This window comes from Myotis daubentonii, chromosome 10 (assembly GCF_963259705.1).
Source record: "Myotis daubentonii chromosome 10, mMyoDau2.1, whole genome shotgun sequence".
Lineage (NCBI taxonomy): Eukaryota > Metazoa > Chordata > Mammalia > Chiroptera > Vespertilionidae > Myotis > Myotis daubentonii.
The window spans coordinates 38,228,578-38,481,787 of NC_081849.1; the positions used below are offsets into that span (position 1 = coordinate 38,228,578).

At 41.3% G+C, this 253,210-nt stretch overlaps 2 protein-coding genes, 1 long non-coding RNA gene and 1 pseudogene across 18 annotated transcripts; 2 read left to right on the forward strand and 2 right to left on the reverse strand.

The window, feature by feature from the left end:
• Positions 1–70,352: 70,352 nt before the first annotated feature.
• Positions 70,353–167,278, forward strand: CUL1 (cullin 1). 5 transcript variants are annotated; one of them, XM_059712085.1, is made up of 22 exons: positions 70,353–70,710; positions 106,557–106,856; positions 126,581–126,755; positions 128,758–128,925; positions 131,616–131,666; positions 131,876–131,966; positions 132,672–132,835; positions 138,581–138,743; positions 139,859–139,989; positions 153,037–153,144; positions 153,221–153,327; positions 155,429–155,477; positions 156,066–156,197; positions 157,600–157,717; positions 158,857–158,933; positions 159,299–159,430; positions 161,565–161,657; positions 164,358–164,405; positions 164,485–164,567; positions 165,297–165,402; positions 165,811–165,924; positions 166,751–167,278. In XM_059712085.1, the coding sequence occupies exons 2-22, from the start codon at positions 106,717–106,719 to the stop codon at positions 166,829–166,831; spliced, it is 2,331 nt and encodes a 776-aa protein (XP_059568068.1). In that variant the 5' UTR covers positions 70,353–70,710; positions 106,557–106,716; the 3' UTR covers positions 166,832–167,278. The 5 variants fall into 5 exon arrangements, with proteins under 5 accessions (XP_059568068.1, XP_059568069.1, XP_059568071.1 ...); XM_059712086.1 differs by lacking the exon at positions 70,353–70,710 and adding an exon at positions 70,818–70,930; XM_059712084.1 differs by lacking the exon at positions 70,353–70,710 and adding an exon at positions 71,030–71,201.
• On the reverse strand, positions 92,818–92,928 carry LOC132211630 (U6atac minor spliceosomal RNA; annotated as a pseudogene).
• Positions 167,279–174,280: 7,002 nt separating the features above from the next.
• Positions 174,281–236,075, reverse strand: EZH2 (enhancer of zeste 2 polycomb repressive complex 2 subunit). 12 transcript variants are annotated; one of them, XM_059712090.1, is made up of 21 exons: positions 215,254–215,377; positions 214,561–214,689; positions 204,507–204,685; positions 201,414–201,530; positions 193,030–193,150; positions 192,081–192,221; positions 191,054–191,156; positions 190,399–190,562; positions 184,239–184,330; positions 182,385–182,625; positions 181,646–181,815; positions 181,116–181,210; positions 180,123–180,163; positions 179,620–179,745; positions 178,991–179,169; positions 177,203–177,298; positions 176,354–176,435; positions 175,564–175,644; positions 175,354–175,438; positions 174,700–174,792; positions 174,281–174,603 (listed from the first exon to the last, which is right to left on the reverse strand). In XM_059712090.1, exons 2-20 carry the CDS (start codon positions 214,628–214,630, stop codon positions 174,723–174,725), a joined length of 2,253 nt encoding a protein of 750 aa, XP_059568073.1. In that variant the 5' UTR covers positions 214,631–214,689; positions 215,254–215,377; the 3' UTR covers positions 174,281–174,603; positions 174,700–174,722. The 12 variants fall into 12 exon arrangements, with proteins under 12 accessions (XP_059568073.1, XP_059568079.1, XP_059568074.1 ...); XM_059712096.1 differs by lacking the exon at positions 204,507–204,685 and adding an exon at positions 235,910–236,075 and having other exon boundaries at positions 174,281–174,792; positions 214,588–214,689; XM_059712091.1 differs by lacking the exon at positions 204,507–204,685 and adding an exon at positions 235,910–236,075 and having other exon boundaries at positions 174,281–174,792.
• LOC132242875 (uncharacterized) lies at positions 174,789–188,272 on the forward strand. Its single transcript, XR_009454730.1, has 3 exons — positions 174,789–175,130; positions 180,952–181,250; positions 186,934–188,272. It is a non-coding gene; the product is annotated as an uncharacterized LOC132242875 (long non-coding RNA).
• Positions 236,076–253,210: the final 17,135 nt, after the last annotated feature.

Genomic DNA, 253,210 nt, shown 5'->3' on the forward strand with positions numbered 1-253,210 from the left:
CAGAAGTTCTCTCACTGCTGACACAGCTGATTCTCATAGCCACTTGGCCTGGAGGTCAAACCCTCCCTGGAATTAGCTACAACAATCAAGATTTATCTATAAGACTTCGAACAAAGACCACTAGGGGGTGCACCAAGGAAGCATAACAAAATGCGGAGACAAAGAAACAGGACAAAATTGTCAATGGAAGAAATAGAGTTCAGAACCACACTTTTAAGGTCTCTCAAGAACTGTTTAGAAGCTGCCGATAAACTTAATGAGATCTACACGAAAACTAATAAGACCCTCGATCTTATATTGAGGAACCAACTAGAAATTAAGCATACACGGACTGAAATAACGAATATTATACAGATGCCCGACAGCAGACCAGAGGAGCGCAAGAAACAAGTCAATGATTTGAAATGCAAGGAAGCAAAAAACATCCAACCGGAAAAGCAAAATGAAAAAAGAATCCAAAAATGCGAGGATAGTGTAAGGAGCCTCTGGGACAGCTTCAAGCGTACCAACATCAGAATTATAGGGGTGCCAGAAGATGAGAGAGAGCAAGATATTGAAAACCTATTTGAAGAAATAATGACAGAAAACTTCCCCCACCTGGTGAAAGAAATGGACTTACAGGTCCAAGAAGCGCGGAGAACCCCAAACAAAAGGAATCCAAAGAGGACCACACCAAGACACATCATAATTAAAATGCCAAGAGCAAAAGATAAAGAAAGAATCTTAAAAACAGCAAGAGAAAGAAACTCAGTTACCTACAAGGGGATACCCATACGACTGTCAGCTGATTTCTCAACAGAAACTTTGCAGGCCAGAAGGGAGTGGCAAGAAATATTCAAAGTGATGAATACCAAGAACCTACAACCAAGATTACTTTATCCAGCAAAGCTATCATTCAGAATTGAAGGTCAGATAAAGAGCTTCACAGATAAGGAAAAGCTAAAGGAGTTCATCACCACCAAACCAGGATTATATGAAATGCTGAAAGGTATCCTTTAAGAAGAGGAAGAGGAAGAAAAAGGTAAAGATACAAATTATGAACAACAAATATGCATCTATCAACAAGTGAATCTAAGAATCAAGTGAATAAATAATCTGATGAACAGAATGAACTGTTGATTATAATAGAATCAGGGACATAGAAAGGGAATGGACTGACTATTCTTGGGGGGGAAAGGGGTGTGGGAGATGTGGGAAGAGACTGGACAAAAATCGTGCACCTATGGATGAGGACAGTGGGTGGGGAGTGAGGGCGGAGGGTGGGGCGGGAACTGGGAGGAGGGGAGTTATGGGGGGAAAAAAAAAGGAACAAATGTAATAATCTGAACAATAAAGATTTAATTAAAAAAAAAAAAAAGAAGAGAATTTAGCAAGGTAGTTGAATGCAAAATCAACATAACCAAATTTACAAGCAGCAATCAGAAAATTGAATTTTAGAAACATCACTTACAATAATATCAAAAACTATGAAATTTCTGGGTATAAAGATGTGCAAGACTTCTACAGAGAAAATTAAAGTTTTGATTGAAAGATATTAAAGAAGACTTTGTGTTGTATTCAGAAATTCTAAGAGTCAATATTTCAAAGTTATCAGTACCCACTAAATTAATTGATTATAGAGTTAATTCTAAACAAGACCACAGCCTTTTTTTTTTTTGCTTTTTCAAATATTAACAAGTTGATTCTTAAATGTATGTTTAAATGCAAATGGATGATGTGGCTCAGTTTGTTGGAGAATCCTCCCACACACTGAAGGGTCACAGGTTCAGTTCAGTTCCTGGTCAGGGACGCGTGCAAGAAGCAGCTTATCAATGTTTCTCTCTCTCTCTCTCTCTCTCTCTCTCTCTCTCTCTCTCTCTCTCTCTCTCATCAATAAAAACATACCCTCAGTGAGAATTTTTTTAATTACTTTAAAAAATAATAATAAAATAAATGCAAATGGCCAAGCAAAGCCAATACCCTTTTGAAGATGAAGAAAAACATGGGAAGATTTGCTTTTGTCAAATATTAAAACTTTGATAATTATATGAATAGACTAATAAAACTGATTGAAAGCAAGAAACAGACCCCACATTTCAAGGACTTGATAAAGGACAGAAGAGTGGAGAAAGAAGGACTTTCCAACAATGGCCCTGGGGCACTGGACCCCTATACAAAATGCAATCACATATACAAAAATCAATTCCAAAAGAACTAAAGACCTAAATATGAAATTAAAAATTATGAATTTTTAAAAGTATAATAGAGAAGAATGTCTTCATGACTGCTAGGTGGGATTAAGCTTAAGGACAAAGCAAACCAAAACCAAAGCAACTGGGAAGATGTCTTTGTCACATCCGTGTGTCTACACCAGGAAGACAAGTCACAGTTGGGAGGACAGTGACCAGTTTAACTGGCATCCCGGGCATTGCTGAAGACCGTAAAGACACTTCTGAAGGCGAACTCATAGAATACTCATATTGCTGCTTTTTCATCTTCGCAAATCCTCCTGAATGAATTTGGAAACTTCCCTTGAATTCTTTTCATTTTCCTTTCACGCGGACTCTTGCTTTTTGCCTCTCTCGGTGGAAATGTTACTTTTTCATCCTTAGCTTCTAGTTGTGCTTCCATCCTAGCCCACTCTAATTATTTTCTTTTCACTTCTTTCTAAGGAGTCTCAAAAATAGACTTCCTTAACGTTAGACCTATGTTTATTCAACGTTTAGAGCATAATATATGCTCCTAGAAACATTTTTGAACTAAAAGAGAAAATTTGTTTTGGAAATATTTCAAATATGGCTTAATATATGATCACATTATGATTATATAATTATAACTTATGATTACACATTTGTTTACCTGGTTTACTTTTTCAATGTTTCTGAATGAATACATAAAAAAACTTTTTAACTTAATATTTTAGAGCAGTTTCAGGTTTACAGCAAAATTAAGAGGAAGATACAGATGTTTCCCATATGGCCCCTGCTCCCCACACAGGCACAGCCTGCCCCATTATCAACATCACTCACCATAGTGGTACATTTTGTATCAAGGATAAACCCACATTGACACATCATAATTTACCCAAACCATAGTTTACCTTAAAGTTCACTCTTGGAGTTGTACATTCTATGGGTTTGGACAAATGTCTAATGGGTTAGGACATGTATCCATCATTATAGTAACATTCAGAGTAGCTTCACTGCCTTAAAAGTCAGTCCTCTGTACTCTGCCTATTCATCCCTCCTTCCCCATCCCTGGCAACCCTGATCTTTTTGTCCATTGTTTTGCCTTTTCCAGAATCTCATATAGTTGTAATCATACAGTCTGTAGCCTTTCAGATTGGCTTTTTTCACTTAGCAATATGCATTTAAGTTTCCTCCATGTCTTTGCTTCATTAGTTTTTAAGTGATTGAGGTGTCTCCTACTTTGGGAGGAAAGGGAACTGTATAGGGATCTAGGAAACAAATGCCTATAGATATAAGAGAGATGTTTTCTAATGTTAAGAATTTACATGGGCACCATTTCTCAGTTGACACTGGGGCACTCATATATCTATTCTTTTTTCTGGAAAACCGGGTAAATTTATTTTATCCACTCAATTAAAATGCATAATAAAATTAATTCCCACAATATCAAACTGTCTTTTGGGGAGAAATACAACTTAATGGTTGTAACCAACCTTCTTCAAGTGATTGAATATATTCAGTATTCTGCTTTAATCTATTGTTTTAGATCATTAAATTATTTCATCTATTCTGCATGTTCTAGGTTTATTTTGCTCTTATTTTTCTAGGATCTTGAAGAGGGAGATTAGATCATTTGATTTGAGACATTTCCTCTTTTATAATGTATACATTTAGCCGTAAACTTCCCTCTCAGCACTGATGTAGCTGTGTTCCATAAATTTAGATGTTTTACATTTTCATATTTATCCAGTTTAATACATATGTGTGCGTGTGTTTAAATTTCCCTCAAGACTTCCTCTTTGATCCATGGGTTATTAGAAGTGTGTTGTTTACTTTCCAATTATTTGGAAATTCTCTTGTCCTCTTTATGTTTTGATTTCTAGTTTGAATCCATTCTGGTTGGAGAACATAGTCTGAATTATTTCAGTTCTTTTCAATTTGTTGAGGTTTGTGGATGGTTCAGCATGTGATCTATATGTTCCATGGGCATTTGAAAAGAATGTGGATTCTGTTGTTGGGTGGGGTGTCCTACAAATGTTGGTTAGACCCTACTGATTGGTGCTGTTGCCTACTTTATACCATTGCTGATTTTCTTTCCAGTTGTTCTTGTCAATTGTTGAGAGAGGGGAGTTGACGTCTCCAGCTATGATTGTGGATTTGGTTTTGTTCCTTTGAGTTCTATTGATTTTTCTTCACGTAAATTCAGCTTTTTATTTTTTTATTTTTAAGTTATAGTTGACATATAATGTTATATTAGTTTCAAGTGTACAACATTATAATGAGACATTTATGTATCTCATAAAGTAATCTTCCCCATAAGTCTAGTACTCATCTGATACTGTACACCGTTTTTATAATATTATTGACTATATTCCCTATGATATACTTTATATCCCCTTGACTAATTTTGTAACTGGCACTTTCTTACTTACTTCCTGTCCGTTCACCTATTTAACCCATCTCCGCACGCCCCCCTCCCATATTTCTATGCTGTACTTTGCACCCCCTTGACTCTTTTTATAACTAACAATTTGTACTTCTTAATCCCTTCAACTTTTTCACCCATCCCTCCAACCCACCCCCATCTGGCACCCATCAATTTGTTCTCTGTATCTATGAGTTTGTTTTTGCTTTGTTTGTTCATTTTTTTTTACATTCCACATATAAGTGAAACTATATGTTATTTGTCTTTCTGTGTCTGACTTATTTTGCTTAGCATAGTATACTCTAGATATATCCATATTGTTGCAAATGGCAGGATTTTATTGTTTTATATGGCTAAGTAATATTCCATTGTATATGTACCACATCTTCTTTATCCACTTGCCTGTTGATGGACACTTGGGTTGCTTCCATTGCTTGGCTACTATAAACAATGCTACAATAAACATAGGAGTGCATATATCTTTTTGAATTAGTGTTTTGAACTTATTCAGATAAATACCCAGGAATAGAATTGCTGGGTCATATGGCTGTTGTATTTTTAATTTTTGAGGAACCTCCATACTGTTTTTTCAGTGGCTGCACCAATTTACAATCCCACCAACAGTAGACGAGGGTTCCCTTTTCTTCACATCTTCCCCAACCCATATTCAGAGAGAAAAAAAATTAACATATACAACATGCATGGTTTTATGGGGGGAGGGGTGTGGACAAAAATCTGTTCCCATGCTTTGCTTCAAAACTGGTGTACTTGGGAACAAACTTGAATGTTTGAATTTTTTTAAAAAATTTTAAATTACTGAATAATATAATCATAAAGTAATCTAAACAGAGTTACATTTGCACCTTCAATGTTTCTACCCTGTAATTATTTCTCCTTTGCCACCCCAGAGAAAGGAACCTGTAAGAATGTTCATATCCCTCCCCCAACTTTGTTATAGAATCAAAGATTAAATAGAAAGTAGTTCTGACTAAAATAATGAGAGGGTTGGCATCATAATCAGACGGCAAAACTAATTTACCAACGATGAGCATTTAAGACCTAAGTTCTTGTCAACGTGTGTCATTTAAAACACTATTTTATTCTGTTTTATACAGATTGAAAAATGCAGACAGCATTTCCAATACCTGTTAGTGTAGAAAAATAGATACCACTTCCATTCATTTCCTGAATTCTGTCTTTATTTTCTTCACTGAGAATGATAACTGCACCTAGAAAAACAGACACACCTGAAAATGTATTCAGATAGATGACATTAATCTTACCTTTTAGCTCCAAGGTGAAATTCCAGATTTTAAAATTGTAGTTACCTCAGATGATTACCAAAATGAAGGTGTAATGATATCCTACATGTGTGATTATTGATGCACCTTTTTATGCATTCATTTTTTTTTTTGTTGAACTGATTATTTTATATGCATTGATGAGCATAATTGTAATTAGTTGTCTAGTTTGGTAAATGAGTATCTGGGATAATTTATGAGTGCTTCTAATTTTCAGTTCAAAGTTGACATTTTGATATTGACTTGAGCATTTTACATTTCTTGCTAAATACATTTGATAACTCACATTTACAATGAAGAATTTAGCTACAGATATTGATAAACATGAAGGTAAGCCTGGAGTTCATTTATTCAATATTTATTTTCTTCAAATTGTAGTGAGCTTCTACTGCGCAAGAAAGACTCTCCAGCATAGAAAGGAATTCCTAAAAATATTCTGATTCCCTCACGTTAAATTTATTAAAGCTATAATTTCTTTGAAAGCTTTAAGATCAATTGATAAATCTTGTTACTTTATAACTCTCACAATGTCTGTATAAAAAATAGCAATCACTTCCATTGGTTCCTTTATTAGTATTTCTATGAACTCTTCTTACCTGACCAGATCACCTTTAAACATTTAACATTACTTAGAAAATCCATTAAATTCCCTTAGACCAGTGGTCAGCAAACTGCGGCCCCTTGAGTGTGGCTCTCCCACAAAATACCACGAGTGGGCGTGCACGTACAATGCGATTGAAACTTCGTGGCCACACTCAAGGGGCCAAAGAGCCCCATGTGGCTCGCGAGCCGAAGTTTGCCGATCACTGCCTTAGACCAGTGGTTCTCAACCTTGGCTGCACATTAGAATCACCTGGGAATCTTTTTAAAATCCTGATTTCTGGGCCTCATCCTCCGGAAATTCTGTTTCTTCGTTATGGGGTGGGGCCACAACATTAGTAACAAAGAAACAGAATTTCCGGAGGATGAGGCCCAGAAATCAGGATTTTAAAAAGATTCCCAGGTGATTCTAATGTGCAGCCAAGGTTGAGAACCACTGCCTTAGACATTTAAACTCTAATTACAAATTTAATGCATGTGGTTCTATCACATACTTCAAACACCTAAGGAAATGTCTTGGGTCTGGTTCACCAGTAGCATTCCCTGAGACAAGAATTCAGGTAAAAGTGACTTATTAGAAGAAGAAAAAGGCTAGTGTGGGGGGTGAAAAAATAGGGATAGAAAGAGAAGGAGGCCACGGGAGGGTGCAGTACCAACTCTGACTCTGACCCACACAGCAGCTCTGGTCACCACATAGCTCACCCTTTAGAACGGTCATAATCAGCTGCAAAAAAGCTGGAATATTTATGTCCTGGTACCCATCAGTGTTTGGTCAAAGTTTAAGCCTAGTGGAATGGAAATTCAGATGCTTCCAGCCCTGGCGACCCGAGGGCAGCCCTCCCACAAAGATGCGGATCCTGACCATTGACATGAAAGTGTCCCAGGAGCCTGAGCGCACAAACACCAAAGCGATGGGCGGGGACGTGTTGGAGCCCTGTCCACCCCCTACACCACTCACATCCCGTGAGCTCCCACAGTTCACCCCACTAATCCTCCAGGTGGTGGTCGGTCACAGTTTCTAGAAGAAAGGAGTTTCAAGAGAGGGTTTGTGGAGCCAGCTCCCCCCGGTTGGTCTTCAGGCTGGCTTGATTTTCCTCTCCCTCTGCTCTCCGTACCAGATTCTCCTCACCCTAGGCCAGGGTTTGTCTCCTGGGCACCCCAGACTGTCATCTCACTGGGCCCAGATCTCATCCCAAAGTATTTTACATGACCTCAGCCCTCCTAGGCTGTTTGAATCCATGGGGTGCTCCTACAACAACTTTTATGGATTCAGAATCTGTCTCCAGCCTGAAACTCCAGCCAATACTGTTTGACCCTCCCCAGAAAAATATAAAACACTTAGCTGTGTCATCCAAATGTTGTCTGGCTTCACTGCCTGGATATAGACAGTGGAAATGAGATAACATTAGCTTTTAATGCCCAAATTATTCTAATACCTGGGGCCTTTTACCCGGCTTCCTTTCCCAGGTATTTCTGAGAATCGACAAAGAATAATGAATGACATGTCCCACAAATCTGTCTAGCTCGAAGCTCGCTGCCTTGATCCAAGACCTGGCTTTGGACAGCCAGCCATTGTCCACTTCCTTCTCTGTCAAATCTGTGTCCACTTCCTTAGCTTCTTCTGCATTCCCACAATGCACTTTACTCCAAGCATGCGCATAGACCCTTCCTGCATTTCCCATAGTGATAGAAGAGACACAGCCTGTACATTTCATGAAATATCTTTAGGAGCAAATGGCAGAAATCCCAACTAAAACTGACAAACCACATGGGAAGTTTATTGGTTCACATAACTGAACAAGTGCAGGCATATTCTTATTTTGGGCATGGCTGGAGCAGAGACTCGAAGAATGTTCTGGGGACTCACACTCCCTTTCTCGGTTCTGTTTCGCCTGTGTGCTTTCATCTCCAAGTGGAGGCTCCAGCAGCTCCAGGCTGGTTCATTCCAGTAGCCTAGGAAGTCCCGGGGCTGTCTCTAGCGGGCCCAGCTTGAATCCACGGACCAAGTCATGCACTCAGCCCTGAACCGATCATTGTGGCGAGGGGTGCACAGCACGCTCATTCACAGGTGTGTGTCGCATGAAGACCTGGGATGGGGGCGGCCTTGTCTGAAACCCGGGGAACAGGTGGGGAATCCAACTGCCTGAAGGAAATTAAAGGTGCTGTTACCAGAAAAGGGTAAAATGCATATTGGGAAGGTGAAAACAACTTGTCCACGACCCTTGGGCGCAATGGAAAGGGACCGCAATACAGAAATCCTTGAAAACCACATTCTAGAAAATGCTGCTTTCAGAATGCGTAGGCACAGGTCACTCCATGAGGGTCCCTACTCAGCCAGGAGGCCCAGAGAAGGCATTTCTCCACAGGCTCTTCCAAGGCCAAGACCCACTGTCCCAGGACTCACCTCCTTCCCAGGTCATTGGTGGTGGGAACATCCACTCCCTTTAAGAAAACCTGAATTCCTGCCATCAGTGTGGTCTGGCCATAGGATTCCAACATGACATTCACATCAAAACACGGCGGCTCAAAATATATTCGATTCCAGCATCTGTCATCTGTGTGGAATAACATCATGAGCGGGACACCAACACTTTAAGGCACATCAGGCTTAGCCCAGCCCAGTCCCGTTTCTTTTCCAGATGAAGATTAGGCCTGTGTCTTTCCTTTTCTCCAGATCTATGTCAACAGCTACTTGTCTAGGAAACCTATCACCCCAAGAATGAGCAATAAGTTACTGGTTTGGAATTGTTTGAAAAAGTATTGGGGGCGGGGAGTGCAATTCACTTGCAGCACTTAGCCCTTAAGAGCTCAAGACACATTAAGTATCAATTGTTACTGCTCTGATAGAGACTGCTGAATGCCATGTTCCTGGTGGGAAAGGCCTCCATGAGGAGAATGGAAGAGGGGCGGGAGGAGGAAGAAGGCCTCAAGGACGGCAAGAGAAAGATGGACACACAGCAGCTGCCCCACTCCTCCTGGGAGGACCCCTCCCAGAGCCCAGGGCAGCTGTTGTCAGCCCCAGGAGGTCCCCACCGCCAATGCCCAGAATAGAAACAGGGCTGTACCGCCCTCTAATCCCACTGAGGGCTTCACCCCTGGGCAGCAGGGCCATGCAGCTTCCCACAATGCCGCTGCCTTTCATACAATTAAGGTCCCCAAGGGAAGGGGCCAAAATACCTCTGGCAGCACTGGGCTTGCATTTGGGAGTTTCTAAGTCAGGTGTCAGTGTCTCAGGGACTGCTGAAAACTTGCTTCTGAAATTATTTCCTGGACTCTTGAGATTAAGTGCATCAGTGTAAAGTAGTGATAATAATTCTTTGAGAATAACTTCTAGAAATTTCTGATTGACTCCCATCTCAGTCCACTGGTCTTGACCAAAATTTACGTGTTCCTAGCTTAACGTGTTAACCTTTTTAGAGGCAGGTTAGGAAATAGTACCCTAAGGCAGTGGTTCTCAACCTTCCTAATGCCGCAACCCTTTAATACAGTTCCTCATGTGGTGGTGACCCCCAATTTCATTGTTACAAATTGAACATAATTAAAGCATAGTGATTAATCACAAAAACAATATGTAATTATATTTGTGTTTTCTGATGGTCTTAGGCGACCCCTGTGAAAGGGTCGGTCGACCCCCAAAGGGGTCGCGACCCACAGGTTGAGAACCGCTGCCCTAAGGTTTGTCCATTGCCCTGATGGCCGAAGGCAGAGAAGCAAAAAGGCAAAACTGGAGTCAGCGTTCATGGCTGCAGGTGCAAGCTTCCATGCCAAGTTCTTGGACTTCAGCTCTCCCAGCCCTGCTCCAGGTCATCCTTCTCCCCGACACCCACAGGAATATTTGCAGAAACAAATTCCCCCCTCACCCTCCCTAAAGGGTAGGGCTGAGCCCATTACACTTTCTCCCGCAGTATACAAATACAAGGGATTCTGGTAGGGGGGAAAAATCTGAAATTCAATTCTTTATGTTTCCTCAGATGGCCTTACGGCACTTATGCTAATTAAGTGCAGGTCTCCCATAATTCTCAAGCTGCTAACTCAGTCTTCTCAATGGGTCCGCATCTTTCCAGGCATCTCTTGTCTAACCTGTATGGCACTGCCCAGAAACTCTAACATTTTTGCCACTTTAACTAATCCTAAGGGATTAAATCACAGGGCATGGTCTTCCTGCCAACAAACAGCATTTCAACCCGTGATTTATAAAAAGGCTTTCAATCGATGGGCTAAGCCCATCCCTGGTGATTTATGAAACTGTCAGTCCACGTGGAGACTCTTCCATTAATTCCTCATAATTATAAGAGCGACAGTAGAGAGGAAAACATTCAATTAAATGGCAATCCCAACTTGTACATCTTATATTTTTGTGTTTGTGATATGATTCTACACAAGAACCAAAAAAAAAAAAGCATAACTGATATTTTTCAGGATGGTATCCCCAATATCTTATTTTTGACTTTTGGTTTAGTAAACTCCCAACCACTTTTTCTTGCCAAAAAAAAAAAAAAGTTTCTCATTGTGACCTGAAGGTTTTAGATCATTTCCTCTAGGTGTTAATCAGGTCTGGCCATATGGTGAGAGTGAGGTAATTCACTCTTACTTTACAGTGACATTCTCCGTAGTCATGTTAGTCCTTCTGTTTATCTGCGTTCCTAAGAGCTGCAAGGCAACGTGATCTGAATTACATGGAGGATGCGCTCAGCTGACTTTCTGTAAATTCGATTTAGGATTCTAATCTGAGAAGACAAGAGCAGGTGGGGATAACGAGCGGAGCCCAGGGAGCTGCCCATTCTACCGGCCCCGCCGGCCCCTCTTTCACCTCCGATTTGCTCCAGGCATTTCATATTTAGCTGTGACCTCATCGGTGGTCATGCCAGTCTGGCGCTCAGGAGCCAGGCGCCCATCCTGTTTCTGAATCCTCCAGTGGCCCCTGGGGAGAGTCTCAGTTTCGTTTATTGGTGGGGAATGGTTTGCCGCCCTCCTTGACAGCATCTCGGAGAGTCATTATTTGTTCAAATTCAAGTGGGAGTTCAGAAGCCTCAGCCCTGAAGAGTGTCCCCAGCCCTCGATGTGAATGTGAAGAGCTGGTTCCCGGGGGAAGGCACAGAGAGAGGGAGAGAGCGAGAGGCAGGTTTGCTGCCCTGAAGAGCCCAGGAATCTCCTTTGGGAGAATAGTCCTCACAAAGCAGCCCTCTGGGTAGTCTTTCGTTTGACCCCTGAGTCATGTGGACTTGAAATTTTCCAGCATAAAAATTGTGTATTTCTAACCCCTCGGGGAGGAGTAGTCCTGTTCTGTGCTCTTCTCTATTCTGGAGCCTGGGCTTGACTCCCAGACGAGGTCCTGCCCTGGAGAGATGTCAGCGGGAGGCCTGGATCTCGGTCACCTGTGGCGCAGAGCCAAGCGCCTTCCTTCCACAGACCCTGCACCTGTTCTTCATCCCCTGGCCGGGGTTCCTCTCTGTAAAGGCCCAGACCTCTGGCATCTCGCACCCCTCAGGCTCTGCCATGCCTGGCTCCCCAGACGTCTCCCTCCTGCTGGGGGTGCATTTTTGGTGGGAATATGAGAGCCCCTTTTTGAATTTGTCTCGGTTACAGGTGTTTAGGTCCACTGGGACTTCAGGCTTCCTCATCTAACTCCCTGCCACTAATTTGCTTTCTTCCCATTTTCCACATACTGGCTCCTTCCAGTTGCCCACCCTCTGCCTGTGGCATAGTACCTGAACCTGGCGCATGCCAGGGGCTCAGGGTATTTTCCAGGCCAGTCAGTAGAGGGCAGAATAGGGCTTAAAGTCCTTCCCCTGGGGACAGCTGCATGAACTGAAGCGTCAGCAGGAGGGTGATGTGTGCCTGCTGGTGCAGGTTCAGCTACAGGTGTGCCATGACTGGTCTGCTCCCAGTGTCAGGGAAGTCCTATTTAGCAACAAATGATGGGGGCGGGAGGAGGGGGGAGCATCTCCGAGGCTAGGGGCATTTTGATGTGAACCAATAAAATTAGTTTTTGAACTATGAATATGAATAATTAAATGACATACATGTTTAAAAGAAGATGAGAAAAGATTGTCACTGCACACAATCCCATCTTTTGAAGGAGTCTACAAGTGGATGGGTGGAGCATAGGGGTAGTTCTGATTTAAATCTAATGAAATCAGTGGAATAGACATCCAAATCTTAACAATAGTTGTCTCTGGATGGCACTCCGGGTCCCCTATGATTTTTTCAAAATTAAAAATATTCTGAATTTTTTAAGTAAAAGAATATATATATACATTGCTTCATAGTAAGATTTTTTTCACTGTGTTTTATTTAAAATGGTAACTTAAAGTCAAGATAATCCTGTATGTTTTTCCTCTGACTCACGTCAAATACTTTTAGAGAAGGCTGAGTGTGAAGCCAGTGTCAGGGGGAAGAGCCTGTTTGGAAGGGAAGATAAAAAAGAGAAAGTCCAAGCTGGGACCAAGTGGAAAGGGACAGAGCCAAGAGAGATGTCAGCTGGAAATGAAGTAAGAGGAAAGACTGGGCCAACTTCCCAGCAAGGGTGAGTTGAGCTGATAGCTGAGTGCAAAGCAATCCAGTTATCACTTGATTTGCTTGGAGAAAGTAGATAAGAGTTGGTAGGGAGACCTGTTTATAATCCACCCCCATGGTTTAGGGAAAGTGTGATGGGCTTTAAGGTATGAGGCATATCCTTAGAGATTAGGATTTGGCATGACCACGTTGGGGCATTTGTCTTATACTCAAAAGCAGGATGACATCTATGCTGTGGTTCAGGAACCTCTCCCATGCATGTGCGAGGACAGGGAGGAGGGAGGGCACTGCAGGGACCCTGGCCCCAGGAGGTCAGTGAAGTCCCAGCCACAGAAGGATGAGTACCAGGGTTTCAGACTTAATAGTTTCTGAACATTCGTCAGGTCACTCTTGTTTATTTAGTTGGTTACTTGTTTATCTACTTGCTTGCTTTTTTTTTTAACCTACAATATTCTTGACTACTTTTCCTTAAATTTGGTATTATGAAAGGTTGCTTTGGCTTAATCGGGTCATGACCATTAAAATGTTATCTTGTCACAAATTACTGAAAATACTGGTAAGAATTAGCAACTGCAAAATGACAATAGGTCATGGGCAACTTACAGCTTCTTCCCCAAATAGATTTTACATTAACTCCAAATACTCCCGAGTTACAGTCTCTATTCTGTGGTTGATGCATTTGAGTTGAATATAAAAGAATTAACTTCTTCACAGGAATGTAGACTTTTAAAATATATTTTTTAAATTGACAAACTATTTTTAGAGTGTTTTAGATTCACAGCAAAACTGAGCAGAAGGTACAGAGATTCCCTGTATACCCTCTGCCCCCTACATGCACAGCCTCCCCCACAATCAACATCCCCAACCAGAGTGATACATTTGTTACAGCCGGTGAATCTACATTGACCCATCATCACCCAAAGTCCATGGTTTACATTAGGGTTCACTCTTGATGCTGTACATTCCATAGGTTTGGACAGAGGTAGGATGACACTACCCATCATTACAATATCATACAGAGTAATTTCACTGCCCTAAAAAAATCCTCTGTATTTTGCCTATCTCGGTAACTACTGGTAACCACTGGCATTTTTGCCTTCTCCAAAGTGTTGCCTTTTCCAGAATGCCATATAGTTGGCATCACACAGTACTTAGCCTTTTCAGGTTGGATTATTTCACTTAGTAATATACATTTAAAGTTCCCTCTTTGTCTTTGCATGGCTCGATACCACATTTCTTTTTAGTGCTATGATGTGTTATATCCCATTGTCTGATGGACCACAGTTTATTTATCCAATCAAAACTGCAAGGACAGGCAAAATCAATCTCACTGCTGATTTGGCCTGTCAATGGATGACATAAATAGCCCTATTTCCTCCCTATTATGAAGCTTCAAGTTCTGCTAAGACTTCTGAGTAGAAGGCCCCTCTGGGGTTTGCTTTGAAAAGTGCTGTTGCCCAGCCAGTGTGGCTCAGTGGTTGAGCATTGACCTATGAACCAGGAGGTCCCGGTTCCATTTTCAGTCAGGACACATGCCCAGGTTGCAGGCTCGATCCTCAGTCCAGCCGTGGGCAAACTACGGCCCGCAGGCTGGATCCGGCCGGTTCGGCTGTTCTATCCGGCCCGCGGAGCCGAAAGAGCGGAGGGTTCTCTTGCTCTCCCCTCCGCTCCTTCACCAGCAGCAGTGTTAACATGGGAACGTCGGGAAACACGGCCGCAGCTCCTTCTTCTGAGTCCAGTTTAAGAACCCACTGTGGCCCTCGAGTCAAAAAGTTTGCCCACCCCTGGTCTAGGGCATGTAGGAAAGAGTTGGTCAATGATTCTCTCTCATCGTTGATGTTTCTATCTCTCTCCCTCTCTCTTCCTCTCTGAAATCAATAAAAATATTTTTTCGAAAAGAAAAACACCGTTGTTGTTCTACCCTGAGTCCAGAGCTTAAGGGCTTAGGGCTCATTCTTACCTTGAAGAAGCCAAGCGTTTCTTGTGTGTATGGAAAAGAAAACATATTTAACATTTTGGAGACGCTACTTAAAAAAAAAAAAAATTCCGGTTCAATGTAATGGGCAAGAGACAGCACATAAACAGGACCCCAGGGTGAGTGCAAAGTGAACTCCCAGTGTCCAGAGGACCAGCTACTATAAAATGATATATGATGCTCAGGCTTGCCAGGGGCTCTCTGGTATAAACCATTCTTGCATTCCTGGGCACAGAGTGAGTCTAAACATTCCGAGGACTATTTAATTATATTTTGGCTCCTATAACAGAAGAATCTAAGAGGAAAACAATGGCAGGGTGTGTGTGCCTGCTTTCAGATACGGAGCAACAGAAAACCCAGCTCAAAGGTCTTTCCAGAAAAGGAAATACCTTTATTCACAGGAGAAGTCCAGCGATAAAGCAGGCTTCAGGTTGCCCTCCATATTAGCAAGGGCCCCATTTTTTGAATCCCTGCTCTGCAATCCACAATGGTGTCTTCATCTGGAAGCTGGATCTTCTCCTCCTGGTCATAAAGTAGCTGCCAGGAACAACTGGAGCGTCTCTCGGAAGAGGAAGGACTGTATTGAATGTCACAGCAACCACTCCTCAAGGCTCTGTACCCAGGCCGTGGTCATGTGTTCACTCCTAAACCAAATCCTGGCAAAAGCAAAGGCGCTGTCCTTACATTACTCTAGTGGGGTCGGGGGGCAAGGTTCCCTTCTGATACTTGGCTGCACAGGGGGCAGGAGAGTCTCGAACCCAATCAGGGCTCTATTGGAGGGAGAGGGAGAGCTCCTGAGTAGGCCATGAGCAGTGTCCTCAACCTGGAGTTTTCCCTGAACAAGAGCATGAAATGGCTACTTTAACAATGGAAAGACATCAAGGACCCTTCTGATGAACAGCTTTCAAGAAGCCTAGATAATTCCTCCTCCTAAATCCATCTGTCCATCAACTATTAGCTAAGGCGCTGTGGAGCATCAAGGCTCCATGCAGGTCTTACAGAGGGGCAAAGGGGAAGAAAAGTGGTCCTACCTCAAGAGTTTATTAAACAGTGAGAACCATGTGGTGTGTTTATAAGTAGCAATAATAGTTAGAACCTCTTTGTGGAAATTGAGTCTCCTAAAGGACTTCCAGCCCTAGCTGGTTTGGCTCAGTGGATAGAACATCAGCCCACAGACTGAAGGGTCCCAGGTTCGATTCCAGTCAAAGGCACCTCAGTTGCAGGCTCAATCCCTGGCCCTGGTCGGGGTGCATGCAGGAGGAAACCAATTGAAATGTCTGTCTCACATCGAGGTTTCGCTCTGTCTCTCCCCCTTCTTTCCACTCTCTCTAAAATCAATGGGAAAATATCCTCAGGTGAGGATTAAGGACAAAAAAAAAAGGATTTCCAAGAAGTCCTTGGAAGAAAGCTAAAAAATATGATGAGGGAATTCTCTGCTGTGTGTGTGTGTGTGTGTGTGTGTGTGTGTGTGTGTGTGTGTGTGTGAATTTCTCCCTCACCCTCACAAATGGGGGAAATGTCTAACTCGCCACCCTAGGACTACACTAGGAATTATCCTCCGGCTCCATCATAAACTCTCCACTCTTCTCCATCTTGTTCTGCAGCCCAGAGGCTGGCCTTTGTGGACTGTGTCAGCCGGGTCCCCTGGCTTCTAGCTTTTAGTTGGCTTCAGCTAAAGACACAGGAAGCAGATACAGAGTTGGAGGTACTATTCCTCCACCTTCCTCCTTGCCTCACTGTGGGTTGGCAATGGCCATATACTTTTACTAAAAGTTATGGCTTCCCTTGAGCAGCCTTTCCCTATAACTAATTTCTGGTAATTGTTCCCTGCCTGTTAAGCAAGCTGTGATGGCAGCTTCCCAGCATGCCTAGCCCTGCATGCTCTGTCATCATTTCTTGGCTTCCCTTAACACTGTCAACACCTTTGTATAAAAGTCCCTTCATTAGCTCTCCCCACCACTCATTCTTAATATCCCATCTGCTTCCTGCCAGGACCGTGACTTCATAGTCAACTGAAGTTAGCCAGTGATTTTTTTTTTAATTGCTTAAAGTATTACAAAGGGTATTACATATGTGTCCATTTCCCCCCCACCCCCCCCCCACCCCCGCCCTAGACAGTCCCCTAGCCTCCCCTATCCCCCAGTGTCCTATGTCCATTGGTTATGCTTATATGCATGCATACAAGTCCTTTGGTTGATCTCTTACCCCCCTACCTCCTGCCCCCCAACCCTCCCCGGCCTTCCAGCTGCAGTTTGACAATCTGTTTGAGGCAGCTCTGCCTCTGTATCTACAATTTTTTTTATTTCTTGGTTCTGGGTGTCTTATTTCCTCATCTTCAAAACATTGCATTAATAATAAACTTCCCACCCAGTGGTGTGGCTCAGTGGTTGATCATCGACCTATGAACCAGGAGGTCACAGTTTAATTCCCAGTCAGGGCACATACCAGGTTGTGGGCTTGATCCCCAGTGTGGAGTCCCAAACAAGAGGAACCCAAAGAGGCCCACACCAAGACACATCATAATTAAAATGCCAAGGGTTAAAGACAAAGAGAGAATCTTAAAAGCAGCAAGAGAAAAGTACTTAGTTACCTACAAGGAAGCACCCATATAACTATCAGCTGATTTCTCAACAGAAACTTTGCAGGCCAGAGGGCGTGGCAAGAAATACTCAAAGTGATGAATAGCAAGGACCTACAACCAAGATTACTCTACCCAACAAAGCTATCATTTAGAATTGCAAGTCAGATAAAGAGTTTCACAGATAAGGAAAAGCTAAAGGAGTTCATCACCACCAAACCAGTATTATATGAAATACTGAAAGGTATTCTTTAAGAAGAGGAAGAAGAAAAAAAGATTTTAAAAAATATGAACAATAAAATGTCAATAAGTATACATCTATCAAGAACTGAATCAAAAAATCAAAATAAAGAAATCTAATGAACAAAATAAACTGATGAATAAAATAGAATCAGAGGCATGGAAACTTGAAACAGACTGACGAATCTCAGAGGGAAGCGGGGAGGGAGGTTGGGAAGAGATTAACCAAAGATCTTATATGCATATGTGCTTTACCTATGGACACAGACAATAGGTGGTGAAGGCCTGGAGCAGGGCGGGAACCGGGTGGAGGGAAGCATTGGGGGGAGGAAAAAGGGGATATCTGTAATACCCTCAACAATAAAGATTTTTTAAAAAACAAAGTTAACTCATTTCAATCATACACCAGACATGTGCTGATTACCAGTAATGGTTCAAAGTCTTGTCTAGGAGATTCGGAGATCACATACATGAGTAACACATCGTCCTGCCCTCAAAGAATTCACAGCTGATAAACTCTGTAGAATTCTTGGGGAAAGGCAGCTTTTGAAACCATAAGCAACATCTGGGTAGCTCTTCAACTACAAAATAGGTCAAACAAGCACAGTGTGTTTAGTGGCTTATAAATTAATATTGCACTCGTTGGGTCCTGGCATTCCACAGCATAATTACATATTCTGGAGCCTCCTGCTACACACCCAGAGGGCAGAATGAAGGCCACGGGAGCTGACATTCAGGTCAGGGCTGTGCAGACATGCAGAGCGAGCGTCAGCAAGCCCAGACTACTAAACGGACAAAAAGAGGGGTGGGAGAACAGACGAACTTAACACCAGCTACATGGATCCCCAAGCAGAGAACATCGTTGCCCCATTTATATAAAACAGGGAAGGAGATATAATTTGTATGCACATAGAAGATGCATGGATAGATGCACAGGAAGCTGTTAACCCCTGGGAACTGGAAATTATTCCTAAGGAGAAAGGCTGGGGGTCAGAGTGGGACAGAAACTTCCTTTTCCTGTCTGCCCTTTTCTTCTATTTGAACTCTTAAGTAAATACTGCTTCTTTAATAAAAAAAAAGAAAAGAAAAGAAAAAGTGAGTAACTATTCAAAAGTAAGTAAATAACCCTGGCCAGTGTGGCTCAGTTAGTTGGGCATCGTCCTATGTACCAAAAGGTTCTTGGTTCGATTCCTGGTCAGGGCACATACCTGGGTTACAGGTTTGATCCCGTCGGGGGCATGCAGGAGACAGCCTATCAGTGTTTCACTCTCATATCAATGTTTCTCTCTCTTCTTCTACTTTCTTCTCTCTCTAAAAGTCAATAAAAATATTTTTTAAGTAATAATAAGTAAATACATAGAATTGCCATAGGACTCAACAATTCCATGGCAAGGTATACACCTAAGAGAATTAAAAGCAAGGTTCCAAATACTTGTCCGCACATGTTCCCAGAGGCACTATCCACAAATGCCAAAAGGTGGAACAACCCAAATGTCTATCAACAATAAGGTCTATCCATACAATGGAATGTTACTTAGCAGTGAAAAGGAATGCAGCACTGACACATGCTACCATGCGAATGAACCTGAAAAACAGGCTAAGGCAGTGGTCAGCAAACTCATTAGTCAACAGAGCCAAATATCAACAGTACAGCGATTGAAATTTCTTTTGAGAGACAAATTTTTTAAACTTAAACTATATAGGTAGGTACATTGTTATTAACTTAATTAGGGTACTCCTGAGCTGGCTTTTGCTAAAAACATCCTCAATCTGATTGAGGTACGTTCGCTGAGGTCGACCCCTTCCAACTCTCCCATCCACACTCGTCTTGTATACTTGTTTCGTCTATCTCCTTTCCGAAAACCGACTTCTGCGCATGGGCCACGAAGTTTTAATCGCACTGCACGTGCGCACCCGCACGTGGTATTTTGTGGAAGAGCCACACTCAAGGGGCCAAAGAGCCGCATGTGGCTCTTGAGCCACGGTTTGCTGACCACTGGGCTAAGTGAAAGAAGTCAGGCCCAGCTGGTGTGTCTCAGTGGTTGAGCACTGACCTATGAACCCAGAGGTCATGGTTTGATTCCTGGTCAGGGCACATGCCTGGGTTGCAGGCTTGATCCCTAGTAGAGGGCAAGGAGGAGGCAACCGATCAATGATTCTCTCTTATCATTGATGTTTATATCTCTCCATCCCTCTCCCTTCCTCTCTGAAATCAATAAAAAGTTTATATTTTTTTAAAAAGAAAGAAGCCAGACACAAAGGGTTCCATATTGTATGATTCCATTTACATGAAATATACAGAGTAGGTCAATCCTAGAGACAGAATTCAGAATAATAGTTGCCAGGAACGGGAGAAAGAAAGAATAAAGAGCGTGTGTTTAATGGATATAGGGTTCCCTTTCAAGGGTGATGAAAATATTTTGTAACTAGATAGAGATGGTGGTCACACAACATTGTGAATGCACTAAATGCCACTGAATTGTTCACTTAAAAATGGCTAATTTTATGTTAGGTGACTATCACCTCAGTAAAAAATAATTAATTATTTTTAAGTAAATAAAAGTGGGATGGATAAAGTATAGCAGGAAGGTCACAGACCACCCTGGCAATGGCAATCTGAATGTCAGTGGGTGCAGGGGAGGAGCCTGAAAACCAGCTTTCCACTCATCACCCCATTGCGCTCTTTAAAAACAGCCCATTGAAAAGAGAGCATAACGAGATTAAATCAAAATTCAGAATAATGCTCAAGAAGCTTGCCCATAATCCCATCTCACTAACACCTATTTTCAGTTTTGTTCCAGCGTGGTCTTGACAAAGCATTTTTAGAAAACATTGAATTAATAAACCCTTTCCCGGCACTCCTACTCTTAGAAGTACATTGGCTTGTCAGAATCAGCTCCTCATTAAGTTCCTTCTTATTGAACTTGGCACCTGTCCAGCTTGAAAAGAGAATCACTCCATTGTGTTTGCAACTGGCAGGGACCTGCCCTTCAGAGGTCCTATCGTCAGCCAGGTCGGGGAGCACCTGTGGGTCAGGATGTCTTGGCATGAGCTGTGCACTGTTCCTTCTTGGGCCTGGCATTGTCATGCTTCCTGCTTGCACACCCCTCCCCCAAACTGTTCACTTCATCACATGGTCTGTGTTCTCCTTTCTGACTCAGCACCTTTGAACTGAACTGACCTGTGGTGACTCTCTGCTGACTTGGGTTTGGCACCCTATCTCATAAATAACTTTATGAGAAGCCTAGGTCCACCCCATACCTCCTGGCCTTTGACCTCCGGTAAATCAGATGTCTCACAGGTTCCTCCAGTGTTGCCTGAAAACCATTTGGAAACATCATACTGAGTGTAAAGGAAGAAAAAATATTTATCAATTTGAAATGGAGAAGTTGACCTCTATTTTATTCTATAATAATATAATTCTATTCATTTGCTTAGGCTGCCATAACGATGGACCACAGACTGGGTAGCTTAAACACAGAAATGTATTTTTTTATGGTTCTGGATTCTGGAAGTCCAAGATCAAGGTGTCAGCAGTGTTAGTTTCTTCTGAAGATGGGACTAGAGCCAAGGCACACTTTTCCAATTTTAGGTGCATGTAAATGCAGATCGTTTAGTGTTCTCTTTTAAATAATTTTTTTTATTTTAATTAAATCTTTATTGTTCAGATTATTACATTAGTTACTCTTTTTTCCCACCATAACTCCCCTCCACCCAGTTCCCACCCCACCCTCCGCCCTCACTCCCCACCCACTGCCCTCATCCATAGGTGCACGATCATTGTCCAATCTCTTCCCTCACCCCACACCCTTTTCCCCCCTCCCCCAAGAATAGTCAGTCCATTCCCTTTCTATGTCCCTGATTCTATTACAATCGCCAGTTCATACTGTTCATCAGATTATTTATTCCTTTGATTTTTAGATTCACTTGTTAATAGATGTGTATTTGTTGTTCATAATTTGTATCTTTACCTTTTCCTTCTTCTTCCTCTTCTTAAAGGATACCTTTCAGCATTTCATATAATACTGATTTGGTGGTGATGAACTCCTTTAGCTTTTTCTTATCTGTGAAGCTCTTTATCTGGCCTTCACTTCTGAATGATAGCTTTGCTGGATAAAGTAATCTTGGTTGTAGGTTCTTGGCATTCATCACTTTGAATATTTCTTGCCACTCCCTTCTGGCCTGCAAAGTTTCTGTTGAGAAATCAGCTGACAGTCATATGGGTACTCCCTTGTAGGTAACTGAGTTTCTTTCTCTTGCTGCTTTTAGGATTCTCTCTTTGTCTTTTGCTCTTGGCATTTTAATTATGATGTGTCTTGGTGTGATCCTCTTTGGATTCCTTTTGTTTGGGGTTCTCTGCGCTTCCTGGACTTGTAAGTCTGTTTCTTTCACCAGGTAGGGGAAGTTTTCTGTCATTATTTCTTCAAAGAGGTTTTCAATATCTTGCTCTCTCTCTTCTTCTGGCACCCCTATAATTCTGATGTTGGTACGCTTGAAGTTGTCCCAGAGGCTCCTTACACTATCTTCGTATTTTTGGGTTCTTTTTTCATTTTGCTTTTCCGGTTGGGTATTTTTTGTTTCTTCGTATTTCAAATCTTTGACTTGATTCTTGCTATCCTCTGGTCTGTTGTTGGGAGTCTGTATAATGTTCTTTATTTCAGTCCGTGTATGCTTAATTTCTAGTTGGTCCTTTATCACAACATCGAGGGTCTCATTAGATTTCTTGAGGATCTCACTACATTTATCGGCGGTCTCACCAGTCTTTTCAAGGGCCTTATTAAGTTTATCAGCGGCTTCTAGACAGTTCTTTAAAGACCTTAAAAGTGTGGTTTTGAACTCTATATCCAGCAGTTTGTTTTCCTCCAATTCTGTCGTTTGTGTCCTGTTTCTTTGTCTCGGCATTTTTTATGCTTCGCTGTGTCGATAGAGTGCCTTTCTGTGCTAAGTGTCCCAATTACCTGAGGTAGACACTCTTGGTGCACCCCCTTGTGGGCTTTGTGCACAGTCTTGTTGTAGTTAAGCCTTGATTGTTGTAGTTATCACTGTGAGGAATTGACTTCCAAGTCAATTGGTTGTGAGAATCAGCTGTGTCTGCAGTGGGAGAACTTCTGTGCTGGAGACACCCCTCTGGGGGTAGACTTGCTTCGATGGGGCTTTGGTGCTCACTCTAGTGTTCTCTATGAGCATCTATTTTCTCTGTAAAGAAGGGGAAGATCATTGTCTGAAAGGTGAGTGGTGAGGCTGGAGACTTCAGAGTGTCATCTACAGAAATGTTGCTGGGAATACCAAGAGCCAGCTAGTCTTCGTTTAACTTCATTCTCTCCTGGAGATGCTCATCTGAGCTCTGAAAACCACCGCCTTTTGATTGAAATAGAACCCTGCCATGAACAGTTTCCCCAACCCTTCTCTTCCTCCCAAGTTACAACCTGGCCAGGATTTTGTAGAAGACACATTCTAAGTATCTGTCAACGGGTCTATAGGAATTAGTTGTACTATTCTTGAAATTCTTCTATGGGTTTAAATTTTTCAAAATAAGTAAATGATTCAAGAATCTGCCCAAATCTTTTTTCAACGTGAATCAGTTTGGTGTATTGTTGCCCCTGAAGGAGACCCCAACACCTCTGAAGGACAGGGAGACATCCTGCCTCTCTCCAGTGTTTTAGACTTGGCATTAACGCATTGTCCAGCCCTGGTTAGCTGATTGAAGGCATCGTGTGTGCTTGTACCATGCACACAGCTTTTGGACAAACTCAGCATTCATAGATTCTGCTCTGGATCACTCTCCTTGACCTTTATCTTGCACCTAGTTCTGCTTACATCTTCTGCAGCTGCTTCACTTGCTGCTATGTCTCCCATTTTTGTATTCACCCCAACGATTAGACTTAATGCTTTCCATTCTTTCCCTAATAATGATCTCCAAGCTTCACTCCTATGATTCTAGTTCCCAACTTGGCTGAACAAACTCTGGATTTAACTCATTCCTGGGACCGTGTTTGGTAGAATATTTATGACGCTCACTCCAACCTCACAAGGGCAAATGGAACAAAGACATTTAACCTAAAACGATTGGGCTAAGTAATAAGAATGTCAGTTATATATGTTTTTAAATTGAAACAAATCTCCACCCTAAAAAGATCAAAGGTTCAAAAGTAGAAATAAAACCAGACTAAAAGAAAGAATAAAAGCAGGAAGGAGGGAGGGAAAGAAATAAAGAGAGAAGCTATAAAAGTAGTAGAAGAAAACTCATCATTTTTTTTTATAACCTTGGAGTAGGGAAAGCCTTTTTAACTATGAGCCTTTTTTAAAATTGAGACATCATAAAATATTTATAAATTCATCTTTATAAAGAAATAAAACATTTTAGCCTAAAAACAATATCAAGCAAACTCAGAACACAAGAAATTGAGAAAAAACATTTCCTACCATATAAACAGCTGCTACAAAATGATGTTCTAAAAATCAACGCAATAAAAGAATTGGCAAAGTATAGGAATGGACAGTTTACAAAACTGAAATGCAAATGTCTTTTTAAAACACAAAAAGATATTCAACCTCACTCATAAAATACAAATGCCAGTTAAAACAACACTGAAACATCACTTTCACCTATCAGTGTGACAAAAAATCAGAGTCTGGTAACACTGATGCTAAGGTCATCTGCACACAGGCCCTCTCCTACACTGTGGTGGAAGTGTAATTGGTAAAACCCCTGTGGAGAACAATTCAGTGATATCTATCAGAATTATAAATGCATGTACTTTTAGTTCCAGTGGTTCCACTTCTAGGAATTTGAGTTCTCACATTAGTGTGAAATAATTAGGAATGAGGACATTTATTTCAATACAAGTGGCCCAGTGCACGAATTTGTGCACATTGAAAGGAAATTAATTAGAAGAAATATTTTACTATCACTATTTGCCCTTTCTCTATAATAGAAGTGTCACCCAAATTCACGATTGACAATGACAGATGGAAACACACACATGTGATTGGCGCCAGCAAGAGCTTTATATGTATCGTGCATGTGCGAGTCAACTTAGCCTTTTACATGTATAGAATAAACTTGCTCAATTAGACCTGCTTTCTGATGTAGCTAAACTTTTTCCAGCCCAGTGAAGCACCCCAACTTCTCTTTCAGATAATTGTCAGCAACACAGCAGTAAATATCAACATGAAGCAGATTATTATTGTACGTCACGCAGGGAGAACAAAGGGTAAAATTTTTAACTGCAGCAGTGTTTGACTATATTCTGCACAGTGAGAAAACCTGAAGTCATTTTCAAGGTCCACCATTTCTTACTTCTTTTCAGTCGGGTCAATTTTCTAACCTTTCTAAATCTCCATTTTCCGGCTAATGAAAAGAAAATAGGATTCCACCGAGTCTCCTATCTACCTACTCCAGGACTTCTGTGAGGATCAAATTTGATGAGGCACGGGAAAATGCCTCACAGATATTTGGTTACAATGTAAAATGTTTCCACCTGGCTATGAAGCAAGTTGTGTTCCTGTGCTGAAGAAACTCCAAGGAGGCTAGTCGCTAGGGAGAGGAAGCCGGGTGTCATTACCCGGATGGATACTTAGCATATTAGCCTTTGATATATATAGATGGTGTAGCAGTGAACATAGAGCCACATGGGAGAGAAATAAAATCAATGAAAAAGAAGACCAAACACTCTGTCCAGAACTCCTCTTCACTCTAGTAAATGTGACTCAGATTTTTTTCATAAAACAAAATATTTACAGCAACCATGCTACCTATGAGGGTTTTAGAAAAATATCAAAACTGCCTATGTCTAGAATGAAAAAACATTTTAAAGGCTTTTTGTAAAAGCTAGTCATCTCAATCGCTATAGCAACGGAGAAAAAAGACAACACATTTTTAACAGAGTTTTTTTTTTTAGTATGCAATTAATTTCAAAGCTTTTTTTTAAACGTAAATTGAGTGGATCGGTGTGGAAAAGTAAATCGATACACATCAGATTGAAGATAGCTAAAAGAAACTGAGTGGCCTGTATATCCAGAGCTTTTTAAGAAGGACCGCTTGTCTTTTCTGCTCAGTGTGGAGAATGAAAGCTGCTGGAAGCTGGCAAATAACCACTGGGATACTGTAAAATGGCCTTTCTGCGACCAGTTCTCTATTGGTGGTTATTTGGGCCAGGCTGGCCCTTGCTGCTGCCATCAGCACGCTGTCTGCCACGGACACACAGCTCATCACACACCCACGGCATCCCATGCACTCCAGGCCCTGAGCATTCTTCACCTGGATCAGATGAGATCACTGATTGGCTGTGACAGTTCCTTTCATTTCTCACCTGAAACTAAACTTATATATATGTGTATATATGTGTGTGTGTGTGTGTGTGTGTGTGTGTGTGTATTCATTCTTGGAAAGAGCCACTGTAAGAAGTTATAAACCAGCCTGACGAGGTTTTCCTGTGCAGTTAGCTGATTTCATTTTTGCGAAATGCATTTTCCGGAGGCTTGCTTTTTAAGAGATGTCTGGGCTAAATATAATGTTAATCAAATACTATGATTATAATCCAATTATAATCAAAGCTAATAATTAACTTTAACAGTTTAAAAATGGCCATTTTCCAATCGTCCAGAGCTGCTGTAATTTCTGAAAACATGTTTATAAGGTATTTGTCACAATATTACAGAATAATATATGGAAAGAACGTATAGAGTTAACAGAATGTTGATCAACAGTACCATTCAGCAGGCTAGGTCTAAATTTTTTCCAAACTGTAAAGTTTTTCCCCACTTTGTGCAGGAAGTTGGAGAGAGAAAAAACTAAAAATACAGCCGAGTTTGACTTTAATTACTGACAGGCGACTGGGTTGTATTTTTTTTCTTACTTCTGGAATATTCCATTCCATATTGGCAAAACACATATTTCATAACAAAAGCAAAAACAGAAGAAAGTTATTGTGAAAACAATGCCTACGCTAAGTTCAAATTCTTCCTCCTAAACCACTCTGTACCTGTCCGTTCCCTCCCATAATGCAAGCTTTATTCAGGTAAACCACCCTCGGCCCCATCTCTCTCCTTGCAGAAGGGCAGGATTTCTTCCAGTTGTCGGCGTCAGGCGGGAGAAACAAGGCCAAAAGCAGGTTGAGCTGAGGTCAGGTCCTTGAATATGCCAACGCCTGGTACAGAGTAGAAAAGCAGAATTGAGGATGGGTGGAGGTCAGAGTTTGAGTCAATAGCCAGAGACACCAAGTTCACACGGGGACAAACCAAAACCCAAGTTTTGGGGGCAAATCTAAGAACAAATCAGACAGGGGTAGATGAATAGACAAGTCAAAGGAGACAGAAAAACATGTGAAGTAGCTATGGCTAGATCTGCACAGACATTCTGTGTAGTGTCTGGACCTCTTCCTCTACAAGCAGGCTCCTAATGGTCTTAAAGGAGCCATACTCTGAAAATATTAGAGAAGGAACCAAAAGCAATGAATATAAGATGGAGACTTGGTTATGCACAAGCATGTGCCACCATCACCACAGCCCCCAAAAGGAAGATATACAAGAAATACACAAGTGAAAGATTGGCATCACTGTTCCTAGAATAATAAATTATATATGACTAAACTGTAGCCCCCTTGAAATACAAAGATCAATATATTACTCATCCCATCATTCATCCATTTAAAATATTTTTGAGCACCTACAGCCAGGCACTGGGCTAAAAACGTGTGTGTGTTGAGGGGAAGGGGGTCAGTTAAACAAAATATAGTCTGTGCTACCAAGGAATTCACAGAAAAAGAGGTAAGACACATTAATTAGCAACTTAATACAGTGTGATGAGTACATTGCAAGGGGAATTAGGGAGCTATAAGACGAGATAGAAGGATGGTGCAAGGTTTCCAAAGGAGATGAAGTCTAAGTTGAGGACTGAAGGAGTGATGAAGAAATCTGCAGGAGAACCTCTCTCCTTGATTGAGAATTTGAAGAAAACTCAACAGAAGACAAACAAATGGAGGCCCAAAACACATGACCTAGCCACGAGGAACGAAGACGGTAGCATGGTTTGGTTTTGAATACTGTCAAAAGTATCATTCTTGCCCTAGCCAATGTGGCTCAGTGGACAGAGTGTCAGCCCGTGGACTAAAAGGTCCCGGGTTCGATTCCAATCAAGAGCACATGCCCAGGCTGTGGGCTCGATCCCCAGTAGGGGTGTGTGGGAGGCAGCCTATCAGTGAATCTCATCATGGATGTTTCTATCTCTCCCTCTCCATTCCTCTCTGAAATAAATAAAAATATATAATTAAAAAAAGTATCATTCTTGAAAGGCTAGCACGGGTGGTGCGAGGGCAGGCTAAATGGCCATCTCCGTAGATAAAGAAAAGTTGGATTTACTTAGGGGAAGGGGATGGGATATCCAAAGAGAAGGGCTGCACAGCTGCAAGCCAGGGGGACACTGGGTCGATGATGGCAGCACCCAGGAGCTGGAGTGTTATCCGTATATGCAGTCACTGGTGGGAAGCTCTTGTCATCAATGGGTCTGGGGGTTGAGTCGGTGGGGATGGAATGTAGCGTAGTGTCTTCAGGACAGTTTCAATTCCTTATATTATCTGATTCCTGGTGTCCAGCAAGGTTTTTTTTTCTGGTCGTTGTTCTCCTGGGTCAGGAAGCTTACAATGGCCATTAAAAGGATCATATTGCCCGATAGTCCTAACAATTCTCAAAATGCTAAAAAACAAAAATATACCTAGAGAGCATACGTCAAAGTTTAATTTAGCTCATTCATGAGGATGACATGATGGTTCCAAGGCAAATACAAAAAATAGATGTCCATATAGTCTATTAATAAAAAGGAGACTAGAATAAAATTAAGTTAGATATAAAACATTTTGAGGGTTATTTTTCTCTGGTGAGAAAAAATCATTTGCATTGTGCTTGGACAGTAATGATTTTTATTTTATTAGTTTCTTACATATTTACTTCTAACTTTTGTTTAAAATGCCTGGGCCCTATTTATTAGTAAATAGTAAGTTAAAGTTACATTTGCGTGAGTCAGGTAATGCTTAGACAGGCTTGGTAAATGATGCCCGAGCATAACAATAAAAGCCACACCACCATGTTTCGAATAACTATTTTTTATAGTAACCTCTGAAATTTATCAACTAGGAGGACATCCTACAAGGAGAGTTGTGACGATTTACAATGGAAATTGATGACTTACAATGGAAATTGAGGCCTAAGTGGTTAGGCTTCAGGAAAAATAACTTGCTGGAGACAACCCAACTGGTAAAAGGGATTTAAGTTGCAACTCAAACTCAGGTCTTACTGACTTAAAAGCTGTAGGCTCAAAATCTGTAGGATGCTGCAGAGGTCTTGTCCACCACATCGGTCAGGGGGGAAATTTCTTTAGAGTTAAGGGCTGGTACCTGGTTTGCTTCTCTTGAGACACTGGTATAGTTGTCTTATTCTTCTAGGACAGTAAGAATTCTATACCAGAATATAACTGCTTTTGTCCTAATCACCAGGAAACTCAGAGTCAGATCTAGCACGTAGCTCCCATCTTCTGGTTTCAAGGTAAACACTCAGTCTCAGCAACAACCTGCAAGTTAGTTAAATTGCAGTCTGGGCTATGGAGTCAGAACCAACATCTTGGGCTACATCTTCATCAGTTGCCTCATCAAAAAAGTCAGGATTCATCCTAACAGATAAACTATCAAACTTGGGTATGCCTGAGACTCACCTAGGGTTACTCATTGAAAATACAGATTCTCAGGGCTCATCCCCACAAAAATACTTGTATACAGTTGTTTATAACTAAAAACATGGAATCAACAGAGGACAGATAAACTACGATATATTTATAGACTGGCTACTACAACAAAAAGAAACAAAACACTGATACACCCAACAACCTGGATGAGTCTCCCAAAAAGTATGCCTCCATTTGGTCTGCTCACCATGACAAACCCTGTCTGACAGGTAAAGGAACCTGTCACCCCACTCACCAAGGCTCACGTCATTCCTGCCACGGCTGGATGTCCAAACTGCCAGCCTGAATGTAACACTGTCCTTTGAAGAGGCCACTTATTTGATCTTCCTCCTCATCTCAAACTTTATAATTGCCTCAGTTTACAGGGTGAGAACGTCTGTTTTCTTGCTCCGCCTTCCGAAGCCTTTCTTCTTAGGAATTAGACATCAAGTTGGCTCCCCCTTCTCCCTGGAGTGTGGAGTCTTTCCTCTCTCGCGCAAGATGGTTTCAGAGGACGATAGTAGGGATAGAGCATAGCTCTCTGCTGGGGCTGGCCTCTGTGCAAAGTGTGTCTGTCATCCAGTTCCCACAGGTGCTCAGAACCGAGGCTCTGAGGGGGACTGAGAGCCCTAAACTGTCTAAATGTCTTTTTCCTTTCCTGTGACTCCAAAGATTCAGTCTACTTGCATAACACTGGAAACTGAAGCGCTCCGACCTCGCATAGATAATTATTTAAAAGCTAGAGCCTATGCCATCTTCGGTGTATAGTATAATTCCCTTATCTTTGAGTTAACTAATTTAATTAGCTGGAATTCAGTGAGTTTAATTGGTATATTAGAAACACAAAAGTAATCACTGCTATAATTGCTCAGAGCTTGAACTGAAAGGCTAACTCTGCTCCTTTTAAACTATAATTAATTTGTCTTTATTGTGAAATATGAGTATGTTTTTGAGTACATCAGAATGCATTAGCAATCTGAAGACCATACTGTGGTTGCAGTTAGGTGTGCCAGGGGGCGCTATGGCCCAAGATTTACATTTTACTCTGAAATTTTCTGGTTTAGGGCAAAGCAATTTTGAATGGGATTCACCCAAAATATTTTTAAAAAATGAAAGAAAGAAAATGAAAAACATAGCCCTAGCTGATGTGGCTCAATTGGTTGGAGCAGCATCCCGTACACTGAAAGGTCACAGGTTCAATTCCCAGTAAGGGCACATACCCAGGTTTTAGGTTCAATCCCTGGTGCGTACAAGAGGCAACAGATCAATGTATCTCTCTGTCTCTCTCTCTCCTTCTCCATTTCTCTCTCTCTAAAATCAATGAAAACATATCCTCGGGTGAGCATTTAAAAATGAAAGAAAGAAATATAGCCATTCAAAAAAAAATCATAAAAGGAAAAAAAACACAAAAGGTTGTCTTTTAAAGGCTATCTCCTTTCTTTGTACAGAAAGCATTTTTCCTCTTTATATTCTATTCATGATTGCCCCTTTCTTCCCCACTTTTTCATTCTAAACTATCTTTTATCTAATATTTATCTCTCCCTTATTTTAGTAGTTTCTCCCTTCATGTAACCTCTCTGTAAATCCAGTACTGGAGGTAGAAACTTCCTTTTTGAAATGACATACATGCTAATTCTATGCTAATTGTTGTAGCATAGCCAATACCCAAAAGAGCACACACTGGTACCCACCTGCATGACTCGGTGGTTGAGCGTCGACCTTTAAACCAGGAGATCACTGTTCAATCAATGATTCTTTCTCATCATTAATGTTTCTATATCTCTCCCTCTCCTTTCCTCTCTGAAATCAATAAAAATAAAAATAAATTTTTTAATGAAAATGGTATCAATCAAAATGCCCAGAAACCACATTTTCTGGGCCAAAAATTGGGATATGTGTCCTGATAAACATGGGAGTACACGTAAGAACAGCCAGATAAAATTTTCAGAATTGAGTCTGTAGGATAAAATTCAGGTCACGGGGTCTGTATAGCATGAAGAGGATCTTAAAGGCGCAGCCCTGTGTGCTCAAAAGGAACTCCCCATTAGGGCTGACGTGGTGTCTCTTCAGGTGTCTCTTCAGGTCTTGGACCTAAATTTCTTAACATTAGTACCCTAACTCTAATTATATAATAAAAATGAGTACAATGAGCATTTCTAGAGCACAGAACTAATATATATGAATAGGGAAGAGAGAAAATAGGGGGCATACAGCAGCAGAGAGAAAGACTAAACCAGGTGGGATGCCTACCCCAAAACCAAGAGTAAGCAAAGAAATTAACCATGGGACAGAACTGACCTGGTCCCAGAAAGCATATCACTATTTTTCTGGCCAATAAGCAGGAAAGGCATTTACTTGTTTTTCTCTATTTCCCTCTCCATCCCTACCCTAACACCCTCATCGTCTGTCCTTTGCTTTTGGCTCTCTGCCAGATTTGTATCTTCAAAAAGAAGGCAGAGATTCACAGAATGTTCGGTCTGGAAAGGGGGCTGCAGTCACCTCTTCCAAGCACCTGAACAAGCAATAGCTGAGCCAGGAGCCCAGAGAGGTATAGTGACTTCCCTGCTCAGAAGGAGCTCGTCTTGAATGGAGAATTAGGGCTTTCTCATCAACACTATGCTCTGGGAGAATTTTTAGGACATTGAGAAAATCGTAATAAAACATTATATCCTATCAGGAGAGACAAGAGGAGAGTGAATGAGTGACTTACTAAAAAAAAAAAAAAAAAAAAAAAAAAAAAAAAAAAAAAGGTAGAGGAAGATAATCAGGATATTAGGAGGAAGAAAATAGAGGAAGCCCTAGCCTAGTGGCTCAGCTAGTTGGAGCATCATTCCATACACCAAAAGGTCCCAGGTTCAATTCCCTGTCAGGGCACATACCTAGGTTGCAGTTCAATCCCCAGTCAGGGCATGTGTGGGAGGCAACTGATTAATGTTTCTCTCTCTCTCTCTCTCTCTCTCTCTCTTTCTTCCTTCCTGACCCCCTTCCTATCTCTCTTAAAAAATCAATAAAAACGTGAGAATTTTTTTTGAAGATTCATGAAGGAGTAGGGGCATTGGGTATTCATCCAGTGCTAAACTAAACCACTGAAAACAATGCTGTGAGTTCGTGATGATAATACTCTATGCCTTGATAGAGTTTGAGTTAACACAAGTGTGTACATTTGTCAAAACTCATGGAAAAATAGATCTATGCATTTCACTGGGTGCAAATTTTATCTCTAGAGAAAAATAAGTGCTACACTCTAGTTAATGATAATGTGTGCTTATGTCTTAGGGGTAAGAAATTCAGCAATTTCTTATAAATGCATGAGAAAAAAATAAGATGGATAAATGGATGGGGAGGCAAAAGATATGTGATTTTTTTAAAAAACAGAAATGTTAATTATAGTCTAGGCAGTGGGTATCTGGGTGTTCAGAGTGAAATTCTTAGAACTTTTCTGCATATTTGAAACTTTTCACTAAAAAGTAATGAATAAAAGTCATTAAAGAATATAGTACATACTTTTTAGAAAAGATTAAAATGCTGTGCATGAGGATTTTTAACTGGGATTTTCCCTTAACTTAGGTAGAGAGAAACACAATCCTTTAGTTTGTTTGTTTATTAATCCTCACCCAAGGATATTTTTCCATTGATTTTTTTAAAATATATTTTTATTGATTTCAGAGAGGAAGGGAGAGGGAGAGAGAGAGATAAAAACATCAATGATGAGACAGAATCATTGATTGGCTTCCTTCTGCACCCCCCACACTGGAGATTGAGCCTGCAACCCGGGCATGTGCCCTGACTGCGAATCAAACCATGACCTCTGGTTCATAGGTTCATAGGTTCATGCTCAACCACTGAGCCACGCCAGCCGGCCTCCATTCATTTTTAGAGAGAGTGGAACAGTGGTTCTCAACCTTCTGGCCCTTTAAATACAGTTCCTCATGTTGTGACCCAACCATAAAATTATTTTCGTTGCTACTTCATAACTGTAATGTTGCTACTGTTAGGAATCGTAATGTAAGCATCTGATATGCAGGATGGTCTTAGGCGACCCCTGTTAAAGGGTCGTTCGACAGCCAAAGGGGTCGCGACTGACAGGTTGAGAACCGCTGGAGTGGAAAGAAGGGGAAGAGACAGAGAGAAACTTTAATGTGAGAGAGAAACATTGATCGATTCCTCCTGCACAGTACCTGGACTGGGGCCCGGGATTAAGCCTGCAACCAAAGTATGTGCCCTTGACTAGAATCAAACCCGAGACCCTTCAGTCCACGGACCAAGCTCTAACCACTGAGCAAAACCTGCTAGGGCAGCAGTCCTTGATAATTATTTCTCAAGGAGGATGTCAACTCAGCCCAACTTTCCAAAGTTCCTCCTCTAATCTTTTTACAACTCCCTCCTCTTGTACACATTTTCTGAAATCCACTGTTGCCTTTCTCATATTTTCTACCACTTGCTGTCAGATTTGTGGTTGATACCACCTTCATATTTGATCCCTTGCCACATCCTGGTCATTCACTTGTTTGTCTGAGCAATCGACATGCCGCATGAAGCTCTCTGCTCCAGGCAGATTCTGTGTCCTGAGAGCTGGTGTAGGAATAGGACTCATTGTGTGGAACTGAACCTGAGCTGGGCATCCGAGTTCTGATGGGCAGAATTATCTCGTCGTTTGGAGCCCTGGAAAGTGGGACTTTCAGTGCAAAACTGGGCTGCGATGGTCACCCTGGCATTGGCCGCTGACATTCACAAGAGTTCATTTTTAAACTATGAGAGTGAATTAATTAAATAGATTTTACACTCAACTTAGTACATAATTATTTTTATTTGTAAATGTCTGATAATATTTAAAACAAATTCCATAGATGAAATGCTCTGAAACCCAGTCTCTTACCAAAAATTGGCTGAGTCCTGGCTGGTTTGGCTCAGTGGTTACAGTGTCAACCCTAGGATGGAAGGGTCATGGGATCGATTCCTGGTCAATGGCATGTACCTCGGTTGCAGGTTTGATACCCAGTCCCAGGAGGCAGGCAGGCAGGACATGTAGGAGGCAGCCAACCAATGTGTCTCTCTCACATTGTTGTTTCTCTCTCTCTCTCTCTCTCTCTCTCTCTCTCTCTCTCTCTCTCTCTCTCTTTCTCTCTCTCTCTCCCCCCCCCCAACCCCCGCCTCCCTCCCTTCCACTTTCTCTAAAAATCAGTGGAAAAAATATTCTCAGGTGAGGACTTAAAAAAAACCTTTTTTTTAATTGGCTGAAAATCTACATATCTTTATCATATAGTTCCTTCATTTATCATACATGTATAAATGAAGCAAAAAGCATGTGGGCTGGCCTCTACCTGAGACCTTCACTGTGGGAAGCCCCAGGCCCTCACCTGGGATGCCTCAGGGTATGAGCCAAGACTCTTCCCTTGGACCACTATACTGCCCTCTGCATGTCCCTGCTAAGAAAGGAACTATACCTTTCCTTTGGTATTTTTCTTTTTCACTGTGAATTAATGTAGCGATATTGATTTCTATGAACCAAATGTAAAAAGCATTCTTTTTTCTTTACAAACCCATATCGTGTCTTATGTGTATTGTAACTATTCAATAAATAGTTACCTGGACGACAAAATTCAATGTCAGTAGATAATGAATCTCACCATTTAATTCCCGTTCGAAACATAACCCTACCACCGAATGATAAAGAATCACTAATTCACAATAATATAAGGTTATTTTTCTATGGATTGTGGAAACAAATAATGCTTATCTTAAAGTATCTGGTCTCCTGACTCTAAATGCCAGAAGTGAAATAAATACTTTCAGATAATGCATAAAGGCTACTGGACTCCCGAAGCCTGGGTGACATAAATAGTTTCTTTCTAGAAATCCAATAACGTGTATAGAGAATGGAAGGCAAGTCCCAGCTACCTGAATGTCTGGTGTGCCCACGGCATTCCCCTGCCATGACTCGTTTTACAACAGAAAGCTGATGTAAATGAGAATCACAGAGCACTTTGCTTGTAGCTCTCCTAAGGAACTTGCCACATTTGATTTTTCATCCATCACACCCTAAACATGCCTCTGAGTTTTGCACAGGCTGTGCCCTTTGCCCAGAAAGCCTGTCTACCCCAATCTGCTTTGCAAACCTCCAGTCGTCATTGTTGCCTCCTCACTGAAATGTTCCCTGGCTCATGCAAGCAAAATTAGAGGCATTCTCCTCTGTTCCTCGGCTCCCAGCCTCCAGACTCTACCTACTTCCCCATTTACATACCTCTGCTAGACCCAATTTCCGGAGACTAAAGTCTAATAATGTCATTCTGCTCTTTTTAAAAAATATATTTTGCTGATTTCAGAGAAGAAAGGAGAGAGAGAGAGAGATAGAAACATCAATGATGAGAGAAAATCATTGATCAGCTGCCTCCTGCAACCCAGGCATGTACCCTGACCAGGAATTGAACCGTCACCTCCTGGTTCATAGGTCAATGTTCAACCAATGAATCAAGCTGGCCGGACTGTAATTCTACTCTTTAAGAAGTTTCCATAGGTACCCCTGGCTTCCAAAATAAGGGGGAAATCCTATATTATTTTGCTAGGGCTGCCATAACTTAAATCTAAGATCAAAGTGCTGGCAGAGTTGGTTTCTTCTGAGGCCTCTCTTCTTGGCGTGTAGACAGCCATCTTCCCCCTGTGTCCTCACGTAGTCCTCCCTCTGTGCATGTCTGTGTCCTAATATCTTCTTATAAGGACACCAGCCCTATTAGACTAGGGCCTACCATAAATGACCTCTTTTTAACTTAATTACCTCTTTAAAGGCCCTATCTATACTAATAAAAGGGTAATATGCTAATTAGACTGGGTCAACCGGCCATCTTCTGGACATCCAACTTCCTTCCGGACAAAGCCATGGTGGTGGGGGCCAAGAAAGAGGCAGTTAGGGGTGATTAGGCCGGCAGGGGAGGGCAGTTGGGGGTGAGATCAGGCCAGCAGGGGAGGGCAGTTAGGGGCGATCAGGCAGGCAGAGGCAGTTAGGGGCAGTCTGGCTGGCAGGGGAGGGCAGTTGGGGGTGACCAGGTCAGCAGGGGAAGGCAGTTGGGGGCAAGATCAGGCCAGCAGGGGAGGGCAGTTGGGGGCAATCAGGCAGGCAGGCAGAGGGGTTAGGGGCAATCAGGCAGGCAGGCAGAGGGGTTAAGGGCAATCAGGCAGGCAAGCAGAGGCAGTTAGGGGTGATCAGGCAGGTAGGCAGGCAGGCAGGTGAGTGGTTAGGAGCCAGTGGTCCCAGATTGCGAGAGGGATGTCCTACTGCCAGTGTGGGATCGGGCCTAAACTGGCAGTCGGACATTCCCCAAGGGGTTCCCAATTGGAGAGGGTGCAGGCTGGGCTGAGGGATTCCCCCTAGCCCCCATGCACGAATTTCATGCATCGGGCCACTAATCTCCAAATATAATCTCATTCTGAGCTATTAGGAGGTACGTCTTCAATATATGAATTGGGGGGGCGGGGGGGGAAGCAATTCAGCCCATAACAATTCCTCATTCAGATCCATTACAAATCAACATTTTCAGCCCTATCAACCTTGTCTCTCATCCCGACTCATATACTAAGTAAGCTCCAGCAAAACTATTCTCAGATAATTTTGAAAGAGTCTCACATTTTCTGTCTCAGGACCATTGCTCATTTCTATGGCCATTTCTTTTTTCTTTTCTTTTTTTTTAATATATATGTTATTGATTTTTTTACAGAGAGGAAGGGAGAGGGATAGAGAGTTAGAAACATCGATGAGAGAGAAACATCGATCAGCTGCCTCCTGCACACGCCCCACTGGGGATGTGCCCACAACCAAGGTACATGCCCCCGACCGGAATCGAACCTGGGGCCTTTCAGTCCGCAGGCTGACGCTCTATCCACTGAGCCAAACCGGTTAGGGCCCTATGGCCATTTCTTATCTAAGAACTGTTCTCATCCTTCCAAGTCCTTCACAAATGCTCTAGGCTTTTCTGCTTTCTTAAAGAGACGTGCTCTCCCACTCCTGGAGCGGGCATCGGACGCTTTATCCACCCCGTCCCTACATTCTTTAGCTCCCTGTTGTCTGAGGACAGTGGCTTCTCTGCCATTCCACTAGGCCTGGCAGAACTTCCAGACAGAGAACTCCTGGCCACGGATGTCATTATGTGACCCAAGCTCAGCCAATCAGATCTGTCTCCAGGGGACTCACTCCTGGGTGGAAACACATCAGACAGAGATGGTTGAAGCTGCATCCTTTGATCCCAGCAAGCTTAATGGTACTTGAGTTCCTCCTCTTGCAACTGCCACCACTGCTCTGGTCCCTGTCATTCTCAAAACATAGGTTAAGCTCCTTTTTTTTTTTCCCTATTCAGTGAGTTAACCAGAATCCTTCTAGTAAACCCATTGTTTTTCTTTCTGAAGTTAGTGTTCCTTTCATGTGCAAGTGAGTATCTCTGCACTATGCTTGTTCCTGTAACACACTCATTTCTGCCTTGTATGAAGTGTCCTTGGTTTCCCCACATTTCCTTGTCCCCTTGCTCATCTCTGCATTCAAGCAGCTAATCAATTCTGTTTTCATGGCCTTAGTGGGATGTGATGGAGCAGAAAGAGAGAGGAAAAGAAGTTCCCTAATGTAACAAAAATGGGTCCCGGCATAAATAAAAGATTTGGAAGTAAACATTATTTATGGTAGTAGAAGTCCCCACCCACCCCCACCTGCCCAGTCTTCCCAGACCAGAGAATTCTCAGGGCCAGCAGAAAGAAGGAAAGATGGAGGGCAAGTGTGGGGAACCACATGTCCATTGGTCCTCAAGGAATGAGGCATTTTATTCTGTGCCCTATCTAGAACCCTGTAGAAGTAGTAAGACCCCATGAAGAAGATTATGTTACAGAGTGTTGCTATAACAACAACAACAAAAAAAAACATAGACTGGATGGCTTCTAAATAACAGAAATATATCGCTCACAGTTCTGGAGGCTGAAAGTCCAAGATCAAAGCATCGGCACATTTGATGCCTGGTGAAGGCCCAACTTCCTGGTTCACAGATAAGGTCTTTACACTATGTCATTACATGGCAGAAGGGGTAAGGGAGCTCTATGGGGTCTTCTTTACGAGGGCACTAATCCTATTCATTAGGCCCCCATCCGCATGACCTGATCACCTCCCAGAGGTCCTACCTCCTAATGTCAGCATCACCTTTGAGGGTAGGTGATGAATTTGGGGGGAACCAAGTATTCAGACCATAGCAGTATTTTTAAGCATGCTTGGGAAGAGGCACACTGATAACCATGCAATCCAGAAAGGTCTAGAAGTAGCAAGACAATTATAAAGTCCTAAGGGACCATGCAGAGCAAATGAGCATATCCCTTGGCTGCCTGCATGAACTGGTAATGCAGAACCACAGGGGCCATGGATGTGTGGGCAAATAGAGCTGACAGATGATACCGAGGACCGTAACGGCACTCCCTCCGGATGCCTTAGAATTATGTAAGCTCTGAGAATTAGTCATGACCCAAAAAATGGTGGGGACCCCCGCCGAGCTTATTCCAACCTGGTAAAAATAAACTAAAAACAGAAATTGAGTTGTTAAAGAGAAATACAGAAAAAAAAATTGTTCTTTCTTTCCTGAGTTGAATACTAAGATTTATACCCACAACTCACTTATTTCTGTACTGGTCTTATCCTTCCTGCTCGCCTACAACAGGGCAAGCATGTAGCCTTCTTCCCTTTGTATCCCCAGCAACTGCCTCAGTGATTTATGCAAAGTCGACACTCAGAAAGTATGTTTTTAAGTTGAACTGAATTGAATCAAGGACGGATTGAGACATGTACAGCCAGCGGGGTTGGATGACCAATGACAATGAAACAATTATTCCTGATTTATGGGAAGGGCCCTGAACATTTTTCATGTCTTCATGAGAAAATGAAAGAGTTGCATCAGCGGTCTGGCAACATGAATGGAATTTGCTTCTCTGGCGTAGTGAAGGTTGTTTGCCCCCAGCGACCAGGAAGAATTGGCAGTGTCTCTCATGGTCAGAGAGTGCTTGCAGTTTTGCATCCTGAACCACAGAATTGTAGAAGTGGAAGAGATGTTAACCAAATGAGGCAACACCCTCACTTATAAGCGGGGAGAAACTGAAGCCTGGATATATGTGGCAATGTACCCAAAGTAACAGTCAATGAGAGAGTCAGAGCAAGAATCTGCCCCCCTCTCTCCCTGTTATCCCCACCCAACTGACATTCCATGACCTGCCCCTTCAACCAATCTCTTGGAGATCCTCAACTCTCTTGTTCCATGGTCTCCATTGTCCACTCTCCCAACAACCTGGAAAAACCTCAACTTGGCTCAAACCAAGATTTCTGAGTTATTTGCACACCTGGGCTGCTGAGCTCTGCTTGAGAATCTCAGATGACTTCACAGATTGGTGCCACCATAAATTCATGGTGGCCAGACAACTGGGCCCTCGATGATGTCAGCCACTTATGAATTCTTCTCTGCCCCACTTTCTCAGTCTCCACTCTAGTTATTTGACAATCTTTCTACTTCCCTCCAACTTCTAACCTCACTACATCTCCCCTGTACACTCAATCTTACTGAAGTGAATTTCTCAAAGTCCTTAATCCCCCACCACTAAACCTACGTGTGCACTTGCATCTCAAGTTAATCCCTATACCTGTGTGCTGAATTTCGCATCCTCTTAACTCATTCTTTGCTTTGTCCCTTCTCAGTTCCCGCTTTCACTTCTCCTGAACTACTTTCTTGTCATCAGCCCATGAGTAGATGCACACAGGTTGTTCCTGTATTTAAAATCAAACACTTCCTCAGCCCCTTACTCTTCCCATGTCCTCTTCCCATAAGCCCCTTACTTCTCCCTTTTCCAGTTCTCTATACTCACTATCTTCAATTCCCACTACAGTCCTGCTGTTGCCTCTGATCAATGACAATTGACCTCACCAGGGACCTCATTGCTGTTAAGTTCAATGGAGTATGTCCGTCTTATCCCTACTAGGCAGCATGGATCCTGTTCAGCCGTCTTCCTCTTCTGGAAGCATCCTCTGGATTTCTGTGATGACACATTCCTCTGATTTTTCTCAGACTTATCTAGCTACATCCTGACAATCTCTTTGTCAAGCTACTGCTCCTGTGTCCACTCCTAGCACCCTTTGGGGTTGCAAGGCTATCTTCTCTGGTCACCCTAAGTACTATCACTGGGCAATTTTATCAGCTTCCTTGACTCCCATTGCAATCTAGGTTGAGGACTCCCAAATCTGTATTTGCCGGTGCAGACCTGGACCTGAGCTCTAGATCCATAATGCAATCGGACATCTCCAACTCAGCATGTTTGAAACTAGACTGCCGCCCAGCCAGTGTGGCTCAGTGGTTGAGTGTCGACCTATGAACCAGGAGGTCATGGTCTGATGCCTGGTCAGGGCACATGCCTGGGATGCAGGCTTGATCCACAGTAGGGGGCATGCGGGAGGCAGCTTATCAATGATTCTCTCTCATCATTAATGTTTCTATCTCTCCCTTCCTCTCCCTTCCTCTCTGAAATCAATAAAAGTATTTTTTTTAAAAAAAAAGAAAAACTAGACTTCTTATCTTTGCCCTCCCCCGCACCCCCCAAAAACCCTCCCTTTTCCTCCCAGTGAAAGGAAATGCCATCCCAGTGTAATGCAATGCCATCCACCAGTCATCATCTTCAATTCCTCCTCCCTCACAACTCCCAAATTCAATTACTGAATGCTTTCAAGTCCAGTCTTTCAACATTCCTGAAATCAGCCTACCTCTTGAGAGAAAAATGTAGGGAAGCAGTTAAACTCCCTGCCAGATGAAGTGGATTCAAATCCCAGGTCTACCATTTGGTGATGCAAGTAACTTAGGCTCTTGGGAGAAGGGACTTCATTTGGTTCACTGCTAGATCCCAAGAACTAGAAGAGTATCTGGTATATAGACTGTGCTCAATAAATATCTGCTGAATAAGTTAGATGACACCTAGGCTATCATTTTCTCAACACAGTTGTCAGGTTTTTAGGAAGCAGACTACATTGCAATTCATTTTGGAAATTGAACACCCAGCAAATCTTCTTAAAATAATATATAATCGGTCCTTGTTCAGAAACCTCACCTTGAGAAATCTTGTAAGATCTTCTCAGATGACTTCTACACACTCCATCATCTCTACCGTAATACATCTCTGTGGAATTGGCTCCAGAGACCCTTAACCTTGAAGAAACCTTAGTTCTTCTTTTTATGGAAAGATTTTTACGTTAGAAAAGCCTATGGGCTACTTAACATGAAATAATGACCTTAATCACATTTGACAGCCCTTTCTACTTAAAATTATTTATGAGATTCAAGCACGTAGTAAATTAATGACAGATTTCACTTTAAATGGTCCTTCCCTTCTAACGCGTTTGCTCCAATGACTTGCAATATGTAGTAGCCTTTGTTGGTTTTAGGAAGTAGAAAGAGAGTTTCTTTCATTTTAGAGTGTTCTTTTTAAATATCTTTCCTTAGGATAAACAAAGGAGATTCAAAAGGGGCATGTGTCACTAATTATTGTGAGTAAGCATTTATTTTTTTTTTAAATATATTTTATTGATTTTTTACAGAGAGAAAGGGAGAGAGATAGAGAGCTAGAAACATCGATGAGAGAGAAACATCGATCAGCTGCCTCCTGCACACCTCCCACTGGGGATGTGCCCGCAACCCAGGTACATGCCCTTGACTGGAATCGAACCTGGGACCTTCCAGTCCGCAGGCCAACGCTCTATCCACTGAGCCAAACCAGTTTCGGCCATTTCTTTTTTTCATATTAATGTTTGGGCATTTTTTGGTCACCCAACCCTGTTCTCTTATTCTCTCCCTCTCTTTACACTCCCTTTTCTTGAGGGAAAAGAAAAGGGACAGATAATAAAAAAGGATATAATATATACATATACACATCCATGGGGGAGAGGGAGCTCACACTATGTGGAGAAAGAAGGGTCTGCATATATGCATACATATTCTATAAGTATATATGCATATGTGTATTTGTACATATATGTGTATATATACATAAATATTTAGGATGTCCCAATATGTTTATTAATTCATTTCCAATGTCATCTTCATAAACGGGTAAAATTTCCATAGGTGCATATGATTATATGACTGTGTATATGTACACAAATACATATTCATAATATGATATATATGTATGTTACCTAACATATACATGCAATAAATACATATATAAATAACACATATATTGATATATATGTCCTGTAGTAAATGCATATATATATAGGGTTGGGCAAAAGTAGGTTTACAGTTTACAGAAAAATAATACAATAATTAATAAAAATACAAGAATAAACTCTGTGTTTTGCATACTCACAAGTGTAAACCTACTTTTGTCCCACCCTGTAAATACACAGATATGCATATAAATATATGTGTGCGTATATAAATATATGTGTATATACATGATGTAGATGTATATTATATATACCTAATGTGAATATATGTTCATATGAATCTATGGAAATTTTACCCATTTATTATATTAATAATCATGTTAGGATATACTAAGTAATAATAATAATAAACATCTTGGGATCTACTAAGTCCCTTACAAACTATACCACCATACATATTACTTTAAATACTTTGTTTGAATTTTTAATGCTTAGTAATCCCCAACTTTTTGGGAAATGTTGGTAACTTGTTTGGTCTAAATTTGACACATTTTCTTTCTTTCAAAAGCTGTCATCTGAAGCCAAAGAAAATAAATGCACTCTAGATTTGGGGAAAACTCCTGAGATTACCTGGGAAACATGCAGACACCTGAGAATGTTACAAAGGCCCAGATGTCCTCATGAAAGCCATCTCGTGCTTTTCATGTTGTAAACTTTTTATGTTGGCCCACTTGTCCAGGATAGGTCGCCTTACAGCCACCATGCTGTCCTTGTCCCAGAGAACAAGCCATACTTCCAGAAGCAGTTCAGGCCCCCGACTTACTCCTGCTGCGAGAAGCCAGACATCTTATCTTCCCACTTCCTGATGCCTGAGGACAGCTTTCCCCCTGTGCCTGCTGCTTTAAAAGGTTCAGCCCTTGGCTGGTTCAGTCCCTGGCCTCTGTGGGGGTCCATGCAGGAGGCCACTCATGGATGTGTCTCTCTTGTGATGTTTCTCTCTTCCCCGCCTCCCTCCGTCCCTGTCTTTTTCTGTCTGAAAATCAAGGGGGAAAATATCCCCTGTGAGGATTAAAACAGAAAAAAGGTACATCCCCCTGACAATCCCACTCAGCAGCAGGGAGGTAGACCACCCAGTGTTTCTGTGAACCAGCCCTGAGTTTCCACCGAGTTTTATTATTAATTAGCTATGCCATTCTGGGCACATCACTCGCCTTCTCTGAGCCTCAGTTCCTCTCTGTCAACTAAGGAGTTTGGACTCAATGATCTCTAAAGTTCTCTTTAGGTCTACCCGTTCTATTCTAACTTCCTAAATTCCATTAGTAAATATGGAAACCCAACTGTCTTTCTTTTAAAAAAAAAAAAAATTTTTTTTTATTGATTTTTTACAGAGAAGAAGAGGGACAGAGAGAGAAACATCGATCAGCTGCCTCCTGCACGCCCCCCACTGGGGATGTGCCCGCAACCAAGGTACATGCCCTTGACCGGAATCGAACCTGGGACCCTTCAGTCCACAGGCCAACACTCACTCTATCCACTGAGCCCAACCGGTTAGGGCCCCAACTGTCTTTCTAGTCTCCAATCTATGTAGAAAAAAATACTTGACCAGTTTAATTAAAGTTAAGTATCTTTTGTGCTGAATACAGAATTAGGACTTTGGGAGATGCTAACAGTAGACTTAACAGTAGTCAGTACTATGAAAAAAGATCTTGAGGCTTATTCTCCCTCTACTAATGAAATCTTAAATGGAAAATATTACAGAAGAGTTTACCTCACTTTAAGAGTTCTGGAAGCAACAGAAAATTACTGTAACCTGGCATTCCTGGCACACTGTCCTATTGTTAGGGCATGCATACAAAAACATCTGGGAAGACTGGGTGGGGTGGATTATGGAAGACTCAGTTCTGCATTTATATATTTATATTTGACTTGCTAAACTGTTGGCGGCCCTGGAAATGGCACCAGGTGTTAGACTGGTGGAGTCAAACAGGGCCTCGGTTCAACCTCAGTACTTGAGTTCTGGCAGAGAAAGAATGTCGAGCCAAGACTCAAACTATAAGAGAAAGTTTATTTTGAAAGTCACAGAGGTAGAAGAAGTGAGCTGTAGAAGGAATGGGCTCAGGAAACAAGTTACAGAGGCCAAAGAAAGGCCTTTGGAGCTTAGGAGAGAGGAAGGTAAAGGTAATGTGCCTGGGGAAGGAAAAAGGGAGGAGAAAGGTGTGGGCTTTTAAGGGAGGATCTCAATAAAATATTCATCAGCTTCCCAGGTATGTCCTTTCAGGGCCATGGTCTCCCCTGATTGGCTGGAGCCAGGGCAGGGGGTCAGCCATGACCATGGTGTCACTTGTCTGGTTTTGCTGCTCCTCTGGGCTTGGAGCTGCAACACAACTGAGGCCTAGATGTATTCCGTGCAGGTCAGAACCTCATTGCCAAAGGGGCTTAATGCTTAAGGGCCCCTTGTTCATTTCCCCTCTAAGGGGGTCTGACCCCCAGGACTAGTTACCTGCCAGGGGAGGAAAGGTTAGGTAGGGGAGGGTCCAAACCACATGTCCAGCAATATGAAAGGTCAGGGGTTCTAAACCACATGACCAGTAATATGAAAGGTCAGGGGCTCTAAACCGCATGACCAGGGATATGCTAGGGGAGGAATGGTTACCCAGGGGGTGAGGTCCTTGTTTTCTTCCTTGTTAGGCACCCGGCGGGGCTCTCTGCCCTGGTGACCTTTCTGTTCCTGACCCATCATCCCAGCTCTGCTCATACCTGTCTGACTGCCTCCCACAAAACCGTGTGCTATCTTTGAATTCAGGGGAAAAAGATAAATAAAACGAATGAAATAATAAGTAAAAATTAATGGTAAATGAAACGAATTACCAGAATGACTTTTGATCAAGTTGCTACAAGGTTTATGTAGCTCGAGTGAGAGCTGCCTCCTGCCATCCTGTGCCCCTTCTCCACTGTCCACCGGAGAAAGAAAAGGCCTCAAAGAGAGATCTAATTAAACGAAGGCGCTCAGGCTTGTCTCACGCTGCCAGGAAGAGGGGAAAGCCATAATTATTTTCCCAGTGTCTCCTCCACATTTATTTTCGTGGACTCTTGCATCTCCAAGCAGTGAGTTGAGGAAACAACCATTCTCTTACCAAGGTGGGGAACAAGACAGGAGTGCTTCCCTAGGAAAAGACCAGTCAGCAAGAGGACAAAGCATAATCAACACCCACTAACTAGTCTTTCAAAGAAAGCCTTAAACACATTTGCCCTCCGCTACATCATTTTGCTGATTTTAATTAATTATTGGCAATTTGGTTTGCCACTAACTATACTGAAAAGGGAGGGGAGGTGCAGAAGAAACTTAACCAAAGTTAACATTGCTAATATGTCTATTACCAGGTCTAGAAGAAAAACTCGTTATCCCCAGTATCTGTTTTACTCACTTCCTGTACCAGGGCTCAGCTTGTGGACCTAATCCAGACTGCCACTGGTTCTTATAAATAAAGTTTTATTGGAACACAGCCACAAACATTCATATATCTATTGTCTGTGGCTGCTTTCACACTGCAACAGCGGAGTGAAGTAGTTGAGACAGAGGCCATGTGGCTCAGAAAGCTTAAAATATAAATCTGGCTCTTTACAGAAAGTTTGCCGCCCTGTTCTATAATAATAGAACGCAGTGTTAAGCTAGGTGCATGGCTGCCTGGAAAACAAACTTCATTTCTCCACCTCCCTGTGGCTGGTAAGACATAAGTGAAAGTTGGGCACCACTTCACCTTGGGCCATGAGATACTAGTAAGCTGAGCACAGAGGCCACGCACGGTAGTGCAATGGAGTGGGGAGGGCCTGGTCCTGACGCCGTGGAGCATGCGCTACACTTGAACACTCAGCCCAGATTTCCCGACAAGAGAGAAATAAATTCTTAGTTTGTGTTTTTTGTCTCTCACCACTAAATTTAATCCTAATATATTAGGCATGTCTGTGTTTTTTTTAAGATATATATACACACACTAGAGGCCCGTTGCATGAAGAGATTCGTGCAATAGGCCTTCTTTCCCCTGGCTGCCAGCACCAGTTTTCCTCTGGCTCCCGGGATCCAGACCTTCACTCTGGCCACCGCCTTCCATCTTCACTCTGGACACAGTCTTGACTGTGGCTGGAGCCTTCAGTCTTTGCTCCTCGCTCCGGCCAGAGTCTTCAGTCTCCGGCCAGAGCTGTTCCCGTAGCTTCTTCCGCCCCCCTACCCGCCCCCTCATAGCTTGATCACTGCTTCACCTGCAGACCTTGCCGACGGGCTCCTGGGTCCCGGGGGCCACCTTGCCTGTGGCCTGGCTTTCCGGCGGCTCCTGGGGTCGCACACGATGGCGGCTCCCGGTGTCCCGCCCTGCCTGCAGTATGCAAATTAGCCGCCATATTTGTTGGTGGTTAATTTGCATAACATGTTGATCAGCCAATGGCGATGGTAGCGAAGGTATGGTTAATTACCATGTTTGTCTATTATTAGATAGGATTTTTTTTTCCAGAGAGGAAGGGAGAGGGAGAGAGAGATAGAAACATCAATGATGAGAGAGAATCATCGATTATCCATCAGCTGCCTCCTGCACGCCCCCTACTGGGGATTGAGCCCACAACCCGGACATGTGCCCCTGACCAAATTCTAACCTGGGACCCGCCAGTCTGCAGACTGACACTCTATCCACTGAGCCAGACCAGCCAGGGCAAGGCATGTCCGTTCTTAACATAAAATGTTGCTAAGCTAAAAAGATTTTTTAAAATGTATCTTCTTTGAGCAAAGACACGTTTTTGCATCAAGTCAAAGAAAAAAGTGACCTCCAGAATGGTCAGCAAGGACAACGGCTGGAGAGTGGATGTGCTCCTTGTTTGTATCTAAAACTTTAATTAAGCTGTAATTTCTTACTTTATCATCCTCATCCTTAATGGGATGAAGACAGGATGTTATTTCTCATAATTATAATAATTATTAAACAAAGTTGTGAAGCCCTAAGTAATTGCGAATGTCAAAAGCAAAATGAGCGCTTTCCTAACATGTCATCACAAATTAATAGGCATTTGGGTGGGGGAGAGGGGATGGTTAGGAACATATTGGCTACAATTGGACATTTCCCTCTTGCTGTTATTTTTAAATTTTTTTTTGCCTTCATCGTTAAGTGGTAAAACCGATGCATCGCAACAGGAAAGAAACCTGTGCCTGGTAACACAGCAGGTGTGGAGCACATGTTTGCACAAAACGCCCTTTTATTAATTTAATTAGCACCTGGGATCCCAGGCTGTGATGCCAGACCTAGAAGCTGAAGCCTGAACGCTACAAAATCTGCCTTCCCCACAGTGAACCTCTCCCTCATCTCATCTCCTCCAGCTTCTTCATTCCTGCTGTCCAGTCTCTCTTTGGTTAAAAAAAAAAAAAAGTGAAAATACAAGCCTTTCTAGAAATGTGGTAATTTATCCAAATATTTTGTTTTTATTGGATGAGAAAATGTTTTGAGAATTAGAGAATGAATACTCAGTAATATAATTGTTTAATGCAGATTGATAGAATCTAGGATAATGAAAGATACTATTAAAATCACTTAGCCTCAGCTCCTCAGTCTGTGGAAAAGGAAACTGAGGCCCAGAAAAGTGAGGTGTTTTATCCAAAATTGTAGAAAAATCTGGACTAGAAAACAAATCCTTGACTTCTAACCCAAGAAATAGGACATGGAGCTGATCCACCCAAGGGCAATCAGAAAGGTCTATTGCTGGAGTCCATTCATTGTCTTCACTAGCTGAGTTTAGGCAGAGACCCCCAAAAGCTAGTAGCCTTTGAAGTCCTAGCAAAGGTCAGAACTGTGCACCACCCAGTTAATCTAGGAACCACCCAGTTAATTTAGGTAATAATAGTTGAAGCATCATCCCCACCTTAGTTCACTTAATTCCTTAGATACTTATGTAGATCAGATACTCTGCCTATTCCCAGAAATCTATTGATGAGCTAATCAGATACTTTGTCTATTCCTGGAAATTGTCTGCCGATCTGTGTGTCATTGAAACCTCCTTACCCTAAGGGCTACTCCAGATCAATAAAAGATTGGAGCAGCCTGAGCATGGGTGGAAGTCCTTCGGGACTTGCCCGCCTGGTCCCCCAATATTGCAAAATATCTCGTGTCTTTTTCTCTCATTTGTTGTGTGGCTCCTCTTTCAGGTACCGAACCCTACTCCACGCAGAACGTGGAGGGAGTCTTACTAGACAGTCTATCAATTTAGCAATTTTGCAAACACAGAAATTTGAATCATGCGCTCTGCCAGGAAAATATCTTAGAGGGGAGACAATCACTCCAAGCACCAGCCCACCATCACATGTTGCTTTGTTATTCTCATCATGCAAATGAGTCCTCAGTAACAACTATAACATGATTTTAAAAACTATTTTTATTGTGAAAAATTGCTCCTTCATTTCAAGTAATAAAAATGCCCTAGCCAGGAGAAACCAAGATGGCAGCATAGGTAAACACCTGAAATTGCTGCCTTACACAACCACTTCAAAAATACAACTAAAAGACAAAACGGACATAAACCAGAACCACATGAAGGCTGGCTGAGTGGAAATTCTACAACTAGAAGGAAAGAGAAAAACACACTGAGACTCAGAGGAGGTGCAGAAGTGCAGAGGTACGGAGGCGTGTGTGGAAAGGGCTGGCAAAGGACGCAGTTGTCTTTTTCAATCGGGAGGGAGACACAAGCTCCCAACTTTTCTGAACTCCAGTACCAGGCAAGTCTCTGGGGACCCAGACTCATACAGGGAGAAACTAGACTGTCTGGCAATGGGCGGAACTCAAGGGCAACTTTCTCTCAGAGGAGCTTGCAGCGATTACCAAGGGACACTGAGATCCGGGGCCTCTGAGAGCAGGACTGAGGATCAGCCATAGCTGTTTGCTCCGCCCTGTTGATTCCCTGAGACCCCGCCCCACCCAAGCTGTGCACAGAGGCTTTTGCATATGAATGACCGGGCCCTTTGCCATCTAAAATTACCTAACAAACTGCATCTGGGTCAGAGAGACTCAGAACATCCAAAAGAAGGCCCAAGGCCCCACAGCAGCTTGCATTGCTTCACAGCTGGGCCTCATCTGGGCACCTCCAAATCCCAAACAAAGAAGAGGAATCTGCAGATCTCTCCATAGCTCCTGCTGGGTAGCCTCAGGCAGAGGCTAAATTAGCGCCTCCTTAGATCCAAGAGCCAGTGTACCCAGTGGTCAGAATGGGACCATCCAGTTTACAACTTCTCAGATCCATAAGGGACACACTCAGGGGGCAGACTGAGTGAGCACCAAAGCCCCACTGAAGCAAGTCTTGCCTCAGACGGGTGTTTCCAGCACAGAAGTTCTTCCACTATAGACACAGCTGATTCTCACAGCCAATTGGCCTGGAGGTCAATTCCTCCCAGTGATACCAATTACAATCAAGGCTTAACTACAAGACTGTGCACACAGCCCACGAAGGGGTGCACCAAGAGTGTCCACCTCAGGTAATTGAGCTACTGGGCCCTATAGGATACCTAGCACAGAAAGTCAGTCTATCAACACAGGGAAGCAGCCAAAATGCGGAGACAAAGAAACAGGTCACAAATGACAGAAATGGAAGAAAACAAACTACTGGATATAGAGTTCAAAACCACACTTTTAATGTTTTTCAAGAATTTTCTAGAAACCGCCGATAAATTTAGTGAAAACCTCAATAAATCTAGTGAGACCCTTGAGGATATGAAAAAGGACCAAATAGAAATTAAGCATACACTGACTGAAATAAAGAATATTATATAGAGATCCAACAGCAGACTAGAGGATCACAAGAATCAAGTCAAAGATTTGAAATACAAAGAAGTAAAAAACAGCCAACCGGAAAAGCAAAAAGAAAAAAGAATCCAAAAATATGAAGATAGTGTAAGGAGCCTCTGGGACAACTTCAAGCATACCAACATCTGAATTATAGGGGTTCCAAAAGAAGAGAGAGAGCAAGATATTGAAAACCTCTTTGAAGAAATAATGACAGAAAACTTCCCCTACCTGGTGAAAGAAATAGACTTATAAGTCCAGGAAGAGCAGAGAACCCCAAACAAAAGGAATCCAAAGAGGGCCACACCAAGACACATCATAATTAAAATGCCAAGAGCAAAAGACAAAGAGAGAATCTTAAAAGCAGCAAGAGAAAAACAGTTAGTTACCATTCAAGGGAGTACCCATACGACTGTCAGCTGATTTCTCAACAGAAACTATGCAGGCCAGAAGGGAGTGGGAGGAAATATTCAAAGTGATGAATGCCAAGAACCTACAACCAAGATTACTTTACCCAGCAAAGCTATCATTCAGAATTGAAGGTCAGATAAGGAGCTTCACAGATAAGAAAAAGCTAAAGGAGTTCATCACCACCAAGCCAGTATTATATGAAATGCTGAAAGGTATCCTTTAAGAAGAGGAAGAAGAAGAAAAAGGTAAAGATACAAATTATGAACAACAAATATATATCTATCAACAAGTGAATCTAAAAATCAAGTGAATAAAAAATCTGATGAACAGAACAAACTGGTGAATATAATAGAATCAGGGGCATAGAAAGGGAGTGGACTGACAATTCTTGGGGGGAAAGTGGTGTGGGGGATGCAGGAAGAGACTGGACAGAAATCATACACCTATGGATGAGGACAGTGGAGGGGGGGAGGTAAGGGCAGAGGGTGGGGTGGGAACTGGGTGAAGGGGAGCTATGGGGGGGGAAAAAGAGGAACAACTGTAATAATCTGAACAATAAAAATTTAATTTAAAAAAAAAGAAAAGAAAAGAAATGCCCTAGCTGGTTTGGCTCAGAGAGTAAAGTTTTGGCCTGTGGACCGAAGGGTCCCAGATCCGATTCTGGTCAAGGGCACATACCTCGGTTGCAGGCTCCTTCCTACCCAGGGTCCTGGTCGGGGCTCCTGCAGGAGCAACCAATCGATGTGTTTCTCTCATGGATATTTCTCTCTGTTTTTCCCTCTCTCTTCCACTCTCTCTAATCATAAATGGAAAAATATTCTCGGGTGAAGATTAAAAAAAGGAGAAGAAAGTTCAAACTGACCCAGGTCAAAAAAAGGGGGGAAATTATCCTATATAATAAAAGCCTAATATGCAAATTGTTCCCCCTTCAACTGGGGGTGGGCCAACTGTCTGTTTCCCCTCTCCCCAGCTGGCTCCACCCAGGCCAGCAGTGGCAGCTGGCAGCCGCTAGGGACCCTACCCGTGCACAAATTTCATGCACTGAGCCCCTAGTAAATTATAATTGAAAAGTAACTGAAAAGTCTCTGATAGCATAGCTTCAGACAAGGCTAGATTTTGATGTTAAATGACATCATTAAAAATCTGTATCGAGACAGAATTCAGAACACAGAACCTACACAGAACATTCTCTAGAGACAGAAGAACTTCGCTGGAGAGAACATGGCAAAAGATCCTGGACTGAACCTGACTACAGAAATTGGCAAGAGAACCTGACTAGAACCTGGTGACTGAACCTGGCTGGAGAACCTAGCGAGGGAACTTGGCTATAGAACCTGGCTGGAGAACCTGGAGAACCTGGCTGGAGAACCTAGCGAGGGAACATGGCTACTGAACCTGGCTGGAGAACCTGGACAGAACCTGGCTGGAGAACCTAGCGAGGGAACATGGCCACAGAACCTGGCTGGATATCCGAAGCAGAACCTCTCTGGAGATCCAGACCAGAACTTGGCTGGAGATCCTGGCTAGGCTGCTGATCAACTGAACGCTGTCTCCGTGTCATTCCTTCTTCGCCGACTCCGTCTACGCCTTTGGGAACCCCTGGACCTGCTGGGGTTGGACCCTGGCATATATATATATATATTCTCTGATTGAAGTTGGAAGTGGGAAAAGAGAGTAAAAATCTCAACTATTTTTTTTTTATCTTTCCCCAGCAGTTCAAAGGCCCTTAAGAATATTTAAAACACACACACACACACACACACAAAAAACCCCAAAACAATAAAAAATCACTAGTTATCATTGAAATAGTATTTGGAAAAAAAAAAAAAAAAAGAATCTGTATCACCCTGGCTGGGTGACTCAATTGGTTGTCCCATACTGAATGGTCGTGAGTTCGATTCCTGGTCAGGGTACATACCTAGGTTGCAGGTTTGATCCCAGGTCAGGAAGCGTGCAGAGGCAACTGGTCAATGTTTCTCTCACACCTATGTTTTTCTCCTCCTTCCTCTCTTTCTAAAAAATCAATAAACATATCCTTAGGTGAGGATTTTTTTTAAGTATAGAAAAATCATAGGAGAAAATTTGCAGGACCTAGGGCTAGGTGAGGATTCTTAGACTTAACACCAAGAACATGACGCATAAGAGGAAAAGAGGATAAATTGTACATCATGGTAATGAAAACCTTCGTCCTGTGGAAGACCAGATTAAGAGGATAAAAAGGCAAGTAGCCTAGAATCTAGTGCAGCAGAAATACAGGCAACAGGAATCATGTCTGTTGTCGAGGCCCAAGCAAAATACTATGAGAATACAAAGAAGAGAGTGATTAATTTCAGCCAAGGGAATCTGGGAAGTCGGAGAGGTGATAACTGAACTGGGATTTGAAAGGCAAGTAGGATTGCAACATTTGGTCCCAAGAGGAAGAACATCCAAGGCAGAGTTAGCAAAAGCTCCAAGACAGAAAAGCGCAAGAATGTTTATACAATGAGTAGCCCATTGCAGATTTCAGTGGATGGGAGGAAAGGGGAGGAAATGAGCCTGGAAAGGTGGACTGAGGACAAACTGTGCAACTGAGTGCAGTGTGGACTGCTCCCAAATAGCTTACAGCTAGAAAATGTTAAGTACGATGATAAGAGGTACCAGAACCCTGGCAGGTGTGAACTCTGGGCACCCAGAAGAATGGGATCATTTGACCAGGGGCCATCATGCCAGATGCCCATCTGCCTGGGAGAGGGGGAGGGGAGGGGCTGCCTCTCTTCTGCGGGCTGTCTTAGGAACAGGCTGCAATACCTGTCTGCCTTTTCCCATGGGAGTGTCTTTCTGACTTCTTCCCACACTTTCTCAGACTGAGGGCAGCACTGAAAAAAGCTCACCTGGAGCACTTCCTGTGGGATTGGTCCTGCTCTGTGCAAGGTAAGAGCCACGCCTACTTCCTGTGTCTAACCAAGTGTAGCATTTCAGCCTCAGGGGGGAAAGTAGGTCAGTTAGCAAGTGGTAAATTCTTTTTTCTTTTTTAAAGTCCTCACCCTAGGATATTTTCCCATTGATTTTTAGAGAGAGTAGAAGAGAGAGGGAGAGACAGAAAGAGAGATACAAGACACATGATTGGTTGCCTCCCACATGTGCCCCAACCAGGGCCCAGATCTAGCCTGCAACCGAAGTACGTGCCCTTGACTGGAATCAAAACTGGGACCCTTCACTCCTAGGGCCAACACTCTATCCACTGAGCCAAACTGGCTAGGGCGCAAATGATAAATGCTTTACTCTATTTTTCAAAATTGTGGATATGCTAGGATTTTTTTTTAAGGGGAGAATGATGATTTTTATTTTTAATATATTTTATTGATTTTTTACAGAGAGGAAGGGAGAGGGATAGAGAGTTAGAAACATCGATGAGAGAGAAACATTGATCAGCTGCCTCCTGCACACTCCCTACTGGGGATGTGCCTGTAACCAAGGTACATGCCTTGACTGGAATCGAACCTGGGACCCTTGAATCCGCAGGCTGATGCTCTATCCACTGAGCCAAACTGGTTGGGCTGCTAGGATTTTTTTTTAAAAAATCACTTTATTTTGCCCTGGCCAGTTTGGCTCAGCGGATGGAGTGTCAGACTGCGGACCGAAGGGTCCTGGGTTCGATTCCCATCTAGGGCAGGGTCAAGGGCATGTACCTCGGTTGCAGGCTTCTCCCCGGCTGGGCCCTGGTCAGGGCACATGCAGGTGGCAAACAATCGATGTGTCTCTCTTGCATCGATGTTTCTGTCTTTCCCTCTCTCTTCCACTTTCCCTAAAAATCAATGGAAAGGTATCCTCAGGTGAGGATTAACAACAACAACAAAAAAATCACTTTATTTTGACCATCAGAGTTTTACCTCCATTCTTGAAATATACTCGCCTACAGGAAAATGTAAGTGGGGTGCAAAGAAAATTTCATTCCAAGTGGCCTTGTTGGTATGTTCAGAATATAAGTTCATTTGCACGATCCATGTAGCATTTTCTAATTTAAAGGCAATTAAGTCAGCAATCTTCCAACAACTAGGGAACTAGATAGCTGGATATTAACCTACTTCTAATCCTGCAGTAGAAGGTTTTGGCAGGAAGGAAGGAGGGAGAAAGAAAAGTATCATGGACAGAAGAGTGGAAAACGTGAACTGGCTTCCAAATGGGAGCAAAGACTGAGTGTTTATTTTGGACATTTAGTTGCTGATTTCCTACCTGTCTTGTATCTCTTGCTCCCCTGCAAGGTTATTCAGGGGGTGTTGTAATTCTTGTTCCCATCATGGTATTTCCCCCTTAACGGCTGAAGCTCACAGAAGCACACTTGAACGCTGATGGCATCCATGGGAAAGTCAAAATCCTACCAATGGCCTTGTCACCGTTGAGATGAAGCAGGGGTTGTTGACATTGACCTAAGTTTCTGGGACATTATCAGCAAAAATAAAATGTAGCTCTCACTGTCCAATGAGAGTTTGGTTTCTGAACTCTTGCCGGGACAGCTAGCCAGGTGCTCCCTACCCAGGTTCCAAGTCTAAATTAAATACATGTTCTTGAAAAACAGTCTGGAACATTATGCAAATTCAAAAGAGGTCCCTTCACTTGCCATTCCACAGAAAAACTTAAGGGGAGAGTAATGTCATTTCCTCCTTAAAACAGCAGTACATCGTTTTGGGGTTATTATCGCTGCATCGAGAGCTCCAGCTTGCAGGCTCCTTTCGCATCTTTTCTTTTTCTTTTTTATCCCCAAAGTGAATATTGAGTCAAAAAGCAACTGACCTTACAGACCCAAAAAACCAGCTCAAAGGTCATTGAAATGTCTTAAATTCTCTGTTCACGTTATCTGAATACTATAGCTGTTCTTTCAAATATATCATATAAACAAAAGGTGTTGATGGGCTATAAAGTCTTTCCTGGCACAAATGTAGTATGACCTGGAAAACACACTTCATTATTCATGACTAGAATGTCCTCTCCAACGTATGCCAATAAAAACGTGGACTAATCCAAGATATACTTTATACATATTACATTACATACAAGAATACAAGAAGAATGGCTCAAAAAGTTAAACCCCATTTTTGGCAATCAAGAAAGGAACTTCAGGGAATTTCTCAGAGAATTTGGCCAAGTTCACGCAAAAACATCAGGACACAGAGAGGGTAGAGAAGAGGCTGAAGCAATTTCATAGAGAAGATGAATGGGATCAGGGAGCTGGTAAATGATTCAGATTTCTTCAGGGAACGAAAAATGAAAGAGGACATTCCCAACCAAGGACATGACCAGGAGCCCCCAATCCAGGGAGATCCACCTAGTTGTCAAATGTGGTTGCAGCATAGAGTCCAAGAATGGAAACTGGGAAGGGAGATGGAGGTCATGCTGTGAAGATTATTAAATGTCTTCTTATGAAATGTGAAACCATTGAAAGTCTTCCATAGGAGAGCTATGCAATGACGGTAATATACTAAATGCTTTCTATGTGTCAAATGTCCAACAAGTTGGGCCACGAGGGATGGATTGCATTGGGTAAGCAGTGGTTGGGGAAGAGCAATTGATATGGAAGGTGTGGCTGGATGAGGAAATGTGGAGCCCTTTAAGGCATTCACAGGAGTCCAGTTGGGATCTAGCTGGGTGTGAACAACAGGTCTTTGAATAACATCATTTCATTCGAGATCATTTTATTATAAAGTTGATGAGAGGAAAAAATGAATTCCCAGTTGGGGCCACTGTGTGTGGAGTTTGTACATCTCCCCGCGTCTGTGGGTTTTCTCTGAGAGATCCAGGTTTCTCCCACATCCCAGGGATGTTCCGATGAGGTGATTGGCGTGTCCACATTTTCCCCATCTGAGGAGTGTGGGGGTGTGGGAGTGACTCTGTGATGCAAGGGCATCCTGTCCAGGGTTGGGTCCTGCCAGTGCCCTGAGCTGCCAAGACAGGCTCCAGCCACCCTTGACCCTGAACTGGAATAAGTGAGGTGAAAAATAATTATCTTGTTTTCATTACTCTTTCTTAAATGTGTGTATAACTCACATTTATTTCAATGTTTAATATTAGAAGTGTTTGGGGTCTTTATGTAGAAGTTGGTGATGTTTTTGTGACCAGAAATATGCCGCAGAAACTTAACTTTTGTTAGCCTACAGTAAAATTGGTTTTGTTATCTGTGGCTTCGCTCAGAGTTGCAATTTCCAAGAACTTATGGGCAACGTTAAGCGAGAATGTACTGTATAAGAAGCCAGAGGGAGACAAGTATGAATGGACCCATGGAAGCCTAAGCGTAGAGGGCTTTTCAGTATTAGCAATGAAGTACTTGTCATTCTTTTGGTAGGAAACAGGGAATTATTAAAGATCTTTGAGCAGGGAAGTAGCATGACGGGGTCTCATGGTATAAACAATCCCAACTAATATGTGAGTTGGGTTCCAACTGTTCCTTCAGTGTACCATGTGCCAGGTGTTGTGAGGAATACCATAGAAATAGTAATAAAAGACACAGCCTCTGTATTGGAGAGCTCACAGCCTGTGAGGGAGTGGGAGACACAGAAGGGAAAATTAGAATGCAGTACTGATAAACTCTTTACTAAGAATTGAGTCCTGTAGGGCGCTGCTATAGGGTTGAGCCTCAGACTGACCTGTTGGCAAAGCCACAAACAAGTCCCAGCTTAGAGAGCACAGTCCTCTTAGCATAATTAGGCTTGACCTTATGATGCTCCCTAGATCTTACCTGGGTAGCTAATGGGCTGAGGGAGATGCAGCAAGTGCTGCCAAAACAAGTGAAACTCACAAGAACAGTGTAACTATGGTGACCACTACCTTGTTTACCTCTGACTATTATAAAATAAAGGCTCAGCTTTCTGTCTGGATCTCTCTCTGTGGCCTCAGCCAGGCACAGGAAGATTCACCTAGACCAGTGATGGCGAACCTTTTGAGCTCGGCGTGTCAGCATTTTGAAAAACCCCAACTTAACTCTGGTGCCGTGTCACATATAGAAATTTTTTTATATTTGCAACCATAGTAAAACAAAGACTTACATTTTTTATATTTATTTTATATATTTAAATGCCATTTAACAAAGAAAAATCAACCAAAAAAATGAGTTCGTGTGTCACCTCTGACACGTGTGTCATAGGTTCGCCATCACTGACCTAGACCCAGCTTATTCTCTCTGTCTGTCATTTCTTCATCCCTTCACCGCCCTCACTCAGGCTTTTGAACCCTTGGCTGAGCTGGCTCCGCACAGAGTACAAGGTGTAAAAGAAGGGCGCCTAATCCACGTGTGGCGTGGGCTGTGACAAGTGGGGGAAGTCATAGAAGCTTCCTGGAAAGAGGGATTTTAGGACAGTGTTCTGGAACTCTGAATAATTTTCTCATACAGGCCAGGTTGAATAATTTGAAAATGAGTTGTAATTTCGTGTGGCCCAGCATAATAGAATGTTACCATGGTGTTCAGGTTCTCCAGGTCAGACCTCAAACCCTTCATTCAGGAAAATCTTACAACAGTATTTTCTGTCATATGGGTCCCCAAATCAGGAGGCCACCTACTTCTCAATATGCAAAATCTGAAATTGGACAGATTCCATTTTTAAATACTTCCATTTCCTTTCCTCATTCCCTTCTTTTGCTGACTGCTCTGCTCCCAAGAACCTCCGACCAAAGGCCTCCAGCCAGCCTCCCCTGAGGCGCTCAGTGTTTCTTCCAAGCTTTCCTTCTTTGAGTGTTACTGGTTTGTATTAGAAAGCAGGCGTTCTGCCCTAACCGGTTTGGCTCAGTGGCTGGAGTGTTGACCTGTGGACTGAAGGGTCCCAGGTTCAACTCTGGTCAAGGGCATGTACCTTGGTTGTGGATACATCCCCAGCAGGGGGTGTGTAGGAGGCAGCTGATGGATGTTTCTAACTCTCTATCCCTCTCCCTTCTTCTCTGTAAAAAATCAATAAAATATATTTAAAAGAAAAAAGAAAGCAGGCATCCTGATGAGCTAAAGCTGATGTGTGAATAACTCTCAAGCCCTGTTTTCCTCCCAGAGCTATTTGGGTTTTTAACAGGAAATACTAGGTTTCACGACTCACGTTTAAGTCTTTTATACATTTTGAGTTTATTCTTGTGTAAGTCGATAGTCCAGTTTCATTTTTTTGCATGTACCTGTGTTGGGGAGCACAAGAGACTTGGTTGGAAAGTTTGTAAGGAGGACATTCTGAGAAAAGGGAAGTGTGTGGAATGCTGCCTGCCCTGTTTATTGGAATTCCAATTTAGGGGAGATTTAGGGGAGTGCCGAAGGTGGTGCCCCTAATTATTCCTTGACCTTTCCAAAGAAGCCTGTGCATATGCAGACCCTTGGTGTTTACTGAAATCCTTATGCTTAATCCCTAGATGCCTTTGCCTAGAGGACAATGTAAACAGGTGTCCTCCTAAGATTACTCACCCTACTGATTGTATCTAAAGATAAAAATTCCAATAAAGGCAGGCAGTAGAGGGTGCTTGGCTGCTGTCAGTCAGGCGGCCCCTTAGCCCTCTCCCCCACAGTAAAACTGTGTCAAACTGTGTCAGACTGTGTGGGAGCAATCTGTTTATCGGTTGTTCAAGGGTTGCTGGTCAGCCCCAGCATACCTGTCCAATTTTCCCAACACCATTTACTGAAAAAACTCCATTGTATGCTCCTGCCTCCTCCTTTGTCAAATATTTGAAATATATGCCTGGGTCCATTTATGGGTTCTCTGTTCTATTCCATTGATTTATATGCCTGTTCTTGTGCCAGAACCAAGCAGTTTTGATTACAGTGACTTTGCAGTACAGCTTAATATCTGGTATTGTGATCCCTCCAACTTTGTTCTTCTTTCTCAAGATTGCTGCAACTATTCAGGGTCTGTTTTGGTTCCATATGAACTTTTGGAGTATTTGTCTTAGATCTGTGAAATATTCTATTGGTATTTTAATAGGGATTGCATTGAATCTATGGATTGCTTTGTGTAATATGGACATTTTAATTATGTTAATTCCATCTGTCATGAACACAGTATATTCCTCCACTTGTTTATATCTTCCTTTATCTCTTTTTTCAACATTCTGTAGTTTTCTGAGTACAGGTCTTGTACCTCCTTAGTTAAGTTTATTCCTAAGTATCTAAATTTTTTTGTTGCAATGGTAAATGGGATTGCTTTTTTTTTTAATTTCTCTTTCTGAGAGTTCATTATTGTGTATAAAAAATGGCATCGATTTCTGGTTGTTAATTTTGTATCCTGCTACATTGCCGAATTCATTTATTAAATCTAGTGGTTTTTTGATGGAGTCTTTAGGGTTTTCTATGTACAATACCATGTTATCTGTGAATAATAACAGTTTTACTTCTTCCTTTCCAATTTGGATGCCTTTTAATTTTTCTTCTTGTCTGATGGCTGTGGCTAGGACTTTCAGTAGTATGTTGAATAAAAGTGGTGAAAGTGGGCATCCCTGTCTTGTTCTTTTTTTTTTTTATTATTGATTTTTCGCAGAGAGGAAGGGAAAGGGATAGAGAGTTAGAAACATCAATGAGAGAGAAACATCGATCAGCTGCCTCCTGCACGCCCCCCACTGGGCATGTGCCCGCAACCAAGGTACATGCCCTTGACTGGACTTGAACCTGGGACCCTTCAGTCCGCAGGCTGACACTCTATCCACTGAGCCAAACTGGTTAGGGCCCTGTCTTGTTCTTGCTCTTAGGGGAAATGGTTTTAGTTTTAGCCACTGAGTATGATGTTGGCTATAGGTGTGTCATATATGGCCTTTGAGGTATGATCCCTCTATTTGCTAAGAGTTTTTATCAAAACTGGGTGTTGTATTTTGTCAAATGCTTTTTCTGTGTCTATTAATATAATCATGGGATTTTTGTCTTTTAAATTGTTCATATGATGTATCATGTTTATTGATTTGCAAATATTGTACCAGCCTTGCATCCCTGGAATAAATTCCACTTGGTCATGGTGTATGATCTTTTTATATATTGCTGGATCCAATTTGCTAATATTTTGTTGAGGATTTTATCATCTATGTTCATCAAGGATATTGCCCTGTAATTCTCTTTCTTTATAGTGTCTTTATCTGGTTTTGGAATTAGGGTAATGCTGGCTTCATAAAAAGAGGTGGAAAGTGTTCCTTCCTCTTGGGTTTTTTGGAATAGTTTGAGGAGGGTAGGTGTTATTTCTTCTTGTTTGGTGAAACTCCCCTGTAAAGCCATCCGGACCAGGGCTTTTGTTTGCTGGGAGGGGTGTGTGTGTGTGTGTGTTTTAATTTTATTACTGCTTCAATTTCACCCACTGTTATTGGCCTCTTCAGGTTTTCTGATTCTTCCTGATTCAGTTTTGGAAGATTGTATTTTCCTAGGAATTTGTCTATTTTGTCCAGGTTGTCCAGCTGGATGGCATATAGTTGTTCATAGTATTTGCTTACAATCCTTGTATTTCTGTGGTGTTAGTTGTTACTTCATCTCTTTCTGATTTTATATATTTGGGTCCTCTCTCTTTGTTTCTTGATGAGTTTGGTCAAAGGTTCATCAATCTTGTTTATCTTTTCAAAGAACTAGCTCTTGGTTACATTGATCTTTTATATTATTTTTTTAGTTTCTATGTCATTTATTTCCACTCCCATCTTTATTATTTCCTTCCTTCTACTTACTCTGGGCTTTGTTTATTGTTCTCTTTCTAATTCTTTAAGTTGTAGGGTTAAATAATTTATTGGAATTTTTTTTGTGTTTTGAGGTAGGCCTGTAGTGCTATGAACTTTCCCCTCAGAACTGCTTTTGCTGTGTCCCATAGATTAGGGGGTGTTGTATGTTCATTTTGATTTATTTCCAGGAAATTTTTTATTTCTTCCTTGATCTCAATGGTAACCCATTCATTGTTTAATGGCATCTATTTAGCCTCCATGTATTTGAGTGATTTTATTTCTAGTTTCATGCCGTTGTGATCCGAGAAGATGCTTAATATGATTTCAATCTCCTTGAATTTGTAGGGCAGCGGTTCTCAACCTGTGGGTTGCAACCCCTTTGGGGGTCGAACGACACTTTCACAGGGGTCGCCTAAATACATCCTGCATATCAGATATTTACATTATGATTCATAACAGTAGCAAAATTACAGTTATGAAGTAGCAATGAAAATAATTTTATGGTTGGGGGTCACCACAACATGAGGAACTGTATTAAAGGGTCGCAGCATTAGGAAGGTTGAGAACCACTGTTAGAGACTTAGTTTGTGTCATAACATGCGGCCTATCTTTGAGAATGACCCATGTGTACTTGAGAAGAATGTAACTTTGGGGTGGAATATTCTATAAATGTCAATTCCATCTGATCTAGTGTGTTGTTTAGTATTACAGTTTCCTGTTGATTTTTTTGTTTAGAGGATCTACACAGTGATGTCAGTGGGATGTTAAAGCAATACAATGATTGTATTGCTGTCTCTCTCTCCTTTAAAGTCCTCTAGAAGTATTTTTATATATTTGGGTGCTTGTATATTGGGTACATATGTTTACCAGGGTTATATCCTCTTGTTGTATTGACCCCTTTAATATTATGTAATGACCTTCATTATCTCTTGTTATGCCCTTCATTTGAAGTCTATTTTGTCAAATATGAGTATTACTACCCCAGCTTTTTTTTAATTTCCATTTGTATAGAAATTTTTTTCCATTCCTTCATTTTCATCCTCAGAAAACATAGGCAGCAAAATAGCAGACATCTCACATAGCAGAATTTTCACTGGTACATCGCCTCGGGCAAGAGAAACAAAAGGAAAAAAATAAACAAATGTGGCAGCATTAACATAAAAGTTTCTGCACAGCAAAAGAAACCAGCATCAAAATGAAAAGGGAACCCACAGTATGAGAGAACATATTTGCCAATGATACATCTGATAAGGGGTTAATTTCCAAAACATATAAAGTAATGATACAAATCAACAAAAGGAAGACACACAATCCAATTAAAAAATGGGCAGAGGCCAGGATGGCATGGCTCAGTGGTTGAGTGTTGACCTATGAACCAGGAAGTCATAGTTCAATTCCTGGTCAGGGCACATGCCCGGTTGTGGGCTCAATCCCCAGTGTGGGGTGTGCAGGAGGAGGCCAATCAATGATTCTCTCTCATCATTGATGTTTCTATCTCTCTCTCCCTCTCCCTTTCTCTCTGAAATCTATCTATCTATCTATCTATCATCTATCTATCTATCTATCTATCTATCTATCTATCTATCTATCTATCATCTATATTTTAATGGGCAGACCTAAATAGACACTTCTGCAGAGAGACATAGAAATGGCCAAGAGAGATATGAAAAGATGCTCAACGTCACTAATCATCAGAGAGATGCAAATTAAAACGACAGTGAGGTACCACCTCACACATGCCAGAATGGCTATCAATAAATCAACAAACAACAAGTCCTGGCAGAATATGGAGAAAAAGGAAACTTATTACACTGCTGGTGGGAGTGCAGACTGGTACCACCACTATGGACAACAGAAAACTAAAAATGGAACTGCCGCCCTCGCCGGTTTGGCTCAGTGGATAGAGCGTTGGTTTGTGGACCAAAGGGTCTTGTGTTCGATTCCAGTCAATGGCATGTACCTCGGTTGCAGGCTCCTCCCCTGCCGGGGCCCTGGTCAGGGCTCCTGCAGGAGGCAACCAATCAATGTGCTTCTCTCACATCAATATTTCTCTCTGTCTTTCTTTTCCATTCTCTAAAAATCAATAGAAAAAATATCCTCCGGTGAAGATTAACAACAACAACAACAAAAAAGAAAGGAACTTCCATTTGACCCAGTGATCCCACTTCTAGGAATATATCCTAAGAAGCCTGAAACACCAATGAGAAAGGATATATGCACCCCTATGTACATAGCAATATCATTTACATTAGCTAAGATCTGGAAACAGCCCAAGTACCCATCAGTAGGTGAGTGGATAAAAAAGGTGTGGGCCCTAGCTGTTTTGGATTAGTGGTCAGAGTGTTGGCCCACAGACTGAAAGGTCCTGGGTTTGATTCTAGTCAAGGGCATGTACCTCTGTTATAGGCGCGATCCCAGCCCCCGTCTGGGTGCATACAGGAGGCAATCAATAGATGTGTCTCTAGCACATCAATTTTTCTCTCTCTCTTTCTCTCTCCCTCCCTTCCACTCTCTCTAAATTCAATGGTGAAAAAAATATTCTAGGGTAAGGATTAATAAAAAACCAATAAAAATTAAAAGGGGGTGTACATTTACACAATGGAATACTATGCAGCTGTAAAAAAGTAGGATCTCTTACCCTTTGATACAACATGGAGGAACCTGGAGACTATTATGCTAAGCAAAATAAGCCAGTCAGAGAAAGACAAATATCACATGATCTCATTTATATGTGCAATCTAGTGAACAAAATAAACTGACAAACAAAATAGATCCAGAGACATAGAAGCATGCAACAGACTGACAATTTTCAAAGGGAAGGGGAGCAAGGAGTCAGGAAGAGATTAACCAAAGAACTTATATGCATGTATGTATAACCCATAGACACAGGCAATAGTGTGGTGAAGGCCTGGGGAGGGGGCAGGAGTGGGGAGGAGTGGGTGAATGTGGGGAAAAAGGGGGACATCTGTAATACTTTCAAAAATAAAGATAAATTAAAAGAAAAAAAGAAAATACTAGGAATCTTTAGTAGAATTCAACCAATAAAAACAAGGCCTTGGTGTATCTGTTTGTATAGGCCAGTGGTCAGCAAACTGCGGCTCGCGAGCCACATGCGGCTCTTTGGCCCCTTGAGCATGGCTCTTCCACAAAATACCGACTTCTGCGCATGGGCCACGAAGTTTCAATTGCACTGTACATGCGTGCCCGCACGTGGTATTTTGTGGAAGAGCCACACTCAAGGGGCCAAAGAGCCGCATGTGGCTCGCGAGCCGCAGTTTGCCGACCACTGGTATAGCCCATTTGTAAGTCAAGAAAGAGTTCAGGAGGTGGGGCTACCCATTCTGTCTTTCCCATTCAGACATATTTAGTTTGTGATTTTGGTAAGTAAATTTTTCTTCTTATTTTATGTCTAGTTACATTTAACATCATTAAAATGTTTGATATTTGATGGACCAAAATGAGCTATGAAATTTTTTTTCTAATGAACTAAAATAGAGAACTAAAAACCTGCTTCTTCAAAAAGATTGATGATTCATTGCCTAAGTGGAAGAAATCATAATATTGTTTCATCTCTTTCCTGTAGCCTTTGAATTCTAAGCTGGTTAAATTATAGCACATGTGTAGTTATTTTTCTAAGAGGAACTGGTTTTTTAAAAACCACACGTAATGTATATTTCATGATTTGGATTAGATAAACAGATTTAATTGAAAATCTTTTTACTCTTCTTTAATATACATTATTTCAAAAACAAATAAGACATTGTAGTCCTATATAATAAAAGCTTAATATGCTAAGTGTGCAGTCGCTCGGCTGTTCAACCAATCAAAGTGTAATATACTAATGATATGCTAAGGCTGCTCAACCACTTGCTATGACTGTTCACTAGGGGGCAGATGCTCCAACTGGTAGGTTAGCTTGCTGCTGGGGTCCAGTCGATTGGGACTGAGAGAGATGGGCCAGACACACCTGGAGCCCTCCTGCGGCCCCTCCCTGGCCCCAATCATGCACCGGGTGGGGTCACTCAGACTGGCCTGCAACCTCTCGAAATCTGGGATCCCTTGGGGGATGTCGGAGAGCCGGTTTCAGCCTGAGGGCAGAATGACTAGTCACTATGATGCACAGTGACCACCAGGGGGTAGATGCTCAACTCAGGAGCTGCCCCCTGGTGGTCAGTGTGCTCCCACAGGGGAAGCGCTGGGGAAGTGCTGGAGCAGCGACAGTGGCAGGAGCCTAGGAGCCTCTCCCACCTCCGAGGCAGTTGGACGTCCCCCAAGGGCTCTTGGACTGAGAAAGGGTGTAGGTTGGGCTGAGGGACCCTCCCTCCCAGTGCACGAATTTCATGCACTGCGCCTCTAGTATGTCATAATGTTAATACCAGAACTTTTAAGGTCATAACATTTGGAACTTTAACAGAGGAAGGAGTAGTTCATTAAATCAGTGGTTGCCAAACTCAGACTGGCCCGGGTAATTATATAATCATTACTATCATCATCATTTTCATAGGTAATGTTTAAGTATTTAAATTACATAATAGTATGAGATACTATTATGACCCCCATTTTATAGATGAAGAAACTGAGGCACAGAGAGATTAAGTAACTCAAAGTTACCCAGATAATAAGTAGTGAAACCAGAATATAAACTCTGGCAGTTGCAAATTCCTTCCCTGCCCTTTCCCACCCAATTTTGACTCAGTTGATCTGGAATGGGCCCTAGAATTAGTCGTCAAGTCCCCAGGTGATTTTAAGCAAAGATAGGTTTGGGAACTATCCCATGAAATTAATTTACTTTGCATTGGATGACTAGTTCCTAACTCATGTCTTAGTAATAATAGCTCATATGGCTAGTCATGTGGCACAGTACCCTTTCATTTGATTAGTAAACAAATATGTTTGAACACTCTTCAGCATTCTTCAGGCACAATGCTGAGGGGCCGGTGAACTTTAGGAAATAGTGTCTAACCCAGGGGTGGGCAAATTTTTTGACTCGAGGGCCACAATGGGTTCTTAAACTGGACCGGAGGGCCGGAACAAAAGCATGGATGGAGTGTTTGTGTGAACTAATATAAATTCAAAGTAAACATCATTACATAAAAGGGTATGGTCTTTTTTTTTTTTTTTTTTTTTTAGTTTTATTCATTTCAAACGGGCCGGATCTGGCCTGCGGGCCGTAGTTTGCCCACGGCTGGTCTAACCCACTGCCCAGATTACCAGGTTTAAAGGCACGTGTGAGAAGTTAGCAGTCAGCGAGAGATCACAAAAGCCTGGGTTGAAGGTGCAAAGTAGGGTTCCTGGGGAGCAGGTTGAGGAGGGGGCAGTGTCATGAGCTGGATTTTAGAAAAATGAGTTTCATTTGCAGATGCAGGAAAGGAGGAGGGAACTATTTCTGTTAAGGGTACCAATGGCAGCAAACGTTCATAAATGGTGATCCCAGGCCAGTATTTGTGGGCCAATCATAGGCCCAACAGGGCTGGATGAAGCTGAGAGCTGTTTTTGGGAAGTGCCTGGAAATAAATTTGGAAAAGTAAGTTAGCTCAAGATTATGGCAAACCTTAGGTGTCAGGTTAGAGTTTAGACTGAACCCTATAAACAATGGGGAGCCACTGAAAAGTTTGAAAGGACAAAGATACAACCGTCTCAGTTTGGAAAGAACCATCTGTATTCAGTCATTGCACAGACTAGAAGGACAGAGATCAGAACCAGGAAAACCCTTAAGAAGGTTAAAGAAACAATACAGGTGTGGGAAAACATTATAGTAAAGTAGTGAATATTGCCGACCGGGGAGTCAGGTTGTACCAGCGACCAAGCTGAGTGATCTGGAGCAAATTGTCTAACATCTCTGAGTCTCAGGTTTTCTCACTGGGCAGTGGACGTGAGGTGATTGTGCCTGCCCACACAGACTGACCAAAATAAACAAAGGATTTCTCTAGGATGGGGACTGTCTCTATCAGGATTTTGAGTTTTCAGGCCCATATGACTTAGAAAATGTTGGTGTTATCAACAGCAGTAGGGAAGGACAGGGACCTCCACTTTATGGAGACAGGAAAGGGAATTAACAGTGAGAAATTATGCTAGAACTATAAAGGAAATGCCCTTCCCTTATGAGGTAGATTTTTTTTATATAGTTTGTTTATTTTTGGAGAGGGAGGAAGGGGGAGGGAGAGAGAGAGAGAAACATCGATGTGGGGTCATGCCTCTTGCACTCCCCCTACCGGGGATCAAGCAGACAACCCAGGTTTGTGCCCTGACCGGGAATTGAACCAGCAACCTTCCAACCAAGCCACACCAACCAGGGCTAAAGTAGATCTTTCTATCCCCGTTTAACATTTGATTGAACTAGAGCAAAAGAATAGTTTGAGTCAGAATATAAACTACGACCTACCTAACTCTAAAGCTAGGCTTGTTGAACTTTACCATATTGTTTTGGACTTTTAGAGTTATATTTTATTCCATTGGGTTTGGCCTCATGTTCTAGTTGGAGACTATTTCATACGTTGCTTCTGTTCTCTAGCAAGTTAATTATCCCTCCCAACTTGTGGTCAACTGAAAGAGGGACATCAATTTTGCTGAGCTGGTGGAGAGAGATGGAGGAAGATCATTTTGGAGCAGATGGCCTTGATCTGGTAAGTAGAAGGCAAGGTTACTTACCCAGCGTGGAAGCAACCTGGTTGTGAAGTGGATGTAAAAGGCAATGGAATAGACTAAGACAGCGGTTCTCCACCGTGGCTGCACATGAGAACCACCTGGGAATCTTTTTTAAATCCTGATTTGTGGGGCTCATCCTCCGGAAATGCTGTTTCTTTGTGATGGGGTGGGGCCACAACATTAGTAACAAAGAAACAGGATTTCCAGAGGATGAGGCCCAGAAATCAGGATTTTAAAAAGATTCCCAGGTGATTCTCATGTGCAGCCAAGGTTGAGAACCACTGGTCTAAGAGGAGATGGTGGCACAGACGGTCTAAATACTTCCATTAAGGAAAAAAAAAAATAGCGGTGGGAGAAACAAACAGTAAAGGGAAAGTTGACCAACTTGTGTCTTGTGTTAACTGTGGGAAGTCACAGACCAGGATGCCAGATTGAAGGATCAGATTGGAGAAGACAGGGATAAAGTTGTCTGAGGAAAGGAGAAGAAATGAGGATATTAAAAAAAAAGCCATCGTCCACAGGGACAGGCTTACACTTTTGTATTGCTAATCCTCACCTGAGAATTTTTTTCCATTAATTTTTTAGAGTGAGTAGAAGGATGGGCGAGGGTGGAGGGACACAGAGAGAAACATTGGAGAGGCACATCCATTAGTTGCCTCCCACACATACCTGACCACGGCCAGAAATCAAACCTATATCCCAGCCCAGCCGGCGTAGCTCAGTGGCATCGACTTGAGTGTCGACCTATGAGATCGACCATAGGGTTTGATTCCTGGTCAGGGCACATGCCCGGGTTGTAGGCTTGATCCCTAGTGTGGGGCATGTAGGTGGCAGCTGATTGATGATTCTTTCTCATTATTGATGTTTCGATCTCCCTCTCCCTTCCTCTCTGAAATCGATTCTGGTCAAGAGCACAAGCCCAGGTTGCGGGCTTGATCCCCAGTAGGAGGAGTGAAGGAGGCAGCTAGTCAATGAATTCTCCCATCATTGATGTTTCTCTCTCTCTCTCCCTCTCCCTTTCTCTGTGAAATCAATAAAAAAATATATATTTTTTAAAAGGGTCAGAAAGGGGCCAAGTGCCAAGGAATGTGGGTGGCCTCTAGAAGCTGGGAAAGGCAAGGAAATGTATTTCACTAGCAATTCAGACTTGTTGATACCATGATTTAAAACAAAAACAAAAAACCAAACCCTGAGACCCTTTGGTACATGGGCTGACATTCTAACCACTGAGCAAAACTGGCCCCAGGGCAGGCCTTCCATTTTTACCTTTAATCTTACCATGTGCCCACAAAAAAAGTTGTAAAATACATCTAAATTTTCTTTTGACTAGGTTATTTAGATGTACAGGGTATAAACCAAGAATGTTAAATGCACAGACTGAGATTACATACTTTGGTGACAAGTATACACAAATGCAATACTTCTAAAAATACTTAACAGATGTTGACAAAAGACCACATGTCAATAAGAGGACCACATATACTGTGGGATGAGCCTTCTAGAGAAACCCACGTGGCGCGGGAAACAGTATGGGCTCTGGGGGCAGCCCTCCCTGCTCAGGGTCTGGGGCCTAGGATTTCTAACCCAAGGTGGTACTAGAATCTCTGTACTGTTTTAGTTTGGAGCAAAACAGGAAGTTAAATTCACCATGTCTTTTGCCCAGATAGGATCATTTGAAATCCTTCCTCGCTTGTTCATAAAATTAGCTGGCTCTCTGGTATGTTGTGAATGAACCATGGTATTAAAGCAGGAGTCCCTCCAAACCCATGCTTTCAGCAGACTCTGTCACCATTAGCAAGCCAGTTGGCTGTTTGTGCTGCCAAAATTTGTATTGAGAGTGTTTCCAGTCCCCCAACTTCACAGTTAATTTCAAAGGGATGCAATTAACTCCTTCAGCCTACACCTGAAAACAATACTGTGCTAGTCACACCTCGTGCCATCCATGGAGGTCCTTAAATTCTATTCTTGATTTCCCTTCACAAAGATAAAGTGATTCCGTGTTAACATTTGCTAGGAGAAAAAAAAAAGTTGGTTGAAGTTGGAAGCGGGAAGCCTGGTATAGTTTTGTTTTCGAACCGATTTTCCGGAGAGAGCGGTTCGGGCAGGGGCAGGCTCGGGCTGCCAGGTGCCGATGGCCAAGGCCTGCAGGTGTGCGGGGCCTCGGCGGGGACGGCTCGCTCCCCGCGGCCGGCGGCCGCTTTCCCGAGCTCCTGCCCAGCTCTGCGCATCCGCCGCCGGCACCCGGCTGGGGAAGGGTCCCGACCCCGGAGGCACGCGGATCGGGTGCAGCCGAGTTCCAGGTCGGTTCCGGCTGCACGGAGGGGTGTGCGCCGGGCGGGGCAGGAGCTGCGAGGCCCTCTCCTCAACTGTTCCGGGGCACTTTCTGCCGCGGTGGGTGCCCCTCGCCGAAGAAGGTGACCCCTCCTCGTTGGGTCCGAAGTGGCGGGAAGCCGGGTCTTTGGAGGCGGCCCGGAGGCGAGGGAGGTTGTAAAACCTGGACGAGGATCCGGAGCGCCCGCCCGGGACGGCGCGGGGCCGAGGGCCCGGTCTTCAGGTAGGAACCGGGCGGGCGGCGGGGGACCCCGGGCGGGGGCCGCGGCGGCGGCGGGCGGTTTCCGGACCCCCCACCCCCGCGCTCGGGCCGGTGGGGCGATGGCGGCGGCGGTTTCCCGGCCCCCCCCGCCCCGGACGCCGCCGGCGGTGCGTCCCGACCCTCCCCCACGCGCCTCTCCCGACGGTGGCCGGAGCCGGGGAGCCGGGGAGCCGGGGAGCCGGTGAGCCGGGAGGGCGGGGAGCGGCGGAGCGAAGGCGAGAGGGCGGAGGTTGCGTGGTGCAGGCGGCGGCGGCGGCGGGAGGAGGGCCGGCGGGCGGGCAGGGGAGGAGGAGGAGGAGGCGGGGGCCGTGTCGCACGCAGCTCCAGGCGGGGCGGCCCCGGCGGCTGAGGGACGCAGCCAGACCTTGGCGGGACGGGGATTTAACCGGGGCCCAGGCCCAGCGACCAGGCGGAGACGTCGCCGGAGCCATTTCGGCAGCAGGGACATGCGGGTGAGCGTGGCGGCGCCGGGGCCGAGGGGAGGCGGCGCAGGCCAGGCCCGGAGCCGCGGTGTCGCAGTGACGGGGCCCGCGGCGGCCCAACCCAGGCGCCGGACTAGGCCTGGGCTCCGAGCCGCGGCTCCGGGCGGAATGGCGGCGGGGCTGGGGGCTCGTGGGCGGGGGCTCCGGGGCGCGAGCGGAGCCGCCCTGAGTCCCCGCGGACTCGGGCTCGGGCTCGGGGCGGCCGGGCCTGGACCACGCACCGGGAAAAAGCCCGATTCATCGCGCCGAGGCGGAGGCCTGGTGGCGACCGGGCTGGGGTGGCGGAGCTGGGGCTGTTCGGCCGTGCTCGCCTCGCCTCCCGCCCCTCGTGCGGCGACCCCCGCGGGGCGCCCGGCCTCCTGCCCTTCCCCCGCGCCCCTCGGGACCGCTCCTCCCGGACTCGTGCTCTCCAGCGAGTGCGGGGCGCCGGCCGCCCTGCTTTCCGGGTTACCCGCCGGCATTGTGGCGACGGTGCAGGTCGCTATTATTGGGTAACAGTCGCTCTTTGGCTCGGTTCCCTCGGGGGAGCCGGCCGGGGAAGCGGGAGGGATGCGAGTGCGGCGGCGGGACCGGCCAGAGCCCCCGGCGCCCGCCAGTCGGGCCGGGCCTGCGCCGCGGCCTCGGCGCGCCCCCGACCCTGCGCCCCGCGGGAGCGCGCGCTGACCCCGCAGGTAACCGCGCGCGCGGCCCCGGGGCTCCTCGGCCACCTGGGACGTGGCGTGCGGCAGACGGGGTGAGGGTCCAGGGGCGGCAAAGCTTGGTGGGCATTCCTGGAGGCCAGTCTCCAAAGTCAGGGGTTTTCCTCGGGAGCGAGCCCTCTGCCAAAAATAGGATTCTCTCCTCCGATTGGAGGGCTGCTGTCGCTTTTAGTTCGTAGTCGGGGTTAGTGTGCAAATACGGAATCGCATCAACTTACTCGGGTTTTATTTGCTCTGTGTAATGGCCCTTCCTGTGTGGGCATTGAAACCGCCCGAGTTGGGAGTGGAGTAAATGGTCACCCAGTTTTTAGAAGACATGTATCAGGGTGACACAAGGGGAACTGAAGGCACTTGTACTTTAAGCTTCGAGCTTCTCGAATCTAAACGTATTACCTTAACACTCCGCAGATGCGTGCCGTTTTAAGTTTGACACTATTTGGTAACCACCCTGTCTAGCCGATGATCTGGAATCCTGGAGAGTTTGTGGGTTGTGTAAAGTTAGGGGTAAGATTATTATTCTCTTTTAAAGAAAACAACAGTTGGATATGAGAATTCTATTTGTGTGTTTAACAAGTTATTGGTTATTAGGAAAATATTTTACTGTTTGTGGCTTCTCGTGGTAATTTTAGGACATAGTTGCTTCGCATTTCAAATTTCGAGGCGTGCAAACAGAAGGCTGGCTCGCTTTAACTCTATTATGCCCATCTTTGGAAGTTGCAGGAGAGTGCTCATTACCTTAGAGGGGTGGCTGAATGATTCTCTTAGAATGTTAAACTATTTCTTCTTCTCATGGGTGTCATCTTTTAAGAACTATTTTGCCAAAGGTGGAGGGACTTTCTATATACTAGGTGTTTGTTTTTTTCACCATTTTATGAAAGCTCAGGTCCTTGCAAGGCATGGCCCCCATTCCAAATATGTCATCAAGAGAGCCAAAGGGCAAATGAATGCCTGAGCTGGTTCTGCAGTTTGCTTAGCTGTTACAGCTCCTTAAGCTCCATTGCCTCTTACTGATTGTTATCTTCCAGAGATAATTAACTTCATCTTGATCTTCAGTACAGCCTCCTTTCCCATGAATTTCAGACTGTGAATCCTTTGAAGGAACGGAATAGTCTTTATTTATTTTTGCACCCCCACCTTGGTCATGGGTACCTTGGTTGTCTTTTTGAATGAACAAATCTCCTGGAATAATCTGACCTAGTGTTTGACCACTTCTAATTTTGGCTGCAGAAACAGTCTGGGTAAGAATGCAAGCTTTATTGTGATTATTATTATAACACCCCCAATCTAATGCAGAGCCCCAAGAGACAGATGCCCAGGTTTTCTTTAGCTATGGCAATCCAGGAAAATGCCAAGGAAACAAGCTGTGAAACTTTAATTTGCCCCCCCCCCCCTTAAAACTAACTCTTAAGGTGTGGATTTTATTTTTTTCGCAACAAAATTTGGGTCTTTCCAGCAGTTAAATATTGTAGCCTTGCCTTTAAAATGAAGTCGGTGGTAGAAGCCCTTTCCTATCCGAGAGGTGATGCAAACCCTGTAGTACCAGAGTCCTATGTGACATTTCTTACAGGCGTGACCATTCTTGGGTCCTTGAGAGCCTTGTATCAGAAATTCACTCCTGGCAAAACCAGCAGGCATAGTGTGCCTTTCTTTCAGGATGGAAAATTTAAATGGATGTGCTTGAAATTGAGGAGTTGTTGTTTGCCATTCTTCAAATGTGAATTAGGGTCCAAAACTCTTAGGAATGTGTTTGTGTTTTTACTCTTTGCTGTTTCAGTCCTCCATAGGTCCCAAATCCTCAGTAACTGAGTCAGTCTGGAATAAAATGTCTTTGGGGGACCAATTTTGAACTTGTCTTTTAGATGTCTAGAGAAAAGAGTGTATCATTTTTAAGGGCCAATTTGAAATTTATTTTGCTTTTCTTGATATCTGGTATTTTCTCAGCAAGATGTAGTTTTTGTTCGCTTTCAAAACATTAAATGAAGAATAAATCATATTTAAGTAAAACTTACGTTACTAAGGACTTTAAGCTCCTTGTTTAATACATACATTTAATGCACACTATAAACAAGATGATTATAATATGTAATGTTGTGTTTTTTTAAAGTTTTCATTCACATATTTTCTGGCTCCTAAAAAAGCTGTGTGTTATTTTTGCTTAGGCATAGAACATTTTGCTTTGAGAAGACGTGGGATCTAGTTTGAGCTTAATTTTGCCGGGTGTTCATTTCAGCATTTGTAAAATGAGATGATTTTTTTTAATTGACACTGTTTAAGATTTCTGTATAGGACCTCAAAGCATGGGTATGTCATAGCTTTTAACATTGATAGCATTTGGAACACTGTCCTATAAAGCATAATCTTATTCATGTTTGGAAAGCGGAGTTGTGAAGCCCAAGTTTGACAGGCATTTAAACTTTTCCCCTTGGATCTAGGAAGCAGTCCCTCCTGTGCTTCCCCAGTTCCCAGAAGCTCCTAGGCCAGTGATGGCGAACCTATGACACGCGTGTCAGAGGTGACACGTGAACTCATTTTTTTGGTTGATTTTTCTTTGTTAAATGGCATTTAAATATATAAAATAAATATCAAAAATATAAGTCTTTGTTTTACTATGGTTGCAAATATCAAAAAATTTCTATATGTGACACGGCACCAGAGTTAAGTTAGGGTTTTTCAAAATGTTGACACGTTGAGCTCAAAAGGTTTGCCATCACTGTGCTGTCCTCTCTGTTTTTACTCTTTTTACTCATGCTCTCCCCTCTGTCTGAAGTGCCATGTCCCCTGCATGTCACCAGACAGACTCTTGCTCCTTTAAAAAGACTCAGCTCAGCCCCTACCCTCATTCCATCCCATCCCAGGCTAGGAGACTTCCCTGGGATCCCGAGTCCCTGCCTGAGTCACCGTCTCAGCCCTTAACCCTTTGACTGGACTTGGTGATTTCTCCCATTAGACTCACCTCCTTTAGATCAGGGACCGTATGGTGCCTTAACACATTGCCCATATCATGTGCATTCATGTAACTCCTACTTCCTTCATGAACATCCTCCCACTTTAAACCTTTACTAAACCCATGAAGTGTAGGTACTATTGTTTGGTCTACGTTACAGCATATAGGTTAACAAACAGGCTTTGAGTGGTTAGGGTCAGGCCTGGTCGGTGGTCAGGCCTGAGTTACAATAAAGCACAGGGCCTCCAGAGCCCCAGCTTTTAACCAGACTCTCCCTAAGAATGGGATTTATATGAAGGTGGAAGAAAAGATCAAAATGAAAATGCTCTAAGGATTGACATCTGATCATTGATAATTATGACAGTTCATTATGCAGAACTTGGTCGACTACCAAGAATGAGCTTATTCTTCTTGGTCTTTTAGTAACGGGTGGACATTGAAGGAGAAGAGTAACTGGGATAGAAATGAACAATTCTGGAACTTTGGGACTGTTATTAAGTTGAGTGTAAAGTCTGTAAAACCATTTACGATTGTTCATTCAGATCTAATAAGCTGCAGTTTTTGAAAAGGCCTGTCTCAGAATATGCTTTGGAAAATAGATTGTATGAAATGTATACAGCCATTTAAAATGTGTGTGTATACATTGGTGAACATATTTAAAGTTATAAGAATGGTTGTAATTTCAGGGTGGTGAGCTTTGTGCTTTTAAAATATATATTTAAAAATTTTTTTAAAGCACAAAGATAATACAGATGATCCCAGAATGGAGAAAGCCTCTCAAAGCACCACACCAAAAGTAGGAACTGTTAAAGAAATTATTCATTTGTTTACTTTAAAATAACTAAAAACTTCTATATGTTAAAATACCATAAATAGAATTCAAAGGCAAAAGGCAAACTCAGAAAAAATTTTGTAACTTACGAGCAAATTTACTTCCCTTGCTATAGATGGCTTATAAAAAGAAGGAGCAGGAAACATGAAAAAAACTTCAGCTTCCCAGAAATCAGTGAGATACTGTGTTTTAAAAATTTGGCATACGTTAAAAAAATTCAGCTTCTAGTGAGGGTGCAGAGAAATGAGTCTACTTATATGTTGCTAGAAAGTATAATTCAGTATGGTTTTTCTGAGAAATATGTAACAAAAGCTTATAAAATATGCATGTACTTTGGAATAGCTAATCTAAGGGTTTAGTCTAAGGAAATATAAAAAAATGACAAGTAGATTAATATTCTGTCATAGGTACACTGTTTAACTAATGCCCTCTTACTGAGCATTTGTTTTCAGTTTTTTTGCTAGTAAGGAAGATTGTTTCAGCATTGTTTAGATAAGTCTTTCCATTTCTCTAATACTGTATTTAATGGACATTCAGCAATTATAAAATGATAAAACATGCTATACAACAACACATATCTATAAAAAATTATTTTGGTGTGAATAAATGCATTAAAAAAAGATAATAAGCCAAAATGTTAATAGTGATTGTCTCTGAGCAGCAGAAGTATGGGTCATTTTTAGTTCATTCTTTTTTTCCTCCAGTTTTGTACAGTGCACGTGTATTTATAATGCAGTGAATTAATTTATTAAAAAAACAAAAAGCAGTAGAAGCTGTGGGCCTACTTGGGAGCAAGATGTTTCCGCTGAGATCATTTGGTGTTCGCTTTACTAGCAGACCCCTTTCCAGGTCTATCCCCCCGCACCCTCCTAGAGGTAAATATTTGACTTCCTGTGGGCTGTATTTCCTGGGTCTGTTTCTCTTTTGCTGGTCTAATCTTCCCATTCTTTCCCTCATATCTTAATCCCTCAACTACTTCCTGTGCCCTCAAGTTTCATGCCCTCCATAAAGCTGTCTTAATCTTCTGAAAGACACTTATGTTTGTATTTTATTAAATTGTACTACTGGATTATGTGCTGATGAATCATCTTCAGTTTCCTTTCCTTAGTGGTGTTGTGAACTTCTATCCCTTTTTGCTACTTCACACCTTTTAGTGATAGTAGATGTACTTTAAAATTGAATGTTTAAACCTATTGTCATTATGCTTAAGAAATACATTTACTTTAAAAATTAAATACTTTTGGTGCAGTTTGTGCTATAGCTTGGAAAATTAATTTACCATTGATTTAAGCAATGTCTTCTAAATGATACATATTAGGGATACTATTGGACTTATGAGAAAATGGGTGCACAGAAATGTGTCACCAAATGCTGGGGGGGGGGGGGGGGGGAGGGAATGGATGGAGGATGCCTTTACTATATAGGAATTGGTTAAGTATATGCTAACAAAAATAGTTAAGTGTGCCTGGGAGCAAAGCCAGAGACCTCAGCTCCCCTCCCTGTAGGATGGTGGCATGCTATGGATGGGGGTGACAAACCAGCCACAGCCCACATATGTGTCGATTCTAAGTGGAACTCCAGGAGTAGAGTTCTAGTTCCGGCTCTTTCCCTCCTTGAGCCCTAAGCTCATGTTGGGGAACTAGGAAATGCTTAGTTTGAGGAAGGGTGGGGAAGAAAAAGTCTGAGTGGTTTCTTCTGACTTCAGGCTTACATATTTAAAATCTGTACACGGTTTACTTACAGGTTCATCCTACATGTGATACCGCCATGTATTCAGTGCTTAGTATGTACCACATGCCAGGCTGATGCAAGACAGTGACTTTGGAGTTGCTCCACTCAGCTTGGTTCCTGCAAATGCCTCACTGTGGACACTGGCACAGAGATGTTTTCCTAGTTATTCATTAGATGGAGACTCCGCAAATCAGAGGGTCTTCTGTTTGATAAAAGGGAAGGCTTAGGGATACAGAAGACACCAAGCATGCTGAGCAGTTTTTCCAGGAGTTAGCTGGGACCTTTGTAAATGTGTAGTAACTGCCCTGGTGGGGTTGGGTTGGGTTGGGTTTGGTTTAGTGGGGGCATAACTGCCTGTGAAGCATTGGACTTTATGAATTGTTTGTTTTGGTTACTGTTATTTTTATAATGTGGGGAAGAAAGAAATTCTACCTCCACCCTAATTACACTGACATGAGACAGATTAAAAAGAGAAAATAACCAAATTTAATTACATACCTATATATGAGAACCCCACATGCATGAGAGAGTTGGAGACCCCAGTGCATGAAGAGGTTCAGAGGCAGAAAGTTAGCGTGAGTTGTGTATGGCATTCTGAGCAAAGGATGAGGGAGGCACCTGGAGCTTCAGAGGGGAGGAGGGTCATTCACAGGATGGTAAGAGCAGATAGATGTTCAGTAATTACATGGAGGTTTGCCCCGCCGTATAGATAGGTCATAAAAAGTTATTTCTGGTGATAACTCTTATTATGGGCAAGGCCCCACACTTCAATTGTTTGAGAGAGAGAAGTTTCTCATGAGCTGGCAGAGTTTCCATTGCCTCCAGCTCAAAGTAGTCCGCATGCCAAAGTGGCACATCCCGGGGAGGCCTCTTCTGAGTCCCTTCACTGCTCAAGGAGCTCAGCTGTAGCACTCCATGTGCCACCTGCATTTTCAGTATTTTTACTTACCTGTGTAGAGTGTTATTTGCCCTATGTTCCTTGACGTGGAAGGCATAGGAGTGGGACAGGAGAGCTGTGAATAAGTAAGTTTAGGAAATGCTAGGTTGAGGAGTCTTTAATATGTCTATATATACACACACACATATTCCTATATTTTACACTATGTATGTATAGGGTGTGTACATGTATGGATATAAGGTAATCCCCAATTTAATAAATAGCTTTTGAGGGAAGAAAACCCTACTCCTGTATTAAAGAATGGGTTTTGTTTTGTTGAGCTCTGATTTTGGAATCAGAATGTTAACAATTATGTGACTTGCCGTAGAGATGTATGTAGTAAATTGCTGTGTTCATTTTCCTGGTCTTTGGTGGGATTCTGATTAGCATTTTGAAACACTAGTGTTCTTTGGGAGTGTGGGATCCTAATGAGTACAGTTATAGGTCTAGTTGTCTAGAAAATAACTGCTTCACTTTATTCCTTGTATAAATCTGAATCGTAAATGCTATTACCGGAAGGATCTAAAACAAATTTAAAGCACATGGATCATCATTAATCCAGGACTCATGAGCAGCAACAACAGAATCAAAGCTAGAGTTATTCTCACTTTCTTGGTGGTGTCATATGTAAGTGTACTGCATTTGAAAAGCCTTTCAGTCTGTTGAAATTCAGACTTTCCTTCTCCTCTTAAAGGTTCTCTAGATTCTGTCCCATACCTTCTTTCTTCTACATTCCAGCTCAGTGGTTTCCAGATGTGGACACTTCACATGACATGTGAGGGCACATTTGTTTGGGAAACGGAACCAGGTCTATTTTCTAAAGCATTTTGGCTTCTTAAGGAAGGGATATAACCTGCAGCATTTTCCAGACTTCTGGGCCCACTTACCCTTATTTTCCTTGAATGATCTCTTACATTAGCTTCTACGGTGAATACTGTGCTCTTCAATTCTGTCTTTTCTTCTGCTAATGGACATTCAGGAGATATCTCTTTGGCTTGATTCTGCTCTAGCTTATTTTGTTGTGGGATTTTTCCATTTTATTTTGGCTCCTTGACTTCCAGCTGAGCCCCCAGCTTCATGCGGCCCTCACATCCTCATTTTACCTGTATTCATGATTTGTCGTGCCTTCTGTGACTATGAAGTCTGCCCCCAGTGGGTGTTTGAGTCACCACAGTTTGGTAGAGGGAGCTCTGCTCCCAGTCCTTGTTGGTCCTTTACCATATAACCTACCTCATCCCCTTAGGCTCAGAAAGTACTCAAGTCCAGCTGTGTGCGCAGCCCTGGCCTGCTGCATGGCTCACTTACAGCTCTGTGTTGGTCCTGGCTGTTTGGCCTGTCCCGGATCTTCAATCTGGCAATATTTGAAGGAAATTTCAGTAAAGCAAATGAATTTGGGGAAATTTTGTTAACTTTGAGATTTTACTTACCTATAATAAGTGATAAATGTAGATTTAAAAAATATATATATTTTTATTGCTATCAGAGAAGAAGGGAGAGGGAGAGGGAAACATCAATGATGAGAAAAAATCATTGGTTACCTGCCTCCTGCAGGCCCCACACTGGGGATGGAGCCCACAACCCACGCATATACCCTGGCTGGGATTTGAACCATGACCTCCTGGTTTCACAGGTTGATGCTCAACCATTGAGCCACACTGGCTGGGCTTACAGAAATTTTTGTTTGATAGGCTGATTGCTGGGGTCCAACCCCAGCAGGTCCAGGGGTCCCCAAAGGCGCGGACGGAGTTGGCGAAGAAGGAATGACACGGAGTCAGCGTTCAGTTGATCAGCAGCTTAGCCAGGATCTCTAGCCAGGATCTCCAGCCAAGTTCTGGTCTGCATCTCCAGCCAAGTTCTGGTTAGGATCTCCAGCCAGGTTCTGGCCAGGTTCTCCAGCCAGGTTCAGTAGCCATGTTCCCTCGCTAGGTTCTCCAGCCAGGTTCTGTCTGAGATCTCCAGCCAGGTTCAGTCACCAGGTTCTAGTCAGGTTCTCTTGCCAATTTCTGTAGTCAGGTTCAGTCCAGGATCTTTTGCCATGTTCTCTCCAGCGAAGTTCTTCTGTCTGTAGGTTCTCTCTTCTAAGTCCTGTCTCCTGAGTTCTGTCTCTTGCTGTCTTGTTGCATCTGTATTTATACCAGTTGATTCCAATCCTATCAATCTCTATTACAAAGGTTAGGGCGTTTCTTATCTCCATTCCAGGGAGTAAAGATTATGTAGCTTAAGCATGATTGTTCGTAGTTAAAGTGATTAATTACCCGCCTTGCACTTAGTTGAGGGGTTTTATTTTTATCCCCTCCCTAACTTCAGGGGAAAATCCCTACCTGGGGAAACAACCTTTCTAGGAGAGGTGACCTTGGTTAAAACACAGCGCCAAGAAGGTGAGCAAACATATTAAGAACAGTATGCCATATATGCCAGGTCCCTTGAAACAGCAAGGATGGACCGGCTCCCGGCAGCTGATTAAATGTCTGATTAAAGAAGTTGCAGATTATAACCAACAAACCATATGTTACACTAATGTTTCTTTAGAAACTGGATGTGGCATTAAGATGAGCATCCACATTGCTTTATATGGTAGTGGATATGTGAAAATGTGTGTATCTGTGTGTAACTAGGACAGTAGGCTCCCTTAGTAGCTGTAGTGAGATGTGATTTTTTAAAAAAAATTTATTTCAGAGAGGAAGCGGGGAGGGGAGAGAGAGATACAGAAACATCAGTTATGAGAGAGAATCATTGATTGGCTGCTTCCTGCACGCTCCACACTGGGGATCGAGCCTGAAATCCTGGCATATGCCCTGATCAGGACTTGAACCATCCTGGTTCATAGATGGATGCTCAACCACTGAGCCACGAGGGCTGGGCTGAAATGTGATTTTTAAAACACTTTCTGATGATTCCTTTTGACAGCAGTGAATCAAGAACTTCAGTGTTTACATTAAAAATAACTTTTTTTCAAAATGCAGAGCATTAGTTTGTTTTGTCCACAGTCTGGTGTAGGCTGAATCTGAGTGCCTACTCAGTGTGTAATCTGAAAATAGTGAGTCCTATAATGTGCTGCTTTGTATAGTTCATTGCATTTATACTTCGCAGAAGTTGCTTTAAATGCAAAGTTTTGATATGTAAGTTTTATTTTTGAAATTTGAATTGTGTTTGGAAGCCCAAGTCCTCTGTAGTGTCCCTTTTTAATATATGCGTTATTGATAAAAACTATAGGGAAAATCTGGATTTTGTGATTCTAATGTTCTCTTAAAAAATATTAACTACATGCCCGCCGGTTTGACTCTGGTTGAGTGTGGACCCATGAACCAAGAAGTCACTGTTTCAGTTCTCGGTCAGGACACATTCCTGGGTTGCGGGCTCGGTCCCCAGTGAGGGATATGCAGGAGGCAGCCTATAGATGATGTTTCTCATTCATGTTTCTTTCTCATCGATGTTTCTATCTCTCTATGCCTCTCCCTTCCTCTCTCTAAAACTCAATAAAAACCTATTTAAAAAAAATATTAGCTACATTTTCAACTGGGAACATAGTTTGATAGTTTTTTTAAAATAAGCGATTTGAAGCATAAGCGTGAAAGCCTTGCCTGAGAAGATACACAGTTAATGTGTCTTAACTAGAAGCTGTTCAATGGAAAAACCTCAAGAAAATGCTAGAAGTTGGAATCTGTGGTAGAATCATCTTCTAAGGTGAAACTGATGCTGCAGGTTTTATCATGTTTTCGCCTTTGTATAGGTATTTTTTTTAAAAGCCCCCCCCCCACACCTGCTTCCAGAAAACCTCTTGAAGGTTATCAAATGGCATACTTTCATGAGTGCAGAAGATTTATTTACATGATTGAGAGACTGAATCTAATGATTCTTATTGATCTGAGCCCAGGTTTAAACACACACTTGTTTATTCTATACCTCCAGTACCTTTTCCCCAATGTGTACAATGTCTGAAAATACTAAGTTTGCAAGTACTTTGTGTTATTATAGTAGTTGCCAAGGATATTTGCAACAAGATGCTTTTTATCAAGTGCAGCACTGAACATGAGCACAGAATGGGTGCAGATCTCTGGCAGGTGGACCCACAAGGGCAGTAGAAGGTAGCAGGCAGCAAGCTCGTTGTGACCTTGAGTAGTCAGGACTGTTGTCCATCCACCTAAAAGAAGGCACCACTTGATTACCCTAGGTACCTTCAATAGGGAGAGTACTGGTAAATTGTATTCAAATCAAATCAAAACATAAGTGCTCCAAATCAGAAAAGGAGCATGGTGGGAGGAGGACAATATCCTTTTTTTTAAAATATATTTTTTATTGATTAAGATATTACATATGTGTCCTTATCCCCACATTACCCCCTACACCCCCCCCCCCCGCTCATGCCCTCACCCCCCCCCCCCCCCATTGTCCGTGTCCATTGGTTAGAGTTAGACCTATATGCTTGCATGTAAGTCCTTTGGTTGATCTTTCCCCCTTACCCCCACCCTCCCCTACCTTCCCTCCAAGGCCCTACAGTCCAATCAATGCCTCTCCGTCTCTGGATCAGTCTTGTTTATCAGTTTATGTTGTTCATTATATTCCACAAATGAGTGAGATCATGTGGTATTTATCCTTCTCTGACTGGCTTATTTCACTTAGCATAATGCTCTCTAGTTCCATCCATGCTGTGGCCAATGGTAAGAGTTCCTTTTTCTTCTTCCTCTTCTTAAAGAATACCTTTCAGCATTTCATATAATGCTGGCTTGGTGGTGATGAACTCCTTTAGCTTTTCCTTATCTGTGAAGCTCTTTATCTGACCTTCAATTCTGAATGATAGCTTTCCTGGATAAAGTAATCTTGGTTGTAGGTTCTTGGCATTCATCACTTTGAATATTTCTTGCCACTCTCCTCTGGCCTGCATGGTTTCTGTTGAGAAATCAGCTGACAGTGGTATGGGTACTCCCTTGTATAGGTAACTGACTGTCTTTCTCTTGCTGCTTTTAAGATTCTCTCTTTGTCTTTTGCTCTTGGCATTTTAATTATGATGTGTCTTGGTGTGGTCCTCTTTGGATTCCTTTTGTTTGGGGTTCTCTTTGCTTCCTGGACTTGTAAGTCTATTTCTTTCACCAGGTAGGGGAAGTTTTCTGTCATTATTTCTTCAAACAGGTTTTCAATATCTTGCCCTCTCTCTTCTTCTGGCACCCCTATAATTCGGATGTTGGTACGCTTGAAGTTGTCCCAGAGGCTCCTTACACTATCTTCGTATTTTTGGGTTCTTTTTGCTTTTTGCTTTTTCGGTTGGGTCTTTTTTGTTTCTTCGTATTTCAAATCTTTGACTTGATTCTTGCGATCCTCTAGTCTGCTGTTGGGATTCTGTATAATATTCTTTATTTCAGTCAGTGTATGCTTAATTTCTAGTTGGTCTTTTTTCATATCCTCCAGGGTCTCACTAAATTTATCGGCAGTTTCCATAAAATTCTTGAAAAACCTTATAAACGTGGTTTTGAACTCTATATCCAGTCGTTTTCTTTCCTCCATTTCTGTCATTTGTGACCTGTTTCTTTGTCTCTGCATTTTTTATGCTTCCCTGTGTTGGTAGAGTGGTTTTGTGTGCTAGGTGTCCTGTAGGGACCAGTGGCTCAGCCTCCCCAATTACCTGAGGTGGATACTCTTGGTGCACCCCCTTGTGGGCTTTGTGCACAGTCTTATTGTAGTTATGCCGTGATTGTTGTAGGTATCACTGGGAGGAATTGACCTCCAGGCCAATTGGCTGTGAGAATCAGCTGTGTCTGCAGTGGGAGAACTTCTGTGCTGAAGACACCCTTCTGGGGCAAGACTTGCTTCAGTGGGGCTTTGGTGCTCACTGAGTCTGCCCCCTGAGTATGTCCCTTATGGATCTGAGGAGTTGTAATCTGGATGGTCCCACTCTGACCACTGGGTACACTGGCTCTTGGCTCTAAGGAGGTGCTAATTCAGCCTCTGCCTGAGGTTACCCAGCAGGAGCTACAAAGAGATCTGCAGATTCCCCTTCCTTTTTTGGGGTTTGGAGGTGCCCAGATGAGGCCCAGCTGTGAAGCAATGCAAGCTGCTGTGGGGCCTTGGGCCTTCTCTTGGAAGTTCTGGGTCTGTCTGGCCCAGCTGCAATTTGTTAGGTAATTTCCAGGTTGCAAAGGGCTGGGGCATTCATAGCAAAAGCCTCTGCCCAGGCCTGGGTGGGGCGGGGTCTCAGGGAATCAAAGGGCGGAGCAAGCAGCTATGGTGGATCTTCAGCCCTGCCCTAAGGGGCCGCGCGTCTCAGTGTCCCTGTAATTGCTGCAAGCACCTCTCAGGGAAAGCCGCCCTCAAGATCCGAGTTCTGCCTGCTGCCAGACAGTCCAGTTTCTCCCCGTATGAGCCCTGGGTCCCCAGAGACTTCCCGGAACCGGAGTTCAGAGCAGTCGGGAGCTTGTGACTCCCTCCCGATTCAAAAAGACAGCCGCGTCCTCAGGTACCAGACCCTTTCCACCGCGCTCGAGCCTCCGTACCTCTGCACTTTACTTCCGCAGCTCCTCTGAGTCAGTGTGCTTTTCTCTTTCCTTCTAGTTGTAGAATTTCCACTCAGCCAGCCTTCCTGTAGTTCTGGATGATGTCCGTTTTGTCTTTTCGTTGTATTTTTGAAGTTGTTGTGGGAGGCGGCAATTTCCGGTCTTTACCTATGTCGCCATCTTGGTTTCTCTTGACAATATCCTTTTTAAACCAATTGGTAGTGAAATGGGAAGTGTCTTTGAAAGGTCAATTAGGTAGGGAAAATTGCTGATTGGAGTTTTTGAACTTAGGGTTAATTTATTTGTGTTAGTGGAGTGAAAAGGCTTGAAAACCTGGATTGGGTGAATAACCTTGTTTCCTAGAGATGTGGTAGCTTTCCAAATCTTAGCAGATATCATTTCGAGGCTCAGCACTCACCATCTACTGGTATGTACAGACTTCACCACGCACGCGGGCAAGTTGGAAATGAATTTTGGGACCTGTGAGTTGAAGCTCATTTCATTTAAGAGTTCCAGCATTTGTAGCAGGATAATGCTGCCTTTGTGAGCAGCCCTCCTGGCTGTACCTCGCCAGCAGAAGCGGGACTTGCCGCCTGCATGAAACGTGTGATTGTGCCTCCCCAGCTGAAGGCCTAGATTTCCACCCTCAGTGGCCTTAGGATGTTCCTGCATCACTAGCATCTCTGGAGGGGAAAAAAACCCACTTGTTTTTTATATTTGTAAATGTGTTTCTTTGGGCCCTTAGGATGACCCCAAACACACACAAACATAACTGAAATCAAAGATGCACTGAAGAACACTTACTTTATGTTCTGTGAGCTCTATTCTTTCTGTTTCACTGTTTGAAATGTCCCATTGCCATTTACTGAGTTACTGTTATGTCCCACATGGATTGCAGTTCTCAATTTGAAAAACATTCATAGTGTAGATAATCAGGATCAAATCTAATATCACTTTTCCTTGTTTTAACATGAATGAAAATTCTTTGTAATAAAATATGTGCAAGCTAGATCATTGAAAAACGTGTTCATAAAATTGTGCTGAAACTAAGACTTGAAATTTGGTCCTTAGCAGTTAAAAGTAGTTTATGTGGATAAACTATCTATAGCACCTGTTAAATACTAAGTGCAATACTAAGTGCCCATGGTCATCTGCAAGTTTTTGAGTTTTTAAAACAATGTATATTAGTGATGCTTGATACCCTACTTGAAAGTCATATGGTAATTAAAACAAAGAACTTATATGCTGACTAAATTAAAAATCACTTATATCCCAGCTGGCATGGCTCAGTGATTGAGCGTGAACCTATGAACCAGGAGGTCACGGTTCTATTCCCAATCAGGGCACATGCCCAGGTTCCTGGCTCAGTCCCCTGTGTAGGGCGTGCAGGAGGCAGCAGATCAATGATTCTCTCTCATCATTGATGTTTCTGTCTCTCGCTCCTTTCCCTTCCTCTTTGAAATAATATATACTAGTATACACACACACACACACACACACACACACACACACGGTATTTATTTTAAAGAATCAGTTACGAATTAAACAATATTTAAGGCTTTGAGAGCTTGTAGGTGGATTTTAGGATTTTAAAATGACCCTTTTCTATTAATTGTTCAAGTACCAAATCTAAGATAATGAAAACAGTTTCCTAATACTAAGATGTTCATAGAACAAAATTCTATGCTTAATGACATCTGAAATTTCTCATAACTATAAATATGCATGTGTTTAGGGGAATGAGTTAGAATAGCATGTTTCTGTATTATATAATTAGAAGGACAAAGATTGATCTCCAGTGGAAGGCAGCTATATTAATTTATTTAGTGTAAGTACTAATTTCAAAGCTCTTCTGGATGCACAAAAGTTTCATATGAGATTGTTACTGTAAATAATTATCGGTGGCATATTATTCTTGAATAAGGTTTATTTTGGAAGTTGAAGCATGATAGTTGTCATGCTTCCATTATAAGCTTATAATAATTATGATTGTAATCTACTAGTTTTATAACTTAAAAGGAAACTTAAATCTCACTCATACTTTCATTGTAAAATGGCGAATGGGGATGGTAAGTCACCATATTATCCTAGCCAGTCTGGAATCCTCCTGTGACACAGATGCCAGTTTCCTGTTGGTTTCCATCAGTGACCAATGGAGCATCTTCTCACACTGTTTGAGTGGGCCGTTTCTACAGGGGTACAACCTGGCATCCACTCTGTTGGAGACACATTCTCCAAGGCCACTATCTCCTGGCACTGACTTTTTCATAATAAACCTTCTCTTTCATTTACGATTTATTGCAGAACTTGGACATTGTCAGGGACTGGAACGTTCATAAAACTACTCTCCTCTGGCTTCTGTTTTCTGGCCTCCTGGTGCTCCTACTGTCTCTAGTCTGTCTGTCTGTCTGTCTCTCTCTTTGATGGGTGGTGGGAACTCATTTTCTTGTGTCCCTTAAATGTAAACTTCAGTCCTCATCTCTATTAAATTCTTTCTTTAGAGAATTTTATTTGCATTGCTGCCAACAATTTTTTACTTTTTTATGCATTACTTGAGGTGTGATTTTTCTTTGGGCTAGAGTTCTAAATTGCCTGCTTGGACATTTTCATTTTGGTGTTTTGTTTTAATCACTTCACATTTACCCTATCTAAAATTAAGCTCTTTATATGTCTATTGGCCATCTGTATGTCCTCTTTGGAGAACTGCTATTCAGGTCATTTGCCCGGTTTTAATTGGATTGTTTGTGTTTTATTTTGGTGTTGAGTTGTATAAATTCTTTATATATTTTGGATATTAAGCCCCAATGGGCCCCGATGAGAGCGGGATGGTGGAGCAGGTGAGCGGGTGGCACCCGATCACCCCGTAGGCCAGCGGGGAGCAGGCCCGCCACCCGGCTCCCAGGCACCAAGGGAGCCAGGCAGGGGCCTGATGACTCAGGTGGAGGGGGGCACACGCAGGGGAACAGGGCCCAGAGGTCAGCTGGGACCTGCCCTTCCACGCCAGACACTTGCACTTAGATCGCTGGCCAGGCCTAGGGAACCACACACCATGCATGAATTTCATGCACCGGGCCTCTAGTAGGGGGATAAAAGGTGATGGGAAAAAAATAAAAAGACTGCAAGAGACTAAGGAGAAATAACTATGTGAGATCCTAGAAAAGCATTGGTGAAATTTGCATAAAGTCTTTAGTTTCATTAATAGCAATTAATTAATTTAAGCTCTTCATCTTCCCTCTAGCTTTAGGCTTCTTCACATAACTTGTTTAAGAGAAATTCTCTTTAAAATATCACCTTTCTCTTTGGGGTTCTCTTTTAATGCCCTTTCCCCGTGGGGTTTTGCTAGCCTGAGAATTTTTAAAGATTGTTCAATTTAGTAATATAAAGGTTTTATATGGACAGATTTAGGAATGTCTGGATGATCATCATTTAACCTAGAACTGCCCATGAAATTTTACTTGTGAATTGGTATTATTTACTATTACAGTATTGCCAGGTGTTACCTAAAGCAGAGGGTACAGTTAATTGTTTGAGATACTATTGGCTAAATATGGCTCACAAATACTTTTTTTAATAGATTTTTATTGATTTCTGAGAGGGAGAGAGAGAGAGGGAAACATCAATGATCAGCTGCCTCCGGTATGCCCCCCACTGGGATCAAGCCTGCAGTCTGGGCATGTGCCCTTGACTGGAATTGAACCCAGAAACCCCTCAGTCCCCAGGCAGATGCTCTGTCCATTGAGCTAAACCAACCAGGGCTCACAAATACTTTTATAGCTTTTACAGTGTAATATTTGTTTTTTTATAACCATAAAAGATGTCAAATAAAGTAGAGCAAACATGTCTACCTCTGAGAATTACAAGTTAACACATTTAACATATTACCTACTTCAGATCTAGAGTGGGTTTTATACTGTCTGTACTTTCGACATATTGCTGAGCATAAATGATACTGGTAATGGCCGTCATGGAGTAGTGCAGATATCTGTGATTTCGTGGTGGCAAAGTCAGGTGCTGCTAAGACTCCTGTGCTCTGTTACCTTCATTCATGATTGGAGGGATTGTTCTTTCAGTGAGAGGTTAGTGAAAAACAAGATGGAATTTTTCCCCATCTACATTCACAATTCCCTGAATTCTGTCCCTGGGCCCCCACTGGAGTCTCACTTGAACCCAGCTTATCTAACCCTGTTTCTTCCTCCCCTTAGGTATGTAACCATTTTTAATTTATAGTTTATCCTCCCATTCTGTTCTTTTTAAAAAGCAAAACATGTAGCTATACCTGTGTGTTAGGGTTTACCCACTTCAACACCAGCAGTGCGCGCGCGCGTGTGCACACACACACACACACACAGAACCTTGCTTTTTTCAGTTAATGTTTCCACTAAGAAATCACTGTATTATTATCAGTAAGAAGAGGTCATCTTTTTTTAACTGCACAATGCTTTATTTTGTGGATACGCATAATTTAGTCCTTCTATCCCTCTTGATGGGTTTTGGGTTGACTTCCAGTCTTTGCAGTGATTCAACTTGAGTTTATTACATGTGGTTTTGGGCCAGTTTATTTTTGGGGGAGAGACTCCTGGAAGTGAGATTGCTCGGTGAAAGGGTAAATGCATCTGTAATGTCCTTAGATACAACCCAGTTACTGCTGTGTCATTGAGCATTCCCACCAGCAATCGTTAAGTTGTTTTGAATTTTTAATGTACTGTCTGAAATTCTGGAACCTAGAGATAAATTTCTGGAGGTTTGAAAGTATAAGTTTGAGAGAGAGCCCTTGTCATCCTTAATCTTTTCCTTACCAATGCCACTCATTTCCCATCCACTCACCATAATTCCTACTGGGTTTGGTTTTAAGCATCTGGCCTTCCTTTCCCATTGTTGGGCATTTAAGTTGAGCCTGTATCTCAACCCTAATAACCTGCCGGTTAATTTCATTGCTCTCAGGTCCCAGTCATCCCAATTCCACAGAGCTCTCAGACAAATGTTCCTAAAGCTTTCTTGATCTTTGTGGCCTGGAATGATTTCTCTCAGACCCTCTGAGCTTGTATTGCAGTTTTTGTCTGTATCTTTAATATGGCAGTAAATCCTATATACCACCTGACAGCTCTAGTAGCTTCAGCTAAATCTTCTAAATTACATTGTCACTTGCTTATATATGTTGCATTAGAGTATGAGCCCCCCTCTATCAGTAACATCTTAAATAGCAGCTCTTAAAGTTTCTGTCCAGCAGAATACTTGATACAACAGCCTTTCGTGCTAAGGCCCCCTCAGTATGCAGAACCTAGTTATTTTGTAGAGATACATGTCTTTCTGTGAATGACCTGAATTTGACCCATAAATGTTTATAGGTAGCATGCTTTAAAGCTGGGGTGTTTTTTTTTTTCTTAACAGCTTTATTGGTTATAATTCACATACAATAAAATTAACTAGTTTTATTAAATGTATAATTTAGTGATTTTTAGTAAAGTTAGAGTTCTGCAGCCATCAAAGTTCAGTTCCAGAACATTTCCATCAACCACAGAAGATCCTTGTGCCTGTTTGTAGTCACTCTCCATTTCCATTCCAGCCAAGCACTAATCTACTTCCTGTCTCTGTAGTTTGCCTGCTCTGTGGACTTCATATGATAAATGGAATCATGTAATATGTGGTCTTTGCATCTGGCTATCACTAGTGTAATGTTTTGGAGGATCATCTATGCTGTAGCATGTGTCATTACTTAATTTTTCTTTCTTTTTTTTAATTCTCACCCGAGGCCATGCTTATTGATTCTTAGAGAGGGGAAGGGGCGGGGGAGAGAGATAGATATCCATGTTAGAGAGAACATTGATTGGTTGCCTTCTACGTGCCCCGTCCAGGGATCGAACCCACAACCTGGGTTTGTGCCCAGACTGAGAATTGAACCTGCAACCAACCGAGCCACACCAGCCAGGGCATTATTTCATTTTTCATTGTCAAATAGTATTCTTTTTTAAAAAAATGTATTTTTATTGATTTCAGAGGGAAAGAGAGAGGGAGAGATAGAAACATCAATGATGAGAATCATTGATCGGCTGCCTCTTGCACACCCCCCACCCTCAAGCCCACAACTTGGGCATGTGCCCCTGACCGGAATCGAACCCGGGACCCTTCAGTCTGCAGGCTGGCGCTCTATCCACTGAATCAAACCAGCCAGGGCCAAATAGTATTCTTTTGTAGGACTGTGACATTTTGCTAATCTATTCACCCACTAGTGGACATTTGGGTTCCACTTTGGTCTATTATAAATATGGTGCTATGCACATATTTGGGTGGACATATGTTTTGTTTGGAAAGGTAGACATGTCATAATGGAATTGATGGGTCATGCGATAAATTTATGTTAACTGAAGGTGGTCTTTTAATACCCCAAATGTTTAATTATTAACTTTGAGAAAAGATATAAACAAAGCAAGTTGAATAATTCTGATACATTCACGTCTTTGGAATCTGGCTTGGTTGTTTGAGAAATAGCAGAACCAATTTCCAATTTGAGCACATGTTTCTGTTGCTCCTCTTACTTTGTAGACATGGATTTAAAGATTTTGAATGATTTTTAAGTAGAGACAAACTCAGCTCTTATTTCTGGAAAGCCATCTGTTAAGATATTAATTGGAATTTTTTATACTTGCCACCTGTAATTGCTTGAACTTAATTATAATGAATCTCTTTTGTATAGGGATGGAATGATATATTTAAATGTTACAAGTAAGTATAAGTTCTGCAAGCCTTGAATTTTCACAATGAAGTCCCATAGGCTTATCAAAGTTAGCCTGGTAGATGTGCAATAGAACGAACCCTCATTATTGAAGCACAACCAAGTGGGCTCCATATACAGGGTTTTTAAGTTTAGATTCCTTCTTGATTAAAAGAATGAAATTTGCCCAACTGGTGTGGCTCAGTGGTTGAATGTTGACCTATGAACCAGGAGGTCACAGTTTGATTCCTAGTCAGGGCACATGCTCAGGTTGTGGGCTCAGTCCCCACTGGGGGGGTGTACAGGAGGCAGCCAATCCTTTCTCATCATTGATGTTTCTGTCTCTCTCCCTCTCCCTTCTTTGAAATCAATAAAAATATTTTAAATGAAATTTAAAAATAAGTATCATTCAAATACTAATTGATGAATATTCAAATGAAGTAGAAAGTTTTACATAGTTTGGGAATGTAAGTATAAATAAACTTCCAGTTCATGAATTTGCTGGCTCTTCGTTGTCCTGTTGATATGCAGTCATTTGGACTTATTAAATAGTCATGTCCTGAATCTTTCGAATGTCTTTGTTGTAATTGCAAATTCAAGAGGAAGTCTTGGTAGCTAGCGCCTTTTACAGTAAGGTAGCACACCATCACCTTCTGTGGAAACAGCTTGCGGTGGGAGTGGTTGATGGAACGAACACAGCTTTAGAACCCAAATACTGGGTCTGGGTCTGAATCCCTACCACGTATTAGTAGAGTGTCTTTGGGCAAATTATTTAATATCTCTGAGCCAGAGTTTCCTCATTTGTAAGAAGTACCATACAGATAATAAGGTTATTGTACCAGTAAGTGTTCAGTGAGACAAAGTATTAAAGCCCCTATTGGCACAGAGTTTAGCATTCTAACCTCTAGTAAATATTACACCCTTTCCTTACAGAGTTGGTAAACTGACATGGAGCAAGCAGTTCTATTTGATGGACACTACTTAGGGGTGGGCATGGGTGTGGGAGAGTATATAAGGTGGTCATGGAGTCTATTCATTTAATAGAATGAATAGCTGTTTGTGTTTTAGAAATTAACCTGGGCAGAATGTGGGGGATGGGTTGGAGGAGGTGAGACTGGTGACAGACCAATGAAGAGACTTGCTAGTGACCCAGGTGAGAGATCCCAGCCATCACATCATTTCACCCGCAAGAGTGTACATATCTAATAAGTATGGTGTTTTGGGTTTTGAATTTTCTGAGCATAAGCACCGGAAAACCATGGTGGCCAGTGCCTTAACCAAATCTGTATTATATGGTCATTTACAGTGTCTTCCCATCTTTATCTAGGGGATTGCTAGCCTTCTTTCCCCTCATAGAAGAACTGTTTTTTTCTTTTAAATATTATGTATAAGAGTGGTATCATACTCTGATTCTTCTGTCACATTTTTCACTAAGAACTCTTTCTACAATTCATGTTGAAATATAGATCTGAGATTGAAGCACTGTGTGTGTGGTCCATTGTGACTCTCCCACAATTTTTATTGGACAATTCTGTCAGTGGAATGTGGGGTTGTTTCCAGGTTTGGGATTTTTGTTGTCGTTCTCATAAAACAGTGCCACAAATTCATGTATCTGCATATTTCTTGGTATACATATGCAAAGTGTGTGGGTCTAAATCAGCCGTGGGAAAACTACGGCCCGCGGGCCAGATCCGGCCCATTTGAAATGAATAAAACAAAAAAAAAAGACCATACCCTTTTATGTAATGATGTTTACTTTGAATTTATATTAGTTCACACAAACACTCCATCCATGCTTTTGTTCTGGCCCTCCGGTCCAGTTTAAGAACCCATTGTGGCCCTGGAGTCACAAAGTTTGCCCACCCCTGATCTAAATCGTTTGTTTTGCTGGTGGTGTTCATACTTCTAACCTAGTCTCAGAAAACAATTAATGGCTTTATTGAGTGATACCCAGGATCATTTCTATTTTAACCAGATTTAAAATGTCACTAAACTAGAAAGACTAAATCTAGTTTTGTTTTATGTGTTTATTTCATAATTTTTAAAAATTGGTTATGGGGGTGGGGAGGGACGGAGGGAGGGCGAGAAACATCTATCGACTGCCTCCCTCATGCTTCCTGACCAGGATCTAACTCGAAACCTAGGTATGTGTCTTGATTGAGAATTGAACCCACCACCTTCTGGTGCACAGGACAACACTCCAACCAACTGAGCCACACTGGCCAGGGTGTTTTATTTTTTTAACAGTGAAATTTAACTGTATTTTCATTAACTTGAATATAGACTTTATTTTTAGACGATATTGTAATATTTTTATCTTTTTTCTTTCAGCTTTTTTACATTTTTTTTAAGCAATCAACCTAACTCAAGCAGCTATAGTGTTTTTTGAGAAACCCTGTTTCTTGCATTCCTGTTAGAATTCTGATTTGAATGGTCTTAACACTCCTCAGCATTGGGTTCTGCAACAGCATTTGCTCGGTGTGTTTGTTCTTAATTATAGAAATGGAAATAAATATCATTAATAGGCAAAAGTGGTATGTGAATTTTTTGAGTATTTAAAGTGAAATTGAGGGGGTACAATTCTCTTATTACTTTAAAATTTATGTGTTCCTCCCCTGCAGTAGAAATGTAGTTATGTTCATTAAAGCCTTAGGAATTTATATTTCTGTCTGTTTTGTGTCGGGGGAATAATACATGAGGAGGATGCACAAAGTTTACTTGGTTAGGCATGTGGTGAGAAATGCTTGGCCCCGTAGTCCTATCCAAGGATCCCCGGCCCAGTCTTGTAAAGCCAAGGCCATCCTCTCCTGGCACTAGAGGCTTAAATCCCCTTGTTTTGTCTCATGGTCATCTCTATTTTCTGAACCAGCACCCTATAGTTGCATGTCATCCTCTGATCAAAACCCCTACCCCACCCCTCCTTTCCCTACTTTAGTTCTTTAGGGAGCTTTCTCAAGTCCTATTCTTTCAACCTACAGCCTCTTCCTCAAAGACTCCTTAAAGCCAAGGTGTGGCTCTTTATATTCTTCCACATCCCACTAGCCTCCATGTTTTTTGGGTTTTTTTTATTAATTAAATCTTTATTGTTCAGATTATTACAGTTGTTCCTCTTCCCTCCCCCCCCATAACTCCCCTGCACCCAGTTCCCACCCCACCCTTCTCCCTCACTCCCAACCCACTGTCCTCATCCATAGGTGCACGATTTTTGTCCAGTCTCTTCCCACATCCCCCTCACCCCTTTCCCCCCAAGAATAGCCAGTCCACTCCCTTTCTATGCCCCTGATTCTATAATAATCACCAGTTCATTCTGTTCATCAGATTATTCACTTGATTTTCAGATTCACTTGTTGATAGATGAGTATTTGTTGTTCATAATTTGTATCTTTACCTTTTTCTTCTTCTTCCTCTTCTTAAAGGATACCTTTCAGCATTTCATTTAATGCTGGTTTGATGGTGATGAACTCCTTTAGCTTTTCCGTATCTGTGAAGCTCTTTATCTGACCTTCAATTCTGAATGATAGCTTTGCAGGATAAAGTAATCTTGGTTGTAGGTTCTTGGCATTCATCACTTTGAATATTTCTTGTCACTCCCTTCTGGCCTGCAAAGTTTCTGTTGAGAAATCAGCTGACAGTCGTGTGGGTACTCCCTTGTAGGTAACTGACTTTCTCTTGCTGCTTTTAAGATTCTCTCTTTGTCTTTTGCTCTTGGCATTTTAATTATGATGTGTCTTGGTGTGGTCCTCTTTGGATTCCTTTTGTTTGGGGTTCTCTTTGCTTCCTGGACTTGTAAGTCTATTTCTTTCACCAGGTAGGGGAAGTTTTCTGTCATTATTTCTTCAAGTAGGTTTTCAACATCTTGCTCTCTCTCTTCTTCTGGCACCCTATAATTCGGATGTTGGTTCGCTTGAAGCTATCCCAGAGGCTCCTTACACTATCTTCGTATTTTTGGATTCTTTTTTCCTTTTGCTTTTCCGGTTGGGTGTTTTTTGCTTCTTCGTATTTCAAATCGTTGACTTGATTCTTGCGATCCTCTAGTCTGCTTTTGGGATTCTGTATAATATTCTTTATTTCAGTCAGTGTATGCTTAATTTCTAGTTGGTCCTTTATCACAACCTCGAGGGTCTCATTAGATTTCTTGTAGGTCTCATTAAGTTTATCGGCAGTTTCTAGAAAATTCTTGAAAAACCTTAAAAGTGTGGTTTTGAACTCTATATCCTGTAGTTTGTTTTCCTCCATTTCTGTCATTTGTGTCCTGTTTCTTTGTCTCTGCATTTTTTATGCTTTGCTGTGTTGATAAAGTGGTTTTCTGTGCTACGTGTCCTCTAGGGCCCAGTGGTTTAGCCTCCCCAATTACCTGAGGAGGACACTCTTGGTGCACCCCCTTGTGGGCTTTGTGCACAGTCTTGTTGTAGTTAAGCCTTGATTGTAGTTGGTATCACTGTGAGGAATTTACCTCCAGGCCAACTGGCTGTGAGAATCAGCTGTGTCTGCAGTGGGAGAACTTCTGTGCTGGAGACACCCCTCTAGGGAAAGACTTGCTTCAGTGGGGCTTTGGTGCTCACTGAGTCTGCCCCGTGAGTGTGTTCTTTATGTTTCCACGGAGCTGCACACTGGATGGTCCCACTCTGACCTCTGGGTACACTGGCTCCTGGATCTCTAGGGAGGTGCTAATCTAGCCTCTGCCTTAGGCTATCCAGCAAAAGCCTCCCTGCAGGGCTTGGGCGGGGCGGGTCCCAGGGGATCTACAGGGCGGGGCTAGCAGTTATGGCTGCTCTCAGAGGCTCTGCTTCTCAGTGTCTCGGCAGTTGCTGCAAGCCCCTTCGAGAGAAAGCTGCCCTCGAGTTCCGACTGATGCCAGACAGTCCCGCTTCTCCCGTATGAGTCTGGGTCCCCAGAGACTCGCCCGGAACTGGAGCTCAGAGCCTGAGACTCCCTCCCGATTGAAAACGACAACTGCACCCTCAGCCGCCAGCCCGCTCCATGTGCGCCTCTGTACCTTAGTATTTTACTTCCGCACTGTGCCTCCTCTGAGTCTCAGTATGCTTTTCTCTTTCCTTCTAGTTGTAGAATTTCCACTCAGCCAGCCTTCCTGTGGTTCTGGATGATGTCCATTCCGTCTTTTAGTTGTATTTTTGAAGTGGTTGTTCGAGGCAGCAAACTCTGGTGTTTACCTATGCCGCCATCTTGGTTCTCCTCTACTAGCCTCCATGTTGAAGGTGGGCCTGTGTGATGTTTGCAGCCATGGACAGGCTCATTGGAGGCTCTGCTCATTCCCTCCCTGTCATCTGCTCGCCACCGTATTTCAGAAATTAAGTGGACACTCTGACACCCAGTTCAGAGCCTTCATCTCCACTTCCAACACCCATTATCTGAGTGGACTTGGCTTCAGCATGGACAGTCCTCCCTTGGCCTTGACCTCTTGCTTCTTGAACTCCATTCTGTCCCTAGACCTGACCCAGCCTGCACCACTTCAGAGTCACCAATCACACTTCTAACCACAGCCACTTCTCCTTTATCCCTCCCTCATTCTGGAGACAGAGATCCCCCTCTAACTTTCTTCACTCTTTCATGGCCAAGGTTCCTAAAGATAGTCTATAAGCATTTTGGTCCCTTCTAGCCAGTTCCAGTTTCATTTCTGCCCTTAAAACCACAGTGAAACTGTCCTTGCTGAGGTCGCCAGTGACTTAGATGAAACGAAAGCCAAAAGCTACATTTCAGAAATCATCATGATAATGAAAATAATACCTAGCATTTATGAAACCCTATGCTGCCTTATGTAATCCTGACTCCCAGAGGAATTAAGCAATTTACCCAAGATCATACAAGAAATAATGGCAGTGACCATTGTTAGGTCCAGCCAACCATGGCCTTTTCTTCCCCAAGTCTCCAGGATAGGTGCGGGGAAGGCTCTCATTGTTTTGGGCTTTAACTTTGCAAATATAAACTTTATGGTTCCCCTTAAGTCAGTTTCTAAGTGTTCCTTGGGACTCGTTTTGGGCCCATCTTTCTCTAATTTCTCTGATTCACTCTGGCTCCAGATTCAAATAGTGCCTGTCAGAGATGAACTCGCACAGCCCAGCTGCCTAGTATGGTTACACACACCACAGAATCACATGTGCACAGGTAGACCACCTGCTACCAATCTGTCCCTCCTCTAGTGTATTCTGTCCTAGGAGATGGTCCCATAGTCCTTTCGATCTTAGCTTTATGTAAGTGTTCCTCATTCCACTCAAGTCAGCAAGAAAGAAATGCTTCTGTGGCTGCTTGTTGCAGTGTGACTTCCAGCTGTTAAAAAGTAAACAGCCAGAAGCTCTTTAGCTCTTTGATGAGCAATAGGATATTACATAGCTCACTAAAACAGTAAGGTGTATTTCATTAAGTGAAGTTAGGAGTATTTCATTATAAAGTGACAAAAGTTGCAGAACAGTGTGTGGTTGATCCCAAGAGTTAGGAATCAGTAGGGATCAGTACAGATGTATCTTTCCTTTTTCTCTTAATATGTTTTTTCTTGGAAACAGGGTTTTCTTAAAACACCAGTCCTGCGATATGTTTAGGAAAAAATACTCTACAGCCAAGTCAATTTAAGAGGGAGATGCTTTATACTGGTTTTTGGACAGAAATTTATAAAATATGTTCACTCATGAAGTCTTGTAGCAAATAAAATAAAATATTTTTCACTAGAGCTAGCATTTTCCAAACTCCCTTTATGTTCTGTTTAGATTATGTCCAATTAGTGTTTAGTACAAGATTAACAATGCTCTTTTAAAACAGTCCTTTCATTGCTAATGAAACTGAATTACTGATATCAGAGAGGATATGTTTTTCAGAATTCTTAGTAGTTCATGCTTCTACTCAATGAAGGAAGTTTATACTGTTAAAATCTTGAGAAACAGGCTGTTTGATTAGCGCATGGTTTGAATTGTTTGAAGGCTGTTTAATATGATTATGTTGGCTTTCATGACCCTTTGAAACAAGACTTTTCTTGGAGACAAGTTCTTAAACATACAACTTCTCTTCTCCATTAGACCTGCTTACTTTGACTTTTGTATGCCGGTCCATTATCTTACTTTCTTAGGGAGAGGTAAAGGTGAAGTGTAATTGTGTGTGCGTGTGCGGGCATGCATGTGAGGTAATTTATTCAGGCTTCATGGCTAGTGGCTGGTGTATGAAGGTACCGCTGGCTCTTCCTCTGGTTCCTGTACTTGGTTAGTTACATTTTGTGCCTCAATTTCCTGTGCATCCAAGTATCAAATAATGCAGATATTGTGTCAGAAAATTTCAGTATTCCTTATTGGGTGCCTGTGACCACAGTACGTGCACCATGGAATGCCAGGGTCTATATACTGCCTAATTTCCTAGGTATATATTTTGTTTAGTTTTTGTTTTTAACATCTATTGGCTTTTTGGCCCTCAAGTCTTTTGGCTATGAAATGTGATTTCTTAGGAAAATATTTTTACCCCTTACCTAAAAAAACATTCGAACGAACTTCTTTGACTGTTCATGAAGTCTGCATAAGATTCTTGACAGTTTTGTGGTGTCCCAGTTATGAGATGAAGGATTTATAGCTTGTAAAGTGGTGTGTTTCTGAAAATTCAGCATTGACTGATAAGCTAGTCTTTTGGGGCATACCTATATTATATTTTATTACTCCAGTCAGTTTATAATCAGATATTTGTAGCATTCTTAGTTTTTTAAAAATATCAGGCTTTTAAAAAATTAGCTTTCTTAAATATTAAACTACTAGAGGCCCGGTGCACAAATTGGGGGGATGAGGGGACATTGGGGGGATAAGAAAACATTTGTAATATCTTATTCAATAAAGGGGAAAAATTAAAAAAAAAACATAAAAAAAGAAGAAAATATTCTAAAATTGATTGTAGTAATGGTTACATAACTCTATGAATATACTAAAAACCACTAATTATATGCATAGGGGGCAACGTAAGTTTACAGTTGTTCATATGAAAATAAGGCAATAATTAATGCCTAATAATACAAGAATAAACTCTGTTTCATGTACTTAAAATTGTAAACCTACTTTTGCCCACCTCTGTATTGTGAATGGATGAATGAATGGTATAGGAATAATATCTCAATAAAGCTGTTAAAAAAGTACAAAAATAAATAAGTAAATAAAATAAAGTACAAAAAATATATATGTATATCAGGCTTTTAAAAAATTAACTTTCTTAAATATTAAACTACTAGAGGCCCAGTGCACAAATTCATGTACCAGTGGGGTACCTTGTCCTGGCCTGCGGGATGGGGCCGAAACCGGCTCTTTGACATCCCCCGAGGGGTCCCAGATTGCAAGAGGGACCCCACCGGTACATAATCGGGGCCTGGGAGAGACCGTGGGAGGGCTCCAGGGCACATCCAGCTTGTCTCACTCAGTCCTGATTGGTCGGACCCCAGCAGCAAGCTAACCTACCAGTCGGAGCATCTGCCCCCTGGTGGTCAGTGCACGTCATACCATCTGGTCGACTGGTAGACTGCCCCCTGGTAGTCAGTGCACATCATAGCAAGCGGTTGGGAGGCCTTAGCACAGTGGTTCTCAACCTTTCTAATGCCGTGACCCTTTAATACAGTTCCTCATGTTGTGGTGACCCCCAACCATAAAATTATTTTCGTTGCTACTTCATAACTGTAATTTTGCTACTGTTATGAATCATACTGTAAATATCTGATATGCAGGATGTATTTTCATTGTTACAAATTGAACATAATTAAAGCATAGTGAATAATCACAAAAACAATATGTAATTATATATGTGTTTTCCGATGGTCTTAGGCGACCCCTGTGAAAGGGTCATTCGATCTCCAAAGGGGTTGCGACCCACAGGTTGAGAACTGCTGCCTTAGCATATCATTAGTATATTACCCTTTGATTGGTTGAACGGATGACTGGACACTTAGCATATTAGGCTTTTATTATATAGGATTCTACATGACCAGAGCCCACCACAGTGCCTGGTACTTACAGTTCCCTACTAAATATTTGCCAAATAAATAATATCAGTCACTAAATTTCTGTAACTCTCATAAGTCTACTTAAACACTGTGTTAAGATATGTATACATTTGTGATGACTAGGATTACATAAAACATTAATAATTGAAACCAAGAAATAAATTTATAGTCTAAAATTTAGTATGTGAAGGAAAAAGTTTAGAAGAAACAAGATAGAATTCTGTAGAGATTCTAAAGGGGGATTTGGGGCAAGTTCAGATACTCGGTGGCACTGGTATTTCATTATTTCCAAATCCTTTAAAAACATATTCTTTCTATTTTCATGATCTTTGTCCTACCATTTGTGTAATCTGTTTTGCTACTCAGGTATTCTTAATTTGAATGTAAGCAAATATGTCAATGTTTTCTTTTATTATTTATTAGGGGCCCAGTGCATGAATTCGTGCACCTTGAAAGGAACTGTGGGCCGCAAGGCTGTGGTGGGCACAGGGACAGGTCTCGGCCCATCCTCTGTGCCCCCACCTGGTTCCTCCTGCCAGTAGCCTTGCTCCCACCACCACCACTCCCATGCACTGACAGTGCAGAGAATTGGGGCCGGTGCCAGCAGCAGTTCGAGTGGTGGCTTCTCCACCTCCCACTGGCCCTGCTGCTCGCACCCACTGATGGTGCCGAGCGCCAGCAGCAGGTGCAAGTGCTGGGCAGGACCTCGGCGCACGGGAGCAAAGAATTTTCAGTAACCACCAGAGGCTTGCCCTATGACAGCGACCGGTGCCCCACCTTGGTCTGGTGCCCCCACTCACCTGCTCCACCATCCCGCCACGGCCTACACCCGCCATGTTCCATGTTCTGCTGCCTGCTGCCGATGCCCGCCATGTTCCGCGCATGCCCTTTGGTGGTCAGTGCACATCATAGCAACTGGTTGTTTGGCTATTCAGTTGTTCTGCCATTCTATTTGCATATTAGGGTTATATATTTATATGTATAAATAGTTTTCTGTCTTATTAAAGAATCTTTTCCAGTCTTGGCACTAAAACTATCCTCTATTTTACTCTAAGTCTTTTAATACTTTTATTGGATGTCTATTGCTGTATAACAAAATTACCACAAACTTAATGGCTTAAAACAACACACATTGATTATCTCAGTTCCTGTGGGTATGAATCCATGGGTCCTGTGCACAGTCTTTCACAAGGCTGCCATCAGGTTGCTGGCTAGCACTAGGATCTCATCTGACACTCACCTAGAGAAGCATCTGCTTCCTAGCTCTGTGGTTATTGGCAAGATTCAGTTCCTTGTGGGTTCTTGGACTAAAAGCTTTTGTTCTTTTGGCTGGAGAACACCCTCAGTCATGACCACATGGACTTCTCCATATGGCACTTTACTTCATGAAAGCCAGGATGGGAGGAAATCAGTAGAGAAACTACTAACAATGTAGCTCAATTGGAAGTGACACTTAGTCTTGGTTAGAAGCAAGTCACAGGTCCTTACTTGAGATCACGAATACCAGGTGTAACAGTGGGGGTCATTTTAGAGTCTATTTGCCATAGATTTTGGTCTTTTAATATTTCAGGATTTAATCTGCTTTATATTGTGTTGATTCTAACTTTTTTTTTTTTTCCTGTATGAGTAAACCTGTTATCCTAGCCCAGTGATGGCGAACCTATGACACGCGTGTCACGCGAACTCATTTTTTTGGTTGGTTTTTCTTTGTTAAATGGCATTTAAATATATAAAATAAATATCAAAAATATACATCTTTGTTTTACTACGGTTGCAAATATCAAAAAATTTCTATGTGACACGGCACCAGAGATAAGTTAGGGTTTTTCAAAATGCTGACACGCCGAGCTCAAAAGGTTCACCATCACTAGACTGAAAAGATTTAAACTCCTTTCTTCCCCACTACAACATGTCAGGCCTTCTATTTTGTATGAGTCTATTTCTGCTCTCTATTCCGCTGGCAAATTTAACAATGCCACTGACAACACTACACTGTCTTAATTACTATAGTCATTTTGATAGCCTTGAAATCTGGCAAGGCAAGTCTTTATTTTCTTTTTCCTTATTATGTCTTAGATTTTCTTAAGCCTTTGTTCTTACATGTGCATTTTAGACTTAGTTTGCACAGTTTCTCAAAGCTAACAAAGAACAATACATGTTAATTGTAAATGCGTTAAATCAATTTTTTGAGAATTGACCTCTTTACGTTAATTAGTCCCTGTTCATGAGCATGGTATGTCTCTCCTATATAATACTTTGATAGATGTCTCCGAGCACTTTATATTGTTATTACAGTAGATGACATTTATTAATTATATATTCTAACTGTTGTGAGTTATATAGAAAATACAGTTGATTTTTGTGTATTTATATTGTATCAGGGACCTTATTAATTCTTCTTAATAATTTAATAATTGACCTGTAAATTCATTGGAAATAAATGGTTTTACAACTGTAAAAACAAAACATTCTTTCATTTATTTATGAAAACCATTGATTGAGCTTAGAACTGGGCTCTGACCTAGGTTCTCAAGTTACTGTGGTGACCGGGAGAGACGGCATCTGTGCCTGGGATCCTTCTCACCAGTGAAGTGAGACTGATGCGTGGAATCATGACCTTGAATAATAGTTAAGAAGGGAAAGTCCTGTGAAATGGGCAAACCTGACCTGTCTGGGAGCTCCCTAGTGAATCTGACCTGGCTGGAAGTGTAGCTGGAAAACAACTTGATGAAGAGGGAGAACTTTCCAGGCAGAAACAGCAGCAAATGCAAAGATCCTCGGAGTGGGGAGGAGACCAGGGTGCCCAGGAAAGGGAGGAGTCTGTGCTGTACCGAGGGGATGAAGGGGAGTTTGGTAAGAGGTAAGTGAAGAGATAGAAAAGATCTAATGGTGCTGCAGTAAGGATTTCTCTGCTTCCAACTACTTTGCCCCCTCCTGCCCTCATTGCTCTCAGGATAGCAATCTCATCAGATCTGCAGTCTTAGACTCAGCTGCTGTGTGAGGAATACATGGGGAAGTGATAGGTTTCTGATTTGTGGATACATGGAGTTGCCACTTAATGAGATGCAACATTGTGGAGAACGGAGTCTGGGGCTAGAGCCTGAGTTCAACTGTACACCTGTTGGGCTTGAGACATCAGCAGATGTTACTGAGGCAGTTGGATATAGACAGGCCTGGAGTTCAGAGAAATCTGGACTGGAGAATTTAAGTGGTAATTTCCACTTAGGGGACAATTAAATAAGTGCCAGAGAAGAGAGTGTAGGTTTAAACAGGTGATGCTATCAGGTATGATCTTTTCAAGATAGATAAAAGGAAACTCAGATTGAAATTATATTTAGGAAACATTTGCTGAGTTGTTAGTTTTCTTAATACTTGAGGGAATTCTTGTTGGGCATTTTTCTGTCCCACATTCAAACATAACTATGTGAATACTAGAGGCCCGGTGCACGACATTTGTGCATTTGGGGGTGGGGGTGGGGGTGGGGATCCCTCAGCCCGGCCTGCGCTCTCTTGCAGTCTGGGACCCCTCGGGGGATGTCCGACTGCTGGCTTAGGCCCGCTCCCCGCTCGCTGCTTCTTAGCACTGCCTCAGGGGCAGCTCCTGTGTTCAGCATCTGCCCCCTGGTGGTCAGTGTGCATCATAGCGACCAGTCATTCCCCCGTTCGGTCTATTTGCATAATAGGGTTTTATTGTATAGGATATGACATAAAATACATTCAGGATCAGGAATAGTATTGTGCCTTCATAAAATGTTAAGTCATTAGCTTAGATGACAAATAGTAGAGATGATTTAGGTTTCAGTAGTTTGGACTTATTCTATAAACATGACCTACTATGCCCAAGTTTATGAAGAGCTATAATGCCACTGAGGATGCGGGATGGCACCAAGTTAAGTGCTGGGCTAACTCAAACTTGCCCTGGCAGTTTGACAACCTGTTCTTATTGTACCAGATACCATTTTTCTGGCACCATTAAAATAATTCAGTGTTAATTAACATGAGGAGTAGTGGTTTAAAAACCTCCATATTGTGATGTGATATACATAGATGATCCTTAAAGTATGTCTATAATGTGCCATATTGAGAAGTACCGTCTTAATACAATATTGCATAGCAAAGTCCCTTTACCTATGGATCCAACATCCTGGAGCATTATAAAGTATATTTTGCAGTAGCTTTGGACACTTAGAGATAATAGCAATTACCATTTGTTAAATATTTTATATACATTAACTTAAACTTCACAACTATTTAGGAAAATGATTTTGCCCCACTTTGCAGACTAGGGAATGGGGGCTTAGAGAAGTGAGAAGTTAAGTAAGTTACCCAAGACCACATATCTAGCAGGTGTGGGGCTGAGTTTCAAACCCAGGTCTCTGAATTCAGAGTACATTTTAAATTTTGCTCAGCCTTGCCAAATTGCCTTCTAATTTGTGAGAGTGGATTTTTTTTCCTATTTATAAGCTATTTGTGTTTCTCTTTTTTGGGAGTTCCCTTTGTTTTTTCCTTTGAGTTTCTCTTTCTGGTTGTTATACAGGTCAAGAAATATAGTTGAAGTTTGGTACTTTTAGAAGACAAAAAAAAGGCAACATGCTAGTTGTCTCTATACAAGTTTTACTCAGCTTTTTCTGCAGGCATATTTCTTTTCTTTTTTAAATGTTTATTGTTGAGAATATTACAGATGTCCCCTCTTCCCCCTTCCCTCCCATTTCCCCACTCTGCCCACGTCCTGGCCCACCCTAGGCCTTCACCACCTTATTGTCTATGTCCATTGGTAATGCATATATGCACATAAGTTCTATGGTTAATCTCCCCTCCCCCTTCCCTCTGAGATTCATCAATCTGTTTCATGTTTCCATGCCTCTGGTTCTATTTTATTAATCAGTTTATTTTGTTAATTAGATTCCTTGTTCATTTATTTTGGTTTTTAGATTCAATTGTTGATAGATATGTATTTATTGCCATTTTATTGTTCATATTTTTTTTGGTCTTTTTTCTTCTCCCTCCACCTTCTCCTTCCTCTCCTAAAGAATACCCTTCAACATTTCATGTATTACTAGAGGCCCAGTGCATGGATTCATGCACCAGTGGGGTCCCTCGGTGTGGCCTGCAGGAAATTGGGCTAAAACTGGCTCTCCAACATCCCCCAAGGGGTTCTGGATTGCGAGAGGGCACAGGCCAGGCCAAGGCACCCACCAGTGCACGATTGGGGCCGGGGAGGGACCGTGGGAGGGCTCCACGGTGTGTTGGGCCTGTCTCGCCCAGTCCTGATTGGCTGGACCCCAGCAGCAAGCTAACCTACTGGTTGAAGTGTCTGCCCCCTAGTGGTCAGTGTGCATCATAGCGACTGATCAGATGGTCGGTCAGTCACTTAGCATATATTATATAGGATTGGTTTGGTGGTGGTGGACTCTTTTAGCTTTTTCTTGTCTATGAAGCTCTTATCTGACCTTCAATTCTAAATGATACCTTTGCTGGGTAGAGCAATCTTGGTTGTAGGTCCTTGCTATTCATCACTTTGAATATTTCTTGCCACCCCCTTCTGGCCAACAACGTTTCTTTTGAGAAATTAGCTGACAATCCTTTGGGCACTCCCTTACTTTTCTCTTGCTGCTTTTAAGATTCTCTCTTTGTCTTTAATCCTTATTTTAATTATGATGTGTCTTGGTGTGGGCCTCTTTGGTTTCATATTGTTTGGGACTCTGTGCTTCCTGGACTTAATAAAAGTCTGTTTCTTTCACCAAGTAGGGGAAGTTTTCCGTCATTATTTTTTCAAATAGGTTTTCAGTTTCTTGCTTCCTCTCTTCTTCTGACACCCCCATGATGCAAATGTTTGTAAAAATAAGCATATTTCAATGCACATATATAATAGGAGTGTTTCCACATACAAAGATAAATAATCTCTGGATTAGCGTGGTGCCTGCAAATGCCTACAAGACTATTTCTGTTAGTGTGTGAGTATTTCAGTACCTCCCTGGGGTATTGAAAAAGAATTAATTCCCTTTATTTCTTCTTCAGGTTTGCCTGCGATGAGATTTCATTCTCTACAGTTAAAGGACATCCTTTCTGAGCTCTGTGAATAAATTTGGAATGATACTGTATATTTTCATCTAATGGAGGATTAGCTGTACTTTGGATAAGGATTGCTGCACTGGACAACTTCAGAATATTACTCACAATGTCATCGAACAGGAGTCAGAATCCCCATGGACTGAAGCAGATTGGCCTTGACCAGATCTGGGATGACCTCAGAGCCGGAATCCAGCAGGTGTACACCAGACAGAGTATGGCAAAATCCAGATACATGGAGCTCTACACGTATCCTGCCGCCTGCATTGAGAGCTATTTGCTTAGAAGCCTGTTTACTAATATGATCTGAGAATTATTAGAAATTTGACATGTTTTCTCTTTCAGTTCATCCATGAGTTCGTTTTAGCTTTAAAAATTAAGTCACTCTTAAGTTTTTTGAACAGAGGTGAAATTGGCTGGTTGGTAGTCTAAAGCTGTGCTGTTCAGTACAGTGGCTGTAAGCTACACGTGGCTGTATTTCTAGTCATTTAAATTATGTAATTAAAAATTCAGTTTTGCCCTTACTGGTTTGGCTCAGTGGATAGAACGTTGCCCTGTGGACTGAAAGGTCCCAGGTTTGATTCTGGTCAAGGGCATGTATCTTGGTTGTGGGCACATCCCCAGAAGGAGGTGTGTAGGAGGCATTTGATCATGTTTCTAACTCTCTATTCCTCTCCCTTCCTCTCTGTAAAAAATCAATAAAATATATATTTTTAAAAATTTAGTTTTTATGTTGCAGTAGGGGCATTTTTTTAAAATATGTTTTTATTGATTTTAGAGAGAGGAAGGGAGAGGGATAGAGAAATAGAAGCATTGGTGAGAGAGAGATGAGAGAGAAACATTGATCTACTACCTCCTGCACAACCCCCTATGGGGAATCAAGCCTACAACCTGGGCATGTGCCCTGACCAGGAAAGAAACCAGTGACGTCTTGGTTCATGGGTTGATGCTCAACCATGGAGCCACACTGGCCAGGTGCAGTAGCTGTATTTCAAGTGCTCTGTAGATAGATAGTAGACTACTTCCCTCATGGCAGAAAGTTTTGTTGGACAGCACTGGTTGTGGGGGTTGGGGGTTGGTTTCCATGTTACCTGTGGCTGCCTTCATGGGGTAGATGGAGCAGAGTTGGATAGTTGCATCAGAAATAGTCTGGTCCACAAAGCTGACAGCATTTACTCTCTGGCCCTGTATGGGAAAAGCTTGCTGACCCATCCTAAGGGTTACTGCACAGAGCAAAAGTTCTACTTTATGCTCTGTTTTTACAAACATGGTATTTTTAAAAAGTATTTCATTCATTTCGTAGTGCATGATGTGTGCAAGGGACTGTGCCGTGTGCTATGTGGGGTGGAGGGCAAAAGATGTAGCTCCCATCTCCATTATATATTCAGTGATAGACTATTTAACTTGTAGTTTCTCGATGCCATTTAAGTATAAGAAATTGAAATATAAGCTAACTTAATAGAGAACAGATTGCTACTGATTTGCTGGTTCTAGGAGTTTAAAGTTTCTAGTTTAATGGATATTTAAGTTTGTCATTAATGTGTATCAATGATTGTCAAACTTGGTTAGATGATTTTCCAGTATACCCACAACTATGCTACTATTTTAAAATCTTTAAAACTTTTACATTAATTTAAGTAGATACAAAACTGTATGTTCCTTTCTAAATTTAAATTTTATTATAGGTGTGTACACATACTCATAATGTGTATATGTATACACTTCTGTAGAATATTTTTTAAAAAATAACAGCTTTATTGAATATCATTTACATACTATAAAATTCATCCTTTTTAAAAAGTATACAATGCAGCGGTGTTTAGTATAGTCACAGTTGTGCTACCATAACCATTTTCTAATTTTGAACATTTTTATCACCCCTAAAAGAAACTCTGTACCCATTAGTAGTCATCTCCATTCTCTCCTCCCCCAGCCTCTGGCAACCCCTGATCTACTTTCTGTCTCTAAGAATTTGCCTGTTCTGGACGCTTCATGTAAATGGAATCACACAGGATGTGGCTTTTCATGACTGGCTTCGTTCACTTAAGATAATAACATTTCCAGGCTCATCCTTTTTGTAGCAGGGTTGGTGCTTCATTTGTTCTAGTGGCTAACTTGTGTGAACATGACGCATGTTTTCCATTCATCAGTGAGGGATATCTGGTCATGTCCACTCTGGGCTATCAGGAACAATGCGGCTGTTATGAATATTGTGTGAGTTTTTGTGTGCACCTGTGTTTTCATTTCTCTTGGGTACATACGTAGGAGTGGGATTGCTAGGTCATATAATACAGGGAACACTTTTAAGCAGGATAGAATCTTTGCAGATGAAAGGATATTATTCCACTCAAGAGGATTGTGGCCTTCTGGGTATGACAGTTTTTTGTGTGTGTTTTTTTATAGTAGAGCTGAAGATGTGATTCCAGAGATTAGACAAGGCACTTGGTTGGATTTATCTCTGGGGAATTTCTTAATGTGTAATTTTTTACTAAATCAGATTGGTCTTTTACCCAATAGGATGTTTTGCTTTTAGGATTCTCTCTAAGAAAGTAGACTTTGTCTGCTTGTAGCAATTACTGAATTCTTTTATTCTATAAGTAATTATAATTTGTAGCTGTTATAATAATTACAATTTTAAATATTTTAGGAATAATACTCATAAATTGAGTGCTATTTTTTTGCCTTCCAGTTTGGTCTAAGACAATAACAGTTACATAAATTAAGAGTGGAGAATCTAACTTTAAATCTTAAGATATTATTTATGAAATCATAGCCACAGTTTGAGTCCTGTGTGTCAGGCATTGTGCTAGGGACCACCTACATCTTATTTAAGGCTTAAATCACCCAGGAAGGTTGGTGTAGTAACCCTTGGTGTCAGAAACCTGGTCTCCAAAACCTCAAGTAACTCACCTAATTGTTGTGACAACTACTGATAAATGATGATGCCAGAACTAAAATTCTTAGTAGTCTAAATATAGAAACTGCCTTTTATCTCCTATATGCCTCAGGATTTATATTTGGATGAATCGCATTTCTCAAAGTATTTTCTGTATTTTCCTTATGAAGTTCAAAAGAAGGGTGTTTTGATCAACTCTTTATTTTTTAAAAAATTTTTTATTGATTTCAGAGAGGAAGGGAGAGGGAGAGAGAGATAAAAACATCAATGATGATACAGAATCACTGATCGGCTGCCTCCTGCCTCCTGCATGCCCCACACTAGGGATAGAGCCTGCAACGTGGGCATGTGCCCTGACCGGGAATTGAACTGTGACCTCCTGGTTCGTAGGTTGACACTAACCACTGAGCCACGTCGACCAGGCTGATCAACTCTTATTATATTAACTTTTAGGATACAGATGAAACAGTAGAATGTCTACTTGTATTTATTAATTTGATCATTGAAATCCTAGAATTGAACTCCTCCTTTCACCTGCGTTTTTAGTATTAGTGTTATTGTCATAAGTAGAACTTTGAGTTATCTGACACATTTTTCTAGAGCACATCTTTACTTCCATTTAAGTCATTTTAAGATATATAGTACTTCCTGAAATTATGTGTTGCTATGACTACAGTTTTATGCCACCTCAGTTTGCATAACAGTTTTGGTTCTGTTTAAGTTATTTTCTTCCAGGTGTATATTCAGTCTCCCATGGACCCACTTAACTGTATTGCTCCTTAAAATACTTTCCTACAGGCTGGTTTACAGTGACATCTGACACATGGGATTGTGAGGTTACGTTTCAGGTTAGCAGGCACTTTTGGTCCCGGGAAGAAGGAGCAGACTGCACCTCACTCTTCTGGGGTTACTCTTCAAAGGGTAAAGAACCTTATTAAGCAAGAGAGGATTGGAAAACTGGTTGAGAGAAAGAATGGAGGAACCCTTTTCTTCCCATAATTCTAACTGGTAGATTAGATTAGAACAATCAAATAAAGCTAATTTGTTCACTTTTATTTATCCTAGAGATAGGCCTGCCATGTTTTCTAGAAAAAGGAACCTACTTCTAGATGTGAAGTGATATTCTTAGAGCCCTTAGGAACCTGTGGAGTATTGAATAGGACGATGTAATAGGACTTTGGGCTGTTAGGCAGCATAAACGTTTTTCTTGTTTTTTTCCAGCTCAGAATGCCAAAGGAAAGAGAAGGGAATTCGGAGAAAGAAAAGGTCTCAGAGCATCTGAGTCAGAAGGATCTAGTTCAGTTTCCTTTGTTTCCAGCCACTTCACAGAGGCTTCATTTTCTACTGAAGTTTTAGCCTTGAGCCCTTGTTCCCCACTCTGTGTCTTGTGGAGCACTTCCATGCAGTTCCAGTTTCCTGGGATGTCCCACATGCATATATGTAGTTAAATAAGGACTTTTCTTTTTGCAGTAAAATACAGGAGCTCTCCTATCCAGTGCTCCTTGATAGTAGTCAGTTTCCTTTCTTTTGAACTTGAAATAGGAAATGAAGTTTCTTATCAATTTGTGGGCACCATTATATTTCCCATGTCATGCCTGGTTCAGAGGACAGGCCAGGGTCCTGCTAGTGGAACAGGCACTTAGGAAGGGAATGCTATGCAAATTTACCTCCTATATGGCATAGCTGACAGACCCAGTCATATCTAGTCTAGGCACTAGGCTCTCCGATTGAAGTTTCTCTTTGTTTTTGTGAGGCCCAGGTCTACCTTCCCTCACTTCCAGGTCAAAATCGGTTTTTTTGTTGTTTTTCTGCTGTCATTATACTCCTCAAACTATCATTTTAGCTTCCCTGGGAATCAATTTAAACTTCCATGTTGATGTCTTTCTCTTTCTTTCTGTCTGCATTAGTTCTCATAAATTTTAAAGTTTCTGTTTTTCTCCCTGTAGTTCTGTGAGCTGAATTAGTTCATTCCATTTTCTTGGCCTGTTTTTTCAAAATCTTTCCCCCCAGTTTGGTGAAGGAGGGGTAGGGGGTAGGAGGAAGAGGTCATTGGGGAGAAAAAAGGGGACAGCTGCAATACTTTCAACCATAAAGATTCTTTTAAAAATCTTTTCCCCAACAATACACTAAGGATCACGTTCAGTGTTCCTAGTAAGTTATAATATCAGCATATTCACAGTTCACATTTAACCTCTGTTCTGTGACACAACTCGTCCCTGGAGCAGGGCTCGCTTCACCCAGAGTAGACCTGCTGAGCCATTAGCAGCCGCAGCAGGTGCTCTACAGGAATGACGTGCCAAGACATGCTGGTCCCACTGCCTCGCTGCACCCGCTTAGCTGTATGCTCATGTCGCAGCTACCGCTGCCACTCTCTCAAGTTGACATGTTTTACCCTCCCCGGTTCTTCCGAAGGAGCTGGGCGTCCAAAGGGAAGATTCCAGCTACAGAATTCTCTTCCCTTATAGAAACTCAGAATCTCAGAAAAACAGATCAAATAGAAAGAGTAACATTTTGTTCTCACAGTAGATTAGAGGTGATCCATGTCCATTTGGAAATAACCATATAGCTTGAAAAATGTACTTGGGTATTTCATCTTGTACTTTTTATTCAGGGTCTTATATTAATCTTACTTTGCTCACCTAATGAGCATAGCATACATCAAATTTAGACATATAGATACAGTTCATTTTTTTTTTCAAATGTGAGCTGCCATTCTCATGTATTTATACTCAGAAAGAGGCGCTAAGGGTTGTAACTGGTTCACAAAACGAAGTGCAAATTGTCAGTAGGCATATGGGGAAATGGTCAACCTCATAATTATTAAGGAAATGAAGAATTAAAAGTTTTAACCTGTCAGGTTGAAAAGAGTTTTAAAGAAGTGATTATAGCCAGTGTTGGCAGGAGTTGGGGAGCCAGAGCACCTCCATTGTCAGGTACGAATGTTAGTTTGCTAGTATCTTTTTGTAGAGAAATTTAGAAATATCAATATGTCTTTATATTTCTAAATTTGAAATTTGAAAATGTATCCTGGTTCAGTGATTTTTTTTTAAAATTTATCCCAAAAACATAGTTGTATTCAAATTGTATGTGCAAGCTATTCAGAATAATAATAGGAAACAGTTGGAAACAGCCTCTGTCTTTAATAGTAAGAATTTGGTATTTAATGACCATAAATAGCCATTAAAAATAAATTGAGTATTTATTGACACGTAATAATGCTTGCAGTAAGAGTGAAAGCAAGATATAAAGTGGTATGTGTACTGTGAACCCCTGGCACACCCTATTTTTGGGGAAAAAAAAAATTACTGCCCTTATTGAACATGGCTATTCGTAGTATTGGGCTTATGATGATTTTTTAAAAAATGATCTGTGCTTTCTAGATTTTCAGTATATAGCATACATTTAAAAATACACTTGATTAGTTTTTGTTAGTTTTCCTTAACCAAATGAAAATTGTCTCTACCTTTCACTATTGAGCTTGTACTATTAAAGTAGCTTTTAGGATTGAGAAATTGTATCTATCCTTAAGAACCTACAGAATTCATAATTACATTACACTAGAGGCCTGGTGCATGAGAATCGTGCGGGGGGGGGGGGGGGGGGGAATCCCTCAGCCCGGCCTGCACCTTCTCGAAGTCTGGGAGCCCTCGGGGGATGTCTGACAACTTCGGCCCACTCCCATGGGCCTAAGCCCGTGCTCAGCAAACTCATTAGTCAACAGAGCCAAATATCAACAGTACAATGATTGAAATTTCTTTTGAGCCAAATTTTTTAAACTTAAACTATATGGGTAGGTACATTGTTATTAACTTAATTGGTGTACTCCTAAGCTGGCCTTTGCTAAAAAACGTTCTCAGTCTGATTGAGGTATGTTCGCTGAGGTCAATCCCTTCCAACTCTCCTATCCACACTTGTCTTGTATACTTGTTTCGTCTATCTCCTTTCGTTCATCCTCTCTATATGTCCAAACCATCTCAACATACCTTTCTCAATCCTTGACACTACATCTTCTTTCACTCCACAACGTTCCCTAAAATTAACTTAATAAACTTTACTTTTGTCACCCGCGCGATTTGTAGACGTGACTAGCATTAACCACTGCACAATGAGACTGCTGACTGACTAGCTCGCTCAACTTGTGCATGAATCGCGCGCCTCCCCTGCGCTGTGTCTCCCGCGGCCCACCTGCACCGCGTCTCCCGTCGCCCAACCGACCGTCATCCCCCACTTTTTCTAACGCCACTTCTTCAAAATAGACTTGCCTAGGCTGAAAACCAACTTGTGTGCATGGGCCACAAAGTTTCAATTGCACTGTTCGTGCGCACCCGCACGTGGTATTTTGTGGAAGAGCCACACTCGGGGCCAAAGAGCCACATGTAGCTCGCGAGCCGCAGTTTGCCGACCACTGGCCTAAGCCATCAGTCGGATATCCTTAGTGCTGCCGTGGAGGCGGAAGAGGCTTCCGCCACCACCGCTGCACTCGCCAGCCATGAGCCCGGCTTCTGGCTGAGTGGCACTCCCCTATGGGAGTGCGCTGACCACCAGGGGCCAGCTCCTGCGTTGAGCGTCTGCCCCCTGGTGGTCAGTGTGCGTCATAGTGACCGGTCGTTCCCTGTTTGGTCAATTTGCATATTAGCCTTTTATTGTATAGGATTATTGCCTCTAGGATTGAATTTTTGTTTTTTATTTGTATGAATATGGTACTTTCAGCTTTTTTGTGTGTGCTTCATGGTGTATATATATTCAGAGCACTTCAAATATTTGTAAATAAATCTTACAGTTAGTTACAAACAATCTTTGCTTTTGGAATATGCTTTTAGATGCAAACTGATTTGCTTTGTGATATCACCCTTCGAATTCTGTCTAACCACAGCCTGGAGAGGACTTAGTTCTTTCATAATTTTGCCGACAAACTGTACTGGCTGATGGTAGGCCTGCTGCTCTGGCCACTCTGTAGTGAAAGTCTTTGCAAATGATCTTATTACAAATTCATTGTTGGAATTTCAACTCTTAGTTCTGTTGGTTAAGAAGTGGCAGTAGAAAATGGTTCTATTCTGTTTAGTTTTGTTTTAATTGAATTGCCGTTTAGAAAGTGAAAGTGGTTTGAGTTTGGTAGTAACCAAAAGTCGCAAATTGGTTCCCCTTCTCCCCTTTAGATGAGGCCTGGTGCTGTAGAGTCACAGAGACATCCAGACCTTCGCAGCATTACAGTAGCCACTGTGTGTCACAGTCAGGTATGTGACCACACCCACAGCAGGAATGGCCTATCTTTTCCTAGCATCTGAGGTAGGGGGAGATGTTTGGGAAATGTCTGCAGAAAGATGAGCTTGTGTGTCTTTGCCTGAGACCTCTTTGCATCTGATGTAACCCTTTTCACAGTGACTTGTCCCTACCAGTCATGCAAAAGGTGTGCCTTGGCAAGTGATTGAACAGTTCCAGGGTGACGAGGTGTGCGGCCTGTCTCCGAAGCAGAAGCAGACTTGGCTCTTCACCACCAACTGCCACCTACAGAACCGTCCCGCTTGCCTGTGAGGGGACCTGGGCAGATCCCAAGAGGGCCTAGTGTCTGCTTCCAAAGAGGTCTTCCAGGAACCTTCTGAAACAACCTCAAGTTGTAAAAGTCAAATATGTGGGTTTGCCAGACTCTGGCTGCCCTAGTACAAAACACTAACCCATTGACTGCTGAATGAAACGTCTATTTTATTGCCTTGTAAATTTTTAATTTATTTTTACCTCCTTGTGGATTTCCGTTTCCTTATTTCCTCCTAACTTCTATATTTAATCTTTCCTCTGAATCTATTTTGTTTTTGCTTTAAAAGTAATTTTAGATTTGATCATTTTTCTCCTAATTATTGGTCATATTTTTTATACTCATCAGAGAAAGTAAAAAAATGATTACTTAACACATAATTGAGCATGTGTTGGAATGGTTGGTGGTATGGTATGTGAAGGGACAGAAGGAGCCCCGATTCCTACAGACAGAGCAGCTGGATGCCAGAGGCCGAGAATTTCCTGACTTGGAGAAAGGGCACCAGGAGTTAGGAGTGCGCCCATTTCAGAGTCCTTTAGACATGGATCACTCCCTGCAAGACGATGCACTCAACAGTCATGGTGCTTTCTCTGGCAGCTCACTGTGATGTGCTTTTTTCTGATAACGTCCCCCCACATAGTGTGGTTGATGAAAAACTGAACGGAAGCTGGTGTGTTGGCACAGCCCTGTCTGTCTGTCTGTCTGGGCGGGGGGGAGGAGGGCTGTGCTTCTTTCTTCAGTGCCATTCTTTTGTAAAAGGTAGTTCACTGCTCCCTCAGAAGTATTCCCCTCCTGTTTGTATATCAACTCTGTGTCTGCTTTCTATTCAAGAAAACTGCAAGTATGGTTCTCCCGGCCAGCATTTTGCATGAGAAGAAGGCTTAGGCTGAAGTCTTGTTATTAACTTAATTAGGGTACTCCTAAGCTGGCCTTTGCTAAAAACGTCCTCATTCTGATTGAGGTACGTTCACTGAGATCGATCCCTTCCAACTCTCCCATCCACAGTTGTGAAGTCTTCCACAGTTGGACACAGCTATTCCTTTTGTGGGTTGAAACTGTTTACTGGAAAAAACCGCATGAACTGAAGAGTAGATCCATTGGGGAGCTTTATAACATGTAATTTTTGTTTTTTTTATAAGTTGTCCTGTTTAAAATATTAGGAATCCAAAAAGGCACACAGTGCAGGTCCATGTCCTTTCCATCCATGTTTTACTTAACGTCTGAGCAGCAGGCATCCTATGGCCGCTCGCTTGGGTACAAAAACGAGTGCTATATGCAATTTAAATTAATCTTTAACACAAACAACTTCCCAATTGTAAGTATCTAAGTAAACATATATCTATAGGGTTTTTGTTTTGTTTTTTGTAGAAATGGTTCCCTGGTCATTGATTCTGATAGAGAACTAGGTCTGAAACATCCCTGTGAGTGAACAGCAACAGTCTCCTGACCTTGTGCCATTTTCAGCTTATATCTAATCACTTGTAACTGTGGTTGTGTGGTCCAGAAACAAGCATCTCTGCTAGAGCCAATAGAAAAGTTCTTTTTTTCTTGATGGCTTTGATAATATTTGAACTTTAGTCAGAATAGGAATTGTCTTAATGGCTGGTCTTCTTACCTACATGCTGTTAGAAATGTGGAAACCAAAATTACTTTTGGCAGAAAGCACTCCAAATGTGTAATACGTTTATTGCTAATAATTCATAGGTAGGTCAGTTTTCTGTTTGTGTATGTGTGTGTGTGTTTTGTTTTTGGTTTGTCGGTAAATTTTAAGATTCTGACTTGTATATTGGAATTTTCCATCCTATTGTACTTCCCTGTTCTGTAGATATTTATTCTGGCTTATATTTTCTATTCTTTTTTATGTTTCAGGTATTCTTATAAGCTATCTCAGACACCTTCTAAGTCAAGTTGAGGGTGTCTACGTGTGCAAGATGGAATGTTTGTGATGAATGTTGATGGTCTCATTTCATTGTTAGGAAGTATCTGATGGGTAGTGTGACAGCTGACATTGCAGAGATGCTAAGAGGAGGGAGAAAGGTTTCCATGCTGCGATGGTTAGAAAGTTTCATGAACTAGTAGGGTTTGTGGACCTCAAAGGGTGACTAGGTAAGAAGAGAAGAAGGAAAGTCTTGCAGAGTTTTCCTGGAGGGAGGAAGGTGAAGGTGGGAAGCAGCACTTTCACAGGACATGCTTTGGTAGCTCGAGTAGCTCTGTAAGAAGAACTAGGTGACTTGGGCAGTTTAACTGGCTTGAATAAAGGATGGTGCCAGGTTGTTGTGAATCTTGAAAATCAGGTGAATTTGTACTTTTTTTTTAAGTCATAGGTCCATAGAGTTGGAATATGACTTGAGAATTAAGGGCTTCATGTAAACAAATTTTAGGAGGATTAATCTGGAAACAGATGGGATTGAAATAGGAAAGAGATCAAAGGCAGGAAGAAAATAACTTCTAAACTTCTTGGAGGAGTAATCCAAGTGTGACGTGTAAGGTGAGCTAAGATAGTGGCCATAGAAATGGAACACAAAAGGAGCATATTACTGGGCTTCTGCTGAAATTTGTGTTTTGACTTTCCCATCTGTGATATTACTAAAATTATAGTAAAATAATTTTTAGCCTGGCCAGTGTTGCTCAGTGGTTAGGTGTATACCTATGAACCAGGAGGTCACAATTCAATTCCAGTCAGGGCACATGCCTGGGTTGTGGGCCTGATCCCCGTTGTGGGGCATGCAGGAGGCAGCCGATCAATGCTTCTCTCATCATTGATGTTTCTATCTCTCCTACTCCCCCTCTGAAATCAATAAAAATATATTTTTAAAAAATGAGAGAACAGACATTATAAATAGATAAGAATGCAACAATTTTTTGGAAGTTGAAAAGCTGATGGAGGCAGGGTACTGATTACTGGGGCATAGGAAGCCTCAGTTTAGAAGATACGCAGAGGATGATGCTAGCAAGACAGCTGCTGGGCCTGCAAGACCAGAGAAGCGGGATCTGCAGGCTCTGGTTGGACAGGAGGTCGAGGTGTGAGACTGAGCAGTGCCTGGGAGGTGAGGGATAAATTCAGAATCATCTCCTTCTACTCCCAAGCACAGAACACATGGCAGCAAGAGCTTACATCCCAAGCAGAATTATTGCTTGTATTTAGGGACCAATTTTAGAAATTGGGAGAAGGAGGCCTGGCAGAGGCTGTCATAAATAGGAACTATCAACAGTGCTTATGGTAGGAAGATCACAGTTCATGAGTCTCCAGTCCCATATCAAAATACCGGGGATGATGCTGGAGACAGAACAGTTCTGGAAAAACTGAAGACCCTGAAAAATAAACCCATTTATTAACATGGGAAGATACGGCAGTCAATGGCCAGCTCCCAGATGGAAGAGTCGCACAAAACTGTGGCCCACCATCCCCACTCAGGCCAGTGGCATTTCCAATGGGCTTTTAGCACCTTATCACTAAGGATTAATAAATGTCTGGAAGGACAGAATAAACAGAAAAAAAGGGAAAATGACGATAATAAAGGGCACAGAAGAAAATGTTTTTAAAATTATTGTCAGATATGAGAAGCTCCTTATACAGCAGTAAATTAGGAGGAACAGGACAATAAGAAAACTCACATCTGAAATGGTAACTGAGACTCTAAAAAGAAAAGTAGTAAAAGAACGAGAAGACCAAGAAGTAACCCAGAGACCCAATATATGACTGTTAGGAAGGAATTCCAGAGAAAAATGGAGGAGACTTAAAATTTATAATATTATCCTATCTAATAAAAGAGCATTTTGCAAATTAACCATCACTCTGCGACAAAAGATGGCGGCGCCCATAGTAGCCGGGGCAGGACGCTGGCGGCGTCAGCCCAGCAGCCAAGCGCAGCCCGCAGGCAGCACCCAGCAGGGCCTGCTTGCCCATCACCGTGGTGTGGAGCAGGCAGGCCCTGCAGAGAGCAGAGACCCATGGGGAGCGGGCCCAAGCTGTCAGTAGGACATCCCCTGAGGGCTCACGGATTGGAGAGGGTGCATGTCGGGCTGAGGGATACCCCCCCCCCGCATGAATTTTGTGCACCAGGCCTCTAGTAGAGATTATAAAATAATTTCCTATAACTGAACATGCTAAATCTAGTGACAAGATAATGAAGAGAAAAGCGCATTACCAGGAACAAAGTAATGACATTTCTGTTCAGAAAGGATTAAGAAAGATGCCAGAACCTACGATTGAAGTAAAGAGAGCAGATTAGTTTTTGGACTAGTATTGTCCAGTAGGTCTGGAGAGCAGCCAGTCCACATTGGAGCCACAAGACTGGAGAGCTCTGGAAATTGTTGCCAGAATTAAGACCATGGGTGTGATAAGTGAAACTCAGCCTTAAGGTACCAATAGGAATGTATAGGGTATCAGAAGTTTCTGCATGCTTCCTAGTCAGTGTGCCTTCCCCATAGCAGCTTCATGGAAAGGAGAGTGTAGCATATGTCCCCTTCATGTAAGGCTGCTTTAGTTCAGGATGTTCTTGAGATTTACCCATGTTACTATAAGTATCACTAGGTCTTCCTTTTTATTGCTGAGTAGTATTCTGTTGTATGAATATGGCAGGTTTTTAATTCATTCTTTAATAATAGATACTTGCTATTTCCATTTTTAGGTATAATGAACAAAGCTACTCTGACATTTGGAGTTGTGTGACAGTTTCACCAGCACTTGATGTGTCATTCCTATGGTTTTAGCTGGTGTTGTGGGTGCACGATAGTATCTTTAATTTGGGTTTTCCTAGTGATTAATGGTGTCGAGTCCCTTTTCACATGCTAGTTGATTATTTGTAAGTCTTTTTTTAATAAAGTATTCTAGTCTTGCTGGGGTTTTTTCCCCATTTTTGGATTGCTATACTTTCTATTATTGGGTTGTAGGAGTTTATTTAGGATACCAGTTTTGTCAGATATGTCTTGCTAATATTTTCTCTCAGTCTGAGGCTTGTTATTCCTTTTCTTATTGGAGTCCTTGGGTGAGCAGGTATTTTTTATTTTGAGAAAACTTACTTTGTTTTATTTTTCTTTTGTAGTTATGTGACCTATAAGAAACCTTTGCCTAGACCACAAAAATACACTGTTTCCCTCCTAAAGCTTAATGGTTTGCACTTTTACATTTAGATTTAGGATCCATCTTGAGTTAATTTTGTGGATGGTGTGAGGTAGGGCTCAAGGTTCATTTTTCCTCTCTGTGGCTATCCTATTATTCCAGTGTCATTTGTTGAAAAGACTCTTCCCCAATCGGTTGCTTTGGTGCCTTTGTTAAAATAACTGGTAATGTAAGTGATTCTGTTTCTAGAATTGTTTCATTGATCTATTTATCCATCCTAAAGGAATGATTACTAATTTGTAAAGTATTTCTGCAAGTGGTGGTAGGCGGTGCCCACCTGTCCATGGAAATCTTTTTGCTGTCATTTCTTAATTACTGTAGCATTATGAAAAACCTTGAAGTCAGGTAGTAATAAGTCTTCCAGCTTTGTTCTCTACTCTCCTGCCCCCCCCCCCCCAGATTATTTTGATTCTAGGTTCTTTGCATTTTTCTAAATTTTATTTTCAGCTTGTAAGTTTCTAGCCTAAAAACTACTGGGGTTATAATTGGGATTGTATTTAATTTTTTAAAAAGTAAGTCTTACTGAGATATAATTCACATGCCACAAAATTATCCATTTAAAGTGTACATTTCAGTGTTTTTTAGTATATTCACAGACCTGTTCAGCTATTACTACATCCAGTTTTAGAACATTTTTTATCGTATCTGAAAAAAACCTTGTACCCTTTAAACTGTCATATGCTTACTCTCTCTGCCTCCTACCAATCTACTTTCTATCTCTATAGATATGTCTAGTCAGAACATTTTGTATAAATATAATCATGATATGGTGTTATGGACTGAATTCCATGCCCCCAAAATTTATATGTTGAAGCTCTAAACCCAATTTTATAGTACTTGGAGATGTGGTCTTTGGCGGGGGTGGGTTGGGGGTGGGGGGAGAAGTAAGATTAAGTGAGGTCATAAGATAAGGCCCTACTAGTACTACAGGATTGCTGTCTTTATAAAAAGAGGAAGAGACACCAGAGAACTCTCTCCGAGAACACAGGGAGAAGGCAGCTGTGTACAAGCCAGAAAGGGAGTCCTCACCAGAAATGAGCCCTGATGGCACCTTGGTCTTGGACTAATGGCCTGCAGAACTGTGCAGCGCTCTGAGAGTGTGCTAGGTGAGTGTATGCTTCAGTCATGATTCCTCTATGATGAATGCTTATGGGTATAATGACCATATCAGAAAGGATGTAATTGAAGGCTTTGAATATTTTCTAATTTTATTCCAGAGAAATTGTAACTGTGTGCACTCCGACCCCCAGTGGATAGAAGCTCCCATTTTCCTGCATTTTGGCTGTCATTGGGTTTTTTTCTTTAAACCTTTGTTAATTTAATATATTGCCAAGAAACAGAAGTCAGGCTGGACCAAATAAGCAAAAAAATTCCCTGGATGCAAACTAGAGCTGGGTGCTAGGTAAGAATTAATGAGCCTCTGTGGCAGCTTTTAAGGATTTGGATGAGAGGTGGGCTGGAAGATGGTGGCTACACGGAAAAAGAGATAAAGCCTCAGGCAAATGGTGCGGGTAGAAATCTTTAGTGAGGAAATGAACTGGAAAACAAAATTACCGATCCCCTGTTCCAGGAAGGCAACTAGGAAACCAGTTTGAGCTGAGTTCTGGATGTGAGGGTAGTATGGAAAGTCTATCTTGGGAATTTTTGTCACTTCAAGTGTGTTTGGAGTTTGAGTTTATCTACCAACTTGTTACAGGATTTCCTCAAGCTCGAAATGAATGTGAAAACCACTGAAAGTGAGATTTAAAAGTATAAAGTTATGAAGCAGAGGAGAGAGTTCACAGGAACAAGTCAGCACGTAGAATGAACAGAACTGGAGCCTCAGGAACTGCAACAATAGGATCTTTAGAGAGTGAGCGCCTCTTAAGTATGTTAAGATAATTAGTGATATGCAGAATCAAAAATGTACAGGAACAAAACACTGGAGAATAAGATTTTTAAAAGGACCAGGAAATTCTACAAATATAAAATACAGTCATTAACAGTAACCAGCAAATGTGACACAGCTAAGAGAATCACTTAATCAGATGGTAGATCAAGGAAAATTAGGAAGTTTGGACAAAGAGGGAAAGTGATGGCGAATAACTGAAGAAATAAAGTGAGATAGGGAAGGAAGGTGACTTGAATATGCCCGACATACATGTAGTAGAAAAGATAGGAAAAGGTGGAAGGGGGATCAGAGGAGATAACCCAAGAATTTATCAGAATTGATGAAAAGCAAAATAGGCACGCCAGATTTTAGGGTAACAATTAACATGAATACAAATAAAATGTGTAATGCCAACATAATAAAAACTATAGTGTAACAGGGAATATTGACCCATTAGAAAGGGCAAAGGGAGAAAACAAGCATAAAGGAAAAATAATTAAAATAGGAAATGCAAAATATGGTAGAAGTTAATCCAATTAGCAATATAAAACAATAAAATCTTAAAATCAAACTTGTCCATCAGAGATTATTAGACTCAATTTTTTTAAAGTGAATTTTTCAGTGGTGGTGAGCATAGACACATCAGAACATTGATGAGAGAAGAAACATCATGTATCGGCTGCCTCCTGCATGCCCACTACTGGGGACCGAGTCTCAAACCCAAGGCATATGCTCTGACTGGGAATCAAACCATGACCTCTTGGTCCATAGGTCAATGCCCAATCACTGAGCCACACCGGCCGGGCCAGTATAAAAGATCTGAAAAACAGACCAGCTTGCTCTGATGGGTCCCAGCAGTCAGAGAATGGATATTGCCTTCAAGCACATACAAAGAAAATCATACTCAGCTGTAAGTCTCATCACATTTCAAAAAAACTATAAAAAATATAGCATCCTCTGTGTAATTTAAAAATGAAATTACGGGTTTTTAAGGTAAAGGAAAATACACCTTTGAATCTAAAAAATTCTAAATCACTTAAGAGAACTAATAATGGAAAAAAAATATAACTAATAAGGAAAACACATATCAGACCCTGGTGATGCAGCCAACGTGGTATGGAGGAGAAAATATGTAGTTTTCAAAGCTTATATTAGAAAGAGCAAAGTGGAGAAATTGCAAAGCTAAGCAACCAAAGCGAGAAAAAAGAAAGCAAATGTAAAGAAATAAAAAGAACAGAAATAAAGATACAATGATTAAAATTAATAAGTTGCAAACCGGTTCTTTAAAAAGACTAATAGACAAGCCTCTGGCAAAATTAATTATAAAAAATATTTAAAATAAATAAGGCCTTTTTTTAAAAAAGAGAAGACTAAACAACTGGGCAGTCTACTTGAAAACTTAATGAAATGGGCAGTCTAAAAATAGCAATACATAATAGTGGGAAAGGATAGACCATATAATACACTGTGTGTGACCCATTGCTCATTATCATATACAGTTGTACTCAAGGTAGATTAGAAACCTCAGTGTGCAAATCAAATTTAAAAGAAAGTAGAATCATGCCAAAAATTGAACCCACCAAATGATCATTAACAACAAGAGAGTGGATAATTTGTTGTAAATCTGTACTATGTGGTATATTGCATACAAATGGAGCTGTCTCATCTTAACAGAAGCAAATGACAGAAGCAAATGTGCATGTTACAACGTGTGTAATCTCAAGTTTGAAAACAAAATAACTTCATATATAGTTACCCAGTAAAATAGAAAAACTTCCATAGGAATGATAGGCACCAAATCATAGGTATCTTTGCCCCTAGGAACAGTGGAAGGAGGAGCGAATTGTGGAGCAGTACATAGTAATAATCAGTCATAATCTGTACCACGTCATTTCCTAAAACATTAGGGAGGTTTTGGATGGAATAAGACGAGTGGGAAATAGTAAGATTTTTTCCATTTGGGTCATGAGCTTCATTGTGTATTATAATCCGTGATTCTCTCTGCATTGGAAACATTTAATAAAATGATTCATTGTTTTAAGGCATAGTTTTTTTTATTATTACTAAGGTTGAGGAATTTGGGGAGGAGGCCATTAATGCATATTTCTTTTAGCTTTTGGATTTTCTGTTGAAATATTTTGCCCATGTTTCCATAGAGATTAACTTTCTATATTGCTTTAAATTACCTTAATTTATTAAAGATAGTAACTCTGTTAGTTTAAAATATTTTTTATTAAAATACTTACAAATTTTCAGATTAAGTATTTACGACTTTGGCCTTCTTCAAACTGAGATAAAAAATATAATACTTGTATATTTTCTTTGTTTTATGGTTCCAGTCTGTATATTTTCTTAGTCTACTTATATTTTTAATATGGCTTATTTTTTAAATTTCTTCTTGCCATAATGTTACTTACTGAATAATCTATCTTTACTCACTGGCTTGAAATAGCTCTATTAGTTCTTAAAATATACCACTAAAGATTTAAAAAATATATATATATATATATATATATATATATATATATATCTGAATATTCTGTTTTGTTGATATTTCTTTCTACCTGAATCAGTGTCTTTCTGTTAATTTTTCCAAGTAAAATACATGCTGATACACTAAAATAGTATTAAAGGTTATAACAAAACTAGAGGCCTGGTGCACCTCAGCCTGGTGCTGCGCTGCTCCGGGCCCTGCTGTGTTGCCATGGGGGCTTGAGAGGCTCTCGCCACTCGCCTGAGCTCTGAGCTCTGTGTCTGGTGCCTGTCTGTCAGCTGAGCAACGCTCCCGCTGTGGGAGTGCACTGACCACCAGGGGCCAGCTCCTGCATTGAGTGTTTGCCCCCTGGTGGTCAGTGCACATCATAGTGACCTGTCAAACGGTCTACCAGTTGACCAGTCGCTTAGGGTTTTATATATATAGATAGACTAGGAGCCCAGTGCGTGAATTCGTGCACCTTGAAAGGAACTGTAGGCCAGTGAGGCTGTGGTGGGCACAGAGGCAGGTCTCAGCCCATCCTCCAAGTTCCTGCCTGGCCCCTCCCACCGCAGCCCCCGGTCCCCTGTCTGCCTGCAGCCCCACTTCTGCCACCGCCGGGCACCAGCAGTGGGTGCTAGCGCCCAGTGGGACCGCGGCATGCGGGAACAAAGGATTTTCAGTAACCACCAGAGGCTTGCCCCAGTGATAGCAACCAGCACCCCACCTTGGTCTGGCACCCCTGCTCACCTGCTCCACCATCCTGCCTCAACCGACGCCCTCCATGTTCCACACTCTGCCACCTGCTGTTGATGCCCACCATGTACTGCGTGCGCCCCTGATGGTCAGCGCACATCATAGCAACCGGTTGTTCTGCCATTCGGTCTATTTGCATATTAGCCTTTTATTGTATAGGATAGCCTTTTCTGCCTCACCAACCCCCATTCCCATTCTCTCCACTACCTCTCCCCAGAGGCAGCTATTGTAGACTTTGGCTGTTTCTTCTGTTGTTTTTACACATCTCTATAATTCTCAGTAGTGCATGTCCACTGCTCTTGTGGTTAATCATGTTTGACACCTGCAACTTTTCTATTGGAATAACAGGATTTAGTCGCTTGCCTGCCATTTCTTCTGCTTTTTTGTCCTTCACTCTCAAAATGTATCTTTGTTTAAATCTACTAATCATTTTAAAATAAAATTTTGGTTATTTCTATATTTTTAATGTATGCTTCTGGAAATATAGCTAAGCATTGTAATAGACTGTGATTATTACCTTTTTGTTTTTATTGAAGTAGGTAATTGCAACCTTTCCTTTGTACCTGTTGCCGTCTCATATACTTGGGACAGTTTTCCTAGAGAGAGTCTCATTCAGTGGTTTTCAACCTTCCTAATGCCACCACCCTTTAATACAGTTCCTCATGTTGTGGTGACCCCAATTTCATTGTTACAGATTGAACATAATTAAAGCATAGTGATTAGTCACAAAAATAATATGTAATTATATATGTGTTTTCCGATGGTCCTAGGCGACCCCTGTAAAAGGGTCGCGACCCATAGGTTGAGAATCGCTGCAATTAAATGATCTAGAATAGCGGTTCTCAACCTGTGGGTCGCGACCCCTTTGGGAGTCAAATGACCCTTTCACAGAGGTTGCCTTAGACCATCGGAAAACACATATATAATTACATATTGTTTTGTGATTAATCAGTATGCTTTAATTATGTTCAATCTGTAACAATGAAATTGGGGGTCACCACAACATGAGGAACTGTATTAAAGGGTCGCGGCATTAGGAAGGTTGAGAACCACTGATCTAGAAGGTCCAGTGTTTTCTTGGCGCCTTTCCTCCTGGGCTGGCTGCTTGTAAGGCTTGCAGACAAACTTATGAATGGGGCTGTTTCACTTTTACCTTTATTGGGATGTGAATAATGGGGTCTCTTCTCCACTCAAGTTTTCAATAAATAGACTTTGTTGCTACATTGGAAATGTACTGATGTTGAGATATTTTATAAGAAAATACTTTCCTATTGATCACTGTTCATTATCGAGGGTGCATGTTGATTTCCTTAACTTTTCTCCAAGTCATGTTTATAACTACTGCACGAGTGTTCACCAGTCAAACCAAACTCGAGGGGCTGGCGTCCCTCCTTCTAAATCGAAAAAGGGGCAAACGCCTGGGGGAGCGCAATTTGTTGGCTTGGAATTATACAAACGACTTAAAGAATTTTTGAAGAATTACTTGACAAATCTTCTTAAGGTAAGACGTTTGACAAATATGCTGAGCATTTCTAATAGAACATTAAAAAGATAGTGAAATAATAAATCTAATTTCAGTGCTAAATCTTTCACTGTCATTTGTTCATTGTTTTCATCATTGAGTTTGCGTGAGGGTGTTTTGTTAATTTGTTAAATTAGGAGTTTTCGATATCCTTACATCATAGTAATACGCTTTCCTTAAATTGCTAACCATTTTGTGATTTGGTTGTTAGAAATTGATGAACTACTTAATTTAAAGTATATAATTATGAATTCAAATGACCTGTATTGTACTTGGAACCCAATGTGCTGTTCTGAATCAGAATGTACGTGTGATTGTGAGGTTTTCCAACCTATAGTAACCACATTTTCCCAATGTGAATCTTGCCTTTTACACACAATCACATGGTATATCTCCGAGCTCAGTGAAATTGTGCCCTTGGCTAGGATGGGTTTCACTAGAACACCATTGCCTTCAAGTGTGGGTTCCTCCTGCTCTGAGCTTCTCGCTTGGGCAGCGATGGAGTTTTTCCCCTTCATCTTCTGCCTTTTTCTTCCCCAGTCTCCATCCTCTGTAGCAAAGGCAGTGTGATGCCTTCCATCCAGCCACAGGATGGGCCAGTGGCTCCTGCATCTGGTGCTACACGTATTACATAGAGTGAGTGAAGACATCTCTACTCTTTACTCTGGGAATTGGCGTTCTGTGTATATATTTTTAAAGATTTTTTTATTTACACAGATAATAGGCAAAAATTTCAGCATATTTCAAATTGTTTTTTAAATATATTTTACAAGCTAATTGGAAACTTTAAGCATTCTAACAGAATAGATTGACCACAGGTTATGACTTAGATAGTATCCTTTTCATGTTCCCTAAACTGTTTCTAATGTCTTACTGAAGCTACTGTGTCCTCCTTGTTTTTATTAAGAACACTGTAAAATGAACACTGGAATTATTCTTTAGTATTAAAGTAAAGAACGTATTTTGTGTTGTATAAAGTATTTATAGCCATGCTATCAGTGAGATTGTTTTTTTAAAAAGGTGGAATAGTATAATCCAGAATAGCTTAACTTTACATTTGATTTCTTATTATGTAAATTTAAATGAACTAAAGTGTGGTTGTATCACGATAGGATCAGGCTTTCATAGGGCTGTTGGATTGCTGTGGACCATATAGTGTGAGGCTGTTTTACATGACCCTGAGTCTGAGAGCAGTTACTGGGCTCGTCCAGGCCCTTCGTTCTTGTGCACATTCACGGAGGTGCACCCTCCCTCTGGCTCCACCTCCTGTGTTCTCCTGTACAGCACTTCTCTGTAATTCTGCCATTTCATGCTCCGTGTTAAGGGATAACACTCTGTAGATGTTATTAATACCTAAGAAAAAATTTGAAGTTAGTTTTCTTCAAATAAAAATTTGTGATTTAAGTTACAACTCAGTAAAAATAATTTTGATTAATGTACAGTTTCCTCATGAAGTCTTCTTAACAAATTATACTTACTATAAAAATGTAACAGATTACCGCAAAAAGCTTTAAATTTTTATAATTTTTAAGTAAACCTAATGAAGAAGGAAGATGAATTTAAAAATAAATGGTATTGGCCCATGATCTAAATTGTGAACAAGACATGTTAATCTTCTAACAGACAAAAGATATCAAAAGGATGATTTTGAGGTGAATTCTTGTTTGTTAACAAAAAGGAATTACTCTCATACTCTAAAATTGAGGGTTCTTTTTATGAGTGTGTATATATATTTAACACCATGAAAAAAGTGCCAGTTTGAGATGAAATAATTTTAAATAAAATCCTCTTTTTAGTCCTCATGAGCCATATCCTTGTGAAAATTCAAATTAATGAGCATGTTTTTGTAAACAGAATAATTTAAAGAACCCATCTAGAACCATATCCATTAGTGTGTTTTAAAAACAATATGTTTGTTTTAGTTAGCTTTAATTATGTGACACAGTAATCACCTTTAAAGCTGTGGTTCCCTTGTTTTCAGGATGGAGAAGACTTAATGGATGAGAGTGTACTGAAGTTCTACACTCAGCAGTGGGAAGATTACCGGTTTTCCAGCAAAGTTCTGAATGGAATTTGTGCCTACCTCAATAGACATTGGGTTCGCCGTGAATGTGATGAAGGACGAAAAGGAATATATGAAATCTATTCTGTAAGACTTCTTAGAACACCTTTCAAATGTCTGTTTTCTTAGTGATGTGTCATCTTTTCAGTTAGGGGAATCTAGGCAAATGTTAAGCTATTTTCAGAATAGAAGGCTAATTTCCCTCGTTTTAATTTATCAATAAATGACCCTTAGTTTGTGGCAAGTAGGGAGAAGGGTGAGTAAACCAGAGATCTAAAATTCAACTTGCACACTTCTGCTGTTTCTCATTAAAAGTTCCTTCTTCATTTATTTGACCAGCCATCAGGTTTCACTGAAAGCCTGAGCCCTGGCTGAGTCAGGCCCATCAGGGCCCTTCCCTGACACTCCAGCCAGGATCTGGGAAACTGCTTCGCAGAGAGGACTGTGAAATCCCTCTCCCCTCACTTTATACAGTAACATGATATCCAGAATGATCGTTAATAGAGTTTACAATTGAGGGTTGTTGTTTTTTTAAGACTGCGTGAAAATAAATTTTGAAGTTGATTTGTTAAATCACCTTCATTAATATGTTTCTTCAGTCAAGGAAGCTTTTGCTAGGCTCACTGGTTTACACAGTGTAGTCCCCAAACCTGCAGCATCACTTCACCTGGGAGCTTGTTAGGAGTGCTAATTATTGGGCCTCAGCCTAGACTTAATTAGAAGCTCTGGAAATGGGCCCAGCAGTCTGTTTTAGCAAGCCCTCTGGTGCATAGTCGAGTTGGAGACTCTGTTGTGACTTGTTGATAGGAGGACTCAGAGCAGCATGGCCTGTTTGTTGATGATGGGGTATTGGGTAACCAGACAGGACTCCTTAAGAACCAGTAATGTGAAAATGTCAAGTTCTGCATAATTAGATTATCCCTATGTCCAAGAATGTTGTGTGATAGCAGGGTTGCTTTACCCTCACAAATGTAGTTGAAAGTAAAACAATGTATCACAGATTCGTGGCACATTTTTATCATTTATATGTACAGCTCAATTTCTATACCAAAGCATTATTGCTCCATAATTGTGCTCTGTTATATAGTTATGTGGTTTTAACAAAACTTGCTGGGTTCAGTGTTTTCATTTGAGCTTTTTGTACTTCCTCCTTTATTTTCCACTTACAAAATGCTCTCTTGTCCATGTAGGAATCGGCATGATTTGAGTCAGTTTCCTCTTGGAAGCCTGCTTGACCTACAATACATCCACCCTCTGTTAACATCATACAGTCCTAAAAATCATTAATTTTCTTAACTTTTTTCTAGCATATTTAGTAGCAGTTAAAGCAAATACAAAGAAGTGCAAATATACTTTATAGAGTATATTTCTTAAGATTCAACTGCTTTTTAAAAAAATTACTTTCAACATTCATACTTAATACATCCTTAAATGCTACAATTACTGTTTGGAACTACAACGTACAGCCATAAGTTTTTAGGAAAGGGTAGAAGCAGTATTTCCTGTATATGCTCTTCTGATGAGCCTGTTTAATTCATTTAAAGTTCAAGTGTCAGTCAACACTGAACAGTTCTTGCACATTAACCTCTTGTTTTGTCTTCCAGAATCTCCAGAGGGTGGGGATGGGGATGCTTTGTTACCAAATGTAAAGTTTCACTTTTTTCCTAATTATTCTTTTTTTCCTTTTTAATTATAAGAAGTTGTTGGTTTCATAAACTGTACATGAAAAAAAAACGTTGTTGGCTTCCTTTCAAGTCAACCACGGAAATAAATTAATTTTGTTACTGACATATTGAAGTGATCCAGCAAGCATTTCCCCCATCCCCCCATCTGTTCCTCTGAGTCTCCTCTGGTTTATGCTGGTCCTGCTTTCTTAGCTGCCTGGTTCTTCTTCCTTTCTCCCTTCCCTCTAAGGCTGTCTTAATTTAGAAAAAATGTTTGGAAAAAGTTATTTTTAAAGGTGTAGTATGTCTTTCCTGTAAATTCTCGGCCACCACATTGCGTTTTCCCCACTGCCCATCGGTGGCCTCACTCTCTGCATCAGAGAGGAACACTAGAGTACATGTTGTTCATGCTTTATTAAAAATACTTGTATCTTAAATATCACTTTCAGGTGTGTGTGTGTGTAAGTACCACTCTGTGAAAGTTCAGTATACAAATTAAATTTTTATATAATTCAGAAAGATGTCTTACATAAACCCAGTTTTACCTTTGGTTGCATTTGGGGAAAATAAGACTGATAACATTTATGTTTAAGTGAGTTTCTCAACAGTGTAAATGAGCATTACATTGTATTAAATGTGAATATTATTTTAGCTGAATAATACCGCTCTCAACAAACAGTTTAAAAGTTATGCATGAATTATAACATTTGGGGGAGGAGCCTTTTTATAGTAACTTTCTGATATAACATCTGTGGACATTTTTAAAAGTTTTAAAAATTATCTTCATTAAGTATGTTATCAGGTAAAAACTTAAATTTGGCCTAGGGAATGTTATAGATTGCATCTATATGTGCCCTTTAAACTGATACGTATGTTCTCCTTAATCTCAATTTTTTTCTAAAGTGTGTGCTGATAAAGAGCTGTGTTGTGATGCCTCTTGGAGGTGCTAACTCAGAGTGGCTCTGATTTCATCGTGATGACAGATTTACTGAGTTATAATCTAGAACTATTGATCAGTATGACCTAGGGTCCAGGTAGTTGCTGTGACTTCAGTCTTAGAAAAACACAGTGAAAGTATAGACATTTTACACTTTCCTTTTTCTTTTCATCCAGCTCGCATTGGTGACTTGGAGAGATTGTCTATTCAGGCCCTTGAACAAACAGGTACTGTTGGAGTGTGTGTGCCACTTTCCTTATGAAACCCCTACAGATTTCATCTCTCAGCCATTGTCTTCCTATCTCCTTTGGAACGTCTCAATAGTATCTCTCATCTTCGCATTGTTTAATGGATTTAAATGTTTAAAAGATATGTAGTAATACAATACATACGTAGCCTGTAATCTACACATCTTTTTCCTATGTCCTTTCTGAAGGTAACCAATGCTGTCTTAAAACTGATTGAAAAGGAAAGAAATGGTGAAACCATCAATACAAGACTGATTAGTGGAGTTGTACAGTCTTATGGTAAACAGTTTTCCTTTAATTTATTCAATGTTGTCATTATCAAATATCCGTTATAACAGTACTCCAACAGATTTATTTTAAAATATTTTATCAAGATTACAGGTAGAATTTACAAGGGTACTTAATAATTCTCTTAAAGTTAGTGTGATTCTATTTGATATTACCCATCATAAAATTGTTTGGTCCTTATACCTTAAGGAAAATTTGATGTAATAGACATTTGAATTATTTTCTTTTCTGGTCTCATGCTGAATTACTGGATATATAATATGACAGTGCCATTAATGGAGGTGAATTATAACCAGAAATTTATATCAGCTTGGAAAATTGAGATGGAAAAACCAGTAAAGTAATACACTTTTTAAAATGTGGGTAGGATTGTTTGTTTGTTTTTTAAGTTTAAAAATCATTTTTGTTATTTCTACACTGTCAGGAAATATAAAAAGTTTTCTAAAGAAGCTTCATGATAACTTTGAAGCATGCCTGGCCATTGGTCAGAATTACTTCCTTTTTTATGTCTTGTATGGTTTTTCATTTTTTATTTTATGGAAACTGTGTACTTTAATACTAGTGAATAACAGACTTTATGTCCTGCCATTTCACATTTTTCTTTTAAGCATAACTTAAATTGGATGCTACACCTAACTATATTCTGTAAAATATAAAAAATAGGGTAATTGAAATACACTTTATATTTCTTTCTAGTGGAATTGGGGCTGAATGAAGATGATGCATTTGCGAAGGGTCCTACGTTAACAGTGTATAAAGAATCCTTTGAGTCTCAGTTTTTGGCTGATACAGAGAGATTTTATACCAGAGAGAGTACTGAATTCTTGCAGCAGAACCCAGTTACTGAATACATGAAAAAGGTGAGCTTCAACACAGTACCTTAAGTGGCCTTCAATGAAAATTACTGCTGTCAGATGAATTCTTCTCTTTAGTATGTTATGTGCAACTTTCTTCGCGGACAGTGTGATTGTGTGTCTATAGCAGGTGCAAGTGGTTTTGATTGGTCTAGGAGCTATTGTAAATTAGTTTAATAATCAAAACTCAGTGCTGTCTTCACTGTTCTAAAGAGAGAAGCATAATAGCTGTATGACTTGTATGTTTTGCACTGTCTCTCCTAGAATGTATCTCGACGTTAGTGGGAACCACAGTCTCACCAGGTTGAGAGAAAATAAGTTTTAAACAAATAGTCTCGATATTTGCAGACTTTAAGCTTTGCTTTTTTGTTTATAAAATATCCCCTACCCCTAGCTGGTTTGGCTCAGTAGTTAGAGCATCAGCCTGTGGACCAGAGAGTCCCGTGTTCAATTCCAGTCAGGGGCACATGCTTGGGTTACAGGCTTGATCCCCAGTAGGCGGCGTGCAGGAGGTAGCCAATCATGATTCTCTCATTGATGTTTCTGTCTCGATCTCCCTCTCCCTTCCCCTCTGAAATCAATAAAGAAATTTTTTAAAATCCCCTAATAATCTGCGACACAGGCTTCTAGTCTATGTTAGAGGAGAGACTCTCCTAACACCACAGGACCCTGTCCTTGTGCAGAACGTCAGAATGGGCCTGATCATGAGCCTTCTCTGTACCCAGTGAGGTTATGATGCAGTTCTAGTGTGGTGGTTCCTTGTTCTCTTTCTTGGGGATCCAGGTATCTTAGATTAACATTCTGAGGAGTGACTCAGGTCCAGAGTTAGCGAACTTTCTGCAAAGGGCCACACAGTAAATGTTTTAGACTTTGTGCAACTTGTGGCCTCCATGCAGCTGTTCAGTTCTGCTGCTGTGGTGGGAAAGCAGCCATGGCAACATCTACATAGATAGGTGTGGCTGTGTTCCAATCAGACTTTATTTAAGGGCAGGGTTTGGCTCCACCAATATGTACGAGATGTACAACGAGATTTCCAGGGAATCTGAGGCCAACTGTGTCTGCTGTGTGCTTTGCCCCTTGTGCTCTTTTCCTGGGAGAGCATGTGGACTATAGAAGCAATTTTTCTGCAAACTGAAATAGAAAGCTAGTAAGGCAGCTTAATAAGACCAGAAGCTCCCTCTCGAACCACATTTTTGTGATGTTCTTGGTGTATTTCCCATAGGGTTGTGATTATAAGTGGGCTTTAGAAGTTTGACATTGAAAGTCCTTAACAAATTTCTTATATCTCACAACCTAACAAAAACAGAACTCTTGAAAAGTATTGTACTTGGAATTGTAATAGTTCTTTGTGTATATTTGTGGGTTAAGTCAGCTTTTGTATGCTGACCTGGAACCTAACCAGCTTGTCCAGAGTTTCAAACAGCTGCCTACAAATGGACTTTGAAACATAATCTGTTTTGAATCTTAGCATTGCCTGTTATTTTAGTTTGGCAGTGTAGTTTTTATAAATACATCTTTTATGGAATTCTATTTATGGTGAGTCTTTTAAAATGGTGCATGTTTTAAAAGTGGGGCCATTTACTTTAGTCAAGGTGCACATCCACAGCAGTGGGTGAGCCTGTTCTTTCCATGAATTTTGATGTGGACTGAGGTCCTACCAGCACCCGCCCTGAGGAAAGTGTACTAGTAGTAACTTGGTGCAAGGAAATCAGCTTTTTAGACCAGGGGTTCTCAAACTATGGACCGCGGGCCACATGCAAATACAAATATTTTATTTGTTCCTGTTTTGTTTTTTTACTTCAAAATAAGATATGTGCAGTGTGCATAGGAATTTGTTCATAGTTTTTTTTTTAAACTATAGTCCGGCCCTCCAACCATCTGAGGGACAGTGAACTGGCCCCCTGTTTAAAAAGTTTGAGGACCCCTGTTTTAGACCATAAGCACGCCCCAAGCAGATCATTTGGTAATCCTCACCTGAGGATATTCTTCCTTTTTTTTAATTTTTTTTTGAGAGAGTGTAAGGGAGAGGAATAGACACAGAGAGAGAAACATCAGTGTGAGAGAGGCACATTGATTGGTTGCCACCCACACGCACCCCGACCAGGGGTCAGGGAGCAGGCCTGCAACCAAGGTACATGCCCTTGACCAGAATTGAACCTGGGACCCTTAAATTCGCCGGCCAACACTCTGTCCACTGAGCCAGGCTGGCTTGGGCGGTAGTCTGTTTTTAAAATCAGGCATGGAACCAATGGCAATGTGAAGAGCAAAGATTTGTAATGGCCTGGGTGTTTTCAACCCAGTATGGGCCTGCCTTCCAGGGAGCAGGATGCTTCCTGCATCCTGGTTTTCCTAGAGTGGATTTCTTTCTAGAGGGCTAAAGGTTTGGTCCAAATTGATTGGATCTTATCATACATGATTTTCATCACATTCAGGAAGTCCTTATGCATAGAATCTATGAGCACAAAGTTGCAATTAACCATGCAAACAGTTCTGCTCTTACCTACACATAACCTTGCATCTCAAAACCAGGCTATAAGTCTAGTTTTAAATCCCCACTCCACCATTTACTAGGGGATTGACCTTAATCTTCTGTTTCTCAGATTCTTCATCTGTAAAATGGGACTAATAAGCTATTGTAGATATACATGCTATATTTGACAAACAGCAAAGCATGATGTATTTGTTACTATACCTGTGCATTGATCAGAATCTCCGTATGTCTGGGTGTGTGCAACACCATAGGATAAATATGGCCCATTTTATTCAGTGACTTAAGGTAGAATTATGTTTATATTACAACATGTTATCAGGAAATAGAATATAAAACTCATGAACAATACTGAGATAAAGCATGAATATCGAGAAATTCGTATTCTGCTTTCAGCAGCCAAATTGGACTGAATATCCACATACTCTGGGGTTCTCTGTCCCTATTTCTGTGTTATGAGTAGAAGGTCTGGAGGATCTTTGGCTTCTCTTTCTAAGGAGGCTTCAGTGAATGAGCAACCCTGAGCTATATCAGTATTTTTTTAAATATATTTTTTATTGATTTCGGAGGAAGGGAAAGGGAGAGAGAGATAGAAACATCAATGATGCTAGAGAATCATTGATCGGCTGTCTCCTGCACGCCCCCTACTGGGGATCGAGCCTGCAACCCAGGCAAGTGCCCTTGACTAGAATAGAATCTGGGACCCACTCTTCAGTCCATAGGCCAATGGTCTATCCACTGAGCCAAACCGGCTAGGGTGCCACATCAGTATTTTAATGTATCTTGCAGTCTTTTCACTGAGACTAATCTGAGCTACAAAAATATCTGACTACTCTAGGTTTCTAATGTCATTTTAAAAACTTTAAAAATAAACTGTGTCTTCAGCAATTTTCAACCTTTTTCATCTCATGGCACACATATACTAATTATTAAAATTCTGCAGGACACCAAAAAAATACATTTGTTTGCTGATCTGACACAATAAAATAGGTATAATTTTGACTCATTCACACCAGGCGGTTATCTTTGTGTTGGTTGTCATTTTTAAAAATTTGACAATCAAAGGGAAAAGAGGTTGGTCCCCTTGACTAAATAGTCAAGTATTGCATGTTGTTTTTTGTTTGTTAGTTTTTAAAATATATTTTTATTGATTTCAGAGAGGAAGGAAAAGGGAGAGAGAGATAGAAACATCAATGATGAGAGAGAATCATTGATAGGCTGCTTCCTGCATACACCCTCACTGGGATCAAGCCTGCAACCTAGGCATGTCCCCTGACCGGTAATTGAACCGTGACCTCCTGGTTCATAGGTTGACGCTCAACCAATGAGCCATGCCAGCGGGCAAGTATTGCATGTTTTTAAAATTTTGCAGCACACAGGTTGAAAATTGTTTCCTTACCTTTTTTTGTTGTTGTTTTTACTGCAAACTGGTTCTAATAGAATTATTAGGGATAGGACAGTTAATATTTAGTCATTTTGAATTTGATCTTGGTATTCTAATATACTTTCCTCCAATCCTCCAAGTATAGTGACAATCAAGAGCTTGACTTAAAATCAACAAAGAATGGCATGCCTGAAACCTAATACTACAACAATGTAACACCTAGGACCTTGGTTTCTTTACTTGTGTGTAAAATAAGTGATTGCTGAGGCCCCTTAGGTACCAGTTGCAGTTCCCTTCCCTCTGGGCTGCTGCAGGAAGGGTTTATAGAATGCTTCTACTTTGTAGACCAAGAGGTGGAGAGCTTGTGCCCCCAGAATAAATCAGCCCTGTTTGGGAAGGGATAAAAGCTTGCTGCCAGAGAAGGCAGAGTTTTTAAGAGATGAATTTTTGCTGCCCAAAGTGATTATATTCTTCCAGGAAATGATTTAACTTAAGACAGAAAGTGGCACTTTGGGGTTTACATGCTCTATATTTCATCAGCTTTAACTCTTAAAGTATCCGGCTTAATGAAATATTAGATAGGAAGCAGCAGGTTCTTAACGTAGAACTTCTGAGTTCAAGCACATAAAGATCTCTTACTGTTTTTTAAAATAACTTTGTAATCAGAAAAAAGTACACGTTAACTATAGACTTTTTGGAAAATATAAGTAAAACAAACGTATAAGCCTGGGACGCTGTAATTTAACTAATTAGCTCCTATTGAAAACTTCAAGTTTTTTTATTTCTTCATTTGTAAATTGTTTTTCCCTTTTCCGTGTTTTTATTTGGCTATACTCATTGATTTTTTCAGAGATTATATATTAAGGATATTGACCTTTTGATACATACTACAGATACTTTTCAAGTTTATTTATTGTTCACAATTAACTATTTAGAATGTACGTGGATCTAACTTCTGTAGTTTAAACAGTTGTCTCATTGTTAAGTCTTGACAGTTGCAAGTTCTAATTGGGGGTTTTTTATTTTATGTTTTCTTGGCTCTTGTGTGTTTATTCTCCCAGTTGAATTTTTCCAGAGTTCTCCAAAATTATGCCAAATTTAAAAATCATTTGGAGAGTATTGGCATTCTTATATTACAAAATATAGTTTTTGTCTCTCTTATTTCAGATCACCTGAATAATTTCAGACTACCATTAAAATATCTTTTTTGCTTTGGTAATTTAGTAGTTCCTCAGTGAAACTTTACACCACACATATTTTTGGTGTGATGTATTGTAAAATTATTACTTTGATTAATTTTGCTATTCTGTTAAGTTGTATCTTTGTGTTATTTTTCTTTTTGAAGGGCAATGTGAGAAATTGAGACTGATAAGTAATCCAGTAGATTTCAGAGGTGCATAAATTTAATGATTGGCCAGAGATTGGCCATAATGTTTTTCTTAAAATTTAAAAAAATATGTAATTACTAATAATTATTTCCATGTGGTCATTTCTTCTCCAAGTAAGTAGCTTCCAGTCAAAAGTAGTGGTTCTTGGTGTTCTACATATAGTAAGTGTCTATAGGTTTCTCAGTGTCAGATAGAGGTATTACCCCCAAAGGTGAAATGCCACACATAAAAGGAAGAAAATGGATCATTATAACCTCATTAAGTCATTAAAAGAAGAGTTTGAAGGGGAAATGTTATATTGCAGAGAAAATGGAACACATCAGGGACCCCTTAAATATGGCTGGGATTCATCCTAAAATCAAAGTACCTCTCCCCTTTTTTTAAAATAGTTTTTTATTAGAGTATGTTTGTGAGTTTTAATTTGCCATTTTCCATTTAATAGTTTAAAATAAAAAAGGAATCAGACCTCTCACTTGAATTAACTCCTCCAGGCAGAGGCCCGTCTGCTCGAGGAGCAACGGAGAGTGCAGGTCTACCTCCACGAAAGCACTCAGGACGAGCTAGCGAGGAAGTGCGAGCAGGTGCTCATCGAGAAGCACCTGGAGATTTTTCACACAGAGTTTCAGAACTTGCTGGATGCTGATAAAAATGAAGGTGAGCCTCTGCGACTCCAAACCTGTAGATGCTTATTACGATCTATGGTTTTTGAAAGTGGAATTCTTGACTTAGAGTTAACAGCATTACAACCATCAGTCAGTTTTTAAAAGATTAATGTCTGACTGTCTACCTTGTTGTATTGATTTTGGACTCTGGAGAGTGTTTTGAGTATGACTTGGGGAAGAGCATCTTCTCATGTTTAATTTGAAATATAGCTTGTTCTGCGACTTCAGCATTAAATAATATCACCCTTAATTTCTTCTTGAATATTTTTCTGTTGAAAATTCTTCAAGATGAAAAGGTGATTGATTAATTTGGCTTTCTCTTATCCCTCCCATGTTTTACTGGGATGTGTTAGGAGCTCAGTAAAAGATTGATTTGGGGATTTGGGATTTTTCTTCCTTGGCCATCATAAACTAACCACATGCCATACATACAATAAATGAGGAATTTGGGGGCCCTTTTGTGACACATCTGTTTATATAGTTGAGATGGATATTTGTATCTCCTTTATTTATTTATTTTTTTAAAATATATTTTTATTGACTTTTTACAGAGAGGAAGGGAGAGAGATAGAGAGTCAGAAACATCGATGAGAGAGAAACATCGATCAGCTGCCTCCTGCACATCTCCTACTGGGGATGTGCCCGCAAGCCAGGTACATGCCCCTGACCGGAATCGAACCTGGGACCCTTCAGTCCGCAGGCCGACGCTCTATCCGCTGAGCCAAACCGGTTTCGGCTGTATCTCCTTTAATTATTCATTTTGTACAACAAATGTGTGAGTGCCTATTATGTGCTAGGCATAAATTTTATTTCAATGCTTTAGGAAGCATCAGATGTTTCCTGACAAAAAGATTTTTGTCTATTATGTTAGTGGATTCTTATAGTAAGGGGGGAATATAAACTTATAAAAGCATGACTTCATTGTTATTGCTAGTTAAATATGTAAATGTTAAATACAAAATATTTTATCGTAATTAAGTCTTATTAAGTTAACTTAGTAAGTTAACTTATTTCAGGGTATTGTACATCTCAGTATAAACACATACTTAGTGGGGTGGATATACAGAGTTCACCTCGGTGCATAAAGGTGGTGCCTTCTTCTTTCAGATTTGGGTCGCATGTATAATCTTGTATCTCGAATTCAGGACGGCCTAGGAGAACTGAAAAAACTTTTGGAGACACATATTCACAATCAGGGTCTTGCAGCAATTGAAAAGTGTGGAGAAGCTGCTTTAAATGTAAGTACTATTTAACTTGAACTGCAGTTGGGCCTAAGCGTCTCGACATGTGAACTGCAGGTGTGTGCAGTGTCTTCGTTCACTAGACTCCCAGAGAGAACCTCGTGTGGCTTTTTAAAGATGGTTCACAACACCTATGTAGTAAACGCCTCCAGTAACTCTTCTCTGGCGCTCTTTAGGCATTAAGGATGTCATTTCTTTATATATTTTTTCCTTTATGTTTTCTCACTATTACATTCTGTACACAGAAGATTTCTTTCATAGAAGGAACAGGCTTTGTCACTCACAGGCCACAGGCTGTGCCTTTCAGGTGCTTTGACCTGAGAACTGCTCTCCATTGTGCAGGGTGCCAGGTGTTTGGAAGAGTTCTCTCAGCTTTACAGACCCTCCTAGTCACAGTTATTCCTGCCTCACTGAGGTACTACAGGACAAACCGGCATATTACATTGGAAACCTTGTACACAGAGAAAGAGTCACAGGTGCGATTTAGAACTGGGTGAGTGCTGAACAAAGGAGCAGTTAAGTAACTTTTTAGTGGGTGAGTTTCATAGGCAGGTTACCCCGTGTGTGCCTTCTGGACTGAACAGAGAGAATGGGCAGCATGGTACATCAGCACATTGTACTCTTCATTGAAACCCTTTTGTAAGTCAGATTGTGAAGGTGTGAGCTTGCACGAATGGGCCAGAGCACTATAGATGTCTTCATTCCTTGGCAATAGTGAGAAAATAATCGTCATTAAAATGGAGGAGGAGGGTGCGCTCCATCCTCTTCAGACTCTTAGGGGCATCTTGAAAGTACAGCTCACACCTTCAGGTGCTCATGTTAAAAAGTGGAAGCGCCAGTATGGTTGGCCCTAGGCAGGGATATATATATATATATAGATATATATATATATATCTATATATATATATATATATAGAGAGAGAGAGAGAGAGAGAGAGAGAGAGAGAGAGAGAGAGAGATTAGATATATAGATATATAGATTAGATATAGATTTTTTTTATCTCCCAAAACAACTAGTTACATGATGCTGGCTAGTGTTGCAACTCAGAGGGCCAACAAATGTTACAGATAAAATTGAAATCATTATTTTCATTCATTCAACAAGCACTTATGGCCGAAACCGGTTTGGCTCAGTGAATAGAGCGTCGGCCTGCGGACTGAAAGGTCCCAGGTTCGATTCCGGTCAAGGGCATGTACCTGGGTTGCAGGCATATCCCCAGTAGGAGGTGCAGGAGGCAGCTGATCGATGTTTCTCTCTCATCGATGTTTCTAACTCTCTATCTCTCTCCCTTCCTCTCTGTAAAAAATCAATAAAATATATTTTTAAAAAAACAAACAAAAAAAACAAGCACTTATGGCATTCCTTAATGTGAAGAATTCTCCATTGATATGCCTTTCATCGAATCCCCGTGACCTCATTTCCAGTTGGCTGTATTTAGTTGACTGGTTCATTTTAAACACACGTCTTCCTTCCTCTAATTCTCAGCACAAAGGTGGCAACTGGGTAGTATGTTTCCCCCTCTCGCCCACCTTCTCCTTGGCCTGTGGCAACATTAATAATCTAATCCTATATAATAAGGAGGTAATATGCAAATTGACCCTCACAAGATGGCTGCCTACCACCAGGCCAGCAGGGGGGTTAGTGAGGGACGACCAAATGACTGAACAGCAAGCTGCGTGGGGCAACCAAGCCGGTGGGGAGCAACCAGGCCAGCAGGGAGGGGCAGTTGAGGGTGACCAGGCCGGCGGGGGGGTGGGGCAGTTGGGGGCAATTAGGCTGGTAGTGAGGGGTGACTAGGCTGGTGGAGGGGGCAGTTGAGGGCAACCAGGCCAGCAGGGGGGCAGTTGGGGGTGACCAGGCCTGTGGAGGGGAGGGGGGGGGTGCAGTTAGGAGCTACCAGGCCGGCAGGGAGGGGGCAGTTGGGGGCGACCAGGCAGGCAGGCGAGTGATTAGGAGCCAGCGGTCCAGGACTGTGAGAGGGATCCCGGATTGGAGAGGGTGCAGGCTGGGCTGAGCCCCTCTCCCCCCACCTCCCCCGCCCCTGGTGCACGAATTTCATGCACTGGGTCTCTAATACGGGATAATTTCCTACTGAGTCTGGATACCAGTCAGAATTCTCTCAAATCAGGAGGCAGCTGGCCCGTCACCTGCGGCAACAGTGACTTGTCTCAAGGTTGTCCTTTCTGAGGAGTCAGAGCGTAGACATGGCATTTCCTTGCTCTCTGAGCATTTTCTTTCCAGTCCCAAAGCTGCCATCTCAGGCTGGGCCCCATTACTTCATCTCGCTAATGATCTTTCATCTCTCCAGTTGTCATTTATTCCTCATAACACTGAGCAGTTTAATCTTTCAAAAATGCTACTTAATGCATTAACAATTTTATTCCACATTCGTTTGTTTTAAACAAGGCAAAATACAACCTCTTCCTTACGATGACATATTAAATCTATAATACTAAACAAAACTGTCTTCTAAGTTGCCTCATTCTGATCAGCTTCTTTTTCCAGTAGAAGTGTTAGCTCCCAGTGCCCTCAGCACCACCCACTCTGGTTTCCCCTCCTGCCGTCACGTGGCCTGCACGGTGCTCCTGCCTCTCGCAGCATCCCACACAAGTGTGTATTGAAGGTGGTGGTGGTGGTAAAGAGGAGACAACTGCTATGTGGCCACCACCTCCTCTCCAGCTTTGTCCTTATTTATTTATTTACTTACTTACTGACTCTTCACCTGAGGATATGTGTATTGATTTTAGAGAGGGAGGGAGGCAGAGAGAGAGAAACATCGATAAATTGCCTCCCATAAGTGCCATGACCGAGGATCAAACCTGCAGCCTAGGTATGTGCCCTGACTGGGAATCAGACTTGCATCTAATTGGTATACGAGACAATACACCAACCAACCAGGCCATGCAGCCAGAGCTCCATTACTCTTTATTCACATCCTCTCCCTCACCTAAACGGATGGATCCTCACTGTTTTAAAAATACACCTCTGTGCCTGCCATTTCTTCTCTCTGCTTAGACACAGTCCTTTTTTCTACCTGTTAAATACCTATTTATCTTTCAGGATCCAGTTTAAATGCCATTTCTTCCATATAACCTTTCTCTATCACCCCTTTGAAATAATAATAGCATGTTAGACTATTATGTGACATTCACACTCTATGTCTGAAGTCTGTGTAAGAGTCCTCTATAGGGATGGCTTCATCCATCTTTGTGTCCTCAGGACTCCACACAATGCCATGTACAGAATAGTGTCTCAGTATACTTAGGTTTTAATTATACTTCTCATTGTTCCCAGCAGGAATGAGGGCGGCATACACAATATATAAAAGACAGCGGGAAAGGTGAAATAAATTAGAGAGTAGCAAAAGTGATAGGAAGTAAGCGAAGCTAAGTGTGAAGTAGTGCTTGAAATGCTTGGGGGAAGTCTGGTGCTCATTAGTGGCAGATCACAGATGCACCTCCAGAAACCAGTGGGTAAGAGAGTTTGCCACTGGAGGACAGTCAGCTCCGCGACTCAAAGTGGTCACAAAGAGTGGGCCTGGAACTTGGGAATGGATTCTTGGATTCAGAACAGGATACTTTCCCCAGTAATGTGGACAGTCATCAGCGCCACACTTACAAGTAAATATGGCATCGGATCATGGAATGGCTTTATATTTTCCATGACATCCCTTATAGCAAAATGCCAAAATAAAGCTCAGGAACAGCCAAATAATGCACACTTGTAAGCACACTGAGTGCTCGGTGACACAGTTGATTCCATATTGAATTTTTTTATATATATTTTTTATTGATTTTTTTACAGAGAGGAAGGGAGAGGGATAGAGAGTTAGAAACATCGATGAGAGAGAAACATCGACCAGCTGCCTCCTGCACACCCCCCACTGGGGATGTGCCCGCAACCAAGGTACATGCCCCCGACCGGAATCGAACCTGGGACCCTTCAGTCCACAAGCCGATGCTCCATCCACTGAGCCAAACCGGTTTGGCCATATTGAATTTTTAATTAACACACAATTCCACAGCAATGGGGGTTGTCATACTTCCCTACAAAGAGCTGTGTGAATAAACATAAATCAGGTTACAAGTGTTCCATCACTCCCTGTCTTCAGGGGGACATGAAACCGCATCTTGATTTAGTGCCCCAGGTTTACTGGGACTGAGATATAAGCGGCATCAGCAGATGTGGGCTTGTGAACGCCTGGATGTCCAGGAGGCTGCTAGTCTGACAGTGGGGGTGCTAGGCTGCAGCGACAGGGAACGAAGGAGTTTATTTGCAGCTTTGAGAGAAATTGGGTGCCAACATGGGAAGGGCATCTCAGGAGCTGCTGGGGCTGTTGCTTATGAGAGGAAGCACTTGAAATGGAGAGTTTCACAGGCACAAGTAAAATCGGGGAGCTCTGACCAACATAGGTTTCAGTACAAGACTAAGTGGTGAATCTAGGCCCCTATCAGCATTAGGGGAAAGTTGTGTGGTTTGGATTGAGAAGTTGAGTTAGAAATCATTGTAAAAGCTCAATTGCACCCTGGCTGGTTTGGCTCAGTGGATAGAGCGTTGGCCTACGGACTGAAGAGTCTGGGGTTCGATTCTGGTCAAGGGCATATGCCTGGGTTGATCCCTAGTAGGGGGCGTGCAGGAGGCAGCCAATCAGTGATTCTCATCATGGATGTTTCTATCTCTTTCTCTCCTTTCCTCTCTGAAATCAATAAAAATATATTTTTAAAAAGTAGGGTATAAAATTGCTGATATGGGACATTTAAAGTACTATCTGGCTCCCAAGATCAAAGATGAAGAAGGATCTTAGCCGGTTTTAAAATCCAAGAAAACAAAACTAAGCTCTTTGAGAATTGCTTCTGAGAATTCAACATGCTTTTAAAAGTCTTTTGTCACCAAATTTGTACCTGAGTACATATGTAGATAATGTTTTCTGTAAATAACCTATTTTCCATTCTTTACCATTGAAAGCATAGTCTCAAGTCAAATCTGGTCTTATTAACCTAGAACTACTTCTGCCTTATATAGAAATAGTTTTTAGGATTTTTATAACAAAGGGTTTTGACTATTAATGCAGTTTTAATTGTGTGTTTTTTTCCGATTTAAATAAAAGTTGTTTGAATTTCAGATATCACAGGACAGTGCCTTCATTTGAACCTTGACTGTTGCAAGTATCCTAGGGAATTGACAATTAGTGCTACCTTTTTTGTGTAAATGTTATATATATTTTTTTCAATCTAGAGCAGCCAGATATAAATACATTAGGTATAGCCATAAAAATACTCCAAATGCAGTAGGTGATAAGGTATTTGTGAAGATTCAGTTGTCAAATTTATTTTTGTATTCTCGCTTGAGCTCACTCACTGGAGCTCAAGAAATGAATGGGAGAATAAACAAATTCTATATGTTTCATTATTTTGTCTTTTGTAAGCAGAAACTAACACTTTTTCAGAAACTGAATGTACTCAAAGTTATGTCGGTATATAAGTATTGTTACAGGACTAGTATTGTTACAGGACAGTGTTTCTTTAGCCTAGGAACCTTTTACAAGACTTAGAAGAGTTACTAGATCTGTGATAGGGCCCAAGGAGTGTTTGCAAAAAGTTTTTTCTCCAGTATAAAGAACTTTATTTGAGACTTACTCCCATAAAGGATGAAAATGGCTTATCTCTTACTGGTGTTGGGTTCAACCGAGAAAGTGAAAAGGCCCAGCAATTGTGAAACAGGCTATTTAAACATTCCCAGTAATTGTGCTTACAAGGTCACAAATTAGCATCCTATACACTGAAAGCTGTTTTATTACAATCCTTTTTCCCTTATATTTTATGTTTGGATTAAGTAACTGGTTTCTTTGTTGCACCTGGACTTGAGTTCTAGTGATTGGACTTCAGAACTCACTGTATCCAGTGGGTAACCATTACCTTATGTTGCCTGGGCGGAAGGAGATTGGCAGCAGAGGGGCCTGCTGGAGTTTTTGGAGTGATGAAAACATTTTATCTAGACAGGTGATGGTCCAAGACTGCATTTGTTAAACCTCATCCAGTTGTATTTTTATGTAAATTATACCTTAATAAAGCTGACATTTAAAAGCTTCAAAAATAAAAAAATAAAATAAAATAAAGTAGCTTGATTGCATTTGAACTTATATGAACAGAGTAATAGCAGGACTGGGTGCTTCTGGCAGATTTACATCCAAGGTTCCCTTTCTTCCAGAGTAAACTGCATAAATGACTTAGTCCTGATTTTAACCATTCTGTGGATGGTAATAAGGGAGATTACTCGTGCAGTGCTAAAATCAGCAAGGGAACCTCACATTGGCATCTAACTTGGCCTTGATGACAAGAGATGAAACACACATCCATAAAATTTTAACTTGTATGAAGAGGCTGGGGTGAGAAAACCCTAAACCGTGGGGCTGATTGTACTATTTTTTATTTTGAATATGTTTGAAAGTTTTTTAAAAAAAGAAGTTGCCAGTTTGGATGCAGTGGATGTAGAAAAGGGAAAGAGGCAGAAAGGGAAGAAGCTGCTTGAGGGTAAAAGAAGCCGTTTTGTACGCAACTCAAGACTAATTACACAAAGAATTAATGGAAGCTGATGTGTAAGTGGTTCAGAAGGCATAGCGCTAAACTGGTGAGTTTATTTTCTGTCTTGCCATGGAGTGGAGAGAATGATCATTTTCTCAAGAAAAAGCACACAGGTGTCCATTTTTAGTCTAGGATAATCAGGCTATGAAAAGATTCATTGTTTCATATTTACATTCAGGATAAACTCTTTTTTTCTTTCATCTGTAGGGAAGACTTTAATCCTTTCACAAGTAAGCCCATTATGGGAGCTGCTGCTTGTCCAAATCTGACTTTATACCCACATCAGACTAAATTTTGGGTTAATCTTTGCCATATATTTTTAATTTCTGAGTTGGCCCCTGCTTGGCTCAAGACCAGAGACAGCCCCTAACCTGGTGTCTCACCAGCAGCACCTGTTGAGATAAGCAGCCTCCCTCTTACCTCCTGTGTGCACTGCACCTCTTCCTGAGCTCACTTCTGAAACATCATTTTTTTTTTTAATATATATTTTATTGATTTTTTACAGAGAGGAAGGGAGAGGGATAGAGAGTTAGAAACATCGATGAGGGAGAAACATCGATTGGCTGCCTCCTGCACACTCCTTACTGGGGATGTGCCCACAACCAAGGTACATGCCCTTGACCGGAATTGAACCTGGTACCCTTGAGTCCGCAGACCGATGCTCTATTCACTGAGCCAAACCAGTTAGGGCAGAAACATCATTCTTCCTCTTAAAGAAGTCACAGTTTTTCCTGGCAAGTCTAACTTAGTTCCACTTTCAGCTCTAGCTGGTTTGGCTCAGTGGATAGAGCATTAGCCTGCAGACTGAAGCGTCCCGGGTTCAATTCTGGTCAGGGGCACATGCACAGCTTGGCAGGCTCAGTCCCCAGTAAGTAAAGGGTGTACAGGAGGCAGCCAATCGATGATTCTCTCTCATCATTGATGTTTGTATCTTTATTTCCCTCTCCCTTCCTCTCTGAAATCAATTTTTTTTAAAAAGGTTTAGTGTTTTCAACTCTGATCTCTCAGTGCTTGGTCAACTTAGAGCTCAGCACGTATAGAGTAATAATAAAAGGTGACGTCTGTGTGAGCGAGAACGCAGGGGATAACCAGGGTGGGATGGGGGCAAGGGTGGAAATAAAAGCCCAGAGTTCCATGACTGAGACCAGGAATTTGTAGAGGTTTATCAATCCACAGGTAATAATCAGTGTAAAGATTTATTAATGATAGTCTGAGACTAAGTAAAAAGTAGCCCATGGACAGAGGATAAAAGGATGAGAATAGAAATTGCTGGGAAAATTGTTAGGTTTTTGTCTTGGCATTTTAAACTTTAAATCATTCTCAATCAGAAAAACAGCTGATTTCTGCAGATGGAAAGAGGTTGGATGATGGAGTAGAAAGGCCCATAAGAAAATGGGAGAATATTGTACAGTGGAACCTCGTTTCTCGAACTTACTTCATTCCACATGGCTGTTCGAAAGCCGAATCATTTTTTCCCCCGTTGCAAATAATGTAAATTGAATTAACCCATTCCAGACCCCCAAATGATTCCATTTTAACCTTTCTTATATACAGTACACATCTAATGTACTGTTTAACCTATAAATAAGCACTTTAAAAACAAAAAGGACATGAAATTTAAATGAAAATTTAATAAAGAAAGGAAATGTACAGTAAAAATGAAAAATTAATAATATTCACAGCACAATATCCTGAGGTTTTAACAGCGGTAAACTGACTCATGCTCCTTTGTTGCCTGAGAGCCTTGTGACACCATAGAGCTCTCAGCATGAAAGGTTGTCAGGCTGAGAAGTGAATTGTTTGAGATGGGAGACGTTCAAGAATCGAGGTTTGACTGTATTAGTATTTGAGCCCTCTCATCTGCCAGTTTGGTGTGGGGTTTTTTCTATTAGTTAATATCAAAGTCAGTTAATTTTATTCCCTATTGCATACAGGCTGGCAATGGGGGAACGGCTCAGAAACACACTGAGTGATGGGGAAAGCCAACCCAGGTTAAAATTTCCACTGGTCATTGTCAAAGTGTGTAATGTGTATGCCTGCGGATTGTTACCCGTTTTCTCTGCAGTTGATGGTTTGTGGTGGTTCTTTCTCTGAAATTCTGCTCTGTTTTGTACGGAGATAATGTTACTCCAAAGACCAAGTGCTAGTGCTTATGGGGAAAAGTCTTGTGCCACCCCCGAAGAATTGCATGGTGTATTTTTGTTAATCGGTGAGATTTCATTTCTTCCCTTTTCCTCCTCAAAGTAAAGTGGCCTCAAGGGAAGGCCATCAGCATCGAGCGAGGCCCGTGTCCTGCAGTGCTCTGTGATGGTGACTGGCCGTCCTCAAGGACTGTCTTCAGCTCCTTTGTAACGGAGCTTTGTTCAGTCCTGACTGGACAGGAGGTGTGGTACCTCAGGTGGCTCTGGGCGACAGCAGGTTTCCAAGGAATGGTCAGATCTGTCATTGGAGAGCACCACCTTACAGGCCTGCAATGCGGAGGGTGTCCCCTCAAGCCTGTTGCACCTTGACATACCTCTTCTGGCTGAGTGAGGATATTACTTAGGGTTCCCAGTGATCCGCAGAGTCTGCTCTGAGACCTGCCAGCTCTTGGGGGACCAGGCCCACAGACCTCTTCGAGTGCCATGTACACTTCGTTGTCTAAAATAGCATCAGATAGGTGAGTTCTGTGAGGCTTCATCCTTTTAGTGGGAGTGTGTGGAATAAAAGGTAATGATTCCGTAATGCTTAGGTTTCTGATTTAGTGTCATAAGAGAGTTGGTGGGTGTCACTACCCTAGGCTTACCCATAGCAGGTGTCAGTGGAGTGGACAGGGTCTTGGCAAGAGAGGCTGCCCTTAGCCCACAACTCACGGTGTGATTGGTGTTCAGTGGGGTTTAGGTCTGGTATGTAACAGGGTGGCCTAACCTATCTTGGAAGTTCAGAGAGTTTCCCTGAGAAAATACCCAAAACCAATAGAAGAGTTAGAGCTAATAAGACAAGGGCAGGTGGGGAGGGGGGCCTACACAACAAAGACACTGCATGGTAAACACCACCCATTCTAAGAACCAAGAGGTCTGGGCTGACAGGAGGGGAAGTGGTACCTTAGAGCCATATTGATGGTACCTTCTGTTCTGTTTTTCTTTTTCCTTTCTCCCCCCCCCCCAACCCCCCCGAAACAGAGGGGAAGGGAGAAAGACATTAATTTGTTGTTCCACTTATTTATGTATTCATTGGCTGATTATTGTATGCACCTTGACCAGGGATCGAACCTGAAACCTTGGGTCCAGGCCGATTTCTGTTTCTAAAACTCAGTATTGTGTAGAAATGGACTGACAAGATGAAAGTGGCTGTGAGTATGCCATTAGGTTGGTAGGTAGTTGAGATGGAGAATGATATGGGTAGTGTGGTGAGGTGGAGGGAAGAGAGGGTTAGCAAGAAAGACTTTGTAATGGACGGGTTTTGTGTTTGTTCATTATTGAAGCTGGGTGAGGAGCACAGGGGGTGCATTTTACTATTCTTTGTCGTGAACATATTGGAATTTTTTCCCACACTGTGCAGTTGAAAGAAAAGAAATGGAAGCAGAGCATTTGAGATCTCTCTTCCCAGTGTACTAGTATATTGTCAGTTTGACTCAAATAAACTATTATAAAATTTCAAAAACAAAAAAAAAGGAAAGGGAAAGTGGAGAGAGAGCAATCCAGGAGAGGTTCAGGAGCTGGGAGACAAGAGGCTCCCTCCCCCGCCCCCAGGACAGGGGTGTGAGCTCAGTGGGGAGTTGAACAGGCTCCCTCAGGGAGCCCCTGAGTGGTGTCAGGTTTCTTACATGGAGAGCTCTGTATACTGAATACAGAGTGGTCATGAGCAAATGGTCACTGCTCCCTTCACTTTTTAAACATTGAAAGTCCTTATTTCCTTGACAACGCATTTGATCCAACCGATGTTCCCTCCCGCTCCTTACCTTTGTTGCCTATATAACCAAGCAGTGGTGCCCTCTGAAACACCTGAAGATCCTCGTCTACCTCAAGATAGTCAATCGCCCTCTGAACGCCTTTTCTCTAAGGGGCACTGCTGACTGCCCTTCCTTAAAATCCTCTTCTCTGTGTTATTCCAGTGTGTGCCCGCCTCCATCTGCCCTTGTCAGGTTCCTAAGTGCCTGTTGTCTGGATCTCAAGTGCTGAATTCAGATTCCCAAGGCTCAGTGCTGCCGCACACTTTTCCCCTAGTAGTTTCCATTCAAACTCTGACTTCTCACCAGCCAGACTCCTGGCTGCATCTCTTCCTGTATTAGAAGGAATCTTGAAATTGGAGCCTGCAGACATCTATGCCCTTGGGGAAGATATTTTGAGGGATTTATATTTTTCTAAATCCTGAATCTAAGAAAAATTGATCAAGAAAACAAAGGAAAGCAGCATAATTCTCCTGCCAGTATAATAGTCAACACAGATATTCCTGGTTCAGAGGACTCCATTGATGACAGTCCAAGGCTAGGGCAGGGGCACCGGTGTGTACAATGGAAGTTGAAGGTCATGAGGGCCCAGGACTGGAGCATGTGCTAGAAAGCCATTCAGCCTTGTGGGTGATGCTAAGTTAGAGATGTGAGTGGCCCTTTCTGTGGCTAAGGGTGAGTCATTCTTGCAAATAAAATAAATATTAATATGTTGATGTATATAATATACTTTCTATAAATCCTGTGAGATCGTGGGAGAAGTAGCAAGTTTTGGAAGCAAAACAAGTCCTTAGATTGGTGATTTCGATGTTCAGTTTTTGTAATGTGTTGACCTTGACCTTGAAGAAGGCGACAGCTCGTGCCCTCTAACTGGGTTTTGTGTGACCTTGAATGTTATCTTATTCTAATACTCCCCAATAATGCTGGTATTTGGATACTTGCTGCAGGATAAAGTTCTTTGTAAATAACAAAAAATAAAATATGTGAATGTTGTAAAATAAATAGACATTAACTCAGAGAGCGATCTAAAATCTGAATTGGCAAAAGCATTAGTAATTTCAAAGCAAAACCAAAAGTGAGTCCAGCAGGCACTATTTTCAGGTTAAAGAAACATGGAGTGCAATGTGTGCCCACCAGGAGGTGTTTTGGGAGGTGCTGTGTGAATGGAGGATGTTTTTCCTTGTCTGGAATAGTTGTCATCAAACAAGAGTAAGATGAGCACATGGGGTAGTTAATGCTGCTGCTTTATAAGATAGACAACGTTTAAGTAGTAAATACATGTGGTAGTAGCTTCCAATACCTCACATGATTTTTGTGTATGCAACTATTTTGTGTATGTTCCCTTTTAATATGTTCTCTTCTCAAACGTCTGTATCAGGTAGAGGCCACTGTACATATTGAGATCAATCTTGTCACAATACATTTGTTCATAGTAACAGTGAACCTTGCATTTTTATTGTAATAGAAAACCTCTGAAACTCTTACTGTAAGTTTATCACAGAACAGGGATTTGCTCTTAATGTTTATTTATTACTATTGAAAAACAAGTAAATAAAGCATTACAAAAATGCAGAATAGTTAAAATTTGGGGAATTCTGGTTTCTCATTCCTGAATTCTCAAGTTTAATATCTGTCAGGAAATTGAAAACCAGTTAAGCTCCCTGCCCCTCAGGCCTCTCCTGCCCAGGCTCAGCCTCAGCACCAGCCTCTCCTGTCCTCCGACTTATCCCCCAGGTGTCTCCCAGCAGAGCCCTGGAGGAGATGCTGATTTGGGAGTTGGGCTCCCTGGGTTCCAGCCTGATTCTGCCACCAGTTAATGCCTTGACCAGATGCTTCACCGTGACTTAGTTTCTTCATCTGTAAAATGGGGATCTAGATAGGACCAACCTCATGGGGTGACTGTGACCGTCCCTCAGCATCAGCTGCTCTGTTCTTATCATCACTTGGGCCTGTCTACTTTCCTTCTGCATCGCTCCAGAATCCCGTGTCTGACCTTTCCATTCTGTTTCCAGTATAATGTTTCTCTGTCTATAGACCCCAACTGCCTGCCTGTCTCCCAGGCTCTGGTCTTTCTCCTCCTAGTTCCCTTGATTAGTCCATGGAGTCTTCTGTTTGGTCAGTGAGCAAGTCGGCCCTCACTGCCAGGTCCGGCCCCCACCCTGAACCCTGCATTCCTCAGCACCGCCTGCCAGCTGACTTCTCAGTAACTGGCCTATTGCTCTCCCCAGCCCAGAGTCCAGAATGTGAACTGTTAACAATAAAAAGTGGCAAGCAAAGCTATCCCTTTGATAATGTTGTTTTCTGTGATCCCTTTGACTTTTCAAATAATTTTAAAAATCACTGTTTTTCATACAAGCTTGAAATGAGTATTTAATTTCAGATGTGGGGAGTATATTTTACTATATCTATAAAGAAAATGCCCTATGTGTCTTGATAATGGAACCAAAACTATTTCTTGATCTTACTCATTAACATTGAAGAAGTATATCAATTTAATCCCCAGTGACCATCTTTTGTTTGTTTCCCTACACAAGGATCCCAAAATGTATGTGCAGACAGTGCTGGATGTTCATAAAAAGTACAACGCCCTGGTCATGTCAGCATTCAATAACGACGCGGGCTTCGTGGCCGCCCTGGACAAGGTGGGTGTGTCAGCACGTGGCTTTCCATGGAGGAGGCGACAACGCGGCCCTCTAACTGGGTTTTGTGTGATTGCAGGCTTGTGGGCGCTTCATAAACAACAACGCTGTCACCAAGATGGCTCAGTCGTCCAGTAAGTCCCCCGAGTTGCTGGCTCGATACTGTGACTCCTTGTTGAAGAAGAGGTACAGTGACTCCTGTTTTTCTTAGCAAACCTCTTAAAGTCTCGACTTTCATTGAGGCATTAAAATTTGTATCACATTTGACATGCAGGAAATTGTAATTTTTGTATCTCGAGAAAATACTTTAAAGCTAATAATCTTTGTCTCCTAAAGGAAACTCCGTACTGTTTGTTACATGCCCAGGTCATTTTTTTTCTTATATAACTAATGTCTTGAAAACTTGCAGGCTGCATGGCCCATTTGGTTAGTCACACTGGCTGTGGCAAGGGTGGCAGTGACAGTACAAAGTAGCCGTTTCTCTTCCATCTGCTGGTGGTTTCTTTTCTACTAGTTGAGCTATTTCCAGTTGAGAACTTGTGGCTGCAGCCTCTCCACCCCCCCACCCCCCCCCCCCCGGCTGCTTTCAAAGCAGAAGGTGCTCCATGTACTGTGGTACTTCGGTTCCTGTGAACTTTTATCTTTACATAGTGAGTTTGTCCTATAGTGGTTCCATATTCTTTATTTTTTAACCGTCTTATTTCTCAACCAGTACTTATGCTATTGAAGTATGTATTAAGAGCCAGAGGCAGCATAATCTACTGTGGTTCTCTCCTAGGTTGTGTTTTTTGAAGTTCTCACTAACTTCATGTTTCTGGTGTAGTTTTCCTCAGCTTCTTCCACTTGAATGGCTTCTTGTTTTACGGTTCCAGTCATCACAGCAACAAACGTTGCATAGCTTGCATAACCCCGTTATGAAAAAGACCAAGAATACCTCCACGTACCTAGAAAAAGACAGCAAACCAAACTCACTTAGAGTTGTGGAATCTGGAGTAAAATGTTAGCAAACTAAAATTATCTGTGAACTGAAAAACAATTCTCTAGGACATAGTGTAGCTTTCTTGGAATGTAAGGATGGCTCAGCAGTAGCAAATCTGGCGTAATTCACTGTATGAACAACTGTGTCTTCCAGTGGGCATGGGAAGCGTTTGATAAGGTTAATCACCATCTCTGACTTCATCAGAAAGACACATGCCATGGCCAGTGAGATTGAGTAGGTGGTGTTTTCTCCTAATCATTGCACAGCTCATGTATAACTTACAAACTCTAGTCAGATCCTCTGGGGTATTCATTTCAGGACTGAAAACGGACTTTAAGTTAGAATGCCTCTTCGGCTTGACTTCATATTTTAGATACATAATATTAAAATTTTCAATATTTTTAATATGGAGGTACCCTGATAGGACCTCATTTTGTTTATTGGGCAGAGTATACTGTCTTTTAAATCTGTTGTCTTTTGATGAATAGCTCTTGATTTCTGCATTGAGGCCACTAAAGCAGACAGAATGGCAGAGGGTTCCATTAATGAGCATGTGCTGCTGCGTGGAGTCGAGTAGGTGCTAAGTTAAGCGGCTACAGGACAGAAAAGCAGCCCTGACCCGTGGGTTTGGAGAGCAGGGTGGGTTCTGAGCCGACGGCTGTCTGGAAACAGCTCTTCAGCACCTTGTTGGTGGCCGGGCCATCTTCTATGATATGTGGCGGCGTATTTAGAAAGGTCTCTTGTAGTAAAACCTTAACATCTTCACTAACTCGGAAATCACCTTGTGATGAATATTTCTTGGTAGAATACAATGAATCAGTTATTAAAGGACAGCCATCTGTTTTGTAGGCATAACTACAAACAGAAGATAACACTTTAATAGTAGTTTAAACTCTTTCATTATTAGGTCATTAAAAGGAAACTATGTCTTTTTTTCTTTTAAGTTAAAGCATGTTGTAGAGGCAATTAGAAAAGTATTTCCTTATATTTAAATGGATTATATTGCAGGAAAACTTGATTCAGAATGTTTCATTAACTTTTTAATAAATTTCTTTTGTTGATTTTCATCCTGGATATTCTACATAGTTGTTTCACAATCTGCCTTTCCATAATAGAGTTGCAGTGTAAGGTTGTTACCAAACGGCCATAGTAGGAAATGGTGACTTCCCCCTTAATGGACCAGTCTGAAGGAAGCTGATTATTTCAGTGTTCAAACCACATTCTGGTTTAATAGTTTGGCTAAGTGTTGCTTGTTGATGAAATGTTTGCTGATTTGTTCTAAAACATTGCCTTTTCCTTAAATTTCAGTTCCAAGAACCCAGAAGAAGCAGAACTAGAAGATACACTCAATCAAGTGGTAAGATGCTTACTAGTCATACCCATTTTAGTGGCCATTCATCATCTGACAGTTGTTTTAAGGTTATTTATATAAGGGCACTTGAAATATGAAAAATAATGGAATCATTTACTTTATTTTGAATCTGTGGTTTGCTCCTTAAATTTGAGTCATTAATCCTTTTTAAATTTTATTTTATATTTTTATTGATTTCAGAGAGGAAAGGAAAGGGAAAGAGAGATAGAAACATCAGTAATGAGAGAATCATCGATAGGCTGCCTCCTGCACGCACGCCCCCTACTGGGGATCGAGCCCACAACTTGGGCATGTGTCCTTGATTGGAATCGAACCTGGGACCCTTCAGTCCGCAGGCTGATGCTCTATCCACTGATCCAAACCAGCCAGGGCTGCGGCATTAATTTTAACATTTGTACATTCCACATAGTACTAAGTCCAGACCAAACCAATGTTATTTAATTATGAGTATATTTAAAGACTATGGGGCAGCATTATTTTGCCGTGATACCAAGCCAGATAAAGTATATGTGTTGGCCCTGACACGCATCAGACTGGGAGGCCCTCAGTGTGCTCTTTCTATGGCTTTGCCAGATGGTTGTCTTCAAGTACATAGAGGACAAGGATGTGTTCCAGAAGTTCTATGCGAAGATGCTGGCCAAAAGACTCGTGCACCAGAACAGTGCGAGTGATGATGCCGAAGCAAGCATGATCTCCAAATTAAAGGTAAAGTTCGTCTTTTCCTGAAACAGTCTCTTTCTTAAGCCATTACTAAAGTTTGTAGTTTCCTCAGAAACATTATTATTAGTTGGGCAAAGCAATTCATCAGTGTATAACGAGGAGTTTGTATAGGTGAGCTCTGCTGAAAACCTGCCAGAATCATATAACAAGTCTAGGTCCTCCCTCAGACCTCCCCACTCTTGGGGCCTTCTTTTTTATATATATAATAAATTTTAATGATTTCAGAGAAAGGAAGGTGAAGGGAGAGAGAGAGAGAGACATCAATAATGAGAGAGAATCATCAATCGGCTGCCTCCTGCACGTCCCACACGGAATGGAGTCGGCAACCCAGGCATGTGTCCTGATGAGAATCAAACCATGATCTCCTGGTTCATAGGTTGACGCTCAACCACTGAGCCATGCCAGCTGGGCTCTTAGGGCCTTCTGTTCCTGCCTGGCCTGACTGCTCTGCCCACCACTTGAACCCAAGCACCGGCCCATCAGGATTGCACAGCATGGCGTGCCTGTACACACTGCTATTGGCTTTGGATGATTGGGTGTTTGGCTTTGCTCTGGGTTTGGGTGTATCTGCAGGACAGAAAGTCATTTTACTTTGCTATTGAGAAATTTTTTCTTTCTTCCCAGCCTCTGCATGTAGCCTGCATTTGTTTCCAGGCTTTCTGGCCTGTCAAGTGTTGTTATGTCTTAGAGCTATTTCACTTTGACCTGCAATTATAATTATGTGGGTGTCTCACTTAGCGTGGACCTCATTAAAAAATACCATAACTGGGTAGCTTAAACAACAGAAATTTATTTCTCACAATGATGGAAGCTGGGAAGTTGGGGCCGGCTAAGGTTGTTTCTGGTGAGGGCTCTCTTCATGGCTTGCTGATGGTCACCTTCTTACCATGTCCTCGCATGGCAGAGAGAGTAAACTTGCTGGTGCCTTCCTAGAATGGCTGTTCCCTCGTGGAAGTTCATCCATGTGGCCACATCTAAACTTCACGATCTCCCTGTGGCCCACCTCCAGGCACAATCACGTTGGGGGTTGGGGCTTCAACATAGGAATTTGGGGGACATAGTTCATTCCATAGCAGCGGTTAAGCAACATAGACAAATTATGTCACCTGTGTGTTCTGCCAGAGTCACAAATTCATGGCCTTAGATGCTCAAGTGATAGTTATCCTGTGTATAATGACCTAACTGTTCCGTTTATACCTCTGTTATTTAATGGTATATTAATCAAACCAGTGCATATTTATACCGTGAAATGTAGTTAACTGGCACAAGCTTTAGTAGTAATTTAACAATGAAGCATGTGTCATGTACTGTGATTGCTCTCAGATTCCCTTGTGTACATTTATATTTCTATAGAAGTTAATAAGACCATTATCTGGGTCTATTTCAGCAAGCATGTGGGTTTGAGTATACCTCTAAACTTCAGCGGATGTTCCAGGACATTGGCGTGAGCAAAGATTTAAACGAACAGTTCAAAAAGCACCTGACAAATTCAGAGCCACTGGACTGTGAGTATCTGCATGTTCACAAGCTCCTTTTACAGGCAGTGTTCTGAGCAAAGTCGTGCCCTTTATAGCAAATGAGAGAGATGGCAGTTGTCAAGTAAGGGTGGTGGATCCTATCAAAAATCCAAGCATAGACAAACAAGGAGTTCCTCCCAGATGCTCTGTTCTACTCCTGATTCCTGTGCGACATGAGCGATGACAGCCATGGAAGCGTGCTGGCCTCTCCCAGGGGCCTATACTGAGCATGGCTTACAAGGAGTTTGGGCAGCTGAGTTGGTGGCTACATCCAGGTCCTCAGCTGAGAACTCTTCGATTTGCTGGCATGGCCCCCCTACCACAGGTACCTGCCAGCTCAGGACTTTTTTATGATTTTTATGATTGTTTTTAATCCTCACCCAAGTACATGTTTTTATTGATTTGAGAGAAAGAGAAACATCGCTCAGTTGCCACCCATGCACGTCCCCATCAGGGGTGGACCCTGCAGTCTGGGCATGTGCCCCGACTGAGAACAAACCTATGACCTTTCAGTGTTTGGGACAATGCTCAAATCAACTGACCTGTACCAGCCAGGGCTAATTATTTTTTTAATCTTAGTTTGGATCCATTCTAAAAAATTTTTTTCCTTCGTATAAGAAACTGATACGGTCATATAGATAACAAAGTCCAACTAATATAGAGCAGGTGGCTTCAGGTGGGCATTGGGAGCTAGGACAGGCTGGACTTGTAAGTGTAGCTTATACTGACGTCATCAGTCATTTTGTCTTTCTGAAAACGGGGGGTTCTCCCAAAGTGAAGGAACTATTCCATTGCTGACTTGACAGCTGAGCAGTGGCCTGGTGGCGGCTGTTGTGTGCCGCATGGCTGTGCGTTCGGGTGTCCGTCTGTGCCTCGACGACAGCAGATGAAGGAAGCAGGCCTCTGGTGTCCTGATCCCGAGTTAGGCGTGAGACAAAACACTCCTCAGAGGAAAAGAATTTCTGGCTTTCCCACCTTTTGCTAATTTTAATTGAATAAATAATTTAATTGAAATTAAATTCTGAGTTTTATATTGAAGCAGGATTTTGATTGACTGTGTTTTAATAAAGAGTGTTTTCCATTTTCTAAGACTAATGAGTTGTCTCCCTGATTCCCACCCGCCCCAGTGGACTTCAGTATTCAGGTGCTGAGCTCCGGCTCGTGGCCCTTCCAGCAGTCCTGCACGTTCGCCTTGCCGTCAGAGGTGAGTGTGCCCTCTCCTCCGTTCACTGCTAAGGGCAGGTGGGCCTGTGAAGGCCTTCCTGCTGGGCCACGTGCCACGCAGTCCTGTGGCTGCCTCTGTTCCACTCAGAAGAGTGCCTGCTTTCCCTCCTGCACGTGGGACCTAGTGAGGGCTGTGACGAACATCATGATTGGTCCCACCTGTCTAAAGTAGAAACCTCTTTTGATTATATCTTCAAATGTTTAGTTTCCTATGCTTTGCAAGAGTCCAACGCATGGCATTTGTATTTTACTTTGATGTAAGCACTGACTTTGTAAACTCGGAATAGTGTTTATCTGAAAAACATGATGGGATGTGTATTCACATAATGCTGTCCCTTCCTCCAGCTGGAACGTAGCTACCAGCGATTCACTGCTTTCTACGCTAGTCGTCATAGCGGCAGGAAGTTGACATGGTTGTACCAACTCTCCAAAGGAGAACTGGTCACAAACTGCTTCAAGAACAGATACACTTTGCAGGTAGGTCACCTTCTTATTTTGAAATGTTTTTTAAGTCTAAATGAAGATAAGACAAATTGTAGAAATCATAATCCAGTGATTCATGCTACAGTTAAGCTTCTGGGAAAATAGAATAGAGGTTAAGGAAACAGTGTGGATCTTTGAAGTCAGAGGAGCTGAATTCTCTTTCTGGCTAAGGGACAAGTTACCTACTGATGATGCTGAGTCTTACCAGTTTTCTGTTCCATAAAATGAGGATGTAAGTGCTTCTGCTTCAGGAAATTAAATGAAATAATGTATCAATAATTGTTTGGTACAGCTCCTGCCTGCCACACATCAAGTGTTCAGGTGGTAGCTTAATAAGCTGGAGTTTTCTGTATTTAATTGTGATAATAGTTTCCTTTTTAAAAAAATACATTTTTATTAATTTCAGAGAGAGAAACATCAATGATGAGAGAGAATTATTGATCCCTTGCCTCCTGCACATCCCCTATTGGGGATCAAGCCCACAACCCAGGCATGTGTCTGACCAGAATCAAACTGTGGCTTCCTGGTTTGTGGGTCAACGCTCAACCACTGAACCGCACTGGCTGATCAGTTCGTTTCCTTTGACAAAGGGGTTTCACATCAATAATAACTGACGGTGCTTATGACAGCACTGAGCGCAGAGTAATAATAACCTCCAGTTTTGGTCTTTTCCCTCTAAGAGTCCAGTTTCTTTCTACTTGAACTTTAGTGCAGGGTGGGCCTCACAACTAAGAGCTTTGCTTACCCTCTGAGAATGTCTCACCCTCATAGGTCAGTTTTTACGTGTTAAGAAACTTAAGAATGCATATTGCAGGCTCACACTCTGCTCAGTAAACTCTCAGTAATCCACTCTGATAAAATAGCTAAAATGTATACCATCTGCTACACTAGGTCCAGAAGTCTCGATCAACCTGAATGTAATGTACTATACAACTGAAACTTTGTTTTCTTTATCCCCAAATACACATAGAAGAACTCGTGAGTTCATACTTTAGTCCCTAAAGTGTCAATGCCCTTTCTTTGACCAGGTGGACACTCAGCAAGGGATATGATGTTGGCCATGACACTGTGGCACAGGGGAGCTTGAGATCTGGCAGTAACCCTGCTCTTCACTGCCCTTGTATTTTTATTTAAGATACAGTTTTTCTTTATTCTTGTATTCTTTAGACAGTTTTTATATTGGCTTTGTTGAGATAATTTACATACAATGTAAGGAACTCATTATGCCCGGGCCAGTGTGGCTCAGTTGTTTGAGCATCATCCCATGCACCCAAAGATCTCCAGTTCAATTCCCAATCAAGGCACATGCTTGGGTTATGGGCTCCATCCCCAGTATGCGGTGTGCAGAAGGCAGCTAATCAATGTTCCATTCTCTCTAATATCAATTTTTTTAAAAAGGCACCCATTGTAAGTGTACAGTTTGAGTTATGACAGATGTATGCACCAGCGGAACCACCACCACACTCCTCCCGTGGCTTATTCCCTGGTTGACAGCAGTCAGTCTCCCGAGGCTCTGACCCAGGCCTGCACTGTCAGTGACCAAGGCTTGTTGCTCCTGGGTTTTCATGTGTTGCTATGGATCTTGGGAGAGAAGGGTGAAGGGATCCCGTGGGAAACGCTGGGGCTCTGGCAGGCTGTCATTCACTGCTGTGCTTCAGGTAGCAGAACCTGTCACGTGGTTGCCAGAAAACTACCTCAGAGTGCCGTGATTTGCTTTAAACCACGTCAGACTTCACACAGCAAAGTACTTAGGATTGAAAAATCACATGTAATTCAATATGTTCTGTGTCAGTAATGTACCAAAAGATAATTTTCCTCCGCGTTTGTGCAAAAACAAATTTGAAGATTGATGCTTAATGTTTCTGTATATACCAGATGGGTGAATATGTGTTTGTATAAATGAATGTGGACACTTGTGTGTATTTACATGGACAAAACACTTTAGGAGAAAATTCAAAATCATTTTAATGTTTGAAAAGGGGTGAAATAATGTCTTTCAGGAACACGTTACATTATAGTACAATTGCACACACTGTCTTAAGTGCTTCAGATTTAGGCGGTGTGTTTGTGGGGTGTTTTCCATGTATTTAAATTTGCCTCTCTTTCTTTTATGTGGGGGACCTCAAAGGCATCTACATTCCAGATGGCGATCCTGCTTCAATACAACACGGAAGATGCTTACGCAGTGCAGCAGCTGACGGACAGCACTCAAATCAAAATGGTATTCTTCCCTTTCTCCCCCAACTTAGTCTTGTAGACATTGTGGGGAAGGTATGCATGGCTGTCTTCAATTTGAAATAGATATTTGCCTATAAATATGCTCTTATTCCAGGGTTTTAATACACTTTTTTTTTTAAGTTTAATTTTAAAAATTTTTTATAAGTTTATTTTTACTCAAGCCAAATTGACTCAAAAATAATAAGCTGGGGAGCAAGATCTCAAATGCTTGGGGAAATAATAGTTGTTGTTTGTTGTAGTTTTTAAATATATATTTTATTGATTTATTTATTTTTTTTTACAGAGAGGAAGGGAGAGGGATAGAGAGTTAGAAACATCGATGAGAGAGAAACATTGATCAGCTGCCTCCTGCACACTCCCTACTGGGTATGTGCCCGCAACCAATTCCGGTACATGCCCTTGACCGGAATTGAACCTGAGACCCTTGAGTCCACAGACCAACGCCCTGTCCACTGAGCCAAACCGGTCAGGGCGAGAATAATGGTTTTGCAGCTTCTTTTATGCAATCGAAATTAAGGAAGGGACCAGATTGGAGAAAGAGAGGTGGAAATTGGATTACAGGATAGTCAACAAGATTATGTGCTCTCTTGCGGGTTAATACCCCCTTCCAAGGGTATCACTCTGGCAACTCAAAGGTGTGTTAACCTAGATGCACAAGAACAGTGGGCAGGGCTGTCTTAAAACCTTGCACTAAAGTTACAGGCCTGGAGGTGACTACCCACCATGCCCTGACCAGTTAGGGATTTATGATCAGACCACCTTGTGAGGTTACTTTCCATAGAACCTCTTTTAAACTTAGTGTAACATAAACACGCACATAAATACATGACATAAATAAAACATTATATATTTAATAATAAATAAATAGCCCTGACCAGTTTGGCTCAGTGGATAGAACGTCGGCCTGCGGACTGAAAGGTCCCAGGTTCGATTCCAGTGAAAGGCATGTACCTTGCTTGCGGGCACATCCCCAGTAGGAGGTGTGCAGGAGGCAGCTGATCGATGTTTCTCTCCCATCGATGTTTCTGACTCTCTATCCTTCTCCCTTCCTCTCTGTAAAAAATCAATAAAATATATATTTCTAAAAAATATATAAAAATAAATAAATAAGAACAATATATATACAGTCATCATCCACAACGCCAAGTAGTTGTGCTCCTCCCTTTTTTTTTTGTACGCCCTTTCCCCCCTTCCTCTTCCCTGACTGCTGTGTAGAATTTCTAGTACATTGTTGGGTAGAAGTGGCATCCTTGTCTTGTTCCTGATCTTGGGGGGAAGTATTAGCAGTTTCATTATTAAGTACAGTATTAGTTGTGGGCTTTTCTTACATGCCCTTCATTAGATTGCAGGAGTTCCCTTCTGTTCTTAGTTTGTTCAGTGTTTTTATCATGAAAGAGTGTCGGATTTTGTTAAAATGCTTTTCCTGCTATGGTGAGATAACTGTCTTGTGTTGAACCACTGTTCATTCTTGGAATAAATGCCACATGGTGATGGCATATAGTACCTTTTATATTCTGCTGGGTTTGGTGTACTGGAATTTTCTTGCAGATTTTTGGCATCCATATTCATAGGTGTGTTGGTTTGTCGTTTTCTTGCTACATTTTTGTCTGGCCTCGTACAATGGGAATTAGGCTTCCAACATGGTCCAAAATACATCTTGAAATTCTAATGACAAAATGAGTTTGCTCCTTTGCACTTAAGAGTCTTTTCTCATTTCTCCTTACATCAGAAGGAGCCTGAAGCCAGAGTGGAAGGTAGGTTGACCCCTGACTTGGGAGGGCCTGCGCCCTGGTACCTGCTTTCAGGCTGACACATCCTTTGGGTGACTCTATGCCAGGATCTCGGCTAATGTTTAGTGGTGGAGCTGCCTCCCTGCGGGGGTGTGGCTGCTCTCCTCCCGCTCACGGTGGACACTCGTTGCTCAGTCAGATTTGGCTCATGATGTGAACCTGTTACGCCTGCTCGACATGGCGGCCGTGTTCCAGTGCTGCTCTGGGATTCCAGGCAGGTGACTGGCCTAGAGGCCTGTCACTTTGACAGCTTAGCCCCATGCCCTCTGACCAGATGATGCCCAGGAAGGTGAGGGCAGGCCCTTTCTGTTCATGCTTGGTGGGAAGGGGTAGGTGTGTAGGAATCTGAGTCACAGTGCAGGTCGGCTGGCCTGCGTCTTATTTCAGGGGAGCATGAAGCTGTGAAGCTAAGGATGAAGTGCCCAACCAACCACTGTTCACCGTCGAGGAGATGGCCCAGGGGCTACACGTGCTTAGAGGCTAGTGGACAGCAGGTTGCCACCCTGTGTCCGAGGACAGTGTTTCCCGCCCTGCTGGAATGCTCTGGTGTTTCTTCAGGCATCAGTGTCCAAGAGGAGCTGCTGTGTATTTAAGTGGACAGGTTCCTGTTGAGTTAATTAAGGAATCAATTGTGCGTGGTCTCTGGTAGTTAAGTGTAACAGAATCATCAGTTTTCATCATTGGGTCATAGAGGCTAAAAAGGTGTTGATGTCACTTTTAGACGCAGGTGCTGGGGGACATAGACGATTTAGGGAACCTCCAAAAGCACCATCTCTCTCTCTTTTCCTTCTGAGTATATTTGTCAGTTTAGGTGACTTGTGTATGTATGGCTTTTATTGCAAAGAAAAATGTATTTTCTCTTTAAGTTATTACCCCTTTCTCTCTAATTGCAGGACATTTTGGCACAAGTCCTACAGATTTTATTGAAGTCGAAGTTGTTGGTATGTTTGTGCACTTTTTAATGTTAAGCTAGAAAAAGCCTTTTTCTGAGATTATGTAGTAACAGCTATTTTCTTGTAGGTCTTGGAAGATGAAAATGCAAATGTTGATGAGGTGGAATTGAAGCCAGATACCTTAATAAAATTATATCTTGGTTATAAAAAGTAAGGAAATCTGATTAGATGGTCCTAGACCAGGGGTGGGCAAACTTTTTGACTCGAGGGCCACAATGGGTTCTTAAACTGGACCGGAGGGCCGGAACAAAAGCATGGATGGAGTGTTTGTGTGAACTAATATAAATTCAAAGTAAACATCATTACATAAAAGGGTACGGTCTTTTTTTTTGGTTTTATTCATTTCAAACGGGCCGGATCCGGCCCGCGGGCCATAGTTTGCCCACCGCTGCCCTAGACCATAGCCTAATCCCCTGACCCCAGCACATTAACTGCTGTCACTACAAATGGGGGTTTGGGGGCGGGGGGTGAGCTCCGTGAGGCTAGATGGGCAGGGGTGGGAGTTTGATGGCATTTGATAATTCTAGGTGTTTCTCCATTTAACTCTTGTTTTGGTTTTTGTTTTGGTTTTCATTTGGCAAATAAGCCTCCTTGAAGAGCTCATTTAGAAGTGTGGACCTTTGTGTCCACGTGTCCTGATTGTATTTCTCCTGACACAGTTGGGAGAACAGTGAAGGAACTGAATACCTGGTGTACAGGTGTCCCGTGACCAGTGGTAGAACCGCTTGGTATTTGGTCGAGGGCTTGTTTGCAGAGCTCAGGGTGGGAGCTGCCGGGTCACCTCTCAGCCCCTGTCTGGGGAGCAGTTGGAAAGAGACAGGAACCTGGACTGCCTGCCTTTTCAAATAATAGTGATTGTTTCCTTGATTTTCTTGACAGTAAGAAATTAAGGGTTAACATCAATGTGCCAATGAAAACCGAACAGAAGCAGGAACAAGAAACTACACACAAAAATATTGAAGAGGACCGGAAACTGCTGATCCAGGTGACTGCTGCACGCACCTGGGCGGGGGAGGGGCTTCGTCCAGTCTGCTTGGCTGTGGCTTGTCGGTAGCTTCAGAGTGATAAATGCTTCTGGGTGGGGTCGATGAAATACCAGCAAATAAATGTGGTTTGAATAGGAGGGAAGGAGACTGTTTAATGGAGGGGTTAGGCAGCTTCTGTGGCTTGAAGACTGAATTTTCTCATTTTTCAAATGCTTTTATAGTTGGATGAAGTTGTTATAATTGCTCATAAGACCAAACATAGCTAGAGAGAGTCCCGGCCAGCTCACCGGCCGTGTTTGCTCCCTGTTAGGCCCGGGGCCATCCCATGCCCAGACACAGCTTCGGGGGCTGCCTTGCTTGTCCTTCATTCTGAGGCTAAGTTGTCATTTCCCCGCCCTGTTCTGCAGGCGGCGATTGTGAGGATCATGAAGATGCGGAAAGTCCTGAAGCATCAGCAGCTGCTTGGGGAGGTGCTCACTCAGCTGTCCTCACGGTTCAAGCCACGGGTCCCGGTCATCAAGGTACAGGAATTGCATAGCAGAGGCAGTTGGTTTAGAAAAGATGGAACTAAGAGCAGGTCATTGAGTGTTTCCTAAAGAAGAAACTTGGTTACTCATATGCAAATTTCTACAAAAGAAAATGGGCTTAATTTTTAAGCTTCCATTGGAATGCAGAGAGAGAAGTCAGACGTAAATGCTCGGCTAGCTGGTTGTACCACCAACATCAGCTCAAGTGGGGCAGTGACCAGCCCGCCAGAGCCCCATAGGCTCACCATACACACTGCTAACACCAGCACTGAGCTCTCTAGAATGGAGTTCCCGCTGTCCTGTGTCCCCATCACGTTAGGGAGACTCGGTCTCTGGTGTAGCATATATCAGTGTGTGTTCATCTCTGTGGCTATGTGGGGACTCCTCTGTGAGCACCATTCAGCTCATTTCTGGCTGGGTTGTTTAAAATAGAAAGGACAGCCAGTGCAGATAGCACAGTTGACAGGCGACTCCCGACAGCCAGGGGGCCCAGGATGGGTCCTGGGGTTGCATTCAGAGCCAGTTTGTTCAGGGCATCCCATGACTTTGTTCCCTGCTGGTGCAAAGGGCGGTTGTGGCCCAACTGGCTTCTGTAGCACCTGACCCAGTTCAGGTACGGGCATGCGTGGCTTCCGGGCTGACGCTGAGGGGACTCCATTCAGGAAGGCAAGGGCTTAGCTACACTGGAGGGATATATGAGGTGACTGTGCTCCCTGCTGAGCTCTCAGAGGTGGGGGATCCATGGTGAGGGTGCCTGCCACTATTCTGCTAATAAATGTGTTTTTCTCCACTACCTCTTCCTTTTTCAAATAACACCCAGAAATGCATTGACATTCTGATCGAGAAAGAATATTTGGAGCGAGTTGATGGTGAAAAGGACACCTACAGTTACTTGGCTTAACCCTTGTAGAGGGTCTGACTGTGCCACCGCGGCCAATGTTCCTGGTGGGCAGGATGACGACCAGTTCCTAGCAGCCGCCTGCACCACTGGCCTCCCTTTTTAAACTGAGACCAAGACTCCCAGCAGCCGGTCTCAGATGTTCATCAGAACTGCTCAGGATCGATACATTTCAAGTCTGTAAATATGGACACCGACGCCATTTAACCTAATTTAAGAACAGAGGGGAATGAACCGTCATGCTGAGGGCTGCATGCTACTGCATCTAGATCAATACATCGGCTACGTGCTAACAGCTGCCTCCGTCTCGGCAGCACTGAGTGTCGGCCACACTTTGAGAGGAGTCTGAATGGACCCGCGTGTAATCTGCTCTGAAAACCATTTGTATAGTGTGTTTCATTTTTTAATGTGTGAAATAAAGAAAATCAAAGGATTTCTGTACAAGTTGCATTTGGTTTTGTTTTCAGTTTTACTATTTCCTACATGTAAGTGAGAGAGATAATGATTGTGAAAATTTACATCCCCAGTGATACAGGCTGCATTCTCTAGATCATTGATGGCGAACCTTTTGAGCTCGGCGTGTCAGCATTTTGAAAAACCCTAACTTAACTCTGGTGCTGTGTCATATATAGAAATTTTTTTTGTATTTGCAACCATAGTAAAACAAAGACTTAGCTTTTTGATATTTTATATATTTAAATGCCACTTAACAAAGAAAAATCAACCAAAAAAATGATTTCACATGTCACCTCTGACACGCATGTCATAGATTCACCATCACTGCTCTAGAGCTTAGCATTTTAAGCCCTCAAGACTTCTTGTAACTTTTTTTCAAACATGGATGCTCATTTCTGTGACTTCTGGTGACATGAATGTGGCCTATGAGATTCAGTGACATGTTGATTCCATCTGCCACTTGTAAGGATGAAGGGATTAATCCTTTGACCACCTGACCTGGGAAACAGGTGGGGAAACTGAGAAGAGGGAACTTGTCACAGTGAGTAGATGAGCTGGGAGTGAGTGATGTACGACCAGTGAACAAGTGTCAGACTTGGAGGTGCAATACAGCCCGGTGGCTCCTTCATTCTGGTTCGATCCAGTTGTTTAAATATAAGAAGCCACAGTTCTAGATGAACTCAGGCTGCTCCTGGGAAAATTCCCAAGATCCCAGCAAGAGGGGCATGAGTACTCTGTGTCCCTGACTGAGGAGCCCCTGACAGCAGGACCAGAGACCAGCTGGCAAGATGCAGCGCTTTCTGGCATCAGCTGGTAAGTTGGCATGTTCTCAGCTGTGTCCCCCGGAGATCAGCTCCCAGCATCGGGAGCCTCGGTTCCAGCCTGCGCATCCTCTTAACTCCTTTGTTCTTTGTCCACAGTCAGTCCCACGGTAGACTTGTCCCACCACTCGCTTCCTAACCAGAGGACAGAAAAAAATGGAAGTGGTAGCAAGACCTCCTGGGAAGGTATGGCTCTGCTGCTCGGCTTTTGTAGGTTTGTTTTCTTCCTAAACCTCACAGGTTTCTTAAGGATGTGAGGACTTGAACACACTTACCAAAGTAGACCTATAATGGAGTTGGTTATAAACATACAAGGCATAGCCAAAGGAGTATGCAAAAGGTAGGTTCTTAAGAGTTTCTTAGAATAATCTGGCACATTCAGTTAGCTTTAAAAGTTAAAGATCAAAAAAGTTACAGGTTATAAAAAGTAATAGTAATAAAACTAAGCATTTATATAATGGTTTCCACATTTATTTAGTATCTTTTTCAAGTGATTCCCAGTATAAACCAGGACCACCCAGGGGACTTGCCCCTCCTACCCCACATCATAAAGATCCAGGCCCCAAGACTGTCCACCTGGGAACCAAGCCCAAAGCTGCAGTTACTTTATTGGCCTCTGGGAGACACACCCAGGAGTCTCAGAACCTGTTTTAAACCCCATTGCTAATGTGTGTCGAGTTTCTCTAGGACAGTGATGGCGAACCTATGACACGCGTGTCAGAGGTGACACGTGAACTCGGTTTTTTGGTTTTTTCTTTGTTAAATGGCATTTAAATATATAAAATAAATATCAAAAATATAAATCTCTCTTACTATGGTTGCAAATGTCAAAAAATTTCTGTATGTGACATGGCACCAGTTAAGTTCGGGTTTTTCAAAATGCTGACACGCCAAGCTCAAAAGGTTCGCCATAACTGCTCTAGGACAGTGGTTCTCAACCTTCCTAATGCCGCAACCCTTTAATATAGTTCCTCATGTTGTGGTGACCCCCAACCATAACATTATTTTTGTTGCTACTTCATAACTAATTTTGCTACTGTTATGAATCGTAATGTAAATATCTGATATGTTGGATGTATTTTCATTGTTACAAATTGAATATAGTTAAAGCATAGTGATTAATCACAAAAACAATATGTAATTATGTATGTGTTTTTCTGATGGTCTTAGGCGACCCTTGTGAAAGGGTTGTTCGACCTCCAAAGGGGCCGCAACCCACAGGTTAAGAACTGCTGCTCTAGGATCAGGAGTGCCCTGGGGTGAGTACCTTGGCTAAGAACAGGAAGCAAAGGAACAGGAATGAGCTAGGAGGTGGTTACCCCACATCCTCAAATTCCATACCTGTACCTGCGCACTCACGGTAGGTAAATTGGGTGGGGGTGCGGGGAGGTATGGGGAGAGACTTGAACTTTTTCACTTTATTCCCCAAACCATATCCTCACCTAACAAGGATGGTCAAGAGCCTCAAAACACAAACCCAGGTCACTGGAGTACAGGCTCAGTAACGGGGGGAGCAGTTGATTCAGGAATGAAGCACCTAAATTTAAAGGGTTTTTATTGATAGCACTTTTGAGATGACCAAATCTCCTTGCTAAACGTTGGTATCTGATTTCTTGGAAAAACTTAAGATTTTACCACACACAGGTGAAAACTCAGATGTTTTGGACTGAATCCTGCTTCTGAAGATGACTTCTTTTCTTCCAGGAATCACAGTAACTCCGCGGATGGTGGTTTACATGCCTAGAACGGAAACGAGATCTTTTCCGTTCTCCAGTGGCAGTTGTCAAGGTGATATTTCTTTTAAACCACTGTTTATACTTGATGTGCTGACCCTCACTGGGTTTGTTTCTGACAAGGGGCTGAGGGAATAGCAAGCATGTATTTCAGCTAATCCAACAGGAGCCCAAAGCTCAGACAACTTTTCAAAAGAATACTTAGGTTCTCAAAAAGTTCACGATTTGGCCCTGGCTGGTGTGGTTCAGTGGTTAGAGTATCAGCATGCACCAAAAGGTCACAGGTTCGATTCCCCATCAAGGGCCATATACCTGGGTTCCAGGTTTGATACCTGGTTGGGGCACATACGGGAGGCACCCAATCCATATATGTCTCTCTCTCACATCAATGCCCCCCCTTCCTCCTCCCTTCCACTCTCTAAAAATCAATGGGAAAAAATCCTCCTGTGAGGAGTTTAAAAAAAAAAAATTCATGAAGTCAGACCCTTTCTTGATGACCCATCTACATAATACAACTTAACTTTTACAGGGTGGGGCAGCTGTTAAGATTTTTGGGTCACTGAATGGATGTAGGGGAGGCTGGAGGCCAAATGAACCAAACAGTATTGAAAAGTAATTAAGCAGCAGTTTCTGGGTAGATTATCCACATTGCGGATGGATCACAAGAATTCTCGTGGTTTCTGTTCTATTGTCATTGAGAAATAGTGTAACGGAAAACTCATTCACTGTAGTTAAAAATTACAAAAGAATTAAAAGTGATTAGTCTCTTAGTAATAAAAATAACATCAATTTGATATTTTTATAAAATTATATGCATGTATTTGCTGACAATTTATCAGATATTCCAAGTGAAAGTGATGAAAGCTTTGACAGTGGCAGTGCTATAGTTATTCCTTCAAAGAGGCGAAAAATAGTAATTTCAAGTGATTCCAAGCCTGAAAATTTGAACAATTCCACACGATTTTGAGTGTAATTTGTGTCTTGGTTGCCAAGATGATTGGTCAAAAGAGGACTTTCAACCTAATTTGGAAAAACATGAAGGTAATTCTAGGGTTACAGTTATACCGTCTGATTCTAAGAACATCATTGAAATCCCCAACTTGGTTTTTGACGATCTGCTTGAACTATTTTGTCATCAATCGAACATATGTTATAACCAAAATTTGGGAAAGCACAAAATTTCAAAAACAATAAAGTGGTCTCCTGTTACTCCAACAGATGTGAAAAAAATTTTGGACTGATAGTGCTAATGGGGCATACTAAAAAGGATACTTGGAAAGAATATTAGTCTATAAATCCAGTTCTAGCCGTTCCAGTATTTCCTCAGACAGTAAGTCGAAATCATTTTGAGCAAATGTGGACTTACTGGCATTTCAATGATAATGCAAACATGACTAAACCTTCATCCAGGCTATTTAAAATTCAATCTGTACTCAACCACTTTATTATTAAATTTCAAACAATATATAAACCTATGCGAGAATTATCATTAGATGTAAAGGCATGATTCCCTGGAGGGGATGTCTTCTATTTTGAACTTAAAACCTAGCTAAAATTATTAAGTATGGTTTACTTGTGAGATCAAGACTGGGTATATTTGCAATATGGAAATTTACACACAAGGAAAAAAATTGAATGACTATTCTATCACTACTTCGGCTGTATCTGGAATTGGGGCATCACATATACCAAGATAACTATTACAATAGCATTTCAATTGCAGAAACTTTATTACTACATAAAACAAGAGTTTGTGGAACAATTTGAACAAATAGAGGCTTGCTAAAATGTTTGAAAGATGAAGCATCTACACTTAAAAGAGGTGAAATAGCCTTCTGAAGAAAAGGTGACATTTTATTGATTTGGAAGGATAAAAGAGAAGTTTGAATTATTTTAACTATCCATGATGCTTCCTCTTGTGAAACAGAAAAGACAAATTGGCATACTGGAGAGGAAATAAGCCAGTTTCCACTGTTCCGTGTAATATTATATGCAAGGTGTTGATCTTGCCCACCAGTATCTTTCAACATGTAGTATCCATAGAAAAAACAATAAAATGGGTGAAGAAAGTAGTGCTTTACCTGATTGTGAACTATTCAATTCATTCAGGATTTATCAAGCACTCAATCCAGAAAGCCAAGTAAGATACAGAGACTTTCTTGTAATAACTAACTTCAAAATCCAATGGGTATTTAATTTTAAAGCATGCCTTTAACATTTATGTAAAACGTTTTTTGTACTCGTTCAATAGAAACTTACCTGGCCACTGGGTAAAGCTAGCAGTAAAACTACTGATCCGCAATGGGTTGATAAATTACAAAATATTGATTGAAAAGAATTGTGAAGAAGTTTGTGGGTGAGGTGCTGCCTAGACTTGGGGTCAGGACTGTAGCTGTGGGTCATCTTCGTAAGGTGTTTTTTTAAATCTTTATTGTTGCAAGTATTACAGACCCCCTCCCCTTTTTTTAATTTATCCATTTTTAGAGCAGGGAGAAGGTAGAGAGAAACATGGATTTGTTGTTCCACTTAAGCATTCATTGGTGATTTCTCATTATGTGCCCCGACCAGGGATTAAACCCCACAACCCTGGCACCTTGGGACCATGCTCTCACCAACTGAACCTGACCCAGCCAGGGCTTCATGAGGATATTATGATCAGTAGGTGAAAGCTCAGGGTAGAGAACAATGTGTAATATTCTTAAACTGTTTGGAAACTATTTAAAACACCTGTATTCTGACAATACTTGTTATACTCTTACTTCTGTATTCCTCTGGTAGGGAAACACAGACTACAGGAGCGATAATTTTCAACTGTTGTGCCACAAGGGCACTGACCTCTTTTCCCTTAGATTGTCAAATAAAATGACAACTGCCAATACAATAGCTGTCAGGTATGAATCAAAATTATAACCTATTTTGTCAGATCAGCAAAAAATATATATTTGTGTGTGTGTGTGCCACAGAATTTAAGTAATTAGTTTGTGTGCCATGAGGTGAAAAAGGTTGAGAATTGGTCTACAGTAATGGGGGGAGCATACTGTTATTTATCTCTGTGCCCCCTCTCCCCCCAAACCCCTGTATAAAGTCTGAAGTTGACCAACTCTGCTATAGATGCTCATCACATGGGCTGTAGTGAACAGGTGAGAACATTGGTCTTCATGAAGGTTCTAAAAACTTGCTGTGTATGAAGAATTACTGCTTCTTTATCTTTATGCTGCATTTGGGTCTGTGGTGTATTCAGTGAGCAGAACCTCTCTGGACTCAAGGCTCCACCATCCAGTTGTTGGCACCTGGGGATGCGTTGGGAGGTGTGAACAATGGGAAAGTGTTGGCTAGAATGAGAGCCCTGTTGATAGATACCACTGGGGTGAGCAATCTCAGGATGTCTCCTGAGCAGGCTCACGTGTGCTAGTGCACAAATGGGCTGCACTCATGCTGAGTGCCCAGGTTGGAGCATGGGCACCCAGGGCAAGCCTGAGAGTTTTCCTAAGTGACTCCATCAGCAACAGCCAACTGAGCATGCGGCACTGTTTCCTGGGGATAGTTAAGCGTGGCAGAGCTAAGGGTAACCCATAGGTGACTAGCACATAAAGCCAGATCTTTTCACTGCCAAAGCTAAGTGGCAAACTAACTTTATTTTAGGACTCTTGTTGCTATAGCTTGTGCATTGACTGATGCGACAGAAACCAGTCTTATCAATATTTGTATAATTAGTAAGTTTTAAATTAATTTCACGTTATAAATCAGTAATTTTGTCTTAACTATAGAAAAGGCCAACTACACAGACTGACTGGAGCCGTTTTTAGAGTTATCCACAGTATTGGTCAGTGTATCTTGGGAGGGGCTGGAATGCTATCACTGTACCCGCAAGGTTTCCTTGAAAACTAGTTTGATTATAGCATCCTCTTTCGTGGGTAGGTAAGGAATCTTGTCACACTGCTGCATTTCTAAAGGAGTGACTAAAGGACCTTAGAACAAAACAGGTTCTTGGAACTCACCTAAGCCAACACTGTCGTTTTATATGCAGAGAACGAGGCTGAGGTAGCTCTCCAGACCTCACCTGGCTGACTGGGATATGAGCCCCTATCTCAGGATGCAAGTAGTGTTAATTCATTTAGTTATTAATAGGCAATATTTAGTATAACTAGGCAAAGTATATACAATATTATAGGTAGATAATAAGTCACGTTTCTATTACATTTATACAGGGGTGGGCAAAGGCAGATTCATACAGTTGTAGTACAAATACAAGAATAAACTGTTTTCTCTACTCACAACTATAAACCTACTTTTGCCCACCCCTGTATTTAATATGTTATAACTAAGCAAATCAATGCTACTAGACAAAACCAAAGGTGTTAAATGTGAGAGTTTGTTTTCCCTTGGATGCAGTCCTTTTCTAAAATCAGCTGGAGCTCCCTGATAAATGCCAACAATGGGAAGAAGTTCAAGTATTATTTATTCAAAGTTGAAAAATGTACCATACTGCATTATTGCAAAAACTTGCTGGTACAAAACGCTTTGCAGCTGGTGAGAAGGCATAAAAAGTTGACGTCTAAACTCATTACTATTAAATTATTCTTACAGTACATTGCAAATTCAGAATTTCAAACTGCATTTTCTTTTTCTAAATTGCCCACAGTACTCGAGGTTCCTGAAGCTAAGGCAGCTGTTTTGGAGGAGGCGGGGAGGAGGTAGCAGACGTCAAGGGATCTCCATCTCACGTTCGATGCCCACGTACTTCAGGGCGTCGGCCTGGCTGTATCTGAAACGGCAGGAGACAGGCATGACCGCGGCCCACCAAGGTGAGAATGAACACAACCACCCACTTACTTCAGTGGGTGCAGAGAAAGGCACACACATCCAGTGACACCCAGCTGCGCCTCATTCACCGCGTCCTCCCACTCCAGCACAGTGTGTCCTCGGGCGCTGTCCCACCTGCTTTGGGTCGTACCTTCAAAGTGACAACACACGGGCCCTAGTTTATGACAACTCAGGACTCAGAGACGGAGCTTCTGACTGGGATGTATATTCAGCCACAGGATTGAACTAGACAGTCATCTGACTACATTCAGGAAAGTTTTAAATAGCTTGTCAGTTTATCCCACAGAGCCTAACAGTGTAAACGGCCAACCTGATACCAGACCTGTGAACACCATCTGAGGGTGAGCAGGTAGGTTATTGACCAATAGTCCTCCAGCACTGGACAATTTAAGACAACCCGAGCATATCCTCAAGGACAGCAATGCTGACTGCATTGCATCATGATCACACCCAGCTCCTACCAGCAAGGTAAAAAAATGGGGCTTTCTACATTCTTTTCATTCTGTCTTTAAAATAACCAGTGCTTGTATAATGGAAACTATATCCTAACTTCCCACCAGTACCCAAGGCAAAGAATGACCTAAGATTAGACGCTCCAACAACATAAGACCCAGCAAGAGCAGAGAGTCAGCCTCTGTCCCGAGTCCAGGAGCAAGCCCTCAGGTCACACCAGAAATGCACTGTTACTAACCTGTAATCAAAAAACAGCTCTTCACCAGTCTGGATGGCTCTCTTCGCAAAGATCCCTATCCTGTGATCGCCATTCACCATCATGACTAGAAAGAGACACGCTGGTGTCAGCCAGGGAAGGGACAGTCACAGGAAATCCCTCCATGCCGTGCATCACTATCACTGGGGGTCCTGGCATCAGAACAGGAATTCTGACTCCAGAAACACCTACCTTTTGCATAGCAGTTTGGATTGACTGAATGATTTGCAAAACGAATTTTGTTACCCTTACGGGTTGCGTCCACCACAAAATCTAAAGAAAAAATAAGCACAATGCAGTGAACAATTTTAGTTTTAGATCAATAAACAGAAAGTTCCTATGATTCTGGAAATACAATTGGTTAGTTCTTCAAAAGCAAGTAAATCATTCAGCCAACTTCGTCCAAATGACATTTGCAAGAAAATACCATTCTAGGTAAAATGAACTGATAATTCAGGAGTTGTCTCTCAAGTGTTATTACCTAACTATAAATATTACTGAGCAAAACCCTGCAAAAATAAAAAGGAATCTAAATTCTTCTCAACCTCAAGGATAAGCATTTTTGTATCTAAAATTAATTTTCATTCTCTCTCTGTTTCAGCCAACGGTTATCAGAACATCTTAGGTACTACACACCTGCTTTTCATCAGAGCGCTCCCTCACCTCCCAAGAAAGCAGCACCGTTTAGCTGCTCAGTCCCTTGAGAACACCCAGGAAATGTTGGAGAGGCTTTGAAATTCAGTACCTTCCCAGGTCAAAGGCACTAACTGGAGGAAGTGTGCCCAGCTGACTCCAGACCCTGGGATGTCCCATAGCCAATGTCTTGTGTAACTCAGAGTTCCCGAGACCACTTCCCTTGAACATGACCAGCTCCTCCCCACAAGTGATGGCAACAGCCCATTTTTAAGTTTCTGCCAGGGCATGAGAAACACCAGCTCCCAAGTGCCACCCAGAAACTGAGTGCTCTGACTCCTAAACATACCGTTATTCAAGTTGAAGAGAAAGCTGCACATGTATTTATCATACACTTTGCCTCTTCTGTCGGCTTCATCTTGAGAAATTATCTTAAGAAAGACAGTGTTGGATTAGGGACCAAACCACACACACAAGTTCATCAAGAGAATTGGAGCCCTGGCCAATTTGGATCAGCGGTTAGAGCATTGGACAGAAGGGTTTCGGGTTCGATTCCCAGTCAAGGGCATGTACCTCAGTTGTAAATTCCCCAGCCCTGGTAGGGGCAAATGCGGAAGGCAACCAATCAATGTGTCTGTCTCTCTTCCCTCCCTCCCACTCGCTAAAAAAGGATGGAAAGAATTATCCTTGGGTGAAGATTAAAAAAGAGAAAGAACCGGACCTTTCTGAGGAAACTCAATCAAAGGTCACTGAGGCCAATTTCTTTGGTCTGCATGCCACAAAGAACAATGGACTTGAAGGACTTCAACTCAGAAATATTTCCACATCAAAGGAATTACTCTTGAAGAAATTAATGAATCTTTGTACTGAATGAAAAACTCAAACAAGGTGGGCTGATTCCAAACTCAAGCTAGCCCTATGACTTTTCCCTAACTCTATAACTATAACTAAGATTAATGACATTCCTTTCTAAGTCCTTATAATAATGAGGCTGTGGATTATGTAGGACAGACTGATCGCAAATCTCATGTTCTTACCCCTTGTCTCCAGATAAAGGCTAAATGTGACTAGGACTGAAACAGTCCAGTTGCCAAAAAAGGCATTTTCTGTTAATTCATTTCTAATCAGACCCGGTGATGATCAATACAAAACAAAGTCGCTACATACCAAGCCCGGAGCTGGATAGCTCTGGCCTTACCTCTCCACAGTATTCCGAGATGAATTCATTTTTCTGTACAGGATCTTTGATGAAAATCCCCCAGCCAGCCACATCAGATGGTGCCAACAATAAATGCTAGAGAATAAAGCAACAGTCATTTAATCAGGAGAGCAAAGTGGACTGCTGACGAGATCACAGGGTGAATCCCTATAAATCCTCTGGCCCCTTGTAGCCACCAAGTACCCTGAATTAAGAGCCTGTAATGAGAGGTAAACTTACCCACTTTTGCGAAAGGGGCTGACAAACTGCAATGCTTTTGGTTATTTGTAAATAAAGTACAGAATATAAGATCTACCTCCCAGAAAATATCAACTAACCATCCTTCAACAAGGTACCTACAACAGCTACCTTTGCACTTCCTGTCATTTCTTCAGCACTTGACTTAATGATTCACTTCAACCAAAAACAAAGCTCAGCTGTTCCTTCCACAGCAGCTCCTCACAACAGCATGGAGAACTGCCAGGAGGTGGTGTCACTCTCTCATCAGCTTAGCATTCTGTTCTTAGCAGATGCCAAATGACGAGCAGGGCCAATTCTAGTTAGAGTATGTCTGGGAACAAATCCCTCACTTTCCACCATGGTTCATTATGCTTTCATCCCAAATTTCCTTTAAAAAGGCTCCTAATTACCCAAGCTATTCCTATTCTAATCCAGCCTAGATTCACCTGCCAGGGAAATTTCCCAAAACCTCCCAAATCAGAAACTAAATTAACTAAATAACATGTTAAGTACATGAAAGTATCTACAATTTTCAGATTTAAACCAAAGGAGTTTATGCTATTACAGTTAGGGGTGGGGAGTAGGAAATGAAATTATTTTAGGGTTCATTATCAGGGTCTGCCATGGGAAACAGTAGAGTCATTGTGACAGAATGACCTCAATGGATAGGAACTACACAGAGAAAAGCCATCTAAACACTTGAAAACATAAGAGCCAAAAAATAAGGCACTGCCAGAACAGGAACTCCTGGTAGGAGGGGGCGAGGCTACGAGCAGTGCAGTAGTGTGATCTAATTCATGTGACCCAAGGCAGAGGTCCACAGTGGGGCCTGGGGTTCAAGTCCTCAAACTCTGGGATTCCCAACCTAGAAATGGGTTCATAAGGGTACTCTCTCATGGAGTTATGAGGGCTAATGAGTTAATACACAGGGCACTTAGCCAAGTGCCTACTATATCTTAAATAATAAATGCCAGCTATTATAATAAAAATGATTAATTGAATAAACGCACCACCTACTCCAAAGACACGACACTGACCTTCCCCAGTATATGTTGTTAGTTTCCTTTGCTTGGTCATTAAGGTCACGGTTGCTACAATTAAAAAAATCACCTGCATGCACTTCCCAGTTATGTAATTCCTGGCTGTGATGTTTTCAAGGTTATTAAAAGAACAGTCTGCAAAAACTACTGTGGGAAATTTTATCTCTTGTTCTGCACAAAAGGGAAATTGGCTACTATTTGAAAGAATGGGTCTCTATATTCCGACAGAACACCATTTATTTGCAGGAAGGAGAATAGATAAATGGCTAATTCTATTTGCTAAACTTAAAAAATTCAAATCATCTACTAAACAACTAGAAAAACACCTCTTATTCCAAACCTGAAACCATTCACAGCTGGTTCCTCCTATGCTACAGAGGTGGGAGTGGCTACCCAAGGAGAAACTCAGGCTCTCCCCGTCAGCTGTGTCATTCAGTGATCACTTTTTGGCCCCAGCTAATGGAGACCACTGGCCTTGCCCTGCCATGTCCCTCATCCCTTTCCCCACCTTCTTGGAGCCCCGCTGGATGCTGCAGTTCTTGCAGGACACGTTCTTGCTGTCCCAGTGGTCAGCAGCTCCGCACGTCAGACACAGGTCAGGGTCGCACTCCCGGACAGCCAGGTAGCAGGGGCACTGCTTGGTATTGCACTGTGCTTTGCAGCGGCAGCCAGGAAAGCGGTTCTGACCTGCAGAGACAGTCACCGTCGTGGACTCATGGAACCCTCACAGCAGCCTCCCTATCCTGCTGCACAGATGAAGAAAAACTTCCTGTGTATCCGAGCTTCATGTGCCGCTTCAGTAATAATGAGTATCACCACCCTTATGACAAGTTCATTTATTCTGAAAACTGAACCACCCCAACTCTGACAATACCGGTTCCCAGAAAGTATTTGGGTAGCTATTTCTAGATTCCCCTTACATTCTGTGCCGTCACTATGATTAAATTTAAACCACCAGAGACAAACAGCTCCTTTCATCCCATTAGCCTGAGCACTGGCTGGACACTGGCTCCACAAGAGCCGCCATGTTGTGTCAACTTCAGTTACTATTTTTTTTTTGCAGGTTGTGGGCTGCACATAGCTGACCAAAGGCCCACTTAATTCTCATGCAATTGCATCAAAGCAACAAATACTTACACTCTGAACTACACTGACAAAACTTTTCACAAAAATTCTGTGCTATCACACAAGGGCACGAACTGTCACAAGGCTGCCGTGGATGGTCACAGGGTTGGTAGTTGTAAACGTGGTTAGAGGAGCCGTCTGCATCAAGACAACGGCATGCAAGTCAATCAGAGGTGGGAGATGATCATACACAAGGAACAAGAACACATTCTTCCCGTTACCTTGGAGCGTAGCAGGCTTCCCCTACCTGATACATATTCCTGTCTACAAGATGACAGCCGAAAGCACCCCCCGCCCCCATCGCAGGTCCCCAGGGTGCGGCTCCTTTACCCACCTGTGACTCGCCTTCACTGCACAAGAGAACTGACTGGCAATATAATCAACAGACATCCTCCATTTAATTTAGCTTAATGTACAGAAGTCAATTATATAGAAGTATCACAAACTCTAACCCCGTTACTATTCTGAAATGATAAGCAGACATTTTTAAGTTGAATGAATAGATAGATGCCTACCTTTTTTCAGCTGTATCTTTCTGCAGTGTGCAGCCCACAATCTGCAAAACACAAAGAAAACAGTCTTCTCCAGGAAGCTAGGAAGAATGGTCAGCACAAATCCCACAGAACCTCCTTGAACAGGTCTATCTGTGCCATGAACATAGGGGTGCCTTAAGTCCAAGTGACTGAAAGATGCAGCTTGCATTGCATTTGTGGTGACTGGGGAAACTATGACCAAGAGCCCTGATGTGCGCACTTTGCAAGGTCACCTAGTCAGGACTGAGGGCGGCCACCCCTTCATGTGCAGGTTCCATTTCCCTACTGGTTCATTCTGATGTTGATAATACTGGCATGTCTTTAATCACTCAGTTGAGCTCCATGGTCAGAAATAATTCAACCAAAAAATTCAGAATTACCTACTAGAGCCTGAATTCTATTGGAACACATCTAAGTTCTTTCAGTTCTAAATTAAAGAAATGGAACAGCATGTACACATGTTTCTAGATGCTCCCTTACCCAACACCCAACTGCAGAAAAGCTGGGGAGAAGACATTAAAGCTGACAGTCCAGCCGCCATCTTCTGGCTCTGCACTTACAAACCAAGTCACCTCATCACTCACTGCCATAGGCCTTGGGGAAAGGTAACGTGGCTCCTCAAAATATAAACCAGCGCAGAAGTCATATACATCACACTCAAGCTCAGGGAAACATCTTAGAACAAATTAAATGTTCGCTTAGCCTTTACTGCAGAAGTTACTAGGCTTGTCTCAACCAAAAGCAGCAGAGTAAGCATAATTTTTATGACTCTTAACACACCAAATCTACTGACACTGCTGTATTCTTACAGAAGAACATCGGCAACTGCTCGTGGAAACAAAACTCCACAAGTCTACTTTTGAGGCAGCTCAAGTTCCTTTCTTAATGGGCCAAGTAGAGGCTGGCCAACACCCTTGGACACACCTGACCTGCAGCATCCTGGTGACATCTCAGAATGGCTGCAAGTGGACTTACCGGTGTTTTCTCTTCTTCTTCCTTGGAGGAGTATCGACATCCTCAGCGGGAACTGGAGCTATGATGCTGGACTCTTTGACCCGAAACTCATACACCTGGACAAGAGGCACAGTCACAGCTGTGGGGATCATAGTGGTAAGCAAACTTACACATTCTTATACTAATTAATATCAGAAACATGTCTCTTCTGTGACATTGCTCAAGTGCTGGGGACAATAGAGAGCAAAGCAAGATGTCTCAACCCTCATGCAGGGACAGCAGCTGTGATTACATTATGATCAGTAATCCCTCATGTGATCAATAAGGCTTAATCTAAATTCTCACTGTCTTTTTAAATCCATTGTCACCTAACCTGAAATATCTAGTCAGAAGAATAATTTTCTCTCAGTTCCCTTTCAGTGGGAGAACAAAAAAAAAAGTACTTTCCAGGAGATGAACATCAGGTTAATAATTGAGACTATTTTTACACTTGGACAAGGATTACATATTTTCCCCCCTCTCTGAAAGTCTTTATTAATCAATATACTTACCTGTCTACATGTTTTGGTCCCAATTAACCTGGCAATGGCGCAGAAGTTGTCGTAGTAGGTACCGATGAGGACCCGGAACATGGAGGCCTCGGCCCCGCTCCACTCCACATTCTCAGGGGGCTCACTGTTCGGCTTCATCTTTATTGGCGTTTGACACCGAGAATTTGCTTCTACAAACCAAAGTGAAGCAATGTTCAGGAAATGACAACTGCAGAACAGAGTATTAAGAAGTAAAACTGGGTGTGCTTAAGAAAAAAGCAGGAAGTGAATCATGTTTGAGGACAAACTGAGGTAGAAAGTGTCACTAAACTTTTTCCCACAGAACCAGGAGCCTATGCTGCTTTCATGACAAAGGCAAACGGGGCTGCTCTGTTATTTGTGGTTAAGTCACAGGGTAGGACACCTGAAGCCCAGTCAGGAAAATAACCAAAACGACCGACAGAACATCAAGGATATTAAGCAGAGCGACATGAGCCCCACCCTGGAGGAAACGGCACACTGGAAATAGATGAACTTTGAACCTCAGTGACCAAACAGTAAACATCGTAGGCGGGCCAGGGGCAGAAGACAGCAACAAGAACTCGGCTATGCGTCCTTCCTTGAGAATGCCCTGGTCTTAGATTTCTCATTTTATTGAAAACTAACCAACTAGGAAAATTATTCACTATGGCACATGCCCTTACTCTCCACAATGTGGACCTTTCAAAACAGTGGTAAAGCCAGTTGTCAGGTCTCCTACCAGAGGAGCTCGAAGTTTCGTCTTTTTTCTCCTCTTCTTCTTTATCATTGTTCTCTCCACCCGTTTCGGTCCCAGCTTCCCTGTCACTGTCCGTGTCCTTTGACTCCAGCACATTAATGGTGGGGGTGCTGGGCCTGCTGCTGTTGTTGGGAAGCCTCCCTCGTCTGCGACCTCCTGGGCGTTTGGGGGGCGTCTTGATCCGCTCAGCAGTGAGGGCGGCAGCGAACTCCTTTGCTCCCTCCTATGAAGTGAAACATGGAGGAGACATCAAGGTCAAGTTCCACAACTCATTTTGTTGAAGGAGAAAACAAAAGATTGGATAAGCAAGGTAGTCAAGAAATTTAACACAATATCCATTTTCCACAAATAGTTGCATCTCTAAATACGCTTGTTTTCTTTTTCTAATAGTGTGGAGCAGGGGTCCTCAAACTAAGGCCCGCGGGCCCGCCGAAAACATTTATCCGGCCCGCCGGGTGTTTTTGCCGCCGCTGTGTGCATAGGAATTTGTTCATAGTTTTTTTTTAAACTATAGTCCGGCCCTCCAACAGTCTGAGGGACAGTGAACCGGCACCGTTTAAAAAGTTTGAGGACCCCTGGTGTGGAAATTTCAGAAAGACAGAAATGAGTTCTATATATTGCTACAGTGGTATGAAATCAGGCAAGACAGTTCTATATTTGTGAAATGCATTAACTGGTTAGTACGTTAAAATATAAAATATATTTTACGTATATAATTTCTTTAAAAGTGAAATTTTATGAGGAAAATCATATACATCCTGTGCATGTGGAGTCAAACTCTCCTAATCTGGCTGGGGTTTCTAAGACAGCACATGCTTCTATAGTCATGGTTAAAATACACAAGAATACAAAACACATAAACATGCTGGACTTTATCATTTCCTGCCTTACTATTAAAACATCCCATTTTTTCCTGTGAGGGATACACAGCCCCAGGAAGACATATGAGGATCAAGGCTGTGAGGGTTACATTCTGTATTACGAAGTGCAACATCCAGTCTCAGAAAGTATAAAACAATGGTGAGAGCATTGACTACAGAGAGACCAGAGAAACATTTCAGATGAGCCAAATGAATTCTGCCTTGTGAAGAATATATAAAATAGTGCTCAAGAATCCCATTTTTAGTGGCAATAGAAGGGAGAAGTTTGAGAGCAGCCAACAGTTTTATACTTCATTCTACAAAAACCAAATTGCTTAAAAATAGGATACCTTCTGCAGGTGCCATTCAATGAATCTTCTGTCCAAAATCCAACAGGCAATATATACCCACTTAGTTCCTAGGTAGGAGTGGCTTGGTTCAAAGAGGGGAAATGGTAAAAATAAGATAGTACCCGTAAAAAAAACAACTTTTCTACCTCATACTTCCCTAAACCTTTACCTTTTCTCCATCGTTTTGTTGTTGTTGTTTTTTTTAATTCTGTGGGCCCTATAATACAGCTTAAACAACGGGTCTAAAACTCAAAGAAAGGCTATGGCTCTGAGAAAGGCTTAGGACCACTATGTGTGACTATCCAGTTCCTGGGATTAGGTGGGCTACCTGTGCTGCACACCCTCAAACTCTGGAAGGTGTAATGTTAGTGTCCTCGATCCTAAAGACTTTGAATTGTAGCTGAAGAGATTAACACATATACAAAGACTAATACAAGATCAATGAAGGACTAGTGTGTGCAGTACGTGAGAGCTATGAGAGACACATGGGTGAGAACCTCTGCCTACCGTGTGGCCAGGAGAAGCACAGGAGAGCCACAGTGTTAATGCTGATTGCACACACCTCACCCAGTTCAGAATCAGCACTTCTCAAATGCCCTTGAGGAACAAATGGCACTCAAGCTTACCAAATGCTGGTAACACTGTGGTCCACAAGGCTTGTTGTCCAGAGCTGTTTCCGTGTTCTTCCGCTTGTAAGTGTTAGGTGTTGCATGAAAAGCTGCAAAATAAAGATAAAATATCCAAATATAAAATATTTACTTCTTCATTTCCCCTGTTTCAATGGGAAAAGTCAATGAATACATTCCAGTCTTGCTAATACGTGATTCACATCCCAGAACTTTCCTCCCAGTTCTTACTGAATTCTCACCATGTGTTTCCCTTGACTCCTGCAGGGCACAAACACTGCATTCTGGAATGATCAGTGGTTTCACATTTTTCTCCTCACAAGTATAACTGATGCATGTAACCTCAGAACTCTGGTCATAAACATTTGATATCTCCATAGAAACAACTGATACACCCTCTACAATGAAATCAGATTTCCTATTTTTACCAAAAGAATTCTGACATCTGCAATTTTTTTTCTTTATAAAGAAAAGTCAGCAGTTTGTCAAATGGAAGAGAAGAATGGAATACCACTTGTTAAAAACTAATTTTTAAGCCCTAGCCAGTTGGATAGAGCATTGGCCTGTGGACTGAAGGGTCCATCAGTGGATAGAGCATTGGCCTGTGGACTGAAGGGTCCCGGGTTCGATTCCAGTCAAGTTCATATGCCCAGGTTGGGGGCTCAATCCCCAGAGTGGGGTGTGCAAGAGGAGGCAGCCAATCAATGATTCTTTCTCATCATTGGTGTTTCTATCTCTCCCTCTCCTTTCCTCTCTGAAATTAATAAAAAATATATTTAAAAAACAACAAAACAAAATTAATTTTTAAGTATAAAGAGGACAGCCTCAAAACACTAAAATGCATTTTCTTTGACTCAAACACAACTCAAGGACCTAGTGAGAGCCTGCAACCAGCATCTTTCCACAGGAAAATACAACAAAGTGTTTGAAACTTAAAATTCCAAATCATGTGTTAACAAAAAGATTCACACTGCAGTACACTGGTACACTGACCAGGTATGAGTGCACAGCAGTGAGGACTTCAGAGAATTTGTGATCATTAACTCCCAGTGCACAAGGCGAATACTGGCAATGATCTGTTAAGAACTACACAAAATGAAAATTAATTTGGGTAAAAACAAGTGACAGACTCATAAAATAAGTCATTTAAAAAATATTTGTAAAAGGTCATACTTAAAATGTAAAGATAGACTGATGAAGGGAGGAAAACAAAAAGACAACAAAGTTATGTTTTTAAAAGTAGAAATTCAAGGCTCAAATTCTTTTCAAGTGCTTAAGTTTTTCCCCCCCCAGAACAAGAGCCTAAACCATACAACTAACTTTGCACTGGATTAGATTTTGGACAGACAAGGACCCCTAACACACAGACCGTGCACACAGAAGGCTAGAGTCACATTAGCAGCCCAGAATTACATCAATCCAAAAACAAAGCAGTCATTAGCCAGAGTTAGTGCACACAATGAGTAACACATTTTTGGTAAAATCTGTTTTTAGTTGTGATGCCTCCTCTAACACCTGATATATTTGTAGATTGATATTCTCACCCTAATTCAGTGAAAATAAAGGCACATATGTATCTGTAGACAGAAACACACACACACACACACACAAGTAAGGACAGTAGCCTCTGGTGGTCCTTAACTAGAACTAGGTAACAGGACTTATTAACCATAATCATAGTCTCGAAGACAGGAACAACTTCAGACTATAACGGCAAAAATCAACATATTTATAATCAAAGGTACTTTAAAGTACCATTATTATGACTAGATTCCCTCAGCACAATTTCAAACAAGCCCATATATATAAAGAATTCACTCTTCCAGAAATGTCCAGAATACTTTTCAAATAGACATCCTAAAATACTAATATTTGAAATAAGCTACTAAAAATTATTTCAAGCTAGTCTGGACAATGTGGCTCACTGATTGAGCATCAACCTATGAACCAGGAGGTCACGGTTTGATTCCTCATCAGGGCACATCCCTGGGTTGCAGGCTAGATCCCCAGTGTGGAGTGTGCAGGAGGCAGCCAATCAATAATTATCTCTCATCGTTGATGTTTCTATCTCTCCCTCTCCCTTCCTCCCTGAAATCAATAAAAATATATTTTTGAAAATATATATTTCAAGCTAAATATACAGAAAAATTGTTATATAAAAGTCCATCATCAGAAAAATTAAGGCACGGTACCTTTAAATTTTACAAGGAGCTAACATGGATATTTCAAGGATTTTTGTTTGTTTTAATGTTGAAAGCAACCTATGAAATCTTGATGAAAAATCATCTAAAGCCCAGCCATTATATAAGCTCAGTGGTTAAGCATCAACCTTTGAGCCAGGAGGTCATGGTTCAATGCCAGGTCAGGCACATGCCTGGGTTGAGGGCTCGATCCCCAGTAAGGGGCGTGCAGGAGACAGCCAATCAATAATTCTCTCTCATCATTAATGTTTCTATCTCTCTCTCCCTCTCCCTTCCTCTCTGAAATCAATCAACATATATTTTTTAAAACCTATCGAAAGGTTTTCAAGCAAAGGTAAAAGTTACATACAATTCCAGCTATTCTCTATACCTGTGTTTGAGATTAAATTGGCAACACTAAACAATAACCAAAATATAGGGTGTGTGTGTGTCCCCCCAAAAAAATGTATATAGAGTTTAACAGTTGATAACACTTAGTTTTAACTCCTTTTCAGGTATAACTGATTTGAAATAATGGGTGAAGCCAGACCAAGCTTTGAACAAAGAAAATTTATCCTACCCGGCTGGTGTGGCTCAGTGGTTGAGCATCAACCCAGGAACCAAGAAGTCACCAGTTCAATTCCTGGTCAGGGCACATGCCTGGGGTTCTGGGCTCAATCCCCTGTAGAGGGCGTGTAGGAGGCAGCCCATCTCTTTCCCCCTCTCCCTTCCTCTCTCTCTAATATCAATAAAAACATCATTTTTTTAAAATGTATCTTAAAGTGCCACAAGATTTTAAAAGATAAAAGCTTATGGTACAAGACCAGCAACAGTCAACGAATAGAGAGCACACAAATACTGAAGAAATTATTCTTGAGGTTTAGGATTCCATTGCTTTGCATTATCAGCAGTGCCTGGACCAGAATGGTCATCAGTTTGAAAACAGGCATAACAACAACAACAAAAAAACTATTCGTTTCTGTAGATTCTTTAAGATTTAAAAAATTAACTGTACGTTAATAAAGACTAACTTTATAATCATTCCAAGTGTGTATACTTTTTTGGGGACACATTGTATACTGAGTAGCCCTTACAATCTTATAATGTTTCAACAAGTAAGTGATGCCTCAAATACAGAACTGGTGAATCCAAGGATCAGCACTGGAACAAACGTTAGTGATCACCTGTTTCCAGGGAGTTTTACAAATCAGGAAACAGGAACAAAGGCAATAATTTGTGCAAGTAGTTGTTTGGCAGCAGGTGTGACCAGACACACACTCCTCACTGCATGGACAAAGAGAACAGCTTCACATCAGACACCACTTCCCTGAAATACTCACTTCTTCAGCTTGCTGTCATGTGACAAATGATCAGATCAGTACAAATTATCAGTTTTATACATTAACTTCTGCTCAAAATACTGCTGTTGTCTGCTCTGATTAGAGCTTGGTACTAAGAATGAATTCTTACTAAATACTTACATATGGAATCACATAAATTCTTTCGTGTATATGACAGATATCAGACTTTTACTAAAAAGTCCCTCACAGAACAACAATGCCAACATTCAAGCATGGGAAAGCAGTGACAGCAGCAAACAGAATTCTGTGTTCAAAAGCACACACTAGGAAGCTTTGGGCATTATCTCATTTAATTCTCACAAAATGCCCAGGTATTAGGATCCTCATCCCCATTTCACAGACGAGGAAAACAGACTTAGGGAGGTTTAGTCACTGAGAATTACACAGCAAATATGAACCCAAGTATGTCTGAAGTTTTTTAACTATTACACAGCAAAAATACTAAAAAAAAAGTCAGCCATCAATTATAAACTTGAAATACCTTCTTTGATATTCTAACCAATTAAAATGTTAAAATCTCAGCCCTGGCTGGTGTGGCTCAGTTGGTTGGGTGCTGTCCCATGCACCAAGAGGTTTGGAGTTCGATTCCAGGTCAGGGCTCATGCCCGAGTTTGAGGCTCGATCCCCAATAGGGAGCATATGCATGTTTTAGTCTCTCCTCCTGTCCCTTCCTCTCTCTAAAAATCCATTTTTAAAATCTTTAAACATCAATATACATTACAAAAAGAACATTCAAATGGACTTTCACATAATACCAAAAAGGATAAACTAATACAATTGTTTTATGCTTAAAACATTCCTCTGTAGGCCATTCAGACAATAGACAGCACATCAAAATATCCCACCAAAAGTTCTGCTTTGGTCCACCATAAGCACATGCAGACACGCAATTTACAATTTTTTGTTTTTGTTAATCCTCACCTGAGGATATTTCTCCATTGATTTTAGAAAGTGGAAAGGAGGGAGGAAGAGGAAAAGAGAGAACGAAACATCTATGTGAGAGAGACATATCGATGGTTGCCTCCCCTATTCAAACTGGGGCTGGGGTTTGAACCTGCAATCCAGATATGTGCCCTCTTAACCAGGAATCAAACCCAAGACCCTTCAGTGCACTGGTCAACACTTTAACCACAGAGCCACACCGGCCAGGGCAGCAATTTACAATATTTTTCTTTTTCTTTTTTTTAAAAACATATTTTTATTGATTTCAGAGAAGGGAGAGACAGGAACATCAATGATGAGAGAGAATCATTGATTGGCTGCCTCCTGCATGCCCCCTACTGGGGATTCAGCCTACAACCCAGGCATGTGCCCTTGACTGGAATTGAACCCAGGAACCTTCAGTCCAGGGCTGATGCTCTATCCACTGAGCAAAACCAGCTAGGGCTACAATATTCTTAATAAGAATTGGACATATTTTACAAAATGACCATGTATAAAGGGGAATGCTTTTCAAAACAACTTTTCAAGGGCTATGTGAAACCCAAATAAGATATGTATTTGATAACTGTCCAACAGCTATTGATTATTAAAACTACCAAATCAATTTAAACTAGACAGGAGTGTGGATAACAGCAAGGAGATGGGAGACATAATGATAATTCTAAAAACCAATGTTAAGTTTTTCTAGCTTAAGATAACTAAACCACTTCACACACAGAAATTACTGTTTCCAAGACTAAGATGCACATCACACCACAAATCACGAGCTATGCAGATAGAAGTGCACAGACAGAGCAAAACTCAACAGGAGGTAAGAGCTAATGGCTTGGGCAGACTAACTCACATTGAAACATATGACTGGAAAATGAGGGGAAAATTCTGTGAAAGGTGGGTTCAAACTGAAAAAGACAAAGCACCTTGGAGCCATTTAGTGCAGGGGAGACTGGTGCAGAGCCCCTACCGTGTTACCATGTCACCAACATCACACTAAAATGTGATATGGGAAAAACTAACCTCTATATCAAGTAAACTCTGCATAGGAAACTGGGAGGTATGAAATATATTTTTGAAATATGTTCCTCAAAAAGCAGTTGGTAGTTTTTAAACCGTGCTTAAAGAAATAAATTCCAGTTACCTGGACAATTTACCACGAAACCTCATTCCCCAGCAATATAAGAAAATATTGTGTGTGCCATACTTCAATTTCATTAAGACTATTTTATGTTTTACCTATATTCAAATGCGGGTATTTGTAAAAAGAAAAAATTTAACACTAGATAGCTAGATAGATGATAACATCTATAAGCACCTTGAACAAATTTTGTTGAAGAAATTGGCTAATATCAATATCACAGTGTTGCCCTGGGCTATCAGCTAGTTCAAAGTAATAGTTTATTATGAAACAACTGCTCCATTAGAATTTATGGAAAAATCACTGACCTATATCCCAGGTTGGTAGGAGATAGCAATACAAATCAAACTCATGAAAAGACTTTGGAGCAACCCTCAAGCAACAAATTAAAAATAGTAAGACACTGATTCTAGCATTTTTCAATCTGAACTGCAAGATTAAATGATAAACTCTAGTTGTAATCAATGAAAACAATTTCCAAGTTGCTCTAAAACATAATTCCACAGCGAAGATCAAAAATGAAAACATACAATAACTGCACTTACGGTGTAGGAAGCAGTCATACTTGAAACATCGCCTACAGAAGAGTGTGTGAAATGAATGCAGGCTCTGCTCCCTCTGAACAGATTTAGCATTTGGTCCATCTATGTTCGGGGTACATTCTGGAGGTAGTGCCCCTGGGAGCTGCTGCTCAGTGAGTTCTTTATACCTGACATGAACCAAGAGAAATGTAAGTTAATGGAAAACAAAAGTTACAATTTTAAAAATAAAGGGTTTTTTTGTGGGTTTTTTTCTTCTAAAAATAAAGTTTCTAAACAGATTCCATGTATTATTTCTATCTTGCCTAAAGCACAAAAGACACATCTGTAACCATCTGTGATGAGCCAATTACACATTATGCAAGACATATCAAAAATCAAATTCATGAAAAATGTTCTTATATTAAACATCAACTGCACTAAAATTTCTACAAGTGTCCAGAAAAATTTTCCTCTACATGTACTATTGCGTATTATGTGTGTTTGTTCTAAAAGGTTTTTAAGGCAGAGCTCCACAGGTTTATGCTTCACTTCAAGTGTCTTGGCAGACGTGATAAATGAAGCAAGTGGCTCATCAGCTACATTACATTAGTTCCATTTCCAATAAACCAAATGGTGAGAGAGATCCCATACAAGACTGCCTCACAAGAACAAATCTTACTTTTCCTTTAGTTCTTCTGCTGTGCCCTTATCTGGAAACATTGAGGAAATGGCTTCAAAAATTTTGTCAGAAGGAAATTTCCGAGGTGGGCGGCTTTCTTTATCTGAACAAGGAAATACGAAAGGGCAAAAAGAATGAAAGTAAACAAGTTTTCAAACTTTCATTTTTTTCCACACAACTATATGTAAAAAAGATCATCTAAGAAATTATCAACTTTGTGTTTCACTTACTTCCAATATATTTTACAAGTATCTATGGCATGACAGTTAAGTCAGACAAAAAACAACTTCAAAATCCAATATGGAAAGTTTTAAGCAGACTGGGAGGCAGAAAAAAGTGGGCAGAAAAATGGTAAGCAGCTCTACTACTAACTGGTTTTGTGACCTTGGTTGGTCACAGACCCACTTGGGTCTGTTTCCTCATCTGTAAATGAAGGCACTGAACTAGATGATCACTAAGGTGTCCGTTATAAAAAGTTTATGCTTCTTTGAAACTGAAGTTTTCCCCCAAATCCTTCTATGTTATCTTAAATAATGAGCTTTGCCAAGTCTCCAACAACTCCTGGCTCTGACTGGACCTCTGTTTCTCAGGTATGAAGTCCTCACAGCTGGTTACCGTTTATGGTGTCTGAATTGTTTTTCCCTAGAGTGTGACCTTAATAAGTTACTTCACAGCATTAAACCTCCTAACTCCTCCACTATGAGACAGATCCACCTATGGAGCATTATGAGAATCCAATGAGCTAGTGCATATAAAGTGATCACTACTTGGACAAAGAAGAGATCAGCATGTTATCTGATGATGATTATGACTGCCCAGTGAAACCCAGAACCAAATAAATATTTATGTTAGCCAAAGGAAATAAAGACACTCAAGTACAGAATGAAATGTTACAAATAACATTCTAATTTTGATTATACTGCTATCGATGTAATTTTTAACAACAAAAAAAGGAATGACAATCTACTTGTACTCTATTGTTTTTGAAAGATGCTGTAATGGCTACACACAATCCTAACAGACATACCATCTCTGTTCTCCTCCAGATCTTTCTGTTTTTCTTCTCCTTCATCAGGATCATCTCCATCATCGTCATCATCATCATCATTGTACTGGCCAAGAGCATTCACCAACTCCACAAAAATTTCATCATTTATAAACCCACATTCTGAAATTCACCAAGTCAAATATCAGTAATATACAGAGAAGAGTGGTAATGACAAAAGTTTACATATGCCTTTTCTGATTTGGATAGTCAGAGCCCGCCAATCAGCATTATAACATTATTAAATGAGGGGGGAGATCCTTTTCAGGACGCACCTAAGGCAAAGTTAGGAACAGAATTTACCTTCAACACCTGTAATTTTCTCCTTAATCATCCATCCCCCAAAAGTTTCCAGGGTCTCTACTGTAACTAATTCTCTAGAAACTAATTGTGGCCTTGGCTTCCTCCAAAGCAATGTACCAAGAGACCTTGCATTCCACTAATAAGGAGAACTGACGATGTTACACCTATCACCATCCTGCCAGACAAATTAGCAGTTTGCTGGACACAAAACACCAAAGCCATGATTCTAATGATAGAATTTCAGATACTGCAGCAGCCTGGTGGGAAGGTATTTTAGAGTGTAGGGCTTTTTGGAGCCCATGTCACATAAGCAGAGCCCTAGTTCTAATTAATTTTACTGGTAAAGAATCTTAAAATATATATATATTCAAATAATTCTATTTAATTTACATGTTATTAACATAATTTGTTATAATCAACTATGCATAATTTTCATATGGCAAACATGGTCCTTCAATTTAAAATTAAGGAAATTAAGGAAAACTCTAAAAATTTTAGGCTTGTGAGCCAGGCCAATCCAGCGTAAAACTGAATATTTAAAAATCTTTTTTATATCTATGCTGAAAAAAATAAAAGAATCTCTTAGTTCTTTAGCCCCCTTTTCCAAGAGAATAAACCCATGGCTCACCTCTATCCCCGTGTACTTTTCCATCATAATTTTTTATTAATTCTTCAATGAAAGTCCCATCCTGGTCTAAAACTTCATCCCCCATATAAGGAATGTTATGTAAAACAGTTTCATCTTCTACCTAAAAAGTTTAAAAAATAATAAATTTAAAAGCAGCCTTATCCTAAGTACCAACATTTTTAAAATAATGTAATAACTAAAATACAGCAATTTTTTTCATAAGCAGATGTCTTTACCCAGTTCTCCAGACATAAAATAATAGATAGCAAACTCTAAAAACTATAAATAAAAGATCCCTCGTACAAATAAGCGTAACAGAGAAACAAATTTAAGGAAAAATACTGTATTTACCTACTCTAACATGTCATCAAACATTAAAATTTCCCATTATTTTATGTATATATTCCTATATCTGACGATAAAGTGGAATTGATGAAATACGGTTTATCAAAATGAACTATAAATAACCATACCTTAAAAAAAACTAACATAAGGGTTTCTAAATTTCATTTGGTCTCGTTATTGGGAGACATTCAATGTAAAATTCTAGGGATGTATAATAGAGTATTGATATATATCCATTAAAGTTATGCCAAAAGGATTTACTCATTTACATAAAATAAGAACATTCTACAATAAAAAAATATTTCAATACTGAGATGAACAGGATGCATATTAAAATTGATAATGCTAATGAAGATGACAAGATGGGTTTATACCAAGGTTTGAAAGACAACAGAGAAGAAGAGAGTGCTAGCTTAGCAATCAAAGGAAAGTTAAGAGATAATGTAATACTTAAGAATACAAAGCACAGAAAGCTGACAATCGGGAGAAAGAGAATTTTCAATGAAGAATAAAAAAGACAGTAATTACAGATAAAGACTAGAGGGTTCTGAAGTCCATATTTAAGGACACTAAAGTGAGGACAGGTCTAAGTCTTAGGCCTTTGAACAGGGTGCTGATAACAAAATTTTAGAAAGATAATTCTGATAAACTGAAAGGACAGGCTGACAGGAGGTCATGGCAGCTATATAAAGTGTAAGGTGCCTTAGGCTGGGATCATGATCAATAGGCCATGAGACGCAGTAATGGTCAGGAAATACAAAGAAAGGGAAAATTTTCCAATAAACCCTTGATAACAAACTTAGGACAACTGCAGACTTCATACCTTAGAGAAAAGAGAAATTGGTAGAAACTATGCATATGGGAGGTAAAATGAAAATTTAAATTTTAATGTACTGATCTATTCAGATAAAGTTTGTGTACAACTATAGAGTCCAGTTTTCATTGCATCTCACTTGCACTAATCCCATTTAAACTAGGTGGATTCATTTTTTTTTTAAATCTTTATTGTTCAGATTATTACATTTGTTCCTCTTTTTTTTCCCCCCATAACTCCCCTCCTCCCAGTTCCCGCCCCACCCTCCGCCCTCACTCCCCACCCACTGTCCTCATCCATAGGTGCACGATTTTTGTCCAGTCTCTTCCCTCATCTCCCACACCCCTTTCCCCCCCAAGAATAGTCAGTCCATTCCCTTTCTATGTCCCTGATTCTATTATAATCAACAGTTCATTCTGTTCATCAGATTGTTTATTCACTTGATTCTTAGATTCACTTGTTGATAGATGCATATTTGTTGTTCATAATTTGTATCTTTACCTTTTTCTTCCTCTTCCTCTTCCTCTTCTTAAAGGATACCTTTCAGCATTTCATATAATCCTGGTTTGGTGGTGATGAACTCCTTTAGCTTTTCCTTATCTGTGAAGCTCTTTATCTGACCTTCAATTCTGAATGATAGCTTTGCTGGATAAAGTAATCTTGGTTGTAGGTTCTTGGTATTCATCACTTTGAATATTTCTTGCCACTCCCTTCTGGCCTGCAAAGTTTCTGTTGAGAAATCAGCTGACAGTCGTATGGGTATTCCCTTGTAGGTAACTGAGTTTCTTTCTCTTGCTGTTTTTAAGATTCTCTCTTTATCTTTTGCTCTTGGCATTTTAATTATGATGTGTCTTGGTGTGGTCCTCTTTGGATTCCTTTTGTTTGGGGTTCTCCGCGCTTCTTGGACTTGTAAGTCCATTTCTTTCACCAGGTGGGGGAAGTTTTCTGTCATTATTTCTTCAAATAGGTTTTCAATATCTTGCTCTCTCTCATCTTCTGGCACCCCTATAATTCTGATGTTGGTACGCTTGAAGCTGTCCCAGAGGCTCCTTACACTATCCTCGCATTTTTGGATTCTTTTTTTCATTTTGCTTTTCCGGTTGGATGTTTTTTGCTTCCTCGCATTTCAAATCATTGACTTGATTCTTGCGCTCCTCTGGTCTGCTGTCGGGCGTCTGTATAATATTCGTTATTTCAGTCCGTGTATGTTGAATTTCTAGTTGGTTCTTTATCATAACATCGAGGGTCTCATTAGATTTGTTGAGGATCTCAATAACTTTATCGGTGGCTTCTAGACAGTTCTTGAGAGACCTTAAAAGTGTGGTTCTGAACTGAATATCCTCCATTGACAGTTTTGTCCTGTTTCTTTGTCTCCGCATTTTGTTATGCTTCCTTGGTGCACCCCCTAGTGGTCTTTGTTCGCAGTCTTATAGTTAAATCTTGATTGTTGTAGCTAATTCCAGGGAGGGTTTGACCTCCAGGCCAAGTGGCTATGAGAATCAGCTGTGTCAGCAGTGAGAGAATTTCTGTCCTCTAGGGAGGTGCTAATCTAGCCTTTGCCTGAGGCTATCCCGCAAATGCCTCTGTGCAGGGCTTGGGTGGGGCGGGTCGCACAGGATCAACAGGGTGGGCCGGAGAGAGCAGTTATGGCGGCTCTCAGTCCTGTCCCCAGGGGCTCTGCCTCTCTGAGTCCCAGCACCCGCTGCAAAGCTGGGAGAGAAAGCTGCACTCGCTCTGACCAAAGCCAGACAGTCCCGCTTCTCCCGTTTGAGTCTGGGTCCCTAAAGACTCGCCCGGATCTGGTGCTCAGAGTCTGCGACTCCCTCCCGATTGAAAACAACAACCGCGCCCTCCGCCGCCAGCCCGCTCCGCGCACTCTGCACCTCAGAATTTGACTTCACCACTGCGCCTCCTCTGAGTGTCCGTGTGCGTTTCTCTTTCCTCCTAGTTGTAGGACTTCCACTCAGCCAGCGTTCCTGTGGTTCTGGGTGATGTCCCTTCCGTTTTTTGGTTTCACTTTTGAAGTAGTTGTTCAAAGCAGCAAACTCTGGCGTTAACCTATGCCGCCATCTTGGTTCTCCCGGATTCATTTTTTTGGATGCAAGCAAAAATTAAGTGACAATGGCTCTTTTGTCTTCTCAATTATATCTGCACAGTCTTGTTCCCAAAACATACCCTAGCATAATAAAGATAGCCTGTCTAATCTACTTTGGTCAGTATTCAGCAAAACCCATGTATGATCCATAAGTAGTATATATTGGCAACTTTAAACAGTATTCTTTCAGAATTTCAGTGTATGAAAATATGAAACTTCCCTCTTGTGATATGATTCTCAAACTAAATGTTTTTGAATCAAGCCTTAATCACACAAATTTATGCAATTGTAGAAGAGTATATGAAGTTTGCCTTTAACCCTCCACTATGAAATCTTTAAGTTATTAAAAACATTGGAAATATAAGCAATTCTCTAAACTAGGTTCATCAACGACTTCCATCAAATTTTATTGCCCTTACTATTTTATATATCAAATAATAAAACTATATTACTTTATATATCAAGTTAATAAAATTATGTATTTTTATTGAATGACACAAGTCAAGAATGCACACTCAAAATTTCTCTTTTGTGCCATCTCCCTTCATCCTGCTTCTATCAAGAAATACAGTGGAACCTGTTACTGAACTTAATTCATACTGGAAGGCTGTTCAAGAAGCGATTTGTTCAAGAACTAAATCTTTTTTTCCCCATTAGAAATCCTGTAAATTGAATTAATTCATTCCAGACCCCCAAATGATTCCGTTTTAACATTTCTCATATACAGAACATATCTAATGTACTGTTTACTCTATAAGCAAACACTTCTTTTCTTAAATTTATCAACCCACTCCCTAAACAAATCACTTTCAGCACTCGTTCCAGAGGTATCTTTCAGGAAGTCAGCAAGCAGCACCTTCACTTATTCACATATCACTGCCTCCGAAATGCTGTCACTGAAATGCTATCTCCAGCTAACTGGTTTTTGTTTATCCAAATCAACTACAGCTTTTCTACGTCTTCAATTGCCTATGATCATTGTTTCTTTCATACCCTTAGCAACGTTAGCACTCTTGGCCTCGTCATGTGTTTAATATGTTTTTATTGATTTCAGAGAGGAAGGGACAGAAACATCAATGATGAGAAAGAATCATTGATTGGCTGCCTGGCTGCCTCCCTACACATCCATTCTGGGGATCAAGCCTGCAAACCAGGCATATGCCCTGACCGGGAATTGAACTGCCACCTCCTGGTTCATAGGTCAATGCTCAATCTCTGAGCCACACCAGCCAAGCTATGTCTTTTTTTTTTTTAATATGGTTTTATTGATTGGAACCAAGATGGCAGCATAGGTAAACACCTGTACTCGCTGTCTCCCACAACCCCATCAAAATTATAACTAAAATACAGAACCATCATTCAGAACCACCTGAAATCTGGCTGAATGGAAGTCCTACAACTAGAGAAGTAAAGAAGAAAGCACATTAAAACTGGTAGGAGGGGTGGAGGTGCAGAACAGGTCCAACACCCATGTGTGCCATTTTTTTAATCGAGAGGGATACCTCGGCTGCAGAGGCCCACTGCGAGGAGCAAGGGGTCCCAGCCCCATAGCAGACCCCCAACCCAGAGTTCCAGAGCTGGGAAGAGAAGTCCCCCATAACTTCAGGTGACAAAAACCAGCTGGGGATTGTAGACTGTCTGGCATCAAGGAGAAACTCAGGGAGTGGGGGGCTTTCTCCCAAACAAGGGTGCTCACAGGGATCATTGTTCCTGTGCTGGGACCTCCCCAATCACAGAGCTGACTGGCAGCCATATATGAGTTTCCATCAGCATGGCCCACACTGTTCACTCTGCCCTGGAGATTCCCTGAGATGCCACCCATCCAATTTGCAGCCCTACTATTTGCAGTGGCTTTTCCATATGAATGGCCTGAACTGGCTCAGGCTTCAGACTTTGCTAAAATCTCTTAAACAAGCAATAGCTGGAGCCAGTGTGCCCCAAATGTATCAATAAAAGGTCCAAGACCCGGCACTAGCACCAGCCTGCCTTGCTTCACCAGTTGGCCTCGCCTGGGCACTTCCAAGCCCAATACAAGTAGGAGCCATCTACAGATCTCTCTGTAGCTCCTGCCGGGTGGCCCCAGGCAGTGGCTGATTTTGCACCTCCCAGGAGGCCCCAGAGTCAGTACACCTGGTGGACAACTTGAGACCATACCAGATTACAACTCTACACATCCACAAACAACACACTCAAGGGCCAGATTCAGCGAAACAAGTCCTGCTCCATAGGGGTGTCTCCTGCACTGCTGTTCTTCCGCTATAGACACAGGTCTTCACAGCCAATTGGCCTGGAGGTCAATTCCTCCCAGTGATACCAACAGCAGTCAAGGCTCAACTACAACAAGACTGTGCACATAGCCCACACAGGGGGGTGCACACCTAGAGGGCCCAGCTCAGGTAATTGGGGAGACTAAGCCACTGGGCCCTACAAGACACCTACTACAAAAGGCCACTCTACCAATTCCAGGAGATTTAAAAGCTCTACCTAATACAGTGAAACAAACACAGGGAAACAGCCAAAATGAGGAGACAAAGAAACATGTCACAAATGAAAGGAATGGAAGCAGGCAAACTACTGGATATGGAGTTCAAAACAATGGCTATAAGGTTACTTAAGGATCTTAAGGAGAGCATCAAGGGAATCAATGAGAGCATTAAGGGACTTAGTAAGACTTTCAAGGATCTTAGGGAGAATTTCAAAGACATGAAAAAGGACCAGTCAGAAATTAAGCATACACTAACTGAAATAAAGAATAATTTACAGCCCTAGCTGGTTTGGTTCAGTGGATAGAGCGTTGGCCTGCGGACTGAAGGGTCCTGGGTTCAATTCTGGTCAAGGGCACATGCCCAGGTTTCGGGCTCGATCCCATATAGAGAGAGTGCAGGAAACAGCCAATCAATGGTTCTCTCTCATCATTAATGTTTCTCTCTCTCTCCCTCTCCCTTCCTCTCTAACATCAATAAAAATATATTTTTTAAAAGAATAATTTACAGGGATTCAACGTTAGATGATTCTGAGAAACAAATCAACGATTTGGAATATGAGGACGCAAAAAAGACCAATCAGAGAAGCAAAAAGCGCCCTGGCCAGTTTGGCACAGTGGAAAGATAGAACATCGGCCTGCAGACTGAAGGGTCCCAGGTTTGATTCCGGCCAAAGGTACATGCCTGGGTTGTGGGCCTGGCCTCCGATCAATGATTCTCTCTCATCATTGATGTTTCTATCTCTCTCTCCACCCTTCCTCTCTGAAATCAATAAAAATATATTAAAAAAAAAAAAAAGCAAAAAGAATCCAAAAATATGAAGATAGTAGTGTAAGGAACCTCTGGGACAACTTCAAGCATACTAACATTTGCATTATGGGAGGGATGTCAGAAGGAGAAGAGAAAAAGCAAGATATTGAAAACCTATTTGAAGAAATAATGACAGAAAACTTCCCCTACCTGGTGAAAGAAATAGACTTACAAGTCCAGGAAACACAGAGAGTACTAAACAAGAGGAACCCAAAAAGGACCACACCAAGATACATCATAGTTAAAATGCCAAGGGTTAAAGACAAAGAGAGAATCTTAAAAGCAGCAAGAGAAAAGCAGTTACCTACAAGGGAAAGCCCATATGACTGTCAGCTGATTTCTCAACAGAAACTTTGCAGGCCAGAAGGGAGTGGTAAGAAATACTCAAAGTGATGAATAGCAAGGACTTACAACCAAGATTACTCTGCCCAGCAAAGCTATCATTTAGAATTGAAGGTCAGATAAAGAGCTTCACAGATAAGAAAAAGCTAAAGGAGTTCATCAGCAACAAACCAGTAGTACATGAAATGTTGAAGGGTATTCTTCAAGAAAAGGAAGAACAACAACAAAAATATGAACAATAAAATGGCAATAAATACATGTCTATCAATAATTGAATCTAAAAATCAAAATAAACAAATAAGAAATCTGATAAACAGAATACATTGATGAATAAAATAGAATGGCGCATGGAAACATGGAACAGGCTGACGAATTTGGGGGGATAAGGGGGACGAGAGGGGGCAGGTGGGAAGAGATTAACCAAGGATCTCATATGCAATACCTGTGGACACAGACCATAGGGGTGGGGTGGGAACTGGGTGGAGGGGACTTTGGAGGTGGGGGAGGGGGGGGGGAGGAACATCTATAGTAATCTCAACAATAAAGATTAAAAAAAAAAACATTCTAAACACATATACGTGTGTGTGTGTGTGTGTGTGTGTGTGTATTAATTTTGAGAGAGAGAAAGATAGAAGCATCAATGAGAGACAAACATCAACCATTTACCTCCTGCACACTCCCTACCTGGGATTAAGCCCACACCCATGCATGTGCCCTGATCAGGAATTGAACCAGTGACCTCCTGGTAATGGGTTGACACTCAACCACGAAGCGCCACGGGCCAGGATCCTTATGTTTTAAAATTGTGTTAATAGTACATTTCACCAGCAACAAAAGAAATAACACACATAAACAAAAAATATTCATAGCACAATTTCCTGACATGTTAACAATGAGAGGCTTTGTGGCCTGAGAGATGCTTTTTGTCATGCTGATGTATCAGTATGAAAGGCTTGTCAGGTAGAGAACCAACAAAACCAAGACATTTTTCGGTGAACAACTTGGTCGAGAACTGAATTGTTTGAGATGGGAGACATTCGGGAACTGAAGTTTCACTGTGCTAGCATTTCAATACAAACGCTACTGGGCCAATGTTATCTGTGGAAACGTGATTGTGTTTTTATAAGCTGTGAGAATATTCCATAGTGTACATCATCATTTAATAACATGCTGCCTAAAATTGTTTTAAATAAGTTCTCAATTAACAAAACCTCATAGTCAGGCTAACCTCTTCAAGCTAAGAACTATAGACTTCATCTTTGAATCCCAGGTATTGTTTTTGCTTAACACTTTTCCTCTGAAGAATATTTTAACTAGAAAGGAGCAGGAAAAGAGCAACATTGCAAAGTATCAGTTAAAAAACATCACTCTGAGTGCTGCCATTTTCATAGCATTTTTACTCATATTATCTTGACTCACCTTGATGAGAAAATCATCTATGCTATTTATTTAAAATAGTGATTATAAATTAGCAGAAGATACATTATTTACATACCATGAAATTCTGCTGTAGAGGAGACCAAGAGTACATTATGGGTACTGAGGCAACTGCATTCAGAGTCTTTAATGGGATGACTTGTGTTGGAAAATCCAAGTCACTGGTCACCGAACACTAGAACAGAAAAAATAAAATGACTCATGAGAATAAGACAATCTGCAGCTGTAGCAATCATATTATAAAGGGATGCTACCATTTTACATAATTTTAAAAGGAAACTTTAAAATTTTTAAGTTACTGCCTTTACTTAAGACAGTAAAGTTCATAAAAACCAAGAAGGATTATCTCCTTCTCTTTTACTTAGGTTGGTAGGGAAAAAAGCTTCGCCTTTTACAAATTTTTAAAGCCCTCCACCCCTTCCCATACTTACCGATCAAAAATTGTATTTATATTAGCTTTCTACTAACTGCTCAAAATTTCTTCCACACCTCAACCACATGGAATAATAATATAGATACCAAATATGCCACTGAAATCTTAATAAGAATATGGAAACTTGTTAACCACTTATCTTTATCTTCCCTTTTTAAAAGCCCAGGTGTCATTTGCTGAATTATCAGTTGATACACAAACATTAAAGGGTACTAGATCTGCATTTCAATCACAACTAAATGGATTCATATCAACTCTGCAAAGTATAATCTCTAAACTATTAATAATAATAGCTATGTTATTAACTTTGTATGTGCTAGGTGCTATATTACACATGTCTGATCATATTTAGTCCTCATTACAATATTGTAAGATGGGGATTGTCCTTAATCTTTATTTTACAGGTGAGAAAAGAAAGGTAAAGAAAGGATAAATAACTGGCTCAAAGTCACACAGATAGGGCTAGAATTTAAACCCAGAAAGTCTGACTCTGGAGCCCCTGCACATATTGCCATGATACCAAATATCTATAACAGTTAAGTGCCTATATTCCCAGAAATCGGTATTTCATCCAATCCATGATGACATCCATCTTAGTATCTTCTGTATCACTAAGAAAATAATGCCCCAGTTAAACTATAACATAATGCTTTCTTATCACAGCATTTCTAAAGTGCATGATGATTTCAGATGTTAAAATGTTAAAAAGTTTGCATCTTTAATTCTATGAAATGTGATAATAATCTGTGCCCAACCACAGCACTTTCCATCGTAAGAAATCTAACTCTTCTTAGAGTACCTTTCTTTACTCAATTATCAGGTCTCCAGAGCCTTCTCAAAAACACTCTGGACACACATTCATAATCGATAATCAATGGAAAATAGAGCATTCCTTAGTGGACAGAGTGTCAGCCTCGGACTGAAAGGCCCCAGGAAGAACTGTGACAGTGATTAATCCATGAATTTGCTTTCCAAAAGGGCAAAGATAAAGATAATAATACTAGAAAGCTCATAGCTCAAATAAATAAGGTGTGAACAGTTTACTATACCCCAAAACCCACAATTCTTTCCCGTTCCACTCTTTAGCCTCTGATACAATTCTTCATCCATCCGTCCAATAATCCAATAATAACAATAGTCAACATTTATTGAGCACGTACTATGTTGCAGGCACTGTGCTAAGTGCTTTATAGACATTATCTTAACCACTTTCATCTCGGCCTTTACCTTAACAACTTCACAAATGAGGACACTGAGGTTCAGAGACATTAAATAACTGGCTTAGTCAGAAAGTCAGTAAATTACCAAACTAGGATGAAAGATTCCAGCACCCAAGAGCTTCATCACTGTTACAGCATGCAGTGGGTGCTACACTGACTCTCCTCCCCCAGCCCCCTCTTCTTATTCCTATCACTACCAAGTCTCCCTTCCTTCCTAAGTAGGACTGCCTAAGCCAGTAACTTTGGGGCAAGTATTATACACTGTCCAATGAATTTAAGTACAGAATAATCTTTATTGCTTGCAAAACAATTACAGTTTTTTATTTTTATTCTACACTTGGCAGAGGTAATTCTGAAGATTAGCACCCTGTAAAGCCTGGCGAATGGAGGGGGGGGGGGTGTTAAGGGGGAGTGGTTGCCTCTCCAACTCTGACTTATTTGCCGGCTTTCACATCTAAATTCAAGGTCACACTTAAGGTTAGACAGCCGAATATTCTATTCAACTACTAAGTGGGAGTGACGTTCGTTGGCTCTGCTTGATCTATTTGCTCTGGCCATGTAGAAAACGCTCTGGGTCTACTAAACGAGGTCAGCTAAGTTTTCCCATGAACAGAAAGAACTGACAAAAGCACAGAAATAAGACAGCAAAGGGTAAGTACTCAGTACTACCTCCACCCACACCTGTCATACTCCCATGAGCCATCATCTCAATACAATACAAATCATAAGAGAGTCGCCGAGCTCTCTGAGGGCAGAGCAGGGGAGGCAGAGTGTGGCTTTACCCCTCTGTCTCACAACAATACTCAGCACAGTGTCTCAAAAAAAAGTAAGCACTCAAAAAATGTTTCTGGAATGCACTTGCTGATTCTTCCTAATGGAGATTTCAATTTCAAATTTCTCTTTAAAGATAAGAGACTATCTGTTTAGAAAACTAAAGGTCTATACCACCTCATTATCTGCATAGTATCTCCAGAAACCTATCCCATTCTTTAACTATCAACCTTAACTAATATCCATATTCCTTTCATTTATGAAATAATATTCAAATGCAAAAGCATTTGTTAGTAAAAAAAAAAAAAAAAAAAGACAAGTTTGGGAATTCTTATTTATTGACTTATAGGAAAATTACTCAAAAATCCCACTTACTTATCAGTAACTATTTTTCTTTGAAAATGTATCATCCTTGACAGCTATATACTTAAGCCTCCTATCACTCAGAGTTGTCAAAAGGATTTTGACCTCATGAATCTCCACAGCATTTTACCTGATCAAGAGTCATGTGTCCCAGACTCAGGAGCTCACTAGGAGACCACCTATGTCAACAAACTGAACTCTCTAATTCTAGTTCCAACTTGAGAATCACACAAGGAAGTTATCAAAAATGATTCATCATCAATGATAAAGAAGAAAATACATTAATTATCAAGGATGCTACATTTTCAGAGAAACACAGCTTACTGGTAAGTAACCAGGTTCCTCTGAGGATGGATAGACTTACATCAACCAGCTGGTACAATAGGCGACTGTGTGGCTGGACCACTGGGAGCTGGAGAGGGAAGTCAAGCCAAAAATAGGAGTTGTAGGAGTACACAACCAAACTGAGACTCTTGGCAGAAGGCTGGTTCCAAGTAAAAACTGTGTTATGGAAAATCGTAGAGGGAAGAGCAGGTGAATGGCCTGCAGGGAAGGGAAAGAAATTAACACACCCTACTATGTGCCAAGCACTGTGCTAGAGACTTTACCAAAGTTAACTTCTTAAAACTCACCACTACCCTATGAGGTAGATAACGCCCCATCTTACAGTGAAACATCCTAAAGCACAATGGCCATAGCCATCCAGTCTCTGAACAATCTTTAACATCAGAAGGGTTAAGTTCAACTTCCGTGTAGTAGGGGAAGAAATACAGTCAGTTAGCCAAGTTAAAAATATTCTTGGATACTGGTTGGTCCATTTGATTCACACCAAATATACAATAAACTGTTGATATTGTCTAATATTTTTTAGCTTTTCCAAGTAAAACAATAAGGAATCACCTCACATCTAAGGTGTAGGAAAGAACAGGTCAGGAGGAAGCATCAGCTGCCATCCAACTCTAGAGAAAAACTGAGCATGATTTCTGAAACTACCCATTTTCTTCACAATCAGAATGAAGATAACACACCCACATTTTAAATTCGCCAGCCCTTGTAATGAAATGCTAGTGTATGGAACTTAATTTCAGACTGCTTTACGTGAAAGAAGTGCTGAAGGAAAAACTATAATGAGGTAAATATCAAGTTCGGATAAAGTTGAGAGGGGCTCGATAGTAAGTGATTCATAACCAGGTTAGGAGGGTAATTAGGAGAAGATGAATCATGGAGATGACTGGCTCCAACAGGGGAGTGTCAGAAATAAAAATTCAAAGAAAAAATCCTGATCAACACGGATGCATTTAATACAAACAACTAATTAAAAGCTGTTGAAGCTAAGGAATTAAGGAGTGGTTCACTCCAGCGTGTAAATTATTTCTATTTTGTTATTAAATATTTTTTTAAATATATTTTATTGATTTTTTTTTTTACAGAGAGGAAGGGAGAAGGATAGAGAGTTAGAAACATCGATGAGAGAGAAACGCCGATCAGCTGCCTCCTGCACACTCCCCACTGGGGATGTGCCTGCAACCAAGGTACATGCCCTTGACTGGAATCGAACCTGGGACCCTTGAGTCCACAGGCCAACGCTCTATCCACTGAGCCAAACCAGTTAGGGCTGTTATTAAACATTTATGTTGCAGAGCCATCTGGCTGGGGAGACAACCTCTACCCTGCAGCATTAAGACTCTTGCCCCCGAGGTCACATAAGCATGATAGATGTCCTATAAGTGTCAGTTCTTACACTTCTGGGGGGTAAGAGGGGAAGCCATATGTAGCATTTAACATAGAACACATAACATTTGGAATACAAACTCAGGAAGTTTAGACACTTAAAGCTCTTTTCTGCATCCTAACTTCAGATACCTGATCCTCAATGAAAGCGATCATAAATATATACACCTAGTGAATATATTAACTGTTAAACCCAATGGAATCTGGGTCTGAAGGGGCCTATTGGGGTATATCACCTCCTCATAATCTGCAGTTTTGTTAAAATACTGGAGATCAGAAACAGAACAATAGCCACAGGACATAAGTTGATAAAACTACAAAAAAACTCAACAAAAAACATGAAGCAAGTAACAGAGCCATGTTTATCCATTTCATGCAAACTCAAGTACCTAACCCAATAACAGTCCTGTGAGTGGAAAATAAGACCATTTCCTTCATGGAAAAACAAACAAACAAGAAACCCACAAAAACTAAGAAACAGTACAAAGAGTATTATATAAGTCCTTGGTTTTCATAAGCTGTGGCAACACAATCCCTGTGAAGTCCTGCTTCCATGAGTGAGCATGGAGTTGAACACTATAGAGCAGTAGCGGCCCCAGTTAAAGAGAAGCAAGATTGTCAGCCAGCCGGAATCCCATGGGAAAAAGCACCAGTCCTTACTCAAGTGGTACACCTGCTCAGGTGACCACCAATCAGGATGCAATTTGTAAAACAGATTTATAACTGCTTTATAATCATTCACTGGTTATTCATTAGTGTTGAAACAACTATAAAGCTAAATAGAAAAAAATTTTAAGTCAAATCCCCACTCACTATGCCAAAGGAAATTCCTGATGGGTTAAATGATAATAAAATATAAAAATGAAAACAAAAGTAAAAATAAAGATAGACAGATAATTTATAATTTTGAAGTGGAAAAAGACTTTCTAAGCCTTTAAGAAAGAAAGAAATCAAAAGAAGAAATTCTAATTTAACTACATAAACATTTAAAACTTCTGCATAACCAAATTACCACCAGAGATAACATCAAAACATGGGGAGGGGAGGGCCTACAAAACAGATGATTAAACACTATTACATATTTATAATATACAAGAAGTCCTTAAAATCTTAAGAAAAAAAATCCAACCTAATTTCAAAAGATCCAAGACCATAATAGGCCAATTCATAAAAGAAACATAAACAACAGACACTCAACCACACTAAAGAATCAAATTAAGGCAAAGAAACAAACTGTAATAACTTTTTAGCTATCACACTGACAAAGATTTAAAAGATGATAACATATGATGTTGGGAACATAAACAGTTCCATAAATGGCTGGTAAGAATGTAAAGATGAAACCTTTGGAGGGCAATTTGGTAATCTCTATTAAAATTTTAAATGTGCATATTCTCTTGACCTCCTTATTCTATTTCTAGGAACTTTTCCTACAAAATTAATCAAAAGATCTAAAAATGCATATGAAAGATATTCACTGAAACACTACAAAAATAAAATATAAAAACTAAATGCCCATCAATTAAGAATAGGGCAATTAATTATGGTTTACCCATAGTATCCAACACTAGGCATCTTAAAGAGGCTGAAGACTGGACAGGGGCTGTAAAGTGATGGCCCTAAATGACAGGCACATTTTATCTGGGAGTAACTTCTCAAAATAAAATATGTATTATCATTATTACTAACATGTTATCAGATACAGAAGAACTCTCAAAGAACCTAAGTCACAGGGATTGGACTACAGGGACTTTGCCTTATTTGACATAGTTCTGTGTTATCTGAATTTTTACAATTATCATTTTGCAATGACCTTTTAATTGGAAAGATGAAAAACAAGAATTTAATTGACCCAACAGATAGTCACATTAGCTGGTATAAAACTGCCACATCAGTTACCAAGGTAGTTCATGAAATCTGCCAAATCTCCCAAAATAGTACAAGTGATATTCTTTTATAAAATCTAGTAAGAGAAAACAATTGTAAGCAGTGAATTTACTACATTACCAAGCTAAATTGTGACAGATTTCTAGGTCTAATAAAAGTTTCTTATTTCTTCAGAGCAATAAGTATTTTTTAACACTACAGACTAAACAAGCATTTCTTTTGGTTTTGGCTTGCTCTGTTTGCCTTTAAAATACCTGACAAGCCCAAACCAGTTTGGCTCAGTGGATAGAGCATCAGCCTACGGACTGAAGGGTCCCTGGTTCGATTCCGGTCAAGGGCACATGCCTGGGTTGTGGGCTCGATCCCCAGTGAGGGGTGTGCAGGAGGCAGCTGATCAATGAGTCTCTCATCATTGATGTTTCCATCTCTCTCTCCCTCTCCCTTCTTCTCTAAAATCAATAAAAATATAATTTTTTTTAAATACCTAACAAAATTTCGTTTTGGAAAAAGACATCTTTGTAACAGTCAATTTACCAGTAATTTTTAATCACAAATTATATATACAGATTCTAGGAGAAAAACAACAAATTAAGTGCAATTTATGCTTGTGTATTAGTTGCACAAAATAAACTAGACGTTTTTAAGAGTCCACTCTTTAAACTTAAGATATCTAATCTTAAATTTAAAATATAAACTCAAACATTATAAGTGACCTTCCTTTTTTGTTAAAAGACCCTTTGGAAAGCATAAAATGCTTTTAATAGATTAGTTTCCTTTCAAAAGAAAAGGAACACCTCCTTTATGGTCATTTAAGAATACTCTATCTATTTCAGCCACAAGAAAGCCAGAAAGTAAGGGAAGGCTGCAAGATTCTAAAAGCTACATGGAAGGATCAGCAGAGTTAACAAGAAAATTCTCCAAGTAAATACCAACAAATGGTTAAGAGAAGCAAACAGTAACAGAAAGCAACCTAGAAACCAGTTCCTTCAGAAACCAGGAAAGGACAGCAATGTTCGGACTGAAAGTCAAAGCAGACACTTGGGAGATCCATCCGTTTATTTCTAAGACATAAGAAAAGTGACCTCACTCCTTCCCATATCTGCTGAAAGGACTCAGGAGACTCTAGACCAGTGGTTCTCAACCTTGGCTGCACATTAGAATCACCTGGGAATCTTTTTAGAATCCTGATTTCTGGGCCTCATCCTCTGGAAATTCTGTTTCTTTGTTATGGGGTGGGGCCACAACATTAGTAACGAAGAAACAGAATTTCCGGAGGATGAGGCCAAGAAATCAGGATTTTAAAGATTCCCAGGTGATTTTAATGTGCAGCCAAGATTGAGGACCACTGCTCTAGACCTATTGGTCCCATAATCCTGCAATTTACAAAGGAAAGAAAGCATGTTAGTGTGTTGAAAGTTAACACTGTATTTAAGTAAGACTATATTTAAGTATTATACATTGGATACACTGACATATTATTTTTCCTTTGTAAACAGCAACTAAATTTATTTATAATTAACCTAGGATAGTGCATTACCAAGCCCTGACCAGCACTAAAGTGTTTCAGATTCACCCTAACCGGTTTGGCTCAGTGGATAGAGCATAGGCCTGTGGACTGAAGGGTCCCAGGTTCGGTTCCGGCCAAGGGCATGTAGCTTGGTTGTGGGCACATCCCCAGTAGGAGGTATGCAGGAGGCAGCTGATCGATATTTCTCTCTCATCGATGTTTCTAACTCTCTTCCCTCTCCTTTCCTCTCTGTGAAAAATCAATAAAAACATATTTAAAAAATAAATAAATAAAAAATAAAGCGTTTCAGGTTCGATATCCAGGCAAGGACACATACCTGGGAGGCAGGTTCGATCCCTGGCCCTGGTGGGGCCTATGCAGGAGACAACTGATCATTGTGTCTCTCACATTGATGTTTCTCTGTCTCTCTCCCCACCATCCCTCCCTTCCATCCTCTCTTAAAAAATAAAAGGAAAATATCCTTGCGTGAGGATTAACAAAAAAAAAAAACAACACACAAACATTTTTCTTCTTCTTCAACAAAATTAAGTCCAAGTTGCAAACATGAAAGAACTTACACTTTCTATGCTATTTTGATAGAAGTCTCTCAAAAAAAATTTTTTACAAAAATCAATAATAGGTGATGAACTTAAAATAATTTCAGCCCAGCCAGTATTGCTCAGTGGTTGAGCATCAACCTATGAACCAGGAGATCACAGTTCCTTTCCTGGTCAGGGCACATGCCTAGTTTTCAGACTAGATACCCAGTAGGGAGCATGCAGGAGACAGCCAATCAATGATGCTTTCTCATTATTGATGTTTCTATCTCTCTCTCCCCTCCCTTCTTCTCTGAAATCAATAAAAATATATTTTGTAAATCATTTCAGATATCACTAGGAAGAGCAAACCTGTATGTATTGAAAAGTAAAGACATTTTATTCTTCACGAATATGAGGACTAGGAGGCCTTTCTGATGCTTCTTGTATATCAAGCATTTTGAAGAAGCCCTATGTTTCAACATCCATAAAAAATTCTCACTCTTTTCATTAGTAAACAAGACACAGAATTCTCCTAGAATATGTAAAAATGCATATTGGCGGAATTTTTAAAATTACAAAACCAATCAAACCACTAGCCCAGAAGATAGACATCATTTGAGCAAGCATCTTTCAGTCATAATCTGTATAGGTAATTAAAGCTTGATATGAAGAATCAATGAAGGAGAAAGTGCCTTGTGGGGTTTTTTTTAAGCAAAAAATGGACAAAAAGAAATGCCCTAGTAAGAACTACAAGAGTAATTCTTAAGCCAGCTTCTTCATGAAAACTGGAAAAACAGACACACTGAAGAATATAACTACCATAATACAGACTTCAGGAGACAAAGGAGAAAAGTCACCTGGAAACGACATTCGATGAACAGCCACAGCCACACATTATGGCACTAAAGCATACATCCCTTGGCTTGTAGATAATGACATTTTTAAGGCCCTTAAAAAGATCATCCAAAGAACAAAGGAAATAAGTATAAAATACTTATTATAGTCTGTCTTCAAGGAGTCAAAATATTTTTTAAAAGAAATACAAAAATAGACACATATCCTATATTAAATTCTACAGGTAACACAACTTAAGGTTCTGTAACCTCAACACCAAAAAACAGGTACCAAAAAGTATCTTAAAAGCACATCAAGAAAACAATATACTACGGATGGGTCTCTAGGTTCAACTGCAGAGTTCCCTGATCTGAAGTAAGCATCTACAGCAGTCACTTCATTAGATCAGAAAGTAAACTTGCCAGACATTCTTTACTACAATAGCCTCGATAAAATCAGTCACTTTACTAGTAAAACTGAGAGTAACTACCAGTACAAAGAGAAGAAAACTGAAAATTGCCATTGGATCATCATCATGCTGCAAAGACTTTAAACTGAAGACAGGATTACCAAGGATCAGCTTTATAAAGATGAGCAGTTCATTAAAACAATGTTACAGCACTTTCAAACGGTAAAAGCCACAGACCTAGGTGTTTGGATCAACACTGCAGTCCAAAAGCCCGCCAAGCCTACTACTAAGAAAGTCTGCAAAACAGGCTAAACCTTTTTTAACCTGTTCTAACCTACTTCAGACTCCAACTTTCAGAGCATATAAAAGAAATCATTATGTAGCTGGAAAGGCTCAAACTTAAAAAAAAGATAATGGTTATATTCTCATCTGAAAAGTAAGGTGACTAAATTCTTTCCGGCCCTTAAGATTTTATTTATTGTTATAACACCAAAAAGCTTATCACAAACTATATAAACCTTCAGTTTCCAAAAGTCAGGGGTGATGGTTTGAAAGTGGGTAAGGATGGGGGGAGTAAAAGATACACCATTTGAAGCAGATCAGTTATCAAGAGCAGCTAGTGCCTGGCCAGGCCAGAGTTCCATGCAACAGAAATTGAATTCCTGAGGCTGGGATTACTTCCCTCCTTTTCCCTTCCTATTCTGTGGAAATTGTATTTCTCAACGGGCATGGGGTACTAAGTTTAGAAAACAATTTTTTTTAAATGCTAGTTTCTTCTCACAATTTCTCACATAAACTCACAATATCTTTACATGCAATGTTGTTTATCTCCATTTGATAAACTTAAAAGAAATTTTCAATTAGTAAATATTCACTTAAATATATTGTATTTGCAAGCTTAACACCAAAAATTATATTATGAGCAACTGAAATTATACATAATGAACTTTACTAATTTTTAAAAATGTTTTTATTGATTTTTAGAGAGAAGTGAGAAGAATTGAGAGATAGAAGCACAGATGAGAGAAACATCATTGATTGGCTGCCTCCTATACACCCCCCTACTGGGGATCAAGCCCAGAATCTGGGCATGTACACTAACTGGGAATCGAACCCTGACCTCCTGGTTCACAGGTTGATGCTCAACCACTGAACCACACCGGCCAGATTTTATCAATTTTTTAATGTGTCTGAGCAAAGTGTACTCTCCTGGGGCCACATCAGATCATTAGAGCAAGCAAACTGACTTAGCTCTTCTAAGGCTCAGTTTCCTCAACTGGGGAAGAAGGCATAATACAACCATCATAAAGATTAAATGATAAAGGACTTGTATGCATGCATATAAGCATAACCAATGGACATAAGACACTGGGGAATAGGGGAGGCTAGGGGACTGTCTAGGGCGGGGGGATAAAATGGACACATATGTAATACCCTTTGTAATACTTTAAGCAATAAAAAAATAAAAATTAAAAAAATAAAATAAAAATAAAAAGAATTTGATATAAAAGAAAGATGGCATTTCAAAACAAAAAACAAAACAAAAAAAGATTAAATGAAATAACATGTGCACAGTACCTTGTATAGTACCAGAGATCATTATTGCTGATAACTTTTATTGTTAATCTTAATTGGGCTTTTGATAGCATTTTGAGATTTGTAATGGGTGGCAAAAATAAGTATTGCATGTGTTTCTACTTTATTTCTCCAAATTTTTAAGATTTAATATTATTTCAGGGAAGAAAAAAAATTAGGAAAACTTCACCTCAAATTTCCAAAAGGTCACCAGATCAAACTTTTACAAGAATTACTTAGAAATCCCTTATGAACGGTCTGACTGGCACAGAAAATAATTCCTCTTACCCATCATATATTAATAAGTCATCACCTCCAACATGTTACGGCCCTGACCTGTCCCAGATGGTGAGAGGGTTAGTAGCATATCATACATATTCAGACAACTGCAGGTCAGAGCTTTAAAGAGTAGCCACCTGACAAAATGAATAAATGGCTAAGAACCATCCCAAGTCAGGTGTCACCACTGAGACTACCACACCATCAGAGCTCATGTCTATAGCACACTGGGCTGCTGTGACAGTGCTGACAAGTCTTCGAAGCCAGTGTGTCAGATTCACAGATCTCATACAATAGCAAAGTAGTACTTGATTATCACAATATTATATTTAAAATGGCTACTCATTGCCCTGGCTGGTATGGTTCAGTTGGTTAAAGCTCACCCCATGCACTAACAGTCGCTGGTTCAATTACCAGTCAGGGAACATGCCCAGACTGCGGGCTTGATTCCCAGCAGGGGGCATGAAGGAGGCAGCTGATCAATGTTTCTCTCTCTTTCTCCCTTCCTCTCTCTAAAATCAATTTTAAAATGTTAAAAATGGCTACTCATTGAAATATACTTTAGAACAAATTCCATTGTTTAGATCAGCGACTTTCAACCTTTTTCATCTCACGGCACACATAAACTAATTACTAAAATCCATGTCACACCAAGAAATACGTTTTTACCAATCTGGGGGGGGTGGGGGGGGAGTATACTTTTGATTCATTCACACCAGATGGCTATTGTTGTGTTAACTGTTGTCATTTTTTTATATGACAATCTAAGGGAAAAGAGGACAGTGCCTCTGACTGTTCAGGTATTGCATGTCTTAAAAATTCTTGTGGCACACTGAAAACCACTGTTAGATAGATGCTCAGGTAAACAATCATCTACTACGTGGGGTAATCTAAATTCCAAATCACTTTCTTCCCTCTTTCTGCTTGAGGTCCGTTCAGATAGCATCCCATATTCTGTGAGTCTTCCTATATAAAACAGGTTCTTAAACAGAAATGCTTTAACAAAAACCCAACTGACTGGTTCTATACTGTTTAAGCTTCCGCATTTTCTTTCATCTTATTGCCGCTTGTTTTCCTGGGTTACTGAATCATAAAATCTACCACAGATTTATTACCTTCCTTTAAAAATAGGATTTCTTGGAGTAATTAACATCTCCATCATTCAGAAATGCTATCTATAGAAAGTGAAATTCCAAGTTCTCACACTGAATTTAAAATTCTTTTAAAAAGAGCCTTAGAATTTAAACAAAATGCAAAAAAAACTTTCTTAGTCTATGAATATGAACGAAAAGGAGACATTTCTTACAGCATGGCTAACTCATATTAATGAGGGGGAAAAAGACAACTGAGTCAGAAAGCCTAGCTCTAAATAGTGATCTGATAAGGACATTAAAGAGTATTTAATTTAAAAGATTTTTGAATCAATAGTTTTATAAAAATCTATAAATTTCTGTAATAACAGTGAAAGCATGTCAAGCACTAGAGCTCTGTTACAGATATTAGTGTTACTTAAGGCAGCCATTAACAGTTACATATGAAAAAGAAATGACAATAAAAAGACATTCTGAAGTCAGTGACTTCCTCTCAATAACCAACCAATGTTCCAACAGCAAAACTAGAATGCACTGAAATTACTGCAGCGCGTGAGTTAACCAACCTCCCTGGTCCCGCGCAATGAGCTCACAGAAGTCAGGATGTGAACAGGCTGTATCCTTCGCTGTTTCCATTCTTGGTTTAGGATTTCCGTTCTTTCCAAAATTTTCTGACGATTGGAACTAAACATACTCTTTAAAAAAATGAAAGGAGAAAAAAAAATGTTCATTGTTAGGACATCTGTAGTATCTCTATTATGGGTTAAAATCTAGTGATTTCTCAAAAATATCAGAAACATTCTCTCTAATGCACATAGATTTTACAATAAGCTGTGGTTCCCCAAATTTAAATAATACAAAAAGACCACAGCTATTATTTTATTATGAATGGGAGGGGAACAGGAAATTATTTCCATCCTTTGTTAACTTTGTATTAAAAAACAACAACACAATGACTTTAGAAACATAAAACCATGAAACCCTGTATATTTGGGTCCCAAGTCTACAGGTGCAATGGCAAGGTATACAAAAAAGATAGTAAATTCCAAGTAAGCTGAAAATCTTTCCGTTATCACTACTACGTGTGGCACAATTTTTATGTTAAGACAGACCGAGGACCTGAACTTCCAAGTCTTCATTTATCTAATGTAAATATAGCCTGGGCTGAAAATGAACCTTTTCAAATTAAAACTTAGCTTTTTTTCTCCCTAAAGATAACTTCAATTACACATGCATTTTCAAAAAAGACAAAGGGATACCTTCACTTCATCGGCTCGCCTGAACCTCTTGAGCTGTCGCAGTCGCATGTACTCTGATTTCACACGCTTCCGCCAACAAACTGGTCCCTTCTCAGACTTCTTCCCAGTCTGGCCCATGATTATTCTAAAAGCAATGGTTTCATATTAAAATCACTAATCTAACCAGCCTGAATACGATCACTTGTGTTTAAATCCCCAGCAAACTAACAATAAACAAAAGAAATAATACATAATTACACTGTTGACATTTGCAGAAGGGTGCTCATTTGATCTGTATGGTTAAATCATTAAAACATTTCATTCAAAGTACTATAAAGTTTTACTTAATAAAACTTTTAAAAGGTATTTTTACAAACACCTAGAGAGCTGCCGTCTTATAGAAATGTGATCCCTTACCAAGAGCTAAGTTTACTATATATCGAACTAGTTTTCTGTTTGTTTGTTTTTAAATATTTTTATTTATTTCAGAGAGTAAAGAAGAGGGGGAGAGAGATAGAAACATCAATGAGAAAGATTCATCATAGGTTGCCTCCTGCACACCCCCCAATGGGGTTCAAGCCAGCAACCTAGGCATGTGCCCTGACTGGGAATCAAACCATGATCTCCTGGTTCATAGATTGATGCTCAACCACTGAACCACACTGGCCAGACCAAACTAGTTTTTAATCTACAAGATCCACGCAGTAGAGCAAAAAAAAAAAGAAGAATGTACCCTGAGTTTTCATCAGTACATTACCAGCAAAAATGAAATGAAAATGACAAATCTGAAAAAGGAAAATTTACATACAACAGTAAAAGTAAAAACAGTACAATACACAATAAATGTACAAATTAAAGTATTCCCCTACACACTTTTACATCAGGCCCACCTTAAATACTGTGCTAAAAGTCTGGATTGTTGCCTCTTGTGCCACCTTTGTTCACATAAGGGGATTCTTTGCCAGCAAAAGAAAAAAGGAATGTGGCAAATGCAAAGTAAATCCTTCTGCCTTATCTTCAGTTGCAGACTCTGGGAGTCAATCACGTTCAATTGTGGGGACAACCTATGGTTCACCAGATGTCTTATTCATACTACAGAGTCCCCATCTTGAGTCTAAATAAGTGTCCTCTTCTGGAACATTTTCTTCTCAAACTATTAAAAACATACCTGTATCTTCAAAGATTAGAACATTTCTCTGTCAGATGGGTGCAAAGGTGCCATGTTAAGGAGTTTTGCTTTAATTTCTCTAAGAGCGGTGGAAAGCCACTTGGTGTTTTAAGTAAAAGAGGAGGGAAGTTTTCCAACCTGGAAAGGCCACCTGACTGCAGTGCAGAAGCAGGAGGGCAGGTGAGGAGAACAGAGTGCAAGGTGAGGCCAGGTTCCAAACAAGAGCAGCTCTAATACCACACTGGTGGTGGGAGAGAAAAGGAATTCAATTTACTCACAAGAAAACCTGGTGATGATATAAATGTGGGGGAAGACAACTTTCTGGCTTGAATAACTGAGTAAGGTTTCATTTACCTACTTGTTTACATAAAACCCTCTGACACAAATAAAATTGTCTAAGAAGACAAGATTTAAAGAAAAAGCACAGAGGTAAGAGGTAACTCTCAGTAAGAATATTCAACCACCAAACAGTCACAAAGAATGCAAATTACTTAGAGCTGAGAGAGGGGCAAAGAAAGCATGTAATAAATGATGATTATGACCCAGGCGATGAATATGAATATACAGAAACCAATGAAATACAGAACTTGCCCTTTTGGAGCGATATCCTGCCTAGAAAGGCCAAAAAAAAGAAAATGCACTACAATATATGTACATGGGAAGGTGGGGATAGAGGGATGGAAGTGAGGGTGGGGATGGGGTGGATAGACTGGACTGCAGAAGGATGGCAGAAAAGGTGACAACACAGCCCTAAAAATTGAGATGGATTTCACAGTCCAAAAAAGAATGAAAGGAACTCCAAGGTATGAGCAGACACACTCGAGATGGGGCTGTACAGGCTGGCAAACAAAAAAAGGTGGACACCAAATTTGGTAAAGACTCCAAATTACAAGGGCTGAAAAAAATGAGAAGAATGAAGAGATTTCAAAATGTGAGATAAAAACAGTTGAATGAGGTCACAGAGATAGTATTCCTTGTGAAAAGGTTAAAAATGAAGCCTTCCCAGTGGGTTGCTGAAATGGAACAATGATAACAGTCCTTAGAACAGGAAAAGACTGAACTCAACTAGATGAGTTCAGGAAGTCAGGAGGAAAGAAGCTAGGAAGACAGTGAAGCAGGGTAAAAAGACACCAAAGTTAAGAATAAATTGGAGCCTCATTTGACACAGACAACAGGGGGGTGAGGGCATGAGTGGGGGGAGGATGGGAGGCAATGGGGCAATAAGGACACATATGTAATACCTTAATCAATAAAGAAAAAAAAAAGAACTTTGTGGGGCAATTGTTTGCTTTCAAATCTGCTAGTTAACAGGGGCTCAAGTAATTCTATGCAAATTACTTCAGACATTTAGCACTTCAAAGGCCTAGAACTAGAAAGAATAGGAATCTGATAAAAAGGGATGATATGTTGCTCATAAACTATTTCACAACCATTCCCATCTGCCACCTTGACAAATTCTTGGTCCTAGGAGGGAGCACTCTGTACTTGATAAACCTGTAACAGGAACATAGCATTTAGTTTTCACTGATGTGCAAAGTGGGGATTATTGCAATTCTTTCTAAGCTCTGTCTTGGTGAATAGGTATCATTAATTAGTTGGCATTATGTACTGTTTCTGTACTAGAACCCTCCTTGTCTAACATTCTAATACTTTTGTTTCTGCTATTAGTTACAACAAAGTATGTCACAACAAAGCAGTCTCTCAGACCAAGTTTAATTGAGCTAAACAAGTGGCGAGATCAACAACAGAACATTTCAAAACTGAATCTGGAACCAACCTCTCCGGAAGAGGGCATATATGGATAAATTTTCACATTTATAAATGTCACAAAGCTCTTCCAAACAAAGTACATGAGTGGAGGTTTTAGTCTATAGGATGAGCTTGTAAATTGAGAGGAAATGAAGAAAATCAGAGTAATTCATTTAGGGGAAATTATCGAAATATAAGGAAAAAGACCTCTGAATTATGATCTAAGACAGCGGTTGCCAAACGGTGGTCCATGGACCACTGGTGGTCTGTGAGGTCCAAAAGGTTGGTGACCGCTAATCTAAGAAATCAATCTAAATGTCCAGACGGTTCTTGGAAATATAGGGATAAATAGGCAGACCCGTGGAGAATAAAACCTAATGAACCATTTTGAAGGCTGTTTTATATAAAACAAACTCCCTCCCACTATCACAGCATTTATAACATTAAAATCACATTTTCATGTTTTTCACCCCCACTTATGTTCTTCAGTAGCAAGAACCATTATGGGTGCAGCTGGTGTGGCATGGTTGAGCGTTTGTCCCATGCACCAAGAGGTCGCCATTCACCAAAAGGTCGCCAGTTTGATGACTGTCAGAGCACATGCCCAGGTTACAGACTTGATCCCTGGAGGGGGGGCGGGGGCATGCAGGAGGCAGCCAATCAATGATTCTCTCTCATCATTGATGTTTCTATCTCTCTCTCTCTTCTCCCTTCCTCTCTGAAAGCAATCAAACACACACACACACACACACACACACACTCTCTCTCTCTCACTCTCAGGGATAACTAGGTGTCACTATTCAGATTAACTACTAGATCTGATTATCCTAAACAAATAAAGACTAAAAATTCACACTATTTTATAAAACATTTATACTAATTTAGCCATTCTCTGTATTAATATTAAGCCAAATTAAAGAAATATCCTATATAATAAAAAGGTGATATGCAAATTAACCCTCACACCCTCACAAGATGGCTGCCTATGACCAGGCTGGTGGGGCGGGGGGAGGGGGGGGTTAGTAAGGGACAACCAAAGGACTGAACAAGCAGGCTGTGTGGGGCGACCAGGCTGGCAGGGGGGTTAGTCAGGGACGACCAAACGACTGAATAAGCAGGCTGCGTGGGCGACCAGGCTGGCAGGGGGGTTAGTGAGGGATGACCAAATAGCAGGATGTGTGGGGTGACCAGGCCAGGGGGGGGCCGTGAGGAGCAACCAGACTGGTGGGGCGGGGGGGCAGTTGGGGGCGACCAGGCTGGCGGGGGGGGGGGCAGTTAGGGGTGATCAGTCCAGGACACAGAGGCAGTGAAGGGCAATCAAGCCGGCAAGGGAGGGCAGTTAGGGGCGACCAGGCAGGCAGGCAGGTGAGCGATTAGGAGCCAGTGGTCCAGGATTGTGAGAGGGATGTCCAACTGCCAGTTTAGGGATTGGGCCTAAACCGGCAGTCGGATATCCCCCTAGGGCAGTGATGGCGAACCTATGACACGGGTGTCAGAGGTGAGCACACGAACTCATTTTTTTGGTTGATTTTTCTTTGTTAAATGGCATTTAAATGGATAAAATAAATATCAAAAATATAAATCTTTGTTTTACTATGGTTGCAAAGATCAAAAAATTTCTATATGTGACAGGGCACCAGAGTTAAATTAGGGTTTTTCAAAATGCTGACACGCCAAGCTCAAAAGGTTCACCATCACTGCCCTAGGGGGTCCCAGATTGGAGAGGGTGCAGGCTGGGCTGAGGGGACCACCATACCGCCCCGTGCACAAATTTCATGCACCGGGCCTCTAGTTTATTATAAAACTGGTCCTATTGCTGTCTTTCTATTATAAGCTCTAATGTTTGTTCAGTTTTAATAAAATAGCATCATTAAATATGTGTTGCTGACTTGATTGTATTTAATTTGTAATGCTTTGGTTTTACCATAAGAAGTTTATATCCGTACATTTTAGGGAACATATTTAAAAAATTAAAGTCAAGTCAATCCTGGAGTTCCATTCAATACTCAATTTTGAAAAATAATTAGAAAGAACCTGGAGTTCTGAAGTAATTCAGGAATAAAGTGATAAGGGCTTTGACTGCGTTGATGGCATTGTGAATGGAGAAAAATGATGGCAAGGACAACCTAAAATTAAAAGCCAGATGTACTCATATGAGAAGGGATAAAAAATTGATCAAAAGAGGAAAATATAAAGCCTAAATGAGCCACTGTGATGACAAAAAATTTGGAACTTATGATATAGACCAAGACATTAATCACTCACATGCAGGTATCACCAGAAACAAATGGAATTTGTAGAAAGTTCAAACATACACCATTCTTGAGCATTTTGGTTTCAGGACTCCTTTAGTTCATATGGGCTATATCTATCAATATATGGCATATTAGAAATTAAAAACTGATAAATTTTAAAACATCAACTTCATTTTTAAATAATTTAAGTTGATGACCTGGCCGGTGTGGCTCAGTTGGTTGAAGCATCATCCCATATACCGAAAGGCTGAGGGTTGATTTCTGGCCAGGGCACAAGTCAAGGTTGCGAGCTTCATCCCCAGTTGGGGCATGCCTATGGAACAGCCAATCAATGTTCTCTCATATCAACGTTTCTTTCTCTCTCTCTCTCTCATCAATAAGCATATCCTCAAGTAAGGATTTAAAAAAAATAATGTAAGCCAATTACATCCTATCTATAATAATAAAAACATAACATGCTAATCAGACTGGACGTCCTTCCAGACGACCTTCTGGATGAAACCGGGGCTGCAGCAGCGAGATCGAGGCAGCTGCCGCGGCTGCGAAGGCCTACTCTTGCACAAATTTCATGCATCGGGCCTCTAGTCCTATATAATAAAAGTCTAATATGCAAATTGTCCCCTTAGGCAGTTGTTCAACCGAGAGACTGGGAGTGCCACCTCTTGCTATGACGTGTGCTGACCACCAGGCTCCAATGACAGTGGGACCGCGGAGGGATGGTGAACAGGAAAGCAGGTGGCGCCAGGCCAAGGTGGGTACGAGCAGGGGCCTGATCACCCCACCGATCATCCTGCAGACAGCAACCAGCGGCGGGGGGTGGGGCTGCTGCCCAGCTCCCAGGCACTGAGGGAGCCGGGCAGGGGGCCCCGGCCCTGACTGATCACCCTGCAGGCAGGCGGGATGGTGAGGCAGGTGAGGGGGTGGCGCCAGGCCAAGGCGGGTACCAAGCGGGGCTACAGAGCTGGGGCTGCGAGACTGTGGGCATGAGCTGGGGCCCAATCTCCACAGGCCACCCCGAGAGACCCCACCCGTGCACAAATACATGTACCGGGCCTCTAGTGTTATGTAAGTAACAGATTTTAAAAGACTATTTTCCTTTAAAAAAAAATCAGTAAGTGGAATTGTTCTACATTTTATACAATTTCTTCAATATCTGTCTTAATAGAAGACATCTGGATTCTCCTATCTGCTTCAGCATTCATCTGTTCCAATATGTTGTTTTGGTTAAAGAATATGGTTAAAGAATATCTATCTCAAACAGATAGATATTTAGCTAGAAATGGGAAGAGTATGTGAATAGTCTTTTGAGGTAATTGTGAATCTATCTCATGCTTTGATATGACACCAAAACTGTCCCGTGAAAAAGTGACTAGTTGACCTTGTAACTGAACCTTATAGGTGTTTTTCCAAGACAACCACTACTTTTCTATAAGCAATGGTAGTTTCTTAAAAGATTAGCTGAGATGTAGAATCTGAAGCTATCAATAAACTTGTCCTACTCTGCTCACTCAAATTCACTGGCCTATTTACTTTATATGCATGATTTTAAAACATCATCATTCCTCATTTAAAAAATACTGGTCCTTGCCAAAACCGGTTTGGCTCAGTGGATAGAGCATTGGCCTGCGGACTGAAAGGTCCCAGGTTCGATTCCGGTCAAGGGCATGTACCTGGGTTGCGGGCACATCCCCAATAGGAGATGTGCAGGAGGCGGCTGATCGATGTTTCTCTCTCATCGATGTTTCTAACTCTCTCTATCTCTCTCCCTTCCTCTCTGTAAAAAATCAATAAAATATATTTAAAAAAAAAAAATACTGGTCCACTGAATTATGCTGATTTCCCAGAAGTAAACATATTTCAAAAAAGTGTACTTGTTAAACCCACTGATTTCATCAGACGTTTTTAAGTATTTATTGGGAAACTGTCAAGCTCACAGTGACAGATACTACCCTTCACCACTGACAATAAAAAGATCAACAATCATGGCCTCTATTCTGACTCTCCTGCTGCCTAAAACCACCCCATCCTACCAACCAGCTTCCCAAAGACTATCCCCATGAAAGAAAGATAAACTAAGATCTTGTTCCAGGGACCTTTCACTTCCTAGAATGCCCATTTTTATTTAAAAAGGAGGAAAATGACAAAAATACACAAGCTCACTACTGGTGGACCCAAACATTCCACCCAAATGGCTTGCCAAATGCTGGCAGAAGAAAATTCTGAAACTTCAGTATGAACTTGGAAAGCCAGAAATAGAGATATTATCAACCAGTCAATAAGAATTTATGGAGCATTCAGAAAATGCTAAATCCTCTGAGAAACACAATTGTGTAAGATACAACAGGTGACTTAAGTGCCTAAACTTTAGTGGGTCACTTGTACATATGACAACAGACGAGAAAGTATTATGAATAGCATTTGTTTTCAAGAAGTCTTTAGGAAACAGATGTACCAGTGACTAGTAACAAGGGAAAAATAAGGAGAAAAAACAGAGATCATATTTGTAGCCCTGATTTAAATAGTGCTAAAAGGCACAGGAAAATTACAGAAATGTGGCAATCTTAGCTGAATGACAGAAAACATTAACTTGTTACAGCAACAGTGAGTAGACAGCAGTCATGTATTTTCACAAAAATAAGATTCCTTTCCTCCTCCTAACAGAAGAGTAAATTAAACTCACAAGTTCACCAGACTCTACCAACCAGCATTCCCATGTTTATTTGGAAGTTCTATCAGTTTTACAAAGACAAGTCTGAGAAAAGACATGGCCATATAAATTTACACCAACTGAAGAACTGATAGGTCACAAATGTCTTTAAAGAATGTGCTTGAGCAATATATAAAACAGATTAACTAAATTTGCATCTAGAGGTTAAAGTTTTCTTTGAAAACTATGCTAATCTATTTTATAAACTAAATCCTCGCATTTTGTTGGTTATGTACTCAGTTTACTGAGACACTTTTAGAAGAGAAATAGAACAAAAAATTACGAACCAGAAGAAACGAAAACTATGATATACAACTCATTATAATTCAAGGATGAGCCATGAAACACATATTATGTCTTCAACACTCCACTTGACACAACAGAATGAAAAGGTAGGTGAAAATCTTATGCCAGATTTTCTTCCTTTAGAAAGTCTATTTTAAATCTTATACCTCAAATAAGCCAACATCTAACACAAATTTAACCAACATTAAACAAAATTTTAAGAGAAACTCAATTTAGGTATATACAAAGAATCTGCCCACCATTCCAGCCAATTAGTATATGTGTTTGCCCAAGTGAGCATGAACTAGGTAAAGGAATCTGCTGTTTCTACAATCTGCTCTGCATGTCTTTCACTGTACTTAGCAACTCGAAGCTATTCTAGTGCTAAAAGACAAGCATTTTTCATATAGCAATGGCCTCTGAGTTCAAACCAACTGTGCTCAACAGAACAGTGATCTGTTCTCATACTGATAGAGTAGGCAGACATGAGAAGAGCAGGAGCGATAGGCCAGATACAGAATGTTATCAGGGCCAAAAGTCCCCAGGTGCCTAGCAATGGGCAAAACTAGAGAAAACAACATAGGCTAGGACAGTGATGGCGAACCTATGACACGCGTGCCAGAGGTGACACATGAACTCATTTTTTTGGTTGATTTTTCTTTATTAAATGGCATTTAAATATATAAAATAAATATAAAAAATATACATCTTTGTTTTACTATGGTTGCAAATATCAAAAATTTTCTATATGTGACACGACACCAGAGTTAAGTTAGGGTTTTTCAAAATGCTGACACACCGAGCTCAAAAGGTTCGCCATCACTGGGTTAGGACCTCACCCCCAGGGTGCCCTTTCCTCCCCTAGCACGTAGTCAAGCAGTTGATTTAGAGCAGGGGTCCTCAAACTTTTTAAACAGGGGGCCAGTTCACTGTCCCTCAGACCATTGGAGGGCCGGACTATAGTTTAAAAAAAAAACTATGAACAAATTCCTATGCACACTGCACATATCTTATTTTGAAGTAAAAAAACAAAACTTCAAAAAAAAGGCTCTCCTAACTTTAAAAAAAAAAAAAAAAAGGCCCTACTAACTGCAAAATAAAAAATAAAAAAACAGCCGAGACCGGTTTGGCTCAGTGGATAGAGCGTTGGCTTGCGGACTGAAGGGTCCCAGGTTCGATTCCGGTCGGGGGCATGTACCTGGGTTGCAGGCACATCCCCAGTGGGAGATGTGCAGGAGGCAGCTGATCGATGTTTCTCTCTCATCGATGTTTCTAACTCTCTATCTCTCTCCCTTCCTCTCTGTAAAATATCAATAAAATATATTTTTAAAAAAATAAATAAATAAAAATAAAAAAAATAAATAGACCTCCTAACTTCAAAAAAAAATAAATCCTAACTTGTTCTTACCTCGGTCCTCAGGCAGCAGCAGGCTATGCACAGGCAAGCTCATGACTCGTCCGATCACACCCGAGACTGAGAGGAGGAGTCGAGAGACAGAGAGAAGGAGGAGAGACAGAGAGAAGGAGGAGAGACAGAGAGAAGGAGGGGAGTCGGAGAGTGCAGCGCACATTCCACACATGCACACTGCGGCCCGGGATGAGTCGGCTGCTAAGCAACAGGCAGCGGCGGCAAAAACACCCAGCGGGTCGGATAAATGTTTTCAGCAGGCCGCATGTGGCCAGCGGGCCGTAGTTTGAGGACCCCTGGTTTAGAGCAAGCATGTCAAAGCATGCGGCCCACAACAAATATTTTTGCAGACCAGCCAATATAATGGTATGTAAGAAACGTTTTAATAAAAATTTTGTAACTTAATTTTTACAATATACTGTTATACATAATTGTTAGTAACAAACTACAATGTTTGCTAATGACTGATTACTATAATCCTGTTGCATTCATTTCCCTTACGTGACTTACGTGCAGGCGTACCATTTCTCTCCACTAATACTAGCAGCGAATATTTTAGCAGCCGATTGCCACGTCATTAAGTCTTGGACTGACTTGTTTGGTGTACACAACAGGAAACATTTCGCTTTCAGAGAACAAGAAAAATAGGTTTATTTGCCTTACACTTATTAATTTGTGCAGTTATTCAGTGTGTGGTAAGTTAATGTTCAAAAAAATATTAATTTTTATTAAAATGTTCTATTATTTTATGTTAACGATTACTCATTTATTTCAGCCCTTTGTATTCAGCATGACTCTATCAAAATAAACCTACGTTTCTATGAAAATTAAAGGTTTTTTTTTTGCAGCCCACATGAACTTAAACGTTATTTGGCCTGTGTTAGCCTTTGAGTTTGACATGCTTGGTTTAGAGTCTCTTAGAGGAGGCCAGGTAATAGCCTCAAAGGATTCCCATACAACAGGAGTTGGTGGAGACAGGCTCTAATAGATCAGCTTAAAAAGGAATTAGCCCCTTTTAGAGGGTACTTCCACTTTGCTTGCTGGATAAACTTCCTCTTGCACTAGAGTTCTAGGCTCTGAATTCTTTCTCAGCAGACCTCAAGGACAGAGGTCCAATACTGCCACTAACAATACTAGAGGAAAGCTGGGCTGGTTTGGGACCTCAAGAGAAAGTTATTTATGATATGGCATCTTCCTAGGAACTTTTCATGGGTAATTCTGCTAACATACTATTGTTGCCTTGTACAGTGACCTTATATTCAAACCCCCCAAATAAGATGCAATGCTTTCTCTATACTAATCCCAGAACCTCATTATCTGGTAGTTTTAGTACTGGAGTTTTAGTGGAGGTCACAGAGAGGTAAGAGTGCTTGAAAGCACCATTTCTTTCATCTGTGGACATCCCATTGAGACCCCTCGGAAACTTCTCTGGCTCACCTCAGCCCTGAAGTTCATTTTCTTGCTAAGAACAGTAGTCATTTAGGACAAGATGGAAGTAAAGGAGGTAGGAGCATTATGAACCATAGGCCTTTCATTACTTCCCTTTACTTAGCATTTATCACAAATGTACTGCTGAGGTACTGTAAAACTTCAAACTCTTCAATATTTACAATCAATGATATTTCTCAGTATTTGTTTTAGCAAATATATTGTCTATTGAATTGATTCGTATAAAATGACTTGTCACAAATAAGCCCTGAGAAAACACATTTTTGAATCTCCAAAAACCTATGGAAATGGTGTCAAGGCCCGGCAGGCGTGGCTCAGTGGTTGAGCATCGACCCACGAACCAGGAGGTCATGGTTCGATTCCCGGTCAGAGCACAAGCCCAGGTTGTGGGCCCTATCCCCAGTGAGGGGAGTGCAGGAGGCAGCCAATAAATGATTCTCTCTCATCATTGATGTTTCTATCTCTCTCTCCCTCTCCCTTCCTCTCTCAAATCAATAAAAGTATATATTTATATTTTTTTTAATAAAAGGAAATGCTGTCAAAAATTCACCAACTATAAGGAAACTAGCTGTATAACCCCTGAAGTTACCTCTCTTCTATTTCCAGACTGACACTAAGGTCTTCAAGCAGGAAAAAAAGACTTCTGTCTCAGCTCTTCCATGTAGGAAAGAAAGAAAAAGAGAGGGCTAGCAGTGAGTACCTACCACTTAGGATCTGAACTCAAGGCCTAGAAAAGATATGACATTTTGTTTGGTAGACTAGATGTAAAAGCTAGTACAGACTGCCTCTTTCTAGAGGGTAAAGAAGGGATTATCTCACCCTTTTTTTGAATAGCCCTAACAGGTGAAGACTGAGACACCCAATAAGTAGTTTGAAGGAATTTTCTTTTTTAGAAAATATGTATGGAGTTTAGTTACATGCTGTTGTTAGTGGACAAGTGACACCAGACCTTTTTTTTTTTTAATGGTTACAAAGAAAACAAAAACTATTTTAGTTCTTTATAAGAGTAAATTCTACCGGAAGAAAGTATGTACTTGTCAATCTGGGTTTATGTTAAGACAAAGAAAACGAAGTCTACTGTTTTCATTTATATTACACACAATACTATCTGAAGAGTATTTCATTTCTGACACTTCTGGTCACCAAATGTATGGTAGTTTTTCCCACCCCTAACAATTCTGGGACACCATGAGTGTCCTACACTTCTACCTGGAGAGTGTGGGATCCCACAAGTTACGGGATCAGTCCCACAATTGGTACACCAAGCTGCACAATTTTATCATCATATCTAATTCTTTAATCAAGATTACCTTTATTTTACTTTAAGTATTCTCGTTTATCCTATTGGGGGGGGGGGGGCGCTAAGAAAAACTTAATAAATGAAAAGGTCTGAGTTACCTAAAATTGAAAATGTAAAAAAATTACCAAAGATTATCACTTTCAAAACACCTATCTACAAATGCTATCTACAAATATCATTTTCATGGATCTGCAAACACATAACACTAAATCACTTGTGGCCTCGCTAGTTTGGCTCAGGCAGAGCGTCAGCCTGTGGACCCAAAGGTCCCAGGTTCAACTCCAGTCAAGGGCAAGTACTACAGTTGCAGCCTCCTCCCAGCCCTGGTCAGGGCACGTGCAGGAGGCAACCTATCAATGTGTTTCTCTCACATGGATATTTCTCTCTGTCTTTCCCTCTCTCTTCCACTCTCTCTGAAAATCAATGGAAAAATAGCCTCAGGTGAGGATTAAAAAAAAAAAAGAAGAATAAATTTGTGCCCTGGTCAGATGGTTCAGTTGGTTGGAGCATCGTCCCAAACACTGGAAGGTTTCAGGTCAGGGCACATACCTAGGTTGTGGATTCAATCCCTGGCCAGGGCGAGTATGAGTACGAGTACCAGTACAGGAGGCAACCAATTGATGTTTCTCCTCTCCCCTTTCCTCCCTTCCTCTATCTCTAAAATCAATGAAAATACCCATATCCTCAAGTGAGGGTTTAAAAAAAAAAAAAAAAGGATAAATTTGCTTTCACATAATTTAATTCAATTTAAACAATTATGCTTCCAGTATTAACATTATTTAACTTGATCTGTACATTGTCAAAATATACAATATCAATGTAGAAAATTAAAGAGAAAACACTTGAAATAAATCTGACAGAATGTATATCCAGTACACAGACCTCTTACAATTCAACAAGATAAGCCCATTTTTTAAATTGATTTTTAGGAAGAGAGGAAGGGAGAGAGACAGAAACATCAATTTTTAAAATGCTTGACAAAAAAAATGTATGCAAATGTCCAATAAGCACCTTCAAAGATGTTCAACATTCCCTGGTCAGATGTCCAATGGTTAGAGCATCATCCAGCTACACCAAGGTTGCAGGCTCCATCTCCAATCAGGGCACATACAAGAGCAACCAATGAATGCATAAATAACTTGAATAACAAATCAATGTTTCTCTTTCTCTCTCTCTCCTCACCTCTCTCCATTCCTCTCTTTCTAAAATCAATAAATAAAAATTTAAAAAGAAAAGATACTCAACATCACTGATCACAAATTAAAACCACAATGAGATACTTAACACTCATTAGATGGCCAAATTTTAAAAGACTGGCATGGAGACACTAATTCCTTGTCTGTTACACCTACTACTGAAATTATAATTCATGAAAAATGGCACAACCACTTAGGAAAAGTTTGGGAGTTCCTTGTAAAGTTAAGTCAATATCTACCACATGACCCAGCAGTCCAACTGCAAGGTGTTTACCCAAGAGAAATTAAAGGATGATCCACAAAAGACACACAAATGATCATAGCAGCTTTAGTAATAATAGCCCCAAACTGAAAACAGCCCAGGTGTCCATCAACAGGTAAACGAATAAAAACAGTATAGTGATACAATGGAAGACTACTAAGAAATAATGCACAAATAAAAAGTATTAATACAAACACACAATAAATCTCAAAAATATGCTTGATGAAAGAAACCAATCTCAAAGGAGAATATACTGTATAATTCCATTTATGAAATTCTTGAAAAGGAAAAATCTGATGGGTATTTGAGAATGAATGATTGTGAAGAAGCTAAAAGAACTTTGAGATGATAACATTCTATTTTTTTAAGGTTTTTTTTTTATTGATTTTTAGAGAATGGAAGGAAGAGAGATAGAGATAGAGACATCAATTGGCTGCCTCCTGCATCTCCCCTACCAGGCAGGGATCAAGCCTGCAACTGGGCATGTGCCCTGACCAGTAATCAAACTGGCAATCTTTCTGTGTACCAGTCAATGCCCAACAAACAGCCACACTGGCCAGGGCCTATCTTGATTGAGGTGACGGTTACACAGATATATACATCTACAAACTGCACCATTCAAATGTATATATTTTATTACAAATAAATTACCCTTCTATAAAGCTGCTTTTTTAACTAAAAAATGGATACCTTTTTAGAAAGCAATTTGACATCTAGTAAAGCTTGAAATGTGCATACTATAGAAAAAGCAATTCTTCGAATAGAAAGTTGTCACACAAATGTTCAGATATATAAGGGTGTTCACTTCTTTTTTAAAAAATATATTTTATTGATTTTTTACAGAGAGGAAGGGAGAGGGATAGAGAGTTAGAAACATCGATGAGAGAGAAACATCCATCAGCTGCCTCCTGCACACCCCCTACTTGGGGATGTGCCCACAACCAAGGTACATGCCCTTGACCGGAATCGAACCTGGGACCCCTCAGTCCTCAGGCGGACACTCTATCCACTGAGCCAAACGGATCAGGGCTGTTCACTTCTTTTAAGGAGAGAACACAATGTCCATCACAGAGGGTTGCTTCATTCTGTGACATATATATATTCATAAAAACTGAAATACTATGTATTCTGCTTACAACACAACCTGATAGCTTGGAGCAGGAAGCAGCAAACTTTTTCTGTAAAGGGCCACATGACTAGTATTTTAGGCCTGGCAGGCCACATCCAGTCTCCTTCCATGTTTTTTGAGGAGTTTTGTTATTCTTTTACAGCTTTTTAAGAAATGCTAAAATCACCGGCATTTCAAGGGACACATACACACACACAGACAGCCTGAGAGATCAGGATTTTGAAACCAAAGTGCCCAAATTCAAATCCTTATTCTACCAATAACCAGTAGTTAACCAATCTATCTCGTTATTACAGTATCTACATAAAATAAATGAAAGCACTTAGAATGCCAAGCACATAGCAAGCCCTAACAAAATATCAGCTATTTTCTAATGAAATAGATCTCTCTGTAATGCCCTACAAACGTTGTTTTAGAACTAAATAACTTGATCCCACTTCTGTAAAATATATGTATAAATACATATTCATATGAATACATTGGAAAGTTTAGGAAAAATATACACCAAATTGTTAAGGGTAGGGAATAGTATTATGTACAGAATCAAGAAAGCTTTCACTTTATAAATGACTAAATTGTTAGTATTTTAAACTGAACACATAATACTTGTATTTAACCAAGAGATATTTCTAAATAAACAAGCAGATAAAGCAGATGTAACACCTCTTTCTTTACTTCCAGGCCCTAAGCACATATTTAAAAACCTGAGAAGTGTTTAGTTCCGTTAATGAAAAAGCACATCCACTCAAAAAACAATACCGGCGCAATACCAGTAACTAAGAATCATTTATCACTTTGTCCCAGATGTAGTGCTAAAAGGTTTCACATGTAATAGCTCATTTAATCCTTTCAACAACCTTATGGAATAAATGCTGTCATTATTATTAAATTACAGACAGGGAAACAGACATCAAGGACAATTTGCCAGCTCAGAACTGGAACCAATGAAAAACAACTCCAAAAACCACACTCTTAAAATACTGTCCTCCCCACCCTCCCAGAGTGAACACCACTACAACTCTGGTTAAGAAAGATATCTGCCGACACCTTCTAGTCTGGGTAGGGCATCAGATTGCACCTCCTATAAAACTACAATTATGTATTTTTACACATAACTAATCGATTCAAATACTCTCCTTAGAACCCATAACTTGAATCATCCAGGAGACCAGTAGATAATTTAGAGTAGATAATATGGAGTCAAACAATTTAAAGTTAAATTCCTAAATTTAGGAATCCAGCAATTTCTAGCATGGATAATCCTGGGCAAGTTCTTAACCCCTATAGATAGCAATTTCCTTACCTGTAAAAGTTTTCAGTGTCTTGATATTAAAGTGTTTTTATTGTAAAATATACATGACATAACATTTACCACATTAACCATTTTTAAGTCTACAATTCAGTAGCATTAAGCACATTCAAAATGTCGTTCAACCATCGCCATCCTCGTCCAAAACTTCATCATCCCAAACAGAAACTCTGTACCCTGGCTGTACACTAACTTCCCATTCCCCTGCCCTTCCCTCAGCCCCTGATAACCTCTATTCCACGTTGCCTCTATGAATTTAGTACTTATTCCACAATTTTCTCCTTTTGTGTCTGGCTTATTTCACTTGCAATGTTTTCAAGGTTCATCTAGGTTTTAGCATGTATCAGAATTTCATTCTTTAATATCTAAATTATGTTCCATTGTATGTGTATACCATGTTTTATTTATCCATTCAACCACTGATGAATGCAGGGTGATTTTTGCAAGAATTAAAAATAAAGCATCTGATGTGAATGAAGGATGCGTGCTTGGACCCCAGTAGGGGCGTGCAAGCAGCAGCTAATCAATGCTTTTCTCTCATCATTGATGTTTCCATCTCTCTCCCTCTCCCTTCCTCTCTGAAATCAATATAAAATATATTTAAAAGTAAAAAACAAATAAATCAACAAGGCATCTGGGAAATAGTGGGCATTTTAGTGTCTTTTTTTGTCATATTTTTGCACCAAATAGCGCAGTGGCAAGATATGGAATAGTGCAACCATCTCAGAAACTTATAAACTATGCCTTTTGAGAGATTATTGGATTTGCTAAATCTACATTTATCGTATCACTAGAGACCCGGTGCATAAAATTCGTGCATGGGTAGGGTCCCTAGGCCTGGCTGGAGATCAGGATCGATTGGGGCCTTCCTCCCCCTTGCCCAGGCTGCCAGCCAGGGCCTTTCTTCATTCTGCGCTGTCCCCTGGTGGTCAGCACACATCATAGCAAGCAGTCGAACTCCCAAGGAGATAATCTGCATATCAGCCTTTTATTATATAGGAAGATTTTCAATGATAATGAGCATCACAATAAGTAATCCGTATTTACACTGGCTGGCCCTATTTCCTTCACCTTTAGCTTCAAAACCTACCTTGAATTGCTCCAATAAAGAACTCATCCATTGTAACTAGACACCTTGCAATTAAAAGATTTACTATTCTTGACCACTTTCCCCTCCTCATATTTTTGCACAAGGATCATCAATATCAACATTAAATTAAGCAGAAACTATACTCCAGGTATCCAGATGACTCAAGCTTTTCTCTAACTGCCTGAAATACCAAACATGAATACCAATTGTTGTACCTAAAAGATATTCAACTTTCAATCACAGATCATTAGAACTATGAGAAACCTTGAAATTTATTTAGCTTGACGCTTATTTATCTTTGTAATCACTGCCTCTCTAAGAGGGAAAAAAATACACCTTCTTAAGCTCCTCATGACATAAATATTAATATATCCTGTTTGCTTTGCCAGTTCATTTGTCAAATTATTTCCCCATGTTTCTTCATATTTTCTTCATTCATTCAACTATTAAAGCCCTATTCTCTAGCAACTACCAGGTATACAGATAAAAAATAGGACAGAGCCTCTGCCTCAAGGTACTTAAGAGTATAGTGAAGAAGGCTGCTGCATAAACAAGTGGTTACAATCCAATTTGATACATGCTATAATAAAAGTATGAACAATGTCCTGTGGAATACAAAAGTGCCTGAGAATTCAGGGTGGCCTCTAGAAGATAATGGTATCATTTGACCCTGAATCTTTCTCTGAATTTAATGAGCTGTTCCTCTCCACTCATGCTATCATCCAAACTAAAGAATTCACCTATCCATATAGAGTTCTTCGTAATTCTACATCATCTGTACTGACACAGACTTAAAAAGCAAATCCATAAATCATTTCTACTTGACTCCAGGTTGCATTAGTTCCTTAGAGGATTTTTCCTTGTTGATTTTTAAGAAGATCAACTTTCTTAATCACTGTTTATTTAGTCCAATACAGAAATCAATGCACATTCCTGGGGAAATTTGCCTACAATTTTTAAGTGGTCCACACGAAGGTTATAATTTATGAATGCATGCAAGGCAAAGCTGGTATAATGGCATTAGAACTATTTTTTTGCCTAACTACATTAAATCAACAAGTGGGTGTGTTTTTTAAATCACTGCTAATTAAACTGACTAAATGCATTCTCAATTCAGTCAGAAAAGAAAAATTTTTAACACATTTTTAAACTAATTCCCCCAAAAGACTTTAAAATATATCTTGTGGCAAGCACAAAGATAGTAATTACCAAATACAAAATACACAGAGAAAAATTAAAATTTCTTAGCCTAAAATATCCAAATTTCTGTCAAATCTACATAACTAGCTCATCTCGTAACAATGGGCAAGGTTATCAGGACTTTTTAATATATGATTATCAGCAAGTAATCTAAATGTAAACATTTGACAATCTCAGCACTTAGGGCAGCACCAGAAATGTCTGTTCAATTTTGTCCAACTCTGTAAAATATATGTAATATATATGTAATAAAGACTTTCACACTGCATTTCTTTGTCTCCATTTTTATGAAACCATAAGATAGTGGGTACATTAAGTCTTCATCAGACAGAACAATGCAAATCAGAAGAGTGCCCATGTGGTTCTAAATTCCTTTTCTCTGAATATATTAATTTTCAACAAAAATTAGAATTTAAGTTGCAATTTTCCTAAGTGTTTCCAGGACTTTAAACATTCCATTCCATAATACACCTCCAAAAAGAGAGAACAGAGGGTTTCTTATATCCTGGACTAGAATCCTATCTATTCCTAATTTTAGAGACTATGAAAAGGAAATAAAATATATCTTAAATACTTTCATTTTCTTCCAAATAAAATGATCAACAAATTAGTCAGGATTACACATTTGTTCCACTTTTTATTCCTACACATGAAGTAGTTGTTAATTATCATGAATGAAGAATAATAAGAAAATAAACTCCAAAACCCTTAGATATATAGGTTACATTAAACTGTATCAGCATTAGTGTTTAAAATTCTGCTTTACGTAACATTAAAACGCTATGAAATTAAGCTCATGACCTTTGAAACCTAGAAAGTTACCTTGTAGTAAAATATTTTTAAATACCAAAGACACGTTTTTATGTCCAAACGAATTTAAATTTTACAGAGCCTGTGTGATAAACAAAGGAAGTTTAGCTTAACAGTGGACAGCACACATTCAATTTATTAAGCAACAAACATTTCTGGAGCCAGTGTTATCCGACTCGCCAACGCTATTGTTCGCGGAAAACAAAATCAATTAATTAAAAACTGTTCACCATACTACCTAAACGCACATTTGTCATAAGCATATTATTTTGATCAACTCTATCATCTCACCCTTATCCCACCTCTAAGGATCTGGGGAATACTCGTTGACTAAACGAATAGTTGATTTCGTTAGCACCTGTCGCCATCCTCGGATGTATCGAGTTGGCCAAAACCGCTTGTAATTTTTTTTTTTAATATTATGATTCTTTAAAAAGTGAAAACTCACTAGGCACGAGTTCACCAAGTTTCCCAAAATATCGTGCTTCTCCATTCCTCCCGTTTTCAAAAAGTGACCCCGTGGCACAGACTTTGTCGGTGGTTGGAGGGGGTACACAATCACGCGGGAACTCGACGGGAAGCCCTCCAAACGAACAAAACCAAAGGGGAGGACAGCTCGACCCTCCCCTAACATTTAACATAAAAGCCAGACGGGAAGGGGAAGGCAGCCCGGCACAGCGACGGCGTTTTCAGGCTGCTCGGGGGGAAATGTCACAGGTGCGGCCACTCTGGAGTCCGGTCCCCACGAGCCGTCTGGGTCGCCGGGCCCCGTCGACCCGCGCGCCCGAGGGGCGGGGGCGCGGGGTCGAGCCCGCCCACCCGCGCCCGCACGCCCCTCTCCCGCCTGCTGTCAGGCTCCAGTGTCACTGCCCCATCCTCACGCCGAGCTCCCCCGAGACACAGTCCGTCCTTTGTCTGAGTGCTCACTCGGCGGCGAGGTCCCACCAACTTGTGTTTGTCCCGTCCCACCCAGCGCTCCACACAAAGGAGACTTGGGATCCGGCAGCCAGCCCGCCCCGGACACCCGAGCGCCCCGGCCGGGGCCCGCTCCTCCGAGGGGGGGGACGGGCACGCGACAGGACCCCTCCGTGCGGCGCACGCCCCTGCCTCTGCCTCGGGTCTCCGGGGTCTGGTACTGTCCGCCCGCGGGTGGCGCGGACCAGCCCGGACTCACGGCCCCCTTCAGGAGGGGTGTCCCCTCACCCCGCCTGCAAAAGCGGCGACCCGGCAGAGCCCGCTGAGGGAGATACCCGGGCAGGCAAAGCGGAGGAAGGAGGGTCCCGGCGCCACCGCCGCCGCCGCCCCGCGCCCGGCTCCATAGCCCCGCCGGCCGGGTGGCCGCCCGACTGCGGCGCGTTACCTGCGCCCCAGCCCGCGCCGCTCCCGCGCGCTGCTCCCGCGCACTGCCACTGCCGCCCGGGTTTCGCCTTCTGTGTCCCAGTGGGTGTCGGACGCTCCCGGACCGAGCGCCAAACCCGACAGCCCAATCGCTATCGCTTTTATTTGGCCCCCCCGTCCAACCAAGCGCCGCCCCGATTGGCGGGACGCGAGCGGGCTCCCATCCAATCACAGGGCCCGCCGGGCGCCGAGGACCCGAGCCAGCCCCTCACAGAGGCGCCCGCGGGACTCTGCTGGGCCGGGCTGGGGGCGCGCGCGATGGTGCGCGCGCGTGTGGGAGCCGGGGGACGCGGCCCACCAGTGGAAGCGCCGCTCGACTCTTTGTTCTTTTGCTGAAGGTTCGGCGCCTCTCGGGAAGGGAACTAGAAGCTGTGGAGCCCGAAGTGCCGGCCGCGGGCGGGAGGCGGGCAGGATGTGGTGGCGGGAACCGGCCGGAGGGCGGGACGGCGCGCTGGCGGCGCTTGGCGGGAACCGCCGCGTCGGAGTTCCCGGGCCGGAGGGGCGGGGCGGGGCCGAACGCCAAGTTTGAACCAGTTCAAAACTCGGGTAGTAACGGTTTCAACTGCCGCGCTCTTTTCCCCGCGAGCGGAGCCGAGGCTGGGCCGGCTGGCGGACGCGCAGGGACACGGAGGCCGGCGGGACGCTCTGGGACTCCCGCTGGTCCTGGGCGAGAAGCTGCGACCCTCCCGCGCTCCGGCGGAGCCCACGCGCCTCTGCCCGAGCCGGGCGCCCCACCCGGTACTTTTGTGGCTGTGCCCCTTCGGCGGGTCCCGGACCCCCCTCCCACCCCCGGCCCGCTGGTCGAGCCGCCGTGCCCATCGCCTCGGAAACCTGGGCGAGGGCGACATTACAGTTCGTTGAATTCCCTCGCTCAGAACGCCTTGTTCGTATCCGGCCAGTGTTCGTTCACAAGCACGTGTCCGCGGTGGGAATCAAACATGCAGAGTGAGTGTGGCTCGCGGGCCTCACGCTGACGCCCCTGGAAAGTGTTAAGATGATTGCAACAGTTTTCAATTATTTAGAAGTGACATTGGGTAAACCTGGCTCAGCCCAGAAGAATTACTATTCTGCTTAGGAGACCATCTCCCCTTTTGCTTAATCTGGCCATGAGGTTAAAGTTATTCCGAATTTATTTTTAATAGGTTGCAGCTACAGGGCAAAATAATCACCCATATAAACTGGGATCCCATAGTGAGAGTTTAGGCTGGGGCGGGGGGGGGGGGCGGGGGGGAGGAGGGGAATGGTGAACGATGAACTGTTACATTAAAAGCCTACAGAAACAGGGATTTTTTATATTTTTAATTACATTTCCAAATGATTTACTAAGCTGTAATCCACTCGATTTAGCCCATAATTGTCCCACCTTTACTAAATCACCATTCTATTCTACACATACATTCCAAACAAATGTTGGAAGTATATGTGGAGGGAAGTCAAAAGATAGACTAAAAACAATCATGTGCACAATTATGAGTGAATGATAAGAAGAATGCAAAAGTAGGTTATGCGTCTGAGATTTGGCAATAAAATAATGAAACAATTCCATCTGCCATGCAACTAACAGTCACTAATGCATTCATATTCCGTAGTGAAAGTTCCCACCTACACCAGTAATTGACACTTAATTTTTTAATCAGCAATTTAGACCTAGAAAGTTAACTGCTTATCCTTAAATTGCTTTTCAAATTGCTAATTTTATGTGTTCCTTGTATTAAATATTAAAACAGTGTGGGCATCTTTTCAAAGAAAAATCAAGGAAATTAGAAATTATCAGAACACAATTCAAAGCAATATATAAACAAATCCAGCATAGGGTAAAACATCACAAACTGCTAAAGCACTTAGAATCAAGGAATGATGTTGATCAAGATGTTCCCAAAAACAATTCTCGGAAAAGGAAATTTTAGCTAGACCCAGAAGAAGGCATAAGATCAACATTAAGGGAGCAAGGAGGGCACTTGAGATGGGAATGAACATCTATGAGAGCAGTTGTACAAAACATCACTGAAGCTAAAAGTTCCAATAGGGAAAGGGTGAAGGAGTAGATTAGAGAACTAAGTAGGGCTATATTAAATATTTATAACGTACATATTTAAGTTAATGTCATATGAAGGCTGAGCAGCAGGAAGTAGGAATACCACTGGATCACAGAATTGTCTTAAATTTGATGGTAACATTTAAGCAAACTGGACATTTATCAGTTATGAAAGGACTTCATTATACATGGAGGGCATATGATATCTTGAGCTCTGTTTTGTATATTGACAAAGGAGAGGGGAGGGAGGACAGTTGACCCTTGAACAATGTGGGGGTTAGGGGCACCAACACTCCCCCTGCCCTCCCTCCACACCACACACACACACACAAACCCTGCAGTTGAAATCCACATTGTAGAAGAAAAAGGGGCCATATACGAAACCTAACAAACTGCATGCAGACCTTACAAACTCAAGAGACCTAAAATAACCATGTAGGATGGTCTGAAATTAAAACTTCCTAACGAAAAGCGAGTCATGATGGGTAGTCATGCCCTAAGCAGTATCTTCTCTGACCAAGGTCAATCTTTAACTGAGCTTGTCTATTTTTACATCTATGATAATATACCTTTGGAATGTCAGAGAAATTCCCTTTTTCTAGACCCCTAAGGGCACAACCTCCCGCTAGAACAAGAGACCACAGAAACCCTCATTATTATCTTGTTCTCCTACATACCATCGCTATGTGCTGTAAATATTAATTGGTAATTATCTTATACCTGCCTATGTAAAAGAAGTATATCTATCTGTTTTACTTTTTATCCAATCTCAGAGATATCCCCACTTTGCTTTCTCCCACCTCCCTAATCTATCACCAGTGGATTTCATGGAATCCCTTATGTCTTCCTCTTTGATTTTTATGTATAAAGTAAGTGGTAACACAGCCATTTTCTGGAGCATTTTCTCAGTCTGTTAAGATTTTGCTTCCTGGCAATTGACATCAGTTTGGCTCAATAAACTCATAAAATTCTTATAGGTTTAGCCCAGGCTAGGTGGCTCAGATGGTTGGAGTGTTGTCCCATACACCAAAAGGTTTCAGGTTTGATTCCCAGTCAGGACACATACCTAGGTTGCAGGTTTGTTCCCCCGTTGGGGTATCAAGGTACATTCGGGAGGCAACCGATCAATGTTTCTCTCTAAAAATTAAAAACATATCCTCAGAAGAGGATTTAAAAAAAATTCTCTACAGGTTTGGACATTTCTTACATTAACAACATATACTAGTAACTTTTGACTCCCCAAAAACTTAATCACTAAAACAGATCTAGAGACAGAGAAACATCGATCAGACCGTCAAACCTCAGAGGGAAGGTAGGGGAGGGTGGGGTTAAGGGGGAGAGATCAACCAAAGGACTTGTATACGTACATATAGGCCTAACCAATGGACACAGACACCAGGGGGGTGAGGGAATGATTAAGGGGGTTAGGGGAGTAATGTGGGGATAAGGACACGTATGTAATAACTTAATAAAGAGATTTTAAGATAAAATAAAAGTTTAAAAAAAAAAACTTGATCACTAATAGCCTACTGTTGACTGGAAGCCTTACTGATAACCTAAATAATGGGCTGACATATTTGTATGTTATATGTATTATATACTGTGTTCCTACAATAAAATAAGCTAGAGAAAAGAAAATGTTATAAGGGAATCATAAGGTTCATCTGTGAATATTTTTCTAATTGTTGCATGCTTCCAAAATAATTTTCACTATATTCATTAAAAAAAAAACATAAGTGTACCCATGCAATTCAAACCCTTGTTTGAGAGTCAACTGTATTTCGTTTTCCACACTAAGAGAATTCATTTGAAAATTTCCATGCAGGGACGGCAAGGTAACATATATGTTTATGTGTGCACATATGTGCTCAAATGCTACTTATTATGGGGCCTAGATGAAGCAGAAAGCCAGGCTGAACACAAAGGTGGATGTGAACTGTGAGAGTCATTTCTGTGTAAAGATGCTCAAATTACAATTATGACAATACTGGTAGGTCATTCTGTCCTCTGTTATAGACAGATTCACTATTATGTGACAAAACCAAAAATGGAAAGTGATTATAGCTCTACCTTTTCACTGTCCTACCCCCAGGGTCTGGCACTGCTCACACACCATATGTCCCAGGGTTTTCCTGACCTAGGGGAACAGGAGAATGTCAAGTGCAAAGTTCAGGCTATCAGCATCACAGATCTTCTCTTTCAACCCAGTGAAAGGAACTTCTCATGTATTCATTTATTCTCACATTCAACAAGTATTTACGGAATAGTTACAAAGTGGAAAAGTGTTCTCAGAGCTAGGAATACAATGTGAGCAAAACAAAAATCCCTGCCTTGGTGGAGCTGACTTTTAGCAAAGAGAAACAGAGTAGGAGATAGTGATTTAAAAAACGGTGGGGAGAGACATAGCATAGAAAGAGAACTGCTGAGTGCAAATGCTATAATCAGGGACGGCCTCCCTAAGATAGTGACATTTGAAGGAAAGTTGTAGACGTTTTGAAAGAGGTGACAAAATTGTTCTAGAAACGAAGAATGGCAAGTGCCTGGGGCCCGACATGGGAGGCTGCCTGGTGTGTTCTAGAAACAGGAAGGAGATGAGGCCAAAGAGGTGAGGGGGCCCAGTGAGCCATTGTTAGGACTTCTCTTCAGTGAGAGGATTTCATGCTGAAAGATGATCTGATCGTTTATTGGTAAACAAGATCATTTTAGCTGCTGTGTTGAGAGGAGCCTGAAGTGGAGCAGGGGCCAAACCAGACGACAGTTACAAGTCTGCTGTCATCATCCAGATAGAAATCGCTGTGGTGGGAACCAAACTGGTAACAGTAGGGAAACGAAGCCAAGGAAAACCAGCGCTTCAGAGAGGCAAGAGTGATCGTTGCACGACGTGTGAACAGTCCAGCAAGATGTCTGAGACTTGACCCTTGGATTTAGCAACGTGAAGGTCACTGGTGACTTTATGAAGACAGTTTCAGTGGGCTGGTTAGAGTGGATTTCATAGTGAATTAGAAGATTGGAAATAGCAATTATAGACAACTCAAGGTTTTGCTAAAAAGGAAGAGAGAGAAAATATAGCTAGAAAAGTAAGTGGGATCAAAAGAAAGATTTAAGAGAAATAACTTACCATTTGACACATCCAGGGGAGATGGGAAAATCGATGATTCAGGAAAAAGAATATTGGTGAAGCAACATCCTTGAGTGTGTTAGAAGGGATAGACTTCACACCTTGAACAGGTGAAAGGAGATGGAGGATGTAGCCTTGCTGGGAGTGTGAACAGGACAGAAGGTAGAGTGTATGGATATAAATGCAGGTACATGGGCAGATTTGATAGACGTTTACATCTGATTGCAACTGACACCCATCAGTAATTACCTGACTGAGAATGTGCAGTGTCTGAATGAGTGTAGTTTGTTAGGGTGAAAAAAATATTTAGACCATTATATTATTAACTCCCCCTTCTTGGTCTTAAAAGAATTTCTCAGTCCTAACAGAGATGGAAAACTGATGGTTTTTGGTTTTAGGCATTTGGAGTATAAGAGCAAAAGTGAAGACTCTAAAAGTGTTGGAGGACACATGAAGAGCCATTACGATATAAAATTTGGGTAAGAAGTTTGAGCTCATCAAATTTACACTTGCAGTGATTAAGAAAACACAAATCAAAACCACAATGCGCCCAGCCTGTGTGGCTCAGTGATTGAGCATCAGCCTATGTACCAGGAGGTCACCAGTTCGAGTCCCAGTCAGGGCACATGCCTGGGTTGCAGGCTCCATCTCCGGTAGGAAGCATGCAGGAGGTAGCCGATGGATATTTTTCTCTCATTGGTGTTTCTATCTCTCCCTCTCCTTTCTCTCTAAAATCAATTTTTTTAAAGACCACTGCTGGGAGCTGGTCCATCCTTGCTGTTTCAAGGGACCTGGCATATATGGCATACTGTTCTTAATATGTTTGCTCACCTTCTTGGCACTATGTGTTTTAACCAAGGTCACCTCTCTGAGAAAGGTTGTTTCCCCAGGTAGAGATTTTCCCCTGAAGTTAGGGAGGGAATAAAACCCCTTAACTAAGTGCTAGGCGGGTAATTAATCATTTTAACGACGAACAATCATGCTTAAGCTACATAATCTTTACTCCCTGGAAAGGAGATAAGAAACACCCTAACCTTTGGAATAGAGATTGATAGGATTGGAATCAACTGGTATAAATACAGATGTAATAAGACAACAGAACCTAGACACAGAACCTAGACACAGAACCTACACAGAACGTAGAGACAGAAGAACTTCGCTGGAGAGAACATGGCAAAAGATCCTGGACAGAACCTAGACACAGAACCTAGAGACAGAACCTAGTGAGAGAACATGGCAAAAGATCCTGGACAGAAACTGGCCACAGAACCTAGAGACAGAACCTAGCGAGAGAACCTGGCTGAAGAACCTAGAGACAGAACCTGGCTACAGAACCTGGATAGAACATGGCAAGAGAACCTGACTAGACCCTGGTGACTGAACCTGGCTGGAGAACCTAGCAAGAGAACATGGACACAGAACTTGGCTGGAGAACCTACAGAACCTGGCAATAGAACCAAGCAAGAGAACCCAACCATGCTGATCAACTGAACGCTGCCTCTGTGTCATTCCTTCTTCGCCGACTCCGTCCACACCTTTGGGGACCCCTGGGCCTGCTGGGGTTGGACCCCAGCAGACCACAATTGGCTATAATAAAAAAGACAGTTACAAGTATTTGCAGGGATACAGACAAATTAAACCCTCAGGCATTGTGGGTGAAGGGTAAAATGGTGCAGCCAAGTGGACAATAGGCTGGCAGTCCTGCAAAGGGTTAAACGGAAAGTTACCCTATGAATCAGCAATTGCACTCCTAGGAATATACCCAAGAGAAATGAAAATATATATCCAGGCAAAAACTTGTACATGAACATTCAAAACAGTGTAGGGGCTCAGAAAGAACCACCCTGAGATGTGCCTTTGTAGTAGACATACTAAGTGTACCGGTTGTTAATGCGGATTTTTTTCAATAGATGGAGTTATACATATGTTTTTATATATTTGACTTGATATGTATGCTATTTTTTATTTTTTTTATTCAATTCGCTTTTTTTAAATATATTTTATTAATTTTTTACGGAGAGGAAGGGAGAGGGATAGAGAGTTAGAAACATCAATCAGCTGCTTCCTGCACACCCCCCATTGGGGATGTGCCTGCAACCAAGGACATGCCCTTGACCGGAATTGAACCTGGGACCCTTCAGTCCGCAGGCCGACACTCTCTATCTGCTGGGGTCCAACCCCAGCGGGTCCAGGGGTTCCCCAAAGGTGTGGACGGAGTCGGCGAAGAAGGAAGGACACGGAGACAGTGTTCAGTTGATCAGTAGCCTAGCCAGGATCTCCAGCCAGGATCTCCAGCCAAGTTCTGGTCTGGATCTCCAGAGAGGTTCTGCTGGTTATTGTCTTGTTACATCCGTATTTATACCAGTTGATTTTAATCCTGTCAATTTCTATTACAAAGGTTAGGGCGTTTCTTATCTCCATTCCAGGGAGTAAAGATTATGTAGCTTAAGCATGATTGTTTGTAGTGATTAACTACCCGCCTGGCACTTAGTTAAGGAGTTTCATCCCCTCCCTGACTTCAGGGAAAAATTCCTACCTGGGGAAACAACCTTTCTAGGAGAGGCATCCCCTCCCTGACTTCAGGGAAAAATTCCTACCTGGGGAAACAACCTTTCTCGGAGAGGTGACCTTGGTTAAAACACACAGCGCTAAGGGGAACAAACATATTAAGAACAGTATGCTATATACGCCAGGTCCCTTGAAACATATGCTGTGCAGATGTTTCTTTCCTGCAGCGACTGTGTCAAGCAGCAAGGATGGACCGGCTTCCAGCATCTATCCACTGAGCCAAACCGGTTAGGGCGATATGTATGCTATTTTGTTGTATTGACAACAAGCTTCAAAACTTCATATGTCAAATTTTCTGAAAGTGTTAACATCATAGATATTTTTACGCTTAAAAATGTTGAATTTCGCCCTAGCCGGTTTGGCTCAGTGGAAAGAGCGTCGGCCTGCAGACTCAAGAGTCCCAGGTTCGATTCTGGTCAAGGGCATGTACCTTGGTTGCGGGCACATCCCCAGTGGGGAGTGTGCAGGAGGCGGCTGATGGATGTTTCTCTCTCATTGATGTTTCTAACTCTCTATCCCTCTCCCTTCCTCTCTGTAAAAAATCAATAAAAAAAACATATTAAAAAAATGTTGAATTTCGCGCCAAAAAAAGCATTTGTGGGAAGTTTTAATTCATTGTTTTGAAGAAAAGTGCTGCTGAAAGTTATCGTATACTTTGGGAAACTTATGGTGAACATGCTCCGTCTCAAGATACTTGTGAACGCTGGTTTAAACGCTTTAAAAGTGATGATTTTGATGTGAAAGACAACGTCCAGGTCAATCGAAAACGTTTGAAGAACAACAATTACAAGCATTATTGGGTAAAGATGCATGTCAAACTCAAAAACAACTTGCAGAAAGATTAAACGTTGCTCAGCAAACAATTTCCAATTGTTTACAAGCAATGCGAAAGATCTTAAAGGAAGGAAAATGGGTGCCACATCAACTGAAAGGAAGACAAATGAAAAACCGCAAAGTCATCAATAAAATGTTGCTTCAAGGGCACGAAGGAAAGTCCTTTTTGCATCAAATTGTGAAGTATTAACCCACCTGCCGTATTCACTAGACCTTGCTCCTTCAGATTACCACTTGTTCCAATCGATGGCACACGCACTTTCTGAGCAGCACTTCAAAACGTATGAAGAAGTGGAAAATTGGGTCTCTGAATGGTCTGCCTCAAAACAAGAGAAGTTCTATTGGGACAGTATCCACAAATTACCTGAAAGATGGGGGAATGTGTAGCTAGCGATGGACATTAGTTTGAATAAAGCACTTCCGATGTTTCTCTTGAAATTACCGTGTTTTCTTTGATTACAAAATCCGCACTATTAACCAGTTAAAGATTGATCCGCATTATTTTTTTAAAATATTTGTATTGATTTCAGAGAGGAAGGAAGAGGGGAGAGAGATAGAAACATCAATGATGAGAGAGAATCATTGATGGGCTGCCTCCTGCACACCCCCCACTGGGGATCAAGCCTGCAACCTGGGCATGTGCCCTTGACCCGAATTGAACCTGGGACCCTCCAGTCCTCAGGCTGACGCTCTATCCACCAAGCCAAACCAGCTAGAGCTTGATCCGCATTATTAACCAGTATCTGCATTTTTAACCAGTTAAGGTTTGATCCACATTATTAAAACAAAAATTTTAAGATCACCACAAAAGGAAATACTACAAGCTTTTTAAATTACTGCACCTACAAGGATTAAGAAATGGGGAGGAAAAGAACAGAGATTCTGCTAAATACAAACAACAAACAGTACTCTTGGGGGGGGGCTTTTTATTTTTATTTTTATTTTCTTTATTGATTAAAGTATTACATATGTGTCCTTATCTCCCCTTTGACACCCCCCCCCCACTCATGCCCTCACCCCCCTGGTGTCTGTGTCCATTGGTTATGCTTATATGCATGCATACAAATCCTTTGGTTGATCTCTCCCCCTTACCCCCACCCTCCCCTCAAACAGTACTCTTTAGGCTGAAAATGCAAAGGTTGAGAAGTGAATCAAGAGTTCAAGTTCTCGCCGAAACCGGTTTGGCTCAGTGGATAGAGCTTTGGCCTGCGGACTGAAAGGTCCCAGGTTCGATTCCAGTCAAGGGCATGTACCTGGGTTGCAGGCACATCCCCAGTGGGAGATGTACAGGAGGCAGCTGATCGATGTTTCTCTCTCATCGATGTTTCTAACTCTCTATCTCCCTTCCTCTCTGTAAAAAATCAATAAAGTATATTTAAAAAAAAAAAAGAGTTCAAGTTCTCTGAAAACACATATGATAGGAATAAAGTGAATCCAGGTTTTCCCATTTTTTTTTTAAAATATATTTTATTGGTTTTTTACAGAGAGGAAGGGAGAGAGATAGAGAGTTAGAAACATCGATGAGAGAGAAACATCGATCAGCCGCCTCCTGCACATCTCCCACTGGGGACGTGCCCGCAACCCAGGTACATGCCCTTGACCGGAATCGAACCTGAGACCCTTCAGTCCGCAGGCCGACGCTCTATCCACTGAGCCAAACCGGTCTCAGCCAGGTTTTCCCATTAAATCCCACGATGTTTCAATTAAAAAGTACTGCTTACATTCTCTGCAATGTATATTGGAAACATTAAGAATTACTTATACAATGTATATTGGAAACATTAAGAATTACTTCATTTGATAAGTGACAAGCTTAAAAACTCATTACCTAAAAATACAGTATAATTAGACAAACATAAGAGTTTAAAATGCTTGCACAAATATTTAAAAGTCTGATTTATTCACTCAAATGACATTTAACACTTCCTCTCGTCTATGCCCTGCTTGTACCAGATCAGGATTATAGATGAGGGAGGGTGGGGAGGAACATAAAGATTCTCAATAAAGCAAGGAAGCCCTAGCCAGTTTGGCTCAGTGGATAGAGCATTGGCCTGTGGACTGAAAGGTCCCAGGTTAAATTCTGGTCAAGGGCACATGCCCGGGTTGCAGGCTTGATCCCCAGTAGGGGGTGTACAGGAGACAGCCAGTCATCATTCTCTGTCATCATTGATGTGTCTGTCTCCCTCTTCCTTCCTCTCTGAAATCTATAAAAAATATTTAAAAAAAAAATAAAATAAAGGGAAGCAAGGAAAGGAAGGACAAAAGGGATAGCCACTTCCCTGGGCCTCTTAGAGTCATCATTGTCTAGCATCTATCTCAAAATCAGTGTGTGTTAGCAAGGAACCTGAAGTCAGGAGGACCAGGCTCAGTGAAGTTTCTGACAGAGGAATTCTTTCTTTTTTTTAATAGTTTATTGATTTTTAGAGAGAAAGGAAGGGATAGGAAGAGAGAAACATCGCTGTGAGAGTGCAACATCAACTGGCTGCCTCCTGCACGCCCCCTACTGGGGATGGAGCCGTAAACCAGGCATATGCCCTTGGCCAGGAATCAAACCGGCAACCTTCTGGTACACTTGAGGAGAAGCCCAACCAGCTGAGCCACATGCACCAAGGTTGACAGAGGAATTCTTAAGTTATTGGATGGGGTGGGTGAGCGTTGAGATAAAAATCTCTGGAGAATAGGTCTTGCCAACAAGATCCTGAGCCTGATTTTTTCCCTGCAGTTCCTCGTGCAGGGTGGTGTCCTTAGTGGGTTTGAGCTGCTCAATTCTCTACCTACCTGTGACCTCCCACAACGTGAGTCAGGGGGCAGAGCACACACTCAGAGCCTGCCTCTTGGCCTTTGCTGGCACAGGACACCAGGCTGGAGGGACAAGTAAGGCAATTCCTCTGCCTTTTGCAACTGTCAACATGTCACTTTGCAATTCTTAGTGTTCTAGTGACTGTTGACGAAAGACATTTCCTACCATGAAAAGAAGAGCATGTTCTGATTCAATATTTTTAATATAAGAAACATTTCCAACTGCGGGAATTCATTCCTAACTTGAGGAGAAAATATTTTCCCACTGATGAAATTTATCAAACTGGTGTATAATCTTTTGGGAAGAAAAGCTGCAGCAGTGATAAAACTTCAGCTGGGGACCATATGTTTAAAAAGGCAGCCATTTTATTTTATTTTATTATTTATTTTTTTTTAAATATATTTTATTGATTTTTCACAGAGAGGAAGGGAGAGAGATAGAGTTAGAAACATCGATGAGAGAGAAACATCGATCAGCTGCCTCCTACACATCCCCCACCGGGAATGTGCCCGCAACCCAGGTACATGCCCCTGACCGGAATCGAACCCGGGACCTCTCAGTCCGCAGGCTGACGCTCTATCCACTGAGCAAAACCGGTTTCGGCAAGCCATTTTAAACTGAGGGCAATATATCAAGGATTGAGCTGACTGATCCTGCAATGTTCTCACACATCTCACCTGGGAACTTTTGCAAAAAAAATCACTAAGCTTAGAACATTGTACTTGATACTGATCTTGTAAATTACCTTTTTCCCCTTTCGTGTGTGTGTGTGTGTGAGTGTGTGTGTGTGTGTGTGTCTATGTTATTTTTTTGAATACAGTACTTTCATACAAACATTATCCTGGAGTAATCTTAACAGAATGATCAATTGCTCAACAGCTTATATCTTACAAATGCAAAAGAAAATAGTGTATAACAGTCAGGGCATCCTGACACAACCCTCTCAGTAAAAAGATATTCATTTTGCCCATAATTTTATTATTTTCATACTAGGCTAGGTTCTAGCAGAAAATCATGAGATTATTAAATTTTTTTTCTAAAGTGTTAAGTCAACCTTCAGACCATAATAATTATGTGTTTTAATAGAATTTTAATTTTTGTTGTTGATTTTAGAGAGAGGAGGGAAAGGAGAGGGATAGAAAGATAGAAACATCAATGAGAAAGAAATATCAATTGGCTGCCTCCTGCGCACCCCTTACTGGGGTTTGAGGCCACAACCCAAGCATGTGCCCTGACAGGGAATCGAACCAGTGACCTCTTGGCACATGGGTGAACCTTCCACCACTGAGTCACCCTGGCCTGGCTTTTAATAACATTTTAAAGAATACAGTCTAATGTTTATTCCAGATAACTGTTTTTATGTACCAAATGCCCAAACCAGCATTGTTTTGCAGTAAAAACAAACCAATTCTATTGTATCCAATGGACTTACAAAGTCTTTTTTTCCTGTAACATTTGTGTTTGAATATTAACATTCTTGTTTTTGTTTTTGTTAATCCTCCCCCAGTGATTTTTAGAGAGAGTGTACGGGAGGGGGAGAGACAGAGAAACAGTGATGTGAGAGAGACACATCAATCGGTTGCCTCCCGCATGTGCCCCAATCTGGGTCATGGAACCTGCAACCCAAGTATGTGCTCTTGACCAGACTCAAACCCACCACCTTTAGTCCGAGGGCGTACATCCTAACCACTGAGCCAAACTGGCTAAGGCAACATTCTTTTTTTTTTTTTTTTTAATATATTTTATTGATTTTTTTACAGAGAGGAAGGGAGAGAGATAGAGAGTTAGAAACATCGATGAGAGAGAAACATCGATCAGCTGCCTCCTGCACATCTCCCACTGGGGACATGCCCGCAACCCAGGTACATGCCCCCGACCGGAATCAAACCCGGGACCCTTCAGTCCGCAGGCCGACGCTCCATCCACTGAGCCAAACCGGTTTCAGCTAGGTCAACATTCTTAATTTTAATTAACTTTTTTTTTTTTCAGATTATAAAGGAAATGAAAATTGCCCTCAGCCCATCTTCCAAAGAAAACCATTTTGGTGCATTTGCTTTTGTCTTGAAAAGCAACTTTTTAATTTAATGTTAAAACATTTTTTTCATTATAAAAGGAATACATGCTCATTCAAGAAATTTGTCTGCCCTGACTGATGTAGCTAAGTTGTTAGAGCATCAGGCCAAGCATAGAAGGGTCTTGGGGTCGATTCTTGGTCAAGGGCACATACCTGAGTTGCAGTTCCATGGCCCAACAGGGGTGCATTTGGGAGGCAACCTATCTCTCTCTCCCTCCTTCCCTCCCTCCCTCCCTTCCATTCCCTCTAAAAGTTAATAGAAAAAATATTCTCAGGTGAGGATTAACAAAAACAAAAAAAGAAGTTTGTCAAATGCTCTTTTTTCTTTTTTATTCAATTTATTGGAGTGACATTGGTTAATAAAATTGTATGTTTCAGGTGTACAATTCTATGATACATCATCTGTATAAAGTATGCTCACCATCCCAGTTCAAGTCTCCTTCCACCACCATTTATACCCACTTTACCCTCCTCTACCTCCCCCCACCCTCTTTTCCTCCTGGTAATCACCATACTATTGTCTGTGTCTATGAAATTACTTTTTGGCTTAATCCCTTCACCTTTTTCACCTGCCCAACACCCCTCTCTTCTGCCAGCTGTCAATCTGTTCTATCTATGAGTCTGTTTCTATGTTTGTTTGTTAATTTTTTTTTATTAGATTCAACATATGAGTGAGATCTCTGACTGGCTGATTTCATTTAGCATAATGATTTCCAGGTCCATCCATACGGTCAAAAAGGATAGGCGTTCTTTCATTTCTATGCCGAGTAGTATTCTATTGTGTAAATATACCACAGCTTTTTTATCCACTCATCCACGGATGGACACTTGGGCTGCTTCCAAATCTTGGCTTTTAAATAACACTGCAGTGAACATAAGGATGCATATATTTTTCAAATTAGGGTTTCTGATTTATTTGGATATATTCTCAGAAGTGGGATCACTGAGTCAAAAGACTGTTAGTTCCATTTTTAATTTTTGAGGAAACTCCACACTGTTTTCCACAGTGGCTGCTCCAGTCTGCATTCCCACAATAGTGCACTAGGGTTCCCTTTGCTCCACATCCCCACCAGTATTTGTTGTTTGTTGATTTATTGTGTCACATGTTCTTAATAAACTTGTAGTTTTCAAAATACAAGTTAAAACGTAAGCGCCTGAGGAAACAAGACTATGCGTTGGGGTAATTGAGTAACAAAATGTTTTAGGCAGGCAGTTGGTAGTATTTGTTATTACTGAGTGTGTGTGGGCTCCATGACCCAGAGACTCTGTTTCTAGGAACCTTCCCTACAAAAATCCTTGTTCGTGCACATAAAATTAAGGACAGTCACTGAAACATTTACTAATAGAGAAAGAATTAGGAAATGACCTATCCATTATTAGGGATATAGTGAAGTGAATTATGTATGGCTATATTATAAACAGATACATTTATTTTTATATATTATAAACTCTACACAGCTATTAAAATGAAATTAAGTGAATAAAATTATTTTTTTTAATTTTTGGAATAAAAATATGAGGTAAATATACATATACTGATTTTTTTAAATATGTTTTTATTAATTTCAGAGAGGAAGGAAGAGGTAGAGAGATAAGAAACATAAATGGCCGAAACCGGTTTGGCTCAGTGGATAAAGCGTCGGCCTGCGGACTGAAGGGTCCCGGGTTCGATTCCGGTCAAGGGCATGTACCTGGGTTGCGGGCATATCCCCAGTAGGAGATGTGCAGGAGGCGGTCTGATCGATGTTTCTCTCTCATCGATGTTTCTAACTATCTCTCTCCCTTCCTCTCTGTAAAAAATCAATAAAATATAGAAAAAAAAAAAAAAAGAAAGAAAAAAAAAGAAACATAAATGATGAGAATCACTGATCGGCTGCCTCCAGCACGCCTCCTACTGGGGATTGAGCCCTGCAACCCGGGCATGTGCCCTGACCAGGAATCCAACCTTGACCTCCTGATTCATAGGGATGCTCAACCACTGAGCCACACTGGCTGGTACATATACTGATATTTTTAAATCTCCCAAGATGTAGTATAAGATGAAAAAAGTAAATCTTGAGCAGTATGGATAGTAGAATCCAACTTATGTAAATACAAGCGAGCTATGTACCCGAATATACATATACACACAAAACACAAAAGAAAGTGACTGGAGGGTATGCACAAGACTGTCACCGCTGGAGTGGGAGCAGGCATGGCATTTTAAAAAGTGAACATGTGCGATGCACTTTTCACTAATTGTTAAAAACCGTACTATTTTGTAATAACAATTCTTAGATTATAGGAGAAATATTATTGTAAAATGTTCAGATAACATAAAACAGAATAATTACGAAAATAAAAGTCACCAGGGCTAGCATCTTTTAGTTTCTTCTATTCATATATATTCTAATTATATATCCTTCTATATGAATATATAATTTTAAGGCAAATTGATATTAAATTATGTATATATTTTATAGCCTGGTTGATTTTTGCTTTATTTTATCATGAGCATGTCATGTGATTAGAATTTGAGAACATGATTTTTTTAAATTATGAAATAATTCAAGCATACAAAAAGCATAGAAACTCATATAATGAACACCCATGGACCCATCACTCAGCTGAAGAATAAACATCTCAGGTTTAATAAACTCTATTTGCACACTCACTCCTTGACCCCTGTTTCCCCCGCCCTCTTCAGAAGTAACACAGCAATTTGAATTTGGCATTTATGGTGCCATGCAGAGTTTTTTGTTTGTTTGAGAGGAAGAGAGAGGAGAGGGAGAAATAGAAACATCAACGATGACAGAAAAATCATTTATTGGCTGCCTCCTGCACGCCCCACACTGAGGATCAAGCCCGCAACCTGGGCATGTACCCTTGACAAGAATTGAACCCAGGACCCTTCAGTCCACAGGCCAGTGCTCTACCCACTGAGCAAAACCGGCTAGGGTGCCATACAGGTTTAGACCTTTCACAAATAATTTATGTATGTATGGGGAAATATATGGTATTGCTTTCTAAAAACATAGCTTTTAATGCCTGATTCATATTCTAAATTATAGCTTATGCTGTAATTATTCAACTAGTCCTCTGTTGTTGGCTATTTTAGAACAAGTAGCATTTTTACATTTCCTTTTGTATGTGAAGTTAGTTTAAGTTTGCTACAAAAAGGGGTAGTCTTTTTCGGTGGAATTACTTGATTGCATTCTCAAACTCCTGAGGCAGCCCTATTGTCCCCTGGTCTTCTTTACGTGGCTCTGTTTTCAGAGAAGCCTTATTAGCAGATCCCACAAGAAAAGAACGTCAAGAGCAGGGGTTCTCAAACTACAGCCCGCGGGCCACATGCAAATACAAATATTGTATTTGTTCCCGTTTTTGTTTTTTTACTTCAAAATAAGATATGTGCAGTGTGCATAGGAATTTGTTCATAGTTTTTTATTAAACTATAGTCCGGCCCTCCAACGGTCTGAGGACAGTGACCTGGCCCCCTGTTTTAAAAAGTTTGAGGACCCCTGGTCAAGAGCATGGGGAGCCAGAGCAGCCTGAGTTGTAACTGAGCTCGTCCACTTGTTTGGGGCTCTTGTTTCTCTGTCTATGGACCTCATCCCCCACCAATCTTTCAGTATGCACACTGAAAAGCAAAGGGCACAGGTTGTCCCCTCACCCTGGTTGTCAAACTGGGATAAGTGATTTCTCTTTCCAAATCCAACTCTTTCTCCTTTATAATGTGATAATCTATACCCACTGCACTAATCTAATAATAATCTCCCATTCCCTCCAGGCTTAAGGTTCTCCAAATAAGTCAGACATCTGTCACCTGACATTTCAGCAAAAATGATAGTCACT

Coding starts and splice junctions, on each gene's coding strand:
- CUL1 (XM_059712085.1), top strand. CDS start 106,717: ATGTCATCGAACAGGAGTCAGAATCCCCATGGACTGAAGCAGATTGGC. Junction 106,857..126,580: donor AGATACATGGAGCTCTACAC/GTATCCTGCCGC, acceptor CTTTTCTCCAAG/TCATGTTTATAACTACTGCA. Junction 132,836..138,580: donor TTACTGAATACATGAAAAAG/GTGAGCTTCAAC, acceptor TAACTCCTCCAG/GCAGAGGCCCGTCTGCTCGA.
- EZH2 (XM_059712090.1), bottom strand. CDS start 214,630: ATGGAAACAGCGAAGGATACAGCCTGTTCACATCCTGACTTCTGTGAG. Junction 179,746..180,122: donor AAAGATACAGCTGAAAAAAG/GTAGGCATCTAT, acceptor GTCTTGATGCAG/ACGGCTCCTCTAACCACGTT. Junction 179,170..179,619: donor TTGTCAGTGTAGTTCAGAGT/GTAAGTATTTGT, acceptor CTGTCTCTGCAG/GTCAGAACCGCTTTCCTGGC.